Source organism: Marmota flaviventris, chromosome 1 (assembly GCF_047511675.1).
Source record: "Marmota flaviventris isolate mMarFla1 chromosome 1, mMarFla1.hap1, whole genome shotgun sequence".
Lineage (NCBI taxonomy): Eukaryota > Metazoa > Chordata > Mammalia > Rodentia > Sciuridae > Marmota > Marmota flaviventris.
This window is the reverse complement of record NC_092498.1, coordinates 138,750,079-139,038,436: the sequence shown is the minus strand read 5'-3', so window position 1 is coordinate 139,038,436 and position 288,358 is coordinate 138,750,079. Positions and strand designations below refer to the sequence as shown.

Genomic DNA, 288,358 nt, shown 5'->3' with positions numbered 1-288,358 from the left:
TGAATGTCACTCTTATTTTTCAGCACCTACAGTTTCAAATGAGAAGCTGTAATCTCACTTAATTAATATTAAAGCTTAAACTAAGTTCTTCTGGTCTTTAGGATCTGATGGATTACCTTTTGTTCACCAGTACTGTGTATTTCCTCCCTGGTGGTCACTTAGGAACATGGGGAGAGATGAACAAGTCATGTTGTTTTCTTGTTTCTGATCAGACCATATTGCAGGCTTAGAATAACTTCCGAATTCTACTAATTGTTTTCCAAGAAATAACACGATTTGGATTTTGCAAATTTCATCACACCAAGTTCTCCACATTTGAGTACACCAAGATCTCACCAGTGAAACCCTTCCTGGTGTTAGGCAGATGGATAATTTTGAGATATGTACGTATGGGAATTAAGTTCCGTGACTATCCAAAGACGCCCACCACTTCTATGGCATTTGGAATGATGTAGTGGAAGAATGTTTTCAGTGATGCCCTTTTATGTGTTAATTTTGCAAAAAAAATGTATTTCCAATTAGAATTTCAAATCACCTGAGCAACAGAAGAAAATTAGAAGTTGTATCAAAACCAGGAACTTATTTGAATTTAGCATTAAGAAAACATTTTAATTAATTAATTACAAACTGGAGATAACCCATATTCAGCAAGCCAGTTCTCTTTGACATTTGCCAAAATACAACATATTGAGTATGTTGTTTTTGCTTGGTAACCCTTAAATTAAATTAAAAAAAAAACTGAAAGGAGAGGATATAAAATGGTTTATTACCATGTGATTCAGGAAAGTTTCATTAGTTATTCCTTTAGGAAAGAAACTTGCTTTTGTTAAATTTTATTCAAATCTGTACTTTAAATGACCTTTAAATTTCAGGAGATTCTTCAAGACACCATTGTCCAATCTTCACGTTAATGAACATGCCAGATATTTTAATCTTTCCCAGGTCTGCCAAGTGTCTTCTGCTTGGAATAAGGTTTAATTGTAAGGTGCTTCATCTTAAAAAATTAAAAGTCGAAAGAATGTTTAAAAATGTATTCTGATTGTATTTGAAACACATAAAATACCTTCAGGTTTAAAAATTCTTCATAATGACTCTGGGCAAACTCCTCGATTTTCAGTTTTTACTCTCTTGCTTTACTTTCCAGCACTGCATGTACTTAAAATATACATTGTTTTTTTTAAAAATCACATTGTTATTGAACTTAGGCCAAATGCTTTGAGAGTGTGGGTTTAGGGGGGACTGTAGGAAGGGGGTAAAATGTCTATAAATAGAAGTTCTTTGTTTAGCATCCACTATGTAATAAAGTGTTGTGTAACTCTGCCATGCAATGTAAATAATAATAGTAATTTGCATTTTCTTATTACTACACATCCTCAGATGGAATCGACAGTCTTCTGCTAATATTAAGGTCAATTTCTCACTTCTTTACATGGCCCAGGGTCCTCAGGGTAATGCTAGAGGAGGGTAAGAGTTCTCCCTGTTTGGCACTCAGAACTCACAACACTACACACCCAACCACTTTTTTTTTTTAATATCTTTTATTTGTGGATGGACACAATACCTTCATTTTATTTATTTATTTATTTCTGTGGTGCTGAGGATCCAACCCAGTGCCTCACACATGCCAGGCAAGCGCTCTACCTTTGCATTTTCAGTCTCACAAACCCAAAAACAGTGTGGTCAGGGACTAGGCCACAGCCAACCTTATTAGAACCTCTTTGTCTTTCTTAAATCATGATGACCCCAGAGATTCTAGCCTGGGGCATTGGACCAGATTCAGAGTAGGGAGAACAAGGAAAAATTACAAAAAAAGAAAAAAATTTCTAAAGTTTACCAACCTCCAGCCTCGGCAACTTAGTGAGGCCCTGAACAACTGAGTGAGATCCTGTCTCAAAAATAAATAAATAAATAAATAAATATTGGGCTGGGGATGTGGCTCAGTAATTAAGTGTCGCTGGGTTCAATCCCTGGTACCAAAAAAAAAAAAAAAAAAAAAGGAACATGATTGAGAATTAATGGGACTTATTTTCTGCTTTAGATTCATCACAAAAGACTAAGGGGGATGTTTTTACCCTGAGTAAATAAGCCTTAGAGTTCTGGGATATTGGACTTGCTTAGCCTAGGGGAACTAGGGACCTAGAGTTGAGTTATTAAAATGCCAGACCCTTAGAGGGAAGGAGAAGGGAAATGTTGGGTGACAGAGGAGTTTCCTAACTCCTTGAGGAATTCCACAGTAGGCTTGCAGAACAGCTAGGAAGAGCAGAACAGTAGGGTAGACACACATTGCTGGTGTTCAGGGCTTGTCAACCAAATTGTGCCACAAATCAAAGACTTTGTTAAAATACAGGCTCTGGGCCACAGACTGCATTTCTAACAAGCTCTCTGGGTTTGTGGATGCTGCTGGTGTCTGGACCTTGCTTTGAGCAGCCAAAGTGGGGATTACTTCCTGTCTCCATATAATTATGGGAAGGGCATGGAGAAGGACAGAGAAGCCTAACTCCCAAGTCCTGTGGCATCCAGAGCAATGACAAAAGTTCTCGATGGCTCAGTTGTACACCAAGAGAAAGGACACTATTAACAATAGTCAAAGGAAGAGTTCCAGTGTGTGTGTTAGTTAGCTGTGTGTTACTATAACAAGATATCTGAGATAATAAACTTAAAAAGAAGAAAAGTTAATTTTGGCTCACAATTTTGTTTTAGTCCTTGGTGGATTGGCCCGTTGGTTTTGGGCCTGTGATGAGGGGCATATCATGGAGCATATGATGAAGGCAGTTGGACACCCATGGCAGCCAGGAAGCAAAGACAGAGAGGAGGGAACCGCCGGATTACCATTATCCCTTCAAGGACTGGTCTCCAATGACCCGAGACCTTCCCTAGGTTGCTGGGAGCCATTAGCCAAGTAGGTATGACAATTTCCTTGCCAGCGTACCCCATGTTGCAGTGACTTTGAATGTAGGTGAACTTGCTCAAGGACCAAGGCGGATTAGGGCGTTCCCGGTTTAGGTTCCAGGTTTAAGGTTTAAGTTTTAAGATTATTCCTGCTGGGAATAGGGCGTATCCTGCTGCCTGAGTTCCCCTTGAGTTCTCACGGGATTCAGACAGTATTTTTTGGGAGACAGATGCCCAGTGGAGGTGGATTTGGGCAGAGAACGTGGATTTGGGCAGAGAACGTGGATTTGGGCAGAGAACGTGGATTTCCCCAGAACGTGATTGTAGACGGCTGGTGTGAGTTCGGGAATAAAGAGTTGCTGTTTGAATCTACAAGCTGTGTGGTGGCTCGTGATTGTGTGCCCAGCCAGACTGCGGCATTTGTGCCCAGCCAGACTGTGGCATTTGGCGGCCCGTACGGGGAACTTCTGAAGCTTGGAGGTAAGTGAAATTGCTCGCCCCTGAGGAAGAGCGAAAGAATGGGTGACCAATTCAAAAAACAATGTGTTATTGTTTTGATTTATCTTGTTTTTGTTTCAAGCTGCCTATCCCTAGAAATTTCTCAGGCAAACTGGAAAAAATGGTTGACTAAAGGTTTGAAGTTTGTCGGCCCTGAGGAAGAGAAAATTGATACAATGATTTTTTATTCCGTTTTTTGTTTCATTCAGTTTCGGTTTTGTTTTGTGTTATCTTATTGGGTTGCATTATCTTTATAGTAGATTAGAAATTAGTAAAAAACAAACCGAAAAGATGTTAAGTAAATTGTTAGAGGTTCAGACCATGGAGAAAGACATTTTAGATCAAACAAAAGAGAAGGTCTCTCGAGCTAGTCAGACAGAGGAAGAAAATTTAAAGGAAAAGGGGTTGTTAGGAAAAAGGCCACAACAGGAGGCTGTTACTAACTCTGTTTTATCACAAGAGGGCGTAATTCAACCAACAGCCCCACCGATGGAGACAGCTGAGTGGCCCTCAAACCCTGTAGTTGATAAATGGGATCCTGAGACAGGACCTCAAAGATTAGCATGCCCTGTACTTGAACAGGCAGGAGGGCAGCAAATTCACCGTGCTTTAGATTTTAAAACAGTGAAGCAGTTAAAGGAGGCTGTAACAACCTATGGTCCCCAAGCTCCCTTCACGGTAAGCATGGTCGAGTCCATTACTAACTTGGACATGATGCCAGCAGATTGGGCTAGCATGTGTAAATCTGTACTAAATGGAGGACAATATTTGTTATGGAAGGTTGCCAATGAGGAATTTTGCACGGAGACAGCTAGGCGAAATGCAGCAGCCGGTTACCCTCAAAGAAATCTAGATATGTTGTTAGGAAAAGGACCTTATGAGGGTCAACGGCAACAAATTGAATATGATCCTGCTATATATGCACAAATTGCTGCAGACGCAGTTAGGGCATGGAAGACTTTACAAGGACATGGAGATTTACAAGGTCAGCTATCTAAGGTAATACAGAGAGCTAATGAACCTTACGCTGACTTTGTAGATAGGCTAATTCAAACGGCTGCCAAAATTTTTGGGGATACAGAACAAGCAATGCCATTAATAAAACAACTGGCTTATGACCAAGCAAATCGTTGCTGCAGAGAGGTTATTAGACCATGGAGACATGAAGATTTAAACACATATATTAAATTATGTAGAGATATTAATGAACAAGGGCAAGTCTTGGCAGCTGCAGTACAACAGGCTTTAGATGCCCTTGCCAAAAACATGCTATGATTGTGAACAAACAGGACATTTTAAAAGGAATTGCCCCATAGGAGGAGGGTTTAACAAAAGTAGGTATCAAAGGAATAGAATACCGGGTATTTGCCCACGATGCCGTAGAGGGAGACATTGGGCTAATGAATGCCGTTCTCAAACCACCATAGAGGGTACTCCTTTATCAAAAAACGGACAAAGACCAGGTATTTATCCACGATATCATGGAGAAAGGCATCAGGCTCCATTGCCAAAAAACGGACAGGGGGGCCCAATGCCCCAGGGCCCACAACCACAAATCTACAGGGCAGTGGAGGAACCCAGCAACACCATCAGGCTAGTGCCCAGGACACATTGTCCATTAAATCCCTCATCAGACAAACCCGAGGGAGCGCAGGGATGGACATCTGCGCCTCTGCCAGAGCAGTATTAACTCCAGAGATGGGAGTTCAAATCATTCCCACAGGAGTAAAAGGACCTCTTCCCCAAGGAACAGTAGGCTTATTATTGGGACGTAGTTCATCTACATTAAAAGGACTTATGATAAGTCCTGGGGTAATTGATCCCGATTATGTAGGTGAAATAAAAATTATAGCTAGTTCTCCAAGAGGTATATCAGTAATTTCACCTGGAGATAGAATAGCACAGTTGTTAATAATACCCAGCCTACATAATAAATTTCCTAGTCATAGTGTAGAAAGAGGTTCCAGGGGATTAGGCTCCACAGGTGTAGATTGGGCTATATTGTCTTTAAATTTAGATTCTCGCCCAATGCTAAAACTAAATATTCAAGGTCATGAGTTTAATGGGCTACTGGACACAGGAACTGACCTTAGCATCATATCTCGTCAAGAATGGCCAAAACATTGGCCATTACAACAAGCCACTCAAACGCTTCGAGGCCTACGAGTGGCGACTAATCCCCATAGAAGTTCTATGATATTAGATTGGAAGGATCCTGAAGGATGTGAAGGAACTATACAGCCATATGTATTGGATCATCTTCTTATAAATTTATGGGGACGAGATGTCCTAGATCAATTAGGTTTGACGTTAACAAATAACATCAATCCTAATGCACCCACTACTAGGGCTAGACAAGGCTTTAGGAAAGAAAAAAGATTAGGAAAACAAGGGCAAGGTATAGCAGCACCAATACAAATAGATCAAGGAACAGACAGACATGGGTTGGATTTTCAGAAAGGGCCACTGAGACAATCAAAATTACTTGGAAATCAGAAAGACCAGTGTGGGTTCCTCAGTGGCCCCTGACTAAAGAAAAGATACAAGTAGCCCATGATCTGGTCAAACAACAATTAGCAGAAGGACATATACAACCTTCCATATCTCCCCATAATACTCCCATTTTTGTCATCAAAAAGAAATCTGGTAAATGGAGATTATTGCAAGATTTAAGAGCCATTAATAATGAGATGGTTATTATGGGACCTGCTCAATCAGGGATTCCTCAATTGTCTGCTTTGCCAAAAACCTGGCATGTTTTAGCTATAGATATTAAAGATTGTTTTTTTTTTTCAATTCCAATTCATCCCGAGGATAGTCCACGTTTTGCATTTACTATCCCTGCATTAAATCATGAAAGTCCTGATCAGAGATATGAATGGAAAGTACTCCCTCAAGGGATGGCTAACAGTCCAACTATGTGTCAAATATATGTTAACAAAGCAATCCAGCCACTTAGAAATCAAAATCCTGAACTACAAATATTTCACTATATGGATGATGTATTATTGGCACATAAAGATAAAAACATATTGCTGGAATGTTATGCCACACTTACAAACTTATTAAAAAATTATAATCTAGAGATAGCAATAGATAAAGTACAATTAAATTTTCCAATTAATTATTTAGGAGTTCTATTATCCTCAACCATGGTCCAAATACGAGTAGATCAACTCAAATCACTTAACGACTTTCAAAAGTTATTGGGAGACATAAATTGGATAAGGCCTTATCTAGGTATACCAACAGGAGAGTTGGGACCTTTATTTGATATTCTAAAAGGTCCATCAGATCCAAATTCACCCCGCATGTTAACTCCTAAAGCAAGAAAGGCATTAAAAATTATTGAAACATATATGGAAAACATACATTTGGATAGAATTGATATAAGTTTGCCTTTATTATTTATTGTACTACCAACAAAAAATATTCCTACAGGAGTATTTTGGCAAGAAGGTCCATTATTGTGGATACATTTATCTTATTCTCCTAACACTATTCTTACTAGGTATCCTGAGGCTGTAGGACAATTAATACTCAAAGGAATAAAAGCAGCGAAGGGAGTGTTTGAAATTTCTCCCAATAAAATTATTACTCCATATACTATGGATCAAATTGATGAGTTAGCTAATGAGTTAAATACTTGGGCAATAATCATGTGTAAATCTAATGTTTCATTTGATAATCATTTACCATCTAATCCTTTGTTGTCTTTTTGGTCTAAGCATCCTGTAGTTTTTCCAAAAATGACAAGAAAAACACCTATCATGAATGCTCCAAATATATTCACTGATGGGTCAAATAATGGTACAGCAGCAGTAGTTACCCCTGATCAAACTTTTACATTTTTAGTACCCAAACAATCAGCTCAAAAGATAGAGCTTAATGCAGTTTTACAAGCTTTTTTGATGTTTAAAGATTCTGTATTTAATTTATTTTCTGATAGTCAGTATGTAGTTAATGCTATAGTATCTCTTGAAGATGCTGGTAGGATTTCCCCTTCTTCTACTGTTTTCTCTTTGTTTTCCACTATACAAAGTCTAATCTGGGACAGAAAAGATCCATTCTTCATAGGACATATTAGGGCACATACAGGATTGCCTGGAGCCCTTAGTTTAGGCAATGATTTAGCAGATAAAACTACACATGACATACATATTTTCTCTACATTTGAAGAAGCTACAAATTTTCATAAAAGGTTTCATGTTAATGCTAATACTTTACAAAAGCATTTTAAAATAACTAAGGAACAAGCCAGACATATAATAAAACAATGTCAAAATTGTGTGACATTTTTACCACAAGTTAATCTTGGAGTCAATCCTAGAGGACTGATACCTAACCATATTTGGCAGATGGACGTCACACACTTGCCAGAATTTGGAAAATTAAAATATTTACACATTACAGTTGATACTTCTTCTGGATTTTTGATGGGCTCCCTTCATGCCGGAGGAAAAACTAAAGATGTTATAGCTCATTGCTTACAAAATTTTGCCACTGTGGGCGTTCCTAAACAGTTAAAAACCGATAATGGTCCTGGCTATACCTCTACCTCTTTTAAACAATTTTGCTCATCATTTGGTATTACTCATATAACAGGAATCCCATACAATCCACAGGGACAAGGCATAGTTGAAAGAGCTCATCAAACTATTAAAACATACTTATTAAAGCAAAAAGAGGGAATTGGAAGGGGGTATATATCCCCCAAAGATAAACTTAAAATAACGCTTTTTACTCTAAACTTTTTAAATTTGGATTCATCAGGACTTAGTGCTGCGGAAAGGCATATGTATCCAAAAAATGTACATAAGCCTAAAGTACTTTGGAAAGATATTCTAACAGGACAATGGAAAGGTCCTGACCCAGTGATTGTCTGGAGTCGGGGGTCTGTTTGTGTTTTTCCACAGGGAGAACAGCAGCCGATTTGGATTCCAGAGAGATTAACTAAAACAATTTCTACAGATCGAAAAGAAGATGATTTGACTCAAATCCATAACAGCTGATATCCAGAACTCCAGCTTGGCCATTCTTACATCTGCGACAGTGATTAACCAGGATGCTTTTTTCAATAGCTATTTTATTATTGCATTTTTCCACATCATAAGGTTCTATTTTTATTTTTTGAGCTCATACAAACCTAGGTTAATGTTTTTCTGATCAGTTTTATTTTTTGACTGTGGAGTTTTTAAACATTGCAATGGAGATTTCACCCAGGTAAAGCTACAAGGCCTTTACTATTTTCTTATGTGTTGTACGTTTGTGTACACTCTTGTGTTTTGTGTTGTATGTCTGTATGTGCGTATGTCCATATTTCTTATATGAGGAGCGCTCATGAAAAAATGGATCCGAATTATTATTATTTTTTTTTATTCACGTGATTTAAATGGTTTAATTTAAATTAGGTAAACAGCTGTTAAGGATTGTTTTTAAAGTAGGTTAACAGATCTGTTTGTTTACTTTCACCTTTCTTTTTCATTATATTTAATAATTCTTCTCAGGATAATGTCTCTTTAGCATCATTGCCAGAATTCCTATCTTCATCCCAGTGCCAGTGAAGACAAAGATACAACCAGACTACAGCTTCTATGATAGCTATCACAGTAAACTGTATAAACTGATGCATCAATGAATATAACTCAACAAGTAATGCTCAATCAAGGAGTTAACTTACTTTGGGAGGAAACGGATTTTGGGAGGAAATGGACATATTGATAGATTCCTCCGCTTTGAACTGCTTGCAGAACTTGCCTGGACTATGTAACTATCGTTTGGTGCAGCGAATTGTGGTAATGCTGGCATATCTTTGCTGATGGTGTCACTAGTGATGCAATGTTTATTTCCTTGCCAGCGCACCCCATGTTAATTGTGGTAGTGCTGACATATCTTTGCTGATGGTGTCACCAGTGATGCAATTTTTCCCAAGGAGCCGTCAATTGGCTTGGTGTCGTGGCATTTCTGTATCCTCCTCCCTTCTGCTAGTGATGGTCTAAAATTTGGGGGCCAATGGCTTATGCTGGACCAGTAGTCAGTGACGGGTATGATCCAATTGCTGTGGTATCAACCTAAGACAGGAGGCTGACGCCTAAAGGTCAGTTTTCCGATGACGGGTAAGAACCATATGTTGAATTGGACAACCTACCAGGCACGGTCCTTAAGCCACATTAACCTCACTCCTCCACTGGCACCAAGGCCAAATTTGGGGGCCAACAGAGGTGAGGCAAAGAACCTCACCCCCCCACTGGTGCATAGACCTATCCACAAGTATGGCTGTATGCTGGACCGGTAGTCAGTGACGGGTATGATTCAATTGCAGTGGTATCAACCTAAGACAGGAGGCTGACGCCTAAAGGTCAGTTTTCCGATGACGGGTAAGAACCATATGTTGAATTGGACAACCTACCAGGCACGGTCCTTAAGCCACATTGCTTGTTGTTTAATCAGAAGGGGGGAGATGCTGGGAGCCATTAGCCAAGTAGGTATGACAATTTCCTTGCCAGCGTACCCCATGTTGCAGTGACATTGAATGTAGGTGACCTTGCTCAAGGACCAAGGCGGATTAGGGCGTTCCCGGTTTAGGTTCCAGGTTTAAGGTTTAAGATTATTCCTGCTGGGAATAGGGCGTGTCCTGCTGCCTGAGTTCCCCTTGAGTTCTCACGGGATTCAGACAGTATTTTTTGGGAGACAGATGCCCAGTGGAGGTGGATTTGGGCAGAGAACGTGGATTTGGGCAGAGAACGTGGATTTCCCCAGAACGTGATTGTAGACGGCTGGTGTGAGTTCGGGAATAAAGAGTTGCTGTTTGAATCTACAAGCTGTGTGGTGGCTCGTGATTGTGTGCCCAGCCAGACTGCGGCATTTGTGCCCAGCCAGACTGTGGCACTAGGTCCTCTCTTTTAAACATTCCACCATCTTCCAATAGCACCAAGGTGGAGACCAAGCCTTTAACACCTGGCCCTTGGGGAACATTCCAGAGCCAAATGATGGCACTGTACAAAGAGCATCTCTCCCAATAGATTGCATGCACCACTGAGGACCCAGGCCCTTCTCCCTCAATTCTACCCTGTTCTTCCATGACAGTCTAGGCCTCTTGAAGGATTGTAGTGCAGAGAAGGAAGGAACCCTTAGTCCTTAGTAGTCCTTAGTCTACAGCAGACAAATTTCCAAACCATCTTGGCTCAAGGGGGCAACAGTGGAGGACCTTAAGACCCATCGGTTTAATTTAGAAGAATGAAAATACGTGAATTTTCTTGCAATCAAGTATCACGGAGGGACATCATATGAGTCCACACTTTCCATCTCAAACTTAGAATCAGACTCAAGAATCGATCACTAAATATTCATTAGTTACTCAATCAACAAGAGTTTAGGGAGATGATGGATGAAGTCATTAAGATCTGGTTGATGTGGGGGATTCGGAAAGAGAAAGTCATCAGGTGGAGGAGGACCTAAGGATTTCAAGTCCCAGTTAGCCAGTCTGGGATTTTTTTCCGTGGTCACATATGAGAAAAGGTTTCAAGCAATAGTCAGCTTTTCACCACTGTGACTGAAAATACCTGAGAAAAACAACTTAGAAGAGGAAAGATTCATATTGGCTTACAGTTTCCAAGGTTTGGGACCTTGGAGGGCTGACTCCCAAACAGAAACATCAGGGCAGAAGACAGTTAAGTAGCTTATGACATCTAGGGAAGCAAAGAGAGAGAGAGAGAGAGAGAGAGAGAGAGAGAGAGAGAGAGAGAGAAAAGGGTCAGGGACAAGAAACATCCTTCCAAGTCACGCCCCAGGTGACCCACTTCCTCCAACCATGCTTCACCTACCTACTGTCTCCCTTCCCGGCCCCCATAGTCCATTGAGCTATGAGTGGGTCAATCCACTGGTCAGGCCAGGGCCCTCATGATCCAATCCCTTCCCCCAAGCCCCACTTCTGAGGGGACCCGGCCTTGACACACAAGTCTTTGGGGGGCCATTGCCAAGCTAAACCATAACACACACACACTTCAAATTGCTCTTGGAGGTTTTTCCCTCCTTCAAGTCTTCACTCTTCATTTAAACATGATTTAGCAATATAAACACGGTCAGGAGAAAGGCCCAGTTTGATTTTTTTGTGGTTGTTCTGCCAGCATCTACCAAAGATAGCCTCACACACCATTCTCTCTTAAGGACAAGCCTTAAAAATAAACTAAGGCTGTACTTTCTGTGTCCAAAGCCCAAACCCAAGCTAAGAGTCAAAACATGTAGAGCCCCCCCTTCCCTGATCCCACCTGAGGAGCAAGTGCCTGGGGGCTGGTCATTCTGTTGGGATTTTCTGATCCTGCTATCTTGAGGATTCAGTATTTTATTAAACCATTTCTAAATCTGGTTGGGATTACAGAAGAAAAGTTGGTGCCTGTGTACATTAATGTCACGGTTCACAGGGACATACCAGTTCAACCTGCCTTGGGCCCTCCACTAGGGCTAGCTAATTCAGGCAGAGGTGAGTGTAACAGGATTTACTACATCTTTACCCGGCCGTTGGTCACACAGTGAGTGATCCTTGCAGTGTGCTGCCGGGAGATTTTTTTTTTTTTTTGGGGGGGGTGCTTGTTTTCAGATGCCGTTGTCTATGCTTAGCACACAGGAATTTCATGTAAAATCCAAAATCTGGTTTTCCTTGGAAAAGTGAAAGTTCTGGCAACATCTGGCTGCTGTCCCAGTATTGGTGTACTGGACACTTGTGATACTTTTAGTGTCTAGCATCTGAACCCCTCTTCTATTCTGGGATGTCCCTGGTCACAAGTCTTGGTGGGAGGCTGATGTCACCTCTCACTATTCAAGCCATATATACGGTTGACCCTCAGTGTTCACCGGGGGTGGGTATCGGGGATATGAAAATTCAGGGACTGAAAATTCAGTCACTTTTATAAAAGGGAGTAGCATTTGCATGGAACCTACTCACATCTTCCGTGTACTTTAAATCATCTCCAGATGACTTATAATACCTATATCCTGTCAATGCTGTTAAGGGTTGCTATGCCGTGGATTTTGGGGAGTGTAAGACTCTACATGCTTGGTATGGATGCAATTTTTAAAAAACATTCTCATCTGTGTTTGGTGGAATTCGGATGTGGAACCCTCCCCGTGTGATGGGACAGCTGACTGCTAGGTAATAGTATGTGATCCAGACTCGGCCAAAAAGGCATGTCCTCCAGGCTTCTGAATGAGGTGCTAACTTTAGGAGGAGCTCAGCACAGGGGAGAACTGGGGAATTATTTCAGACAGAGGAAGCAGAGAAAGAAGCATCCAGCTTCTAGGGGCAGCAGGGGCAGTCAGATGCATTGGTTGGTGGAATCAGTGAGGATTTCCTCACTGACTTGATTCAGAGGAGTAACTCTGACCTTGGTTTCATTTGCATGTCTGGTCTTTGACCCCCTTCTTTTTTATTATTATTTTTTCCTTTTATTTTTTTGGCAGTACTGGGGATTGAATCCTAGGACCCTGTCATTGAGCGACATCTTCAGTCCTTTTATTTTTTTAAGACAGGGTCCCTTTAAGTTGCTGAGGTGCCGCAGTCCGGCTGCAGCAAAATAAACGGGGGGGGGGGGGGGGGGGGGGTGTGAGGAGCAACTTGTGTACATTGATACAGTAGGAGTGGGAGCCGTTTACTGCAGGACAGGAGGGGTATATATACATTCCACACAGCTTATCTTAATTAACATAAACTAGATACAGCAGTCAACCAATAAGGAATCTCCACACTTAATGGCTCGCTGGCGTTACTTCACAAACCACTCCCTCTGGCAAAATGCCAGGCGCCATCCAGACTTGTTTACAGACTCTAACACTGAGGTTGGCATCAAATTTGTGATCCTCCTGCCTCAGCCTCCTGAGCAATTGGGATGACAAGGGTCATCACCCTGGTGCGCCCAGCTTTGTTCATCTTTTACATGGAGTCCTCCAGCCTTCTCAGTGGCTGAAAGCCAATCAATATCTCATTCCTATATTTTCTGCTTAAATCTTATATCTAAGAACTCTGTCCCATGGAGATAGGAGAGAGTTTTCACCCAACTCTCTTTCTTTATTTATTAGTTTCTAGACTATTTATGCAAGTTTGTAACTCACCCCAAATAAGAAAATTTTAGTCCTGGGAGAAAAGCTAAAGATTGCCTCATGAAAGGATCAGCAAAGTTGTAAGGAAAAGCTTCCCAGAAGTGTTCCCCCTCCTGAAATCTAACTGGGCAGAACTGGGTCACATACTCACCTCTTAAGCCAATCGGTAGCAAGAGGACTTGGGTTGCTGGCATTGGCTTTTCCAAGGCAGTATTTCAGTTTTGGTTGGAAAAAAAAAAAAAGAAAGAATCACGCGGGCCTGGGGATGTGGCTCAAGCGGTAGCACGCTTGCCTGGCATGCGTGCGGCCCGGGTTCGATCCTCAGCACTACATACAAACAAAGATGTGTCCGCTGAAAACTAAAAAATAAATATTAAAAAAATTCTCTCTCTCTCACTTTCAAAAAAAAAAAAAAAAAAAGAATCACCTCAAATGCTTTTTATTTCTTTCATCTTATGTTTTGCAGTACTGGGGATTGAACCCAGGACCCCACACATTTTAGGCAAACCTTCTACCAATGAGCCACATCCCTAGCCCTTTTAATTTTATTTTAAGCCAGGGTCTCCCTAAATTGCCCAGGCTGGCCTTGAATTTGTGATCCTCCTACCTCAATCTCCCAAATAGCTGGGATTACAGGTATGGGCCACCATACCCAGCTGGGGATGCTTTAAAAAATACCAAAGTGGGGTTCCCACTCTCAGAGGCCAGATTTTATTGGTCTGGCTGACCTTCTTCTGGTAGTGAAATTTTTAAAGCTTCCCAGGTGCTTTTAATAGCCCATCCAGTGCATCGAGTCAGTGACCTGATCCAGTCCCCACCCCTCCCCATCTTAACCTGCCAATACTGAGGTCGAAGGAGATGTTAAGTAATCTGCCCAATCAACAGCAAAACAGAAATAAGAAAACCACTCACACAAATGACATTTAAGAAGACAAGTTTTTTGTTTTTGTGTTTTTTCCTTCTCCAGAATATGCATGTGAGTACTGTTAAATAAAATTCATTGGGGGAGAGTTGTTTTGGACTAAACTCTTGAACTAGACTCCAACAGACCAGAGCAAACCAGAATGAAGTTACTTGTGCTTGTTAGGTGACATGTGATCAAAATGAACTTTAAAGTGGTCCAGTTTTCCAAAAACAAACAAGTAGAAAACAACCAGGAGCAACCAATTCAAAAGGTCCAAAATCGGCATGCTAAGAATGTCCCTTTTCCTTTTCTTTCTTTCTACTACTGGGCAATATCCCCAGCCCTTTTCTTTTTTTATTTTGAGACAGAGTCTTGCAAAGTTATAGTCTGACCTCGAATGTGCAATCCTCCTGCCTCAGCCTCCCACCTGAGTAGCTGGATCATAGGTATGTGCCCCTTGGCCCAGCCCCTTTGGCTTTAATCCTTCATATCTGTCCATGTGCTGTGGCTATAATAAAATGCCTAGATAATGTACAAAGAAAAGAGATTTATTCCACTCACAGTTTTGGAGGCTGAAAGTCCAAGACTAGGTATCCCCATTGGTGAGGGTCAAATGGCAGATAACATCATGGTGGAAAAGGAAGCCAGAGGAAGATTCAAGAGTCCCGCTTGCTGTTTTAGAATAACTCATTCTTGCAGGAAGAGCTAATGCACTCTACAAGACTAGTATCAATCCCTTCTCAGGGTTGTAACCAGGTGACCTAGTTAGTTACTTTGAACTAAGCCCCACTACTTAATTGTCCCAGCCCTTCCCAACACCACCACAGTGTGCACCAGTTTTCAGACATGTGACCTCTTAGGAACACACTCAGGTCACATCCAAACCATGATACCCTCTAAGGAAAGTACCTGCAAAATTAAAAATTCGCATCTTTCTTGTCCCTTGTTTCTGTTTTCTTCATTTTTTCCTGTTTAAAACTCACTCCTTCGACTCAGCTTATAGTAGCACCCTTCTGTTTTATAGATGGGATGCTGTTTGGTTCATGAATTGCTAATAAAAGCTAAGTAGATCATTAAACTCAATTTATTGAAATTTTGTTTTCAGACAGCACCCATTGTTTTTCTTAGAATGTGAAGTCCTGGGAAGTTCAAAGACTGAGAAGTATCACAAGGTGTCCACCACACCCATACTTGCTCAGTGGCAAGACCAGTTAGATCCCTGCAATTTGAGTTGGAAGGAGAGGTATATGGGTTAGAACAAAAGTGACTTCACCCTGGCTTGAATGTACCGGTTTATCTTAAGATAGTATTAAAGACTCAGGTGGATCCCTGGAGCCAGGGTCTGATTGTGAATTCCTACCTATGATTCTAGTGGTTTTACCTATTTATGAGATGCTGTGAAACCCAGCAGGAAAAACTAGCCAGGCTCACTCAGGGGCAATCCTGGCAATTATGACTCAAGATGGCTGCAGTCAGTCAAGCTGTCTATATACAAAACTGAACAGCGGATGCACAAAGCATTTTATGAGAACTTATTCCAATCTTGTTTGAATTTTTCGGCTCAAGGGGGTGATGTCATCAAGCTCCTAATGCAAAGAGTCCTTAGTAATTCCTTATCATCGTGGTTGAATGAAGCCCCAGCATCATAACCTCATCATCAATATGAAAGAAGAACCACATAGGTGGAGAATGTTAGAGGGAAGGGGAGAGTGCAGAGGTAAGGGGCCGGGTATTTTTCATGTTTTATTGTGTTTAGTTCTCACAGTCATCTTTGAGTAGATGTTACTGGAGGAGGAGAGAAGCAATCTGCCTAAGGCTAAGTACACTAGTGACCTGAGCAACCAGCATTCAAGTTGGTCTTGGAGGAAGGAGAAAGCAGAGGCGCTGTTGTCCCAAATGCTTTCTGACCCCACTTTCCTGGATCCCCAGGCAGGAGCCAAGGGTGCAGTCATAGCTACACTGGTATATCTGCCCTGTGTCCTACTCTGTTCCTAAATCAGGTGACAATGATATAATTGGATACAAGGAATACAGCTCCCTCTGAATCCAACTGCTGGTCTCCTCTAGTATTTTTATCTTTTTCATTAGGTTAAAAAAACTTTATTATGGACATTATACACACTCATTATTGGAAAATACAGATCAGCCAAAGAGAAAAATGGCCCAGCATCCCCTTACCTCAGGAAAAACACTACACTTTGGGTCCCAATTCTCCTAAGGATTTCAAATCAACAGGACGCCGTTCTGTTTGTTAATTATCCCTTTCCAATTTGCACGTATTAAGCAACCCGAAGTTTATTTTTATTATTATTTTTGTTTGCTTGTTTACACTCTGGAATCGCTTCCTGGAGGTTGGTCCTCTAAATTTTGCTGGGCAAGGGACAAGGATTCGGGAAATAGGTGGGTGGGAGTTCTGTTTGGGGTTTTCACGTCCTAATATTTATCTCTCGTCCTTGGGACCGAAAGGTACTGCGAGCCTTTTCTCCTGTGGGCATTTCTATTCAAGAACCGCGCCTTCATTTTTTTTTTTTTGCTTCAGCTCTGGCCGCTTTCTGCTCCTTTGCACGTAGGTGTCTGAACCCTGGGGACAGCTGGCCTCAGCCACGAGACCTTAATTTGTAATGACATCTGGCGGCTGCAGGGGGTGGTCTTGCCTCTCGGGCTCCGTCACTCTGGAACCCCCTCGGTGTCCGAGCGCGCGAGGCTGGCTGTAGGGAGGGAGGGAGGGAGGGAGGATGGCGGCCCGCACCTCCGGTAGCCTAGCAACCGGCGCCTTAGCAACGGAGAGGGGGCGGGGCCGCGGGAGGAAGTCGGAAGCGGGAAGCCAAATCTCGCGAGAATTGGGTGGCGCGCGAACTCTGAGCGACAGGGTCCGAGAGGGGGGTCCAGTGGCGGCAAGAGGCTTGAAGGGGTTGAGGGACGACGGCGGCGGCGGCGGCCCCGGTCACCTGAGCCTCCCGGCCATGGAGGCCCCAGCGCCCAAGCAGCAGCAGCAGCCCGCGACAGTCAAGATCAGGAACCTGCCCTGGTAGGAGGCGGCCCGGCCGCCGCGGAGGGAAGCGGTCGGCCGCGGGGTGCTGGTTAGGGCTGATGGCAGTTTAGGGACTTCGGAGTGGGATGGTTGCACCCCGTTCTGACCCTGCCGACCTGGGCCCTCCACCGCCCTTGCCTGGCCCCGGTTCCCACCGTTCTATTTCGAACTCTTGCCGGGCTCCCCCGTGGCCCCCATCCTGTCCCCGCAAACGGAAAGTGGCTTTCGCTCCTGGGAACAGCCCGAGGGCTCCCATCCTGCCACTGAAATGCCCTCTTCCCTCCTGCCGGAACCTTCAGTGCCACCGACTCTGTTATTCGCTTTACCGAACGACGTCACCCTCTTGCACGTTTGATCTTTTAGAAAGGCCCCATAAGGTAGATGCTGTTTGCATTCAAATTTTACTTGTGAAGAAAGTGCATTTTAGAAAAGTTAGAAGACGGGCTTGGGTTTGCATCCAGATTGTCTGGACTCCGAACTTGCATTCTTCATCCTCCCATTGCAACGACTACATCTTAGTGATGCTTTAAAGACATTGATGGGATTTGGCTTGATTTAGAAAAACTCCAGGCTCTTCTTGTGTAATAACCAGTTAACTTTGTTATACTGTAAGCCACATAACATAAAATACATAGTTGTGACCATTTTAATATATAGTTTAGTGGCATTAAGTATGTCCAGAATATAGTCGTCCCACTATCTCCTTCCAAATATTTTCATTACCCCACATGGAAACCCTATACTTGTTGGCACTCACTTCTCATTATCCCCTCCTCTCCCACCACAGGCAATCACTAATCTACTTCCTGTCTCTATGGATTGGCCTGTTTGGGACATTTCATATAAGTAGAACTATACAATATGTGACCTTTTGTGTCTGGCTTCTTTCACTTAGCATAATGTTTTTAGAGTTCGTCCTTTATTCCCTTTTTTTTTATATTTATTTTTTAGATGTAGTTGAACACAATACCTTTATTTTATTTATTTACTAATTTTTATGTGGTGCTGAGGATCAAACCCAGGGCCTCGCACATGGTAGGTGAACACTCTCCAGCTGAGCCACAACCCCAGCCCCATCCTTCATTCCTTTTTATGACCAAATCATATTTCATGGCATGCATAGACCACATTTTATTTATCTATTCATCTGTTGATGAATAGATATATTCAGATTCATTTTGAATATATTTCAAATTCATTTCGAAGTGGAAGGTGTCCATCCAGGGGGAGATTATAGGCATATGGCTGAAAAGATGAGATTAGAGCTGTTTTCAACCTCAGCACTATTGACATTTGGGGCCAGATTCAGGGATGCCAGGAGGGTTTGGACAGCATAGCTGTACTGTGCATGGTAGGATGTTTAGCAGTGTCCCTAGCACCTACCCATGAGATTCCATTAGCCCCCTCCACCAGCTATAATAATTAAAAGTGTCTGCAGATGTCACCAAATGTTCTCCAGCAGATAAAACTGCCTCTGGTTGAAAAACTGTGGTCTGTATTCAAACTTAAAGGATTTGTTTCTTTCCTCTTTGAATTGGGATATGAAAGACTTCTTTTGCACATAATATAATATTCTTGTATTTATATATGTTGTAATGTGCTAAATTACATTTCAGGGTTGAAAAATACCGGCCACAGACACTGAATGATCTCATTTCTCATCAGGACATTCTAAGTACCAGTAAGTATCCATGTGTCAATTGCTGTCCCACTTGTAGAACCTATGTAAATTTCTTGGTGATACTGTCTCTGCTGAGTAATCACTTTAAAGAAACTGTTTGAGCTTTCTAAGGTGTGGCTTTACAGTTTTTCTTACCTGCATCTGCCTTTGATTGGGACATTGCATTAGGTTGAAGTGCATTCAGCCCAAGTCAGAGAACCACAGTGAATGAAGCAGCTTCCAAAGACTGATGGCATCTCTCTTTCTTTCTGATCCTCAGTTCAGAAATTCATCAGTGAAGACCGACTGCCACACCTGCTTCTCTACGGCCCTCCAGGGACAGGAAAGACATCCACCATCCTAGCCTGTGCTAAACAGCTATACAAAGACAAAGAATTTGGCTCCATGGTCCTGGAGGTAAATAGGATTATTCTTACTCTACAAATGTCTAAGGACTCTAGCCTCTTAACTTTAGTTCTGCTAATTTTACTTTGAAAGTAAGCTGCCCACTGGCAGTTGGGAGAGATTTGGGTCTGGAATAAGGTGTTTCACTTTACCTTTTGCAGTAGTGGTCTGCATTGGCATTGGTCAACTCCAGGGCAGTTGCCTAGGTGTTTTTCTTTCTTGTTGCCAGCTTTTACCAAATTTTCCTTGATGGCACTATCACTTCCTATCTGCTGCGTGGCCCTTCTTAACTGTTCTCCCCATTCCACTGCCCTGTTCATGCTCTGAAGATTGAGCTGTACTAACTATAAGCTCCCTTGCTCTTTGGCTCCTGGTTGGCTTTGGCTGAAATGGCCAGTGTCAGAGGACAAGAAAATGATGGCTGGACCTATCCCCAGGGTTAACAGCAGGCAGCAGCCCCCACTTGCAGTCCCATCCCATGGTAAAGGCAGCCTCACAGCCTTCTCCAGGGACTTCCAGCCCCTGCCTCCTCCAACACCTTCAGGCTTGGGGGTGATAACAGGTACTACAGAGCCCTGGGAAGCCCATACCCCACCAACACATTTTAAGACATCTCTTCGTTTAATTCTCATTAATTGTGGCATACTCAAATGCCATCTGAATATTGTGGGGACTTTGACTGATGCATGTAGATCACAGAAATCTAAAGATTTTCTTTTGCAAGGAAAACTTTTGACTTACTCTTTAGACATGGGTCTCAGAACCTCACTGCTGCCACTGGTCCTACCTCAGTACATTTACAATGTGGTGACCCTGAGTTCTGGGTTATGACAGATAAAATTAGCATTGTTCTGTTCATTCCAGACATCCTCTTTCCTAGCTTGCGCTAGACAGTTATACAGAGATACAGATGCAGTTATACAAAGATCAGCTCCGTGGTCTTGGAGGTAAATAGGATTGTTCTTACTCTACACATAACTAAGGACTTCACAGGTGCTGTTCAGGGTAACCAGGACAATTTTTTACTTCCCAAATTTGGGTAGAAAGATCGTCCTCAAAGGGTGAGAGAAAAATTGCCTTTCAGAATATAATGTGATGATTAAATTTTTAGTATAACTGTCATCTTTTAAAAAAAAAAAAAAAAAAGATTCTCTCTTAGCCATCATTAGCCTGGAGAACTAGTTTGCTGAACTGGATTGATGAAAAGATGTATTAAAACCAAGAATTCATATAGTAAACAATGTGTTTTTCACTGTGGCTTCTCTCCTCCACATTTAGCTGAATGCTTCCGATGACCGAGGAATAGATATTGTTCGGGGGCCAATCCTGAGCTTTGCCAGCACAAGGACAATATTTAAGTAAGACTCATTTGTGTAATTTCTCTCCCTAGAAATTAAAAAAAAAATATTTTTAAAATTGCCAATGGATCTTTACTTTATTTATTTATATGTGGTGCTGAGAATCCAACCCAGTGCCTCACCCATGCTAGGCAAGCACTCCATCACTGAGATGATACGGCTTAATTTTATTATTATTATTTTTTAATCTTTCAGCTTAAAAAGGCAAAAATGACTTTGTCAAAGCAGGCTTAAAAAAAGAGAGAGAAAGTTCAGGGGGTGTGGTAAGAAATGTCATGAAGCTTGTGTTACTATGAAATATTCTCTAAACTTGCATTAGCAGTTTGACTCTGGGAAGCATGGACTTTATTTTGATAGTTATCTGAGGACTGATTGCATCCTAAGTCTAGATGAGCGGGTTTGAATTTTAGCAAAAATAAATTGAGATTAAAATGAACCAGGATAGTGGTTTGAAAAAGAAGAAAAAGGTGAAGAGGCTGGGGCGTACCTCAAGGAGATGGAAGACGCAGATGGCGGGCCAGGCGGGGCTCTGCAGAGCTCAGGCGTAGCAGGTGCGAGGCCCTGGGTTCCATCTCCAGCCCCAGGATGGACAGAACAAATGGAGGGGGGGTGTGCAAGGAAGGCGCAGGCACAGAAGCACAGGCAAGTACGGGTTAGACCTCGGTCCCCAGTACGGGTTGAAGGATCTAGGGGCGTTTCCTGTCTGTGTGACCACACGGCGCAGCTTTGGTCAGGGTTCTGGGAGAGCTGGATTTCAAGAGCAGGCCTGAGACACAAATGTGAAAATGCAGGTTTGGGCCTGGGTGTTGAAGAGACTGGAGAGTCCTGTAGACGTGCCGTTTGTCTTTGTAGGAAAGGGTTTAAGCTAGTGATCTTGGATGAAGCTGATGCCATGACGCAGGATGCCCAGAATGCCTTGAGAAGAGGTAAGAAGAGCTGCTAGCATGTGTCCGCCCATGAGCGCCCTGAGAGGAGAGTTAGGAGTTCTGGACGCGAGATGCCTGTATGGCTTATTTTCCATCTTGTTCATCTTCTGGTCCAGAGGCTCCTTTGGGTATCTTTCTCCATGAACCCCATGATCCGGACAAAATACCCTGTAGCCAGGGTGTCCCATTGCAGCAGCTTAAGGACATAAGCCCAGTTAGGACTTAAGTATGACCAAGTCACTGGTGCTTTGTCCTCCTTTGTGGCTGGATTCAATTTTAGGTTGGGAATTTGAATCACTTGATGGTTCAAATCAAATTTCTAAACTATGGCCCTTCTGCCCTCCACACCGTTAGATGCAAATCAGCCAGGAGAAGGATGTCTAGAGTGTGCGCAGAAAGCTGCCTGGCTGCTTGCCGAGCTGGGCAGGAGCGGGAGAATGCTGCTGTCAGTCTCCAGGAGCCAGTGCGTTATTTCTTTGTAGCAAGTTCTGGGGGAGGAGGAGGCAGTTGCTGTCTTCGGTCCTGGAAGCTCTGGCAGCCTTTCTTCAGCATCGTGTTCCGCAGAGTGACTGTCAGTCTGAGCAGATCCCTATGTGGGAACACAGGGTCCCTGCAGAACGATACTGGTGTCTAAGCATCGCTAGGCTCAGGTTGCTGCTCCCTCGGAGCGCTCTGAGGCCTGCAGATAAGGTCTACGGGGAAGTGTGCAAAAAGCCAGTCCCCCCTCCAGCCCACCATGCCACTTCATGTGGAGGGCAGGCTCTCAGGTACTGGGCTCAGATCTTAAGGGATAAGTTGCCAAGGTGCTGGAATCATGGTAAATCATAAACCCTGACACGTTCAGTAGCTTTTGAAAGAAGATCTCTGGTCCCAAACACCACACACCCCCTGTTTCCTTGCAGGTAACTCCCCCACTTGCATGTAGTGTTGACTATTCCCGTGCCCTCCTGGGACCCAAGAAAAGGCCAGGGTTTTAGGTCCTTTGAAGAATTGGAATGGCCTTTGACCTAAGGTGGTTTTATTTTTCTTCACTAGTGATTGAGAAATTCACTGAAAATACCAGATTTTGCCTCATCTGTAACTATTTGTCCAAGATCATCCCCGCCTTGCAGTCTCGGTGTACGAGGTTCCGGTTTGGTCCCCTGACACCTGAACTCATGGTTCCCCGCCTGGAACATGTTGTAGAAGAAGAGAAGTGAGTACATTGTAAAGCAGGAAAGTCGAGATCGTGGGATTGAGTGGAGCACAGGTGGGACCCTGGCTCGCTGGCTGGTGACGTTGTAAATGACTTAGCAGAACTCCTGGCTCGGAGGAAGCATCGGGGCCACCAGCTGCTGTCGTTTTCTCTGATATCTCTTGGACATTCTTCCTCATAAAACTCATTTGACTCTTCTTGATTCCATCCTCCTCCCCTGGAAGCTGTCCCAATTTCCTCCTCCTCTGTCGCTGTAAACTGCATGCTGCCGAGTCCCTTCTGCAGGTGCTGCCAGCCTCTCCTGACTAGAAGGCAAAGTTCTGAGGCATTCTGTTCTGAATGATCAGACGTCAAGCCAGGAGCCAACCCAAGCAGCTGCTTATTCTGAAGGATGTGTTTGGGCTCTGTCCCCATGGTCCCACAAGGGCTCTTTCTTCTCGGGGTGCTCACTGTAAGATGGCTTGGACTTGTCTTTCCAGATCTGGGGTAGGCTGAAACTAATATGAAGTCCCTGTGCCTAGGAACCAGAGTGATTTCTTGGTTTTGATCAGGAGAGTACTGTTGACTCTTTTTTTTTTTTCTTTCTTTCTTTGGGGGCCCTGATAATGTGAGGCCATCTTGTTCCCTTGGGTGAATGCTTGTGCTGTCCAGGGACGCATAAATCCCCTGCCTGTTGACTTTCAGAGTCGATATAAGTGAAGATGGGATGAAAGCACTTGTGACTCTCTCCAGCGGAGATATGCGAAGGGCTCTGAATATTTTGCAGGTATGGTTTTCCTCAAAGTAAATCTCAAGTCATTGCTTCAAAATAACTTTTTGGGAAAGGCAACAGGACAATCAATCTGTAGCTTCAGAAATCTAGAAATGGTAAGACAGGTCTCACAATGTCCTAGACCTCCTTACTGTTTGTATTTGGCTAATTGAAAGAATCAGTCAAGCCAGATACAGTGGCACATGCCTGTAATCCCAGCAACTGGGGCGGCTGAGGCTGGAGGATCGCAAGTTGGAGGGCAGCCTAGGAAACTTAGTGAGACCCTATCTCAAAAAAATAAAGGCTGGGGGTGTAGCTCAGCGGTAGAGCACCCTGGGTTCAATCCCCAGTACTGCAAAAACAAGCAAACAAAAGAAGTATTTGTCACAAACAAGGCAGGGGCAGGAAGGGGTTCTACAGCTCTAATAGCAACAAGTGGCCAGCTCCTGGAATGAGGCTAGCTCTGACCACTGTGGGAAATGGCAGGGCCCAAGTTGTCCTGGGCCCTGGTCATATTGCTGCTGCAGTAAGTTCTTCTTGGCCACCTGCAGGTTAGCAGCTGCTGACAGCCTCAAAGATCTCCCCCTCTGTCTGCAGAGCACCAATATGGCCTTCGGGAAGGTGACAGAGGAGACTGTCTACACCTGCACAGGGCACCCGCTCAAGTCAGATATCGCCAATATTCTGGACTGGATGTTGAATCAGGACTTCACCACAGCCTACAGAAGTACCCTTTCTCGTGTGCTCCACCATGGTTAGGGCCTGCGAGGAGCCCCCATAGCTCAGGCTGCAGCTAGCATCTGCACCTTGCTAGCAGAGGACGTCTGGCTGCATGTGACTGGCCAGCCTGTTGTGGGAGCAGGCGTCTGTAGGCACAGCGGGTGCTTGTCTTTAACATCCCACAGATTCCCGAACAGCTCTGGCCTGGGTCAGGCTTGAAGCAGTGTGGCTCACAGACAGGAGGGAAATAGTCCTGGGGAAGAAGATGCAAGGGTTTTAAAGCAGTCAGTGTTGGTGCTTGTTTTGCTGTAAATCTAAAACCTCAGGATAGTGATATGAATGCATTTTGTTCTGTTCTCTACTGGAAGGAAAAACAACTGGGCCTTGTAGAGAGCACTTATTGAAGGTAAAATGTAGGAGAAAGAATTGGAGCCTAACACGTGGCTAGGAATTGGAAGAGAAGCAGCCATGTTGAGATTAAAGCCATCAGGGTTGGGATTCAAAATCCTCTGCAGTGTGTTCTGGAACTTGTTCTCTGCCTTGACTGCACCTCCCCAGATATCATGGAGTTGAAAACTCTGAAGGGTTTGGCGTTGCATGACATCCTGACCGAGATTCACTTATTTGTTCACAGAGGTAACCTGCTTTGTTCCCTGGCTAAAAAGCTGTGGCAGTCACTCCCTTGGGTTTCTGGTGGTTACAGAGGGAGCTCACCAGGCTCTATCCTTCTTTTTTTTTTGTACCAGGGATTGAACTTGGGGGTGCTTAACCACTAAGCCATATCACTAGCCCTTTTTGTATTTTATTTAGAGATAGGGTCTCCCTGAGTTGCTTAGGGCTTCACCAAAGTGCTGAGGCTGGCTTTGAACTTGAGATCCTCCTGCTTCAGCCTCCTGAGTCACTGGGATGACAGGTGTGCGCCACTGTGCCCTGCACCAGGCTTTATTCTTGAAACAAAGAAACAAGGAGGAAGTATTATAAACCTGACCCTCAATTTTTATTAGTTTTGTCTTGCTGTTTAAAATTTTGTTTCAAAAACCTTGTAATCTCTGGAATTGCTGGGTGAATAGGAAAAAACTCCTGAAGACTAACTTTACTTCTTCCAGGGGTTTGTGTTTTACAGCAGTAAGTAGAATGTTTTAATTCACATTTCTACAAGAATACTTACCCTGAGGAGAGGGGGAGGGGAGTCTGTCTTAATGTCAGCCAAAGCAATCTTAAGGACCCATCTCTAGCCCCATGCTTGCTGGAACCTCTGTAGAGTGGATTCTCAGCCTGGGCAGCACCTAGGGATCATGCCAGGCATTGAGTCAGCTCTGGGGAGGAGCTGGGTGCGGCATTTTTTCAGGCTCCTGTGTGATCCCCTGTTCAGTGGTTTAGAGCTCTTCCCTCCTCAGTCTCCGCAGATGGGAGGCCACCTGGGTCGGGGACTGGGCTGGCCTGTGTACAGCCAGCTGCCGTGGGTGTTCCTGAAACTGAGAACTCGGCTCTCCAGTTACCTTGTAGAGCCACCCAAAAAAAGCAGTGTTGCTGTCCCTTCTGTGTTCATCTTGTCACTGTGGGATCTCATATACATACTCACACACACACACTTTTTTAAACTACACTATTAAGAATTACAAAATAGTGAATGAAAAGTATGAAACTCCACCATTTTTACTTTCGTAGACATCTGGGAACTTGTGATCAGTCTGAGGCCTCAGAAGTCCACTCTTACTATTTGATGTTTAAACTCATACTTGTCGGGAGAAGTTCAGTGTTAAAAGTATGAGTTTAAACACATACTTTTCCTCTGGGTTTTTTCCTTTTGGGGTGGTGGTAGTAGGGGGAGCCCATGCTCATTTGATTTTTTTTTTCCCTCAGTGGACTTTCCATCATCAGTTCGAATACATTTATTGACCAAAATGGCAGACATCGAGTGAGTATGAATTTCCCAGTTTTAATTCTTTTCTGCCCCCAGCGCACCCCTGTTGTGAGGTTTTTCTTTCCACTTGTGTGGTCTTAGCATTCTTGATTACCTCATTTGTGATATAATCTAGTTTGGGATGACAGTAAATGGGATGTGGCAGAGGATGGAGATGCTTATTTAAGTCAGCACAAGGCCAAGCAGATCAGTTACATATTTGAGATGAGGGCCTTTCCTTTGGCCTCAAAGGCTTCGCCCACATTCTGAAGATGCTCTCATTTTGGGGGAGACGTGCTCCAGTTCAGGCTTGTAGGTCATTTGGGGACGACCAGCTCTCCAGGCATTTTGGCATACTGAAACATATTAGGGGGGAAAGTCAACACAAACTCAATTTTCCACTTTGTCTGGTTCAGTAAACACTGTTATTAGTCCCCAGTGAAGCTGGCAGCTATCATTTAAGTAGACAGAGCATTGGGTTCAAACTAGACGTCAGTATAGGCCAACTCTAATTTGCTGTCACTAAGCTTTCATGTGTACAAATTAGGTCACTTCTTATCACTATGCTGTATGATTTTGCTTTTGATGGCTGGGCACTTAAAAGGTGGCAAGATGAACCGCCTGTGTCCTGCTCTACTTACTAGACCACAGACTCCCATAAGTATCAGCCCAACTTCACAGTGAAATGTCAGTTACAAGGAAGGAAATCTCCATTTTAATTCCTCTTAGTGCAGCTGGTAGAAGAAATAACCCTTAATCACATGAATTATGCCCCACTAGAGAGTTAGAACAAACTAAGTCCAGAACACTGCTGTTGGTAGATTTAAAATTTGTCTTCAAGTTTCAGATTTCTAAACCAGTATTAGAGTAAGGAGGGAGTGTCAAGGAGTTTGCTGTCAAGGATCATTTTGGATCAGCTCCCATGCCCCTCCTTTGCTCTCCAGTTCTCTTACCCACAGGCAACTCTCTGTGACGTTCTTTATTCTTGTGTTTGTTTTATTTTAGGTACAGGCTTTCTGTTGGCACCAGTGAGAAGATTCAGCTGAGCTCCCTCATTGCTGCTTTTCAGGTTACCCGAGACCTGATTGTGGCAGAGGCCTAGGTGCTCCAAGCCGATCTCCACCTCTCAGGGCCCATCCCTGACTGGAGAACAGAGGACTCAGTTATAGGTGTGGCCGTAGAATGAAGCCAGTCAGCCCAGGTCTTGGAAAACTCTGGTCCAGGATGGACGGGCAGATATTTACAAAGTACTGTCTTGGTTGTTTGAAACACCAATATAGAAAACAATTTTAACATATACCTATCTTATCACACTGCTTTTTACTTTTTTGGTATTTTTACCCTTTAGTTGCTTGGATAACAGGAAATTGGCCTACCCTTTGGTCTGTAACATGAGGTTTTCTAATCTACTGTGGTCCAAATGTCTTTCAACTCAAGGTAATCACCTACAAAGTTTATCAACCTAATATTTGGCATTATAAACTTTATAAACAAGTTCTAGTGAATTTCTGGCCCAAACTGTTCTATTTTTATAAAACAGTGAACACTTTAAAAACTAATCTTTTTGTTTCCCCTCTTGCAGTAGAACTTGTAGCAGGTTTCAGTGGTGTGGACAATAGGAAAAAAATTGAAATTTTAAATACAGAGCTAGCCTCTGAATCGTGCCATCTTAGGCCATTGCTTACACTAGCTTTATACTGGGAGGGCCTGTCAGATGAAGCCCAACCCAAAACCTGGACCTGCTCAAAGGACTGATCCCAAAGATACAGTAATCTCTTTTACAGTTTTGCTTTAAAATAAGGCTAAAGCAGCTAGCTTGGTGCTCACAAGTGATGCTGCTTCTTAGCCAGCGTTAGAAATGATGACTTATCTGTAATTGTACTGAATAAACTTTCTTTTAGGCTGTTCCTTACAATGTTGTCAAATTCTTATGCCTCCGTTTAACAGTGGCTCAATTTCAGTTTTTTAGCTTTACAGTGGTACAAGTGCAATGTGTTCAGTAGAAACCAGATTTCTAATTTTGACCTTGGGCTGGACTAGCAACATGCCCTGCACTACTCCAGTGATGCTATGGGCAGCAGCAGGGCTGTAGCTCCCACCAGCCTCAATATCATAAGGGGAAACTCCACTGCCGCCCTCCCATGTGCTGCTTTGCTGTTCAGCCTATCCGTTGTGTGAAAAGCACCTCTGATATGGGTATTTCCAAATTAAAATGGGTTTATGGAGATGCAGCCCCGTGGTAAGCTGAGGAACATCTGACATCAAAAGGGAGAAATAGGTTGGTTATCCCTCCATCTAGACGGCTCACTAGCAGTTTGAAGCTATTAGCCAAGTAGGCCCCAAGGAAACAAAACCCCCCAGGGCTTCCCAGGGCCCTCTCTCTGATACTTCAAGATGGTCATGAAACTAAAAGGTTACCAGCCCATTCCTGCCCCTCCCGCTGTACTGCTTGTTCTAAAAGGTGATTGTTAAATTTTATTGTTTCTCAGTCCTGGGGACTGAACCCAGATGTAGTCTAACACTGAGCTCTATCATCAGCCCTTTTTAAAAATTTTGAGATGGTCTAAGTTGCCACAAGCCTGGCCTCAAACTTTCCATCTTCCCGTCTCAGCCCTCTGAGTAGCTGAGCTTACAGGGGTGTGCCACCGTGCCCAGTTGATTCTTTTTTCTTAATGTGGGAGGAAAAAAAGAAACAGAGCCAAAAGCTTTTGTTTTTGTTTTTTTCTTCAATGAAAGCCTTATTTTGAAATGTTTTTTCTTCAAGCAATGAAGGTGCTGAGATTCCTCTGTCTCATTAAGTTGTTACGCTGCCTCCATAAAGGATCAATTAAGAAAGCCAAAGAATAAGATGTTGCATTTCTTTCAAAATAATTTAAAATATATTAGATTTTCCTAAGGCAGATTTTGTTGGAATAAGGTGTCTTGATTAGATAGGTAAATGCCACTGAGGGAGAACAGTACTTTTAAGGAGCTATTTTTGTTGGGTAGTTGAAACTGACTAATGAGTCTGATGAGGTCAAGCAGCAAAGACAGATGTTGTACATAGAATATAAGCTGAAGTGCTGACAACACCAGTTCTTTACACAACGAAGACACATCTTCACCACTGTTCCATTTCAGTACTCTGGTTTTTAGATACGATTGAGAAAAACACAGTTGTACCTTAACATCTGTTTAGAAAATACAAATAAATATGATGCTAATAAATGGCCAACAACTGATAGCTCAGTAGCCATTTAACAGTCATGCATTTAGGAACACATCCTCATATAATCTGACATACAAATTTATCATCTCCTGCACATGCACACCATTGTTTAAAAAAAAATAATAAAAGAAACAGCCAATAATAGTGTTTGTTATCAGTCAGGAGCACAGCCTCTGATTTCGCCTGTTACTCAGGTAACACCTTATACCAAGTGCTCCATGGAAACTTGGTCCTGCTGATCAGAGGGAGCCTGAGGGAGGTAACTTGCCAATGTCAAAGCAGCTCTGAGCACAGCAGGAGGGGACGTTAAACCATGCCACCACTGTACTGGGAACAAGGATGAGTATGCTACACAGCTCACATCCCAGCTGAGGGCACGTAAACCTTGCCGCCACTAAGGAGAGGCTCTAGCGGCCTACTTGAATCATCAAAACATCAATAACTGCACTTTGAATCAAAATGACTACAAGGAGCTCAATATTTGCTTTTCACAAGTGGACTCAAGACTTAAAGTAAGGCTCTGTCACTGCAGAAGTGGGATTTCCTCCTCTAAGATTGGCTCGCAGATGCCATGGAGAAGATGACCCATGACCAGTCCATTGGAATCTAGTCTGCTACATTCTCTTCACAATCCCAAAGAATTTCTATTTCAACCCAAGACCAGATGTTTGGTCCGTTATTCCAGCTATTCCTTTGCCGGGAAGATTTATTCTGCTACAAGAAAACAAGATGTGCAGCATTGCTTAAAAAGTCCTGTACGTGAGGAATTCTTTCATTTTCTTGGGGATTGGCAGTGCTAGGACTTGGTAGGTTGTTAGGAAACTTCGAAGGGCTTTCCGGCATAAGTGCTTCAGTGAGGACAGGACTCTAGGAGCAGTCCAGAACTGGACATGGCCATCTCTTGTCCTGGAACAAAACAGACCAACAGGGTCAGAAAGACCTTGCTTTCATTGCAATGGATGTTTCTAATTTGACCTCAAGTAGCAAAATAGACTCCAGAAGGTGAAAGGCAAATCTGACTAGGAATGACTATGAAGGCTCTGGTGCTGACGAATGAGGGTTGCTGACAGGTTTCTAACACGTTATGATGTTGTATGTGCCTGTGGCCCAGACCACTCGAGAGGCTGAGATGGGAGGATCACTTGAGCCCATGAGTTTGAGGCCAGCCTTAGCAACACAACAAGACTTTATCAAATATAGAAAACCCTCAAGACAGAGACTTTTGACACCAGACACCATCTCTGTCAATAAAGACCTTTCAACAAGTTAGATCAAAAGTGGTAAGAGGGAAGAGTGTCACCTACCAAATCCAAGGAGTTAACCTGTAAGGTGATCTCGGTCATAAATCCTTTCCCATAAAAATTCTACATCATCCTAATTTGTGTTCCCTTGTAAACCTGGCCCACTGAATTGCAGATCTTTAAATACATTGTGGTTAAATATTAAAAGAGTAAATGATGTATTGTCAGAATTGAATATTTGAATTTTACATAATCTTGGATTTCTTTTCTTCCCTTAAAAACTACATGGCACATGCAGCATAAACTGCTCCCCATCTGCTCAGCTAACATACATACCCTGTGGCAATAACTCCACCATGTGGAAAAAACGTGCAGCAAAGTCCATTGGTCATGGGAGCAAATGCCACGGGAGCCTTCAGCTCCAGGGCCCAGATCCTGAGGAGCCTGGACAGGAGAGAGTGGTACAGTGACACACTAGCCAACCTGGGCCACACCAGGAGGGGCATGCTGCCACTACTTCCAAACGCCTGCTCTGAGGCCTCCTAAAGGGAGTTCTCTCGTTACCTGTCGTCTGCCACTGTCGCAAGGTACAGGCCTTCAGGAGAGAAGCACACGGATCTCAAGGAGCTCATGTGGACATCGCTGTCATCCATGGCAGGCTCAAGCTGGGTGTGGCTGCAGAAGTCAGAAACAGGACGGCAGGCTGGGTGTGAAGGCCAGCCTCCTGCTGCAAACACCCCTAGGCAGGAGACCAAACTGCTGTGCTCTGTGCCCTTATGGAAAATCTGGGATTCAGACTGGAAAAAAGGGCCCTTCAGAAGGCCCCAAGAGTCTTGGGGCTGAAGGGTTACTAGCACTTCCTTGTGCTAATTTCTTTATGCAAAGTAGGTCAGCTCTCACTTTAATGCCACAGTACAAACTGAAAATCTTTTTTAGGCTGAGATACATGATAATTATAGGACTACCTATTATTTGCTTCATAAAACAGAAAGACAAAAGGAAAAAGTAGACCAGGTTTGTAAGAACATGAAATTCATATTGGAAATTATGTTTTCAATCGGAGGATCTTTCTGAACTTGTTACTACAGTTATTAGTAAGTGGAATTTTGTCACTTTGAGGTTTCATAATGATGAATCCAAATTAGTACAGACGGCTTCCTAAACCCAGAGACTTGCAGACCCTGACAGCAAAGCACTGAGCCACTGCGCCTTCTCATCTAGGCTGCTCTTCCCCACCCCAGGCTCCAAGAGGGACCTGTCTAATGCCAAGTAGGTTCTCATCAGCCACCTGACAAGGAAACCATAGCAGGGAATCAGTCCTTACTGGAGTGACCTCAGCCTCTCGCCAGTGTAGGGGTCCCACATAATCACGTTGGTATCATAAGAAGCTGTGACAAGCAAGGCAGAGTCTGGGGAGAAGTCACAGGAGACAACACTGCTTTGGTGGCCTTCTAGCTTCCGGATTAGTGTGTAGGACCGCATGCTCCAGAGGAAGACCTGTGGGGACGAACAGGGGCCTGGTGAGGGGCAGGAACCAAGCACCCAGGACTTGAACAGCAATAAAAGGCACCAGAATCCCCTCTTCAGGCCCCATGGCCAGGTGAAACCATTCTGCCCTCCTCCTCCACAGCCTATCATCCAGGGGGAAACAAAGCAACGTACCTGAATTCATGAGGCACTGAGTGGGCAAGGTCAGCTTGGTTGTCTTTATCTCCAGCCCTTTTTTTTAAACTTTCTATCTTGAGATAGGGTCTCACTATGTTCCTGAGGCTGACTTTGAACTTGTAATCCTCCTGCCTCAGCCTCCCGAACAACTGGATTGTGCCACTATGCCCCGCCCAAAGAGTGTTCTTTAATAAGACTAAGCAAGCCAACTTGGAAGGCTGCCAGCTGAAATGGCCCCAGAGGCTTCTGAGCCCTGCTTGAAATAGGGTAGCACGTGCTGAGGAAGACTTGAGCCAAATACTACCTTGTTCCACTTAAAGTCAAAAATAGGGGTCAGAGGTGAACTCTGGACCACCCCACAAAGCAGTGACACCCTGATGACATTTTACACCCACACCTTTCTTAGAGAACCCATGGGAATATACCACGACTCTGACCTACCTTATCATTTCCACCCTAAGAATCATTAAAAGTAGCATTTTGTTTTCTCTCCTTTAAGAAAACTCATTTCACATAGTCTCACACCTCAAGTGGGCAACCACCTGGGTAGGATCAATAGCAGACCCTTAACCTAACTTTCTGTCAGTTACAGCAAGGGTTCAACACACATGCAAAACCTAAACAGAGGCAAATCACCAAAGGCTTGTTCTTGAGATTCTAATGCCTTTTCTTTTTTTTTTTTTTAACAGGATTAAAGGACAAAGTTCAACAATAAAAGTACCTGACCATGTCATGATCTGAATTAAAAATCCTAGATAAATTCAAACTAGATGATTCAAAGGAAATCTGGATCCAGATGTAGGTTGCAATTTTTAAATCTTAGAATCCAAAGGGAAAAGAGATCCAACAAGCACCCATTTTCTGTTTTGTAAAGGCAAACCACCCCTCAGACCTACTTCCGAACCTTCCACTTCTTGGTCCACATCAGGGTGCCGAGAGTAGTGTGTGTGTGGGGGGGTGCCAGCCCATCAGCATGCTTTCCTGCTGAGGCCAGCCAGCCGGCAGGTGGATTTTGGCTCTCACACACACAGAGTCAGTGCTTCAGACCCCTATTTCTCAATGAACTGAAGCAGTAGAGGAAATGGCACCCAGCGTTGGAGGCTTACCGACTTCTCTCCAGCTGCGGAGCACAGCATACTGCAGTCAGGGGAGATGGAGCAGCAGTAAACCCACTGGAGGTGACCTGATAACACCTGAATCTGTTTACCTGGCAAAGAAGAGAAACAAACAGTAAGCCACCCTGCAGAACAACGGAGAAGGGAGGCAGAAGTACCAGTAGTAATGGCCCAGCACCCAATACATCATCCAGTTCTCTCAAGACTGGGCCCAAAGGCTTTGCTGAGAAGGAACTACGTCCAACTTTCATTTAAACATGTAAACAGAAAAGAAGAAAACTAAAACAGCTGCAATCTATTAATATGATATTCTAATGGCCAAGGGAATTCATGGCACCACATAAATCTAGGGAAAAGGGTGAACATAGATCTAACACCTTTTCATAGCAGAAATCCTTCTCTTCAGGTTCCCAACCACCTCAAGTGCTCTGAAGCCTCCTTCCCAACTGACAGTGCTTATCTTCAACTCTCTGTTTAACCTCCATAATGGCTTCCCTCTGGTCCTACGTTGTCTGCTGGAGAAGGGGCGAGGTGTGAAGTAATTACAGGCATAAGCTCTGGAGTCAGATGACTCAGGTTTCAATGCCACCCGGCTCCGCTGCGTACTCAGTTCAGAAGTCCAGTGACTCACGCAATCTCTCCAGGTCTTGGCTTTTGGAAAAAACCTAATGCCCAGGCATAGGGGAGTGGGTGAATTAATGGGGGTATATCTAGTCTGTTAATGTGGATGGAATTAGAGAGACAGACTTTTCTATGGGGTAATGTTTAATGAAAAAAAGCAAGATGCATAGAAATGGAAGGCGGAAATTAACAGTGGGGAAATGTAACAGTGGTCTGTTCACCTTCTGAATATAGCCCTCACTGCTCTAAGGTTTAGTCTTTAAAAATTTTTTTTCCTCTTTTCTCCCCTCTCCCCCTCCCTAACAAGTTTAGGAGACAGTGTTCTCTTTTCTTCCCCTGGTTAACTGCCCTGGGACACACCACTACAGGAAGGGGATGCCAACATGCCATCAGGGGGCCTGGGATCCCTACCAAAGCATACCTGGAATGTAACCCTTGAAGAGTTTCTTTAAAACCCCTCTGTCCCTTGTGATTGAGAGTCACAGCCTTTAGGACAGAAGTCCCCTGGTGTTTTTTCTTTACTACCAAAGCAATAAACCTTCTTTTTCCTTTTTCTCAAAAACAAAACAAAAAGCAAGATGCAGAAAAAATGGGAAGCATATGATCCATTTTTGTGAAACAATGGTCTCCAACACCCATGGATGTAAGTCATGTATGCAGGATTATGTAAGTATAGAAAAAAATTACAGACAGCTATGTAAGTAGGTTCTTAACGTGGGTTACCAGATTGCAAAGGAAGAGAGGAGGACACACAAGAGGGAAGACAGGAGAAAATGGGAAGGAGAAAGCCAAGCAAAGGAAAAAATACAAGAATTTTTATAAACCCATATGTGGTCATACTTAGGAATTTATGAAGTTTTTATGCACATGCAGATATGTACAAGTTAATACTTTTAGAGTGGGTTATGGCCTCTTCAGCCGCCACATCCAAGTGCTGAGAACAGAAGGCGTTAAGGGAATCACGTCAGGAGGGCAGATCCCTGGAGCCCCACCTCAACGCCCCCTTTATCAGGAAGCCCTAGTCGTGGCCTGCACTGCTCTCAGTCATGCTTACCTAGCCCTTCCTTCTCTCCAAGCCAGCATGGGATTCCCCAAGTCACTCTCTAGTCCCTCCCGGGACAGCAAGCTGCCGGGGTAAAGCCCTGCTGTGTTGTATGTTTCAGTAGGGCAACACCACTCCAAGGGGGCTCGTGGGAGCCAGAAACCTGTTTTTTTCTTTTTTAAACATACCAAGCATAGACATGCTTTTAATATATCAATGTTCCGTCAGCCCTCTGTGCCCCCCACACTTACAGATTTAACTATCATGGATGGAAATTTTTTTTAGTTGTGTCTGTACTGAACACGTACAGATCATTTTTCCTGTCATTAGAGTGAAGCCACCATTTCCCTTACTGTATTAGGCATTCTAAGTCACCTAGACACAGTTTCAAGCATAGTGTGTTGGTTATATGAAATACTATGCTATTTCATATCAGAGACTTGAACAACCACAGTTTTGGGTATCCACAGGGGTCCTGAAACTTGTTCTTTTGATAACTGAGGGATGACTGCACTGTATTTCTTTGGTTTAGGACATCTTTGGGACAAGAAGGGTAATTAGGAAGAGAATGTCTCCTTAGAGGGCAATAACAGAAAAAAGTGTTGAAAAACCATTCTAGATAAAAATAGCATTGGTGAGGTTGAGAAAGGAGCAGATACATTATTTCTGGAGTCTTCAAGTTAGTTTAACCACCTCCCTACCATGTTTATTCAGGTCCCAGATGCGAAGAGTCTTGTCCCGTGATGCAGAGACCAAAATCAAACTGCCACTGGGTGTGAAGCTCAGATCTCTCACAACGTCTTGGTGGCCAGAAAGATTCAAAAGCAGAAGCCCTGAAAGGGGAGCAGAGGACTCAGTCAGCAGGAGAGGGGCACCCAGACTGCCCATCACCCTATACCCCAGGACAACTGAGGACCTGACAGGAACAGGTCATGAACATGCCTCTTGAACATGAACATGCCTGAACACCTTGTGCCAGCCAGAAAAGACCTACCTGTCTGCACCTCCCAAATCTTGATCTGTCCATCATTAAGCCCCGTGGCAAGGATCAGGCAAGAGATGTCTGGCACTTGGGGGTGGTGGCGTGCCCAGAGCTTCCTGCTGGGTGGAGAAGGCCACGGGCTGAAGGCCAAACCCCAAACAATCTGACCACAGTCCAGTGTCTTCTCTTTTGGGCTCCCTCGTCCTTTTGTATCATTTTTGCTGCTTCGGCTTTTGGCTTCGAACCCTTTAGGGATGCTGGAGAAAGCAAAGATTGGAGTCTAAAATTGTTACCAAGTCAATCAACTTGTCATCCTGGGACAGTAACACTTGATTAAAGTCCTAAAAGAAATGTTGGTTTTTAGTAAATTCCAGTGTGACTTTGTGTCATTTTGGAACTCATGTAATAGAAGCTTCACTGGCCTTGTCTCAGTCCACTGGCAACAGCCCTGCAATGGGGTGACCTGCCGTATGGGATAACTAGATCACAGATGCTCCCGGGAGCCGCACACTTGCTCAGAAAGTTCTCCTGGGTTTTGGTGTGTGGAAAGAAACATGTACTCCATTTTTCCTATGAGAGAGCATACTTATACCATAGGTCTGGAACCAGGACAGACAGAATTAGAGCCTGAACACCAGCCAACATGTCCCCTTCTATCATCTCAGAAGTCCTCAAGGAGCTGGGAAATAAACCTGTCTGGCCAACAGTTTGTTTAGCAGATGTTGATTTCCACCTTCACCAGTAATAAGGCTCTTCCTTATTTCCACCTTCACCAATCAATAATAAAGTTCTTCCAGGTACTTCCTGGTGGGACATCCAGGACAAGAAGCAACCAGAAGAGTAGTCAACAAACAGAAAGAACCACAGAACTGCTCACAGGGATACCTCCGGAAGATCTCCTGGCCCGAGCCCCTCCTTTACATTCCTCTCCTTTTATATCCTCACTCTGTTCCAGGTAACTGAAGCTCACTCCCTGAGTCACTGGGCCCTGCCCACCTCTACGCCCAGCAGACAAAGTCTCAAAGTAGACAGGTCTGGGATTTGGCCTGAGAACAGTTTACTATTTGAAACACACCTGCTTTTCTGGGTGACCATGACCACACTCGTGTCCAGCCACTGGGGGAGATGGAGAGAATGCCAGTCCCAGCGCAATCTGACATACTTCAGCGAGGAATCCTACACTCACAGTATCTATGCCCGGACCTCTATTCCACGCTTTCCCAGAAGTTCTGAGCAAATCACACTTCTGTCAACTGTATGGTAAAATCAGAAATTTTACCAAGCTCACCTGGAAAATAAGAAGGAAGGAGCCAAGCAAATGTGGGCTAAATCAGAGGCTGGCAAACTGTGCCCGGGCCAGCAGTCTGTTTTTGTTTTAACTCTTTCAACAATCCCTTAAGTTCTCAATTTTAAAAAAATTATGGTCTATTTAACAAATAAAAATTGTATATATTTACAATGTATAATATAAACATGTATACAACGTAGAGCGATTAAATCAAGCTCATTAACATATCCTTCACTTCACAAACTTTTTTTCCTCCTGAGAATACTTAAGATCTACTCTTACAGCAATTTTTCAAATATAAATTATTAAATATTGTGTCCATGTTGTACACCAGAACTCATCCCACTTAACCCAAACTCTGCAGCCTTGACCCAAATCCCCACCCCTCCCGGCCACCAGAGGGCCGCCCCCCACTCTGCTTCTAGGAGTTCGACATTTTTTAGATTCCACACATAAAGGTGCTTGGTATTTGTCCTTCTGTGCCCAGCTTACTTCATTTAGCATAATGTCCTTCACATTTATCAATGTTGTGAAAATGACTAGATTTAGTTTTGTAAATAAAAGTTTTACTGGAACCCTGCCATTGTCATTTGTGCACATATTGCTACACAGCAGAACTGAACAATCCTGACAGACTTTGTGGCCCATGAAGCCTAAAATATTTACCATTTGGGCCTTTACAGAAAATGTTTGTTGGCCCCTGGTCTAAATGGCCAAATGAGGCTGATAATGTGTTTTTCTGGCTAAACAATCTGAATGTAACCAATGTCTTTTCAGCTGATCCTGCCCTTTCCCTATGTGGCCCTCCTTGCCTGTCCACGCTAACCAGACCTACCTGGCCATGGTGCAGGTGAGTGGCACCTTGAGAAGGACTATAAAAGCAGGCCATGGGAAGAACGTCACAGAAGAGCTTGGAAGGTATGTTTTATCTTTTATAAAATTAGGATTTCTGTATTTGAATTAATTTATTTCTGTATTTGATTTCTGTAACTACTTTATTCAAAATGTATTAAGACACTTTCCAAATTATTTCATTTTAATATTATAAATTGAATGTTTCTAGAAAGAGGGTCATGAACCACTTAACAAAAGAGAAACGTGCTGAGAACTGCTCAGTTAGGAGCCTCTGTTCTTGTGCCATCAACAGTTACAATGTCACTAGGCAAATCAACCTTTTGGGCACCTGCTGGGTGGTTTTAGCTCAATGCACTTCTAACACTAAATCTAAGGAGATAGCCTTGGATCCCACAGGTTGAGGGTCAGTCCCCAAGAACTTCCCTGTCTGCTACAGATGCTACTCCAAGTCCCAGGATGTTTTCCTTGTGCTTCTGACCCACTGGCTATAAATGAAGGTTCCTTTCCACGACCCCCTCCTCAGATTAAATTAATTGCCAACATGTGGTCTTTCACTGACCAAAACACTGTTAAGAAGGGCAGCACTGTACTCAAATTCTTGCTGTATGAGTACAGCTATTAACTTTCCCAGGCTCACAAAGTCAAGGGCAGAACTGAAATTAGAACTCAAGTCTTGGGGCTAGGGAAGCAGCTCAGTTGGTAGAGTGCTTGCCTCTCATGCACAAGGCCCTGGGTTCAATCCCCAATACCGCAAAATAAAAAGAAAGAACTCAAGTCTTGGGTGTCTTGGGTGAGTACTCAACAAATATTTAAGGATAGAGTGCATGAGAGGTAGGAGGTGGGAGCGTGGGAAGGGGCTGCTGGAGCGAAGGGAGATTCATTAACAGAACTTAGCTTAGCTTCACCTGAAAAGAAAGCTTCCCAAACCTTTTGGTTAAGATGATTATTTGGCTCAATACCTAAAGCAATTCCTAATTTTTTAATGCATTACAATCTTAAGCATATAAATGCCCCAGATCTTTCCTCTCCTGGATTGAATCCAGAGGTGCTCTACCACTGAGCTACATCCCCAGCTCTTTTATTTTTTAAGACAGGGTCTCGCTAAATTGCCTAGGCTGGCCATTAATTTTTGATCTTTCTGCTCAGCCTCCTGAGTAGCTGGGACTACAGGGACAAGCCAGTATGCCCTGCTCCAGATTCCCGCTTTTATTTTTTGTATCAGGGATTGAACCCAGGTTGCTTAACCACTGAGCTAAATCCCCAACCCTGTAATAATTTTTTTTTTTTTTTTTTGAGACAGGGTCTTGCTAAATTGCCAAGGCTGGCTTTGAATTTGTGATCCTCCTGCCTCAGCCTCCTGAGTCACTGGGATTATAGACTGTACCACTGGACCTGATTCCCACTTTTAAAGGTCTTTTAAAACAACAATTACAGGCTGGGGTTGTGGCTCAGTGGTAGAGCACTCGCCTCTCACGTGTGAGACCCTGGGTTCGATCCTCAGCACCACATAAAAATAAATAAACAAAATAAAGATATTGTGCCCATATAACTAAAAAATTTTTTTTTAAAAGATCACTTCAAGTTTCAGTAGAGAAATATGGGAAGATCTGGAAATGAAACTAATAAAAATTATCCACAATTAATATTCTAAACATTTCACTACAGATTTTAATTTATGTGTACACTCATATTTTTTTAAAAAATAAATTTGGGATAATATTGCACATACAGTTTTATAGTCTGCTTTCTTCAACAAGCCTTATGTCATGTATTTCCTCAGGTTATTATTCTTCAAGATGTTTGATTTCCCCCAAAAAACAGGTAAGTCCTCATTTAACATATTAGTACTTTTCTCACTATATTAAATAATAAATATACAAAAGGGTTAATATTAAATGACTTTTTCCATTTCCCTTTAGTTAATACTGAAAGAATACATTTACCTAGAGTAATGTACACATTTAAATATATCTAATTTGGGGGTAAACAACAGATTTTCTATTTTATTCTTTTTTCAAAAAAAACAAAAAACTTTCAGACAATAAATTGGTATCAGACTTAAGTCTAGATACAAAGGAGAGTCCCCTGCATTTGGAGTGGGAGGTCAATTAACAATAAATATCCTCGCCATTACCAGTAAACTGACCACAGAAGAACTGAAGATCATGATTACAAATATGATAACTTTAATGACTTTACAAATATATGGAAACGTCATAATTAACCATCCTTTATTACTAAATCTTAAGGTACCTCTGATTTTTTTCACTATTAATTTCTTGATGAAAACCAGCACATGTAAATAGGTGACCCCAGGTTCTGAGATTCCTAATAGTAAGAAGAACTTGTGTGTGTGTGGTGGTGGTGGTAGGGGATACCAGGGATTGGACCCAGGACCTGACCCCCTACCACTAAGTCACATCCCCAGCCCACCAGGAGACCATTTTTACGGTCTTGTCAAATCGCCTTCCTTCCAGAAACTGCACAAGTTTACCCCTCTGAAGGTACAGGGGGGAAAAAAAAAAAAATCAGTCATTTTTTCCATATATTCTTTTTTGTTTTTTTCCTTAGTTATACATGGATACAATATCTTTGTTTACCCCAGCCCTCTCCTATATTCTCAACATAGAAGACTTCTGTGCAAACATGGGGGCTTTTCCCCACACATAAGCAAGCAATTCTGTAGCAGGCACCTTCTGGGTGGTTTTAGCTCAATGCACTTCTAACACTAAATCTAAGGAGATAGCCTTGGATCCTACAGGTTGAGGGCCCAGTCCCCAAGAACTTCCCTTTCTGCTACAGATGACTACTCCAAGTCCTAGGTTGTTTCCCCTGTGCTTCTGACCCATTGGCTATAAATGAAGGTTCCTTTCCATGACCCCCTCCTCAGATTCAATAAATCTGTTAGAGCAGCAGACAGACCTCAGGAAAATGCCTTACTTAAATTTTTACCTGTTTATTATAAAGAATACCAGTAACAGTGGAAGAGATGCACAGAGCAATGCATATAGGAAGGAGCACAAAGACTCCACACCCTCCCCAGGGCCATCAATTTGCAAGGAACTTCCAAGTATTCACTTATCTAGCTCTGAACCCAGTCCTTTTTGGGTTTGATAGAAGCTTCATTGCATAAGCATGGTTAATTACATCATCAGCCAGTGGCAATCAACATCACCTTCAGCCCCTTTCCCTTTCCTGCAAGTTGGGGATGAAAGTCCCAATCCCTTAATCCTGCCTTGCTCTCTCTGGTGACCAGCCTCCATCCCAAAGTACCTAGGGACAGCCAGACAACAATCAACTCAACAGCACACAAAAAGACACTTATCATTGTGGAGATCCCAAGGATTTGAAGAGTTGTGTGCCAGGAAATGGAAACTGGTAATGTCAACAAAGTATCAATAATAATCACAGTATCACACCCTTCAACCCTAGCAGTGTGCAGATTCTTCTGGCAAACTCTTGTCAGCACCTCATACTGTTAGAGAAACAAGTTTCAGACTGAATTATTACAAAACTTAAATCTAACCTGCAATTATAAAAAATGCCTAAAGCAGGCCTAGTGTGGTGGCACAGGCCTGTAATCCCAGTTGCTGGGGAGACTGAGGCAAGAGAATCGCCAGTTCAAAGCCAGCCTCAGCAATGGTGAGGCATTAAGCAACTCAGGGAGACCCTGTCTCTATTACAAAACAGGGCTGGGGATGTGGCTCAGTGGTCAAGTGCCCCTGAGTTCAATCTCCAGTAACCACCCCGCCACACACAAAAAAAGGGCAGCAATTCAGTAAGGCCCCAAGCAACTCAGTGAGACCCTGTCTCTAAATAAAATACACAAAAGGGCTGGCCATGAGGCTCAGTGGTTAAGCCCCCTGGGTTCAATTCTCAGTACAAAAAAAAAGCCTAAATGAGACCCCAAGAACTGGCTGAATTGATTGTACTTCAGAATTCAGAATACTTGGCCTCTAGCTCAGTGTCAGGCAAATAATTGAAACAAAAATTCCCAGAATAAATAAATGCAGACATAGAGTGGCCCCAAGACACACAAAAAGGTACAAATATATCCAACATAATGCCCTACATAACATTTCCTGGGATCTGACTGTTCCAGATAAAGAAAAACTTTAGCATGAGAAACTTAACCAAGTCAACAAAGAAAAACATTCAATTTTAAAATGGTCTAAAGATCTAAACAGATATTTCTCCAATGAAGATATACAAACGGCCAAAAAGCACGCGAGAAGGTGCTAAACACCAGTAACTACCAGGGAAACGCAAATTAAAACCACTGGCATTCAATTTCACTCTCATTAGGATGCTATGCTGAAATCAAAAAGACAACAAGTGCTGGTGAGGATGCAGAGAACTGGAATCTGAAAGCACAGTTGGCAGGATTGAAAATGGTGCCACCACTTTAGAAAACAGTCTGGCACTTCCTCAGTTAAACATTGAAAACACATGCCCACACGAAAACTGTACCCGCAACACTATTCATAATAGCCAAAAAAGAGAAAAGGAAAAAAAAAAAAATCTAAATGTCCATCAATCAATGAAAAACGTATAAACAAAATTTGGTATCTCTATACCATACAATAATTATTTGGCAAATGGAGATGTACTAATACATACTACATTATGAACTATGAAACATTATGCTATGAGAAGCTGGTCAAAAAAGCCACATATTCTAAGATTCTACTAATAAGAAACATCCACAATAGATAGATTCAGAAAGATAGTAGTTGCCAGGGACTGCAGGTGTCTCCTGCAGCAAGTACAAGATATCTTTCTAAGGTAAAGAAAAAGTTGAATATGATTATGGATGCACTAAAAGCCACCATATTGTACACTTTAAATGGGTGAATTGTATGGGGTATAAATTACGTCTCAATAAAGTTAAGAAAAAGCGTGGGGTTACAACAACCTTGACAGAACTGAATTTTCCACTCACAGGATGCTGGTGTTCTGCGAACTCCAGTGATAACTCCTGAACTGTTCAGCCTTTTTCCCTCTGCTGTTTTTACACAGGGAGTAAGAAAAGGGAGTAAAAAGAAAGGGGAGTAAGTTGGGAAAGTGCCCTTATTCCTTTGGGTACAAGGAGTACTTACAACTGCTCCTCCAGTGGCCAAGGGATCAGCTTGACGATGCAATGTCCTTGAGACCAGGCAAACCAGGAGCCATCTGGGGAGAAGGCGACACTCCAGGTTTCACAGCTCGACTTCCAATCAAATTGGTGGGGGCGCCCGGGCTTGAGTTCTGCCAGCAGCAGCGGTTCCTCTGTGGCAGGAGACAGCATGCTTCAAAAACACTCTCACACCCTGGAGGGCCTCAAGGAAGCTGCATTCTTCAAGAATGTGGGGAACACTATGGATTCCCAGAGGGAGTTGTCATTTAAATGACCTAGGGTAATAAGTGACCACAGGCCACATTCCATCAGGGTTACTCAGTCCCATCCCTCCCAGTTGCCAGTTAACCATGACTCAAGAGTCACCTTTAGGAGGGGTGAACTCACTGAATGGAGGCCTCATTTTCCTATGAATGCCTGAGCAGGAAGAAGGCAGGAGGCATCCAAGCCAGGGCTATGTTGGATGATGCAAAAATAGTCAGATATGTTAGCCATGCTAGATGGTTCCACCACAGCAAGGCTACCAATGTGTTTCAGGTCTCCTCAATTAACCTAATCTTGGGAAAAGGTATGGGGTATGGCAGGGCTCATTCCCAGCACTCCCCCATCAGGAAAGCTAAACTCCCGCAGCCCTTGCCCTGGCTTTTCTTGCTCAGATCTATTGGTTAGGCCTTCCCTATCTCCTTTAACCCAGATCTTTCACAAGTCTTCCAATCTTCCCACCCCTAGAGAGCCTGCCAGAGCTGAAAACATTCATCACATCACTTTCCCCTGAAAATACATTCCCAGACTCCCTCCAGCCTACATAATACAAGCAGCTGAGCCCAGGCTTCTTCTACCACACCTAGGACTGCCTCCTTTCCATTACACCTCTTGCACTGCAGGCCACACAAGTCTGCTAGACATTCCCTTTCAAGTTCACACCTAGACTTACAACTGAGACATCCTCCATTATCACAATACCCTGTTTAATTCTCTTCTGCAACCAGCATTTAACCACTCTCTTCCAATACCACCAAGATGATTTCATCTTTATTTCTCCCAGGGCCTCTTGTGAGGGTAGGTACTGCACAGGTACTTCTACATGGACTGAACTGCAATTCCTAGTTCAATCCTGTAATTCTGAAAGAAGATTCTCCATGGCTGATAAGGTCTGTAAGCTAAAGGCCTTCAGAATGGATTTTTCTGGCCACTAGCATCATGATACACGCTAAGAGAAAAAGTGAGTTCCATTTTGGATGAGGTCACTTCCGTATGTACATGTTCCACTTCAAGAGTTCCAGACTTTGAACTTTTATGGCTACAGATAAGATACTAACTTAAACCACCTACTTTTTAAAAAATATTTTCTTAGTTGTAGATGGACATAATACCTTTTTTATTTATTTTTTTTATGTGGTGCTGAGGATCGAACCCAGTACCCCACACATGCTAGACAAGCGCTGTACCACTAAGCCACAACCCCAGCCCCAAACAACCTATATTTTAAGCTCATCTTTTTAAGTCTTCCTACATTACCTCTCTGAAATCAGGATGTATTTTATAATAGACAACTTTTCTTAAATAGGCAGAATTTTTGTCTTTCCTTTGTAGCTCTGGGGATTGAATCCAGGGCTTTGCAAATAATAGGTAACACTCTACCACTAGCTATGTCTCCACCCTCCCCCTTTATTGTGTGTGTGGTGCAGGGGATTGAACCCAGGGCCTTAAGCACGCAAGGCAAGCACTCTACCAACTGAGCTATATTCCTAGCCCTTAATTTTATTTTTGAGACAGGATCTCACCAAGTTTCCCAGGCTGACCTAGAGCTTGTGATCCTCCTGCTAAGTTAGCCTCCGGAGCAGCTGGGATTACAGGCCTGCACCACTCACACCCAACGCAGTAAGCAATATCCTTTTTCTCGGCGGCACATAATGGAAATACAATCCAAGGTATCTTGAAATCAGTGCAACACATGGTAAAGAAAAAAAACACATACACACACACATTTTTTCCAGTATATGTACCACAGGAAAAAAAAGGCTTTTGTTTTTATAAAATCAATGTGGCTAAAAATTCTTTCTATAAATGTGATTTTAATAAATGATATCAGGCCTCTGTAAAGAGAACATCCATTCCTGCACATCCTATGTGTAAATCTAGGCTTTCGTATATTTGATCTGTCTAAATTGGTGTCTGTGCAGACCAAAGTTTTGTTTTGTTTTTGGTAATGGGGATTGAACCTCAGGGGGTGGGGGGAATGCTTAACCACTGAGTCACATCCCCAGCCTTTTAAAAAATTTTATTAGACAGTGCCTCACTAAATTGCTGAGACTGACTTTTGAACTCATTATCCTCCTGCCTCAGCCTCCCAAGCCACTGGGATTACAGAGCATGTGCCACTGGCCCGGCCTGAGGTAATTCTTCCTAGAAATTTGTGTGTGTGATCCCTTCCTTTGCACAATCCCATCTGTATGAATTCACTTTTGTGGATGTGATGTTCATATGGTAAGAAGTCCCCTTGTATTCTAAATCCAACACAGGTCTCTTGATGGTATTCAGGAATTTGCCACCATTTTCTTCAGTGATATCATTTTTAGATATTTTCTTATGGTGACATAAACCCTAATCTACTAATGTTTTCTTCATGTAGCCCAGGAGTTCCACTGGGGGTAATTTTGTCCCCTGAGGGCTTGTCACAGTGTCTGGAGACATTTTTAGTTGTCACCACTAAGGATGTCACATCTGTTATGTAGAGGCCAGGGATGCAGCTCAATATCCTACAGTGCATGGGACAGACACCCCCACAAAGTATTATCTGGCCCAAAATGTCAATAGTGCTGAGGTCCAGAAATACAGATGTAGTCAAATTAAATGATACTGACTAGGAGCTGGGATTGTGGCTCAGCAGGGCCCTGGCATGCACGGGACCCTGGGTTTGATCCTCAGCACCAACCACATAAAAAAATGAATGGAATAAAGGTATTGTGTTCAACTGCAACTAATAAATAAATAAATAAATGACACTGACTGATCTGGAAGAACATTTCAGTTGAGCTGGAAGAAAATTCCTTTAATCCATCTGATCATGTTCATATTCGGTTCACTCCCTCTCCTAAATGCTCATTATCCATCCCCGTGACTATGTTCCACACACACTATCAAATAAGTTACGGTTACATTGATTTCTTCTACCTCCCTAATCAAACCCATTAGCAAGTTCAGTCAAGTCTGTTTCCAGATTTGCCTAATCTACTTCAACCCATCTCTGTGGCTACTGTTCTAATACACCTGGCATCATCTCACCTGCCCACCAGGCCGCCTTCCATCTGCTCTCCTTGTTTTCACTCTAGCCCCACCATCCCTCCTCACTTCCCACTTCCTAGAACAAAATTCAAACTCCTGCCTGCTCTCAAAGTCCGGCATTACCTGTCCCCTCCCTCTCCTCTCCCTGCTACATCCAGGACCCTGGCCACCTACCGCCTGACTGTGCTCAGCTACCTGAGGGCCTTTGAACAAGCTATTCACTTGAGGATGCCTCTCTGTATCTGGTACCTTACCCCAATGACAACTCCTTCTGGAGTTCTCTGACCTTAGTCAACTTCACCACTTGATTGGCATGTCTCGCTCACTACCATCCTGTCCACTACACTGCAGGACCCTTTTTTATCCCCAGTGCTAGCAGAGTTCCTGGCAAACAGCAGGCAGTCTATAAATATTTAGTGAATAAATATACATGGTATAGCTCTTTAAATATAAACAAAACGAAGTCCCTTAAACTACTATGATGCTTTAAGACAAACATTTCACATGAAATCCTTCTTCAACATCAGCCTACTGAAAATGTACACACTATTTCTGTGATTTAGGAATTCAATCTCTCTTGCTATTTTGGTTCAGGAATTCAGGCACTAAAAGAAGAATAAACCCAGCGACTCCTGTTAAGGAGTCTGAGCCATTAAACTTGGCTACTGGAAAAGAAAACCATAATTAGTGCAGAACTTGAAAACAAAACAGAGCCGAGAGGACCAGCTTCATCTGGGATTGTACCTGCAGTGGCCCTTCTTGGTTTGAAACAGTTTTAACTGAAAAATATTGGATGTGTTTATAGTATACCACCCGGTGTTTTCACATATGGTATGCGTTACATCACATACTTTCTTTTGTAATAAAGCACTTACAAATCTCTCAGCAATTTTCAAGCATTCAATATAGAGTTCTTTATTAACTACAGTTACCATAATGTACCACAGATCATTCTGAACTTATTCCTCCTAAATTTTGTAACCTTTAACCAACATTTCCCTAATACCCACCGACACCTACACACACCTTTAAGGGTCTTCCAATTAAACAGTGGATGTTTGGATAATCAGGTCAAATGGAAAGACATTTACTATGGATTCTCTTCCACGCACAGGACTTAGCCTTAACAGATATCAGGAAGCTCAGAGAATTTTCCTGCCTCAGGACCTTTGCATTAGCCATATCATGGGCCCGGGAAGATTTGCCTGGCTGTTCCATTATATCATAGGGAACTCCCTGTTTCTAAAGTAATCTTGTCATTTTCCTTTACCCATTTAATTTTCTGGTTAATTATCACTATACTTTGACTGCTATCATGTATTTATTGTCTATCTTTTCCCCAACCCACCTCAACTTGCCTACCTCTTCACTGCTGTTGGTCTGCTCTGCTCAACACAGTAAAGCACATGTAGTTACTGACCACTTAAAATGGGTAGCAAATCTGGAGACAGGCTGTTCAGTACAAAATACACACCATATTTTGAAGACACAGTACAAAAAGACACTGAAATAATCCAATGATTTTTATTTGATTACATAAATGAATCAAATTGCAATGATAGTATTTAGATGTAGTGGACTGGATATAATTTTTAGATTAATTTCTTAAAAATTGTTTTCTTAAAAAATGTAGCTGTTACCAGAACTTTTAAAATTACCTATATGTATGTGGCTCTTATTTTATTTTCCTTTTTTGGCAACACTGGGAATTCAACCTAGGGCCTCACATGTGCTAGGCAAGTGCTCTACCACTGAGCAACACCATCAGTCCTTTTTATTTTTTGAGACAGATTCTCATTAAGTTGTCCAGGCTGGCCTCAAACTTGCACTCCTCCTGCTACAGCCTCCTGAGTACCTGGGATTACAGAGTACATCACACTCTGCTCTGTACTTTATTTCTATTGGCCAGCAACAGCCTAGAGAATGCCTTGCACATAGTAGACACTCAATAAATGTTTGAATAAATAAATGAATTCAAACCATTGCTCTGAAGATTTCCACTATTGTCCATTGTAATCCGTTTACAATACACTTTATTCAGTTTGAAAGCAACACAAAACTCTGACCTTTTAAAAAAAAAACAAAAAAACAGTAGCTTGGCAGCTCTCAACAACTTTGCCCACACTGGCAAACACAGCTGTCAATCAGTAGGAAAAACCTCAGAACTGGAAATGGATTCCTGTTAAAAAAGGCAGGTTAGCTTCACATTGCCTTTCAGATTTAACTTAAGGAGAAAAAACTGCTATAAAAAAGATACTCAAGACCCCGGAAAATGGGCCATTTAAAAGGAGTTCTATGGGTAACACAATCACTGAAAAGAAAGCCCTTATCTAGATGGGAACTGGAAAAAGCTGCCTCTACACCTTTTTGACTGCCTGGCTCCAGCAAACAAAGAAATGTCACTTCCTAAATTAAAAAGTAACACCACCCCAGGGAAATCCTGGTTGGCAACCAACCCACCCACAATAACGAGCCACCAGCAACCAAAATGAAGACTGAACTTCAAGGCAAGATGCTCTCTGGAACAAATTCTGAGCCTTAGGCCTGGACCCCTTCTGAGAAGTTCCCTTAAGGAAACCGCTTTTAAATCTTCAGTTAAGGACTCTCAGAATAAATCTCAAATCCATCCTAAATTTCTGTATGCAAGGAGGTTAGACCAGGTAAACCTAAGGGATGCGCCTGGAGGTTTTGGCCTTTGTACAACCACCACACCTTTTCCACTGAGTCGGGGTGTTCATCTGAACTGGATGAAAGTGCATCCAATATTCTGGCTTCCACTTTTTTTTCCTGATAGTAAGGGGTGTTAACAAGGACGGGGCGAGCACTGGACCTCATGGCTTTTCTAAACTTACATGATCCTAAGTGTCACTAGGGATCAACATCCCCAGTCCCACCCCACCGAATTAACTCTCGTGAGGGAGCGGCTCGGCATGTAGTTCTAACAGGGCCCCAATTCGTGGGAACAGGCAGGCCGGGAAGCACCCAACCACCCACCGAGGCGGGCACTATTATTATCCGTCGTTCAGGGACAAAACCGAGACGTAGGTTGGGGGGGGTTAAGTGGCTTGTCCACGAGCGCGGCCGCCCAGCGTGGAGGGCGCAGGGCCGACTCCCACCCAGGCTGCGAGCGCGTCAAGGGCCCCTGGGCAACCGCCCCCTGAGGGTCTGTCTAGGGCTCAGCGTTCCACACGGTCCCCCGGCTGGGGCTCCCAGGCCCAGCAGCCCGTCCGCCCAGGACCCGGCGACGGCAGGAGTCGGGTGGCGGCCACTGACAGCCGAAAGTGAAACAAAGCTGGGCGCCGGCGCGCACCCCGCCGCCCGGCCCCGCGCGCGCCGCCCCGGCCCCGCGCCCTCGCGCGCCCGCCTGCCGCCAAGCCGCCGCGGGGTCCCCGCCCTCCCTGGGCAACGGGCCTCGGCTCCGCGCGGCGGGAGCGGGCGCGCCCGGCCCGACTCACCTCCGGCCTCCATGGAGGACGCGCGCTGTTCGCGCGGCAGGCGACGGGCGCCTCAGCCCCCCGGGCCGCTGGCCCTCATACCGCCCCCGCGCCGCCCACCCCCGCGCCGGCCCCGGCCCCGGCCCCGGCCCCCTCCCCGGCCCCGCCGCTGCCGCGCCCGCCGCCACCCGGAGAGGCCATCAGCTGCTTCCCGTCACATGGCGGCGGGCGCGGGCGGGGACGCGCGGGGGCGGGGCGGGCCGGGTAACAGCGGGGGGTGGGGACGCGGCGGAAGGAGACAGGGCGGGGCCGAGAGTCGCGGCGGAAGGAGATGGGGCGGGGCCGAGGGCGGGGCCGAGAGTGCGGCGGAAGGAAACGGGCCGGGGGCGGGGCCGAGCCGAGACCGCGTAAAACGAGCTGGCTGCGAGGGGTCGGCGTCGGACGCGGAGGAACGCGGGCGTGTCCCGCTCTGTGGGCGGGCGTGTCGGGCTCGCGAACCCGGAGAAACCGGGCAGGGGGGCTCACGAACTAGCTAAAACCTGCGTCGTGGGGTGGGGGTCGCAGGGAAAGGGGACGATGAGAGCTAGAGAAAGGCCGGGGGAAGCAGGGTCGGGGGCGTCGGGGAGGTGGGGGGCGAGAGGCAGTTGGAGAGCGGGGTCTGGGGAATGCCGACGGGATAGTGGGGCGCGGGACCCAGGCGGAATGGCGTGGAGGACGGAAGCGGGGCGCGGGCCTGGTGGGGGAAGAGGGGCCGGAGTGGAGATAGAGTGGTCGCGGAGCAGTGGGCCGAGGGTGGTACGGGAGGCGGGTGGGGGGGTAAGAGCAGGTGCGAGGAGCTGAGCCCCCTCCCCCGAGAGTGTCACCTTGTCCGCCTTTTTTCTACCTAGGCTTAGGCACTGCCCCTTTGAGGTCAGTTGGCTCGCCTCGGAACATTAAGGAGCCCCGGGAGGAGTGAGGAAAGGAAACTGAAAAGATGGCTTTTCTAATTTGCCCTGTCCCCAATAGTCGTTGATGGCCTTGAAGTTTCTTACTGCGTCCAGCCAGTTTTAGTCTCCAAAATGCTCTCCACTTAAGGTTGCCGGGTTCTCTCGCCAGGTTTCCCCCGCGGTTCCAGCGTTAACTTGGGTCAGTCTCCCTCCTTCCTATTACTCCCTGTTTTCCTTCTCGCCCGGTCTTTAAACTTATTTGCCTTTTAACCAACCCTGTTTCCCGTGTTTTTAATTCGTGTTTTAATGTTTTTGGCTATTTTACCGGTGCCTATTTTGTGAACCCAGCCCGGTTCACCCCTCTTCCTTTTGCCCTCAGGTTCAGGAGCATCACCTCTTCGCCCCATTTCTTCTCAGGCCACCCGGGTGACACCTGTGGTTGGTTCCACCCTATAGTTCGGTTTTGGATCCCCGCTCTCTTCACATCCACCTTGTTCTTTGGCTGCCTGCCCGTTTTTTGCTGCCCACTTCAGCCTTGCCAGATCCCGTTTTCCTCCTCCCCTTTTCGCTGGGCGTTTTTCACCCAACCCTGAACCTACCCTTTTATCCTCAGCCCCAGTGTTGGTCTCCTCTACCTGGGTTCCTATTTTCTCTATCACCTAGCCTCCTTAGATCCCAATTTTATTCTCCAGTCTCCTTTGCTCAACCCTCCCACTTTTTAAAAAAAACATGGCTCCAGTCAGTTTCCTACACTCCCCAACCTCTGCCATTTTTCTCTTCTTCGATTTTCTCTTCTCCATTCTTTGTCTCCCAAATTCCTCACTTCTCTGGAGTCTTCAGGTCCTCATGGTTTTTTTTTTTTTTTGGTTTGTTTGTTTGAGATGTTGGGGACTGAACCCAAGGCCCTGTATAAAATGATAGGCAAGCAAAACTGTTGATTTTTGTTTTTCTGAGTTGGGGACCTGAAGATTTTACCCAGCAATGCTTTATTGTTGTTTTTCTGGGGGGTGGGGACTAGGGATTTAACCCAGGGTCAGTTTACCATTGAGCCACATCCCTAGCCCTTTTATTTTGAAACAGGGTCTCACTCAATTGCTGAGGCTGGCCTTGAACTTGTGATCCCTCCTGCCTAAACCTCTGGAGCCCCCACAGTACCCAGCTAATGTATATATTGATGTATTCCATATGTATAATCATGGAAAAGAATAAAAATAGTGACGGGAACAATATCGTTTCCAATATTAGGACAGCCGGGAAAAATTTTATTTTAGTCTGGCAAACTGGTTTTAATCAAATCTTTACATTTACTAGTCGGCTCTAAATCAAAAATCGCTGAAACATTTATTTAAAAATAACTTTATTCCATAATCTTAAAAAAATCCATAAACTCATAACTAATTTCTTCCAACTTTACCCACCAAATATTAAAACGTAAATAATGCAGAGGAATCTGCTTATTTTTCTTTGCAGCAGTTTCTAGCCAGTCCCATGATGAGAATATATGTTGGCACTTATTGCATCATAATAAATTCTGCCCAGCAACCATGATTCTCCAGGTTTCAGTGCACAGGTTATAGAAATTTTCCATCACGTATTTCCCAGCTGCAGTTATAGGTCCTGTATGTGCTTGTAAGAAATGGAGCTAATATCAAAGCCGCAGGACTTCAGAGCCCCCTCCCCAGTGTTCAACAGTTTTTGAGGAAAAGCAATGTAATTGTAATAGCCCTGGAATGTTTACCTTCCTGGTTCTGATAAATAGTATCTCATGGTCTCTGAATTAACAATACATGCAGATAACATTTTTTTCAAGTCCATGGACTTTGCCACACAAAGGCTGTAACCTACTATTGACAGGCTTGTGAACTTGGGTGTGGATCATGTTATAAGGGAAAAAAGAGCTCCAATTCTTCACACATCCTTGAAATGTGAAGAACTTCAGTGCCTGGGCTCTTTAACTAACCCCGAGTATATATGTGAACACAGGGTCCGTATAAGTGACAACACAGCTCAGATGGTCAGGGCTTCACAGTGTTTGGCACCAAGCCCTTGAAGCTCCCATTTGGTAGTGGAAAAACCCTCAACTATTTCCTATCGTTATGTGTGTGGGCAAAAGGAAGTTGTGGAAAATATCCCAGTGATATTGCAAAACATTGCATTCCTAGCTAGTGGTTCCCCCCCTAACTTTTGTCTTTTTTTTTTTCTTTCTTTGTATAGTAGACTCTTAAATTTAGTCATGGAAGACTAAAAGAGAGACTAGTCAATCTCCATTGAGTTCAGAAGCAACCTGAGCATCTCATTCTAAAATGACACCAACAGTTTTACAGAGTGATCCAGTCCAAGAGCTACTATGCAGCAAAGGAATGAACCAAGTGGAAATATAATTCACAGCTATTTCTGAGAGATATGAATTGTCACTAGCTCCAGACTCCCCAGTGTCCTGAGTTGGGAACAGGGCACATTTCTAGTGATTTTCTCAGTGTAGTCTCTTCCTCCAGAAAAACAGACTTTCCCAACCACACCTTCAGGTTACTACAGAAAACCAGCTTCTCATTTTGGGAGTTTCAGTTCCCTCTCTGGTACTGGAGAAGAGAAGTTCACTTTTAACCCGAAGTCTTGCCCATTGGAACAGAATATGCAACATTAAAGAATACAAATTCAAGTCAGATGTCCGTGTTTAGCACACATCCATTGCACCTTTATATGGTCCCTGACTTCAAGGGATTTGGATGGAATTAGGGAGAAAAGAAAACCCACCCAAGGATCTACTGGAAGCTTTAGCAACCCAAACTCATCACTTGTCATTTTCATTTGAAACTTAGTGTTTTTGATCAGTATATCCTCCTTATATTTTTAAGAATTAAGATGATGCAAGTTTTCCCATTACAGAGGTGGGGAGACAAACTGGGGCTGGGTGGACGGGTTTGTCCAAGTTCTTATCACCAGATACTCTTAGGAAATAAACGTGCCTCTTGCCTCCTTTCAAAGCAAGAGAAGAATGAGAAAAGCTGAAAGCTAATCCTAGGTCCATCCCTGAGGAGGAGGCTTTTAATGTGAAGCTCTGTAAAAATGTAAGTTTCTAATGAAAGGCACTTCCTCTTATCAGTTCCTACCTCTTTTGTAAAGAATCATACCTCCAGGGGGAAAAGGATCCCCCTGACCTCTGACAATGGCCTCTTGGAAACCATTCTGCAAAGAACTAAAGTGTCTGCCGGCAACTCCTAATTGACAGTGAACAGTTTTTTTCTTCCACTAAGGAAGGCTAGAAGGTAACTAATATCTACTGAGCACCTCCTAGGCACTTTGACACCCCAGATTGCCTCGCCACAAGCCTGGCTCCTGTAGGAATGTCTTCACCCATTTCACAAATGAGGAAAACTGAGGCTCGTGAGGGGTCAAGAGACATGGCCAAGCACATGGAGCATGGGAGAGTCAAGGCCCAGGCAGAAGCGCAGGAGTGTCGGACCCAAACACCTCCCTCTGACTTGCTTTGGTAGCAGACATGTCACCTTTCTCAGGGAGCTGCCGTTGCCTGGTTTCTCACTTGGGCAGCGATCAAGGAAGTTTCCCTGTCACCCCATGTATTCCCTTTTGTGCTGGGGGAATGGCCAAGGGCACTGAGACCAAGTGCTTCCCTCATGTGTGTCTCTCCAAATCCCTGTCTATCACAGTATGTCAGCCCGGACAGGGCCAAGAGTGACAGCAAAAATGGCACCTCAGATGCCAACTGCAGCTCCCCACCTCCCCAAGGGCTCCTTCCCACAGTATTTTTACATCATTGGGGAAACTTACATCAAATTAAACCAATTTTTTTTTTTTTAAATGGAAGGAAAGCTATGTGTCTGCTTTTCTTCTCCGCTGGGAGACCCCGGGTGTTTGTAACGCAAACTCTCCGGCAGGGCGCGAGTGGGGTCAAAGCTGAATGAAGAGCTCCGCAGAGCCTCCCACACTTTCCAGACAGCAATGGCCAGTCCTCTTCTTTAGACTGGCCTGTCTTCTTCTTGAATGATGTCACTATGTTGCTCACTGATGTCATCTGTTCAGGGGGGGAAAAGAGACCCGACTGAGTAACCTCTGGAGTGTGACTGTTTCCATGCCCGTCCTGATTTCTTCTAAAAGAGACCTGACTGAGTAACCTCTGGAGTGTGACTGTTTCCATGCCTGTCCTGATTTCTTCTTTCCTGAGGAGCCACGGAATGGGAATTCATGGGCTGGGTGTTCATTCTCCTGTTCTCTTAATTCAAAGTCCTCTAGATCTGCCTAATGTTTTACCCACCATGTTCCTGATTCCTGCCTCCCCTAAATCCGCTTCCTCCTTTCTCTTACTGAGATTCCACTGTTCTTTTCTTTTTTTTTTCTTTTTTTAAGAGAGAGAGAGAGAATTTTAATATTTATTTTTTAGTTTTCGGCGGACACAACATCTTTGTTTGTATGTGGTGCTGAGGATCGAACCCGGGCCGCACGCATGCCAGGCGAGCGCGCTACCACTTGAGCCACATCCCCAGCCCCAATTCCACTGTTCTTAAAGACTTGGCGCCACCTTCACCTCCTCTATAAAGCTGCTCCTGATGGACACTGCCCTCCGAGCACTCACCCTCCTCTGAGGTCCTGTAATTTTTAAACATTGGCCACCAGGCAATTAATCTGATCCTTCCTGTGATAGCTCCTCTCCTGCCGTTCGAAAGCACTGGTTAAATCTTGCTTCCGTTTCAGTTTTCCACGTTTCCATCTGTTTATCCCAACTGGTCTTATAAAGCTCCCGCACAGAGACACTGTGGGTCTTTCTTTTCTATCCAACAATGCCAATATTGTGCCTTTCCCAGAGCAGGCCTTGATGAGCATTTGTCACCTGGATTTCTGTGTTCATTAATACATATTGAGTATTCCTTACAATGCTAAGGACCAGGAGGGTTTCAGATTTCAGATTTTGGAATTTTCATGTATCTTGAGGATGAAACCCAAGTCAAGATACAAAAATCTAGCCAGGCGTGGTGGCACAGACCTGTAATCCCAGCTGCTCTGGAGGCAAGAGGATCATGAGTTCAAAGCCAGCCTCAGCAATTTAGTGAGGCAGTAAGTAACTCAGTGAGACCCTGTCTCTAAATAAAATACAAAAAAAGGCTGAGGATGTAGCTTGGTGGTTGAGCGTCCCTGAGTTCAATCCCCAGTACCCCCCCAAAAAAAAATTACAAAATCAAGTTATGTTTCATATATTCCTTTTATACATGGTCTAAGGCAATCTTATATTGTAATAATTTTGTATACAAAACAGAATTTGTATACATTGAACCATCAGACCTATGGTATCATTGCAGCACCTATGGTATCATTTGCATTTTGGATTTGGGGGCTGGAATGTTCAGCCTGCACTAGGTTCTCAGGTTCTAGACTACATTTTTGCTATATTTCCCAGCCTTTAAAAAAACCAAGCTTGCTCCTTGGAGATCTCTATGGGTGCTCACTGCATAGATCCCCGTGTCACAGCAGGAAAGGGCTCACCTTGTAGATCCTGGAGTCTGTTTCCCATCTGCTCTAAGTTCCCATTTACCAATGCGGTCACTCTGTGAATGTGGCCATGTTTGTGCATTTCTTTTGGCAACTCTTCTCTTTCATTGGTCTCCTCCTCCTCTTCCTCCTCCTCCTCCTCTTCCTCTTCCACATCCTCCTCTTCCTCTTCTGAATCCACCAATACCATGACATCACCCATGTCTTGTCCCCTAATTTCCAAAGCAGGAAAAACAGTCAAGAAGACATCTTAGTTTTCTTGATGAACAGGCAACACCAGACACTTTGCGACTCCTAGTACTGTGGGGGGAAGGTCCTCATGCACCTAGTACCATCAAGTCATGAGATGATGGTGTGGTTTGACCTCACAGAGCTGCGGGCACAGACTGCTAGAGATGATCGCATCTTTACTACTCTGTTCCTGCTTCCTGAGCAAGTACCATGCTGTCTGTTATAGTTTGGATATGAAGTGTCCCCCCACACACACACACACATACCAAAGCTCTTGTTAATGCAGGAATATTCAGAGGTAAAATGATTGTATCATGAGAAACGTAGCCTAATCAGTGCATCCTAGTTTGAATGACTGGGTGGTAGCTGTAGGCGGGTGGGGCATGGTTGGAGGAGGTGGGTCACAGGGAGCATGCCCTGGAAGGGAGCATCTTCCATGAGCCTCCCTACCACACACACACACACTTTCTGACCCTGCTATGAGCCGAGCAGTTTTCCTCTGCAGGCCCTTTTCCCATGATGTACTGCCTCATCTGGGGCCCAGAGCAAAGGAGTAAGTCATCTATTGACAGATACTTCAGAAACCACGAGCTCCCAAAGAACTTTCCCTCCTCTAAATTGTTCTTGGTGGGTATTCTGGCCATAGCAATGCAAAAGCCAACTACAGCATTCTCCCGGCCACTACCATTTCAGTTACCCACACAGCATGTACATAAATGCTGCCATCTCTCCTGAAATGCCCTAATTTCAGTTCCACGTAGTGAGATCTCCTGCTCCTCAGTATTCAAGGCCTAGGTCAAGTCCTCCTTGATTTGACTCCCCAGTAAAGCCTGGCACTACACATGCATTTGGAGTCCACGCCCAGTGCTTACTACCAGCTTTGCCTTCCTAACCAGACTGCACATTTCCTAAGAAAGGAAGAGTAAGTTCCATGGGCCCATTGCAATCCTAGAAGTGTCATATTCTTGTTTCATCCTCCCCAACTCCTCTGTGGAACAGATGAGGGGAAAAGGCTCAGAGAAGGTTAAGAATTTTCATGGGCCCAGGACTTGGGAATGACACAGATGCAATTTGAACCCAGGTCCACTACATCCAAAGCCTTTCCCACAATGTCACAGTGCTACCTCTTGTGAAGAATAAGCCTGGGAATGAGAGATTCATTGGGACAATGGCCCTCAAGTGCAGGACAGTAAAGGAAATGGTTTCCCCAAAAGATGGTTCCAGACAATAATATCCATCATCAAAGAGGTATTATTGTCCATACATCCTAGAGAAGAGTCAAGTTCTTTGCTCTACCCAAGACCTCTGGAAACGAAACACACATGTTCCATTTAGAGACATTTCCCCTGTCGGGGTTTCCTCTGGGGAAGAGGCTTCTGGGAATGCTCCAACTCATCTCCCAGAACATTCTGTAAGACTATCTTATGCTTCCTTTTATTTCTTTTCAGAAAACTAAATAAAACAAATGCATGAATGACAGGACTCATGACATCATCCCGTGTCTGGTCCCCTAATTTGTGCACACTGTCTTCATGTTCCCATGACAGGGCTGCTGTGGGCCCAGCCCTGAGGTCTGGCTTTGTAAAAGCGCACCGACGCTGGGCATGATGGGACCTGGATCAGAAGGCAGACACTGCCATGTGCCTCCTGGAGGAATCACTTCCCCGAGCCTCTGTCTCCTTCTCAGGAAAGTGGAAATGCCACCACCCCCCGAAGAGGTCACAAGAGGGTTTATGGTAACGCCTCCTGAAGCTCGAGTCCAGTGTCAGGCACACGGTGGCTCCTCCACGGGAACTGCCACTATTGACTTTATGAAAGGGAGCAAACAGCAATGAAGACACAAGAAATACTCACCTGAAAGTGCTTCCTGCTGCAGGAAGAAAGGGAAAAGAAATTAATATCCAGTAACAACAGTGCAGTCTCACAGAATTTATTAAACAAACTAACATTTACAAAAGATAAACCAGGGGTGGGGAGATAAACAAATGAGAAGTTGACCCAACACGAGAGGCGACAGGGTGTTGAGGGATGGAACTTAGGTGCCTCATTACTGTGCATCTTGACCCAATGAAGATATCTATACAATGGGACTTCAGGAGGGTCGGAGTGTCACAGGGCCTCCTTCCCCAACCTACAATTATTTAAGAAGCCTGAAAGGCAAGGTGTGGAGGTGCACACCTGTAATACCAGCCACCGGGGAGGCTGAGGCAGGAGGATTGCGAGTTCAAAGCCAGCCTCGGCAACAGTAAGGTACTAAGCAACTCAGTGAGACCCTGTCTCTAATAAATACAAACTAGGGTTGGGGTGTGGCTCAGTGGTTGGCTGCCCCTGAGTTCAATCCCTGGTATGGAGAAAAAAAAAAGAGAGAGAGAACCAAAGAGACCCAAGAAGTCCTTACCTTTCCAGCAGAACATGGGGCTATAATACAACATGAGCCCTGAGACAATGGCCAGTCCCAGCAGGAGGAGGCTGACGATGGTTCCCACAATGCCCCCGATGTTCAGAGGCTCTGTAAAGACAAAGCACACTACTGACTCTTCAGCTTGATACGTGTGCAACTAGGAAAGAACACCTCCCCTTCTCTGCCAAAGTCCAGCTCTCATCTTACCTGTTTTCATGACCTTGAGCAAAGCACATGACCTCTCTGTGATATGATCAGAATACCTCATCTCCCAACCTCAGAGTTTGTGGGAATCAAACGAAGCACATGATATGAAAGAATGCTAAGAAGTTAAAATCTCTGTGCCAACCAGACATCAAGGCTGTGTTCAAGACATGGTGAGGGTGTGCATTATCAGTGCCGTGGTAAACACAGTGATCAATGGAACAGCATGGAGAGTCTAGGCATCTGCCCGCACATACAGAGACACTGGATGCATAACAGAACAGTGAGCAGAGGAATCACAGTTCAAGAAATGGTGGTAGAACAAATGGTTATCCATTTGGATAACTGGGAGAGGGGGAAAAAAAACAAAGAAAGAAACATGATCCCTACCTCACACCATTCCCGAAAATCAATTCCATGGTCACTAGAGATTTAACTGTGAAAGGCAGAATGTTACAACTCTTAGCAGAGAATACAGGAGAATGTCTTTATGACTCTGGGATAGGGAAGGATATCTTTAAGAATATGTCAATTCTTAAGACATAAAAATTACTAATGATATTCGAAAAGTTTCATAAAGTCAACTACATTAAAGTGAGGACATTCTGTTAATCAAAGGAAATCATAAAATGGAAGAGACAACAAACTAAAAGGAGATGTCCGTAACATGTAAAACTAACAAGGAATCAGTAAGAGAAATTTCTAAAGAACTCTTACATCTGTAAGAAAACAATGTCAAGATACACATATCTCCTTACCAGAAGAAACACAAATAGCTAATACACATAAGATAAGGCTCAAAACCTTCTTAGTAATCAGGAAAATTCAAGTGAGAACCACAACGAGGTCCCAGTTTTCACACACTAGCTGGGCAAAAATCACAAATCTGCTGGTAAAACGCAGAACAAGTCAATGCTCTTATAAACTGCTAGAGGGAACGGAAACTGGAACAACCACTTTGGAAAATAATTGGGCATTATCTCATAAATATAAAAGTGCATGTACCCTATAAACCCTTTACATGTCCTAGAGAAATATCTGCCTGGGTACCTCATATACATGTATATGAACTAAGTAAAAGACATTCACAGCAAAACTATCATAACAAGAACAACAACAAAAACCAAAAAATGAATGATAGTGTGGAATGATGACACAATGGAACATTATACAGTGGTAAAAAAGAATGAAGTATGATTACAACCATCAGCATGAATAAATCCTAGAAACAAGAGGGGGAGGGAAAAAAGCAAGTCACAAAAAAAATAGAAAGAAATGTATATGTGTGTGTGTGTGTGTGTGTGTGTGTGTGTGTATCAGGGGGGACAGGAGAACCTTTTCTTTAAAGAAAAATATTGGAGCAGTTTTAGGTTCATAGCAAGATGAGCAGAAAGTAGAGAGAATTCCCACACATCCCATCCCCCCACAAACAACCCCCCCACCCCGCACTATCAGCACCACCCCAACTTGAGCAGTACTTTTTCACAACTGATGAACCTACACCAAGACACCGTGGTTTACACTGGGGCTCCCTCTTGGTGTTCTACATTCTATGGGTTTGGATAGATGCATAATGAGAAGTGTCCATCCTTATTTATCATAAAGATTCCCACTAACCTAAAATGCTCTGTGTCCATCCAACCCCCTCCTTCACCAACCCTTGGCAACTACTGGTCTTTTTACTAGCTCCATAGTTTTATAAGGTATGTAGCCATAACAACCATTTTTTGACTCTCAAAACAAAAATATTTGGAAATGTGTACCGTTACGGTTTGGATCTTAAATATCTCCCCAAAATGATGAGGCCAAATGATCATGGACCAAAACCATTAGCCAAAATAAATCCTTCCTACTCTCAAGTTGTGTATCTCGGGTATTTTGCCACAGCAACACAAGGCTAACTAACACAGGTATCTAAGGTAGTAAAGTGGTTTTTTGTTGTTGTTGTTTGCTTTGTCTTTTAAATAAGATTGGGGGGGCTGGGGATGTGGCTCAAGCGGTAGTGTGCTCGCCTGGCATGCGCAGGGCACTGTGTTCGATCCTCAGCACCACATAAAAATAAAATAAAGATGTTGTGTCCACCGAAAACTAAAAAATAAATATTAAAAATCTCTCTCTCTCTCTCTTTCTCTCTCTCCCCCCCCCTCAAAAAATAAAAAATAAAAAAAATAAGATTGGGAAGGGGCTTCAAAGTGGGGTTGCAGATAAAATACAGGATGCCCTATGAAATTTGGATTTCAGATGAAAAAAGTACTTTTTAGCACAAGTATGTTCTATGCGATGTTTACAGATGTATACTTTAAAAATATTCCTTGTTTTTCTGAAATTCAAGTTTCGGTGTGTTTTTGGTCCCATTGCTTCTGAACCCAGTCCCATGACCTTACAGGTGACTTCACCAGTCTCGACACTGCCCTTGTACCTTAAGTGGGACAGTCGCCTCTCGGCTGTTCATTTGGCTGTCCTGCTTTCCGACTGACACACACTGGGTACCCACGTCCTGTGGTGTTGCGAGAGATGATATAATCTTGCTGCCTAAGCGAATGTTCCTGGACAATCGTTTCCCCCAGCCCCCTTGCAAAGCCACAGGCAGGAGGTATGCTGTCTCCCATCAACAGTGGCCATATGCAGGGAGGTCCCAGGCTGTCCCCGTGCTGGTGCGGCCCTCTTCCCCGGGGGCCAGTCCCAGTACTCACCTTTCACGCTCAGCCAGATGTCCACCTCGCGCACCCCCACAGGGTTCTCAGCCCGGCACACGTAGTAGCCTTGGTCCAGGTCCTGGGAGCAGTTGTGCACAGTGAGGGAGGAGCTCTGGCCGTTCTGGGCAATGAGGTAGTGGCTGTCGGGCTGGATGACCACCTCGGGCTGCGTGAGGTTCCTCAGCCACTGGATCTTGGCAAAGGGGTAGGCGCCCGTCACCTGGCAGGTGAGCGTCACATTGCCCCCCAGAAAGCAAGTTTTCATGGGCTCAGAGAAAACGGAGGGACCCCCTGGTGACCAGAAGAAGGTAGAGAAAGAGAAATGTTTAAGGACACTCGAGCCATGGCCTGAGTTCCTTCGATTGAATCATTCCTATGACTTCCTCCTGATGAAGCGTCTCCAGGAGGTGGGCATCACACCTGGTCTGACAGAATAGGACCAGCCGACATTCACTGAGGAGTCACCAGGAGCGGTTACGGATATTACCCAACTCACTCCCATACAACCTGGAATCACCCCCATTCTGCAGATAAGGAAACCGAGGCCCAGCCAGAGTTAAGCTCAAAGTCACACGATGAAATAAGAGACATAGCTAAGATATAAGAGCAACCAACTGTCCCAATTTGCTCAGGACTGGGAAGGTTCCTGGAATATGAGGGTTTTGGTGCTAAAACCTGGAAAGCTTTTAGGCAGAACAGAAGCTGGTGACTCTGGGTGAGCCTGGAACCCAAGCCTTGTAAGCCTCGTATAATCTTATTTCTACACTGTGGGCGTCTCTGCAAAATAACTACACTCATCATACCCAACATGGACATGCAGTCCAGTGAGGCTGTTCAAGAGAATGGGCAACTGTATTTGTTTCCTATTGTTGATGTGACATATTGCTACTAACTTAGTGGCTTAAAACAAATGAATCTCCTGAGTTCTGGAGGTCAGAAGTCTGAAATTATCTCATAGGGCTAAGATCAAGGTGTTGGCAGGGCTGGTCCTTTCTGGAAGCTCTGAGATTGATTTCCTAGCTTTTTTTTTTTTACTTTCTCGAGGCTCTGCCCACACTCCTTGGCTCGTGGCCCCTTCCTTGACTTACACCAAGCTCTTGCTTCTGGGATCACATCACCTACTACTGACTCTGACCTCCGGCCTCCTTCTCATAAGGATCCTGGACATTATTTTGGACCCATCTTGATAATCCAGAATGACACCACCCACACCCTTAACCACATCAGCAAAGTCCCTTTTGCAATGTAAGACAACATTCATAGGTTTTAGAGGTCAGGACACAGACATCTGCCCTAAAGAACTTAGAACATGTCAGTCTTGTGGCTTTGGGTCCTATTTGGGGAGCTAGGAGGGCTGTGACAGTGACCCCTTTGTGTTCTCTGAACAAGAAGATTGTCCTCAAAATGCACACCTCCGGGGGAGGTAGCAGATTCCCCTGGGGGTTTTATTAAGTCCAAACTTCCGGCATCTGAAGGCCAGAGTGGCCCTCTGGCCTCCTGCCATGGAGGGGGAAGGCAAGCTCCCCTCAGCAGCTGCTCCCAGGAAGAGTCCAGGGTTCCACAGCTGCTTCCTGGGGAGAAGGAAAGGAAGAAGAGGGAAAGGGCCAGGGAGGCTGGGATGGCCTAATGCCTCCCTCTCAACGTCAGGTCAACAGAAGGAAATCCCCCGCTGGGTCTGCTTGGGACACTCGCATGTGAGCTCTCCTCCCTGGGTCCACGGTCAGGTTTCTGAATCCCATCTCCCCTCTCTGTGGTTACCCCAGATCTCCTTCAGGGTCATAAAACCAGCAACAGTGACAAGTCTCAGCAATACTGTCTATATTTCAGGGCCCCCAAACCAAAATCTCAAAAATGGCTCCCTTATCCTTAAACAATGCCCTGGCGACCCCTCCCTATAGCCCCCCCCCCCACAGGTCATGTACCTGACTATACTTCTGCCAAGTGGAGTATTCATGCCTCTGAAATCTGAGCTGCCACCCACCCACCCCAAGAGGAGGATGCTGTGGGTGAGGCAGGTGGGGAGGAAGGAGTGGGGGCCCTCAGAGATCCCCAAGACATGGAAGAAATACTGGGGTCTTCACACTTGGGCTGGCCAAGAGAGCAGCTTATCCCGAGGTGAGCTGGAGTCTTCAGTGCATAGATCTCTGCCACTAAAACTGGGCCCAAAGACACGTACCTATAGTCCCAGCTACTCAGCAGCCTCAGGAGGACTGCTTGAGACCAGAAGCTGAGCCAACCTGGGAAACCACAGAAAGACCCCATTTCTTAAGAAGTAAAACAGGGCTGGGAGTGTAGCTCAGGGGTAGAGTGTTTGCTCTGGGAGAGAGAGATCAATCTGAGCCTCAGGAACCCCTAAAACATCACTTTTCTTCATCTTGGGAGCTACGCTGTGCCATGTTCACTGAGGTGACATCAGTGTTACCTTTCAACCACTTACTAGTCCTCTCAGCTGAAATGATTCCGCCTCAAGAGACCTCCCTGCTGACCAAGGGAAAGTGGCCCTTCTTACATAGGGCTCTCTGCACATACCATTTTATTTCCATAACTGTCACTATCTGAGACCTCTCCCACTTGCTTTTGCACTTCCTGACTTCCTTTCGTCCCTATCCCTCCCAGGATTTAAACTCTAAGAAGAATGGTTTTATTCTGACACTCCTCCCTTCCAAAAGTGAAGCCTAATAAATCTCCCCACTCCTCTTAAATGTGGGCTTGACTTAGTGAGCTTTTCTAATAAATACACTGTTTCAGAAGGGCTGCCGGGTATCTCCTAGGGCAACCTGGTAAACAAGGAAGCTTTTTGGATCACTGGCTCTGGGGGAAGCGGCCACCATGTTGGGAGGCACTCAAGCATCCTTGAGGAGAGTCCCACATGGAGAGGATACAACTTGCTAGGCCTGTGAATAAAAAAAACCTGTAAGTGCATCTATCCCATGATTTCAGCTCCCTAACCTTCCAGCTTCTAGCTGAGACCTCACCATTATGGAGATGAGATAAACAACCCTATCACTGACCCACAGAAGTCATGAGATGACAAATGGACCTTATTGTCTTAAGCCACTAAGTTTGGGGGTAACTTGTTACATAAGAGAGAACTAATGAGCCTTGACTGTCTCCTTCAAACTCTCCATCTTCAGCGAGTAGTAACTATGCCTGGCTCAGCAGGGGCTCAATGAGATCTGTCTAGTGAAAATCAGCTTCAACTAGAACCAAGAGTCTTAACCAGGCATCTCTAGAGCTTGGAAGGAAGGAAGCATAAAGTGCAAGGAGGGAAGAAAAGGAAGGAATCCGTTCACTCTGACCCACTGGGATTTCTTTCCCAGAACTACTTCCAAAGGATTCTCTCAGAAGAAAGGAAGGCGGGTGAAGGCCAGCCCCAGACACAGCAAGCCAGACTCACGGATCTGTACCACACAGCTGGCTCCGGACTCTGGCCCCATTATGTGGCTCCCAACGCACTTGAACTTCTTGCCATCCGACAGCTGGGACAGGTTCAGCAGCTCCATCCCCAGCTCTGACTCCCCCACGATGGCCCCTCCTGGCTCTTCTGTCCACAGGAAGTTAGGGTTAGGGTATCCCCCATCCCAGTGGCAGGTGAGATTCAGTGCCAACGATCCTGACGATCCTGACGGCATCTCTGCCGAGCACTGAGGAGCTGACGGAGGGGGCCCTGCAAAACACAAGGGAGTGAGGACTGAATCGCAGTAGCGGCGGGGCAGGCACTAGGAGCTCCAGAGCCAGGGCCTCTGAGAGGCACCAACTCCAGTGAGTCTACCCTGAAATAGCACAGAGCACGAATTGGTGCCTGTATTAAATCTTTGAGGACCTGGGTCTCATTCATCTTTGCATTTCTCTCCAGCCATGTATGGCTATTTAAATGTAAATTAATTACACAAAATTACAATGTGGATTACAATTAACCACAGGTGACAAAGAGCTGAGCCACAAGCAGAGCATGTCCATGATCACCAAAGTTCTCCTGGATGAGCTGGTCCTAGGCACTGATAGCGGTTGCCTCTGGCCAAGGGAAAATGAAGGACATGAAGTCGCTGGTAGAGACTTATTAATTAGCATATAGAGTCAATATGTATATTTGTTATGCATTGTTGTAGATTTTGTTATATAAATAAACAGAAAAAAAAATTTGAAGCTGAGCATAATGGTGCCCACTACCCAGGAGGCCAAGGCAGGAGGATCACAAGTTTGAGGCCAGCAGTCCTTGGCAACTTAGCAAAACTCTGTCTTTAAATTTAAAAAAAAAGATAGGACGGGGGATGTAGGTCAGTGGTAAAGCACCCTGGGTTCAATCCTCAGTACAAAAAAATAAATAAGAGGACCAGGCATGGTGGTGCCTGATGTAATCCCTGAGGCTCAGGAAGCAGAGGCAGGAGGATTGCGAGTTCAAAGCCAGCCTCAACAATTTATCAAGGCATTAAGCAACTCAGTGAGACCCTGTCTCTAATAAAATACAAAATAGGGCTAGGGAAATGGCCTGAGTTCAATCCCTGGTACCAACATAAATAAGAAATAAGAATTTTGGATTTTTATATTCTTTTATTAATAGACATGTAACATCTACAAGAAAAATTATTGGAAATGTACCAAAATAATACTTTAGATGATTATTTTCTTCTTTATGCTCACCTGTGATTCCTACAAAATTATATACTATAAATGTCATTAATAACAGAGAACATGGAGACCTCTAAAAGCTCTGGATAGGGGTTGGGGATGTAGCTCAGTTGGCAAAGTGCTTGCCTCACATGCACAAGGCCCTGGGTTCAATCCCCAGCATCATAAAAATACAAAATAAAAAGCCTCTCATTTCCTGTCCCGACATTCCCCTTCATTGGCACGGGTTATGAGTGTCCCCGGTATCTCTGCAGTGGTTTGCATCCATGATATTTGTGTACAGGACTGTCGGGTTGGTGGATCCCCATCTCCAAAATGAAGACTCCCAACTGCTGGTTCCTAACAGGGAGCCTGGGGGCTACTGGGAGGCAGGGGACACTTTAAGAGGTAGCACCTAGTGGGAGGCTTTAGGCCCTTCCCCTTCCTGCTGCCAGGAAGTAGAGTCCTCCTCTACTACAGGCTCCCACCATGATAGACTGCACCTCCCCAGGCCCAAACAACAGGGGCCCATCGGCCATGGACCAACACCTCCAAAAATCAACCTTTCCTCTTCATAAGTTGCTTATCCCAGGAATTCGTCACAGTGGTGGGGAGCTGACACAAAACTAGGCGGATGGCTGCAGAACACTGTGAATGTATTACGTGCCAATGTGTCATACATTTTAAAATGCACTGTTAAAAAAGAAGAAGAAAAAAGATTGCCCACAGCTCAGCACTGTCCCTTCTGTGGCTTGCAGGGACTCTCCTGCATCCCTGGTTAGGGGCAAGCATTCAGAAGGGGTAACTCCCCATGTGACAGCAGCAGCCCCAAGGGCAAAGGTGTGTATTGAGAGACCCACAGAGACCATCAGGACCCACCCAGCAGGCGAGGAACGCTGCACAGAGAAAAGGAGGAGGCACGAGATGCTGTCACAGAGGGTGGGGACTCTTACGCACAGTAGACCAGGAGCTCCGTGGTCACCTCTCGCTGTCTCCCGCTGAGCAGGTTCTTGGCCACACAGGTGTAGTTCCCTTGGAGGTTTTGTGACATCAGCAAGAGCGTGAAGCAGTTGACCGTCAGGTTTGTTCCCAAGGACTCCGACCTGACAGGGGTGCTAAAGGACCACTCGACCTCGGGCGGAGGCTGGGAGCCGCTGCTGCAGCTGAAGTCCACCTGGGAGCCCTTGGCAGTGTAGAGGGTGCCGTTGGGGAGGATGCCAGCAGCAGAGATGTTGACCTCGATCTGATAGGGGCCACCTGGGGTGACAGGAGGACAAGGAAGGCAGGCATCACTGAGCATGTGGTTGAGCTCCTGGCAGGCTCTAACAGACACAGAAGTGATCCGCTACTAGATTCCAGGTGTTTTCCTTGAGTTGGGGGTCATGCTAAATTGCCTAGGCTGGCTTTGAACTTGCAATCCTCCTGCTCCAGCCTCCTGAGGAGCTGGGATTACGGGTGTGTGCCACAGGGCAGAGGAGAAGCCAGTATCTACCGAATATTGACAATGTAGCAAATGACACTCTCATTTAATCCTGGATGACTGTGAGAGTTATTGGCAGAATAAGCCCTTAGACAAAGAAGAAAAATATAAATTGTATCCCTTTAAAAAAAAATCACAGCACGTGGGAAGGATAGCTGTGCAGAAAAGAATTAACACACAAAGCCTGGCTGCTCCCTGCCACACTGTTGGCTGGGCTGGCCTGGCTGAGTCCGGAACCTGGATGTGAGAGGGTCCCAGGGACCCACCCATCCCTGAGCTCAGCTTCCACAGTACAACGGGGCTCTGCTGAACACCTGGTCTCCCTCTGGGACTCTGGGATTTGGGTGCAGGGTAGGCAGACCAGCCCCCACTAAAAATCCCTGGGCCCTGGGGCTCCAGGGAGATCATCTGGTGGGCATCTGACGCATGTCAGGATGGAAGAGTATCCTGCGCCACTCTGTTAGGAGAGGTGGAAGCTCTTGCCTGGAGTCCCTGGTTTTCATGTCACGTGCTTCCCCCTCTCCTAATGCCACTTTGTATTCTTCCACGGTGACAAGTCATTCTACACACTGAGTTCTGTGAGTTCTACTGGGGGTGGCTTTGGGGACTCCCTGAGTACCACACGGAAAAGAAAGCAACGTTGGTTCCAAGCCTAACTTGAAACCTCACTCACTAGCTGTGTGGCTTTGGGCCAACGACTTGCCCTCTCTCAGCCTCCGTTTCCCCATCTGTAAAAGGGGGTGATGGCGATATCGATGCCACAGCATTGTGCCCGTTGAGTGAGCGAGCACGGTGGAGGACGCAGAAGAGAGTGGCCTGTGGGGAGCACTGGAAAAGCTGCCAGGTCTTGTCGGGGTCCCCCTCACGTTTCTGAATCTCTTTCTTTTCCCTGGAAATGCTGCCTGCTGCCGTGCCCAGGGCACCTAAGACGGACCCTTTGATGGAAAGAAGGTCTGCCACCTGGAGGGTAGCCCCGTGGTGGAGCAAGTGCCCAGCATGTGGGAGGCCCAGGGTTCCATCCCCGGCATCAAAAGGAAAAAAGAAGAAGGAGGGGAAGAGGAAGATGGAGGTGGCTCATCTGCAGAGACCTAGAATTATTTGTCAATTAGAAAATTTTTAAAAAGATGGTATCTAACAGTTGCTCGTACCAAAATAACATCATGTGCTCCCTCTCCCAGAGACAGTATCTTTTAAAAAGAACATTCCAGAAAGGGCAACTTGACAAAGGAATAAATCTACGGTTGTAGAATTCTGAGCAGAACTAGGCCAGTGAGAAACTTGTGGGAGGTTTTCCCACAGAGAGAGCCCCTCAGAGCAAGCGCCTACTTTAGCACATCCTGTTTCCCTGAGGCCACTGTGTGACTATAGAAATGGTGGGTCTGCAAGGACAGCACTCTTGACAATATGCTTGTCAGGCTGGGGCTGGCTGGGCATAATGGCACACGCCTGTAATCCCAGCCACTTGGGAGGCTGAGGCAGGAGGATGGTAAGTTGGAGGCCAGCCTTAGCAACTTAGTGAGGCCCTAAGCAGCTTAGCGAGACCCTGTCTCAAAATGAAAAATAGGGCTGGGGTGGTGACTCAGTGGTAGAGTGCTTGCCTAGCATGCTGTGAGTCACTGGGTTCAATCCCAGGCACCACATAAAAATAAACAAATAAACAAAGGTATTGTGTCCATCTACAACTAAAAAAATTTTCCAAAGAAAAAGAAAAAAAAAAGTCTGGGGATGTGGATGGGTGGTAAAGTGCCTCTGGGTTCAATCCCCAGAACCAAACCAAGCGAAACAAAACAGGGGCTGGCTCCAAACGCTGCAGGGGACCTGCTAGAGTCATTCACTTCCCACAGAGGGTCTGGGGACAGGACTGTACTGAGCCAGAGGTGCTCAGGTGCCTCCTCCCCAGTTACTGGTGAGTGGTTAGGGACGTGGCTAGTTGGTTAGGTATGTGGACCAGCAGGTCCCAGGGTGTGCCTGAGGCTGGCGGGCATCCAGATAAGCACAGAGCACCTCTGAGCACAGTGGCCAACGCCTAGGCCAGCAGAGGTAATGTGACTCAGACTCATCGACGGGGTCTTCCAAATGGTGATCTGGGGGCCCCAGAGGCTTAATAATGGATAGTGTGGACCCCCAGAAACCAGCTGGGAGGGACCTTGGACCTGCACAGTTCTCAGCAAGAAATGGAGTTGGTTACAGTGAATGAGAAGGATTTAAAAAAAAAAAAAAAAATCAAAGAAGAACCCAAAGGACCTCTGAATCATGGAGTTTTCCCAGAGCACGGCTCACCTATCAAGCCCTTAGGCGAGTCTGCTTTCTTGAAGGAGGCTGACAGCACCCTCCCGATTCCCTGGGGACCTTCCTCTGCCCTCCCTTAATACACAGGAGCGGGTATGGGCTAAGGATCTCCTATTCAAAATGCTCGGGACCAGAAGTATTTCAGATTTGGGGGTTTTTCCAGAGTTTGGAATATTGGCACGGGCTTGTTGGTGGAACATCTCCTATCTAAAACTCTGAAACTTTGGGAGTGTCATGTCATGCTCAAAGTTTCAGACTTTTTTTTTTCTTTTTTGTACCAGAGATTGAACTCAGGGGCACTCAACCACCGAGCCCCATCCCCAGCCCTATTTTGTATTTTATTTAGAGACAGGGTCTCACTGAGCTGCTTAACACCTCACTTTTGCTGAGGCTGGCTTTGAACTCACGATCCTCCTGCCTCAGCCTCCCAAACTGCTGGAATTACAGGCGAGTGCTACCAAGCCCAGCAAGTTTCTGATATTAGAGAATTTTCTATTGCAGATTTTCAGACTAAGGATGCTTAACCCAAACAAACTTCCTTCCCGCCTCTTCTGGCTGCACCCAAAAATCCCTAAACAGCAACCACCAACCTTTTTTGCTTACAGAGTCACGGTAGCGGTCATTCAGAAAGACAGATAGATGGGGGAGGAAACGAAAATAAAAAGGCAAATAAATAAAAATCCGTAGTAGTTACAGAGGTCCAACATCTCATAATGGCCGTGGTCACCATCGGGGACAGATCTTAGCTCACTTTCCCATGGATGCCTTTGCCTAGTGACTACGAGCTTGTGCTCTGAATTCACACTGACTGGGCAGGAATCTTGCCGACTTAGAGATGGACAATTTGGACAAGCCCATCCCCCTCATTCTCACTTTCCTGTCCTCCCTGTAAAATGAAAAAAACACTAATAATTCCTTGGGTTGTTGAAGAGTTCAGTAAGATAACATAAGCAGAGTCTGGTTAACAGCCAGCAATAGATTGATTCTAGAACAGGGTCAGAAAAATGATAGCCCCCCCCTCCCGCCCCGTTTTCCTATGGCCTCTGAGTTAAGAGTACTTTTTACTGATGAACACTTGCAATCAATTTAATGAGAAAACTATTTAAACATTTCAATTAAAAAGTTGGGGATGGGCCAGGCACGATGAAGCACACCCATAATCCCAGTGGCCTGGGAGGCTGAGGCAGGAGGACGGTGAGTTCAAAGCCAGCCTCAGCAACTTAGCAAGGCGCTAAGTAACTCAGTGAGACCCTGTCTCTAAATAAAAAGTTTTAAAAAAGGGCTGGGGATGTGGCTCAGTGGTTAAATGCCCCCTGGGTTCAATTCCTCGTACAAAAAAAAAAAGTTGGGTACTGTTGCTCATGACTGTAATCCCAGCACCTCGGGAGACTGAAGCAAAAGGATCACAAGTTCAAGACCAGCCTCCACAATTTGCTGATACCCTGAGCAACTTAGTGAGAGCCTATCTAAGTAAAAAATTAAAAGGGCTGAGGATAGGGAGAAGTGATAGAGGGTCCCTGCGCTCAATCCCTCATACCACAAAAGAGGGGGGTAAAAAAGTATTGTTACTGTGTTTTGAGTCTTGTCAGAAAAAAAAATCTGTTTTGTTTCTTACATGTACCTTTAATTTTGCCCATGAGGTCTAAAAGTTTTACTGGGTGGTCCTCTACAGAAAAAGCTTGGCGGGTGGTGCTCAGGAACCATCTACCGCTGCTTCCTGTCCTCCACTGCCATCCTTGACATCGGGACCCCATTCTCTTCTTCCCCACCCTGACGACAGGTTGGCCCATCAAGGGTCCCACAGAGGTCAACCTCTGTCTCCTGGGTTCCCTTGGTAACAGCAGAGTCCAGCTATTTACTCTTCAGTACCAGCATTTTTATTTGAAAACAACCTAAGAATATTATGTGTGTATGAATATATAACAAAGAATCCCACTGTTATGTATAATTATGGTAGACCAATAAAAAAAATTAAAAATAACATAAAAAGAATATATCATACAGTCTCTGCTCACCAGGGACGTAGCTGTAGTTCTACGCGGGATAAGATCCTCGGGAAAATTTACAGAGATGATTTTGGTATCACTCTTATAGGCAAAAGTAACAACCCCACTTCCTGTGACTGTCAAGGTCATTTCAAAAGCCCAACACAGAGGTCTCAGCTCCTCGTGAGCACCCATCTCTGCTCTAAACCCAAACCAATCAATCCTTTGGGCAAGAATCTCCCCGCCTGCTGGCTGGAAGGACCACTTCTCCTTGGTGGATCCAACATTCCCTTTCCCAAGACCCTAAGCCAGATACTCCCTCTCTGGGAAGATTGTCAGGAAGGTCATTTGGTGGAGCAGACGGGAGCACTTCCTGTTCCCCATCCTCCGCTAAATCCTTCGGGGGCTCTTAGATTGATAAAAACCAGTTTCTTGGCCCTGCGTGGTGGCACCCGCCTGTCATCCCAGTGACTCAGGAGGCTGAGGCAGGAGGATCATGCATTCAAAGCCAGCCTCAGCAACTCCTCGAGACCCTGTCTCTAAATAAAATACAAAAAATAATAATAATAATTCTGGGATGTGGCTCAGTGGTTACGCACCTGTGGGTTCAATCCCTGGTCCTCAAAAAAAAAAAAAAGTCTCCTCACTGTCCTTGTGTCCACCGGTTCAGATGTCCCCATTTGGTAGCTTGAGAAAAGACACAGAAGAGCCGGGCATCCTGAACCACGAAACAATGGCCAGGCTCCCCAAATGGGTCACTATCAAGAAGGAATCCCAAAGCCTACCAGGGTGTGCGAGATCTCTGCTCCCCACTTCATCCCTCCCCACTCTTCACAGGTCAGCTGCACTGACCCCAAACCCCCATCAACACGGAGGCAGGGATGGGGGCGAAAATCCACGAATCAGAGCCTCAGAGTCCTGAGCAGGGTGGGCCAGGGGCTTTGGCACCTTAGGAGCAGAGACCCCGTCCTGATGCCACATTCTTCAACCCCACCTTTAAATTCTCAGGTAGCACCACAGATCCTTTTGTCCCAGGATGACTGACCAAATCCTATTGCAGACGCCCACTCCGGGAAGGTCAGATGCCCCAGGCCTGTCGAACACCTGACCCCAGAGGCACCACCCCCGCCCCCTCCACTGACTGATACACTGAGGTCCAGTGGCTGGGGGAGAAGCCTGCCAGGCCTCACACAGCGGGCTTTGTGCCTCTGCCCTTCTCTGTCCTCTCACACGTTCAAGGTCACTGACAGACAATAACTTGACACATCTTGGAATTTTCTCCCTACCTTCCAAGGCCACATCAGAATGTTTCCAAACTTTTGTCTTGAGGAGAAGGAAGATAATGTGACCAAGTTATCAACTACGTCACCGCCAAGATGGAAAATGCAAAGACGGGCCCTGACTCACCGCCAGCCCTGTTCCAAAGGCCTAGATGCCAACTGGTTGTTGGGATCCTCAGACGCATCCTCCCCCAGGACCCCAAGAACACAGCCAAGTACACACTGGGTGCTAGGGCCTGGGAAAGTTCATCCCAGAACTTGCCCAGGGGGCCGCCATTTGTGATCAGGTTCCATCATGAGGTTGGAGGCACTCAAGGGACTTTGTCACAAAAACAACAGCCAGTGCATCCGCCGTTGGAACCCAGGCAGCTGGACCTCGAGCAGATGTTCTCAGCTGCTCAGCCAGCCACTGTCCTTCCAGATAGCAGCTGGATCAACCTTAACCCACATTCCAAAATGTCCTATGCAAAAATGAGGGCCAAGCTGCAATGAGAGATGCCAAGTCCTGAGGAGCAGGAAGAGGCTCCCGATGCCTGGATGGGGGGTCCGGTGCTTTTCCCAGGACTCCTCCCCCCATGGAAAGGGGACAGGAGCGTGATCACAGGCACCATATGGCGTCTGTGCCCAGTTTTCACAAGCAAGCAGCGCATCAGACAGGAGTCCGTGTATTTCCAAAGAAGAAGCTTTTACAAGACAAATTGACTGCAGCAACTCGGCCCCGCAGAGGGCTTCCTTCAGTTAGGGCAAAGTGTCATTAGCATACAGTGACATAATTTAAAAAATGTTAAGTGTGTTTTCACAGTAATAAGGTCTTGCATTTATCTCTCTGCAGGGCAATAATGAAACCAAACCATCCTCCAATAAACTTAGTCAATGATCAACAAATTAATGCCAGATTGATTTATTATAGACTGGAGAGAAGGATTACAAGACATTGTCATGACACCTCACTCCTCTGTGGCCACAGAGAAGACATTTACTAATGAGACCGGCCTGAAGGACGCAGTCGTCATAGCCATGCAGGGTGAGGGAAGGCGCGGCTCTTGCCTAAGGGCTCACCGTGGCCACCACAAGGAGCTGGGCCACATCGGTGACAGCTGTTGATAAAGCCACATTCATGCCTGACCACTCAGGAATTCACCTGTGGCCTCCAGACTGAGAAACCCCGCTCATGGAGTCCCCCATCCAGGAGCAGCAGCAGAAGCCAGAGGCCACCTAAAAACCAAATACTGTCCTTGAGACCCCACTGTCCTTCAGACCCCAAAAGTCCTGCGTGTCTGCCTTTGGGGTACTTTCACTAAGATCACTGCCACCACTCTGGTTCAGGGCACCAACATCTCATTCCTCTGAGTGGCTCCCTGTTTTTGATTTATCAGGTCCTCTTGGGACCACACACTACATTCTCCCTGCGGATGCCAAATGACACGGTGCTCCAGCTTGAAGCTCCAGCTGTTTCTCCCACATCCAGAAAAAAAACCACCTAACTCCTGACCAAGGGGATTAGGTTCCCAGGGCTGCCTAACCAAAGACCGCAAAGAAACTCCCCAGTTCTGCAGGCTGGAGTCGGAAATCAAGGTGTGGCAGGACCCCACTCCCTCTAGGCTTGAGGAGGGTCCTGTCCTGCTCTTTGCTGACTTCCACTGGGGGCCATCCATCCTCGGTGCTCCTTTGGGCTTCGTAGCTTCTGCCCGGGTCGTTATAGGACAGTCCCCAAGTGTCTCTGTCTACACTGCTTTTCCCCTTCTCATGAGGATGCTGGTCACTGGGTTAAAACCCACCCCAACAACCTCATCTTAACTTGATTACATCTGCAAAGACCCTATTTTCAAAAGGGTAGCATTTCAAAAGGGTACCCGAGGTTAAGACTTCAACCTATCTTTTAGGGGGACCTAATTCCACCAATAACACCAGTCCCACCTGGTCCCACCTGGTCCCACATGGTCTCATGTGGCCTCCCACACCCCACCCTGGCATGCTCCCCACCCATGGATGCACCAGGCTGCACCAGGCTGCACCCAGCCTGTCTCTGATGTTCAGAATGTTCCCTCCTCTTGTCCTTGCATGGCTGGGTTCCACTTACCAAGCAGCTTCAACGTCACTCCAAAATGCCTGTGACCAGAAGTGTTGCAGATTTCAGAGTTTGATGGATTTTGGAATATTGGCATAGACTTTATCAGTTGGACATTCTTAATCCAAAATCTGGATTGGGATTTTAGATTTTCAGATTAGCAATGGTTAAGCAAAGCCTCCAAAGAGCCCCTATTTTTTTTCCCGGGGTGCTGGTGATCCAACTCAGGGTCTTCTGCCAGGCAAAGCCTCCACTCCTGAGCCACCTTCCCAGTCGCCCAAAGCTGCTTTCTAACTTCTCCATCCAAGCCTCTCAGTTCTTCTCTGCAAGACCCCTCCTCTCACACCACCTGCCTCGGGTGTTTGTTTTGTCCCCCTTGGGGCTTCCAGCCGAATGAGGAAGGGACCTTGTTGGCCCAGAGCCTTGAATGGTGCCGGGCATCTGGCTCTCCACAAGAACATGTGGAATAAAGGAATCAATTCTTTATTTACAGGTAAAGAAACTTGGGTCCAGATCAATAAAGTGATCACATGGACTTTCTACTGAACTAGACAACCTGGACATAGGGCAGAGTGTCCCTCTAAACCAGTGACCAGCAAATGTTCTCTCTAAAGGGCCAGAGAGCAGATACGTCAGGCCTCGCGGGAGGGCCATGGGATCTGTCACAGCAGCTCAGCTCGGCCCCTGAAGCCACACAGGAAGAGATGACAGCTAAATGAACGAACGAGGCTCCGTGCCCACAAACCTGACTTACAGATACTCAAATGTGAATTTTGTTTTAATTCTTGTTTTGACTTTTTCTGACCAATTAGAAGTGTAAAAAAATGTCCAGCTACTTGGGAGGCTAAAATGGGAGGATCTCAAGTTCAAAGCCATCCTGTGCAACTTGGGCCTGGTCTCAAAATGTAAAACCTTAGCTACTTTAACATAAAATAAAATGAAAGCATCAAAAAAAAAAATTCAGAGATTACAGGTCATATAGAAATCCTATGGGCTGTTGCTGGTCAGCAGATGGGGCCCACAGCTGGAGATGGCAGATTCCTGCTCTAAATTTCCATGTATATATCAGAAGACAGGAAGGACTGTTTGAGGAAAGCGTGGTAAGTCAGGGCACCTGTGCCAAACCTGGCACTTAGCACCTTAGCCGAGGAGCACTCGCTCCACCTGACGGGGGCAGGCAACATCTTATCCCCAAATAACAAATGCAGAGAATTGAAGCTCAGAGATGTTAAGCTGCTTCCTCCAGGTGACAGAGAACCAACGTGGTGGCTTTAAGACAGGAATTCAGACCATCAATGCTGTGAGCAAGGATGATTTTAATAACAACTTAAAAATAACAGCTAATATGCCAGGAGCCACTTGAAGCACTGAAGTCTGTCTGTACAGCAATTTTATGGGGCAGGGATTCTTTTTAGCCCCTCCTTACAGGTGAGGAAATACAGGTGTGAGTCAGATTGCAAGTGGCAGAGCCCAGATTGAAGTCCGGGCCATCTCAGAGGAACTGAACAGGCACTTCACAGAAGAAGAAATATGATTGGTCAACAAATATATGAAAAAGCATCAACATCTCTAGCAATTAGAGAAATGCAAATTAAAACTATGCTGAGATTCCATCTCATCCTAGTCAGAATGGCAGTTATCAAGAACACAAGTAACAAATTCTGGCAAGAATGTGGGGGGAAGGCACACTCATACATTGCTGGTGGGACTGCAAATTGGTGCAACCACTCTGGAAAGCAGTATAGAGATTCCTCAGAAAACTTGGAATGGAACCACCATTTGACCCAGTTATCTCCTCAGTATATACCCAAAGGACTTAAAATCAGCATACTACAGTGACACAGCCACATCAATATTTATAGCAGCTCAATTCACAATGGCTAAGCTATGGGACCACCTAGGTGCCCTTCAATAGATGAATGAATAAAGAAAATGTGGTTTATATACACAATGGAATATTACTCAACCATAAAGGATGATATTATGGCAATTCTGGTAAACGGCTGGAATTGGAGTCTATGTTGCTAAGCGAAATAAGCCAATCCCAAAAAACCAAAGGCTGTATGTTCTTTTGATACGCAGATGCTGACACACAATAAGGAGGGGTGGGAAGAACAGAAGTTCATTGGATTAGACAAAGGGGAGTGAAGGGAAGGGAGGGGGAATGGGAACAGGAAAAACAGTAGAATAAATGGGACAGAACCTTCCTATGCTTATATATGAATACACAACCAGTGTATCCCCACATCAGGTCCAACCACAAGAATGGGAAGTTACACTCCATGTATGTATGATATTTCAAAATATCCTTTACTGTCATGTACATCTAAAAAGAATTTAAAAGAAGAAGAAGAAGAAAGAAAGAAAGCCAGGCGCGGTGGTGCACGCCTGTAATCCCAGCAGCTTGGGAGGCTGGGGCAGGAGGATCATGGGTTCAAAGCCAGCCTCAGCAAAAGTGAGGCCCTAAGCAATTCAGTGGGACCCTGTCTCTAAATAAAATACAAAATAGGGCTGGGGATGTGGCTCACTGGTGGAGTGCCCCTGAGTTCAATCCCTGGTACCAGGGGAAAAAAAAAGAAGAAGGAAAAGAAAAAGAAATAAATCCAACCACCCTATACCAAAGCCTATGGTGTTGGCCAGGCCTCCTCCCATCCAAGGCCTCGGGTGCCTTGCCACTGCCGCCCTGCAGGCCCCCCACCCCACAGGCCCCACTTACTGGCCACCTTCAGCTGCACAGGGAACCACCTTGTCTCATTGAGGGCCTCCTCCTGGCAGGTGTAGCTGCCCTCGTCCTGCAGGCTCAGCGCCTCGATGTGCAGGGAACTGCTGCTCACTAGAGAGAAGCGAGGCTGGCTGGGCAGGAGGCTGGAATTGGAGGAGAGAAGGAAGACGGGCTCCGAGTCGTTCCGGTACCAGGTCACCAGGCCCCTGGGTCCCGAGAAATTGCCGCAGTGCAGAGTAACGTTCTCGTGAACTTCACCAACGACAACAGCCTCCAGTCCTGCGACAAGAAAGTGCAGGCCATCAGCATCTTCTGGATCTCTGAACAACCTCCTTTTGTTTGATCCCAGGGATTGAACTCAGGGGCACTAGACCACTGAGCCACGTCCCCAGCCCTAGTTTGCATTTTATTTAGAGACAGGGTCTCACTGAGTTGCTCAGCACCTCACCGTTGCTGAGGTTGGCTTTGAACTCTCGATCCTCCTGCCTCAGCCTCCCGAGCTGCTGGGATTACAGGCTGAATAATCCCCTCCCCCCCTTTTTTTTAAAGAGAGAGGGAGAGAGAGAATTTTAATATGTATTTTTTAGTTTTCGGTGGACACAACATCTTTGTATGTGGTGCTGAGGATCGAACCCAGGCCGCACGCATGCCAGGCGAGCGCTACCACTTGAGCCACATCCCCAGCCCCAACAATCCCCTTTTTTGGACAGTCCCTGATCATTAGGGGTTTTTAGAAAATCACAAGTGAGTTTTTTTGTTTGTTTGTTTGTTTGTTTGGTACTGGGCATTGAACCAAGCAAGGGGTACTTAACCACTGAGACTGGCTTTGAACTCGTAATCCTCCACATCCTCCACATCCCCAGCCCTTTTTATTTTTTATTTTGAGACAGGTTTTCACTCAGTTGCTGCCTCACTAAACTGCTGAGGCTGGCTTTGAACTTTCGATCCTCCTGCCTCGGCCTCCAGAGTTGTTAGGATTACAGGCATCCGTCACCACACCTCTCTACGTGTGGGTTTTTATGGTGCCATAACACACAGAGCCCAGACTGTGTCAGGATTCATGGCCAGTCACTGACATTAATAAACTTGGGGTTCACAAACACAGCCCCACTTCCCACCTGCCCTTCACTGTGACACTGAACTCTTGCCCTGGGCTCAGTCATGTGACTTGCTTGGGCTAGTGGGACATTAGCAGATGTGACACAGCAGAGGCTTAAAAAGTGCTTATGTAGGGCTGGGATGGTGGCTCAGTGGCGGAGCGCTTGCTTCATGCGTGGGAAGGCAAGGCACTGGGTTCGATCCTCAGCACCACATAGAAATGAATGAACAAAATAAAGATATTGTGACCATGTATAACTGAAAAAATATTTTTTTTAAAAAAGTGCTTATGTACCATCATTGGAGAAGCGAAAGTCAAAACCACAGTGAGGAGCCACCTCATACCCATCCTGATGGCCACTTTTTATTTAAAAAAAGAAAAAAATACATGCAGCCAGGCATGGGCACACGCCTATAATCCTGGCAACCTGGGAGGCTGGGGGAGGAGGAATTGCAAGTTCAAGACCAGCCTCGGCCATGAGCAAGATCTTGTCTGGAAAAAATTAAAAGGACTGGAGATGAAACTTAGTGGTAAAGCACCCCTAAATTCAATCCCCATACCAAAAAGTAAAAAAAAAAAAAATTAATCAAAACAAAACAAATGTAATGAATTTCAAATAATTTCAGATTTTAAAAAAATGTGTTCAACATGGAAAATTCAGAACCCTTGCACACTCTTGGTTGAGAGCGTAAAATAATTCAGATGCTGTGGAAAACAGTACAGTGGCTCCTTGAAAACTAAAAACTGAGACACCAATTCCACCTCTGGATATGTACCCCAAATAATTGAAAACAGGATCTCAAAAAGATTTTTGTTCACAGCAGCATAAAAGCTAAAAGGTTCATAATACCTAAAAGGTGGGACCCACATGGTGTCCATCAACAGGTGAATGGATAAACAAAATGTGCAATGTTACAGTAGAATATTACTCAGCCTGGAAAAGGAAGCTGGCCTACCACAGTGTGGATGAGCCTTGGGAACAGTATGCTAAGTGAAAGACGCCAGGTCCACAAAAGATCCCCGTGGCTCCACTCACACAGTGAGTCAGAATCATGCTGACAGAAATGGTAATCGCCAGAGGCTGGGCTGGGGGTGACAATGGGGAGCCCTTGCTTCCCAGGTACAGAGTTAGTAACCGAAGGCCAGGGATGTGGCTCAGCGTAGAGTGCTGCCAGCCTGAGTGTGGCCCTGGGCTTGATCCCCAAAACCAGAAGGAAAAAATGTTCTGCAGATGGACAGTGGTGATGGCTGCACATTATCAAGAAACTTAAGTCCACAGGACAAGGACACATCCCACCAGGATGCAGGGGAGGATGACTTCCGTGGTGCAGACCCATCATCTGGATCCTTCCAGCGGAGGCCATTCTAGATTGGCAGCATTACTGTGGCAATAAATAACTGATACAGAACCCACGTGGTTTCATTTGCCCAGAAATCTGGATAGGATGGGTTGGGTTTTGTTCCTGCTACTCTGCTGCTTGCTGTGTCCATCTCAGGTCCAAACAATCCTGTAGTTAAAGCTCTCTGGGAAGCACCCTGCAAGAATGGGCTGAGAGCCAGTGGCTCACACCTGTAATCCCAGCAGTTTGGGAGGCTGAGGCAGGAGGATCACAAGTTCGAGGTCAGCCTCAGCAAACTGTTGAGGCCCTAAGCAATTTAGCCAGACCCTATCTCAAAAAATAAAATATTTTAAAAAGAGCTGGGGATGTGGCTCAGTGGTTAAGTGCCCTTGAGTTCAATCCCTGGTACCAAAAAAAAAAAAAAGGAGCTCACAGACTAGTGGGGAAAAGAGAAAATAAACTGGCGGTTATGATACAGTATGATGAACATGAAGATAAGGGCTCCAAAGTCCTCCAGGGTGTATGTCAGGAAAGGCTCCCTCCAGGAGGCAAACTGAGATCTGACGGACAAGAGGCATCAGCCAGGTAAAGGTGAGGAAGGGGCTCCCAGGTGGAGGGAACAGCATGTTCAAACGCTGGACCAGGAGCAGCAGCCCTCCCCTTGGCCCCAAAGACACCTAAGTCAGAAACCAGGCAGCACTGTTAACAAAGCCCCAGGTGATCCTGATGCCCTTCAAGGAGGACAGGTGCTCAGGGCCACTGATGTGGCCTTAAACTGTCACTACAGAGCAAGAAACAAAAGCAGCCCACTGTGCTAATCTGCCAGCCCCTTCCACAGTCCACAGCCAAATCCAGGGAGCCGCAGGGACAAGAGAAGGAACAGAACCTGCGGGCTGCTCAGTTCCGGGCTGCAGTTCATGAGTGGAGCTAGCCGCAGAGCCTGGTGAATATACTGAAAACACAGAACTGGACACTTTAAACGGTGGGTTTTTATGCAACAGAAATTACTTCTATAAAGCTGCTATAAAACAAACCACCACCTGCCTCTGGGAACCCTCCCACTTATGAAAGAAAAGAGTAAGCTACATTGTGTTTGGCCTCTTGTCTAATCAGGAGGGCCTCCCTTTGGAATACTTCAAGTCCACCTAGAGTCACAGGAAGTCCTGATTCGGACATCACTCCCCAAAGACAGGATGGGGAGGAAAAAAACTAAGCCACTTGCTGAAAGGCAGAGAATTTCACCTAATTCTAGGTGAGATTCCCAACAGCAGATGAGGGTTTAAGCCCCAGCACCTCAAAAAAAAAAAAAAAAAAAAAAGAAAGAAAGAAAAGAAAAGAAAAAGAAAGAAAGTGAGGATTATTGTTTTCAAGCCACTAGCTGATAGCCCTAGTTCACGGGTGGCAGTCGGCAGTCCCCAGGAGGAGGGGAAGATGGACTGCGGAGTCACAGACACAGCGTGGGGTCCTGGCCTTCAGACCTGCCCCTTCCCCCACTCCCTGGCAAAGGAGTAAAGGAGCCACGGCTTGGAGAAGCCCTGGTGAAACATGAATCTTGGAACTTGAGCTAACTTGGTCTTCTCCTCCAGGGAACAGAAGGACCCGGGAACAAAGGAAGCCATTGGAAGCTGTGTTCCTTCCCCGGCTCTGCCCACTCCATTCCTAACTATCCTGACTGCTGAAGCTGGCGGTAACTTTGCAGGTCAACTAGTCCTGGCTCAGTGGAGAACCGTCCATCATGAGTTAGTGATGCCGGTGGTCTTGAAGAGGGGCTAGTTCACGCCTTATGAGCCCATGCACCCTCATGTTACTGTGAGAAAACGCAATCAATTTTCTTAAATTCCCACCCATGCAAATCGCTGGGAGATGTGGGACAGGCACACAGGTCTTAAGGGTGCCGGGTTCTCTGAGTCCCAGGAATTTACCTTGGTCTCCTGAACTAAGCAGGTGAGAAAACACAGGAACAGTTTGTGCCACTTGAAACCATTCACACCATGTCCAGAGGGGCCCCTGTTGCCCCCAAATCTGCATCAGAACATGGAACACCCCATACCTATCATTGTAGAATTGCAGTCATGCCCAAATAGTTATCTTTTCCAAGCAACTGTTCCCAAGAATGACATGAAATACACTATCCAGGTGACAAACGGAAGAAGCAATCAATGTCGTGGGGAGCTGAGTGTCAGGAGAAAGACAACTTTTTTTCCCGCGAGAGGAATCCCAACTGGAAAAACAATAAAAAATACACCGTGCCCAGGAAGCCCCCTGGTACTACATGCTTAGAGGAAGTGGGTCTGGGTATCACAATAACTGGGAATGGCTGTGAAGGGGGATCCACCTGGGCAGCAGTGGTCACCTCAAAAGCTCATTCATTCCAGCCTAATTTCAGCCCCAGGCCCCAGGCAGTCAAGATCCAGAAAACACTGCAGACAGCTAGGAGCAGGGAATACTACACCATCACCTCTAACTTCTGTCCCTCCTTAGTGACCTAGAGGGACTAGCAGGTAATGTCCTCAACTGAAGTGGGCCAGAAATAAGTTACTACAACAGGTAAAGGTGAAACAAATTTGGGGTCACATGCACTAGAAAAAAGATGAACACTGCTCAGTTCCAAGGGAAGACAGGCCCTTTGCTGCCAAACACTGAGACTTTTCCAGATAAACTGGAAATGCAGATTATGGGAAACATTGTTTTTATGATTGCTAAAAACAAAATGAACTAAAAAATTGATAAGAATCTAACAATTAAGAACTTGGCACACACCTGTAATCCCTGCAGCTCAGGAGGCTGAGGAAGGAGGATCATGAGTTCAAAGCCAGCCTCAGCATCAGCGAGGCGCTTAGCAACTCAGTGAGACCCTGTCTCTAATAACATATTAAAAAGTGCTGGGGATATGGCTCAGTAGTAGTAGAGCGCCCCTGAGTTCAATCCCAGGTACAAAAAAAAAAAAAAAAAAAAAAAGAAGAACTTTTGGCACTTGCTGCTAGGAAGCTCAGGTACAATATAAAATCGCCTCCAGGAACCTGCAAGAGGAGACCAACTGGGCCCGGGAACAGACACTTAGCACTCTTGGCAAAGCACACTGCCCCCTGGCTCCACGTCCTTCCCCTCCACCCATCTCCTCTTCACTTGTAACATTTGGGGCACACAGAAGATATGCATTGGCTGCTGCATTAATTTTTTTCAATCTTTTTACATTCTACATATGTTTGCTAGCAACGCTCTACTCTGTTTTTGTAACAAAACAGAGTGTAGATGCAACAGTTCGGACCTTGTTTGTTTTTCAGTCAGACCTCATCTAAGGGGAAATTTTCAGTAAGTCTGAAATCATTTCAAAATAAAAAGTGTGTTTTTAGGGAAAAGAGTGAGGAAGGCAGGCACGGCTTCCTCCGCCCTAGTGGGCACAGGTAGGCTTGCAAGGGCGTGTGGGGAAATCCACAGGTTACAGGTGTAAGGCCAGAGCAACCTTGGGGACAGGGAGGGCAGGAAGACGGGGACCCCGCCTGCGGCGCGCGCCTGGGTACAGCAGGTAAACCCAGAACGCGAATGGACACCGACGTTCTAGGAACTCAGTGAATAAGCCACTTCCCCGTCTACACGCGCCCTCCCTTCCCCATGCCCCTCGGCAGGCCGGCTGCCCACCGGGAGCCCGGGGAAGTCTCGCCCTCCTTCCTGCAAAGAGCCCAGCCAAGAGCAGGAAACCCGAGACCCTCCCGGGCGGCCCGGCGGGGTCTCCGCGAGCTGGGTCCCCGCCGCTCCCCCTCGGCTGCCGGGGAGAAGTCAACTTTTCCCTTCCGATCGCGGCCCCTCACCTGCGGTGACCCAGCGGGCCAGCAGCGCCCCGAGGCAGAGGAGGACGCGGGGCTCGCGCGCCCGGCCGCCCGCGGCCATCTCGCCCCAGATCCGAGATCAGGAAACGCAGGCTCCGGCCGGTGCGCGCCCAGGGCCCCGGCCCCGGGTGCCGAGCGCTCGTCCCGCGTCCCCCGGCGGCGGCCCCGAGGATGCCCGGGGAGCGCGGCGGCGGCGAGAGGAGAGGGCGCCCCGCCCTGCCCGCAGCGCGCTCGGCGGGCGGAAAACAGCGGCGGCGCGGGTGCCTCCCGCCTCCCATCCAGGCGGGAGCCCGACTTCCTCCACCTTGGCCGGGAGGAGGGCTTTATGCAAAGGGCGCGCCGGGCCGTCCGCGGGCAGGGCCGGGGGAGGAACGCGAAGCTGGGCCCTCCCCGAGGCCACTCGGCCCGGGACAGCCGCCGTCTGGAGTGGCGGGGACACTGGGCCGGACGAGCCCTGCAGCTGCCGCAGGACGCACCCCGCCCGGAGCAGCGCGGCGAGCCGGCGGCCAGGCTGCGGGATGCGGGGCGCCCGGGCCGTGCCCGCCCAGCTGCTCCGGGGCTGTCATCTGTGTCCCCGGGCCCAGGGCGGGCGCCAGCGCCGCCATCGCTGCCGGTTGCGACCCTTTGCAGGACCGAGCGGGACCTTCGGGCCAGAAGCAGCCGCGGGACGCCGGTTCTGGTCTCAAGTAGCTAAGACCGCAGTGAGACCCGGGGCCCAGGAGTCGCCCGACTTTTTTTTAAAGAGTTTTATTATTTATTTATTTATTTTCTCCCTCGTTCAGTTTTCCCACCGCACCCAGGTAGATTCCCCGGGAGCTGCGTGGCCGGACCACACTCCCTCCTCCCTGCCAAGCCCCCCAGCCCACTGTGTTCTGGGGGAAGGTGCTGCTGGATCTGCAGGAAGAGCAGCGCTTGAAACGACCCTGGGAGAAACTTCCTGTTAAAAAAAAAAAAAAAAAAAAAAAAAAGAAAAGAAAAGAAAGAAAGAAAGAAAAAAGTGCAATTGATGCAATGAAATATTCGTTGTGGGCTCCAGGAGGTGGGGATGTGGGTGTTCCCATTCTTTCAACTTTTCTGTGTTTTTGAAAATGTTCTTTATAAAACACTGGGGAGCAAAAATTGGCTTTAAAATCGTTCTTTCTCTTTCCCCAAAACCCCTAACTGACATGCTTCTTCCATGAGAAAATCCTGATGGATTGAGACAGGAAGCTCACAGCTCTGCTCTTTTTAATTTTTTGCTAGATGATTTTAACTCTTCCCTCAGCTCTTGGCAGGATGCTCTCTCTTTCCCTCCCACTTTGGTTCTTGCTTTTCACCTGATGATGGAAGGGAAATTCTATCCTAACTGGACCTGAATCCCCAAGCCCTGGCACCTACTTGCAACCCAATATATATTTGTTAAATAAAAACATATATATTAACATCAAGCTAATTGCCTTAGATGTTGTAGCTTCTGGCAAACACCTCACAGAGTCACCTGAAGTAAACAAGCTGTCAATAAAAGCTTCAACTGGAAAGTTGTTCAGCTGCTGATCTGGAATGTTCTGTGGCCTTCACGGTGCCAAGCAAGGGGAATTGCATGGGGCAGACACAGGGGACATTCTTGCTGAGTCAAGGGCCTTCCCCCAACCCTTGGACCCAAAGCACCTTGTAGTCACACAGCTGGGTGCCTGCAAAGCTGGGACTAGACCCAGTCTGATTCCAAGTCCTACTCAACCAAGGCCTAGCCTCCCCACATCTACAAAGGTTCCCGGGGCCAAGGAGACATGGGTCTGGATGCACTGGGTGTCATGGTCAGGTGAGCAGCCACAGATTCATACCCCTGAGCCCAGTTGGCCCCGGGAGGAAATACCCATCCTCTGGATTGGCTCCAGGCCTTGTGTTCAGAAACACCACACCCTGTGGATGGCCACTCATCCTTCAGGAAGCTCTGGGTAGTAGAAAGTGCCCTGCCCAGAGAGTGACCAGTGAGTTGGAGGTTCACCTTGGGGTCCCTGGCAAGGCAGGGCCTCTTGGAACCCTAGTTTATCTATAAAACAGAATCCCCCTATGGTCCTGTTGTAAGGATGAAGTGAGTTGGCGTAACCAAAGGGAGTCAACGGAAGTCTTGGCAGACTTGTGGCAGGTTTTGGAGCCTGTCATTTGAAGTGCCACATGTCAGGGTCCCTAAATCCCACAGTCATGCGTGGACCGAGGGGCTCATATCTCACACACCTCTGCATCCAGGCTGCTGCATGCAGGTCTTGTGAGTTTGCTTAGTTTTAACCTCCTGGCTTGTGATTTATGTACATTGGTGTATTCAGTGGTCTTGACAGTCCTGAGAGACGGGCATTACAGGTCTCTTTACAGACCACCCCAAGAGGCTTCATCACAAGGCAGACACGGGAGAGCCACACTTTGAACCCAGGTCCAAGGCTGCACCGCTTGTGTTTTTGTGTCTGCAGTTCTGGGGAACCCAGGGCCACGTGCAAGCCAGGCAAGTGCTCTACTACTGAGCTACACCCCCAGCCCAGGGTCATTTTGATCAGTCAGGGAGGAAAGAACAAATTGGGGCTCCTGCCTGACTCATTAGGTGCTTCCACAGCTTGGAGCTCTGAAGACTCAAGCAATACATGTTGTGTCTATTATTTCTGCCCCATTCCTTCTTGTCATCGATTCCTCCCTAGAGGTCATTATGAAAGGTCTCTTAGCAACAGCCTGCTTCTCTTCAACCCAGAGATATTCTCCTGGGGGCTTCAGAAAGAGAGCACCAGTAGGGAACAGCCCACTGTGGGCTGTGGTCATCTCACTTCCAGAGGTGAATGACAAGAATCCTACCTGTATTCCCGGGCTGGCTGTGGGATCCCCCCAGGATGGTACTGCAAGAAGCAAGGTCAAAATCCACCGGGTTTTTCTTTGGAGAAGAAAAGTTGCTAACCCTCCCAACAACACCTACCCACACCTCCTCTTTGCATTATGCCAAAAAGAAATAATCAAGGTGTGGACGGTGTAGCAAGAAATTTCCTGAAATCAGGCAAAGTTCCAAGAAATAGCTGGCAGGATGAGATGAAAAATGGAGAGCTGTCAAATGAACCTGCTATTTTTAGCCAGCGCCCAGCCTCCTCTCTAAATCAGAGACCTAGAGGGTGACAGTTAATGTCTCTGAGAACCACGGGACTTGGAAGGTAGATGCACCCCCAGAAAGCAAACTGCCCCTTGCAGAGAAATCAGGCAAACGATGGTCCAGTTCCCTGAGAAATGAGCAAACAGAGGTTGCAGAGAGGTGGGTGACCACACACCCAACAGGGGAGAGCAGCTCAGCAAGCGAGGGACTGGAGGGACAGAACTGGGAGATTCATAGCTCTTGCCAATTTCTGTGGTGTAAATACTTCCTTGATAGCCAAGTTCAAGCTACCACTATGAGGTCACTAAACTGTACACACATCTGCTCTCTGGAACCAAGGACATCTCTCTTGAGATGTCCCTCTGCCCCAATGAGTAACTCCAGAAATTTCTGACAAGAAAACTGTCAGATCACCAACAAGAGACCTGCCAGGAGCCAAACAGATCACGCTCACCTCTTGAATGCATTGGATGGTCAGGATAAGGTGATTTTCCCAACCCCAGGCTGAGATATGCGGCTGGGCTGACTCTGACTTGTGCTGTCCTAAGACAGCTGAGAGGAAGCATTTACCAGCAATTGACAGACTTATACTTCAGGGAATTTTTGCTTTTTTTCCTGATTATAAACATAAAAATGGAAAATGAAATTTAACCGTAACCCACCTAAAAATATTCACTATTATCATTAGAAACTTCTAGCCATTTTTTGCTGAATTGTGGTGTATGTGATTTTTAAAATAAAATTTGATATTTTATCCCAGGTCTCAATTCTTTTCCTTTTTTTCCCCCTCAACTTTACATTATAAGCACATTTAAAGTTGTGATTAAAAAAATTTTTTTTGGACAACTAACTAGTCTTTTAAACTGGAAAAGTAACAAAAATTCTAATGGTTAAAAAAAAAAATTCAAATGCATCCTGAGGGTATTATGCGAAGTGAAATAGGTCAGTCACAGAAGATAAATACTGTATGACTCCACTGTAGGAGGCAGAGTTCATTCTTTGTATTCACAGTCTTCACATTTGCAGTTTCAAATAACCAAAGAAAGAAAATATTCAGAAAAAAAAATGGCATTTGTACTGAACATTGAAAGATCATTTTTCTTGGCTTTATTCCTAAATAATACAGCATAACAACTATTTGTACTACAAGTCACCTAGAGATGACTTAAAGTATTCAGGAAAATGTGGGGAAGTTATATGCAAATACTGTGCCCTTTTATATAAGGAACTTGAGCATCCATGGGGGATCCTGGAACCCATTCCCCACCCATATTGACTGCGGTTTGCTGCACCCAGTGTCATCAAATTCCTAGGAACAGAAAGTAGTAAAAACCAAGGGAAAAACCAAGGGGACAGGAGAACGGAGTTAGTGTTTGACGGGTTCCCAGTTTCACGATGCAAGAGGAAGTGAGTTCTGGAGACAGAGGGTGGTGATGGTTACACAAAAATGTGAATGTACTCAATGTCGCAGCACTGTACACCTAGAATGGCTTGAACAAATTTTATGTTATGCATATTTGATCACAATTAAGAATTTTGAAATGCTGAAGAACATGGGAAAAGGAAAGAGCAACAAGGGGGAAAAAGTGTGTGTGTGTGTGTGTGTGTGTGTGTGTGTGTGTGTGATATACATGTATGACAGAGAACAGATATTTCCTTGATGTTTGTAAATAATCAAAAAAAAAATTGAATGAAACAAAAAAGAAAATCCAAGCGGTTAGCAGCAAAATCATTTCTTGAAAGTAAGCCTTCTGCCCACCTCCCCTGGCCCCCAGTTCTCTTACCCAGGGAAGAAGTCTCATCAACTTTTGGAGGCTCTGGTTTTTACTGGTTTTCTAATGTGCATAGGTTGGGATATGATACAGCCTTCAATACTTGGGCTTTTTGTTTGTTTGGTTTTTTGGTTTTGGTTTGGGTACTAGGGATTGAACCCAGGGCACTTAACCACTGAGCCCTTTTTTATATTTTATTAAGAGACAGGGTCTCACTGAGTTGTTTAGGGCCTCACTAAGTTGCTGAGGCTGGCTTTGAACTTGTGATCCTCCTGCCTCAGCTTCTGGAGCTGCTGGGATTCTAGGAATGTGCCACCCTTCCTGGAAACACTTGTGTTTACGTAACAAAAGAGGATTCTTCTATTGTGATACCCAGATGTGTGAAGTTAAATAAAAGGGATTTGTTGATTTTAGCTTTATTGAGATATAATTCACATATCACAAAATTCATTCATTTAAAGTGTATAATCCAATGGCCTTCAGGATAGTTACAGAGTTGTGTAAACATAATCACCATCAATTTTAAATTTTCATCACCTTCCCCTTCAAAGAAACCCCTTCCCCTTTAGATATCATCCCCAATTTCCCCATGCCCCCTCCAGCCCCTGACAATTAGTAATCTACTGTCTATAGATTTGTCTGTTCTGAACTTTTCATAAAAATGGTATCACACAGGACTGGAGATGAGCTCAGTGGTAGAGAACTTGCCTAGTATTCATTGAGGTCCTGGCTTCAGTCTCCAGTTCTATGATAAATTTTAAAATTTTAAAAATCACTGTTATCAAACAATATATGTTGTGTCTGTCTTCTTGCACTTAGTATAATGTTTTCAAAGTTCATCCATTTGTAGCATGATTAGTACTTCATCTCTTTTTAATGGCTGAATTATATTCCATTGTATGGGCATATCACACTTGGTTTACACATTTATCAATTGACAGACAGTTGATGAACACTTAAGCCACTGTGATTCAGACTCAAGGCACCTCTGTCCTGTTTCTCTTCTTTTTCCTCATACCCTATCTATCATTCCACATCTGCCTTCTGATAATTAAAAAAAAAAAATCATTCTTGCTTCCCTTGGTGACCTACTAGGAACAGAGTAGCATTTTTAGAAGTGCGGCTCTGGGGGCTGGGGATATAGCTCAGTTGGTAGTGTGCTTGCCTCATGTGCACAAGGCCCTGGGTTCAATCCCCACTATATATAAAAAAAATGAATGTGGCTCTACTTACATCAGTCAAGGCATACTCTGTATGCCAAGGTATCTGGCTGGAATTAGAAAAAGTAGTATATTATGCCATAGTTTCCTTTTTTTCTGACTTCAGTCAAACCCCTTTTGCTGAGAGCCATAGCTGAGTCGGAATGGCCCCTGGCATTTTGCCAAGACTTCTACTTAACCTAGTTGCCTTAAAATGTAATAAGAGTCTGAAATTTGAGTAGAACATCAATGTTTCCAAAATATAAGTATAAAGCCTATAAGAAAGAAATGTTTTCTCTCCCTTATGCTTTGCAGATGCCATGTGAATGTTCCATATTCTTCATATTTAGTAATAGGAATCCTTAGAGCTCAAAGGGCAAGAGACAGTAAGAACTTAAGATCACCAATGCACTTGTCAGATGAATAAAACTCCAATTGTGTTTTAAGATTCCATCTTCTCCACAGTTATGAAAGTGTTGGAAAAAATGCCAGGGGCCATTCCGACTCAGCTGTGGCTCTCAGCACTCTTTGGGGGTGCAGGTAGGAATTCCCAATAGCATAGGGTCTCAAAACCCTGTCATCATTTGTTTCTGTTCTGTTTCTACCCTGTTCCTTGCAAAAGTTCCATCCTGTTTCTCAAAGACAAGAGTATTGAACTTAATTCAACTCTGAGAATATTACATTCTCAATCCAGGAGAACTTGGTTTTTTGTTTGTTTGTTTGTTTTTGTACTAGGGATTGAACCCAGGGACACTTTACCACTGAGCTACATTCCCAGCCCTTTTTAGTTTGAGACAAGTTCTTGCTAAGTTGCTGAGGGTCTCACTAAGTTACTGTGGCTGGCCTCAAACTTGCAACCCTCCTTTCTTGGCCTCCCAAATCCCTAGGATTGCAGGCATGAACCACCATGTCTTCTAAACTAGTAGAGACCAGCACTGGTGAGGAATGGAACTAATTGCATCCTGGATTTTTCAAGCAATTGTTGACTTCCTGGAATATTTTGAGTTCTGAAAGGTGATATATACCTATAAATCCAGCGCCTCAGGAGGCTGAGGAAGGAGGGTTGCAAGTTTGAGGCCAGCTTGAGCTATTTAGTGAGATCCTGTCTCAAAATAAAAATCAAAAGGGATGCAGACTCAGTGGTGGAGCACCCCCAGGGTTCAATCCTCAGTAGCAAAAAAATTAAAAAAAATTAAGAAAGTCCCTTATAACATACACTATAGTTTGAAATGTCCCCTGAAGTCCATTGGTTGGAACATTGATTCCTGACTTGGCAGTGTTAGGAGGTGGGGTATAATGGATGCCATTTAGGTCAGGAGGGTCCCAGCCTTGTGAATAGATTAATGTCCTTCTGGAGGGAGTCAGTTATCCGGAGCAGTGGTTAGAAAAAGAGTGTCTCCCTGGTGCCTTTTCTCCCAACACTCACGCAGTGATCTGTCTCACCATGCGATGACCCAGTATGACAATCCTAGCCAGAAGCTGCCACCATGTTCTCACACTTCCCAGGCCTCCCAGAAACTTTTTATCATTAAAAATCACTCTGTTCTTGGGGCCAGGGCTGTGGCTCAATGGTAGAGCGCTTGCCTAGCATGTGTGAAGCACTGGATTTGATTTCCAGCACCATATATAAATAATAAAATAAAGTCCATCCACAACTTAAAAAATATATTAAAAAAAAAATCACTCCATTCTTGATATTTTATTGCGGAGACACCGACACCGTTTGCTCTTGCCAGACACAGTGGATGAGCTCTTCCATCTTTTCAGCAAACCTCGGAAGTAGGCGCTGTTCTTGTCTGCATGTACAGATGATAAAACCAAGGCTCAGAGAGATGAAACCGCTCTCTGAACAGTATCGCAGCTTGCAGACCGTGGGTCTAACGCGTGCCTAAAGTAGTGGTGTTTCGTTTGTCATTTTTGAGACTGGGTCTCTCTACATTGCCCAGGCCTATCTCGAATTTGTGAACTCAAGAGAAGCTCCCATCTCAACCTCCCAAATAGCTGGGACTACAGGCGTGCACCACCATGCCTGGCTTAACGTGGTGCTTCTTAAACTTGGTTTAAAGGTGGGACTATTAAGAACTTCGTGGTTAAAAACTATGTGCCCTCCTCCTGGAAAAAATGCATGTGGTCGCAACATTTTAAAAGACATTTCAAGAAGTTAAAAACAAAAGCCAATCCTCGCAGCTCTAAAGTGGAATGATAAATAAACCTGATTGGTTGAGCCCAAAGTGGGAAAAGAAAAAAAAAAAAAAACTCACTTACAAACTGGAGTCACCAGGTGGCGCCCTCGATCCAGAACGGAATCCAGGTCCCACAGCCAAGATCATCCTAGAGATGACTGGGGGCCACACTTGAGGGAATTCAAAGAATTTTAATTTTTTTTTTTTTTTTTTTGAGAGAGAGAGAGAGAGAGAGAGAGAGAGAGAGAGAGAGAGAGAGAGAGAATTTTTTAATATTTATCTTTTAGTTCTCGGCGGACACAACATCTTTGTTTGTATGTGGTGCTGAGGATGAACCCAGGCCGCACGCATGCCAGGCAAGCGCGCTATCGCTTGAGCCACATCCCCAGCCCCTCAAAGAATTTTAGAGATGATTGGTTCCATCAATAGCCAACACCTTCCAGAGAAGGAAACCAAGCCCAGAGTTGCTAAGCATCTTGCTCAAGGTCACAGCTCATGAGCAAAGCCAAGACTCAGTCACTTGCTCAAGTTCTGATGTTTCTAAAATGTATCACATAGTTGGTTCCCTGGTTGGTTAAGCCCAGCACAGTGGACACAATTCAATATTTTCTCATGAGGACTCAAGACATAACTTTGTGTGTGGGTGAACATTGGCAGGTGGATGCCTGCTGAGCCTTCTGGGGGAGCAGAGATTCAAAGCCCTCAACCTCCCCTGCCCCAACAGCCCCAGACTGTTCTTTCTTTGTTAAAACACCCAATCCACATTTTTGTTCATTCCTCCTAAGGGCGAGGCACGGAGCCCAGGTGCAGGTCCTCCTAGCTGTCAGGTTTCCTTGCACACCTGTGAGTCCTCGGGAAAAGTATTCTTCCCTCTCTGAGCCTCAGTTTCTGGGGGGTCACTAAAAGTTCCCAGCCGGCAGGAGACAAGCAAGAACTGGTCTTTGTTAATAAATTATGCTCCCCGTCCCTACCTATTGGCAATATATATTCAACTTTAGAGCCCGGATGATCACAGAAGCCCGGTCTCTAGCACTGAGCCACATCCTAGCCCCTTTCTTGGACGTGGTGGACTTTGTTTTATGGCTCAGCGCCACTGTCCACTTGGCTCCGTCCCTCCATGGCTGCACCGCCTCCAGTTGCCACACAGCAAATTGAGCTTCCAGCCCGCGAATCTTCGGGAGACGCACTCAACCACTTCCAAACCACGGCTCCCCAAAGGGCAAAACCTCAAGGATGTGGAATTTCACTTTCCATCTGATTCGTCCATTGCCAGGGTTCTCGTGAGGTGTCAGCTCCCACACCCCGGCCTCAGGTCCATCCCCTCCTCCCAGGTCCTACCGTAGTCTTCGCTGCAGCCCTGGCCCCTACCGAGTGCCAGCCACGGTGCCGGGTGCTGGGGTAACCTGGGGGAAAGAGCATGGGCTGTGCCCTCGAGGGGCGCACTGGTGGCTGAGCTGTCCCTGCTGCCCCAGCACCCCCAGCCCTGCTCCTCCTCTCCCTCCAGCTGGCGACTTCCCAGCAATTCTTCAAGCTCATCACCTTTGCCAAGAGGACTTCCCTGGTGCACAGGAGGGGACAGGCGTCCTCTTTTCATTCCCATAAGCACCTGCAGAAAACGGCTGTGACCCTTGCCTTTTCTGGGTTCTCATCTCATCTGTCTTGCTGGGTCCTCTCAAAGACGCAGAGCCTCCTGGGCGTGGCACATGGTCGACGTTCAGTGAATGCTAAGTGAACCGAGCTTTGTGACCAACAGAAGCCGGAAGGATGCCAACCGTAGCACTCAGGAGAGGTTCTGATCTGGAGATTCTTGCTCACAAAGCTCTAGCATCTTGCAGATGGTTGGTTCTGTCTTGCCTGAAACCATCTCCTTGGCAATCAGTTCAGCCTCTCCTGCCAGGGGACGTCTGGTCTCTCTAGGAGTCGCTTGTCTTCTCTACCCTAGGTTACACCTGTCCTTCGTGGGCCGGCTTTACTGGTGTCTGCACCTAAGTTCATACAGTGTCCTAGGAAGGGATACACTGCTCTGGCCCTAAACTCTTATTCCTTAGTGAGTTATTCTCTTTCTCATGCTGTTTCCCAACTGCATTCTAGTCTTCTCTGATCTGGACCCTGGGATCAAATATGCTTGGATTTATATTTCTAGCCATGAGACCTGGACAACTTATCTTTTTGCATTTCTTCAAGTGTAAAATGGGAAACTAATTATGGTCCTAACCTCAGAACAGGGTGGGGACAAAGCATGTAGGATGCTAAGCCTGTTGTGTCACTTGCAGGTGTAGAATATGCACGCTGCCTTATAAGTTGTCCCCTACACCTCATATGTCAATTACTGGACATCTCCATAAAATTATTAATTATTTGCTTGCTTTTTCCCTTCAACTTTTAAAACTTTGTTGGGAGGAGTGGACAGAAAAAGGAAAGACAGTAGAATGAATTGGACATAAGTTTCCTATGTTCACACATGAATACATGACCAGTGAAACTCCGCATCATGTACAACCACAAGAATGAGATCCTCATTGGAATGGGTTGTACTCCAGGTATGTACAGTATGTCAAAATCCACTCTACTGTCATGTATATCTAAAAAGAACAAATTTTCAAATAAAGGAACTCAAGAAAAAGAAAACTCTTTTTCTTATTCAACTAAATATAATTATGCTAATTGTCTTGAAAGGAAATTTGTAAAAGAATAATAAAAAATTCCATTTATTTGTGGGAAGTGAAAGTCTCTATAATAAATCTTCCTAAATTCTTTCTCTCTCCCTAACGAAAACTATTATTAGGGTTGGAGTTGTGGCTCAAGTGGTAGAGTGCTTGCCTAGCATGTGCAAGGCACAGGGTTTGATTCTTAGCACCACATGTAAATAAATAAGTCCATCAACAACTAATTTTAAAAAGATATTTTAAAAATTATTATTTGATATTTATCTCTCCAGATATACATTTTCATGCATTTGTATTGTACATGGCACATAAACACATAGCTTTTTAAAAAATCATAAATGAGGTCATACACTATACTAGTTTGTTTTTTCATTTGTATAACACAATACCTGAGGCTGGATACTTTATAAAGAAAAAACTTTTATTTTTATTCTTTTGTGGTGCTGGGGATAGAACCCAGGAGCTTGTGAATGCTAGGCAAGTGCTCTGCCACTGAGTTACAACTCTAACCTCCCAAAGAGGTTTATTTAGCTTACAGTTTTGGAGGGTGAAAGTCCAAGATTGGGTGGCCCCCATCTACGTGGTCTCTGTTGAGGGCCACTTTGGCTGTGTCCCAGCATGGCAGATGGCATCCTGAGGGGGAGATCACACAGTGGGACAGGAGCCAGGGACCAGGGAGCAGCCAGTCTTATTCTTTTTATAACAATGCACCCTGGTCCCCTGTTGTTCCTATTGTTAAGCGATGTGCTTTTTAAAAAGCCCTCTTGAAGTGTACAATTTGGTGAGGTTTTGTATATTTTGTGTAACCAGGACCACTCTCTAATTTCAGAATTTTAACCCCCTACCCACACTGAAACACTGCCTGTGGTTACTCCTCATCCCCCAACCCAGCCCCTGACAACCGCTGACCCACAGCAGCCTCTGTGGATCGCCTGTGTCAGGCCCTGAGGTCTTCTGTACCTTCCTCCTTTGCTTACCGTGGTGTTTTCCAGATCCATCCCTGCTGTGATAGCACCAATACTTCATTACCTTTGTTTCTTCTTCTTTTTTTTTTAAAGAGAGAGAGAGAGAGAGAATTTTTCAATATTTATATTTTAGTTTTCAGTGGGCACAACATCTTTATTTTTATTTTTATATGGTGCTGAGGATCGAACCCAGCGTCCCGCGCATGCCAGGCGAGCGGGCTACCGCTTGAGCCACATCCCCAGCCCACCTTTGTTTTATTCAAAGCTTTAAATGGACCTGGTGCGGAGGCACACGCCTGTAATTCCAGCAACTCAGGAGGCTGAAGCAGGAGGATCACAAATTCAAAGCCAGCTCCAGTGTCTTAAGCCCTCAAAATAAAATAAAAAACAGGGCTGGGAAGAGGTAGAGTCAGAGGTAGTTCAGATGGTAGAGTCTGCCTGGGTTAAACCCCTTTCAACACACACACACACACACACACACACACACACACACACCACGATTAAGTTGTAGTAAAAATACAAAGCAACAAATTCAACTGTTTTTAAGTGTGTGGTTCAATAAAGTGTGCTACAGACCCGGAAACTTTTTGTCTTGCAGCTCTGAACCCTACTGAACAACTCCCCACTTCTCCCCCGTGGCCCCGTTGGACTTTCTGTTTCTATTAATTTGAGTACTTTAGATACTTCATGTAAGTGGGGTCTTACTCACTTGTCTTTTGGCAGGTGGGCATCTCACTTAGCCTAATGGCCTCCCGGTATGGCCACAGGGTGGCACGGGACAGGGCTCCTTCCCTCTGTCCTGTCTGTGTTGGCCACTCTCATCTACTCATCTGTCAACGGGTGACTGGGTCGCTCCCACCTCTTGGTTACCATGAAGGACCATGGGTACCCGAATGGCCCTTTGGGATCCTGCTCAAAGTTCTCTTGAATATGTCCTGAAGTAGGCTCCTGGGTGGAGGCGGCTGGGCTAGTTGGCTGAGGAACAGCCACACTGTCTCCAGGCAGCCGCCCCTCCCACAGGCCCACCCCGGGGTGCAGGACCCCCATTTCCCTACACCCTGGACCCAAGGTTTCTTACTTTCTTTTGCTGCTGCTTATTTTTTGAGTGACTGTCTTCACGGCCCGAGGTGCTTCTCACCTGGTTTTGAGCTGCGTTTCCGTGATGCTGGGTGATGTTGAGCTTCTTGGGTTTGGTTCTTTGGTTCTTTGGCCTTATTAGAGTAACTGGCTTCAAGTCGAGTAAATCCAACATCTGGGCTTCCTCAGAGACAGTTTATATCTGTTGAATTTTCCTGTGTATGATCCCTACTTTTTTTTTCATATCTCCTAATATTTTTAAAGTGGACATTTTTAATAATGATGATGATGGTGATGATGATGATGTAACAACTCTGGCCATCAGGTTCCCGCCACTCCCAGGGGCTTGTTGCTTTTGCTATAGAGTTGTTTGGTGACTGTTCTAAACTAGTTCAGTAGTCTATGCTGTCTGTCACGGGTGGCCGCAGAGGTCTGTCCTCCATCAGCTAACACAGAACAGAGCAATGAGCCCCGGGAGTGGGGAGAACCCACTGCCAGAGGGGTCCACCTTCCTGTTTCTTTGTGCATCCCCTATTTTTTCAGAATACCCATCCCATCTCCCGCCCCACAAGCCGGCAAGCAAGCAGCTTTGGGCAGACACCTGCTGGGTGACCTCTAACTCCTGTAATTCTGGAGACAGTGTCAGATCCCATAGGTTGGGGGCTCAGTCCCCAAGACTGTCCCTCTGCTTCTGACGCCAATGGCATGCCCCAGGTTGCTGTCCCTGGGCTTCTGACCATGTGGCCGTCAGTGGAGCTTCCTTCCCCCAGCTCCCTCCTCGGGTGCCCTGGGTTTGCTAGAGTGGCTCACAGACCTTGGAGAAGAGTTTCGTTAAATGTTACAGTTTATGAGAGAGGAGATTCTGCAAAGGATACCAGCAAACACCAGAAGAAGAGATGCTGGGGGCAAGGCTTGTGGGGCGGGGTGCCAAGCTGCCGCCCTCTGGGCATGCCGTCCTGCAGGAACCCTGGGCTCAGCTACCACCTGCTCTGTGAACCCTGTCCCGTCTGGTTTGTTATGGAGGCTTCATTACATAAGCTTACATTCCATAATGATTAGCTAAATCATCATCTACGCCCCTCTCCCTTCCCTGGGTAGCTGAGATGAAGGTCCTGATGACTCTGACCCTGACTTGGTCTTCCCAGGGACAACCCCCATCCTGAAGCTCCCTAGGGGCAGCCAGCCATCAGACAACTCGGTAACATCAAAAAAAAAAAAAAAGAAAAAGAAAAAAGAAAAACCACTTGTCACTCTGGGTACCCAAAGGAATTTAGGATTTGTGTGCCAGGAAATGGGACGAAGACCAAATATACATTTCACAATATCACAAAGACACATTCTCAAAACAAGTATAACTGGGTAAAAGGCAAGCATTGTGAAATTTCAGTAAGTCCTGCCAATGGCCCCCTCAAAAGGCTTCATTCCTCAGCTGTGTGAGCTGGGTCTCTCCCCACATCCTGGACACACCCTTGAAATTGCTCCAACTTGAAATTGATTACATGGTAGAAATGATAATATTTTGGAAATATGGTGTTAAACAAAAATATTATTAAAATTAATTGCAGGTGTATATGGTGGAGCACACCTGTAATCTCGGCAACTCAGGAGGCTGAGGCAGGAGGATTACAAGTTGGAGGTCAGCCTGGGCAACTTAGCAAGACCCTGCCTCAAAATTTAAAAAGTTTATAAAGGACTCGAGATATAGCCAAATGGTAGAGTTCTTGCCTAGCAGGCATGAGGCCCAGGTTCTATCACCGGTACAGTAAAATAATTAAAATAAAATCAATTATACCTGTTTCTTTTCACTTTCCAGTGTTGCTACTAAATTTTTAATTTTTATAATTTTTCACTTTGCAGTGCTAGGGTTAAACCCAGGGGCTCATGCAAGCACTGTACCTCTGAGCTACCCTGCCTACTGGGGATGTTAATATCTGATTCTAAACTAAAGAGAACTTTCTTTGCCTGTATATAAGCAAGTGTTCCCTCTGCTAAACTATTCCAGCTGTCGACTATTTTGGACCTCTTTTTCCTTATTGTACAATGGAACATCTACATGTATAACTCATGTGAATTCCACTGTATTCACCTTGGGCTGGAGGGAGAGACAGGGAGGAGAGAAACAGTGTAAGTAGTTTGGGAGACTGCACTTAACCATGACCTTTCACACTAACATTCGGCCCAGGCTTATGCGAAAGACGTGGTGCAGTGTTAGTCTGGGGTTCCTGTGAGCCCCTTCACCATGACTTTACATTCCACTGGCTGTAAAGAGAATGAAGACGCTGTACCTCACTGAAGCATCTCCTCCCCTTCTCCCAGAACCCCTCCTCCCACCACAAAACATGCAAATACCCCCCCATACATTCCTGTGTGTGCAGCGACTAGCAACCCCAATTCAGTTCATCTGAGAGCAAAACAGATTAACATGCAAAAAATTTGTATTTCTGTACCTGTGACATTTGCTCTTCTAGGACTTTGATTCAACTCATGGAATTGGGTTGGTACCCTCTTATTATCTAATCTTTTTGTTTACTTACCTTGAACTTTTGGACAAATGTTAATTACAGCAAATCCTTGGCAATTCAAACTAGTTGGGAAGTCAAAATGAAGTCAAAATGAATTGGTGTTTTCTCATAAACACAGTTTCTTAATATCCGGAGTATGCAGAAAATTCTAGTAAGCTCATTGCATTTTGATAAGCAGAGATGAAGTCTGATTTAATTAAGTGAGCAATATGTATATAATTAATATTAGCTGTGTACAAGACACTTAACTGCTATGGGACTTGAATATTGCTCTCTTCAACTGATTAACAAGGTCTCCAAGAGGACAGGCATATCCCTCTGTCGCTAGTCGCAGAGGAGATCTTTTGCTTTTGTTTTTTCTGCCTCTATTTCTCTTCACCCTGGCAGGTACACTTCATTTTCCTTTGGAGAGCGACCCCTCTCACACCCTATGGAGCCTGGGGTGGGCGAGGACGCAGGCAGGTCAGAATTATCCCCTGGCCACAGGGCACAGCCTGGATGGGTGGCAGGCTGTCATGTATGTCTGCTGGGGCTGTGGGGAGGGAGAAGCCTTCCTTTCGCTGGGGTTGCTAATGGGAATGCACGCAGGCCGGAAGCTATCGGTGCCTTTTGCTGTAAAACAAAATGCCACAACCTTGCCTAAAACAACACAGATCTATTATTTTATAATTTCTGTGGATTAAGTAGTTTGGGCATGACAGAGCTAGGCCCCCCATGAACCCAGGGTCTCTCCAGAGGCTGCCATCAAGGTGTGGGCCCAGGCTGAGGGTTCATTTCAGTTGAGCTGGGACAGGGTCTGTCAGGTGTGTGAGCAGCCAGTTAATGCAGCAGCCCAAAGAGTTAGCACTCACCACCGTGATGGGGGACAGGCTACAGGTGGAAAGCCCTGGGTGCTGAGTCAGAAAGGAGCCAAGTGTCCGCAGGGTTGGCCCCACCTGCTCAGGCAGGAGTCCTTGCAGTAGTGCTCAAAGGATCCCTGCCCAGGTCTCAGGTCAACAGACCCCAAAAAGAAGGGCCTGGGCTAGGAACATGAGTATGGGTGAGGGCATTACCAGACATGAGGCCTGAATCTTTGACTTTAAGACCCCCCACAGGCTGCAAGACACCAGGCTGGTGTGGGAGGGGATCCTGTGGGACCTGCCTGTGAAGCCTCTGTGATTGCCTGGAGTCAGGCAGAAAAATCTCAGAATTTTGTTTGTTTGTTGTTTTCTTTCATGGTACCAGGGATTGAACCCAGGGACACTCAACCACTAAGTTACATCCCCAGTCCTTTTTATTTTGAAACAGAGTCTAAGTTGCCCAGTCTGGCATTGATCATGGGATCCTCCTACCTTGGCCTCCTGAGTAGCTGGGATTACAGGTGTGCGTCACCGCCCAGGGCCACATAGGCTTTTAACCAGGATCTGATCTGTATTCATCTGAAGGCTCGACTGGGGAAGGATCCACCTCCAAGCTCTCTGGGTGGTTGTTGGCAGGGTTGGGCCTTTTTAAAGGTGGGCCTCTGCCACATGACAGCTGGCACCATGAAAGCCAGTAAGCCTGAAAGTTGAGAAGTCAACAGGGAGCATGCACTGCAAGATGGAAGTCCCTGGGTATAGGGGACTCCCCCCTCCAGCGGGAGGTCCCTCTCACCTGGGTGTGTGTGTGTGGGAGCTCCCCAAGGCACTGCACCCAGGGTAGAAGGGACTAACCCTCCAGGGGGGAGGTCCCTCTAACCTGGGTGTCCGGAGGAGCTCCCCAACTCACTGCACCCTGGGTAGAGGGGACTCCCCCCTCCAGGGTGGAGGTCCCTCTCACCTGGGTGTCTGGGGGGGGGCGCTCTGTATACCATCGCAACCCATGTAGAGGAGACTCCCCCCCCTCCAGAGGGATGGTCCCTCTCACCTGGGTGTCTGGGTGGAGGCAGTTCAGTAAACCATCGCACCCAAGGTAGAGGGGACTCCCCTCCTGCAGGGTGAAGGTCCCTCTCACCTGGGTTGGTGGGGAGCTCTGTACACCACTGCACCCAGGGTAGAGAGGACTCCCCCCTCTAGGGGGGGGTCCCTCTCACCTGGGTGTGAGGGGAGCTCCCCCACACCACCAGACTCAGGGTAGACAGGACTCCCCCCTCCATGTGGGAGGTCCCTCTCTCCTGGGTGTGTGGGGGAGCTCTGTACACCACCGCACCTAGGGTAGAGGGGTCTCCCCCCTCCAAAGGGAGGTCTCTCTCATCTGGGTATCTGGGGGGGGGGGAGCTCTGTACACCATCGCAACCTGTATAGAGGAGACTCCCCCCCTCCAGAGGGGAGGTCCCTTTCACCTGGGTGTCTGGGGGGGAGTTCATTACACCATCACACCCAGGGGGGAGTCCCCCTCACCTGGTTGCCTGGGGGGAGAGCTCTGTACACCACTGCACCCAGGGTAGAGGGGACTCCCCATCTCCAGGGGGAAGGTCCCTCTCACCTGGGTGTCAGGGGGGAGCTCTATACACCAACTCATCCAGGGAAGATGGGACTACCCCCTCCAGGGGGGAGGTCCCTGTCACCTGGGTGTGTGTGGGGGGAGCTTTGTACATCACGGCACTCAGCGTAGAGGGGACTCCTTCCTCCAGGGCAGAGGTCCCTCTCTCCTGGGTGTGTGTGTGGGGAAGCTCCCCCACACCACCAAGCCCAGGGTAGAGGGGACTCCCCCTCAGGGGGGAGGTCCCCTCTGACCTGGATGTCAGGGGGAGGAGCTCCCCACACATGCACCCAGGGTAGATGGGACTCCCCCATCCAGGGGGGAGATACCCTCTGACCTGGGTGTATGTGGAGGGAGCTCCCTACACCACGCACCAAGGATAGAGGGGACTGCCTCCTGTAGAAGAATGTCCCCTTCACCCTGGGTAAGACAGAACCAAGCTCCACTGGAAACCCAGGTAGGAGGAGTCCCCCCTATGGTGGAGTCCCAACCACCTTGGATTTAATGGATACCAGCTCCCCTCAATACCAGATTGCAGAGGTATCCACCCTGAAGTCTGGAGGGCCCTCTATCCTGGGTGCCGTGTGGTGGGGAGCTCTCCCGACTCCGGGGTTTGAGTCGTCTTCTCCCTGGAGGGGGTAGACTTTTTTTTTTTTTTTTAAAGAGAGAGAGAGAGAATTTTAATATTTATTTTTTTAGTTTTTGGCGGACACAACATCTTCATTTGTATATGGTGCTGAGGATCGAACCCGGGCCGCACGCATGCCAGGCCAGCGCGCTACCACTTGAGCCACATCCCCAGCCCCGAGGGGGTAGACTTCTAAACCTGGGTTCTGTGGGGAGTTCCCCGCCATATCCAGGTCAGTGGGGTCTCCCCCCCTGGAGAGTAGAGTCTCCTCCACCCTGGATTTGGTTTTTTGGGGAACTACCCCCGACACCCAGGTCAGAGGGGTCTCTCCCCTGCAGGTTGGAGTCCCTTTATTCTGGGTGCGGAGGTGTGGGGCGGTCCCCCCTACATCCAGGTCAGAGGGGTCTTTTCCCTTCAGGGAGGAGTCCCCTCCACCCTGGGTGTGGTGGTGTGACGAGCTCCTTCAATCATCCTGGTCAGAGGGGTCCCCCTTCAGGAGAGGGGAGTTTTTTTTGATGAGGTGGTGTGGGGAGCTCCCCTGACACCCAGGTTAGTGGCGTCTCCCCCTGGAGACTCCACCCTCTATAGGGGAGACCCCTCTGGCCTGGATGTCGGGGGACCTCCATGGCACCCAGGGGTAAAGAGATTCCCCCCTCCCATGGGGGAGACCTCTCTTCCCTGGGTGTTTCCGCATCTTGGATCCATAGCACCCAGGAGTGAGAGGACTGCTTTCCTCCCGGCGGGGAGACCCTTCCCTGAGGGTGGTGAGGGGGGTTAGGACCCATCGCACCCAGGTCTGAGGGAACTTTCCCCCTTCGGTGGGGGATACCCTTCCTTCGTGGGTTGTGAGGGGAGCCCTGACCCATTGCACCCATGTGTGAGCGGACTGCCCCCAACCCAGGGGCGAGAAACCTCCCCCTGGATGGCGAGTGGGCCTAGGTCTCATTGCACAGGAGTGAGAGGACTGCTTCCCTGCCGAGGGGGAGACCCCTCGTCCTGTGAGTGGCGAGGGGGGCTGGATCCCATTGCCCTCAGTGGTGAGAGAACTGTCCTTCTTCCGCCAGTGAGACCCCTTTTCCTAGGGGTGTCCAGGGATCTCCGACCCGTCGCACCCAGGGGTGAGGGGTCTGCCTCCCTTCCCCTCAGGATGTCAAGGGGAGCTCCCACAGCATCCAGGAGAGAAGGTGACATTCCCCTACAATGGGGAGACCCCTCCCCCTGGGTGTTGATGGGCACTTCCACCCACGGCACCTAGGGGTGAGGCGGCTCCGGTCTACAGGGGGAGACCCCTCCCCCTGGGTGGCGAGGGGCGCTTGGACCCATCACACCCAGGGGTGACTGGGCTTTCTCCTCGATGAGGGAGACCCCTCTCCCCTGGGTATTGAGAGTCCTTTCCCCCTAGAGAGGGAGCCCCCTTTTTTCTGGGTGGCTATGGGCCTCCTTTTCTGGAGGAGGTGGCTCCCTCTCCCCTGGGTGGCAAGGGGCGCTGGAACCCATCACCCCTAGGGGTGAGAGGCCTTTTTCTAGCGGGGGAGCCCCCTCCCCCGTGGGTGGCCAGGTCCGCTGGGACCCCCTTCCCTGAGGGATTAGGGGCCTCTTTCTTGCAGGTTACCCTTTTTCTCCCTTGGCCCCTAGAGGGTGGCGTGGATCACTGGGACCCATCGCCCCTGGAGGGGAAGGGGCCGGAACCCCCTCTCCTTTGGGTGGCTAGGTGCGCTGATGCCCATCGCCCCTAAAAAGGAGGGGCCTCCCCCTAGTGGGGGAGCCCACTCCCCTCTGGGTGCCAAGGACCCTGCGGGGTCTACAGCCACCCAGAGGGGAGGGGGGCCTCTTCCGGGGTGAGGGACCCCGTCCCCTCCAGGTTGCCAGGGGTGCTGCGGGGCCCAGTGCCCCTAGAGAGCAGGGGCCTCCCCCAGAGGGGGAGCCCCCTCTCCTGGTGTCCAGGAGCGCTGCGGGGCCCATCACCCCTAGAGCGGAGGAACCTCTTCCTACAGGAAAAGGCTGTACTTCTCCCAGTGGCCATGGGTGCAAAGGCCTATCGTCTTTAGAGGGGAGGGGCCTCCCCGGAGAGGGCAAACCCCTTCCCTCGAGGGGAGAGGTGCACCAGGTCTCATTTCCCTAGAGGAGGGGCCTCTCCCGAGTGGGGGAACCTATCCCTCTTGAGGCGAGGGGCACCAGGGCCCAACTCGCTAGAGGAAGGACCTCCCTTGAGAGGGGGGAGCCCCATCCCTCACGGGGTGAGGGGTACCAGACCCAACCCCTAGAGGAGGGGCCTCCCCAGAGAAGGGAGTCCCATCCCTCCCGGTGCAAGCAGCAGGCCCATTTTTCTAAAGGAGTGGCCTTCACCGAGTGGGGAAGGCCCTTTTTTACAGGAGGGGCACCCTTTGAATCGGGAACCGAATTTCTAGTAAAAGGGCACCACTTTACTTAGAAATGGCACCCCTCTGGGCTGGGGATGTGGCTCAAGCGGTAGCGTGCTCGCCTGGCATGAGTGCGGCCCGGGTTCGATCCTCAGCACCACATACAAACAAAGATGTTGTGTCCGCTGAAAACTGAAAAATACATATTAAAATTCTCTCTCTCTCTCTCTCTCTCTCTCTCTCTCTCTCTCTCCCCCCCCCCCCTCTCTCTCTCTTTAGAAAAAGAAAAAAAAAAAGAAAGGGCACCCCTCTATATGAGGACTCAGTCCATAGAGGAAGGTACCCCTTTTTAGGTAAATCCACTTTCTAGCAGAGGAACACCCTTGATCCTTTAGAGGATTGGCAATTCATAAGAGAAGGATCCAATTGTTAATAGGGGATGGGATCCCCAATTCCCTACTAGAGGAGCACCCCTCCAGAGAGGGTCACCATTTCTAAATGAGGGGCACACCATTCCCTAGAAGAGGGACACCTTCTTGGACCCCATTCTTCATGGAAGAGCAGGACCCCTGTTTCCTAGAACAGCTGCATGCTTGGAAAATGACACCATCCTTATTGATTTGGAATCCCAACCCAAAATAAAGAGGTACCACTCGAGTAGATGACCAATCCCTAGAGGGGGGGCACCCCATGTCCTAAAGATGGGGCACACCTTAAGAGGGGAAACATATCTCTAGAGGTTGAGGGCATGTGACCCATCCATAGAGAAGGGACATCCCGTGAGAGGGCCCACCATCCTTCCAAAATTTCAGGCAAATCCATATATAAATGAGGGGAATCTTCCAAGAAGTTGACCCCATCCCTCGTGGAGGCAGGGCACAGGTGGTGAGTCTCCCCAAGAGGGGGACCAAGTGCTAGAGAAGGGCTGTCTAACTCCAACAAAACAGAACACCCCAAGAGATGCACCACATCTCTAGAGAAAGGTGCTCGAATCCCCTAGAGGTGGGGTACCCCTAAAAATAGGAAAGCCATCCCTAGAGAAGTAGCTTCCAAAAATAGTGGGACACTGATATTAGAGGAGCGCAACTATCCAGTAAAAGAGGGACAAGCCCAGAAAGAATGAGCCCCAATCCTCAGGGGGCAAGGGGCCCCAGGGCCCATCACCCTAGAGGAGGGGCCTCCCCCGAGGAAGGAGCCCCATCCCTCACCAGGCGATGGGCTCAGGGCCAATGCCCCTAGGGGAGGTTTTTCCCCCATGAGGGGGAGCCTCATCCCTTGCAGGGTGAGGGGCACTAGGATCCATCTCCCTAGAGGAGAAGCCTCCCCTGAGAGGGGGAGCCCAATCCCTCTTGGGGTGAAAGATGCCAGGGCCCATCCCCCTAGGGGAGTGACCACCCGTGAGAGGGGAAGCCTCTTTTTTACAAAAGGGGTACCCTTTGAGTTGGGAACCTAATTTCTACTGGAGGGGCACCACTTTTCTTAGAAAGGGGCACCACTCTATATGAGGACTCAGTCCCTAGAGGAAGGTACCCCTCTTTAGGGGAACCCAATCCCTAGAGGATGAACACCCCGGATCCTTTAGAAGATTGGCACTTCATGAGAGAAGGATCCAATTGTTAATACGAGATGGGACCCCCAATTCCCTAGTACAGAAGCACCCCTCCAGAGAGGGTCACCACTTCTAAATGAAGGGCACCCCTTGTACCCCATCCTTCGTGGAAGAGCAGTGCCCCTATCCCCTAGACAAGCCACATGCTTGGAAAAGTGACATCATCTTCATTGGTTGGGAACCCAAACCCGAAGTAAAGGGGCACCACTAGAGGAGGTGACCAATCCCTAGAGGAGAAGCACCCCATGCCCTAAAGAAGGGGCACACCTTAAGAGGGGAATCGTATCTCTAGGAAGTTGGGGGCACCTAACTCATCCCTAGAGGAGGGGCACCCCATGAGATGGCTCCCTATCCTTCCAAAATTTCAGGCACATCAATATGTAAAAGAGGGGCACCCCTGAGAAGTTGACCCCATTCCCTCAAGGTGGGTCTCCCGAGAGGGGGACCACATGCCAGAGAAGGGCTGTCCAAATCCCACAAACCATAACACCCCAAGAACTGCACCACATCTCTAGAAAAAGAGGGGTGCTCAAATCCCCTAGAGATGGGGAATCCCTGGAATTAGGAAAGCCATCCCTCGAGAAAAAACTTCCAAAAATGGGGGGACACTGACAATAGAAGAGCGGCAACCATCCAGTAAACGAGGGACAAGTCCAGAGAGGGGCAGCCCCATCCCTCGGCAGCCCCATCCCTCGCAGGGTGAGGGGCACTGGGGCCAGCCCCGAGAGAGGGGAGCCCCATCCCTTGCCTCTAGAGGAGAGGCCTGCCCTGAGAGGGGGAGCCCCATCGCTTGAAAGGCACCAAAGATAGCAGGAAACAGTTTTATTTGGCTGCAGTCAGGTTCAGAGGGCACACTTTTGCTGTGATCAATTAATCCCCTGAACCCGGAAGTCACATAGTTTCAGAGTTTTATACCCAGCATGTAAGGGGAGAGGCTCAGAAGTTCACAGTCTGCAGAAGTTCACATAAAAGCAGCTTTTCTTTCACTGTTTTGGGCAAGTTAACCCTTCAAGGACAACATCTGAGAAGGGGGAGCTTCTTCTCTTTCCTCCCTTTCCCTGCCAGCTGTTACTTTGGAGCCCAATTGGTAACTTCTCTTATCCCAGCGCCCCTCGCCCCTACAGAAGGGGCCAGCCCCAAGAGGGGAAGCCCCATCCCTCATGTGGCTAGGCGCAAGGGCCGGGCCCATTCCCCTAGAGGAGGGACCACCCTGGAGGGGGGGAGCCCCTTTCTTACAGGAGGGGCAACTTTTGAGTCAGGAACCTAATTTCTACTGGAGGGGCACCACTTTTCTTAGAAAGGGCACCCCTCCATATGAAGACTCAGTCTGTAGAGGAAGAGTACCCCTCTTAAGGGGAACCTATTCCCTAGAAAAGGAACACCCCCGATTTTTTAGAGGATTGGCACTTCATGAGAGAAGGATCCAATTGTTAATGGGGGATAGAAGCCCCAATTCCCTACTAGAGGAGCACCCTTTCTAAATGAGGGGCACACCATTCCCCCTAGAAGGAGGACACTTTCTTGGACCCCATCCTTTGTGGAGGAGCAGTGCCCCTATCCCCTAGAGAAGCCACATACTTGGAAAACTGACACCATCCTTTTTGATTGGGAGCCCCAACCCAAAGTAAAGAGGCACCACTTGAGTAGGTGACCAATCTCTAGAGGAGGGGCACCCCATGGCCTAAAGAAGGGGCACACTTTAAGAGGGGAAACATATTTCTAGGAGGTTGGGGGCACATGACCCATCCCTATAAGAGGGGCATCCCATGAGAGGGCCCTTCATCCTTCCAAAATTTCAGGCATATCCATATATAGAAGAGGGGCACCCCGGTGAAGTTGACTCCATCCCTCAAGGAGGCAGGGCGAAGGCCCCATCTCCTCGAGGTGGGTCTCCCTGACAGGGGGACCACATGCTAGAGAAGGGCTGTCCAAATCCCACAAAGCGGAACACCCCAAGAGATGCACCACATCTCTAGAAAAAGAGGGGTGCTCGAATTCCCTAGAGATGAGGTACCACTGGCAATAGGAAAAGGCTAGAGAAAAGGCTCCCAAAAATAGGGGGACACTGACAATAGAAGAGTGGCAACCATCCAATAAAAGAGAGGAACAAAGAGATGGGAAGCCCCATCCCTGGTGGGGCGAGGAGCGCCAGGGCCCACTGCCCTAGAGGATAATTTTTGGGGGGTTTTGTTCCGGGGTGAAAGAGAGAGACCCTAGGTTAGCCAGGAGGCAGCCTAGGGGACAAGGGAGAGAATGGATGAGGAGCTGCTCATTGTGAGACGTAGGAGGTGAGTTTAGAAATGGGGCGTCCCCCAGTCTCTAGTGTCACCTAGTTGAGAGGACGGTTATGCTCAGGGGTCATCACCACTGCTGGGTAAGCACCAAGGCAGGAGCCCAGAGTGGCACTTAGGTGCCCAGCCAGGACTACGTAGTAGGGGCAGAAGCTCGCAGCCCATAGAAGGGGCAAAAGTTCATAGAGATTAACCCAAGGCTGAGCAGTAGTCTCACCAGGAACAATTCCGAATCATCCACAATGGTTTTTTCTCAAAACCCAAGATCCCAATAAAAGGCCACCTATAGACTCGGTCAACAGTAGCGATCAATTGTAGCTGCGAAAGGTGTGGCTGGGGGTGCCCCCGACTACATGGGGGTGCCCCCGACCACATGCCAGAGGATCAATTGTCACTTCCTGGGTCAACCAGAGACAGGGGTCTTACTGGAATGTCCAGTGGTGGGTGCAGAGAGGGCATTTGGCAGAATGGAGGACCTGGTCCCACGATGGAATCTGGATAAGGGCCTGGGGATGCTCAGTGACCCTTGCACACTGGGGAAATCAATCCCGGGTTTCAGCACCAAAATGAAGGGAAAGCGAGGTATGAGAGACAGGTAAACGAGAAATGAAAGATGGAGGAGACCAGGCAGAGATACACAGGAGAGTTTATTTGTCAGAGATGAAAAATAAAGGCCGTCTCTCTACAGGAGAGAGAGGCAAAACAGGCTTGGGTTCTGGGACTTTTATGGAGGAGGCGCAGGAATCAGAACCAGGCAGGTCCTAATGTGGGAGGTTAAGGGTTGGGTTGGTACGAGGGAATGGTGAACCTTTTTCAGAAAGGCCCTTGGGCAGAAAAAGAAATTTTTTTTGTCACTTAAGATAGCCATCCAGATGCTAAACAAGGACGTTATATCTGGGACAGGAGTCCCCTATGTTTCTCCTTTGCTAGCAAAGCAATAAACCTGATTTTTCCTTTTTCTCCAAACCACGTCCTAGTTATTGGATTAGCATCAGGGACAAGGCCTGGGCTTTCAGCAATAGTAGATTGGAAGAAAATATGTTTTTGGTTTGCCAGGAGACATCTTTGTGGGAGGATTAGATGTAGTTCTTTGATAGTGCTTTTCTAACCATAGTTTAAGAAACACCCTCCAATCCGTAGCCCCTTGAAACAGATTCATTACAAGGCTTATTAAAACTTTAAAAAATATTTCTTTAAAATTATTTATTTATTTATTTGTTTACTTCTGCCAGGAGGGTAATGTCTGTTTATAGTCCCAGCTACTCTGGTGGCTGAGTCAAGAGGATCCCTTGAGCTCAGGAGTTCGTGGCCGGCTTGGACCACACAGTGAGACTCAGTCTCAGACATAATAAAAAATTGTAACTTTTGGTCTTGGACACCCTACACACATTATCCTAACCCTCCATCTTCAGAAACGTACCGGATGAACTGAATCTGAATTTCTGGTATTATGGTCTAAATGTCCCTCCTGTGTGCTCTGGCCATTCGGCATTGGTTGTAGTTGAATTTTGATAAAGCCCCAGGAAGAGATATTGCCCTACCTTCCCTGCTCAGCCAAATTCAAGGCCCTCCCAGGCTGGGGGAGGGAAATCCCTCTCTTCGGGCCAAGGCCTTCACTACCTAGTCTGAGAAGCCAGCATGGACTTCCCCACTCCCCAACACCCTCCCAATCCCTGCTTACCCAAATTCTCCTTTGCCAGCCTCAGCCCTGCTCAAGGAGAGGGTCTTTCCCTGTGGCTGGGTAGCTTTTCCTTGTTCTAGTTGCCAGCCCTGTCCCTCCCTCCCACTTTTACTTCTCAGCAGCTGTGTATTCAGAGATTCCTGGCCCGATGCCTACCACAGATTCGGACTCGTGGAAAGCAATTCATTCACACATGCACAATTATGTCAAGGTGTTCATGAGCTGTAACTGTCTTGTGGTTGGTAGTTTTTTCCTGTGCTGCTTTATAATAAACACTAAAAGGTAGTTTTGTTTTGTTTAGCCAACACCAAATTTGTTTTTATGGCATTGGATTCCTTTTTACTCTCTAACATTCCTTCTGTTGGGCTCCCCTCAGTCTGTTCCGCCTCCCACTGAACTTGTAGGCCCTTTGTGATTGGTCTTCCTGGTACTTTTGGGGGTACAATAAGGGTGAAATTCTGTCAGCAAGTTAGTCACTGGATTCCTGGCATCCCAGCAAGCTTGCCTGCCGCAGTCTGGCTGGGCACAAATAACCGGGAGGTCTAGCCACTTGTAGATTCAAGCAGGAACGAACTTTATTTTCGAACTCACACGAACACCACCCATGTGACCCTCCAGGAACTCTGCATGAGCTCAACGGGAACTCAACCAACCCATGCAAACTCTCTAGGAACTCCGCAAGAACTCAAAAATAGCGGGCACCTGAGGCAGCAGGAACCGCCCCTTCTGGCAAAATGCCAGGCACCATCTTGACCTGGCTGTGGCTCTCAACATCTCCCCCCTTTTGTTTAATTAAACAACAAGTATGTGGCTTAGGGACTGTGCCTGTCTTAGGTTGTTCAATACTACATATGGTCCTTACCTGTCATCAGATGAGCTGACTTCAAGGTTTCAGACTCCTGTTTTAGGTTGGTACCATTGCAATTGGATCTTACCCATCATTGACTACCGGCCCAGCATTTAGCCACACTTGTGGATAGTAGTTTTTACACAAACACCATAAACAACCTGCTACAAGCAGAAAGGGGAGGATACAAAAACACCATGACACCAAGCCAATTGACGGCCCCTTTTGGAAAAATTGTACCACCGATGACATCATCAGCAAAGATACCCCAGCACTACCACAATTCACTGCACCAACAGATAGTTCACAATGCATACAAGTGATACATAGTCCAGGCAAGTTCTGCAAGCAGTTCAAAGCAGAGGAATCCATTAATATGTCCATTTCCTCCCAAAGTAAATCGACTCCTTATTTGAGTATCACTTGTTGAGTTACATTATTCACTGATGCATCAGTTTATACAGTTTGTTGTGATAGCTATCACAGAAGCTGTAGTTTGGTTTTATCTTTGTCTTCACTGGCACTGGGATGAAGATAGGAATTCTGGCAGAGTTGGCTAAAAAAAATTATGTAACATTCCAGCAGGCACTAAAAAAAAAGCAATTTTCTATACAATTAAGTATCCTGAATAGAATTAGATATAATGAAAAGGAAAGGTGAAAGTAAACAAACAGATCTGTTAACCTCCTTTTTTGTTCACATTTTAAAACAATCCAACAGCTGTTTACCCAATTTAAATTAAACCATTTAAATCACGTGAATAATAAAAAAAATGTTTGGATCCATTTTTTCATGAGCGCTCCTCATATATAATATATGGACATATGCACATACAGACATACAACACAAAACACAAGTGTGCACACATAACACAATACATACAACACATAACACAATAGTAAAGGCCTTGTAGCTTTTTACAGGTGAAATCCCCATTGCAATGCTCAAAAACTCCACAGTCAAAAAATAAAATTGATCAGAAAAACATTAACCTAGGTCTGTATGAGCTCAAAAAACAAAATAAAATTTCATGATGTGGGAAAGGCAATAATAAAATAGATATTGAAAAAAGCATCCTGGTTACCACCTGGGTTTGACTCTTCTTTTGATATCCATTCCTTTTTCCTGTAACTTGCATATGAGTCTGAAGGTATTCCCACAAGCAAGCCCCAAGGTTTCTTACATTTGAAATAGGCCTTAGGGGCTGGGGATGTGGCTCAAGCGGTAGCGCGCTGCCTGGCATGCGTGCGGCCCAGGTTCGATCCTCAGCACCACATACAAACAAAGATGTTGTGTCCGCCAAAAACTAAAAAAAAAATAAATATTAAAAAATTCTCTTTAAAAAAAAAAAAAAAGAAATAGGCCTTAATGGTGTTCATTATTCATTAGCCTCCAGGTGTGGGAGAACCACTGTCGCAGATGTAAGGATAGCCAAACTGGAGTTCTGGATATCAGCTGTTATGGATTTGAGCCAAATCATCTTCTTTTTGGTCTGTAGAAATCGCTTTAGTTAGTTTCTCTGGAATCCAAATAGGCTGCTTTTCTCCCTGTGGAAACACACAAACAGACCCCCGACTCCAGACAATTACTGGGTCAGGATCTTTCCGTTGTCCTGTTAGAATATCCTTCCAAAGTACCTTGGGCTTATGTACATTTTTTGGACACATGTGATTTTCCGCAGCACTAAGCCCTGATGAATCCAAATTTAAAAAGTTTAGAGTAAAAAGGGTTATCTTAAGTTTATCTTTGGGGGATATATACCCCTTCCCAATTCCCTCTTTTTGCTTTAATAAGTACATTTCAATAGTTTGATGAGCTCTTTCAACTATGCCTTGTCCCTGTGGATTGTATGGGATTCCTGTTACATGAGTAATGCCAAATGATGAGCAAATTTGCTTAAAAGAGGTAGAAGTATAACCAGGGGCATTATCTGTTTTTAACTGTTTTGGAACGCCCACAGTGGCAAAATTTTGTAAGCAATGAGCTATAATATCTTCAGTTTTTTCTCCGGCATGAAGGGAGCCCATCAAAAATCCGGAAGAAGTATCAACTGTAACATGCAAATATTTTAATTTTCCAAATTCTGGCAAGTGTGTGATGTCCATCTGCCAAATATGGTTAGGTATCAGTCCTCTAGGATTGACTCCAAGATTAACTTGTGGTAAAAAGGTCACACAATTTTGACATTGTTTTATTATTTGTCTAGCTTGTTCCTTAGTTATTTTAAAATGCTTTTTAAAAGTATTTGCATTGACATGGAAGAATTTAAGAACATTTGTTGGGCTGGGGATGTGGCTCAAGCGGTAGCACGCTCGCCTGGCATGCGTGCGGCCCGGGTTCGATCCTCAGCACCACATACAAACAAAGATGTTGTGTCAGCCAAAAACTGAAAAATAAATATTAAAAAATTCAAAAAAAAAAAAAAAAGAACATTTGTAGCCTCTTCTAGCATAGAAAAAATATGTATGTCATGTGTAGTTTTATCTGCTAAATCATTGCCCAAACTAAGGGCTCCAGGCAATCCTGTATGGGCCCTGATATGTCCTATAAAGAATGGATCTTTTCTGTCACAGATTAGACTTTGTATAGTGGAAAACAAAGAGAAAACAGTAGAGGAAGGAGAAATCCTACAAGCATCTTCAAGGGATACTATAGCATTAACTATATACTGACTATTGGAAAATAAATTAAATACAGAATCTTTAAACATCACAAAAGCTTGTAATACTGCATTAAGCTCTACCTTTTGAGATGATTGTTTGGGTACTAAAAATGTAAAAGTTTGATCAGGGGTAACTACTGCTGCTGTACCATTATTTGACCCATCAGTGAATATATTTGGAGCATTCATGATAGGTGTTTTTCTTGTCATTTTTGGAAAAACTACAGGATGTGAAGACCAAAAAGACAACAAAGGATTAGATGGTAAGTGGTTATCAAATGAAACATTAGATTTGCACATGATTATTGCCCAAGTATTTAACTCATTAGCTAACTCATCAATTTGATCCATAGTATATGGAGTAATAATTTTATTGGGAGAAATTCCAAACACTCCCTTTGCTGCTTTTATTCCTTTGAGTATTAAATGTCCTACAGCCTCAGGATACCTAGTAAGAATAGTGTTAGGAGAATAAGATAAATGTATCCATAATAATGGACCTTCTTGCCAAAATACTTCTGTAAGAAGTATATGTTTCAATGATTTTTAATGTCTTTCTTGCTTCAGGCGTTAACATGTGGGGTGAATTTGGATCTGATGGACCTTTTAGGATATCAAATAAAGGTCCCAACTCTCCTGTTGGTATGCCTAGATAAGGTCTTATCCAATTTATGTCTCCTAATAACTTTTGAAAGTTGTTAAGTGATTTGAGTTGATCTATTCGTATTTGAATTTTTGGTGGACGGACCATGGTCGAGGATAATAGAACTCCTAAATAATTAATTGGAAAATTTAATTGTACTTTATCTATTTCTCTCTCTAGATTATAATTTTTTAATAAATTTGTAAGTGTGGCATAACATTCTAGCAATGTGTTTTTTCTTTGTGTGCTAATAATACATCATCCATATAGTGAAATATTTGTAGTTCAGGGTTTTGATCTCTAAGTGGCTGGATTGCTTTGTTAACATAAATTTGACACATAGTTGGGCTGTTAGCCATCCCTTGAGGGAGTACTTTCCATTCATATCTCTGATTGAGACCTTCATGATTCAGCGCAGGGATAGTAAATGCAAAACATGGACTATCCTCAGGATGAATTGAAATGGAAAAAAAAACAATCTGTAATATCTATAACTAAAACATACCAGGTTTTTGGCAAAGCAGACAATTGAGGAATCCCTGATTGAGCAGGTACCATAACAACCATCTTGTTATTAATAGCTCTTAAATCTTGCAATAATCTCCATTTACCAGATTTCTTTTTGATGACAAAAATGGGAGTATTATAGGGAGATACAGAAGGTTGTATATGTCCCTCTGCTAATTGTTGTTTGACCAGGTCATGGGCTGCTTGTATCTTTTCTTTAGTCAGGGGCCACTGAGGAACCCATACTGGTCTTTTTGATTTCTAAGTAATTTTTATTGTCTCAGTGACCCCTCCTGAAAACCCAATCCATGTCTATCTATTTCTTGATCTATTTGTATTGGTGCCACTATACTTTGTCCTTTTTCTCCTAATCTTTTTCCTTTCCTAAAATCTTTCTAGCCATAATGTAGGCACATTTGAATTGATGTTATTTGTTAATGTTAGTCCTAATTGATCTAGGACATCTCGTCCCCATAAATTTATAGGAAGATGATCCAATACATATGGCTGTATAGTTCCTTCACATTCTCAGGATCCTTCCAATCTAATACCATCACACTTCTATGGGGATTAGTTGCCACTCCTAGGCCTCGAAGCGTTTGAGTGGCTTGTTGTAATGGCCAATGTTTTGGCCATTCTTGATGAGAGATAATGCTAAGGTCTGCACCTGTATCCAGTATCCCATTAAATTCATGTCCTTGAATATTTAGTTTTAGCATGGGGTGAGAATCTAAATTTAAAGAAAGCATAGCCCAATCATCTGTGGAGCCTGATCCCCTGGAACCTCTTTATATAGTATGACTGGAAAATTTATCATGTAGGCTGGATATTATTAATAACTGTGCTATTCTATCTCTTGGTGAAATTACTGATATACCCCTTGGAGAACTGGCTATAATTTTTATTTCACCTTCATAATCGGGATCAATTACCCCAGGACTTATCATAAGTCCTTTTAGAGTAGAAGAACTGCATCCAAATAATAAGCCTACTGTTCCTTGGGGAAGAGGTCCTTTTACTCCTGTGGGAATGATTTGAACTCCCATCTCTGGAGTTAGTACTGCTCTGGCGGAGGCACAGATGTCCATCCCTGCGCTTCCTCTGGTTTGTCTAATGAGGGATCTGATGGATAATGTGTCCTGGGCACTACTCTGATGGGGTTGCTGGGTTCCTCCAATGCCCTGTATATTAGTGGTCGTGGGCCCTGGAGCATTGGGCCCCCCTGTCCGTTTTTTGGCAATGAAGCCCAATGTTTTTCTCCACAATATCGTGGGTAAACACCTGGTCCTTGTCCATTTTTTGATAAGAGAGTACCCTCTATGGTGGTTTGAGAACGGCATTCATTAGCCCAATGTCTCCCTCTATGGCATTGTGGGAAAATACCCGGTATTCTACCCCTTTGATACCTAGTTTTGTTAAACCCTCCTCCTATGGGGCAACTCCTTTTAAAATGTCCTGTTTGTTCACCATTGTAGCATGGCCTGGCATCTAAAGCCTGTTGTACTGCAGCTGCCAAGACTTGCCCTTGTTCATTAATGTCTCTGCATAATTTAATATATGTGTTTAAATCTCCATGTTTCCATGGTCTAATGGCCTCCCTGAACCATCTGTTTGCTTGTTCATAGGCTAGTTGTTTTATTAATGGCATAGCTTGTTCTACATCCCCAAAGATTCTAGTAGCTGTTTGTATAAGCCTATCTTCAAATTCAGCGTAAGGTTCATTAGCTCCTTGTATTACCTTAGATAATTGACCTTGTAAATCTCCATGCCCCTGTAAAGTTTTCCATGCCCTAACTGCAACTGAAGTGATTTGTGAGTATATGGAAGCATCATATCTAATTTGTTGCAGTTGACCCTCATAAGGTCCCTTTCCTAACAACATATCTAGATTTCTCCGAGGATAACCGGCTGCTGCATTTCGCCTAGCCGTCTCCGTGCAAAATTCCTCATTGGCAACCTTCCATAACAGATATTGTCCTCCATTTAGCAGAGCTTTGCACATACTAGCCCAATCTGCTGGCGTCATGTCCAAGTTGGTAATGGATTCGACCATACTTACAGTGAAGGGCACTTGAGGACCATAGGTTGTTATAGCCTCTTTCAGCTGCTTCACTGTTTTGAAATCTAAAGCATGGTGAACTCGCTGCCCTCCTGCCTCCTCAAATACAGGGCATGCTAATCTTTGAGGTCCTGTCTCAGGATCCCATCTATCAACTACGGGGGTTGAGGGCCACTCAGCATATGTTGTCTCCATAGGTGGAGCTGTTGGTTGAATTACGCCCTCTGGTGATAGAACTGTTAGTAGCAGCCTCCTGTTGTAACTTCTCCCCTGATAGCTTTTTCTCCTCTAAACTTTCTTCCCCTTTCTGACTATCTCGAGAGACCTCCTCTTTTTCCTGATCTAATATGTCTTGTACCATAATCTGAACTGAAACTTTGGACTATGAAAAACAAAATCATATCATCATCCACAATGGCAATGTGCCAACTGGCAAAGTTCCTGGGTTTTTCTTTTCCCTCTTCCTTAAGTCTTCACCACGATGGTCCCATTGTGATATATTCAACAACTCCTCCTTAAAAAGCCATGGGCTACATTTTTGTATCCTGTCAATGTATGCCCTAACTGTTCTTGGTTTTATTGGGGTGCCTCCTTCCTCTAGCTATTTACTTAACACTCTTTCGGTTTGTTTTTTGCTAATTTCTGCTACGAAGATAACGCAACCCAACAAGATAACACAAAACAAAACCTAAACAGAATGGAAGAAAAACAGAACAAAAATGCATTGTATCAATTTTCCTATTTTCTTGAAATGTTTATTCGTGGTCTATCTCTATCTCTTCCTCAGGGCCAAACAAATTTTCTAGCATCCTATTTATTTCTAGGGGCAGGCATCTTGAAACAGAAATGTAACAAATCAAAACAAGAACACATTGTTTTTTGAAATGGTCACCCATTCTCTCGCCCTGCTTTAACACGTATCATTACAATCACTTACCCCCAAGCTTCAGGTGTTCCCCGTGCAGGCCACCAAATGCCGCAGTCTGGTTGGGCACAAATAACCGGGAGGTTGAGCCACTTGTAGATTCAAGCAGGAACGAACTTTATTTTCAAACTCACCCGAAGGCCACTCACGCGAACGCCACCCACGAGACCTTCCAAGAACTCTGCGCGAGCTCAACTGGAACTCAACCAACCCACGCAAACTCTCTAGGAATTCCACCAGAGCTCCACCAGAACTCAACGGGAAGTCCGCGAGAACTCAAAAATAGCGGGCACCCAAGGCAGCAGGAACCGCCCCTTCTGGCAAAACGTCAGGCACCATCTTGACCTGGCCGTGGCTCTCAACACTTGCCAAGAAAAATACTTTCTTCTTCTCCATCTACCCTTTTGAGTAACCCTGGTACGAAGGTGCTTATTTTGTTTTGTTTCTGATTTTATTGGAATATAATTATTCACAAAAAAGTATATAAATCTTTAACACGTATCATTACAATCTGCCCGTTTAAAGTGTACCCTAAGGAAAATAATAAATGTTTAGACCCTAAGCAACTTAACAAGGCCTTAAGCAAATTAGCAAGAAACTCTCTAGAAATAAAACATAAAAAGAGGGACTGTGGATGTGGCTCAGTGGTTAAGCACCCCTGAGTTCAATCTCTGGTACCTAAAAAAGAAGAAAGTTTTTAGTATAGTCAGAGCTGTACAACTATTACAACAATCCAATTCTAGAATTTTTTTTCATCCACAGAAGAAACTCCAAGTTCACTCTTTATTCTCCCTGTCTCCACACCCCTTATCTGCATCCCCAGACTCTAGCCACCCATACACCTTCTGTCTCCATGGAGTTTCCTATTTTAGACATTTTAGGTGAATGGAATCATACAATATGTAGATTTTTGTGTCTGTCTTCTTTCACTTGTCATGATGTTTTCAGATTTCTTTTGCACAGGTGTCCCTAGGAACCCATAAGGGGTTAGTTCCAGGATCCCACGCAAATACTGAAAGATGCTCAAATTCCTAATATAAAATGGCATAGTATTTACATATAACATATGCACATCTATACTCTAAATAATTTGTAGATGATTTATGATGCCTAATGCAATGTAAGTTGCTGTATAAATAGTTATTGAACTACATTTTTAGGGAATTATGATAAGAAAAACATGCATATGTCCTGTAGACACTGTGTGTATGTGTATGCATATTGCTGGGAATTAAAAACAGGGGTACTTTACTCCACTAAGCTATCATAGTCTTTTTTTTTTTTTTTTTTTTTGTGCTAGGGATTGAACCCAGAGCCTTGTGCATGTGAGGCAAGCACTTTACCTACTGAGCAATTTCCATAGCCCTTCCCAGTATTTAATTTATTTATTTATTTCTTATTTTATTTATTTATTCATTTATTTATTTTGGAGATAGGGTCTTGCTAAATTGTCAAGCATTCCTTGAACTCCTGCCTCAGCCTTCTGAGTAGCTGGGCTTATGGGTATGCATCACCAAACATAGCTCAGACACGGATTTTAATTTTTTTTTATTGTAGTTGGTTGAATCCTTGAATATGAAACCCACAGATACAGGGGCTGACTGTACTTCATTTCTTTTTACAATTGAACAAGATTTTATTATGTAGTTACATTACATTTTTAAAAACATTTTTTGCTGTTGTCAATGGACCTTTATTTATGTATTTTTTATGTGGTTCTGAGGATCAAACCAGTGCCTCACACATGCTAGGCAAGCACTGTACCACTGAGCCACAACCCCAACCCATGAGCCACAACCCCAGTCCCCAAATTCTTATGTTGAAGTCCTTCTATGATTGAATATGCAGCCCAAAGTACATACATTAGAAACTTAATCCCCAGTGTATCAGTGTTGAGAGATGGGATTTTCAAGAGGTGATTACATCATGGGGACTCTACCCTCAGGAATGGATTAATGTCATTTGTCTTTCTTTGTCTCAAACACTTTCTGTCTCTCTCCCTTCTTGCCTGTGCCAAGGGATTACTAAACAAGAAGTTCCTCACCAAAGGCAAGACCCTCAACCTTGGACTCCCTGGCCTCCAGAAGACTCAGAAATAAATTTCTGGGGCTGGGGTTATGGCCCAGTGGTAGAACACTTGCCTAGCATGTGTGAGGCACAGGGTTAGATCCTCAGCACCACATAAAAATAAATAAAGATATTGTGTCCATCTACAACTAATATATATATATATATATATGTATGTATATATATATATATATATATATATATATATATATATATATATATATATATAGAAAGAAAGAAAGAAATTTTCTTTATGAATTACTCATTCTTGGCTGAGAGTATAGCTCAGTGGTAGAGGATTTGACTAGCATGCATAAACTCCTGGGTTTGAGCACCAACATCAAAGATAAAAATAAATTAATCAGTCTTTGTATTACTACATTCTGTTACAGTAATATAAAATGGACCAAGACTAGTTCTCATCCCCAAGACCTCAGAATGTAACTAGATTCAGAGATAGAGTCTTTAAAAAAACAAATTGTATTTGTAGATGGACAGCATGCCTTTATTTTATTTGCTTATTTTTGTATGTGGTGCTAAGGATTGAACTCAGTGTCTCACCATGGTAGGCAAGCGCTCTGCTACTGAGCCACAACCACAGCCCAGATTTTTAAGAGTTATCTTTAAAAAGTTAATTAAATTGCTGGTGAGGTAGTACTTGCCTTGTAATCCCAGCCACTTCAGAGGCTAAGACAGGAGGATTGTAAGTTCAAGGCCAGCCTCAGCAATTTATCAAGATCCTAAGCAATTTAGCAAGACTACATCTCAAAATAAAAAATAAGGGCTGAGATTGTGGCTCAGTGGTAGAACACTCACCCAGCACATACAAAACTCTGGGTTCAATCTTCAGCACCACATAAAAATAAATAAAATAAAGACATTGTGTCCAACAACAACTAAAAAATAATAATAATAATAAAATCATCATGCACACATCTCAAAAGTGAGCATTTGTTGATAAAAATAAAAATAATAATAAATAAAAAAAGATCTGGGGATGTGGCTCAGTGGTTGAGTGCCCCTGGTTTCAATCCTCAATGTCAAAAAATAAAATTAAAAAAATAGAGGTAGTTAATTAAATGAGGTCATGAGGATAGGCCTTAATGGAATATGACCGGTTTCCTTAGTATATAAACACAGAGAGGAAAAGATGCCGGAAGACACATGGAGAAAGTGATTTTTTTTCTACAAGCCACACAGAAAGACCTTAGAAGAAACCAACCATGCCAACATCTTGGGCTTGGACTTCCAGCCTCCAGTATGTGATAAAATAAAATCTGTGGTACTTTTTTTTTATTTTTTGGTACCAGATATTGAACCCAGGGGCACTCAATTACTGAGCCACATCCCCAGCCTTTTATTTCTTATTTTGAGACAGGGTCTCGCTGAGTTGTTGAGATTGGCTTTGAACTTGCAATCCTCCTGCCTCAGCCTCCCAAGTTGCTGGGATTACAGGCATGTGCCACTGCACCCAGCAAAACCTGTGGTACTTTGTTAGGACATTTCTAGCAACATAATACTTTTGGCTATTTTGAATAATTCTATTCTGAACAATTGTTTACAATTTTGTTTTCTTTTCAAAGACACAGACAAAGATTCATTTAGGAAAGCAGAGACACATTCAGGGAAGAACACAGGTATCTCAAGCGTGAGAAGCTTTGGGGATAATGCAAAGAGTACACAAGGAAAAATAAAGGCTTCTCCAGAGGCAGGAACAGCCTGTGTATAAATAAGTTTTTGTGTGAATCCATGTTTTTACTTCTCTAGGAGAAGTTTCACCTAGGAGTGGAGTTTGTACAATGAACTTTTACATATGTATGCACCCACATTCAAGAAATAAAACATTTCCAGCGCCTGAAGTTCCCCTGGAGTAAGCCCAGAGCCTGTCTGTCCACTCTCAAAATTTTCTTAACCTCTATTATTTAAGAATAGTTTCGCCTGTTTCTGATTCCTGATTATGTAAATACAACAATACAGTATATATATGTTTTTGGTTTTTTTTTTTTTTTTTGCCAGGAGGGGATACCCAGGATTGAACTCAGGTGCACTCAACCACTGAGCCACACCCCTAACCCTATTTTGTATTTTATTTAGAGTCAGAGTCTCACTGAATTGCTTAGGGTCTTGCTTTTGCTGAGGCTGGCTTTGAATTCAGGATCTTCCTATCTCAGCCTCCTGAGCTGCTAGGATTACAGGCATGTGACACCATGCCCAGCTACAGTACATGTTCTTTTTTGTCTGATTTTTTTGGTACTGAGGATTGAACCCAAGGACGCTTTACCACTGAGCTATATCTCCAGCCCCTTTTATTTTGATACAATCTGATTAAATTGCTGAGGGTGGCTTTGAACTTTCAATCCTCCTGCCTCACACTCCCCAGATGCTGGAATTACAGGCCCTGGCGAATTTTTTTAATATATATTTATATTTTTTAGTTATACATGGACACAATGTCTCTATTTTGTCCACTTACGTCTTATATGGTGCTGAGGATCGAACCCAGGTTCTCACACGTGCGAGGCGAACACTCCACCGCTGAGCCACAATCCCAGCCCACTGGTGAAATTTTTTAATGAGGCTTTTAGTTATCTTTCTTTTTATTTGTGTTTGGGAGGTGATACTGGGGGTGGAACCAGGGCCTCGTGCTTGCTAGGCAAGTGTCCTACCCCTGAGCTACGCTCCTGGTGCTAGCCTTTTCATTTCTTTCTGCAAGCTTTGGGGTTTCATTTTCTTCTCACACATACCCCATGAGGATAACTCAGGTGCACAATCTAGGCAGTCAGATGTTTACCCAGAAGGGTTTACACAACTGACAAGCTGGGAAGGGGAAATAGGGCCTCTACTAGGGAGTGAAGGGAGGTGGTGTTCAGGAGACATCCACGATGTCTGGGTGTCTGCACATACCACAGCCCTTATCTTCTGCAGGGCAGGCTGTAAACCTCCATTGTGTTTGAGTTTTTGTTTGTTTGTTTAGATTTTGCACATAGTCACAGATATATTCTTCTGTTACTTGTAAAGCCACTGCCAAAAGCTAATTTGAGTTTCCAGGCCCTGAAACATTCTGTGGGTATGTCCTCATGCCCCCAAATGAAGTGTTCACATTATTTTTTTTCAGGGCATGAGATTTTGCCAGCTACTGTGGGGAAGAGAAAGGCCGAGGAGTGTGTGTGTGTGTGTGTGTGTGTGTGTGTGTGTGTGTGGTGTTTGAGCAGAAAGGAGGGATTCAGCTGACATCTGGGGACTCCTACATATGCACTAGGAGGATGGAGCTTGGACCAGAGTCCTCAGAGCATGCTGGGGCAGTTTGCCTGGTTACTAGGCAGAGTTCCCAGGAGGTGCTGCTCATTCAATCCCTGTCCTTGGCAGCTTCAGCCCCCAGCTGCCTAGGTAGACCTTTCCAGTGTCTATAGCAGGAGACTTCTTTTTTTAAAATATTTTTAATTATTGATAGACCTTTATTTTATTTATTTGTATGTGGTGCTGAGAATTGAACCCAGTGCCTCATGCATGCTACACAAGCACGCTACCACTGAGCCACAACCCCAGGCCCCCTCCCCACTGCCCTTTTTCATATTGAGGATTGAACCCAGGATCACTTTACTACTAAGCTACATTTCCAGTCCTTTTTATTTTGAGTTAGGGTCTCACTAAAGATGGTGCCCGGAGTGCTTCTCTTCCAGGAGCTCAGGTCCATGACGCACTGAATGGAGCAGGAACCGTCACCTCCAATCCCTGTGAATGGCACAAACTTTGAGTGGCGCAACTCCAATCCCTGAAGTGGCGCAATCTCTTGGCCAATAAAGAAGTAACAGATGGGCTGGAATTGTGGCTCAGCAGTAGAGCGCTTGCCTAGCATGGGCGGGACCCGGATTCGATCCTCAGAACCACATAAAAATAAAGGCATTGTGTTGTGTCCATCTACACCTAAAAACATAAATATTAAAAAAAAAAAGAACAGCCCACTCATTCCTCCTCATTCTGCGTTGAGCCCATAAATATCAACACCCTGTTCACGATCTGCCTCTCTCTCCCCCCTCTTTCTTCTCTTCTCTCTCTCTCTCTCTAAACCCAGGGCAGGGATCCCTGTTGCTCAAGGTGGAACCCCCACTTCTCAAACTCTGAGCCCAATCGTTCCTGTCTTAGTCCTCTCCTCTGATCGCCTGCCTGACATCCACCACCGGCCTGTGGATTGGTGAGCCCCCCTCCCATGAGCACATGAACCCTAACTCACCAGAAGGAGGGAATTGGCCGTTGAGTGTCTGGCCATCCCTCCGGGTGTTTTGAGGGGGGGAACGCATCCCACCCAGACCCATCAGGGTCGCGGTGAACCCTGGGCATCTGCTGGGCCACCCCTGGGAATCGACTGCCTGGGACATAGGATTAATTCTGTCTTTCTGACTCCTCTGTCTCCCCTGGCTCGCGGCTCCTGTGGACGGGTTAGCGCAGTTGCTATGGTCCGTCTCACACAAGTTCTGCCTCCGTTCCTCCCGAAATGGAGAACAACAGTCTCCTTCTGACTCGAAAAACTCCTGTCGTCAGGTTGCCTGTGGCCCTGGTCCTATTTGGGTCTCACAGATCGCACTCCCCTGGTGACGATCGGGCAGTGCCCTCTGTCTATTTCCCGCGGTGGTCGGCCATTTTGGGGAAGCCCACTTGATCCTCCATCTGCTCCAGAGCCTCCAGGAAGCTCTTTCCGGCCTGGATTTTCTCTCTCTCTCAGAACCATCTTGCCCTTCTAGCATGGAAATTCCTCGTCCCTCCTGGACGATTCTCCCTTGCGGTGCCTCTTAGATAATTTGAAAACCCTGGGCCTAGCCCATGATATTAAACTAAAAAGGCTCATAAAATTCTGTACCCAGGACTGGCCTACACACCCCCTGGACAAACGTTTGGCCCACATGTGGTTCTCTGGATCCCAATTTACTCCAGGATCTTTTTAATTACTGTGAGTAATCAAAGAAGTAGAACGAGATTCCCTATGTGGAGGCTTTTTCCTTGCTACGATCTCACCCAAGTCTCTGCACCCAATGCAAGCCTCAGCATCTACTCCTTGGTCTCAAGCCTCCTTCCTCCTCTTCTCCACTCTCTGCCTCCATGCCTTCTCCCCGTTCTTCCTCTTCTCTACTCTCTGCCTCCACTTTCCACCCGGCTGATGAACCCCTCCATACCGATCTCGCCAGCCCTCAGCCCTATTTTTCCCACTTTCACCCCCTCCCACTTCCCCATCTTCCACATCTGTGGCTTCTTCTGTGGACACTCCTCCTCCTCTTCCTCCAGACACTTCCCCACAACCTCCTCCCTCTTCTAATCCTTCTGTCCCAGTCCCTTCATCTCAGTTTAGTCCACCCACCTGCCACCCGTTCAGCCACCTGTTCACACGCTAATACAGCATCTAAACCACAAGTCGCCACATCTCATCACCTGACTCAAATTTCAAAGGTTGTGGCCCCTCTTCGAGAGGTCACCAGGCCAAATGGAATTTTACGGGTTTATGTTCCTTTTTCTATGCTTGACCTTTCTCAAGTAGAAAAAAAATTGGGATCTTACACTGCAAACTCTGTCTCTTATATTAAAGAGTTTCAATTCTTAGCACAAGCCAATAGCCTCACCTTTCATGATCTCTATATGATTCTGTCCAATACTCTCCTCCCTGAGGAAAAGAGAAGGGTCTGGGACCAGGTAGGGCCTTTGCAGACCAGGTTCATCAGACTGATGCCCACCATCCCCTAGGGGCCCAGGCAATTCCAGACCAAGACCCCCATTGGGATTATAATGACCCCCAAGACGTGGGACACAGGGACCACCTTATTACCTGTCTGATAGCTGGCCTAAAGATGGCAGCACAAAAGGCTATTAATTTTGATAAACTCCAGGAAGTCATCCAAGAGAAGAATGAAAACCCGTCAGCCTTCTTATACCAACTAACAAAGACTTTCCTTAAGTACACTAATTTGGACCCTGAATCCCTGGATGGGAGGCTTCTTCTTATGACCTATTGTTTCTCAAAAAGCTACCCCAACATTCGGGCAAAGCTAAAAAAGTTAGAGAGGGGACCCTTGACTCCTCAGTCTGAGGTATTAGCCACAGCCTTCAAGGTCTACCACAACAGAGATGAAAGAGCAAAACGCCAAAAATGCCAGATGTTGGCCCAAGTGTTACAGGGCTCCTTCCAATCTACGGAAAGGGGGAGACAACAACCCCCACAATGAGGACCCCCTGGGCCCTGCTTTAAGTGTGGTGATGACGGACATTGGGCTAGGGCTTGCCCTAACCCCAGGGCACCACCCAGACTGTGCCCCAGATGCTGACGTCCTGGCCACTGGGGATCAGACTTCCCCAATTCCTGGAGGGGAGCTAAGGTCAGTCACCCCACCAGTGACTTGCTGGACCTAGCAGCTGAGGATTGACGGGTGCCGCAGTCTGGCTGGGCACAATTCACGAGCCACTTGCCAAGCAGAAACGAACTTTATTTTTAGAACACACACACCACACCACACAAGCTCTTCAGGAATTCCCTCAGAGCCCAATTGCCACCACCGGCTTTCCACAAGCCTCTCAACCTCCCCCACTCCTCCTGCTCTTGAGGCCGATTGGCTGGGTCATGTGGGCGGAGCAAAAAAGTCCCCCAATGAGGAGCTCCGTGGTCTAAAAGGGCAGGGAAACAGCCCAATGAGCATCACCGCAGAGGAGCCAATCAGTTGGCAGCTAGAAGTTTGCTGGGGCTGCTGTGAGCCAATCATCAGCTGGCAGCTGGAAGTTTGCTGGCAGCTGGAAGTTTGCTGGGGCCCCTTCGGCTGTGGCTCTCAACATCTCCCCCTCTCTCTTTAAACAACAAGCATGTGGCTTAGGGACCGTGCCTGCTTTAGGCTGTCCAATAGTACATATGGTCCTTACCCATTATCGGATGAGCTGACCTCAAGGCATCAGCCTCCTGTCTTAGGTTGGTACCATTGCAATTGGATCTTACCCGTCATTGACTACTGGTCCAGCATACAGCCACACCTGTGGAGAGGTCTTTGTACCAGCGGGGGGGGGGGGGTGAGGTTCTTTGCCTCACCTCTGTTGGCCACCAAATTTTAGCTGAATGACCATCACAAGCAGAAGGGAGGAAGATACACCAAGCCAATTGATGGCTCCTTTTGGAAAAATTGTACCACCGATGACACCATCAGCAAAAATACCCCAACACTACCACAAGTCGCTGCACCAAAAGATAGTTGACAATGCATACAAGTGAGTTCACAATGCATACAAGTGATACATAGTCCAGGCAAGTTCTGCAAGCAGTTCTATGATAGCTATTGCAGAAGCTGTAGATTGGTTTTATCTTTGTCTTCACCGGCACTGGGATGAACATAGGAATTCTGGCAATAATGGCTAAAGAAATAATTATGTAACATTCCAGAAGGCACTAAAAGAAAACAATTTTCTGAACAATTTACATTATCTTGAACAGAATTATTAAATATAATGAAAAGGAAAGGTAAAAGTAAACAAACAGATCTGTTAACCTCCTTTTTTTTCACATATTAAAAGAATCCTCAACAGCTGTTTACCCAATTTAAATTAAGCCATTTAAATCACCTGAATAAAAAAAAAATTTGGATCCATTTTTTCATGAGCACTCATCATATATGATATAGGGACATACGTACATACAAACATACAACATAAAACACAAGTGTGCACACATAATATAATACATACAACACATAACATAATAGTAAAGGCCTTATAACTTTTTACAGGTGAAATCTCCATTGCAATGTTTAAAAACTCTATAGTCAAAACATAGAACTGATCAGCAAAACATTAACCTAGGTTTGTATGAGCTCAAAAAACAAAATAGAACTTCATGATATGGGAAAGGGTAATAATAAAATAGATATTGAAAAAAGCATCCTGGTTCTGTTGCAGATGTAAGTAAGGATAGCCAAACTGGAGTTTTGGATATCAGCTGTTATGGATTTGAGCCAAATCATCTTCTTTTTGATCTGTAGAAATCGCTTTAGTTAATCTCTCTGGAATCCAAATCAGCTGCTGTTCTCCCTGTGGAAACACACAAACAGACCCCCGACTCCAGACAATAACTGGGTCAGGACCTTAGTTAATCTCTCTGGAATCCAAATTGGCTGCTCTTCTCCCTGTGGAAACACACAAACAGACCCCCGACTCCAGACAATTACTGAGTCAGGACATTTCCATTGTCCTGTTAGAATATCCTTCCAAAGTACCTTGGGCTTATGTACATTTTTTGGACACATATTCCTTTCCTTAGCACTAAGTCCTGATGAATCCAAATTTAAAAAGTTTAAAGTAAAAAGGGTTATTTTAAGTTTATCTTTGGGGAATATATACCCCTTCCCAATTCCCTCTTTTTGCTTTAATAAGTACATTTTAATAGTTTGATGAGCTCTTTCAACTATGCCTTGTCCCTGTGGATTGTATGGGATTCCTGTTATATGAGTAATGCCAAATGATGAGCAAAATTGTTTAAAAGAGGTAGAAGTATAACCAGGGGCATTATCTGTTTTTAACTGTTTTGGAACGCCCACAGTGGCAAAATTTTGTAAGCAATGAGCTATAATATCTTTAGTTTTTTCTATGGCATGAAGGGAGTCCATCAAAAATCTGGAAGAAGTATCAACGTAACATGCAAATATTTTGATTTTCCAAATTCTGGCAAGTGTGTGACGTCCATCTGCCAAATATGGTTAAGTATCAGTCCTCTAGGATTGACTCCAAGATTAACTTGTGGTAAAAAGGTCACACAATTTTGACACTGTTTTATTATTTGTCTAGCTTGTTCCTTAGTTATTTTAAAATGCTTTTGTAAAGTATTAGCATTGACATGGAACTTTTTATGAAAATTTGTAGCTTCTTCTAGTGTAGAGAAAATATGTATGTCATGTGTAGTTTTATCTGCTAAATCATTGCCCAAACTAAGGGCTCCAGGCAATCCTGTATGTGCCCTGATATGTCCTATAAAGAACGGATCTTTTCTGTCCCAGATTAGACTTTGTAGAGTGGAAAGCAAAGAGAAAACAGTAGAGGAAGGGGAAATCCTACCGGCATCTTCAAGGGATACTATAGCATTAACTATATACTGACTATCGGAAAATAAATTAAATACAGAATCTTTAAACACCACAAAAACTTGTAATACTGCATTAGGCTCTACCTTTTGAGCTGATTGTTTGGGTACTAAAAATGTAAAAGTTTGATCAGGGGTAACTACTGCTGCTGTACCATTATTTGACCCATCAGTGAATATATTTGGAGCATTCATGATAGGTGTTTTTCTTGTCATTTTTGGAAAAATTACAGGATGCAATGACCAAAAAGACAACAAAGGATTAGATGGTAAGTGGTTATCAAATGAAACATTAGATTTGCACATGATTATTGCCCAAGTATTTAACTCATTAGCTAACTCATCAATTTGATCCATAGTATATGGAGTAATAATTTTATTGGGAGAAATTCCAAACACTCCCTTTGCTGCTTTTATTCCTTTGAGTATTAATTGTCCTACAGCCTCAGGATATCTAGTAAGCATAGTGTTAGGAGAATAAGATAAATGTATCCACAATAATGGACCTTCTTGCCAAAATACTGCTGTAGGAATATTTTTTGTTGGTAGTTCAATAAATAATAAAGGCAAACATATCAATTCTATCCAAATGCATATTTTCCATATATGTTTCAATGACTTTTAATGCCTTTCTTGCTTCAGACGTTAACATGTGGGGTGAATTTGGATCTGATGGACCTTTTAGGATATCAAATAAAGGTCCCATCTCTCCTATTCATATGCCTAGATAAGGCCTTATCCAATTTATGTCTCCTAATAACTTTTGAAAGTCGTTAAGTGATTTGAGTTGATCTACTCGTATTTGAATTTTTGGTGGACGGACCATGGTTGAGGATAATAGAACTCCTAAATAATTAGTTGGAAAATTTAATTGTACTTTATCTATTGCTATCTCTAGATTATAATTTTTTAATAAGTTTGTAAGTGTGGCATAACATTCTAGCAATGTGTTTTTATCTTTCTGTGCTAATAATACATCATCCATATAGTGAAATATTTGTAGTTCAGGATTTTGATTTCTAAGTGGCTGGGTTACTTTGTTAACATAAATTTGACACATAGTTGGGCTGTTAGCCATCCCTTGAGGGAGTACTTTCCATTCATATCTCTGATCAGGACCTTCATGATTCAGTGCAGGGATAGTAAATGCAAAACGTGGACTATCCTCAGGATGAATTGGAATTGAAAAAAAAACAATCTTTAATATCTATAGCTAAAACATGCCAGGTTTTTGGCAAGGCAGACAATTGAGGAATCCCCAATTGTGCAGGTCCCATAATAACCGTCTCATTATTAATGGCTCTTAAATCTTGCAATAATCTCCATTTACCAGATTTCTTTTTGATGACAAAAATGGAAGTATTATGGGGAGATAGAGAAGGTTGTATATGTCCCTCCACTAATTGTTGTTTGACCAGGTCATGGGCTGCTTGTATCTTTTCTTTAGTCAGGGGCCACTGAGGAACCCATACTGGTCTTTCTGATTTCCAAGTAATTTTTATTGTCTCAAGTGACCCCTCATGAAAATCCAATCCATGTCTGTCTGTTCCTTGATCTATTTGTATTGGTGCTGCTATACCTTGTTCTTGTTCTCCTAATCTTTTTCCTTTCCTAAAACCTTGTCTAGCCATAATAGTGGGCACATTTGGACTGATGTTATTTGTTAATGTCAAACCTAATTGATCTAGGACATCTCGTCCCCATAAATTTACGGGAAGATGATCCAATACATATGGCTGTATAGTTCCTTCACATCCTTCAGGATCCTTCCAATCTAATACCATTGCACTTCTATGGGAATTAGTCGCCACTCCTAGGCCTTGAAGCGTTTGAGTGGCTTGTTGTAATGGCCAATGTTTTGGCCATTCTTGATGAGAGATGATGCTAAGGTCTGCACCTGTATCCAGTAGCCCATTAAATTCATGTCCTTGAATATTTAGTTTTAGCATGGGGCGACAATCTAAATTTAAAGAAAGCATAGCTCAGTCTACACCTGTGGAGCCTAATCTCCTGGAACCTCTTTCTACAGTACGACTGGAAAATTTATCATGTAGGCTGGATATTATTAGTAATTCTGCTATTCTATCTCCTGGTGAAATTACTGATATACCCTTTGGAGAACTGGCTATAATTTTTATTTCACCTTCATAATTGGGATCAATTACCCCAGGACTTATCATAAGTTCTTTTAGAGTAGAAGAATTGCATCCCAATAATAAGCCTACTGTTCCTTTGGGAAGAGGTCCTTTTACCCCTGTGGGAATGATTTGAACTCCCATCTCTGGAGTTAGTACTGTTCTGGTGGAGGCGCAGATGTCCAATCCTGCGCTTCCTCTGGTTTGTCTAGTGAGGGATTTAATGGAAAATGTGTCCTGGGCACTACCCTGATGGGGTTGCTGGGTTCCTCCACTGCCCCGTAGATTTGTGGTTGTGGGCCCCGGAGCATTGGGCCCCCAGTCCGTTTTTTGGCAATGGAGCCTGATGCCTTTCTCCACGATATTGTGGGTAAATACCTGGTCCTTGTCCGTTTGTTGATAAGGGAGTACCCTCTATGGTGGTTTGAGAACGGCATTCATTAGCTCAATGTCTCCCTCTACGGCATCATGGGCAAATACCCAGGATTCTATTCCTTTGATACCTAGCTTTGTTAAACCCTCCTCCTATGGGGCAACTCCTTTTAAAATGTCCTGTTTGTTCACAATTGTAGCATGTTTTTGGCCTGGCATCTAAAGCCTGTTGTACTGCAGCTGCCAAGACTTGCCCTTGTTCATTAATGTCTCTACATTATTTAATATATGTGTTTAAATCTTCATGTCTCTGTGGTCTAATGACTTCTCTGCACCAACGATTCACTTGCTCATAAGCCAGTTGTTTTATTAATGACATTGCTTGTTCTGTATTCCCCAAAACTCTGGTAGCTGTTTGAATAAGCCTATCTACAAATTCAACGTAAGGTTCATTAGCTCCTTGTATTACCTTAGATAATTGACCTTGTAAACCTCCATGTCCTTGTAAAGTCTTCCATGCCTAACTGCATCAACAGCAATTTGTAAGTATACGCCACGATCATATGCAATTTGTTGCTGCTGATCCTCATAAGGTCCCTTTCCTAACAACATATCTAGATTTCTCTGAGGATAACCAGCTGCTGCATTTCGCCTAGCCATCTCCTTGCAAAATTCCTCATTGGCAATCTTCCATAATAGGTATTGTCCTCCATTTAGCACAGCTTTACACATACTAGCCCAATCTGCTGGTGTCATGTTCAATTTGGTAATGGATTCGACCATGCTTACAGTGAAGGGTGCTTGAGGACCATAGGTTGTTACAGCCTCTTTTAGCTGCTTCACTGTTTTTAAATCTAAAGCACGGTGAATTCGCTGCCCTCCTGCCTGCTCAAATACAGGGCATGTTAATATTTGAGGTCTTGTCTCAGGATCCCATCTATCAACTGCAGGGGTTGGGGGCCTCCCAGCATATGGTGGTGGCGCTGTTGGTTGGACACTTATGTCCTCTGGTGATAGAAAGGTGTTAGTAGCAGTTTCCTGTTGTAACTTTTCCCCTGATGGCTTTTTCTGCTCTAAACTTTCTTCCTCTGACTAGTTCGAGAGACCTTCTTTTTCACTTGAATTTTTTCCTCTGTCTGACTAGTTCGAGAGACCTTCTTTTTTACTTGAATTTTTTTCTCTGTCTGACTAGTTCGAGAGACCTTCTCTTTTACTTGAATATTTCTACTATAACTATAATACAACCCAACAAGATAACGCCAAACAAAACTGAAACAGAGTGAAACAAAATTGGAACAACAAAAAATCATTATAATAGCCTCCTGAAATATCCATCCGTCCTTTCTCCCTATCTGTTCCTCAGATGTGAGCAGTTTTTCTTCCATCTTACACATCTCCAGGGACAGGCAACTTAAAACAAAAGTGAAGCAAAACAAAAGAAGAATCTTAAAATGGCTACCCATCCTCTCACCCTGCCCTCAGGGGCAAGCAGTTTACCTTATCACTTACCCTCAGTCGTTCCCCATATGGGCCACTAAATGCCGCAGTCTGGCTGGGCACAATTCACAAGCCACTTGTCAAGCAGAAACGAACTTTATTTTTAGAACACACACACAGTACCACACGAGCTCTTCAGGAATTCCCTCAGGGCCCAACTGCCACCACTGGCTTCCCACAAGCCTTTCAACCTCCCCCACTCCTCCTGCTGTTGAGGCCAATTGGCTGGGTCGCGTGGGCGGAGCCAAAAAAAGTCCCCCAATGAGCAGCTCCGTGGTCTGAAAGGGCGGGGAAACAGCCCAATGAGCATCACTGCAGAGGAGCCAATCAGTTGGCAGCTAGAAGTTTGCTGGGGCCGCTGTGAGCCAATCATCAGCTGGCAGCTGGAAGTTTGCTGGGGCCCCTTTGGCTGTGGCTCTCAACAGATGGGGCCCTGGGTCTTCTGTCCCGACCTATTTAATCACAAAGCAGGAACCCAGGGTGTTTATCCGAATGGATGGGCGGCCCATAAACTTTTTAGTAGACACTGGGGCCACATTCCTGGTTCTGAGAGAGTTTTGGGGAACTACTTATCTCTCTGAATCTCCTATTGATGGAGTAGGAGGTCAAACCATCATCCCTCGCAGAACTCCTCCCCTCACTTTCTCCGTATCTGAGTTCTCCTTTTCATACCATTTTTTGGTTATGCCTCAGTGCCTGGTCCCCTTGCTGGGAAGGGATATATTATCCATCTTGAAGGCCTCCATAACCTTACCCTTATTGTCCTCCCCTACTCATATCTTTGTCATGGCTTTACTCCCCAACGAAGAAGAGACTTTACCCCTTTGTGTCTGGTGTAGAGACCCCAACGACCACCAGAACACACATTTTCCCCTCCCCTGTAAAATAGTAGATCCAATTGTATGAGGCACTGAAACCCCGTTCTCTGCAAATTGCTCTCCCGTGGAAGAGCATCTTAAAGACCCTAACCACTTCCCAAACCAGGCCCAATACCCACTGCCGACAGCCAGTCTTAAGGGCCTAAAGCCAATCATTCAGAGCTTACTATGAAAAGGGTTCCTCCATCCCACACACTCTCCATTCAATACCCCAATTTTAGCAGTAAAAAAGCCTAACAGAACATACCATTTGGTGCAGGACTTAAGGTTAATAAATTCTTCAACCAGGCCCATACATCCCCTGGTTCCAAACCCTTATACTATCCTTTCCTCCATTCTTGCAAACTCCACCTGTTTTTCAGTTATTGATCTTAAAGATGCCTTCTTTTCAATTCCACTATCTGTCTTTTCCCAAGACATATTTGCCTTCACCTGGATTGATCCAGAGACTAGACATTCCTGATAGTTAACCTGGACTGTCCTGCCCCAGGGGTTTCAAGACAGCCCACATATTTTTGGACAATTCCTCACTGGACATCTCAAGGATGTTTTCCTTCTATGCTCCAACTCAACCCTCCTACAATATGTTGATGACCTCCTCCTCTGTAGTCCCTCATTAGAAACCTCAAAGTCTGACACAGCCACCCTCCTGAATTTCCTTGCTCACCAAGGATATAGGGTTTCTCCGCAAAAGGTGCAGCTCTCTCTCTCTCTCTCTGAGGTTGTTTACTGAGGGTTCCACATTTCCCCAGGGAAGAAAGCTATCACAACTGATAGAAAAGACCTTATTGAAAGCCTTCCAGTACCAAAAACTAAAGAGGAGATTCTCTCGTTCCTGGGTCTGGCAGGCTATTTTAGGGCATGGGTACCAAATTACTCATTACTTGACAGACCATTTTATGGTCTAGCAAAGGGAAACAAGCATGAGCCCTTGTTACTTTCAGCTGCACCAGACTTCAGAACCCTCCAGAAGGCCCTCTTACAAGCACCAACTTTACACCTGCCAGATGTTAACAGGCCTTTTACTCTCTATGTCCATGAAAACAAAGGGCAAGGCTTAGGGGTGCTGGGACAAATGTATGGGCCCACCTTTTTCTCTGGTGGCATACCTCTCAAAACAGTTAGATCCAACTATCCGGGGATGGGCTCCTTGTCTCTGTGCCCTAGCGGCCTCCTATGTTTTATTAAAAGAATCACAAAAGCTTACCTTTGGAGCTCAAGTCACTGTCACCTCTCCTCATCACCTCAAGGACTTGCTAACATACAATAGACTGCAAACTCTCCCTCCCTGTCAAATTCTCTCTCTCTTGGTCTCTTTCATCTACGACTCCTCCGTGTCCTTCCAAACCTGTGCCCCTCTCAATCCGGCAACACTGTTACCCACTCAGGCTCAAGGTCAAACACAATCCCCAATACATAAATGCAGGGAACTTCTAGAAAACTTCCTCCCATGCCCAACTAATATCACTGAGGGACCTCTAGACCAACCTGATTACATCTGGTTCACTGATGGCAGCTCCTTTATGCATGAGGGGATCAGAAAAGCTGGATATGCTATAGTGTCCCTATCACGAGTAATAGAAGCCAATCCCCTGCCTGCAAATACCACCAACCAACAGGCTGAGCTGGTAGCTGCAACGCGAGCCTGTGAATCAGCAGCGGGGAAAAATCTTACCCTTTATACTGATTCCAAATATGTTTTCCACATTCTCTTATTTCATGCAGCAATTTGGAAGGAGAGTTCTCCTGAACTCAAAGGGCACCTCCATAACCAATTCCACATACATCACCCAGCTACTACAAGCCTCCCAGCTTCCTAAAAATCTTGGAGTTAGTTGTCCATTGCAGATCACACCAAGATGACTCCTCCCCCATCACACAGGGAAATTCAAAAGCAGATCAGGCAGCCAAGGCAGCCGCCCTTTCAGACCCCACCAGATGTTTCATGTCCACATGTTCTCCAACATTACCCGATAACAGAGACCCACCAAAACATGCCCTCTTTGTCTACCTCCACTCCATTTTCCACACCAGTCCTCAGACTCTCAAAGCCTTTCTCCACTCTTTCTTTACTCTGACTCCTTAGGATAAAGAAGTGATACAGCAAATCATAGCCTCATGCCAGATATGCAAAAGAGTGAATCCCAATACATCTTTAAAACTTGGAACCTTCCCTTCTCATCAGGCTAGGGGCCATATTCCTGGGGCAGGTTGGCAAATCGACTTTACCAACATGCCCAGAGTAAAAAACTTCAAATACATACTAGTTTTAATAGACACATTCTCGGGTTGGGTAGAGGCCTTCCCCACCTCAAATAAGCAGGCTACCACGGTGGCTAACATCCTCCTAACCGAAGTAATCCCTCGGTTTGGGATGCCTACTTCAATCCAATCTGACAACAGGCCTGAGTTTGTCTCTCAAGTAACCCAGAATGTGGCAAAGACATTGTCCATCCCATGGTACTTTCATTGTCCCTATGGCCCTCAAGCCTCAGGTAAGGTTGAAAGACATCATAACTAAGCTGTCTTTAGAGACTCGTTTAGATAGGGTTAAAGTCCTCCCTTTTGCCCTACTATGCCTGAGGTCTTTACCAAAAGAGCCATCCCTCGCCTCCCCCTTTGAGATAATGTATGGTCGTCCTCTTCTCCCCCCCCCCCCCAGGAATTTCACCAGAGTTTTGGCCCTTTCTGGACCAATATGTTCTTCTCCTCCTCTTCCTTATATGCTCTGAGCTATGGAAGCAACAAGATTTGTTGCTTCCAGACCCAGAAAACTCAGCTGCCTCCTTTCCACTCAAACCAGGAGAATGGGTCTACTTTTCTTCCCCAGGGGAAACAGCTCCCTTAACCCCAAAATGGGAAGGGCCATTACAGGCCATTACATACCCAATGCTGCAAAACTCCAACAGGGAGGAAAGAAACTAACCCCTTGGATTCATATTTCTAGGTTAAAACCAGTGGCACGCCCTCCAGAGGACAATCCCACCACAGCTCCCAACCTTGCAGGACCCCACAATCAGGACCAACCTTGCAGAACCCCAAATCAACAAAGATTTACCTTTCCTCTTCAGGGATTACCAGCCAACAAGTTGGACAACACTCATGTCCACTCATCCCAAGAAGCCTCCACCAAGTGCTGAAAGATGAAGATACCAAATGACAACTCCACCGAAGCCCATCTCTACCCCACCATTCCAAAGAAATAAGCCCTTGGTTTTCAGCTTTGTATGTTCTAACCTGCCTTCTCCTGGGCATAGGCCTTTCCCTACCAGCCCTACAGACTGGAGACATGCCAGAAATTAATGCTGTTTCTTTTCATAGTTGCAGGGCATGTTCATGGACTTCTCCCCAGAGGAAATCCATGCCTTCAGCGCATGGATATGGGACCTCCTGGCCCTCCTTCTCCAACCAACTAACCTCCCTCCCTCCCTCTAAAGGACGCCCCTACTCAGCAGGAAGTAGCCAGATGGAGTATGGCGCCCCCAAACCAAAACAAAAAAGGGGAGAATATTGGTAAAGATGGCACCCGGAGTGCTTCTCTTCCGGGAGCTCAGGTGCATGACGCACTGAATGGCCAGCGAACCATCACCTCCAATCCCTGTGAATGGCGCAAACTTTGAATGACGCACCTCCAATCCCTGAAGTGGCGCTAACTCTTGGCCAATAAAGAAGTAAATGCCCACTCGCCCTGCTCCTCCTCACCCCGTGTTGAGCCCATCAACACCCTGTTCAACACCCTGTTCGTGCTCTCCCTCTCTCTCCCCCCCTCCTCTCTCCTCTCTCTCCTCTCTCCTCTCTCTTCTCCTCTCTCTCCTCTCTCTCCCCTCTCTCCCCTCTCTCTCTTCTCTCTTTTCTCTCTTCTCTCTCTCTCCCTCTCTCTCTTTCTCTCCCTCTCTCCCCCCCTCTCGCTCTCTCTTGCTCTTTCTCACTCTCTCTCTCCCCCCTTCTCTTCTGCGACTGGCCAAATAAAATCTCGGACAGGTTGTTTCAGCTTGTTGAGTTTACGGAGCTTTTTCTGCTGTTCCTACACTAAGTTGCTGAGAGTGTCCTAAATTGCTGAGGCTAGGCCTTGAATTTACAATTTACTCAGCCTCTTGAGTCTCTGTGCCACCATACCCAGTAAAGAGACCTTTTTTTTTTTTTTTGGAGGGGAGGTAATGAGGGATTGAACACAGGGCCAGTCAACCACTGAGCCATATCCCCAGTCCTATTTTGTATTTTATTTAGAGACAGAGTCTCACTGAGTTGCTTAGCACCTCACTTTTGCTGAAGCTGGCTTTGAACTTGTGATCCTCCTGCCTCAGCCTCCCAAGCTGCTGGGATTACGGGCATGTGCCACCACACCCAGCTGGGAGAGACTTATATTTTTTTAATATTTTATTTACATTTTAGTTTTCAGCAGACACAACATCTTTGTTTGTATGTGGTGCTGAAGATCAAACCCGGGCCACACCCATGCCAGGGGAGTAAGCTACTGCTTGAGCCACATCCCCAGCCCCATGGGAGAGACTTCTTAACATCACTTACACCTTAGTCTGATTTTCCAGGAAAACCCTCAGTTTTCTCTCCCTACACTACCTAAGAAAGTACTTCCCAATTTTTCAGGGAAAGACCCTTCATGATAAATTAGTCTTTCTCAAAGGGTGGTTTGGCAGGATCAGCAGCATGGGTGAAGGAAGGGTAAAGGCTAGTTAAAAATGCAGATTTTTGCACTCTTTCTGCAGAGGCCAGGTAAAGACTGAGGGCCTCACTAACTTACTGAGACTGTCCTTGAATTTGTGATATTCCAGTCTCAGCCAGCTAAGTCACTGGGATTGCATGCCCTTTTTATTTTTTTATTTTTAGACAGGATCTCACGAAAACTGTATTGCTTAGGGCCTTGCTTAATTGCTGAGGCTGGCCTCAAATTTTCCTTAGCTTCCTGAGTCACTAGGATTATGTGCATGCTCCATAGCTTTATTTATGCTTTATTCTACAAAAAAAAAAAAAAACTTAACCGCACAGTAGACCTAGCACCCCATGCTTACTTTATCTCAAATAAAAGGACCATCTTCTTTTTTTTTTTTTTGTTTTTTGTTTTTGTTTTGCTTTTATTGATTTTCTTTTTTTTCCTTTTTTAATTTTTTTCTTTTTAGATACACATATCATGCATACATGGAGTATATATCATGTATAACCCATTCTTGTGGTTATGATTATACATGATGTGGTGTTACAGTGGTCATGGATTCGTATAAGAACAAAGGAAAGTTATGTCCAATTCATTCTACTGTCTTTCCTATTCCCATTCTCACTCCCTTTCCTTCATTCTTCTTTGTCTCATCCAGTGAAAATTTTATCCTCCCACCCTGCGCCCTTACCCCAGCTTATTGTAAATTAGCATCTGCATATCAGAGAAAACATTCTACCTTTGTTTTGGGGGGATTGGCTTACTTCACTTAACATGATAGTCTCCATTCCATCCATTTACTGGCAAATGCCATAATTTCATTCTTCTTTATGGCTGAGTAATATTCCATTGTGTATATATCCCAAAGTTTCTTTATCCATTCTACCGTTGAAGGACATCTAGGTTGGTTCCATTGCTTAGCTATTGTGAATTTAGGTGCTATAAATATTTATGTAGCTGCATCACTTTAGAATGCTGATTTTAAGTCCTTTGGGTGTATGCCAAGAAATGGGATAACTGGGTCAAATGGTGGTTCCATTCCAAGTTTTCTGAGGAATATCCATACTGCTTTTCCAGAGCAGTTGTACCAATTTGCCATCCCACCAGCAATGTATGAGTGTACCTTTTTCCCCACGTCCTCACTAACTTTTACTGTTACTTGTGTTCTTGATAATTGCCATTCTGACTGGAGTGAGATGAAATCTCAGTGTAGTTTTAATTTGCATTTCTCTAATTGCTACAGATGTTGAACATTTTTTCAGATATTGGTTGACTGATCGTATTTCTTCTGTGAAATGCCCAGCCATAGTTTTACCAATTATTTGGGCATCCCTTAGTCCATTTAGGATAACACATAAAATTAACCATCACAATATCCACATAAAGGGTTGGTCAGACTGGAAGAAATAGAGAGCATTGAAAGCTTGCTCAATTTCCTGTCCCAGTGCAGGAAAGATAGAAACAGGCTAACATAAAAACTAAGTGATTCCAGATACATAGATAATAAGATAAATTCAATTAGGTACATTAAAATTTAAGTGAAATTTCTAGAATAGGTATAGGATATTTGGTTTCCAAGCCACTAGAAGAAGGGAATTAGAATAAATAAAATATGATCAGAAAGAAAAAGGAAATAATAAGGAATAAAGGGATAGAGAAAAGGGGGAGGAAAAGGAGAATGAGAGAAGTGAAGATGGCATGCAAGATGAAACAATAAAATAAGATGTTAACAATCCATTATATCATTAATCACAAGAACTGTGCATGTTAAATTTCTCAATCAGATCATGGGAGGATAAAATCCAGTTATACTTCAGATATGATATGATATAGTAATTCCTCTTTTTTCTGAAGGGGTTATATTCTAACAGTGCCTGAAACCACAGATAGTACTGAACCCTTTACATAGTATGCTTTTTACTAGACATTCATACTTATGACAGAGTTTAATTTATAAATTAGGTATAATAAGAAGTAAACCACAATATAATAAAATAGGAAAAGGTAAATAATATACTGTAATAAAAATTATGTGGCCTCTTTCCCTCTTTCTCAAAATATTTTATTGTACTTTTCACCTTTTCACTTAAAGGAAGCATTTAATAATGGCTTCTCTTTGGCATATGTGAATTGCCAAGCATTATTACTCTTACGCTTTGGAGGACCATCTTCTTGACATTCAGCAGCCAACATACAGCTGACCAGGCTCTCCCTGAGCAAGTGTGGGCTCAGAAAACAGACTCCAGCCAGTTCTGGATTCCTTTGTTAAGGCCCTCATCCTTGACTTGCTCTTCAGTGGAGCCTGTAAGACATTCCATGATTAGAAAGAAATGCATGTGGAAATTTAATATGTGATAAAGACAGCATTGTGTACATTGTGAAAAAAATTGGATTATTCAATAGGTAAGTTTTGTTGCAACTGGAAAAAAATTAAAACTTGAGTTCTATTTCATTATTCATGTGGAAATAAATTCCAAATGGATCAGAATTTACATATTAAAAATGAAGCTATAAAATAGTCGGAGAATAAATACATTTTAAAATGATATTGGATTAGGGAAAGGCTAAAAAAACAAAACAAAACAAAACAAAACCTAAACTTTTTCCAGGCACAATGGCGCATGCCTGTAATCCCAGCAACTCTACAAAGAGGATCCTCTGCAGGAAGATCCCAAATTTCAGGCCAACCTGGGAAATTTAGTGAGACCCTTTCTCAAAATTTAAAAAATAAAAAGGATAACTGGGTGGGGTGGCCCATTCCTGTAATCCAAAAACTCAAGAGTCTGAAGTAAGGGGATTGCAAATTCAAGGTCAGCCTCAGCAATTTAGAGAGACATTCAGCAATTGAGTGAAACTCCACCTGAACCATACCCCCCAGCCCTATTTTGTATTTTATTTAGAGATAGGGTCTCACTGACTTGCTTAGTGCCTCACCATTGCTGAGGCTGGCTTTGAACTTGTGATCCTTCTATCTCAGCCTCTCAGCCACTGGGATTACAGGTGTGCGCCACTGTATCTGGTGAGACTAACTTTTAACATGCTGCTGGTGAGAGTGCCAATTGGTACAACTTTTGCAAAGTGCAGTTAAGAAATATTTATCCAAATGATAGGTGGAAAAATATTTACAAAGGCATGTACATAGATTGAGAACATTTGTGAAAATTTTATTTGTTTTTGGCTGCCCTGGAGGCTTGCCCCGCCCCCCAGCCTTCCCTAGCAGCAGGATGCTGGCTGGTCCCATCCACACTGCCAAGACCCAGAGGTTTAAGAGGTAGGATGAAGGTAGGGGCAGTGGGAAATGGAAAGGGGAGCTTTTGACCATCTTTCAAATAAAATTGTCTAAATTTATCTCTCTATCTATTTAGGGGTACTGGAGATAGAATCCAGGGGTGCTTTATCACTGAGCTACATTTCCAGCCCTTTTTTAAATTTTAATTTTGAGACAGAATCTCAATCTCACTAAATCACCCAGGCTGATCTTCAACTTGCAGTCCTCTTGCCTCAATTTCCCAATTATCTGGGATTACAGGTGATCAGCCTAATATTTTAAGAAGGTGAATTTTACGGTATATAAATTGTACTTCTATACTCTACTGTCATATATCTAAGAAGAAAAGTTTAAAAAGTGACAAGAAAATAAAAAAAATGTACTCCAATAAATTTGGGTGTAAAAATTATAAAAATGTGCCAGACAAAACCTGAATTTGCTGTTTTATTCAGCAATGATAATGCAACATCCTTTACCCCAAAACTGCCTGGATAATGTGCCACCTGGTGGACACAAATGGATATGCTAGGGAGAGCCACTGCTGAACAGAAGAGATGGAGCTAGAAAGAGGCTTTGGTTCCCATTCTCTCCTTTTCTGCTGGAGAATATTTACACCTTGAACTATTGGCCAAACCAAGACCATACGCAGTTTATCAATACTCTTGGTTCCAGGTTCTGTGTACCTTTAATCTGTGTCTATTTTGTACTTTGTGTTCTAGGTATTATGGGAGATCCCCTTTTTCCTTATTAATACCCTTATTCCTCATATGAGTTCTGTGAGATAGGTTCATTTATTATTATAATTTTCCAAATAAAGAAGCTGAGGCACAAAGATGTCCAGTTACTTGTTTAGGATCACACAGTTGATAAATGTCAGACCCTGGATTCAGAGCCAAATCTGTTTGATTTCAGAGCCAGAGTTGCTATTTATTCTACTGCCAAAAGTGCAGGAAACCAACCAGGAGAACTATGAAATATGTCCCAGTTCTGTTTATTCTGTAAGGATTAGGATTAGAAAGTAGAACATATCCATCAAGACAGAAGAGGAAAACAAAGATAACAGAAAAGACACAAGAACCACCACGTCCAAATCACAAGGCCCACCTTTCTGGGTTCCTTGCTGGTCAGGCACAAGGCACCCACATATCTCACTGTCCTCTAGGAAGAGAGTTTCTCACAAGAATAAACCTGCTACCAAATGAAGGGTGTGTTCCTTTGTGTCTAAATTAAGCAAATGGAAGCCACCACTTAATGAGTACCTGGTGTATATCAGTCAATTTTCCCTACTGTCATCCTAAGATTTTCAAGTTCTGGGGCTGGGGATATAGCTCAGTTGGCAGAGTGCTTGCCTCACATGCACAAGGCCCTGGGTTCAATCCCCAGCACTACCAAAAAATATATATATATTTTTTCAAGTTCTGAATCGTATAGCAAGGATGGGCTTTGGCTTCCTTTGGTCATCTCATTTGTTACTTGAAATGACTCAGGCCTGCTAAAGAGTGTGGAAGCTGTCTCCCAGGGAGATGGGCCATTGCTTTACTCTTAGCCTCTGAGGACAAGGGATAGGCATGGTATTACTGGCAGCCTACGCAGGGGCACTGTCTTGATCCCAGCTGGCTGAATTCAGAGTGCACTCACATAAGAAACAGACAAAAGATGGAGAAAGGAAGTTATTGCAGTTTGATCAAACTGGGGAGAAGCAATCTAATTGCTTCTCACCGTTGGCCAGCCTGTGTTTGACAGGCCTAAGTGGACGGTGCCATTCCCATTTTCTTTGGCGACTGTCAAGGTGGGGAGTCACAGCCTGGGGAAGCCTGAGGAAGCTCTTCCCAATTTCATATGGGAGGGCCCCAAATTCAGTCTGTTTCAATGGGGAGAGAGAAAGACCTATTCATCTTACTTGGATGCTTAACAGGCTCTCAGGATAAAAGGAAATCTATCCCACTGAAGCAGTGACCTAAGGTTCTAGAAGCTTCTGTGAGGAGGTCCACAGCACACCCCTGGCCTTGCTAAGCTTGAAGATGGATGCCAAGCCTGTCAGGGTTCCTTTAAGGCCATGACACAAAGGTAACCTAAGAACATAATTTAGTAGGTACAGCCCCAGCCAGGAGGCTTCCCCGGACCTCCCTTGACTGTGCTGTATTTTTCCATTCTGGGAAATTCTTGGAACTCAAGTGACTCACCCACCTCCTTCACCTGCACCAAAGGTGAACCCCAGATTTCTTCCCTCTTTCCCTCATCCAAGCCCAACTTCAGGCAGGTCATATCTGGTAATAACATCTCAGGGTGATCCTAGACTCAGACCACCTGAGGTTCCAGTCCTTCATTTTTTGGGGGGCGGGGTACCAAGGGTTGAACTCAGGGACACTCAGCCACTGAACCCCATCCCCAGCCCTATTTTGTATTTTATTTAGAGACAGGGTCTCACTGAGTTGCTTAGTGCCTCGCTTTTGCTGAGGCTGGCTTTGAAAACAGGATCCTCCTACCTTTGAACACATGAGCTTCCTGAGCTGCTGGGATTACAGGTATGTGCCACCACACCTGGCCAGTCCTTCATTTTTGTTAGTTTTGGATGCATAGAGTTGCCCCTGGGGTAGGATTGTCAGATTTAGCAAACGGAAATATAGGACACCCAATTAAATTTGAATTTCAGGTAAACAATAATATATGAATATATAAAATAATATATATAAATATTGTGTTGTATTTTGCCTGGCCACTTCATTCTGGGAGTTAAAGCCTTCCATTAACGCAGAGCAGGGGCTGGCAAAATTTTTCTGTAACTGACCAGATAGTAACTAATTTAGGCTGTAAACCATATAGTATCTGTTGCAACTTCTAAGCTCTATTGTTGTAGCAGGAATGTAAGCCATATCCTGGTGCCGTGGCACTTGCCTGTAATTCCAGTGACTCAGGAGGTGGAGGCAGGAGGATGATCACAAGCTAGAGGCCAGCCTCAGCAACTCAGTGAGGCACTAAGTAACTTAGGGAGATCCTGGCCAGGCACAGTGGTGCATGCCTGAAATCCCAGCTACTCAGGAGGCTGAGGCAAGAACATGGCAAGTTCAAGTCCAGCCTGGACAATTTAGTAAGACCCTGTATCAAAAAATAAAAATAGAGCCTGGCGTGGTGGCACACACTGGTAATTTCAGTAGCTCGAGAGGATAAGGCAGGAGGATCATGAGTTCAAAGCCAGCCTCAGCAATTTAGGAAGGCCTTAAGCAACTCAATGAGACTCAGTTCTAAATAAGATATTAAAAAAGGTTGAGAGTGTGGCTCAGTGATTAAACATCCCTGGATTCAATCTCAGGTAACAAAAATTAAAAAAATAAATAAATAAATCAATGAAAATAAAACTAGAAAGGGCTGGGGATATAGCCCAGGGGTAAAGTGACTCTGGGTTCAATCCCTCCAAATTCCCCACCGTGCCAAAAAAAAAAAAAAAAAACAGGAATGCAGCCATACATAATGTAGAAATGCATGGTCATGGCTATATTCTGTAAAACTTTATTGGAAGCTGAGGGTGTAGCTCAGTGGTAGAATGCTTGTCTGGTATGTGGTATGCACAAGGTTAGGTCCTGGGTTTGATCCTTAACACCACAAATGAGAATTATTTATGAACACTGACATTTGACTTTTACATATTTTTTACATGTCATAAAACATCATTTTTATTTTTTTCATCCATTTAAAAATATAAACACTATCACTGGCTCACAAAAAATGGGGAGTAAACTAGATTTGGCCCAGGGGTCATAGTTTGCCCATCTCTAATCTAAATCAGAGTGTGATTCTCAAACTGTCACCTGAATCACAGCTCACAAAGGGCTTGTAAAAACAGTGATTGATCAGTCCTAGTTCCAGAGTTTCTGATTCTGTCAGTCTGAGGCAGGGCCTAAGTTTTTCTGAGACAAGATCTTACGTGTTGCCCAGGCTTGGGCTCAAGTGATCCTCCTGCCTCAGACTCCTGAGTCTACAGGTGAGCACTGCCATACCCATCCAGGTTACTTATTTATTGCTCAAGTAATTCCAGTTTTGGCTATTGGGAGCTCTTTCAGATTATTTAAGTAAGCTTAAATGTCTCTTTGACATGTTCATGACGTCCCCCATGCTTTTGATTTTTAAAATTTTTATTTGTATTTATTCATTTATTTATTTGGGTACTAGGAATTGAACCCAGGAGCACCTAATCACTGAGCCACAACCCCAGCCCTTTTTATTTTTTATTTTGAGACAGGGCCTCTCTCATTAAGTTGCCGAGGCTGGCCTCGAACTTGCAAACCTCCTGACTCTGCCTCCCAAGGATCCTCTGGGATCATAGGCATATGTCACCGCACCCAGCACCATGTAATGTGTACATCATTTAATGTATAAATCAGGTTAAACATCTTCTCAAACATTTATCATTTCTTTATGGTGAAAATTTTCAAAATTTATTCTTCTAGCTTAATGAAATAGCTGGTACATGATCATTATTTATATTCACCTATTGATAGTCACCCTACTATAAAATAGTACTACCAAACCAAGTCTGTTTACTTGCTGCTTGAAAAGAGGTGAGTTGGGGCTGGGGTAGTGGCTCAGTGGAAGAGCACTTGCCTAGCACTTGTGAGGCACTGGCTTTGATCCTCAGCACCACATAAAAATAAATAAAATTACTGTGTTCATCTGCAATTTTTTAAAAAAAGCATTTAAAAAAGAAAAGAGGGCTGGATTGTGGCTCAGCGGTAGAGTACCCGCCTAGCACGTGCGAGGCCCTGGGTTTGATCCTCAGCACCACATAAAAATAAATAAAATATTTATTAAAAAAAATAAATATAGATATAGATTTTTTTAAAGAAAAGAGGTGAATTGAAGGCAAGTTTTTGGAATGCCATAAAAACAAGAAGATGGTAAGCTAGTGCCCTGGGAAATGTTTCAAGCTCCTTTTATCCTCAGGTAAGGGGGAAAGAAGCAGGGCTTATGTTAGGAAAGGACTCAACCAGAGACTTCTAAGTGCCTCTACAGTAGTGTGAAATAGGATGTTGTGAATCCTGATGGTTGGTACACACACAATCACAGGTTGTGATGCCCCCATTAAATTTCAAAAATATGTTAGTTACCCTTATTTTAGTGTCTTTAGCCTTAAAGGAGGTGGAGAGAGATTTTTTAGATCAATCTTGTATTTCCAGCCCCAGACAAACATTCCTTAAAAGTTAAATTTCTATATCTACCTGCAGAACTGAGCAGAAATCTTATTGTGGGAGACCACCCTCACATGTGACTAAGTTAACTCTCCTGCTGGGCCATGTGGCATCAGGCACCCATGACGCTAGACTGCCCCGCTCTTCTAGGGTTTGAGTGACTTGTGTCTTCCTGCCCAGGCTTGTCTTCCTACAGCCCCATGGGTGAAGCTATGCTCACCTGTTCCTTTGTAATATAACCCCTTGTCCTGTTTAGAATAGAATGTTCCATGGAAGTGCCTTGTGTGTGTACCCTTCTTACTGTGCTCTTGGGTGTGGCCTACCCAGGTGTCAGTCAACCTGCTGACAATGGACATCTTGAAGATAGACTCAGCACCCTGAAACCTGACTCCTTGCCTCATTTGAATAGCTTCTCCTCAATAAAAGGGGTCAGTGTGTGTGTGTGTGTGCGTGCGCGTGCGTGTGCGTGTGCGTGTGCGCGTGCGTGTGTGTGCGCGCGCGCGCGCTCTCTCTCGCTCTCTCCTCTCTCTTCCTGTGGTCCCTTAAGGTCAGAGGAGCCATCACAGCAACCCCAAAGAAAAAGGTATTTGTGTCTCTTTTGTGGTTATTTTGCCCAGCCCAGTTAGCCCAGTTTACCTGGAGTGACCCCTGAGCCTTTTAGTCGTGAACAGAAACCCGCCATCTGATCCAAAGATTAAGGTAGCAAAGGAGACCAATACAATGAGTGAGCTGAGAGGACAAGTGTTTTCCTCTTGTTTTAGCCACCTGTTGGACATTTTTTCAGGCCTAAGTGAACTGTCAGTACTTGCAGCAAAAGTGACTTTCAAGTTCCTCAAAAGTAACTAAGGCCAGGCACGGTGGTGCATGCCTATAATCCCAGCAGCTTGGGAGGCGGAGGCAGGAGGATTACAAATTCAAAGCCAGGCTCAGCAAAAGCGAGGTGCTAAGCAACTCAGTGAGACCCTGTCTCTAAATAAAATACAAAATAGGGTTGGGAGTATGGCTCAGAGGCTGAGTGCCCCTGAGTTCAATCCCTGGTACCCTCCCCCCAAAAAAACCAAAAAAGTAACTTAGGCAATGTCATCATGCAAAAGTGTCATCTACAGCAAAACTAGTAGGGGGCTAATGTTCAGCCCCAGGACTGCAAAGACTCCATCCAGTGTGCTGTTTATTCCTCCCAAAGAAAGAACTTGGAGGACTAAAGCCGGAGGATTGGACATGTTATTACACAGTCCAGGGTGGTGGCAGGTTGAGAAGCAGAGGAGATCTGCACCTGTGCCTCCAAGCCCAGGGAATATATGGGGCAGATTGCATGTCCACCGTGCCAGTGGCTCTTCAGCTGTTTTATTAGTCGCTTTTATTTTACAAACAAGGTCACTCTGATTTGATTCTCCTCTAAAGGTTAGAGATAAAATAAAAGAAGTGGCCAGTTTCGCCTCTTTGTTTCATCATTATCATTTTGTTGTTGTTGTTGTTCTGGGGATTGAACCCAGGGGCACTTAACCACTGAGCAACATCCCCAGCCCTTTTTCTTATTTTTTGTTTTGAGATAGTCTCTCACACTAAGTAACTGAGGGTCTTGGTAAATTGCTGACACCAACCTTGAACTTGCAATCCCTCTGCCTCAGCCTCCCGAACTGCTGGGATTACAGGCATGCACCACCATGCCCAGCTCCTTATCACATTGTTTTTTTAGAGTCTTCTTATCCCACTGCAAGCTTTCCTAGGTTCTGATTAGTGTGTGACCTAACACTCTACCCTTTTAGTGCCTTGAATCCCCATAAGCCCCTCACAATCTCACACCATCCCAAGTCTCCACCAAGGCCCTCAGGACAGGTCTCTGGAGGCACATGGCATGTGTAATCCACGACAGTAGTATAGAGATCAAGAACCTATCAGCAGGCATGCCAGGGCTAGTAAGATAACATAGAACGGATGGCACCATGTCCAGGGAAAAGGATCAATGGAAAGGGCATCATTAACATTCATTAGACACATGGGTAAAATCATGGGTAATATTGTGTTCATTATCTGATATATAAGCACAGTATTCTGTCCCCAAGAATGCACATACTCTGCCTTGCGCAGTCATAAGCATATTGAATGCTATCCTATTTTGTGTAGTTTCTTATTTGTGTAGTTTCCTCCATTAACAAGGTTGTGGCATGTTTTGGCTAAGGAGGAGCTTGAGCCGTGCAGGGGGGCTAAACAGAGACCTGAGTTTCCACATCATCACTACAGCTTGTGGGAAAAGCGGACCTAATGGATGGAACCACAGGTGGCCCGGCACCTTCATGCTTTCCCAGTTACTAGGTATATGTGGCAGAAGAGGCAGAACTTGGGCTGGGATCTAAGGCCATCCCCAAGTACATCATCCTGTCCTTAATATATAAGGCAGGGAAGGCCGTCCACAGGGTCCACACATCCACAGTGCACCCCACAGCAGGGGGGAAAACCCATGAGTGAGGTGGTAAGAGACTGAGGAGATCTGTGGCGTTGATGGTGTTCTCACCCAGAGGGTCAGACAGAAAGCCCACTTCCTTGTTATCATGACCATACTGGTGACACAAAAGAAAGCCGTCTCAGGCACTCCAGAGGTATGTGATGTCTTTTTAATCAAAGCAAAAACCTTTTGTTTAGTGTAAGCCTACGAGGCCATTTTGGTGGGTGACTGTGTTCAGTCCAGCTTTGTGTCAGTAAGTCTCTTCCACCTCTTTTGCAGGTTGGGGAAGTTTTTGTACTTCAGTCACAGGGTGGTCTGAGAAGATCCAACAGTTGGTCTGGTTGGCATGATGTGCAACTTATGTTCCAGTCTAGAATAGGTTACTTGTCGCTGACCTGTGGAGAATATGACAAATATTTAATAGGCACTAAAAATGGTGAATCAGCTCCAGGAGGCAGCATCCAGGCTTCTGTACCATCTTGTGTTAGTAAAGGAGCCTGCACAGTAGCTTCGCCTGGGTAAGTGTTCCATCCTAACATCTGTTTGTACTTCAAGGGTATAGAAGGAATAAGACACCTCTGGAATATATAATTATCTTAAGCTAATGCAAACTGTTCCCTGTCATCACCTGTACTTATGAGGGCCATGTTCCCAACACAGAGGCTTTACTTGTCAGCTTAGGTATTCTCCCGCTCTGCAAGGAGTCAGTAGGGCAAAACACTGGGGGCTAACCTGTACAGTTCATGGCTATCTAATACTTCTTTTTTCCTATATAATGTCTGGAGGACCCTGCAACAGTAAGTTATTCCTTGTGCCCCACATTAGTTTAAGAAAATCAATGGATGTATTCTTTATCTGTGACCTCCACTGTGGTGGTCCTGGGTGAGATAACATAGAAATGGCTGCAGACTGCTGAGGTCTGGGTTTCTTATTAATGTCCTGAGAGCCTCAGGTAGGCAGGCAACCCAACCCTGCAGAGAGCTGCCCTGAGTCCTGAGGCTTGGGCCAGCAGGGCATTTATTCCAGCTCCTGTTGGATTGTATGGCAGCTGCAAAATTTATGGGATTTCCTGGTCTTGGACCCACTTTGATGTGCCATGGCCTGTGAAATGGTTTCCTTGGTCATTCTCAATCACCTGTGATGAGCCATACATGGCACTCGGCTGATCAGTTCCTTAATAGTTGTCTTTTGGTGGAATCTTTTGCTGGGGAAGGCTTGCATCAAGCCATAACAGTGTCCACACAATGCATATTTGGCCCCTTCTGATAATGGGAGAGGGCCAATGTAGTGTGTCTATCATTGCTGAAGAGGGATGCCACCTCTTTTTTGGGGGGGGGTCAGTACCAGGGATTGAACTCAGGGCACTCGATACTGAGCCACATCCTCAGCCCTCTTTTATTTAGAGACCGGCTCTCTAAAAGAGTTGCTTAGTGCCACACTTTTGCTGAGGCTGGCTTTGAACTCACGATCCTCCTGCCTCAGCCTCCTGAGCCGCTGGGATTATAGACACAGGCCACCAAGCCCAGCAGATGCCACCTCTTGATATGACCTTGATGGCATCTGGTCACTATAGGTAGCGCTGAGAGCAGGCAAAACAGTCTGCTATAAGGGGGCACTAAAACTGAGCCACATCTAGTGGGGGGTCTTATGTCCCTTAATTCGCTGCCACAACCTCATCCAAAGCTGTCTGGAGTGACATGGGTGGTAAGTTCAGCAGGTTTCAATGTGCCTAGCGTCCCAAGGGCTTGTGTCTGTTGTACTGTTCATGTGGCCTGATGAAAAGCCTCCGTATGCCAGACAGTCTAGTCCCTTACCATACCCCTTCTACCAAACGATAAAGGGGTTGTAATGAGTTAGTCAAATGAGGGGGGAAAGCACTCCCACACCTAGTAGCTCCACAAATTATTGCATTTGCTTTAGTATGTAGGGAAGTGGAAACACCTGAAATCTCAACTAACAGCCTGAGGTACAACCTTTGTCTTACCTGACCAATACCCAAGAATTTCACCCATGAGTGAGGCATGGTGGCACACGCTTGTAATCCCAGTGACTAGGGAGCCAGATGCAAAAGAATGGCAAGTTCAAGGCCAGTCCCAGCAACTTAATGAGGCTCTGTCTCAAAAAAAAAAAAAAAAAAAAAAAAAAAAAAAAAAAAAAAAAAAAAGAAAGAAAAGAAAAAGAAAAAGAAAAATTAAAAGGTTGGGGATGAAGGTCAGTGGTACAGCATCCCTGAGTTCAAACCCTGGGACCAAAAAAAAAAAAAATGCCATCCATAAGTCAGGGCCCCACACTTCGTCAGGTTTCACAGTTCATCCTTTCCTTTGCAGGTGAGTCAAAAGCATGGGGGTAGCCTTGGTGAGCACTGAAAGAGAATCAGATATGATCATTATATAAACATTTTACCAGCAAAGGGAACCAGGTTTGCTACCATACCACAATACAAAGTGGGGTAATTGTAGATTCCTTGAGGTAACACCAATAAACCTCCAATGTTGGTCTTCCCATATGAAGGATAGGTCTTGACTCCAAGGCTATATCTATGATAAAGAAGGCATTACTAAGCCAGGCGCAGTGGTGCATTCCTGTAATCCCAGTGACTCAGGAGGCCGAGGCAGGAGGATCATGAGTTCAAAGCCAGCCTCAGCAATTTAGTGAGGCCCTAAGCAGCAATTTAGCGAGACTCTGTTTCAAAACATAAAAAGGGCTAGGGATGTGGCTCAGTGGTTTAGTAGCCCTGGTACAGAAAAAAAAAAAAAAAAAAAAGAAAGAAAAGAAAAGAAGTGTTATGTTCCCAGTTGAATACTTAGCTCTTCTACAATAGCTAAGCTATAGAATCAACCTCAGTTCCCTTCAACAGAATGGATAAAGAAAAATGTGGTGTATATATTTACAATAGATTATTACTCAGATATAAAGAAGAATGAAATTATGGCATTTGCCTGTAAATGGATGAAACTGGAGGCTAACTGAAATAAACCAATTCCAAAACACCAAAAAAAAAAAAGAATACTTAGCTCTTCTAGAATAGTGGCTATATTGAGAACTGCTCTGTATAGAGTGGCGAGATCACCTTATTTAATTCTCTGTAATCCACTCCCATGCATCAAGTTCCATTCTGCTTTCTAACCAGTCATTTGGGGGAGTTAAAAGAGCTGTGGATTGGGCAAATTATGTTTAGCCAATTCATGTATGGTCTCCATTATCTCTTGATGGCCACTGGGAAACCCATATTGTTTGGTGGCAACAATTCAGTAGGGTGCAGGCAAAACAATAAGGGTGTGTTCAGCATGCCCCCATAATACTGGCTTTATAGCTGACACATGTTTAATCTCCCAACAATGCAAATGGAACTCCCTTAAGGTAATTTGTAGGCATTTACCCCACAAGATATCAATATTTACAATGTATTGGCAACAGTCATCCAAACTGCAGTCAACATTATGACTTGGACTCTCACTGTTTTTCCCCAAATCCGTTGATAACAGCTTACCTCCCTGAGAATTTGTCAGGATTACCCTACATCAATGGACACTCAGCTTTCTTATCCACTAATGCTGTTAGCTCTGAATATCGTTTGAAGACCAATCATTGCCAATTCTATATATGGCCCCTGATCTAGAGACAGGGCTCTATCAGTGAATCTCGACCTTCCACCTAGTCAACTCATAACCAAAGGCTCAAAGACAACTCACGGTGAGCTGTGAGCTCTGTTTTTATTACATCTCTTAAAAGGAGAAGTTTGTCTTTCTCTCTTTTTGGATAGGAGTCCATTTTACTTTTAGGACTCTCTCCTTTTTCTTTTCCTTATTGAGAGGTGATGACTAAAATCTTTTATCCTTTGGCAATCGATTCCATAACTGTACCAGGTTGGCGTTAGGTTGTTCATCTGTTTTCTTTTTTACCCACTCCTGCTGCTATTAAGTTCACCCACATCTGTTTATGGGAGTATCAAAGTGGTCCTTCTGGGTTTGGCTAAGTTTTACAGACTCCCCCTTTTTTTTTTCCTGCAATCTGTCTCCCGCTAGGTCTGCTATCAGTTGCACTGCTTGCTGGAGGCACTGACCTACTAATGGGGATAATAGTGACAGGGCAGCATGTTATACATGGCATCCCTCATTCCATCAGTGAAAGTCACACTGTCCAGTCCTGGGAAAGGCTGCACATAAATACAGTGTTTCATCCCCAGCTCCTGCAAATAGCTCTGTAGTTCTTCCATAGAGCCCCAGGGGCCTCTGGGTGTAGGAGTATCTCCTGAATATGGCCATATATTGCAAGTGACAAGAAGCAGTCATGTTAGTAATGGCCCCACACTTTCAAAAGTGGCATTGACCTGAAGCCATTTTAGAGAATTCTAAATCATTCAATGTTATCCCATCTGCTCCAGTGTCCTACAAGTAGAGCAGCCATGAAGGCACACCTTCATTTTCTTTTTTTTTTTAATATATATTTTTTTAGTTGTAGGTGAACATAATACCTTTATTTTATTTATTTTTTATGTGGTGCTGAGGATCAAACCCAGTGCCTAACACAAGCTAGGCAAGTGCTCCACCATTGAGCCATAGCCATAGCCCAGGCACACTTTCATCTTCTGCCTGAACTTGGATCCCAATTCCACCAGCTCCATGGTGAGAATCTGGTCTAAGGATGATATGTAAGTATCTCTGGACTGACGAGCAAATCTGCATCTGCCCCTTCAGGTAGCTCCTGCCAGGTCTTTAATTTTTGGACCATTGCTTGTCTAGTTTCTATTATATCTTCACCCTTCATCTTACTTTCTGAGTCACTGGAGCTAGTGAACTCCCTGAGTGGACCCCATATTTGCAGATCCCAGTTTTCACTAGTCACCATCTTCCTAATACAGTTTCTGGGCTTACGATGTCCCCTTAATTTAGAACAATAGCATGTCATGACCTGACCTACAGATGCTTCCCTGCAAGTTTTTTTTTTTTTTTTTTTTTGATACCAGAGATTGAACCTAGGGTTGTTTAATTGCTGAGCCACATCCACAGGGTCCCCCCACTTTTTTTTTAATTGAGAGAGGGTCTTGTGAAGTTGCCTAGGGCCTCTCCAAGTTGCTGAGGCTAGATCTTGAATTTGCCATCCTCCTGCCTCAGCCTCCCATGTTTCTGGGATTACAGGTGTGCACCACCACAACCGGTGCTTCTCTGCAAGTTCTAAGTGCTGTGATAGCACATTCTTGTCACCCTGTGCTAAATGGGTCTCTTTCTGGTTTTAATTTTTCCTGTACTCTATGGAGTTGAGCCTGAGTAGCTACTTCCTGGTCTGTGGCCAACTCTAATGGACACAGCAGGGGCCATGCCACTTATATCACAACATAACTTTCTTTCCTTTCACTCTCCTATTAGTACTTTGGATGTTATTTCCTTTCACTGACATTTTCAGTGTGCCTCTGTACTCATGTGGTGGTCCCCATCCCTCCAGTAGCAGTGCCACTTCCAACCACATCAAGGCTTGTGGCCAGTTCAGGATTCCCCCCATAGACCCCATGTCCTTTCCTAACTCTGGAGTCAACTCAACATGTCCCCCTTTTTGGACTCTGCCAACTGTTTAGCCCCAAGGCAGTGAATCCCCCAGCTTACTATTTACTGATCCCAAAGAAAGACTCAACAGAGAGGGTTTGCACATTTTATTACTTACATACTCCTTGGTGATGGCAGGCCAGGATACAATGGAGGCCCTATGAGCAGGGCTGGTGAAGGGGAATATACAGGATATGTTGCATGCGCATTGTGTAGGTGAATTTTTCAGCTGTTTTATGAGTGCATGCTTTTATTTTATCATTATTATTTTTTTGGGTACCAGGGATTGAACCCAGGGATGCTTAACCACTAAGCTACATCTCAGGCCTTTTTATATTTTATTTAGAGTCAGGGTTTCACTAAGTTGCTTAGGGCCTCGCTAAGTTGCTAAGGCTGGCTTTGAACTCATAATCCTCCTGCCTCAGACTCCCGAGCTGCTGGGATTACAGGCATGAGCACCCTGTGCATACTTTTATTTTACAAAAAAGGTCACTCTGCTTTGATTCTCACCTAAAGTTTGGAGGTAAGGAAAGTGGACACTCCCCTCTCAATTTCCTTCATTATCACATTTTTTAATAGAGTCTTTCCTATCCCACTGCAAGCTTTCCTAGGCAGCGATTAGGATTATCAACAGACTAATAATATTTTGTTCAGCAGTGTGACCTCTAAAATTAATGATTTTTAAAGTTTACTAAAAAGCTAATGAAGCACCACTCTAGAAAGCAGTATGGAGATTCCTCAGAAAACTTTGAATGGAAGCACCATTTGACCCAGTTATCCCACTCCTCCACATATACCCAAAGGACTTGAAATCAGTATACTACAGTGACACAGCCAAATCAATGTTCATAATAGCTCAATTCACAATAGCTAAGCTATGGAGCCAACCTAGGTGCCCTTCAATAGATGAATGAATAAAGAAAATGTGGTTATATATACACAATGGAATATTACTCAGCCATAAAGAAGAATGAAATTATGGCATTTGCCAGTAAATAGATGAAACTGGAGGCTATCATGCTAAGTGAAATAAGCCAATCCCAAAAAACCAAAGGTCAAATATTCTCTCTGATATGCAAATGCTAACTCACAATGGTGGGGAGGGGAAGTTCACCAGATTGGACAGAGGGGGAATGGGGAAGGGAGGGAGGGTGGGAAAGGAAAAGACAGTAGAATGAATTGGTCAAAACTTTCCTATGTTCATATATGAATACACAATAGTGTAACTCCATATCATGTACAACCACAAGAAAAGGAAGCTATACTCCATGTATGTGTGATATGTCAAAATACAGTCTACTGTCATGTATAACTAAAAAGAATAAATAAAATACTTGGGGAAAAAAATAAAGCTACAGGGTTTTTTAGGTTTTTTCTTTGATTACAATTGCACACCAGCATGCTTAAGTAACTCAATATCTGTTGATTCCATTGATCTATATTTTATTGCCCCTCAGTATATGTGCATTTAAGGTTTTGTCTGTTTGTTTTTGGTTGGTGTTGTTCTGGGATAGAATCCAGGGTCTCATGATTGCTAAGCAAGAGCTCTATCACTGAGCTCCAACCTCAGCCCCAATTATGTATTTATTTATATTGGGGATTGAATCTAGGGGCACTGAGCTACATTCCTAGTCATTTTTAATTTTTGAGACAGGGTCTCAATAAATTGCTAAATTGTTGAGGCTGGCCTCAAATTTGTGATCCTCCTGCCTCAGCCTACCAAGTTGCTGGGATTACAGGTGTGCACCACTGTGCCGGACCAGCCCTAAAATTTTAATTGCAATTGAAAGCTAGCTTTTCTGTTGGATTCTGAAGACTTTTGAATTAGATCACTTAATTAGTATTTCTCAAAAAAATGATCTCTGGAGTAATTGAATTAGAATCTCTGGGGATAAAACTCTAGGAAACTCATGTTTCTGATGTCACCTAAAGCTGGAATATCATTTTTGGGGGGCAGTTAAAGGGCCAGAAAAGAGAAGACATAACATCAGTAGAACGAATTGATCCTGGCTCATTAAGCCTGATAACTGTGCTGGGTCTATGATAAGGCAGTGAGGGGGTGGACTGTCGCAGAAAGACGTAGGTTTGATTCACAGTGTAGGTTTGATTCACAGTGAAGAGGACTGACGTGGTCTTAGCTCACGACCTCATTGAGCTTTGCACACTAACCAGGCTCCCTCTTCCACTTCCGGTTAACTCTTTGTTGGCTACCATTTTCCCAGCTGGGCTTTCCCTGTCCACCCACCAACAACCCTTGCTTCATTTTTTTTCACAGCAGCACCTTATCATCCTCTAATAGAGCATTTTACTTATTGTCTTCCCACTACAAATACAGTTCCATGAACACTGAAAGACCATGTCAAAAGATACTCAATAATCTATAAATTGTATAAAAATAATTCTACCTTTATGAATATTAAATGAATTTAAAGAGCTTGCAACTGTGTCTAGGCAAATGCTGATTACTATTCATCTAGGATCCTTCCGGGGAGAGAGTTAGAGGGTTCTTGAAGAATTTTTGGTAGATTTTTACTGTTGATCAGTCGTCTTTCCCGCACTTTTCTCCTCTCCTCGAGGGTCGCTCTTCTCGAGGAATTCGCGGCTCCTCAACAATCAAAACCAAGTCTGATTCTTCAGAGGTTTAACAGGACAAACAGGAGCAGACTAGCCCTAACTTTGGGAGCTTTCTTCCCTTCCTCTCTTCACTCCCCAAAGCCAGCTCTTCTCGCCACATTATTCTACCAACGAAACAAAACAGGGAGGACAGCGCCTAGGAAAGAAGCGGGTGTGTAGACCCTTCTTTCTCCGCGCAGGCGCGTTCCGTCGCAGGACCTCGACTATCGCGATAGAGGAGCGAGATCGACGCGGGCCCTTTAACAGCCCCTTCCCGGCGGCCTGCCCCGCGCGTGCGCCCTGCGGTTCTGCGCTTGTCATCATGGCGACGCGGGGCCATGTGCAGGACCCTAACGACAGGCGCCTCCGGCCCATTTACGGTGAGTGTCTGGGGCCAGCCTGGGCGCCAACCCAGCAAGCCGAGGGCGCCCGAGGGTGGGGGGAAGACTCAGGAGGGGCGCGGAGGGACCGCGCGGGGCGGACGGGCGCGGGGGGCGGCCGCGCGGGCCACTAGGCCGCAGCCGCCGGCCTCGCGTAGTCGCCGGCCCAGCCTTCCTGAGCCCTACGATGGAAGCGGCGTGCTCCGGGTAGCGGCTGGTCAGCAGAGCCGGTCTGACAGGCAGGCCCGGTAGGAAGAATCCTGCGTAGAGAACAGAGTTGCTCTCTGGCTGCGTTATTACGGTCTCTCGGAGAGAGACCCGAAAGTCTCCTTGCAAGTGGAAACCGGCTCCAGCATGAGGGTGGTAGAGCTCCCCCCCACCCCTGGGGATAATACCCCTCCAGTTTGTTTGTTTATTTAATTTAAGGGAATTGGACCTACGGGTTTGTTGGACTAAGTGGGTTTCAGTGCACGTGGACAAAAACTGAGGGCCAGAGAAGGGCAGGGACTGAGACAAGGTCACCCAGATGCAGGCCCAGGCCCAATATCCCAGACTCCCAGTCCAGAGCTGTTTGGTAGAGAAACAGCTGCTCTGGGCACACGTGGGAGGCGGGGGAAGGGGGTCTTGGGGCCTAAAATAGCAGCGAAGAGACAGCAATGGTTCGTGTCAGAGGGGCCCGCCGGGCTGCTGGCGTGCTTTTCCTTTCAGTATCTGCCTGTGGTTTTCTCTGTATCTTGCCTTCCGCGTTTTATGTGATTCTGACTTCACAACGCTTACCTCAACACGCAGGCTCTAAGGTAGACGTCGATGTCCTCTTACTACCCTGATATTGGAAAATCAAAGAATTGAGAAACAGTATCTGAGATGTTCTCTCATTGGACAGTTGTTCCTTTTGCATTTCTTTTCCTCTTAGATGTTGTATGGTCCTGGTCTATCTCAGTTAATGGTGAGGAAGCTTCAAGGTCAGTGGTTTTTGCGAAAGTAGTCTTCCTGGTTATAGTGGGATTTTTTATCAAATAGAGGCTTCTCTGCATGACTTAGGTCCATTTAGGTTTTTGTTTTGTTTTGGGGGGGGCAGTTAACTATGTTTCTGGCACAATTGGTTCTGCTTTTATTGCATAATTTGTAAAATGCTTTACTCTCACAACTCATCTGATTCTATCAACAACTACGCTGTGAGATGGGTAATTATTATAGCTAAAGTGTATACACCACTAATAATATCGGTCATTGTCCTTGGTCTTTTATGTGGTATATCTCATTTAATCTTAACACATTCTCTTTAAAAAAATTGTTTTTTAAAAAAACAGATGAGAAAACTGAAGCTTTCTTGATGTTGTGTAATTTGATATAGTCACTCAGCTAGTATTTCTTGGAGCTAGGATTTGAACGCCAGAAATTCCCTCATTCTGAATTGAAGACAGATTTGCCTAAGGTCACACAGGTGGGGAAAGGCTGGGATGCGTCTCTGATTTACATTTCCCCATTACAGCGTATTCACACATGCTCTTACTCTTGTAGAATATATTTTAGAGGGCAGAGCTGATACATACAGGGTGGGGTCATGATTTGACTCATTACATCTTTGTGAAACAGCTGCCTGCCACTGTGTGTGTGTGTGTGTGTGTGTGTGTGTGTGCGCGTGCGCGCGCCCGCCATGGATTGAACCCATGGGACCTTTGCTATTGAGCCACATCTGCAGCCCTTTTGTTTTTAATTTTGAGACAGGGTCTTGCTAAGTTGCTTAGGGCCTTGCTTAGTTGCAGAGGCTGGCTTTGAAGTTGTGATCCTCTTGCTTCAGCCTCCTCAGCTGCTGGGAATACAGGCATGTGCCACTACACCTGACCCTTTTTTTTTTTTTTTAACTATAACTATAACCCTTTTTTTTTTTTTTTTAACTATAAAAACCTAATACTTGGTCTGGGGCTATAGCTCAGTGGTAGAGCTCTTGTCTAGCACATGTGAGGTACTGGATTCAATCCTCAGCACCACATAGAAGAGACTGAGGCAGGAGGATTCCAAAGTTTGTGTCCATCTACAACTAAAAAAAAAACCAAACAATACTTTTCACAATAATTGGATTTTTAAAATTGTTCTTGAGGACAAAGAGAAGGACTTTGATCCCTTATTTATTTGGAATTAATAGCGTTTTTGAACTGTCCCATAAAACAAAACAAACAGACAAAAAAAACCAACAACCCACCAGTTCATGTTGTTAAACACCAGGATATGCTAACCAGAAGTGACATCCATATTCTCAAAACTGAAGTCAGAATTATATAGCTTTGTTATAGCTGAATGGAAAGAGGACTAGAAGAGACTTTCTTTAGGAATTCTAAGGTGATTGATACAAATTGACAGGTATAGGAAAAGAGAGAGTACAGCCTATCTTTTTTTAAAAATATATATTTTTAGTTGTCAATAGACCTTTATTGTATTTATTTATATTCAGTGCTGAAAATCAAACCCAGAGTCTCACACATGCTAGGCAAGCACTACAACCCCAGTCCCTGTCCTTGTCTACACATTTTTACTTTTGAATTCCAGACTTTTGATTAAGTACATTAATACTCCTAAACAACTGTTAATCCTTGAATTCACACATTGTAGAGGCTAGCCTTGAACTCATATCCTTCTTCTTCAGTCTCTGGAGTTGCTGGAATTGCAGGTGTGCCCCATCACATCAGGCAGGACATGTTTTTTTGTTTTTTGTAATTTATAAAATTCATTGAAAAGTTTCTAAAAAAAAAAAATCTACCTTACTAGTTGGTAGCCATCATCAGTCATTTTCAGTCATGGCTCTTTGAATTCCTTTTGTGGTTATTTTGTATCATCTTTGTTGCTCTCCCCTCAATACAGGATCAAACTCGGGGTCTCCAAAGCATGTGTTCTACCATTGTCAATTCATATCTTATAAATGTATGCATCTCTCATTATCCTGATAGACTACCCAGTAGGTTTTTTTTTTTAAAGAAATTTAATTTTTTTTTTTTAGTTTTCAGTGGACACAACATCTTTTTTTTTTTTTTAATATTTATTTATTTTAAGTTTTCAGCAGACACAATATCTTTGTTTGTATGTGGTGCTGAGGATCGAACCCGGGTCGCACGCATGCCTGGCGAGTGCGCTACCGCTTGAGCCACATCCCCAGCCCCCTGGACACAACATCTTTGTGCTGAGGATCGAACCCAGGGCTCCGCACATGCCGGGGGAGCACGCTACCACTTGAGCTACATCCCCAGCCCAGGTTTTTTTTTTTTTTTTTTAATAGTCTTGTTCATTTTTATATTTCTTCCTTTCTTCATTCACCATATTTACCAGGGACCTGGTATATGTTAGGCACAAGACATGTAGGGAATGAATACTAATTAGTACAGAAATGGTTTTTGCTTTTAAGGATAGCCTCAACAAAATTTTTTAAATGACAGTATACAAAACCACTGCATTTGTGCTAAAGGCTTTGACATTTGTGCTGTCATAGCTTGCCATGACAGCATACACCATGGGCATCTGGGCCGTTGGGGGCAGGTCAAGGAAAAGTCCCTGTGGGGCTAGGGATATGGCTCAGTTGTTAAGAGTGCTTGCCTCGCATGTACAAGGTCCTGGATTCAATCCCCAGCACCACCAAAAAAAAAAGAAGAAGAAGAAGAAAATGTCCCTGTGGAAGTCTTGTTTTACTTTGGATCTGAAAAAAGATCAAGGATTAGAAGAAATGGATGGGGTGGCCATGATGAAGACCCTGAGAAAGGGAATTTGATCCACTTGAGGACCAAAGCAGAGGCTTGTACAATTGGAATGTAGAGATGTATAAGAGGAAGTGACTTAGAGCAGCAAAGGTAGGCAGGAACTCAGCTTTGTAAGCCATTTTAAGTATGTTGAAATGTGTAAAATTTGTGTTTGTGGTAAAAACAAAGCTCCTATTCTCCAACATTTAGGATTATTTGTTTATTTTCATGATGCTGAGGATTGAACCCAGGACCTCATGCATGCCAGGCAAGCACTCTACCAATTCACATCCCAGCCCAACATTTAGGATTTTTAAGTAAAAGATGTTGTAATTTAAAGATGGAGCTATCTTGTATTTATGTTTTGCTAAGTTGATGCATTTGCCTTAGTAGTCTCTGTAGCTTTTGTAGGATGCCAGAATAATGTAGATTATTTCAGGTGCTATGGTTCATGGCAGCCACCTGAACATGCAATTTAAAACCTTTCCAGCTGTGCATAGTGGTGCATGGCTGTAATCCAGCTACTCTGGAGACGGAGGCAGGAGGATTCCAAAGTTTGAGACCAACCTGGGCAATTTATCAAGATTCTGCCAAAATAAAGAGGACTGAAGATGTAGCTCAGTTCTGGGATGGGGTTGGGACTTTCCTTTTTAATTTGCAAGACAATTAATACCTTTCCTATTCTTAATATCTATAAGTGTTTAGAGAAATAAACCCAGGGCTTCTCCTGTAGGGCAAGTAGGCCTGCATGCTTCAGAGGAGCTTCTGTTAGGAAACGTTACCCCATGAGTGCAGATTGTAAAATCATTCAGCAAACTCTGATAATCTGTTGCCAATGATTTAATTTGAAGTTTCCCAAATTTCTATCATTCCTTTAGCTCAATATGAAGATTTAAAGAAAATTTTTTTTTCTTAGTTGTCAATGGACCTTTATTGTATTTATTTATATGTGGTGCTAAGAATTGAACCCAGTGCCTCACAGATGCTAGGCAAGCATTCTACCACTGTGCTATAACCCCAGCCCTCATTATGAAGATTTTAGCTATATTATAGTATTATTTTTAAAGTATTTTTTTTCTAGTTGTAAATGGACACAATACTTTATTTTACTTATTATTTTTTTTAAATGTACTGAGGTTCGAACCCAGTGCTTTACACATGCTAGGCAAGTGTTCTACCATTGAGCCACAATCCCAGTCCCTTATATATTATTATTTTTTAAATGTTGTTTTAGTTGTAGGTGGACACAATACACAATACCTTTATTTATTTATTTATTTTTTAATATGGTGCTGAGGATCAAACCCAATCCCTCCCACATGCTAGGCAGGCGCTCTACCACTGAGCCACAACCCCAGCCCCTATAGTATTTATTTGTGCTGTAATTAATATTTTTCTCCTAGTTGACTTTTAAACTTAAGTTTGGTTTATAATAATATATATCATTGAGGCTGGGGTTGTGGCTCAGTGGCAGAGCACTGTACCAAAAAAAAAAAAAAAGTTGTTAAAGTCTTACCTATATTCTGACAGTGATCAACTTTCTCGCTATGAGTGAGAAAGGACCACCTAAAAATATTTCCTTTGGAGTAATACTTACCCATGCTTTGCAAAACATCCTTTAACCAATGCCTTTTAATGTTTTTTCTGCTTGATTTGTAGATGGCTAATTTTGGCTGGCTCTTTGTATTAAGGGAACAAACAGCAACCTCATAGCCCCAACCACAATTATTCTTGATCAGATTTTTTAAAGATTTACTAAAAAGACAACTTAGGATGTCATTTTATTTTTTTATATATTATTTTTTGCAGGGGGTACTAGATACTGAATTCAGGGGCACTTGACCACTGAGCCACATCCCCAGCCCTATTTTGTATTTTATTTAGAGACAGGGTCTCATTGAGTTTCTTAGCGCCTCGCTTTTGCTGAAGCTGACTTTGAACTCATAATTCTCTTGTCTCAGTCTCCCAGATGTGCGCCAACATGCCCAGCTACTTAGGATGTCATTTTTATTGGCTTATTTTCTCCAATGGCTGTATAATTTTTTCTTTTTCTTTTTTTTTTTTTTACTGAATTAATATTTATTTTTAAGTTGCTTTGGTTTTTAAGAAAAACTGAAGGAAAAGCTCAAAATTTTATTTAATATAAGGAAATTTTAAACAGGCATATTGGTATTTTTATTTTTTAACTACAAAACATGTTATCTTCATCTCCACCTAAAATTCTGGGTACTATGAAAAAAATGGTTCTCAGGTGTTCTTAAAACAAACAAACAAACAAAAAACTTTGAACACTTAATATGTGTTGACTCAATGTAACACTTAACTCAATGTAACAAAAGGACATATTAACAAGATTTTTAGCATCTAAAGTTAAAGGAATAGACCTTATATTTAATACATGATTCCTTGTAACTTGATATTTCCTGGATCTAAAAATAATTAATATTTATCCCACCATTTGAATGCCTTTGCTGACCTCTAAAGAGGTATTCTTTTTTCTTTTTTAAATTCAACTCTTTCTTTTTGGCATTTATTTATTTATTCATTCATTCTAATCAGTTATACACGACAGCAGAAAGCTCTTTGATTCATCGTACACAAATGGAGCAGAATTTTTCACTTCTTTGGTTGTACTCAACATACATGTACCTAGGGTCATGATCACCATCCCATTCCACCATCTTTCCTATCCTTATACCCCTTGCTCACCCACTTTGTCCAATCCAAAGTTCCTCACTAAGGGCTATGTAATTTGTGTTAGAGAGTCAGTAATGTAAATTGAAAATAAACTTTCCACAATAAAGTTAGCAACCAATTAGGGCTGGGTTGTAGCTCAGTGATGGAGAGCTTGCCTCACATGTGTGGCACTGGGTTCGATTCTCAGCACCCCATATAAATAAATGAATAAAATAAAGGTCCATTAACAACTAAAACATAATAATTATATATATTTTTTTTTTTTTTTCCCCTTCTCCTCCTAAAAAAAGAAATTTGGGGCTGGGGTTGTAGCTCAGCAGTAGAGTGCTCGCGTAGCACATGCGAGGCCCTGGGTTCGATCCTCAGCACCATATAACAATAAATGAAAGGAATGTGTCCAACTACAACTAAAAAATAAAAAATTAAAAAAAATAAAAAGAGGGTTAGCAACCATTAATAATCAGTCACTTAGCCATTGAGGAAAGGAGAGTTTGACATCAGACTGAATGCAGTGAAGTTTCTTATTAAAATTCTTTTGGGTGCAAGGAACAAAACTGACTGATAACCAGCTCAAGTTAGGGTAGTTCCTAAAAACTTGAGGGAATCAAGAGCAGGGAGGAAGTGTGCCCCTTGTCTTTCTTGATGGAAACTAGAAAGCTGCCATGATCTAAAGCTTATTTCTCAGTTGCTCATCTCTATTTTTCTAGGCTTTGTTCTTCAGACTGGTTTTACTGCTCACTTGGGACATTACTCTGTTGGCTTTGTGGCCATACCAAGCTTTGGCCAGAGGAGGAAATGTTCATTCATTATCATCCCCCAACAAGCTTCTTCAGGACTGCCCTTCCCTCCAGAGTTTTTTTATTTATTCTTTATTTATTAGAGACAGGGCTCACTGAGTGGGCTAGCACCTAGCTCTTGCTGATCCTGGCTTTGAACTCTAGTTCCTCCTGCCTCGGCCTCCTGAGCCACTGGGATTACAGGCATTGCCTGGTCTCTCAGAGTTTTGATAAAGATAATTGATGTTTTTTATTCCTGTATAAATGCTCTGTGAACAAAAAGTCAAGAGGTAGCACTTTCGTTTGTTCCCCATAAACTAATTTGTGTCCTCTAAAGCTTCTTCAAAACAGAAATTCTGGAGCTGCCACTAGTATTCTTAGACTAAGCTTTCCTCATTACAGTTAAAAATTATGAGGAAGAAATCTGACCTAGCCTGGGCCAAAAGTTCATCCAGTTATATGGTCTAAACATGGTCATCTAGTTGTACCCTATTAACAAGGACAATGGAAACCACTCTCAGAAAATAGGGCTAGGCACATTGGTACTGTATGTCAGAACCTTGTCAACTACAGAGGGAATAGGAAAATGTCCTTAAAGTCCTGACTTCTGGACTGATTCATTTATGGGTAAGCTCTCAGAGTTGGGTTTTATCAAATATGTCTACACTTTGAGATGTCTAGTTAGTTTTTTTTTGGGGGGGGGGTTGTTTTCGTACTGGGGATTTAACTCAGGGGTGCTTTACTGCTGAACTACACCCCTAGCCCTTTTAAAAGTTTTTATTTTGAGACACGGTCTCACTACATTGCTTAGGGTCTCACTAAGTTGTTGAGGCTAGCCTTTTTTTTTTTTTTAATATTTATTTTTCAGTTTTTGTTGGGCACAATATCTTTATTTTATTTTTATATGGTGCTGTGGATCGAACCCAGTGCCCCGCGCATGCCAGGCGAGCGCGATACCACTTGAGCCACATCCCCAGCCCAAGGTTGGCCTTGAATTTGTGATCCTCTTGCCTCAGCTTCCTGAATTGCTCAGATTATAGGCATGCACCACTGTGCCTGTCTAAGATGTCTATCTTCTTTTTTTTCTTTTTTGGTACCAAGGATTAAACTCAGGGGCCCTGATCACTGAGCCACATCCCCAGGTTTATTTTGTATTTTATATAGAGACAGGGTCTCACTGACTTTCTTAGTGCCTGGCTTTTGCTGAGACTGGCTTTGAACTCTCAATCCTTCTGCCTCAGCCTCCTGAGCCAATGGGATTACAGGCATGCACCACCAGGCCTGGTTTAAGATGTCTACTCAAGATATATTCTGTGAACCTGAATTTTGCAGGACTGAGTCAGAAGTAACTTAGAACTGACTCAGAATAAATCAGCATCAATTGACTAGGAAGAGAAGTTTTCATTTATTGGGTTGGTTTATCTGTCCTCTATTCTATAAGGATAAATAAAGGCCTGTCAGCTGAGCTAAGGATTTAAGAAAATTGGCTTTAGTTATTTCAGTATTCAGGTCAAAATTGTATGCTTTTCAATCAATTTCTGTGATTCATTAATCCCTCTATCTAAATGTTAGATCTTTTTATTTATTTATTTATTTTTGGTACTGGGGATTGAACTCAGGTATACTCGACCACTGAGCCATATCCCCAGCCCTATTTTGTATTTTTAAAAAATATTTTTATTAGTTGTTGATGAAATTTTTTATTTTATTCTTTATTTGTATGTGGTGCTAAGAATCGAACCCAGTGCCTTACATATGCTAGGCAAGCGCTCTACCACTGAGCCACAATCTCAGCCCTGTTTTATATTTTATTTAGAGATAGGGTCTCACTCAGTTGCTTAGTGCCTCGCAGTTGCTGAGGCTGGCTTTGAACTCTTGAGTCTCCTGTCTCAGCCTCCCAAACCATTGGGATTACAGGTTTGTGCCACCGCACCCCGGCCAAATGTTAGTTCTTTGATCCTCCTCTCTAGATTGAATTCCCTACAGAGTAAGGTTTCTCATCTTTTTACCTTGCTTTATTGGTGCTTATCAACATTAACTTCACTCAAGAAAGATTAGAGATGAATTTCATGTATTCAGTTGGGGTCTGTTGAAAGATTTACTGAGAGTTTATTGGAGGAAAATCTAAACCATATAATAAAATGAGGGGCTGGGTTGTGGCTCAGTGGTAGAGCACTTGCCTAGCATGCGTGAGGCACTGGGTTCCATCCCCAGCACCACATTAAAAAAAAAAAACTAAACTAAATAAACAAAATGATAGTCTGTTTCTGTTATTTGAAACTTTGCACCACCAGGACCATATATTTTGAGTCGTCCAGGCCTGTGCTAACCTGGAACCTGTTAATGAGCAGAGAGGAACCTGAATTGGACTGACCGACATTGCACTGCCTCCCATTTACCACACTTCTCGTTTTTCTTCTCCATAAATGAATCTGAGCTTAGACTTTCTTTTTTAATTATAGACTTTATTTTTAGAGCAGTTTTAGGTTATAGAAAATGAGCAGAAAGTAGAGTTTAACAGTTATATGTAGAAGTGTGTGTGTGTGTGTGTATATATATAGAGAGAGAGAGAGAGAGAGAGAGCGCGCACGTGCAAGCGCCTGCATCCAGTAGTAAAGAGGGGGAGGAACAGGGGAGATGTAGGTCAAAGGGGACAAACTTGTAGTTACTATTATGAATAACTCTGGAGCTCTAACAAACAGCATGAGGATTGTAGTTAATAATATTGTACTATACAATGAGAATTAGCTGAGCAAATGTTAGGTTGCTCTAACCACCCACAAAAATAGTAACAATATGAGGTGACGGTTATATTAATTTGCTTAATTATAGTAAGCATTTTACTATGTATTGTCCATATTTGTATGTCATATATGTGTATATCATGTATACCTCAAATACATTTAATAAAAAATTGTTTTTGAATAGGTATAGGTACATATGTAGCTTTGGGAAACCTAGAAGTAAATTGTTCTTCAAAGTAAGTGCTAGCTTCTGTTTTAATCAGTTTTGAAAGTGTCATTTTTCCCTACATCCTGTCCTGCTTTGTTCCCTATATTCTAGGCTTATGGAGAAAACCTTTAATTTTCTTTTTCACTGAGTAATTAGCTATGTAACAAAGTAAATACTTAATAAATATACATATTTAATTTTGTTTTAGTTGTAGTTAGACACAATACCTTTATTTTATCTACTTTTATATGGTGTTAAGGATGGAACCCAGTGCCTCACATGTGAGAGGGAAGGTTACAGCCCATCCATGTAGTCTTGAATCTTCACTAAGGATTAATATAGCCTGCTTATATTGCTTTTGGAATATAGAGTTGTATATAGAAATGTAAAGTCATTTTCTGGGCCATCCTAGCCATTTAGAATTAAAACCATCTTTTTTTTTTCTTTTGTTTTTGGTGCAGGGCCTTATACATACTAAATAGACTTTACATGATGGAATGACACCCTTGGTCCCTCCATGAATCTTTTAAATTTTCTTTTAGGTTTGTGCATGCTAGACAAGTGCAAGCTCCATCCCTACTGAGCTGTATCCCAACACCCACCATGATGGTTTTAATGACAAATTAAGATACTTTCTGAAACAAATGAAAGCAGCCTATGCATTTTCATATTTGTTGTTGAAGAAATATAACAATATATAATTTCTTTTTTTTTTTCACAGATTATCTTGATAATGGTAATAACAAAATGGCAATTCAGCAAGCAGATAAACTGTTGAAGAAGCATAAAGATCTTCATTGCGCTAAGGTAAGTCCCTTTGCCCTTAAGTTATTTAATTTGTGGATTAGGGTTATAATTCTTTAAATGGAAAGGATATTTCAACTTTTTTGTTTTTGTTTTTGTGGTACCAGGGATTGAACCCAGGGCCTTGTTCGTACTAGTCAGGTACTCTACCATTGAGCTAAGTTCCTAGCCCAAAGACATTTGATTTTTTTAGTGACTGTTTGGATTTTTTCAGAGTATTTAATAGTACTTTTCTGATCACTTCACATGCCATTAATAGTACTTAATTGAAAATTAGTTTATATTTGTGATATTACTTATCTAATTCAAATACTTTCGTTTTCATTGTTCTTCTAAACAATATCATTTATTCTTAGTATGACTGAAATAGGAAGGAATCTTGATTTGCTTATACTTTTAGTAAAGACAGGTTTAATTGAGCAGCATCCAAGGGATACCTTACAATTTCTGCTTTTAAATTTGCCTTCTTTGGTATTTCTGTGTGTGTGTGTGTGTGTGTGTATGTGTTGCTGGGGATTGAACTCAGGGCCTTGTGTATGCAAGGTAAGCACTCTACCAACTGAGATGTATCCCCAGTCCCTTTGGTATTTATTTATTTATATATATGTTGTAGTTGGATACAATACCTTTATTTTTATGTGGCACTGAGGCTCAAACCAGGGACTCGCATGTGCTAGGCAAGCGCTGTACCTCGGAGCCACAACCCCAGCCCCCTCTTTGGTTCTTTATACATTTCCTTTTCTGTATTTTTTTTTGGTACCCGGGATTGAATTTAGGGGCCACATCCCCAGTCTCTTTTTTAAATTTGAGACAGGGTCTCAATAAATGGCTTCGGTCTTGGTAAGTTATTGAGGTTGGCCTTGAACTTGCAATCCTCCTACCTCAGCCTACTGTGTCACTAGGATCACAGGCGTGTGCCACCATGCCCAGCTCCTTTTCTGCACTTTTATTTATTTATTTTGGGTATGAGGGATTGAACTCAAGGTCACTCAACCACTGAGCCCTATTTTTTTGTGTGTGTGTGTATTTAGAGACAGGGTCTCACTGAGTTATTTAGTGCTTCGCTGTTGCTGAGGCTGGCTTTGAACTCATGATCCTCCTGTCTCAGCTTCCTGAGTGACTGGGATTATAGGTGTGTGCCACAGTGCCCAGCTCTGTACTTTTAAAAACTGATTTTTTTCTCCTTCCTGACAGGTTTTAAAAGCAATTGGTTTACAGAGAACTGGGAAGCAAGAGGAAGCCTTCACCTTGGCACAGGAGGTGGCAGCCCTTGAACCCACAGATGACAACTCACTACAGGCACTGACTATTCTTTACCGAGAGATGCATCGACGTGAGTTTCTTTTCATTGCTTTTTAAACCTGAATTTACAGGTTTTTTTTTGTTTAATTATTTATTTGGTTTTTTTAGTTATACATGGTAGAAAATATTTTGACATATCATACATACATGGAGCATAACTTCCTATTTTTGTGGTTGTACATGATGTGGAGTTACTTTGGTCATGTATTCATATAAGAACATAAGAAAGGGTCTGGGGTTGTGGCTCAGTGGTAGAGCGCTTGCCTAGCACATGTGAGGCTTTGATTATCAGCGCCACAATAAAAAAAGGGCTGTGGATGTAGTTCAGAGGCACAGAGGTAGAATGCTCCTGAGTTCAATTCCCAGTGTACCAAAAGGAGAATGAATGAATGAATGAATGAACGAATAAATGAATGAATTAATGAATGAATAAATAAATAAAGGTATTCATCTATAGCTAAAATAAACATTTTAAAAAAAGAACATAGGAAAGTTGTGTCCAATTCATTCTACTGTCTTTTTTTTTTTTTTAAATTTTTATTGTTGGTTGTTCAAAACATTACATAGTTCTTGATATATCATATTTCACACTTTGATTCAAGTGGGTTATGAACTCCCACTTTTACCCCGTATACAGATTGCAGAATCACATCAGTTACACATCCATTGATTTACATATTGCCATACTAGTGTCTGTTGTATTCTGCTGCCTTTCCTATCCTCTACTATCCCCCCTCCCCTCCCCTCCCCTCTTCTCTCTCTACCTGCTCTACTGTAATTCATTTCTCTCCCTTGTATTTTTTTTCCCTTTCCCCCCACTTCCTCTTGTATGTAATTTTGTATAACCCTGAGGGTCTCCTTCCATTTCCATGCAATTTCCCTTCTCTCTCCCTTTCCCTCCCACCTCTCATCCCTGTTTAATGTTAATCTTCTTCTCATGCTCTTCGTCCCTACTCTGTTCTTAGTTACTCTCCTTATATCAAAGAAGACATTTGGCATTTGTTTTTTAGGGATTGGCTAGCTTCACTTAGCATAATCTGCGCTAATGCCATCCATTTCCCTGCAAATTCTATGATTTTGTCATTTTTTAATGCAGAGTAATACTCCATTGTGTATAAATGCCACATTTTTTTATCCATTCGTCTATTGAAGGGCATCTAGATTGGTTCCACAGTCTTGCTATTGTGAATTGTGCTGCTATGAACATCGATGTAGCAGTGTCCCTGTAGCATGCTCTTTTTAGGTCTTTAGGGAATAGACCAAGAAAGGGAATAGCTGCATCAAATGGTGGTTCCATTCCCAGCTTTCCAAGAAATCTCCATACTGCTTTCCAAATTGGCTGCACCAATTTGCAGTCCCACCAGCAGTGTACAAGTGTACCCTTTTCCCCACATCCTCGCCAGCACTTGTTGTTTGACTTCATAATGGCTGCCAATCTTACTGGAGTGAGATGGTATCTTAGGGTGGTTTTGATTTGCATTTCTCTGACTGCTAGAGATGGTGAGCATTTTTTCATGTACTTGTTGATTGATTGTATGTCCTCCTCTGAGAAGTGTCTGTTCAGGTCCTTGGCCCATTTGTTGATTGGGTTATTTGTTATCTTATTGTCTAATTTTTTGAGTTCTTTGTATACTCTGGATATTAGGACTCTATCTGAAGTGTGAGGAGTAAAGATTTGTTCCCAGGATGTAGGCTCCCTATTTACCTCTCTTATTGTTTCTTTTCTTTTTTTTTTTTAAAGAGAGAGAGAGAGAGAGAATTTTTAATATTTATTTATTTTTTAGTTTTTGGTGGACACAACATCTTTGTTTGTATGTGGTGCTGAGGATCGAACCCGGGCCGCACGCATGCCAGGCGAGCGCGCTACCGCTTGAGCCACATCCCGAGCCCCTCTTATTGTTTCTTTTGCTGAGAAAAAACTTTTTAGTTTGAGTAAGTCCCATTTGTTGATTCTAGTTATTAACTTTTGTGCTATGGGCGTCCTATTGAGGAATTTGGAGCCCGACCCCACAGTATGTAGATCGTAGCCAACTTTTTCTTCTATCAGACGCTGTGTCTCTGATTTGATATCAAGCTCCTTGATCCATTTTGAGTTAACTTTTGTGCATGGCGAGAGAAAGGGATTCAGTTTCATTTTGTTGCATATGGATTTCCAGTTTTCCCAGCACCATTTGTTGAAGATGCTATCCTTCCTCCATTGCATGCTTTTAGCCCCTTCATCAAATATAAGATAGTTGTAGTTTTGTGGATTGGTTTCTGTGTCCTCTATGCTGTACCATTGGTCCACCCGCCTGTTTTGGTACCAGTACCATGCTGTTTTTGTTACTATTGCTCTGTAGTATAGTTTGAAGTCTGGTATCGCTATACCGCCTGATTCACACTTCCTGCTTAGCATTGTTTTTGCTATTCTGGGTCTTTTATTTTTCCATATGAATTTCATGATTGCTTTCTCTATTTCTACAAGAAATGCCGTTGGGATTTTGATTGGCATTGCATTAAACCTATAGAGAACTTTTGGTAATATCGCCATTTTGATGATGTTAGTTCTGCCTATCCATGAACAGGGTATATTTTTCCATCTTGTAAGATCTTCTTCTATTTCTCTCTTTAGGGTTGTGTAGTTTTCATTGTATAAGTCTTTCACCTCTTTTGTTAGGTTGATTCCCAAGTATTTTATTTTTTTTGAGGATATTGTGAATGGAGTGGTTGTCCTCATTTCCATTTCAGAGGATTTGTCGCTGATATACAGGAATGCCTTTGATTTATGCGTGTTGATTTTATATCCTGCCACTTTGCTGAATTCATTTATTAGCTCTAAAGTTTCTTTGTAGACCCTTTTGGGTCTGCTAGGTATAATAGAATCATGTCATCTGCAAATAGTGATAATTTAAGTTCTTCTTTTCCTATTTTTATGCCCTTAATTTCTTTCGTCTGTCTAATTGCTCTGGCTAGTGTTTCGAGAACTATGTTGAACAGAAGTGGTGAGAGAGGGCATCCTTGTCTTGTTCCATATTTTAGAGGGAATGCCTTCAATTTTTCTCCATTCAGAATGATGCTAGCCTGAGGCTTAGCATAGATTGCTTTTACAATATTGAGGTATGTTCCTGTTATCCCTAGTTTTTCTAGAGTTTTGAACATAAAGGGATGCTGTACTTTGTCGAATGCTTTTTCTGCATCTATCGAGATGATCATATAGTTCTTATTTTTAAGTCTATTGATGTGGTGAATAACATTTATTGATTTCCGTATATTGAACCAGCCTTGCATCCCAGGGATGAATCCTACTTGATCATGGTGCACAATTTTTTTGATATGTTTTTGTATCTGATTCGCCAGAATTTTATTGAGGATTTTTGCATCTAGGTTCATTAGAGATATTGGTCTGTAGTTTTCTTTCTTTGAAGTGTCTTTGTCTAGTTTAGGAATCAGGGTGATGTTGGCCTCGTAGAATGAATTTGGAAGTTCTCCCTCTTTTTCTATTTCCTGAAATAGCTTGAAAAGTATTGGTATTAGTTCCTCTTTAAAGGTTTGTGAAACTCTGCTGTATACCCATCCGGTCCTGGGCTTTTCTTAGTTGGTAGTCTTTTGATGGTTTCTTCTATTTCCTCAATTGATATTGGTCTGTTTAGGTTGTCTGTATCCTCCTGACTCAATCTGGGCAGATCATATGACTTAAGAAATTTATCGATGCCTTCACTCTCTTCTATTTCATTGGAGTATAAGGATTCAAAATAATTTCTGATTATCTTCTGTATTTGTGATATTGCCTTTTTCATCCCGTATGCTAGTAATTTGAGTTCTCTCTCTTCTTCTCTTCCTTAGCATGGCTAAGGGTCTGTCGATTTTATTTATTTTTTCAAAGAACCAACTTTTAGTTTTGTCAATTTTTTCAATTGTTTCTTTTGTTTCGATTTCATTAATTTCAGCTCTGATTTTAGTTATTTCTTGCCTTCTACTTCTTTTGCTGTTGTTTTGCTCTTCTTTTTCTATGATTTTGAGATGAAGTATGAGATCATTTATTTGTTGGTTTTTTTCCTTTTTTTAAGGAATGAACTCCAAGCAATGAATTTTCCTCTTAGAACTGCTTTCAATGTGTCCCATAGATTCCGATATGTTGTGTCTGTGTTTTCATTTATCTCTAAGAATTTTTTAATTTCCTCCTTGATGTCTTCTATAACCCATTGATCATTCAGTAACCTATTGTTCATTCTCCAAGTGATTCATGATTTTTCCTTCCTTCTTTTATCGTTGATTTTCAGTTTCATTCCATTATGATCAGATAAGATGCATGGTATTATCTCTACTCCTTTATATTGTCTAAGAGTTGCCCTGTGACATAATATATGATCTATTTTTGAGAAGGATCCATGTGCTGCTGAGAAAAAAGTGTAACTGCTTGATGTTGGGTGGTATATTCTATATATGTCAATTAAGTCTAGGTTATTAATTGTGTTATTGAGTTCTATAGTTTCCTTATTCAACTTTTGTTTGTAAGATCTGTCCAGTGGTGAGAGAGGTCTGTTGAAGTCTCCCATGATTATTGTATGGTGGTCTATTAGACTCTTGAACTTGAGAAGAGTTTGTTTGATGAACATAGCTGCACCATTGTTTGGGGCATATATATTTATGATTGTTATGTCTTGTTGGTGTTTGGTTCCCTTGAGCAGTATGTAGTGTCCCTCTTTATCCCTTTTGATTAACTTTGGCGTGAAATCTATTTTATTTGATATGAGTATGGACACTCCTGCTTGTTTCCGAAGTCCATATGAGTGATATGATTTTTCCCAACCTTTCACCTTCAGTCTATGTATGTCTTTTCCTATCAAATGCATCTCCTGTAGGCAGCATATTGTTGGGTCTTGTTTTGTGATCCATTCTACTAGCCTGTGTCTCTTAATTGGTGAGTTTAAGCCATTAACATTTAGGGTTATTATTGAGATATGGGTTGTTCTTCCAGCCATATTTGTTTATTTATGTTACTAAACATGGTTTGTTTTCCTCTTTGATTATTTTTCCCCCCTTTACTGTACTACCTTCCACTGTTGGTTTTCATTGTTATTTTCCATTTCCTCTTCCTGTAATGTTTTGCCGAGGATGTTTTGAAGAGATGGTTTTCTAGTTGCAAATTCTTTTAACTTTTGTTTATCGTGGAAGGTTTTAATTTCATCTTTCATCCTGAAGCTTAATTTCGCTGGATGCACAATTCTTGGTTGGAACCCATTTTCTTTCAGTGTTTGAAATATGTTATTCCAGGATCTTCTAGCTTTCAGAGTCTGTGTTGAAAGATCAGCTGTTATCCTGATTGGTTTACCCCTAAATGTAATCTGCTTCCTTTCTCTTGTAGCTTTTAAAATTCTCTCCTTATTTTGTATGTTGGGCATCTTCATTATAATGTGTCTAGGTGTGGGTCTCTTATGATTTTGCACATTCGGCGTCCTGTAGGCTTCTAGGATTTGGGATTCTGTCTCATTCTTCAAGTCTGGGAAGTTTTCTCATATTATTTCATTGAATAGATTGCTCATTCCTTTGGTTTGGACCTTTATACTTCCTGTATCCCAATGACTCTTAAGTTTGGTCTCTTTATGTTATCCCATATTTCTTGGATGTTCTGCTCATGGTTTCTTAACTGTCTTGCTGAGCTGTCTATATTCTTTTCAAGTTGAAATACTTTGTCTTCATTGTCTGATGTTCTATCTTCTAAGTGTTCTACTCTGCTGGTAGTATTCTCAATTGAGTTTTTAAGTTGGTTTATTGCTTCCTGCATTTCTAGGATTTCTGTTTGTTTTTTTATAACCTCTATCTCCCTGTATAGTTGATCTTTTGCTTCTTGGATTTGTTTATGTAATTCATTGTCGAAGTGATCTTTCATTGTCTGATTTTGCTGTTTAATGTCTTCCTTGATACTCCAGATCATTTGACGCATGTATATCCTGAATTCTTTATCTGACATTCCATCTGCTGCAGCTGTTACCTCTTCTAAAGTTGAGTTGACCTGCATTGCTTGTGGTCCTTTCTTTCCTTGTCTTTTCATACTGTTCGCGTTTCTTTCTGCTTGGTGAAACTGTTGTGTTATTGAAATTTTCCCCCTATATATTTATATTGCTCTTGTATAGTTGAAAAGTCTTGCTGCAGTCCGGCTGCAGCAAAATAACGGGGGGGGGGGGGGGGTGACGAACAACTTGTGTACGTTGATACAGCAGGAGTGGAAGCCATTTATTGCAGGACAGGTGCAGTATTTATACATTCCACACAGCTTATCTAATTAGCATAAACTAGATACATCAGTCAACCAATAAGGAATCTCCACACTTAATGGCTCCCTGGTGTTACTTCACAAACCACTCCCTCTGGCATTTTGCCAGGCGCCATCCAGACTTTTTAACAGACTCTAACAAAGTCTCCCTTGCAGGGGCGGGTGGCGGCTGTGCTCCTCCTCCAATTGGGGTGATCTGTCTACCACGCCGACGGGCCGCTGGGCCTGTGTTGCCAGTCGGTCGCAGGTCTGCCTACCTTGCAGGGGCGGGCGGCGGCTCTGCTCTGCCCCTCCTCCAATTGGTGTGACGTGTCTACCACGCCCGCGGACCGCTGGGCCTGTTCCGGGTGCGGGAGGCGGCTCTGCTCTGCCCCTACTCCAATTGGGGTGACGTGACTACCATGCCGGCGGGTCGCTGGGCCTGTTCCGGGCGCGGGCGGCGGCTCTGCTCTGCCCCTACTGTCTACTGTCTTTCTTGTTTCCATCCTTCTTCCCATTCCCTCATTGTCCTTTGTCTAATCCGATGAAGTTTTATTTCTCTCCCCATCCCTGTCCCCGCTTATTGTGAGTTAACATTCACATATCAGAGAGAACATTCAGCCTCTGGTTTTTTGGGGATTGGCTTATTTCTCTTAGCATGTTCCATCCATTTATTGGTAAATGCTATAATTTCATTCTTTATGGCTGAGTAGTATTCATTGTGTGTATACATACCATGAGTTCCTGGTTTTGGATAGTTCTTTTTTTTTTTTTTTTCCCTCTCCTTTGTTAAATTGGGAATCAGGAGGATTCTACCTCTGTGCCCCTGAAGTACATCCACAGCCCTTTTTTATTTTGAGACTAGATCTCTCAAAATTGCCCAGACTGGCCTTGAACTTGTGACTCTCAGCCTTCTGAATAGCTGGGATTAGAGGGCTGCCACCATCATACCTAGGAGTTTTCACGTGCTTCTGATCCAGTTCTGTTCTGTTTTGTTTTGTTTGATTTATTTGTCACTCATGATTTGCATGGTTAATAGTAAGGAGATTAATAAGTTAACCATGATTTGTGAAGACTTTTTTATTTTGGGGGGTACTAGGGATTGAACTCAACATCTACAGCCATATTTTATATTTCTATTTGGAGACAGGGTCTCACTGAGTTGCTTAGAAACTCACTCTTGGCGGAGACTGGTTTCAAACTCACCATCCTCTTGCCTCAGGCTCCCAAACCTCTGGGGTTATAGTTGTGTGCCACTGTGCCCAACGGTTTGTAAAGACTTCACAGACAGGATAGTTTACTTTGTATTAAGTTCCTTGAATTGAAACGATTAAAATGAATTTGTTTGTAACCTTATGGTGTGCTTAAAGAAGCCCTTGTCCTTATTTTAACTTCATTTTTTTTAAGTTTTATTTTTTGGAGATCTTGCTGGGTGTTTTAACTTTTTAATATGGAAAATTTCAAATAAACGAAAGTAGAATAGCATAATAATCCCATTGTAACCATTATTTACCTTTAGCGATTATTAATACATGGCTAATTTTATTTTGTCCATACCTTACCCCACATTATTTCAGAGCATATCTTTCATTTCATTGGTAAAGAAGTTGCATTAAATAAAGTGTTGTTTTTGTTTTTTTTTTTTGCGTTATTTGTTTTTTGGGTACTGGAGATTGAGCTCAGAGGCATTTGACCACTGAGCTGCCACTGAGCCACATCCCCAGCCCTATTTTGTATTTTATTTAGACATGGTCTTACTGAGTTGCTTAGCACATCGCTTTCTACTGAGACTGGTTTTGAACTCATAATCCTACTGCTTCAGCCTCCTGAGCCACTGGGATTATAGGCATGTGCCACCACACCTGGCCTTAAATAAAGTTTTTATTGTTTTTTTAAATAATTTTCTATGAAATCATACATTTTTTTTCATAACATACTATGAAAGAATATATTGCACATAAAATACTAGTAAATTTGATACATAATGAATACTCATGAATTTACCCCTCAATTTAAGAAATAAAGAACTATTGATATTAGATAGGCTTTCTGTGATGTTACTCATTAATCTCAGTTCCCCCATGAGGTACTTGATACCTTGAACCGTTTTTATTCATTTCCCACCTTGCTCTCTCCCTCTCTCATTCCTTCCTCCCTTCTTTTCTTCATACAAAGCAAGTGCTCTACCACTGAGCTACATCCTAGCCCTCTTACTTTTCTTTAAATAATCACCACATTTCTTTTCCTAACTAATAATACATTATTACTTGATTTTGAACTTTATGTAAATTGTTTATACAGTATACTCTATGATTTGCATTTTTCCTCTAATATCCAAGTGGTTGTGCTCAATTCATTTTTGTTGCCAGATAATATTTCACTGGGGGACTCTGGGCAAGTAATTGTTATGCCATATGTCGAATGTCATCATTTTCTAACGATACTGGCAGTTTGTGATTCTCTCACAACCTTTTCAACACTTGGTTTATTTTGTTTTCTTTCTTTGTTTCTTCTAGGGATTAACCTAGGGCCTTACGCATGCATACTACCCAAGCTAATATCTGGTATTCTTTTTTTTAGGTGGTGCTGGAAATTGAACCCAGGGGTACTACTCTGTGGTGGAGTTACATCCCCAGCACTACCCCATCCCACCCCCCAATTTTAAAAATTGTTTTTAAGTCGTAGATGGACATAATACTTTATTTTATGTGGTACTGAGACTTGAACTCAGTGCCTTACACATGCTAGGCTAGCACTCTGCCACTGGACTACAGCCTCGGCCCAGCCCTTTTTATTTTTTATTTTGAGATAGAATCTTGCTAAGTTGCAAAGCTTGGCCTTGAATTTGGTGATCTTCCTGTCTCAGCCTCCTGAGTTGACAGGAATATAGGTGTGTACTACTATGCTTGGTGGAATGCTTAGTGTTCTTAACTTTTAAACCTACTGGACATAAAATGTTATTTTATGGTTTAATTTTGTTTTTAGTTCTTACAAAGGATAAAACTTGATATAAAAGGTAAAATAAAACAGTTTTATAAAAGGTTAAAGTTGAAGTATTATATCTGATTATTTAGATGTTATATTGATTCAGGTATATTGATTCTCCTCTAGTGTTTTTAAAAAATAATTTATTATAGGCACATTGGCGCACAGTAATCCCAGTAACTTCCAAGTCTGAGGCAGGAGAATTGCAAATTTGAGGCCAGCTCAGGAACTTAGCAAGACTCTCTGCAACTTAGTTAGACCCTGTCTCAAAATATAAAATAAAAGGACTGGGAATGTAGCTCAGTGACAAAGCACCCCCAGTTCAATCCTCAGTACCTAAACCAAAAAAAAAAAATAATCCATTTCACAAATGTTGGTGGTGGTTTCTCTGTGCCAGGTATTGTATCAGTATGAGTCAAAAATGAAGACAACTCTTTTCTGCCTGGATATTCCTCAAAATTCATAATGGGAAATGGATCATTAGGATGTATACTGCATTGTGTATTACTAAATGCTGTAATAGAATTATTTATTGGATTCTAAGATGGCAGAGAGATACACTGATGCAGTTGGACTGGAGAAGCAGAGACGGTGTTCAGGGAAGGTCTTGCAGAGAAAATTACATCTGAATTGGGTGTTGGATCATGCTCACTAAGCATAAAAGAAGGGAGAATCTATGTGGAGGCAAGAATATGAAGGCATGGAGTTATGATACATCATAGGGAGTCTAGTGGAATTATAGTTTGATGTATCTAGATGATAAACTCCTGGGAAAAAGGGAGGAGAGAGAGAGGCCAGGTCCTGGAGGGTCTGTAAATACTGTAAATGTGATGAGGCTTGATTTAATCCATGTTTCATCCTAACAAGTAGCAAGGGAATAGTAATGACCAGGTAAGGCAAAGCAGATATCTCTTTCATTAATGATAGGTGATATCTCTTTTCACCAAATAAAAGACAAATTAAAATGCTTTTAGGGTTTAATTTATTGGAGTATGACTAAGTCTCATTTTTTTTTTTTTTTAATCTTAGCGGAGTTGGTTACAAAACTTTATGAGGCAGCTGTGAAGAAAGTCCCCAACAGTGAGGAGTATCACTCTCATCTCTTCATGGCTTATGCCAGAGTGGGTGAATACAAGAAAATGCAACAGGTAACTTATCTCCCAAACCTACTGGGCTAAGGGATTTACTATTAAAGGTAAAAGTCTCTTTAATGTGATTTAACTGCTATGAGTGAGAGTGTGTGTGTGTAATTGAATTCATATATTTGTGTGTGGAGATGAACAGTTATTATTACAAGTTCTTTAAATGTTTTATTTGGGACAGAACTGGTTTTTCTTTTGTGGCTTAATGGTATGTTTTGTTTGGTTTTGGTAAGTCTGGGTCAAAGTGTCCCACTGGTTAGATTCCTGTTAAATTTTCAGAAAATGGGCAGAAATCCCAGAGCAAAAAGTGAACAGTCTACAGAAACTTTAAAAGTTTATATCTGATTTGTAAATTTAATTTGTTTCTGGCCTGTGGAGATGTTTTAAACCAACAGGGGAATATGCCTCATTTTCTGGAACAGTGCTTTTTTGTTTTGTTATTTGTCTGCCTGCAATGATGTATTTACCAATTATTGTATTTTAGGTGTTCTTTGTATATATTTGAAGGAACCTCATTTGGACATGTTTGAACTAGTGTGTTGGTAAAGCTGATGTCCCAGAAAAATGAAACCTGCTCATTAAGTTAGGAATCAAATTAGTGTTTTTGTTTTTTTTCCCAGTACTGGGAATTGAATTCAGGGGCTCTCTACTGTTGAACTACATCCCCAACCTTTTTTTTTTGAGACTCAATTCATTAAGTTGCTGAGACTGACTTTGAACCTGATATCCGCCTGCCTTATCCTCCCAAGTAGCTGGAACTACAAGCCTGTGTTTCTAGAGCCAGCTTAAGCTAGTGAATAAATTATATATATATATATTTTTTTTTTTTTGAGGGGCACTAAATTTTCAAAAAAAATTTTTTTGGTAGTTGTAGATGGACAGAATGACTTTATTTGTTTGTTTTTATGTGGTGCTGAGGATCAAACCCAGTGCCTCACGCATACTTGGCAGGCACTCTGCTGCTGAGCTACAACCCCAGCCCCAAGCTAGTAAATTTTTTAATTTTTATTTATTTATTTTTGGATAGTGGGGATTGAACTCAGGGGCACTTGACCACTGAGCCACATTACCAGTTCTATTTTGTATTTTATTTAGAGACAGAGTCTCACTGAGTTGCTTAGCTTTTGCAGAGGCTGGCTTTGAACTCCGGATCCTGTCTCAGCCTCTTGAGCTGCTGGGATTACAGGCGTGCATCACTGTGCCTGACCCCAAGCTAGTATATTTTTAAGGATTGCTTTTTTATAGCTGATCCTTGTGGTTCATGCCTATAATCCCAGTGGCTCAGGAGTCTGAGCAGGAGAATTGCAAGTTCAAAGCCAGCCTCCTCAATTTAAATAAAGTATAAAAAAGGACTGGGGAGGCTACAGTTGTAGCTCAGTGATAGAGCGCTTGCCTAGGATATGTGAGTCACTGGGTTCTTTCCTCATCACCACATAAATAAATAAAATAAAGGTATAAAAAAAAATTACATTTAAAAAAATGACTCATTTAGGGGCTGGGGTTGTGGCTCAGTGGTAGAGTGCTCACCTAGCATGCACGGGGCACCGGCTTAGATCCTCAGCACCACATAAATGTAAAATAAAAGATATTGTGTACACCTAAAACTAAAAAAATTAAATTTTTTTTTTTTAAATGACTCATTTAAAAAAGGGGTAGGGTACTGGGGATGTGTATCTGTGGTTAAGTGCCCCTGGGTAAAATCCTTGGCCCAACAAAAAAGAATTGCTTTTTTTGTGGATACAATGCCTTCTGAAAGCAAAGCTTTTTAAATTTTATATTATTATTTACCTGAAATAACAAACTATAATAATTGCTAAAACGGGTAGGGTGAAGGATACCATGTTATTATAAATACTTACTCCTTAAAATCAATATTTACATTCCTTCATTCAGGTTTCAAATTAGAAGAATTTCTTTTTTGTCCAAATGTAATTTCTTTAAAAAATTTATCATAATTTATTGATCTTTTCAAGAAAAGTATTCAGAGATTGTCATTTTATTTTAATGTAAAATAAAAAAATTGGCATTACAAACATCTATACATATAAATTCTTTTTTTTAATATTTAGTTTTTATTTATAGGTGGACCCAATATCTTTATTTTTATATGGTGCTGAGGATCGAACCCAGTGCCTCACACATGCAAGGCGAGTGCTCTACCTCTGAGCCACAACCCCAGTCTGATACATATAAATTCTTAATGACATCTCTACTTCTAGGCAGGAAAAAAGTGTGTGTGTGTGTGTGTGAGTGAGATATAATTTTGGTACCGGGGATATAACCCAGGTTACTTCTGAGCCATACCCCCGCCCCCAGCCCTTTTTATTTTTTATTGAGACAGGCTCTCATTAAATTGCTTAGGGCCCTGTCAAGTTGCTGAGGCTGATCTTAAATTTGTGATCCTCTGAGCCTCCTGAGCTGTTGCAATTATAGGTGTGCACCACCATGCCTAGCTGGAAATGTGTGGGTGTGGGTGTTTGTAATATTTTTTTAGTTGTAGATGGACATAATACCTTTATTTTATTTGTTTTTATTTTTATGTGGTGCTAGGGATCGAACCCAGTGCCTCACGCATGGTAGGCAAGTGCTCTATCACTGAGTCACAACCCTGGCCTTGGAAATATATTTTAAACAAAGTTTCTTAAGAGTATGTGCCAAAATGTTACCAGGGTATAAAGCTATGGTTGCTTTCATCTTGATTTATATTTTTTTAAAAAAACGTGTTAATTTTATGACCCAATAGAATACACATGTACTGTGTATATACACACATTCATGAAAATGATGAGTTCATACAATAATGATATTCATGTAAATTTTGGTTAAAGGAAAAGAAATCCATATTGCTTTAACATAGAGCTAGGTTTCATTTTTGTATAGCTTAGCTTGACATGTTGCCAGGAGTATATACATTCTTTGTTTTTGGAGATACTGCTTTAGTGTGGTTTAACAAGTTAAGTTGTTTAATATAGTTTAACCATATATTGCTTTTGCATTATTCCATTCTGATATATTGGAAGAATGAAGTAGTCTAATTTTCTTTTATTTATTTATTTTTTGTTCTGCTTGGATAAATCCTTGTTCATGCTAGGCAAGTGCTCTATACTGAGCCACATCCCCAGCCTGGAATGTGTAATTTTCATACTACCTTTGTTGTTTAAAAGGTAGTTTAAAATTCTTTAACACCACCCCCCGCCCACATACACATGTTTATTTTGAATGTGACATGTCAGTCAAAGGTAATAGGTATTTTACAAATTTAATGTCATGTTTCATGAGAGTGAAGGCTTTTGTTTGTTTTGTTCAATGCTGAATCCCCATTGCCTAGAGTAGCATCAGCATAATATCTGGAGGTTGGAGGAAAGGAAGCCAGGGAATCAGAAAATTTACTCCAAATCATATGCTTGACAGGTAATATTTAAAATCACCGTTAATGAAGAGTTGTTGTTCATTCATTTGTACCTTAATTAGACTTTCCTTTTCCTGTAAATGATATTCCTGTTCTGAGTCACCAACTTAGAGCCATGTTTCAAAACTTGTCTATCATCAAAATTTTCTGTATCAGCAGATCTTCTGCAAGTCTGCAAGATGACAGGGTATGGACCTGAAAGTTTTGTTTTATTTTATATTAAATTTTTATAGTAATTTCTGATATTCTGCAGTCTTTTTTCTTTAGGAATGTCGTCATAAAAATGTTTCCTTTTCCCAGATAAGTAAAATGGACTTTCTAACACTTTCCATTCTTTACCTCCAGAGTATGTGTACCCTGTTAGGCACCTCAAATCATCCCAGGTGCTTTATCTTATCCTGTATATTCATTCCGTCTGCACATCATCTTGATTCTGCCTCTACAGTGCTTTTAGTTTTTTTTTATTTGATCTACTTCATCCTGGTTTAGCGCCTCATCCGCTCTTCTTTCCTTTCTTCCTATTTTGTCTCTTTACTGTACTGCTGACATACTCTTCCTTGAGGAATGTAGTTTTGTATTTATCATTTCCCTACTCCATGGAGGCTCCTTTTTGAAATCTTTACAACAAAGGTAACTCTACCTCTCAACCCTTTCCCCTACTCTCAGATAAAGACTGCTTATTGATATACATTTATAATTCAAATTTTGTGTTTGCTTGGTTGTTACTAGAACTACACTGAATTGCATTTGGTGAAATATCACTCATGATGTAAAAATTCACCTTTGTGATTACCTCTGTTGCTGTAGCCACCAGGTTACTAGATGTCCTTTGATTTTCTTCCTGTTTTCCTTCTTTCTTTCCATCCATTTTGGGGCTCTAACCCAGGGCCTCCTGCATTCTAGGCAAGTACTCTAACCATCTTGACTTACTTTCTTTAATGTTTTGGGTTTTTTTCAGACTAATTTTTTCCCTACTCATATTTGACATACCCATTTAACTATTCATATATACTTGAATATTTATCCTTACCCCCAATCTAGGAAAGACATTCTGTTTGACTTTCATGGTCCATATGGAGGAGTGCTACTTGAGAGAGGCTTTTTAAAAAAAAACAGGTTTTAAAAATAGCTTCTTTTATTTTTTTTTAAAGTAATATGTGCATTAAAGGAAAAATAGAAACACAAGCAAAGAACAAAGTTATCCACTCATAAGCAGCTTATTTGGATGCATCCCCACAGGTTATATGTATACATACACAACATTCCATTTTGTGTGAATGAGATTGTAGTGTGTGTGTATCATGCTTTCCCACACATCATATTTACCAATTGAAATCCCAAAGCTACATGAGTATTTTTGATAACCAAGAATACACCACACCAGCTGGGCCCTATAGTTTACGCCTGTAATCCCAGGAGCTGGGGAGGCTGAGGCAGGAGGATTGGGGGGGTTCAAAGCCAGCCTCAGCAACAGCAAGGCACTAAGCAACTCATTGAGATCCTGTCGCTAAATAAAATACAAAATAGGGCTGGGCATGTGATTCATGGTTCAGTTTCCCCTGAGTTCAATTTCCTGTACTCCCTGAAAAAGAATATGCTACACCAAATCAATCTGTTAAAAAAGTTGTAATCCTTTCTTGGGATCAACACATTTTTCCTTAAAGAAGAGGAAAGGAAATAAACCTTACATTTTCTGGAAACACCTAGCATGATGTTTTTGGTTTTTTGTTTATTTTTATTTTTTTGTAGTGGGGATTGAACCCAGGGGCTTTACCACTAATATACATTCCAAGTCATTTTGTTAAAATTTTTATTTTGGGTCAGGATCTTGCTAAATTGCTCAGCCTGGCTTTGAACTTGTAATTCACCTGCCTCAGCCTTCTAAGTTGCTGGAATTACAGGCAAGTACCACCTTGCCCCGCTCCTAGCATAGCGTTTAGTATATGACAATTTTACGAATTTTATTTATTTATTTTTGGGCACTGGGGATTGAACCCAGGGTATATTGTGTGCTAACAAGCACTCTACTACTGATTTATATCTCTAGCCCTGTTTATTTTATTTTGAGACACTAAGTTGCCCAAGGCTATCTTTCAACTATCAGTCCTCCTGCTTCAGCTTCCCAAGTAGCTGGGATTATAGGCGTGTGACATTAATCTATCTATCTACCTATTCATTATCTTTATCTTATTTATTTATTTTTATGTGGTGCTGAGGATCGAACCCAGGGCCTCCCGTGTGCTAGGTGAGCACTCTATTGCTGAGCCACAATCCCAGCCCCATGACATTTATTTTTATCACTAAGTAAATTTTAGTTATTTGTATACTTTCTTCTTTTCCTAGGTGTGTTTTTTTTTTTTAATGGCAGTGCTGGGAATTGAACCCAGGGCTTTGTGCATGCTAAACCTTTGGGACAGAGACTCAAATCTTTGTATCTTTGGCAGGGATAGTTTCTTCTGCCTTATGGGGCTCCATGTAATTTTGGAAGTAGACTGATGATTGGTGAAAGTTTAAAAGATATAAAGTAGCAACTATGATAATTAGCTGATGGAGTTCTTAGCTTCAATTACTAGTTGGCTAATTATGGACAGATTTTTCAGTTATTTGAATAGATGTATTTCACTCTTTTGTGCTGTCCTTGCTTTGAAGTATTAGCATATTATACATTTCAGTGTGAAAGGATTAGCTCTTAATTAGTGATATATTGAAAGAATTTGAGTATTTTCCTAATAATTATTTTTTAAAGTTATGTCATAGTGATTTTTTTCTGATTTTTAAGTTCAAATATACTATCTGGTGTTTTTTGCTTATTTGTTTTACTATAACTGGCTAATGTGGTGTCTTCAGTAAAGACTGCTTATTGATATACATTTATAATTCAAATTTTGTGTTTGCTTGGTTGTTACTAGAACTACACTGAATTGCATTTGGTGAAATATCACTCATGATGTAAAAATTCACCTTTGTGATTACCTCTGTTGCTGTAGCCACCAGGTTACTAGGCACTTAAACCAACTGGGATTTTTAATTATGTTGCAGTTCCTTTGGGAAACTTCTTGCCACATATCTAGGTTATTAATGGTCTCCATATGATGTTTTCTGAATTAAGTATTTATGGCTCTCTGTCTTTCAGGCTGGCATGGCTCTGTATAAGATTGTCCCCAAAAACCCTTACTACTTTTGGTCTGTGATGAGCTTAATTATGCAAGTGAGTATGGCATTCAGAATGGAATTGAGGTTTGTCTTTAAAATCATCATATTAATGTGTCTTCTGAATTTCTTGGGTAATGAATTGCAGTGTGTGTATCAAACAAGGACTTTACGTATTGTCAGTTGACTTTTTTTTTTTTTAACCCCAGTAGTGGGGATTGAACCCAGAGGTGCTCTATCACAGATCTACATCACCAGTACTTTCATTTTACTTTTTATTTAAAGACAGGGCCTTATTAAGTTCTCAAGGCTGGACTAATTGCAATCTTCCTACCTCAGCCTCACAGGTAGCTGGGTTTACAGGCATGTGCCATTGTGCTGGCCTATCAGTTGACTTTTTAAGTTGGGGATTTGGTATTCTTTATGAGTTGGTATATTAGTTTATTTGTATGCAGCATGGTGTATTTCCTGAGGCTTTGATCCATTGCTGGCTTATTTGATCAAGTTAACTGGAAGTGTTTGGTATTTTAATCTGATGTTTATTTTAAAGACAATACTGTATGTTAGTGAGCAGGGCATTGAACTGGGTGGTCTTGCTTAAGCATTTCTCCTTTCTGAGCCTCAGTTTGCTCTTTTGCAGAATGGAGACAGTTATCTCCCAGAACTGATGTAAGGATCACAGTGAGATTTTTATGTAGGAAAGGGTAGGGAGGAAGGAGGTAAAATGTGGTGATTAAGAACAGATGTTCTGGGGTCAGACATGTCTGCCTTCAGATACATGTGGCTTTTACCACATGACTTATAGAGCTTTTAGGGGAATGTCTTAACCTTAGTTTCTTTATAATATTTACCTTGAAAAGTTGTTTGCAAGGGATGAGTTCTGAGCGGAATCTCCAACAATGTTAAAATTACTAATGTGTTAATTTTAATTATCAATTTAAATTAACTAATTAATAATAAAGTGCAGGAATAAGAGGAATTGGCATTTCTCTTAATATGTTAACATATTTTTTTAATATTTATTTTTTAGTTCTATTAAAATCTGTTTTATTTTTATGTGGTGCTGAGGATTGAACCCAGTGCCTCATACATGTTAGGTGAGTGCTCTACCTCTGAGCCACAATGCCAGCCCTGTTAACATCTTTAAATAAATAAATAAATACATGAGGGGGCTTAAGAAAAAAAAAAAAGATGTCCATAAAGCTTTCTTTTTCAAACACCTGATGATATCCTTGATCTTTACATATTTCTAGAGAAATGTATAAAAAACCTATTTATAAGTTATGTCATCATGGAAGTTCTGTATTTCAAGAATGCATGGGGTAGTGATTCTTTTTTTTTTTTTTTTTTTTTTTTTTGGTAGCTTTGGGAATCGAACCCAGTGGGGGTTCTACCTCTGAGTTACATCCTCTGCCCTTTTTATTTTTTATTTTGAGACACGTTCTCACTGAATTGCCTAGGCTGGTCTCAAACTTGGAATCCTCCTGCCTCAGCTGATTGAGTAGCTGGAATTACAGGAGGGGTACACCACACCACACCTGGTAGGATGATGAATGTTTAGTAAAGAAATCTCTTGTAAAGCCAACCACTTTATAATGTATAACTTTGACAGATTTAGATTAGGTCTAATATATGACATAGTGGATTGATAAGTGTGTGCCAGAATCACAGTAATGGTCTTCATGATAATATTAAATAGTTCAAGCAGAGAATTAGAATTCAATATGTATCTTCCCTCTTCTAGTCTATATCAGCACAGGATGAAAACCTCTCAAAAACGATGTTTCTGCCCCTTGCTGAGAGAATGGTAGAAAAAATGGTGAAAGAGGACAAGATAGAAGCTGAGGCTGAAGTGAGTGTTTTAAGCTCAACTCTTGTGATTCCATTATTTTGTACCACTATTTTGAATTGCAAAATTATGTACTGTTGTTTTGTTCCAACTGTATAGCTGCGTTTCCAGTCTTGTCATTTCTGTATATGTGAAGCTTTGGAAGCTCTCTGCTTAGGTTTAATGAACACTGAGCTGTCTCTAGCAAATATTTCAAGCTGAGATGTGTATGCATGGGGAAGACACTGTTGTCTGATTATTACTTTCTTTCGCAACACACTACTAAACCAGTCAGGGTCACTCCAGGAGAACTGGGCTAACACAAATTAATGACACAGACAGAAAAATACCTTTTTCTTTGGGTTCTGTGATGGCCCCTCTGACCCAGCTCCCACAAAGGAGGCAAGGCAGGAAAGAAAGAGGGGGCATGCCTCAAACCCAGGTTTTATTGGGGGAGGCTGTTCAAAAGAACATTCCATTCATATTAGGCAGAGGGGTAATGATACAAGGGGCAGCCCGCTTGCACTAGGTAATGCCCACTCCCAAAGCTGTGCTCTTCTGCTGAGTGGAAATGGGGATCTACTTTCCTCCCTGTCAGGGAAACCAGTCTCCACATTTTCATCACTCAAAGCTAAGGGATGCTCAGCTCCTGTGTGGCAGTTTCCAACAGCTTCATCTCATTATTTTCTATTATTTTAAAAACTTTCGTATGACTATCATTTATTGAAAAGTTTCAATGATTACACTTGTTTATTTCTTCTACAAGGTTGAACTTTATTACATGATCTTGGAACGACTGGGAAAGTATCAGGAAGCCTTGGATGTCATTAGAGGGAAATTAGGAGGTAACTATTAAAGTTTTCCCTTTTTTTAAAAATTTTTATTTTTAATTGTAGACAGACACAATACATTTATTATTATGTGGTGCTGAGGATTGAACCCAGTGCCTCACATGTGAGAGGCAAGTGCTCCACCACTGAGCTATAATCCCAGGCCCCTAGAGTATTTTTTCCTGTTAAGACAGGAAAATTGTTAATCGAATCCTCTATATGAAAAAAGTCCTTCCTCATACAGAAACAAAGATATGAAGATATAAAAGAATCATGTATGATTGTCACCTTGTTATATTTTGTACCAGGGATTAAACCCATGGGCACTTAACCACTGAGCTACATTCCCAGCTCTTTTTATTTTTTATTTTGAAACAAATTCTCACTGAGTGCTTAGGGCCTGCCTTGGTAAGCTCTGAGATTGGTCTCCAATTTGTGATCCTCTTGCCTCAACCTCTCAATATGTTGGGATTATAGTCAAGTGCCACCATGCCCAGCTAAACAACTGTCTTTTTTAGTTGTAGATGAACCCAATACCTTTATGTTATTTATTTTTATGTGGTTCTTAGGATTAAACCCAGCACCTCATGCATGCAAAGCAAGCACTCCCACTGAGCTACAACCCTAGCCCTAAATTATTTTTTGTGGGGGAGTTACCAGGGATTTAATTTAGGGGCACTTGACCACTGAGCTCAGCCCTATTTTGTATTTTATTTAGAAACAGGGTGTCACTGAGTTGCTTAGTGCCTCGCTTTTGCTGAGGCTGGCTTAGAACTCCCAATCCTCCTGCCTCAGCCTCCTGAGGTGCTTGGATATCAGATGTGTGCACCTAAACTACTTTTTTTTTTTTTTTTTTTGTGGTGCTGGGGATTGAACCCAGAGTCTTCTGCATGCAAGGCAAGCACTCTGCCGGCTGAGCTATATCCCTAGCCCCTGAACTACTTCTTTTTAAAATTAATTAATTAATTTATTTATTTATTACATTTGAATCAGACAGGATATAATTATATCCCATCTAAACTACTTTTTAATTGAAAATAATTTTTGGATTCAGAAAATTCAAGGAGTGTGGAAGATATCCTAGATCTAAACACCTACCCCAGAGTCTCTTTCATTTACTATTTCTTTATATCCTTCAAAAGGTACATGTTCCCCTCCATTTTATTTTTTGGTACTGGGGGTTAAACCCGGAGCCTCTGGTTGTAAGTAGAAATGAAAGCAGTTCACCAACTTTTGTAACTTTTAATTGCAGAGAAGCTGACAAGTGAGATTCAGAGTCGGGAAAATAAATGCATGGCTATGTATAAGAAGCTGAGCAGGTGGCCAGAGTGTAATGCCCTTTCCAGGCGCCTCTTACTAAAAAAGTGAGTAGATGCTGCTTTTTGTGCTATGAGACTACAGTGAGGCTTTAAGACTTCACTGTAGACACATTTTATTTGTGTATTTTGAGATTGCTGGGCATAGAATATTCTTGTAGTTATGTCCTGGATGTGTTTTCAATGAGCCTTCATCTTTTAGTAAAGAGAGATAATGGTACTTTTACCACCGTGATGCTAAATATTAGTTGAATCTTGAGAATGAATGTTGAAAATTATTATTTGTCAAATTCAGTAAAGCTTAAAATAAGGCTTCCTTCCTACCTATGCCACCTCCAGTTTGATAGTGCTGTGTGGGGAGTTTTCTGTTAGGAATATTAGTTTTCTAGACCTGGTCATTTTATTGAAGTACAGAGTAGTTTGTTTCAAGTTTTTACTTTGAAAGTGACACTTGAGTGCTGCCCTTTTAGGGCTGCAGAGGGAGGGGTGGATTATTCTTGGCACATACGAAACTAAAACTTAGAAAATTAAGTTAACATCATGGTTCCTAAGGCAGATTTGTCACAACTTGGGTTTAATTCTGTGTGCATCATTCAATCTGATTTTAGCTCAGATGACTGGCAGTTCTATCTGACTTATTTCGATTCTGTCTTTCGACTGATTGAAGAGGCCTGGACTCCTCCTGCTGAAGGTGAACAGTAAGTCATCTTTTTTCCTGAATTATAGTGGCTTTTTTTGGGGGGGGGGTACTGGGGATTGAACCCAGGGAAACCTAACCACTGAGCTACATCCAGACCCCTGACTCTTTCCCTTTTTTAACCCTTAATTTAGAAATAGGTTCTTGTTGTGTTGCTTAGAGCCTCCTCTCTCAGTTGCTGAGTCTGGCTTTGAAATTGCAATCGTCCTGCCTCAGCCTCCTGAGTTGATAGTATTACAGGTGTATGCCACCATGCCCAGCTATAGTGTCATTTATTTATTTATTTATTTTTAAAGAGAGAGAACTTTTTTTTTTTTTTTTAAGAGAGAGAGAGAGAAATTTTTTTTTTAATATTTATTTTTTAGTCTTTGGCGGGCACAACATCCCTGTTTGTATGTGGTGCTGAGGATCGAACCCGGGCCGCACACATGCCAGGCGAGCGCGCTACCGCTTGAGCCACATCCCCAGCCCGAGAGAACTTTTTAATATTTATTTTTTTTTTAGTTTTCGGTGGACACAACATCTTTGTTTGTATGTGGTTCTGAGGACCGAACCCGGGCCGCACACATGCCAGGCGAGCACGCTACCGCTTGAGTCACATCCCCAGCCCAATAGTGTCACTTTTTAATATGTGGTAGCTTAAGAATTTCATTGTCAGCCATTTTAACTCTCCTTTTCTGTCTTATAATATATTCCTTTGAAAGTAAGAATCCCCCCCCCCCCCGCTTTTGTGTGTGTGTGTGTGTGTGTGTGCGTGTGTGTGTGTGTGTGCTGGGTATTGAATTCAGGGGCACTTGACCACTCAGCCACATCCCCAGCCCTATTTTGTATTTTATTTAGAGACAGAGTCTCACTGAGTTGCTTAGCACCTTGGTAATTTGCTGAGGCTGGCTTTGAACTCAGGATCCTCCTGCCTCAGCTTCCCAAGGTTACTGGGAATTAGATTTACTGGGATTACAGGTGTGTGCCACCACACTAACCGTTTTTATTGTTTTATAATTATCAAGGTGTTGTTTCTTGTTTGAAAATTTTTTCTTAATATTTTAATTTGACTTTTAACTTGGGGAAGGATAGTAGAGACAATAACATCTTTTTTCATGTGTTTATATCTAGCTCTTTAGAAGGAGAAGTACATTATTCTGCAGAAGAGGCTGTGAAGTTTATAGAAGATCGGATAACAGAAGAATCTAAAAGTTCTCGCCATCTCCGCGGACCACATCTAGCTAAATTGGAGCTGATCAGGCGCTTACGAAGTCAAGGTTGTAATGATGAATATAAACTAGGTAAGAAAATATGATATTTGGGAAACCTGGAGAAGATACAGGGATACCCTTAGTACTAGAGTGCAGTATTCATCATCTGAGGCCTATATTGAGAAAGTCATGTTGAGGAAGGAAACATCTTTATTATCTGAGAATATTTATAATGAATGGATCACTTACAAAATTATTTCTCTGTTACTCATTCAATTTGGCCTAATGTTTTCATTTTTTCCTGTTCCATCAGAGCTGTTGCTAACACAGTGAAGTTAAATCAGTTCCAATAAAAATTGCCAGGTTTGTAAGAGTTTTAGGATTTCGTGAAGTAGATGAAAAGTTTTCTTAAATCTGTTCCAAGCACTCACAAAACTAATGACAAAGTACTACTGGACAGAATTAGAGCAGTTAGCAGCTAAAGAGAAATTTTAAATTTCTTCTTCTTCTTTTTTTTTTTTTTTTTTTAAGTTTAAATTTATAAAGGGAGCAAAGATTGATACCAGTAGTAAAGCATTAAGAGATTGATACCAATAGTAAAGCATTAAGAGAAGCCTTTAGGAAATTTGATGAAGCCCTTAAATGTTTTATAAATTAGTTTCTTAGCATCTCCTTGAACAGAAACGTAAGATGTTATATTGTGGTAGTTCATGATTTTGTTGGAAAAATGACCCCCCTGCCAAAAGCAGCTACTTCTCATACTGAAAATTATCTTACAGTTTTAATAAAACCTGATTTTTGCTAATTTTTAATTTTTATTTTTTTTTTATTTTTTGGTGGTGCTGGGGATTGTTCTCAGGGCCTTTGTATGCTAGGCAAGCAGTCTACCAACTGAGCTATATTCCCAGCCCAACTTTTGCTAAATTTAAGATAATGAACTCTCCATTGGTCAGCTTCATTTTGTGTGTGTGTGTGTGTGTGTGTGTGTGTATTATAGGTGGACACTGTATCTCTTTGTTATTAATGAATTAATTTATTTGTTTACATATGGTGCTAAGGATCAAGCCCTGTGCCTCACACATGCTAGGCAAACTCTCTACTGCCAAACTACAACCCCAGCTCTCAGCTTCTTTTTTTTTTTTTCTTAGTTATACACAGACACAATATCTATATTATTTTTATGTGGTGCTGAGGTTTGAACCCAGGACCCCACATGTGCAAGGCAAGCACTCTGCCACTGAGCCACAATCCCAGTCCCCCTCAGCTTCATTTTTAAGGAGAAAGCTCCGATGAAACTACTTTTCCCCATTTATTGATATCAAAGCTTTGTCCTTGTTAAAAGTTAATTAAAGGCTAGGGTTATGGCTCAGAAGTAGAGCACTCGCCTAGCATGTGTGAGGCACTGGGTTCGATCCTCAGCACCACATGAAAGTAAAATAAAGATACTGTGTCCACCTATAATTAAAAAATAAATATTAAAAAAAAAACAACAAAAAAGTTAAGAGGTTTTTTTGGGGAGCCCAGTTGTTCTGATATAATGAGCACTCCAGTATTTGAAATCTGTTCTACAACATCTCTGTCCTTTTTAATTATTCGATGTCCTTGGCAGAACTTTCTAAAATTAACTGCACTTTTCTAGCATTCCTGTAGTAGCTTATTCATAGCCAGTTTTCAATTCTGTGCTGATTTCTCATTCTTCCTCTTTTTTCCTTTTTTCTTTTTTTGCAGTGAGGATCAAACCCAGTACCTTCCACATGCTAGGCAAATGCCCTACATGAGCTTCCTCCTCAGCTTTGGCTTCTCTCTTTGGGTTTACTTCAGTAATTTCAGTCTATGCTACTTCCAGATCTGCAAATGAAAGTGCCCATATTTTCTTTGCAAAGCTGAATTTAAAAGTGTCTGAATCTGCCTTGATACCTGCTTTATCTACCCCTGGGTCTTATCAGCCCCCATCTTGCAAATGTGAATTTGTCTAGTAGCCATACATTTTTTTTGCCAGACCAGTGAATGATTCTTAGTTTCTTTTGAGTCACAGAGTTCTTTGAAAATCTGGTTAAAGCATGGGTATTTTTTAACAAAGAATAGGAAAAAGAATTTAGACATACAATCTTACAGAAACCTTTTATTAAAAATCCTTGTTTCGGGTTTGGCGTTGTAGCTCAGTGGTAGAGCACTTGCCTAGCATCAGTGAGGCACTGGATTTGATTCTCAGCACCACATAAAAATAAATAAATAAAGCTCCATTGACAACTAAAAAATATATTTTTTAAAAAAATTCTCGTTTCTTAAATCTTATGTCAGTTTGGGAACATTTTATTTTTCTATTTTCATTTTATTTTGCTTTTAATTGGAAGGAAATTAAAATGAACTGGTAGTTCTCTTAAATTCAGGTTTAAATTTTCTAACTGTGGAGAGAAGCTGTGTTTTTAACATTTGCATATAATCTTATGTTTTTGTTTGAGTTTTAATGTAAATCTTTTTGCTATGTAAATTTTAACTGAATAAGATAGCTTCATATTTCCTAGGTACAATAACAGGGAAGCTGAAAACTCAAACGTAAGAGGGAACTTTAAACCGATATGCATCCAGCCTTCTCTTATTTTCATTCCTTGTCATTCAAGCATTAAGCAACACTTTAATTGAAATATTTCCAAATTAGACCTCTCACTTAAATTAGGAATTGCTTCAGTTAGAAATAATATAGTAGTGTCCCCCCTCCTTGCCCTTAGGTGACCCAGAAGAATTAATGTTCCAGTATTTTAAAAAGTTTGGGGATAAACCGTGTTGTTTTACAGACCTGAAGGTGTTTGTTGACCTCTTGCCTGCTACACAGGGTACAAAAGTAAGTATGTGTCAGAATTCGGTTAAGTGTCTCTATTTACTAAAAGTAGATAACTGTTTGGGTTTCCTGTAATGTGTGGGACTGATGAATATGACTGATGAATAGGAGAACTATAACTGCCCTGGCAAGGTAAGTACTCCAGGTGCTATCATACTGAAAGCTCAATTTTTCTTTCTCTCTCTTTTTTTTTTTACCTGGTACTGGGGATTGAACCCAGGAGTACTTTACCACTGAGGTACATCTGCATACATACCTTTTTATTTTATTTTGGGACCCAGTCTTGCTACGTTGCCCAGGCTGGTCTTGAATTTGCCTCCTGCTTCAGCCTTTGGGGTAGCTGGCCTGAAGACTTGATTTCTTGTCAAACTAAGCCCTTGTGGGAATAAAGTTGTGGCAAATGACTGGATTCTTCTTTTAAAAAATATAATTTTATTTTGAGATAATTGTAAATTTACATGGATTTGAGGAAATAACAGAAAGATCCCATATAGCTTCATTCATTTTGCCCCAGTGGCAACATATTGCATAATTATAGTGTAATATAATTAGGAAATTGATATTGATATAATCTATTGAGCTTTCTTAGATTTTTACCAGTTTTATAGGCATTTATTTGTGTGTACATATGTGTGTAATAGGAGTGATTTATCAAGTGCCAAGCCCGGCTTCGCTTGTGATCCTCCTGCCTCTGTTTACTGAGTCACTTGGATTATGTTCAGACCTGCACTGCCTCTTTTAATCCATAGCCACCTACCTGTACCTTTTCTTCCCCTCTCTCTATCTCTAGGCAACTACTAATAAATTTTCAGTCTATAATTTTGTCATTTTAAGAATGGTATATAAATGGAATCATGCTATGTGTAACCCTTTGAGTGGCTTTTTTCCCTTAGCATTATTCTGTGGAGAATCATCCTCATTGTTACATGTATCAGTGGTTCATAGCTTTTTGTTGCTGAATAGTATTGCATGGTATGAATGCACCACAACTTCCTTAACTAATGACCTGTTGAAAGTATTTTTAGGTGCTAGCTATAATAAATAATACTGCTATGAGCATTGGGTACAGGCTTTTTGTGTGAACACAAATCTTTGTTTCTATTGGAAAAATTACCCAGACATGCAGTTGCTGGATTTTAGGGTAGTTGCCTGTTTAGTTTTTCCTGAAATGGTTGAACTGGTCCTTCCTTCCTTCCTTCCTTCCTTCCTTCCTTCCTTCCTTCCTTCCTTCCTTCCTTCCTTCCTTCCTCCCTCCCTCCCTCCCTCCCTCCCTCCCTCCCTCCCTCCCTTCCTCCCTCCCTCCCTCCCTTCCTTCCTTCGCTGGAGATTGAACCCAGGGACTTGTGCATGTGACAACTGAGCTACATCCCCAGCCATAAACTGTTTTTCATTTTAAATTCTCACTAACAAGTGAATGATTCAGTTTCTCTGCATTCTCACCAGCATTTTGTGTTGTCACTGATTTAGTCATTGTGGTAGGTGTAAAAGGGCTGGAATATATTGCTCAGTGGTAGAGTGCTTACCTAGTGTGTCCGGGTTTACCTCTAGCATCTCCAAAAAAAAAAGGGGGGCGGGGAGAAAACATTAGGTGTATAATGATTGTTCCTGTATTTATTTACCATCTGACTCTCTTCAGTGAAAAGTGTCTTTTGCCCATTTTCTAATTTATTTAATATTTTCTTTTCACTCATGAGTTTTAGGAATTCTTTTTATATTCAAGTTCTTCATTGTAGATGAAATATTTTTTCCCATTCTGTAGGTTATCAGTTTATTCTCTTAACAAAGTCCTTTCCAACACAAAAATTTTTAATTTTTATGAAATGCAGTGGGCTCTTCTTTTAATGTCTTGTCTCTGACATGCTAAAAAGTGCCATAGTTAGTCACTGATTATTTTAAACCTTGATTTATTCTGCTGAAGCAGTCTGAAACTGAAGTGTCAGGGATTTTTTTTTATAACTTAAAACTTTATTTTAGAATGATTTTAGTTTTATAGAAATGCTGCAAAATAGTACAGAGTAATTGAATACTCAGCTTCCTCTAAAGCTGGTGAATATTTTAATAAGTTAATACTTTAAATAATTATATTTGCCACAATTTAGAAACTGATGTTGGTATATTACTATTAAATAGCCTCTAGATTCACTAAGGAAGGCATTATTCCAATAATGCTCTTTTTCTGTTCCAGCATTTGATGCAGGACACTACATTATATTTAGTTGTCATGCCTTGAGTGTTTGGCGATGCTCGAGGGTGAAATCAGGGCTCATGCATGTATTGAATTTTTGATGTGAATCAGTTCTATATCTGGTGGAGGGCCTGTGTGTTTTGTACTCATACACAGCAATGTGTTTTGGGACAAATTGCCCACTCATTGATGGGAACTTTATATCTTGTTCCACATTAAAGAATTTTAGTGCTTAGCCTGAAGTATCCTGGGCAGTTGGAGTACTCTACCCACTGAAGAATTATGTACCTGAGGTGGAACAGAGTACCATTCAAAGAAATAATAGCATATATAACGAAAGCCAGTGACTTCTATCTATTTTGCTCAAAAATAATTCAGCGAAGGTTGTATCAAAGGTTAGAAGTCTTCCCGTCTTAGGGCCACCACCATCTGTTCTCCCAGAAAATCTTCCATTGTCTCTATGGGGAATGAATGATGCACATCGGGAGCATAGGTCTAGAGATGACTAGAGTATTTTTTTGTGACCCTATCTTGAGTCCATCAGGGCTCTGTAGGTGAAACATCTTAGGCAGATGGAGTAGTGTATTCCCTAACTGGCAAGGAGTCCCAGTGGTCTCTCCATGGGGCTCTTACATGGCTGTCACCATTTATGTTTGTTTAGTAGAGCAGTTCTTGGGATACTGTGCTTAAAGGGCTCACACCAAGCGCAGGAATTTCTGGATGAATTATAATACATCCAAACTAGAGGGTTCTGGGTTGTAGGAGGATTTGAAAGCCCATGAGAAAGAAAAATGATTGCCTGGAAAAGAAGTTTGATCTGGTGATGTCAGAGTAGTAGATCTATTCACAGACTTACAAGTTATCTTGTAGAAGAGAGAAGAAAACAGGGAATTCAGAGTTTGGCTCAGTAAGAAAATGATATTTTTAGTAGTCAGAATTCTTTAAAAGTACTGTATGTGAGTTTTGTGTTTCTGGAAGGATTTAAGCAGAATCTTAAACCATGTAGAATGGATTCATTGAGTGCTTTGTTCAAAAAATCTTAGATCATCTCATGTGACCCCCATACGGTAAGATTTATCTACTCACAGGAATCCTGTTGGAATACTAGCAGTGATAAGGATGGTCATTGTTCTGAGTCTAAGGATTTAAGCTGTTTCAATCTTATTTTGTAATCTTATTCTGTATGAATTTTAATTTTGCTGTCACAGCTTTTTAACTTTTTAGCAGGATGATTTCATTAGCTAAAAATTCTGTCACTCAGCAAGTATGTTTGTTGGAGAATTTCAAACTACCCAATAGTATTCAAGCTGAGAAACTGCTATTGGAATGGATTGTGAACCAGGTCTTTCAAGTATGACTAGCCAGTAAGAATGAACCATCAAATCTAGTAATTCTGAAGTGGCTTATGCAGGATGATATTTTAATATTTTGTTTTCTTTGCCTTGATGTTTTAGAATCAAACAGAATTATTCTAGTTTTTGAAGAGTTTTTTGCACAGCAAAAAATTTATAGACTAGGGCCTGGGGCTGTAGCTCAGTGGTAGAGCACCTGCCTCAGTGGTAGAGCACCTGCCTCATACCCAGTGTATGAGGCCCTGGGTTCGATCTTCAGCATCACATAAAAATAAATAAAGATATTGTGTTCAAGAACAACTAAAAGTATATTTTTAAAAAATTTATAGACTAAAAATGTGCATATTTATTTCATAATAAAATCTGAAAGATTCACTAAGGAAGGCATTAAGAAATAAACATACAGTAGCATGCGCCTGTAATCCCAGCTGCTCTGGAGGCTGAGACAGGAGAATTGCGAGTTCAAAGCCAGCCTCAGCAGTGTCGAGGCGCTCAGCAACTCAATGACATGCTGTCTCTAAGTAAAATATAAAATACAAAATAAGGCTGGGGATGTGGCTCAGCGGTCAAGTGCCCCTGTGTTCAGTCTCTAATACCAAAAAAAGAACATAACTAAGGCTTGGGTTTTACCTCAGTGGTAGAGTGCTTGCCTTGCATGTGTAACACTGGATTCAATTCTTAGCACCTCATAGAATAAATGAGTAAAATAAGATCCATCAACAACTAAATATATGTATATATATATATAAAAGCATGGATCATTTTTTTAAAAGAATAATTACAACTAATATATAAAATGACTTGCAAGGGGGCTGGGGATATATCTCGAATGCACAAGGCCCTGGGTTCAATTCCCAGCACCACCAAAAAAAAAAAAAAGACTTGGAAGAATGGTAGAGCTGGCAATAGGAACTATATAGCCATGTAATCAAAAGCATGAAAACCAGTAATGCTAAGTGGGCACAGTGGCACACAACGTGTAATTACAACAATCCAGAGGCTGAGGCAGGAGGATTCCAAGTTTGAGGCCAGCCTCAGCAACTTAGTGAGACCCTCTCTCAAAATAGAGCTGGGGATGTAGCTCAGTGATAGCGTGCTCCTGGGTTCAATTCCCAGAAACCTCTCCCCTCTCCAATATAAGGCAGGAATCGGGGTTAAATGGAACCTCTTGTTATGGACCATGCTAAGAGGAGATTTACCCTATTATGGTATAACCATACTGATTGGAGTTAATGGACCTAAAAAAAATATTAACCCTAAAAGAAAGAAATTGTATAAGAAAGAAGGTAATCCTTCATACATCCCACAGGAAAATACCAATTAAAAATAAATTTACTGGCTGGGGTTGTGGCTCAGCGGTAGAGCACTCGCCTAGCACGGGCAGGACCCGGGTTCAGTCCTCAGCACCACATAAAAATAAAGGCATTGTGTTGGGTCCGTCTATACCTAAAAAATATATTAAAGAAAATAAACAAATTTCTACATGTTTATAATTTAGATATGGATGTAAGCAACAGAGTTAAGAGGATGAAAGGTGTGTGCCACCACCCCTGCCTCTTAGATATGCTTTCCCTGGCTTTTTTGCTACCATCTGTTAGGGGATTTATACTTCTGACTGAAGTATTCTGGGATTAGTTTAGTTTAGACGTAGGGGAGGGGATGAGGCTTTCATCATTGAATAAGAAATTTTCACATTATCCCCTATTTTTAGCTCTGCCAGCTCTGCCCAAGTCTACAGTGTCTCTGGTTTAGCTTCTGTTCATCCTCAGGAAGTGGGTCTGTGAGCTTGGGGAGGGGACCAAGTTCTTAGACCAATTTAGCACATTCTGTTTTTATCCCATAATAATACCTTAGTCTTCAGAGACACCTGGTACCCTTAATTCTTGAGTCTTGAAGGTTCTGTGGTTGAAAATTTCTTGAGTTTTCTGAGGTTCTGGAAATGGAATAAGTATACTGCTTTTTGGTGTTCTTCCCTCTGCAAACTGAGTTTTCACCCTGCTCGGCCCTATAAATCAATTATTGCTTACCGCCTGCTTTTTGTCTTTTGAAATCTTGTTTTAATTTACTGTCATCTCTTCACATTTTTTATGTTTTTTAAATTTTTTTATTTGTTCTTTTTAGATATACATGACAGAATATATTTTGACATATTATACATACATGGAGTATAACTTTCCATTCTTGTGGTTGCCTGTGATGTAGTTACATTTTTTTTAATCTTTGTGAGCTTAATCCTTTTTTATTCCTTATTGTCATCTTAGTAGGATTTTAAAAGTGAGTGACAATAAGCATGTTTTTAATAAGTATATAACTGGAACTGGTGTGTGATTTTTGTTTTTTTAATTCTTACCAAATTTAAAGAATTATAGTTTAAGGCAGGATGCTATTGTTAGGAGAAATTGAGTGAATGCTACATGGGATTTGTTACTTCTAAAAACTAAATGTTGATCTATAATTATCTAAAATTTAAAAACTTAAAAGAATGATAACCATCCCTTCAGTGTACAACCTTTCCTTTCATAATTTATTTGTAGCCAGCTGACAAGGTGCACATGTGTAATACCAGCTACTTGGGAGACGGAGGAAGGATTGCCTGGGCAACTTTGCAAGACTTTGTCCCCAAACCAATCGAAGAAAAAAGGCTGGGTTGTAGCTTAATGATAGTGTGCTTATCTAGCATGTGCAAGCCCCTGGGTTTAATCCTCATTAGCAAAAAAAAAAAAAAAGAGTAAATCAATATAATTGTGGATTTTAGTTTTTATTTTTATGTGGTGTTGAGGATCAAACCCAGCGCCACGGGCATGCCTTGCTTGAGCCACATCCCCAACCCCTAATTAAATCTTTTTATTGATATAATATATCTTGTTAATTCTATAGTTTATAAAACATTGTTATAATCTTTTTAATATTTACTGTTTGTGGTACATGGTATTGATAATATCCTTTTGTCCATCAGTGAATGATTGTGTCAGTTCTATGATTATTGTGTCCTATCACAAATCTTTTTTTATTTTTTGGTAGATGGAAATATTATACTAAGGAATTTAAAGTTTTTTTATTGATGCCTTTTTATAGACCATATCAATTTCTGTACTATAGCCTACTGAGGTTTAGTTGAGTTTTGAGACTTGTGTCCTCTTTTCCCCCACCTCACAGTTTATTAATCAGTTACTCGGAGTTGTTCCTTTGTCAACACCAACAGAGGATAAGCTGGCACTGCCTTCTGACATCCGAGCTTTGCAACAACATTTGTGTGTGGTGCAGCTGACGAGGTTACTTGGCTTGTACCACACCATGGATAAAAATCAGAAATTGAGTGTGGTCAGGGAATTGATGCTAAGATACCAACATGGACTGGAATTCGGTAAGCAACCTTTCAGAATGTGCAGTAGTCCCCTGATTTGGTAAGGCTTAGAAATCAGTTTTTAAAGCACCTGTTGTACCCTGTTTTAATTAGTTTTCTAAGGAGAATATTTTTTCAAGAAGGAAGACCAAGTGATAAGTAACAAAGATTTTCTTAAGCTTGGAGTTTTAAATAATTATAGGTGACTTACTGTTGTCCATATTCTCCTAATGAGTTAACTCTCTTACGTTGGGACTTGTATGAATTGCATAGTTACAATAATTGTCTATTTTCTGCCCGTATGCCTTAATATTTTTAATACATAGACTACGTCATTAAATCAAAGTTATATTATAAATTATAAGATACTTAAAGTAGGTGATTTTTCAGAGTGGCCTGGATATATAGATGTGTATGATATAAATTGACTAGGAGATATCATTATTTCTCTATTTCTATATTAAAAATATTAGGCCAAGTAAGGAATATAATGGTACTTTTTTTGTACACGGCCCTTGGTTTATGCTTTTCACCAAAAACCTCTTTCCCAATCTTTTTTGTGGGATCATCATAGATAGCTTCTCTATGCTGGAGCCCTTCCTTCTCTCCCAACTGAGTGTGGTCTCACTTTCTTTTGATCCCTTTGATTTATGACTTATGTTTTTAATTAATTAATTAATTTAATTTTGGGGGGTACTTATCCTATTCTTATTTTCATTTCTTTTTTCTCTTCTCTCCCTGTCACTTTTCTGCTATAAAAAACTCCCTTGGGGCAGTAATAGTTGAACCGATGTTTGAAAAGATGTGATTATTTTCTTTTCTTGTAGGGAAATCCTGTTTGAAAACAGAATTGCAGTTTTCAGACTATTACTGTCTCCTTGCTGTTCATGTGCTTATTGATATATGGAGAGAAACAGGTGAGTCATAGTGATTTCAGTTCAACTTTATGTTAAATTAATTAGAAGTATGTATTCTTTCCTTAGTATAATTATATAATCCATGAATTTGATTTATGCTTTTAGGTCTTCCTTTCCCTTCTCCAGGATGCTTCTAGAAGAACTCAAGTTTCCAATTTATCCTATTCCCTGTAGTCAGGATAATCTTGAATAGTGAATATCTATCCATTCTGTTTCTAAATGTTTCTGAATAATAACTGTAAAAAATCTACTATAGGGCTGAGGTTGTAGCTCAGTGGAAGAGCACTTGCCTAGCATGTGTGATTGGGTTCAATTCTCAGCACCACATACAATAAAGTTCCATTGACAAATAAAAAATGTTTTAAAAAATTAGTAGAAAGCTATAATAGTTAAAATATAATGAAACTGATTTAAAAACAATTTTTATATACAGGAAAATGTTGTGGGCTTTTTTTGGAATAAGTTTTGATTGGCCTTTTTGAAGAATTCAAAAAATAGAATTCATGGTAAAGGCAACATTATAAATCACTGTGGGACTGTGGCTCAGTGGTAGTGCACTTGCCTGGCATTTGTGAGGCACTGGGTTTGATTCTCAGCACCACATATAAATAAATAAAAATAAAGGTCTATCAACAACTAAAAATAAGAATAAGTAAATATATATAAAGTCACTGAGGAAGAGAAAGATTATTTTGAAGATGGTATTAGGATTGCCTTTTCTTCAGGTCACACCCCCTGAAATTTACTCTTATTTAGTCATTTTTGTTGGGGGAGGACATCTTTGGGTGTATATTGCATATTATTAATGACACTAAAGTACAGAAAATAGAAAGGGCTAGGGAAGACAGTGGTGAGCAAGATGCCCCAGCCCTCATGGATCATTCCACAGGTCATTCAATTTTGCTACCATCCCCATTCCTAAAATCTTTAGAGGCAACCTGAAATGGTGAGGGTAAAAGTCAGCCAAATTCTTAGATACTCACAATCCTGAATCTATTTGTAAAAATCTTTTTTTTTTTTTTATTAAAGAGAGAGAATTTCAATATTTATTTTTCAGTTTTCGGCGGACACAACATCTTTGTATGTGGTGCTGAGGATTGAACCTGGGCTGCATGCATGCCAGGCGAGCGCGATACTGCTTGAGCCACATCCCCAGCCTCTGTAAAAATCTTTTACTGCTATCCCTGAACATCATGTTGAAGTAACTTCTTTGCCTCCTTCATCTAACTTATGCTCAAATGATGCTTCAAAAAGCCTGTCTTGATTTTTTTTAAAAAATATATATTTTTTAGTTGTAGTTGGACACAATACCTTTATTTTATTTATTTATTTTTATGTGGTGCTGAGGATTGAACCCAGGGCCACGCATGCGCTAGGCGAGCGCTCTACCGCAACCCAGCCCACCTGTCTTGATTTTTACGTCTAATATCATTGCAGATTTTATGTCTCTTCTAATATTCTGTAAGACATTAAATCTAACTATATCATAATACTTGCTATACTCTGTTGTACCATGGATGAGGGGGATTCCTTGTCATAAGAAGACCCATTCATTGTGAAATTGCTTGGGGCTACAAAAGTCATCTTGGTGGTTTGTTTTGTTTTGTTTTTTGGTGCTGGGGATTGAACTCCAAAGTCACCTTAATATAAAAACCACTAATGAAGTGACATCTTAGTTATATGGTTTCTATACAAATAACCTTCCCCACTTACCCCTTGCATCCATTGCTGCTCATAGTGACTATGGCTTTGCTAGTCACTTGTATTTTGAGCAAGGTATCTGGGCATATAATAATAATAGCAGCAGCAAACTTTTGTTGATAGATATTTGAAAGTACTTTCCATGAATCAAATTTATTTGTTTGTTTGTTGTTGTTGTTTTGTTTTGTTTTTTAGGTGGATACAATAGCTTTATTTTATTTTCATGTGGTGCTGAGAATCCAACCCAGTGCCTCACGCATGCTATGCGAGCACGCTACCACTTGCGCTACATCCCTAGCCCCCATGAATCAAATTTAAACCTATAGTAATATAGTTATTGTCACAATTTTGTAGACGAGGGAAATGTAGAGCAGAGAGAAAGAAGATAGTAAATTGATCAAATTTCTACAGTGCAATGCTGGGCGCGGTGGTGCACGTCTGTAATTCCTGTGGCTCATGAGGCTGAGACAGGATGATTGCGAGTTCAAAGCCAGCCTCAGCAAAAAGCAAGGCGCTAAGCAACACATTGAAACCCTGTCTCTAAATAAAAAATACAAAATAGGATTGGGGATGTGGCTCAGTGGTTGAGTGCCCCTGAGTTCAATCCCCAGTACCCACCCCGCAAAAAAAGTCCTGCAGTGCAAATACATTGTGAACTGTGTTAGTTAGCCTATTGTTGCTGTGATCATAATACCCAACAAGAGCAACTTAAGAGCCAGGTGTGGTGGTGCATGCCTGTAATCCCAGCAGCTTGGTAGGCTGATATGCAGAAGGATCGGGAGTTCAAAACTAGCCTCAGCAACTTAGCAAGGCTCTAAGCAACTTAGGAAGACTGTGTCTCAAAATAAAAAATTAGGGATGTGGCTCAGTAGTTAAGCACCCCTGGGTTCAATCACTGGCACTCCCCACCAAAAAAGAAAAAGAAAAAAAAGAATAATAAGAACAACTTAAGGAAAAGTTTATTTTGGCTCACAGTTCCAGAGGTTCAGTTCATGGTGGGCCAACTCCATTGTTTTGGGTCCAAGGGAGGCAAAAACATCCTAACAGAAGGAAATTACTCTCATAGCATCTAGGAAGCATTGTGGGAGGGGCCACAGAGAACATGAATCCTTCCAGGGTATGCCTCCAGTGATGCACTTTCTCCAGCTATGCCCCATAATCAGGTTACAGCTATCACAAACCAATCACCTCACCTCTGAATATTCCTGCATTCACACAGGAGCTTATTAAAACCACAACAGAAACTGCAAAATGAAATTGCAGATCTTGTAAGGATGCAGAATTTTTTGAACTCAATGAGAGGGATATTGAAGTGCTCTAATCAAGCATAGTCATTATTTTATTTACTTTTTTTTTTGCAGCCTTGGGGATTGAACCCAGGGCCTTGTGCATATCAGGCAAGCATGCTACTACTGAGCTATGCCCGAACACCACAGATCTAGTAGAAATTAGAAGTTGAATAATTACTGAGGGTTTTGAAAGAGATTAATTTGAATGTGAAAGGATTAATAAGAATGCTTTATATTTTTGCAAAATATTTTTTTTTCTTCAGCATAGTAGTTAAGGCAGGAGGATCAAAAGTTTGTGGCTAGCCTTGGATAAAAGTTATTATAGTTCAGAAGAAATACATTAAAAAAAAATGGTTGTCAAGATCATGTGTAGCTAATAAAAAATTGTTTGGGTAGATTATAGGTAGTTTTCATAGTGTGGGTTGGATTATCATTGATATTTTTCTAAAGGCTTCAATTTTTTATTTCTTTTGGGGAAACAAAAGCATATAGAATAACCTTAAAATATTTTTTAATGCATGGAGGTTTTAGCTGTTTTTACAGAGTATAAAAGTAGCTTAAGCTGGGCGCAGTGGCACACACTTGTAATCCCAGCTGCTCGGGAGGCTAAAGCAGGAGGATTGTGAGTCCAAAACCAGTCTCAGAAATTTAGTGAGGCACTAAGCAACTCAGTGATACCCTGTCTCTAAGCAAAATACAAAATAGGACTGGGGATGTGGCTCAGTGGTCGAGTGCCCCTGAGTTCAATATCTGATAATACCCCCCCCCCCCCCAAAAAAAAAGTAGCTTGTAAAATTTTGGAAAACACTTTAAAATTTCATTTCTCCAGAACCCAATATATATGAAATATATATTTTTATATATTTTCTTACTTTTTCTGTTCATATTTTATAGGTTTGAGGTCACTGCTTCACAGTAACTTACATTTTTCTGTTCATATGTTTACTGAACATTATTGTACAAGCACATTATAATTAAAAACTTTGTGGCACATGGTTCTATGATGTTTCCATGTGTGGATGTTATTGTAATAATGAATATTTTTGCACACAGTTTTGTCTGTGTTTCTTAGTACCTTCTTTAAATAGATTCTAAAGACAAATTTTATTTTTGTTTTATTGCCCACTTTGGCAAATTAAATTTTTTTAATTTGTTCTAATTAGTTATACATGACAATAGAATGCATTTTGAAACATATATAGATGGGAGTATAACTTCTCAATCTTGTGGTTGTAAATGATGAAGAGTTACAGCGGTCTATAATCATGTGCACATAGGGTAATAATATCCGATTCATTCTACTGTCATTTCTACCTCTATACCCATTCCCGTTCTCTTCACTCCCCTCTGTCTAATCCAAAGTACCTCTGTTCCCCTCCCCCCATTGTGAATTAGATTCTGAATATCAGAAAAAACATTTGGCCTTTGGTTCTTTGGGATTGGCTTATTTTGTTTAGCATGATATTCTCCAGTTCGTCCATATACCGGCAAATGCCATAATTTTATTCTTTAAGGCTGACTAATATACCATTGTGTATATATACCACAGTTTCTTTATCCATTCACATTACTTAACCTAAGACTATAGATACTTTTGAAATTTGGTAGGCTAAAAAAAATGTGGCATTTTAGTTTGATTTCCCCCATGGTACTGGGTATTGAACCTATTGGTGCTCTATCAGTGAGCTACATTTCCAGCCCCCCCCCCCCCACACACACACTTTAAAATATTTTTAGTTGTAGATGGATACAATACCTTTTAATTTTATTTGTTCATTTTTTTATGTGGTGCTGAGGCTTGAACCCAGTGCCTCACACTTGATAGGCAAGTGCTCTACAACTAAGCCACAACCCCAACCTCTCAACCCTTTTTATTTCTATATTAAGACATGTTCTTGGTAAGTTGCTAAAGCTGGCCTCAAACTTAAAATCTTCCTGGCTCAGCCTCCCAAGTAATTGGGATTGCAGGCATGTGCCACTATACCCAGCTGATTATTAATGAGAAGTTTTTTCAAGCTTCATATAGGACAACCTCTTAAGAGAGTTACATATGAGTAAAATTGTGTCTGTGAAGAATCTCTCTCTGGATTCTTGTAGAGCAAATCCTGTAATGGGAAGGCAGGTGGACTCCAGTTCTTCAGAGTCCATCTCTTCCCAGAATCTGAAATTCTGTGTGATTCCATAACTTCCATCCACAAGATCTGGCCACTTAAACTCTGTTCCATTTTTCCAGAGAGAGTGTTTAAGAACTGGCATAACTATTGAGGGACAATTTAGAGAATTCCCTATTTTGCTTATAGGTATGTACGTAAAATTTATTCTCTGCCTTCACTTACAGAATAATTAGAGGAGGTGACGATGTCAGTAGGTTTGTTTCTTTTTGAGAAGTCTTATTACTGTCAAGATCAATGGACAATGCTCTTTTTTGATTTTAGGTGATGAGACTGCTGTGTGGCAGGCCCTGACTTTGCTGGAAGAAGGGTTAACCCATAGCCCTTCCAATGCTCAATTCAAATTGCTGCTTGTTCGAATCTACTGTATGCTGGGTGCATTTGAACCGGTGGTGGATCTTTACTCCAGTCTCGATGCAAAGCATATCCAGCACGACACCATTGGGTTGGTAGTATATACTCTGAATAATGAGTAGCCAGCTATAACAGGGTGAGGCATGGGACTCTCATTTCTAGTCTTTTGCAATACATTCGTTTGTGATGTTAAGTAAACATTTATTATGACCCATTGCAAACATAATGAGTTTATATATGGCTTAGTAATTTTTAAAATTGGCAGTTTTGAAATGTCAAGAAGAAAGTTTTCCCCAGATACGGCAACCAGCTATGTACTTTTCCTTTTTTAAAAAAAAAAATTAATTTATTTTTTAAATTTGTATTTACTGTTCTTTCTCTTTTTGGGGGGATGGGGGTGGGGATGAGGTACTGGGGATTGAACTCGAGGGCAATCAACCACTGAGCCACATCCCCGGCCCTATTTTGTATTTTATTTAGAGATACGGTCTCAGTGAGTTGCTTAAGGCCTAGCTAAGTTGCTGAGGCTGGCTTTGAACTCACGATCAGCCTCCCTCGCCCGGCTATCTTTTTATTTTCTTGATTTCCGTAGTTCTAGGGATTGAGCCTGGAACTTCAAACGTACTAAGTACATGTTTTACCACTGAGCCATACTTCCAGCCAACCAGCTGTATATTTTGAGCCTTTATTCTTAGCACACATTGTTTTGAAGTCTTTTCTTCATGTGTACTTCATTTGTTGATCTGAGACATCCTTTTGAATTTGTGTTTTGGCTATTCTTTTTTTTTTTTTTTTAATTTTTTTTTTCCAAGAGAGAGAGAATGAATTTTTTAATATTTATTTTTTTTAGTTTTTTGGCAGACACAACATCCCTGCCTGTATGCGGTGCTGAGGATCGAGCCCGGGCCACACGCATGCGAGGCGAGCGTGCCACCGCTTGAGCCACATCCCCAGCCCATATGTTTTGGCTATTCTTTGTGATTACATAAGGGCATTTTTTTAATCTCCTCTGGTGCTGTTTTAGGAAGACTGCATTATGTGCATTATTACACCTTTTATGTTTCATTGCCAGAGTCTAAAGAAAGCATGACGTAGAACTTTTATCCTCCTAAAAAAACTGAATGAACTTTATTCTTTATTGATTAGGCTATTTTAAATGGCAGGATTTTTAATTTTTCCTTATGCTTTACTATTTCTTTGGCATAGTAATTTGAGATATAGCATCTGATACTAGAGGTGGGTAAGTATAACATGTATTTTTTTCTTCTTTTCTTCCAACCTAGTTATCTTTTGACTCGATACGCCGAATCTCTAGGTCAGTATGCTGCTGCATCCCAATCCTGTAATTTCGCACTCAGGTTTTTCCACTCCAACCAGAAAGATGTAAGTGAAAAGCCTTTTCCTTTTTTCTTTATGGTCTTGACTACTGACTGTACATGATTGAGTCACAAGTGCCATGTTAAGGAGCACCATGCTCTACTGGCAAATGCTCTTATACTGTAGCTTACTGTTCAAGGCTCTTAGCTTGAGATAGAGCTGTTTATGTTTATTGGAATGTGGGTGTGTTTAATAGGATCCTTGGAAAGTTGGCATTTAACACTGGGTTTTAATAGACTAAGAAGTGTTATACCTCTTAGAACTGTCTTTGGATATCTAAGAACTTTCCAAGGAAGTAAGAAATAGCCCATAAGAATTTATAGCCTGCAGTGCCATGTAAGAATCTATGATGGGGTTAGGGATATAGCTCAGTTGGTAGAGTACTTGCTTTGCATGCACAAGGCCCTGGGTTCAATCCCCAGCATCACACACACACACACACACACACAAAAACCACTCTGCCACCTTCCTTTCTTTCTTTCTTTCTTTCTTTAATATTTATTTTTAGATGTTGATAAACCTTTATTTTATTCATTTATATGTGGTGCTGAGAAACAAACCCAGTGCCCCACACATGCTAGGCAAGTGCTCTACCACTGAGTCACAACCTTAGCTCTGCCACCTTTATTTCTGAATAAATAAATAAATTTTATTTTTATTTATTGACCAGTTGAAGAACATTTCAAGAAACTTAGGTCAATTGTATGTTTTTTCAGTAGCCATAAATGTGCCATAACTAAAGGATGGGATTTGCACCATATTTTTCACTGCAAATGGATTGGGGCTCCACTTGTTGAAGCAGAATTTTATGTGGAAAAACCATATGGTCACTACTCAGTTGATCAATCTTGCAAAACTACCTAAGAGAAATATGGAAAGAGAAAGTTGTTCTTAGGGTGGTCACTACTTACTTGGTTCTCACATGATTTGCAGACTCATTGCCTGGAACCTAGCTGGGCAGATACCTGCCCCGAGCTTTATTGTCATGGTCTATCAGCAACTAAGGAACCTGACAAGGAAATTGTAACCTGGGGTTCTTCTTGGCAAACACTCTTAAGGATTTAAAACAAACAAATCTGTTTGGTAAATGTTAATGTATTTTCCATATAATTCTTCAAGGATATATTAAATAGGAAGCAGGACAGAAACATGTCTGAACAATTGGAATATAGGTTTGTTGTTCTTAGCATCTGGTAATATGTTCTAACAAGGTTATGGCATGGCCTAGAGGGCTGTAATAGCAAAGGACAGTTCTGAGAATGTGGATGGAGGGTTCTCTGCTTAGCTGTTGAACTGTGCACCATATTAATTGGCTTTTTTAGCCTGTCTTTGTCCTGTGATTGACATTGCTATTCAGACCTTATTTTGTGACATAGCTTCTGATCAGGAAGAGAGGGAAATGGCTTTCAGCAACTGAACACATTACTTAGAGTGTGCTGGCCAGGCTTAGAGGTTGAAAGAGCATCTCTAGGGCCCTAGGCTTTTAAATCGTCAAGAGTGAGTTTTCACTGTGTATTCACGTATATCTGCTTGCTCTTCTCTGTTTTTAAGGGATTTCATTAACTCAAAATCAACTGAAATTATTTCCTCAAATTGATCATTATTGTAGCTGTAATTTATTTACCAGGAGAAGGATAACGACACCTGATTTACTAAAGAATTCTTTTCAAAATTTTGTTTCTCAACTAGCTTTAAGGTAGTGGGAAGAAGTAAGGGAATCCTTAAAGCCCAATATCTGGTTTTTCTATTGTTTTAATCAACTATGCATTCTTGAAGAATCATTATTCATAAAGATTTGGACAATAAAGAAAGGCACACTATTTTATACTGATAGAAATTAGGCTTTAGTTTTTTCTAACCATTGTGTGTGAAGAATTGCTTCTGGGGAAAAAAACAACCCCAAAATAAAAATGTACAGTATTGTAATAAAGGGAAATAATGTTCCCAGGAGCAGTTTGAGGGGTGTCTTCTCCTCAGTGTTTTTAGTGTCTTTTTTGATGCTTGGTCTTTTTTTGATGGTTGTGTGTAGGAGTGACTAATTGATCTGGGACTGGGACACTTTGTCAGTTTGTAATGGAGCTAATGTATCATAATATTCAAGTAGCGATCTTAAGGGATCCTGGAGAAAAAAGGGAAGCTCAGTACACAAGAAAAATGTGCCTCTGTCTTGATGCCCTGTCACCAAACAAGGGAACAGTAGCGTCTCCTAAAAGAATCTAAGGCTGCCTGTGATTGTAGTGTCACACTGCGTGCGTTAAACCTTCTCATAGAATTAGAAATGTTTCACTTCAGAGCCAAAGATCCATGCTCAACAGCTTTTATTCTTGATAGTTTTGGGGATCCCCAAATGCCTTTTTTGGGGGGTGACTGATGTTTTACTTCCCAACTATTTCTTTGAAAGAACACTTATTCCTTGAATGGGAAATCCCGGGTTCTCAGGAAGGTTTTGTGCTGTGGGACTGAAAGTTGAATTTGGAAGGTCTGCACAAGGATTTTCTTTTTAGATATGTCGTTTGGCTACTGTCATCTTACTTTGGAATAGATTCTTTTTACAATATGAAAATCAGTGCTAGATTTTCCTATCTCCTAACATTCTTTAAATGTTTGTACTACTTTAAAAATCTTACTTTAAGATGTCTATCTTAGGTAATGATGATTGTAAGTTTCAGGTCTAATGTTCTAATTTGCTAGTTTTTACAGTGACCAGGGTTCATTTCAGGCATCCATATGGGATCTAAATATACCCATTTGTACATAAGCTAGTAGAAATAGGTACAGATGACATACACCATTCAAAAGTCTTGAAGTGCCTGTGGCCTCCAGTTTTCCCTGTTGTCTCTCAAAGATTATTGGTTGTGCCCTGGCCCAGATCTAGCCTTGCACTGGTGCTTCACTGTGATGTTTGAGGAGGACTGTAACTGTGTCCACCTTCTTGGTTTGTTGAAGACTATTTCTTTCTCACTGCTTTTTTGAAAGTTTTTTTCTTAAAGTGCTATTCCATGGACTACTCAGTAAGTTCTCTGCCTTAATTATAGCATATTTTAGAACTGGAATTTATAAAGTTGTTTGGAATTACCAAAGTCATATATCTATCCTAATAACTTACTAAATTATATGTTTCCATTTTTTTAAGCTGTAAGTTCCTATCGCAAGGGCTGATAGTAAACCTTGATGTGTTTTCTCAGCCAAAGTGCCATAGGATAGGCATATGTGATTAGTGTCCTGGCCTCTTCTTGATGGGGCATATCACTGTCCTTAATCAAGCTAAAAGGTACACTCAAGCTTTTTTGGATAGTCCTTCTTTAAACCTGCAGGATCACAAGTAATCTTTTTAATTTTCTTGTGTCCGTCCGTCTTTAATTTCTCCAGATACTGCAGGCAAACAGCTCGCCGAGGTGTCCCATGGGGGTTTAAAAGCCGCATCGAATGCAGTTGAATTAGCGCCCGTGGCGCAATCCCGCGGCCTGAAATGAACCCTGCGAGGCTGTGTATCAGAGGGTATGTTGTTGACTATTGGCCTATTTTCCTACTGGGCAAATTTCTCAGTCATAATAGAGATGGGGGCAGAGCTGACTGAGTTTTGTGTAAAAAGACTGACTTTTCTAGGAAGAATCTTTATTTGGACACACATCAGCTTTGAGCTTAATGCTTTCCTTGACCCTAAGGTTTGATCTTCTGTTCTTCATTCCTATTGGCATAGGCCTACACTTCTGAAATGTTCTTGCCTGAGATTTTCTTCTGTTATGCCAGGATTTCCGTTTAGAATTCTTTATCTTGCCTCTGTTTTGTAAACATTTCATCTATATATATGCTTTAATCTACAGTTAAAACACGTACTAAATGTTTCCTTCACTTGTCTATGGAAGTTTCTAGAAGAGGTCTTAGGTAGTTCAGATGGACAAACTTGTTCTTGAAGTTGTTCTGTCCTCAGAATTGATTATAACATTAACTTTTATGAGTCTTTGGTGTCTTTTTTCTATTCTGGTGTAATACATATATGTCCTATGTGTGTGGTACATTATGCAGAAAGAAACAAAACCAAGGAGTAACCTTTTTGGATACGTGGAGGTGGTTCCATTATTCTGGCATCTTCGGAACCTTTATATAAAACAGCTGGTCTTGGAAGCAGAAAAACATGGAGTAATATCCCTTCCAGAATGGCACTAAGCAAATTTTTGATTGATGTGGCCTCACAAAACCTCCAGTCCTATTGCATTGAGAGATATGACTGACAAGAGAAGGTCTGTGGGGTGGTAGTGGCAGTTGGGCGTTGTGAATAGTAATATTAGTGAAGAACACATTTGACTCTGGTTCAGAAAGGAAGAAAAGTAACATTATAAAGAACTGATATTCTGTACTTGATAATAGAAACTTTTAAAGATTGGATTCAAAGCTTTTCTTAATTTTAGCTTGAATATTTTGTTTTGGCTGGCACGGTTTGCTTACAGTGTCTGACCTGTGAAATATTTATACCAAGATGATGTCTTTCCTTCCCAGACCTCAGAATATATTATTCAAGCTTACAAATATGGTGCATTTGAGAAGATCCCAGAGTTTATCGCTTTTAGGAACAGGCTGAATAATTCTCTTCATTTTGCACAAGTCCGTACTGAACGGATGCTGTTGGACCTTCTACTTGAAGCAAATATGTAAGTATTACACAAAAGGAAAAAAAAAAAAAAAACCCAAATGAAGGGATTAAATCAGATTCTAAAAGCCATTAATGCACTCATGGTGTCATTACCAGGCTTAGGATAAGGAAAAAACAGGGGGAATGAAAGAAAAGGGGTGGGAACAGAGAAAACAGAACTTTGGCCTGACATAAAGAATGGTAGAGCCGCAGTGGCACACAACTGTAACCCAGAAGCTTGGGAGAATGAGGTAGAAGGATCGTGAGTTCAAAGCCAGCCTCAGCAACTTAGCAAGGCCCTGTCTCTAAATAAAATACAAAATAGGACTGAGGATGTGGCATAGTGGTTGAGTGCACCTGAGTTCAATCCCTGGCACCACCCCCACCCCCCCATAAATAAAAAAGAATTATAGAGAATTGCCAGCACCATCTCAGATCCTCTGCAGGAGTCATTTTATACATGCTCATTCTCTTGATCCATATTATGCTTACAAGTTTCCCTTTGTACTACAAATGGGATTTCAGGAGTTAATGCTGATTCATTACTTTGTTTGACCTTCTCTTGTCATGGAGTAAGTCGGCATGATTTTTTACTTGGTTGTATATCACCTTATATGAACCCTTATTTCTTAGAATAATTTTTTCTTCCTTTCTTTCTTGTAAAACAATTTGAAAACATTTTCATGACTATTTTCCTATTGAAATAAATTCTATATATCGCAGATCAACCAGCCTAGCAGAAAGTATAAAGTCAATGAATCTTAGGCCAGAAGAAGATGACATTCCATGGGAAGATTTGCGAGATAACAGAGATTTAAATGTTTTCTTCAGCTGGGATCCAAAAGACAGGTAACTGAAATTTAACTCCAAGCCATTTCTCTGTCTCTCTTTCTTTTTTGGTACCTGGGATTGAACTCAGGGGCACTTGACCACTGAGCCACACCCAGCCCTTTTTTCTATTTTATTTAGAAACAGGGTCTCACTGAGTTGTTGAGCTACCTCAATTTTTTGCTGAGGCTGCATTTGAACTTATGATCTTTCTGACTCATCCTCCCGAGCTGATGGAATTACAGGAGTGAACCACCACTCCTGGCCAAGCCATTTATTTCTAAAGGATTAGGATGAATCCAGTTGGGTATGGTGGTGCTTGCCTGTAGCCTATAGTTATTTAGGAGGCTGAGGCAGAAGGATCGCAAGTTTAAGGTCATACTGGGCAATTTCAAGAGACCATATCTCAAAATAAAAAGGGCTGGACATGCATCTCAGTAGTAGCGTATTTGCCTAACATGTGTGAGGCCCTGGGTTCAATCCCTAGCACTGGATGGGTGGGAAGAATTAGGTTTAATCTGATAGTTGTTTAGAAAAATCTCCTCTTTTACACAAATATAAAATAATATGTTTGTTGTTGGGATAAGAAAATATAGTTAAGCCAGAAGAAGAAAATACGTCTCACCCGTTTGCTACTTCATAGCATATATGAGAATGAATTTTAAATGGATTAAAGATTATATGCCAGAACTCATTAGAAATTCTAGAAGATAGAAAATATTTTTAAGTGGGTAGGAAAAACCTTTCTTAACATATAAACGGTGGAAATGTAAACATAAAGGATTTAACTTATATAAGTAAAAATGGCAAGCTTGTTACATTCTAAAAATTTATGGTAAATAAATTGGTAAATTTGTTTGTGTGTGATGTACACACACGTTATATATATTTATACATATACCTTTTTTTTAGTACTGACGATGAAACCTGGAGTCTTACATGCGCTAGGCAAGTGCTGTACCACTGAGCTATGTCCTTAGGCCCTGATTTTTTCATTTATGTTAATACCCCTGATCTGTATAGAGAAAAATACATGCTCACCCCCTGCCACCCTTCTTCAGTAATTGAACTCTGGGGTATTCTACCACTGATGCATATCCACGTCCTTCTTAAATTAAAAAAAAAAAAAATGACAGTTTTGCTAAATTGGCCTTGAACTTTCAATTCTTTACCTCAGACTCCTGAGTCATTGGGTTTATAGTGGTGCACCACCACACCTGGCTGAGGACTCTTAATAGATCAGTAGAGAAGATAACTAAGAAACAGTGTGGGTAGAGGGTGTAACAAGAAGTTCAAAGAAATGCATTTTCAGTGATTAAGATTTTATTTCTAACAAAAAGGATTGGTGGTTATGTGGAATGATGCTTGTTATTATGTATTTATGTTGTGGCACAATTTTATAGAGCCTTCATGTAGGGAATTCTGGTGATACATAACAAGATTTGAAATGCCACATATGGTCTGCTAAGCAGATCTGCTTCTGGGGAAGTTGAGCTTTAAGGAAGTAAGTGGACAACTTGCAAGTGTGTATATATTAGATAGTTTTGCAAATACTATGACTCATAGGTTGCCAAAATCACATTGGGTGATTTGCTAGAATGATTACAGGGGCTTAGGTTTATTATAGCAAAAGAATAGATGATGGGAACAGCAAGGAAAGAGGAGTAGGCAGAGTATGGAGACTTCCATACACAGATTTCCACTGTGTGTTCTCTCTTTTAAAATTTTTTTTTTTTAGTTATCGACAGACCTTAATTATATTTATTTATATGTGGTGCTGAGAATCAAACCCAGCGCCTCACACATGCCAGGCAAGTGCAATACCACTGAGCCACAGCCCCAACCACCACTGTGTTCTCTTTTATGAAGGAACACAATGAGTGCACTCTTTCTTCAGCAGGGAAAAATGCTGTAACATGTGCTGTGTTTCTATGCCTACCATTTTTATCCGCTGGTTCATGTGTCCATGAACTCTTTGTCCAGCATGTACCAAAATCCTAGATTCTCAGAGGAAACAAGTTGTTCACTGTAAACTATATGGTTTCTACAAACAGTCTGGATATAGTAAGTCATTCTTATTTTTTTGCTTTTAATTTTTTTATAATGTTGTATTTTTCATAGCTTTATTTTATTTGTTTATTTTTATGTGGTGCTAAGGATGAATCCTAGTGCCTCACACATGCTAGGCAAGTTCTCTGCCCTGGCCCACATAAATATTATTTTTAAGTGCAAACATAGATATTTCGATATTGTTGGGAATTAAATGCAGGGCCTTCCATGTGCTAACCACACACTCAAGATATATGTATAAATATATATAAAACGTGTGTGTACATCACACACAAACAAATTTACGATTTATTTACCATAAATTTTTAGAATGTAACAAGCTTGCATTACTTACATTTCAATGCATTCTACCATTGAAATTCACTTTTGCAATACAGATGTATAAAAATGTACTTCAGTTACATTTTTATACATCTGTATTGCAAAAGTCTGAATGGATATATACCAAACTTGTTAATACTCTGGGTATTTGGTTATCAGGGCACTTTTCCTTCCCAATTTTTACTTTTCTGTCATTTGAATTGGTGGGCGGGGGTGGGGTGGGCAACTGGGGATTGAACCCAGTGGTGCTTAACTGCTGAGCCACATCCCCAGCCCGTTTTTTTTTTTTTTATTTTGAGATAGGGTCTCCCTGAGTTGCTTAGGGCCTTGCTACACTGCTGAGGCTGGCCTCAAACTTGGGATCCTCTTGCCTCAGCTGCCAGAGCTGCTGGGATTACAGGTGTGTGCCATCACCTCCAGCTGTCAAACTTTTTGTATCATGTAGTACTTTAATTATCAGAGAAAAAAGTCCTGGGGAAATTAAGTTAGGAAAGTTACCATGCCCATTTTATTGATAGTGAAATGGGGATTCAGAAGATTTTTGGCTTTAAGATCATCCAAATACTAAGTGAAAATTGGAACCATTCAGCAGTATCTTGACTGGTAAAAGTGAATGTTGAAAGCTTTGAAGGCAACAGATTGAATAAAATGGATGGTCTGAGGATGTTTTTGTTTAAGGGATGTTTCTGAAGAACATAAGAAACTTTCCTTGGAGGAGGAGACCATGTGGCTAAGAATACGTTCCTTAACATTGAGGCTGATCAGTGGCCTTCCAAGTCTTAACCACCCTGTGGAGCCAAAGAACTCTGAGAAGACTGCGGAGAATGGTGTATCCTCTCCCATTGATATTCTTCGTTTGCTCCTTCAACAGCTAGAGGTGGCCGTGGAGACAGGAAAGCGATTTATTGAAAAGGAAATTCAGGTATCATATATTTAATTTGTCATTAAAGCTTCAATGATTATATTTATGATTGTCATTTAATTAGGACTTTGGGGTTGACCAAATAGTATAGAATCCGCCCCCCCCCCCCCCAATTTATGGCATCTGGAGTAAAAAGAGGAATATTATAGATGGAAAAGAAATTGCAGAGGCTTTCCCAATACCCAGGCTGGATAATGAAGAAAAGCATAATAATTTTTTGTGTGGGTGATGATAAATTTCTAATAGCTATCAACAGATTCATATGGCATTTCTGTTTTTACTATAATGCTTACAAAGTAGTTTGTTGATTGATGGTTTTTCATTAAATCACCGAAATATTTATTTATTTATTAGTTTTAGGTGGACACAATTGTGGTGCTGAGAATTGAACCTCACGCGTGCTAGGCAAGCACACTACCACTTAAGCCATATCCCCAGCCCTTGTTTTTCTTTTTTTTTTTTAAATTGTGGTGCTGGGGATTGAACCCAGGGCCTTGTGAACGCGAGGCAAGCACTCTACCAACTGAGCTATATCCCTAGCCCCAAAATAAGTTTTATCCAGTAGTTAACAAAGCTTTGTTTTCTTCTTTTGAATTTATTAAAGGATATTATTTTTCCTCTTTCCAGTATCCTTTCCTTGGTCCTGTACCTACCAGAATGGGTGGATTCTTTAACTCTGGCTGTTCTCAATGCCAGATAAGTTCTTTTTATCTTGTTAATGATATTTATGAGCTGGATACCAATGGTTTAGGTAAGTAAATATTTTCTTGCATGTGAATTTCCTGGGTTTTTGTCATTGTAAACTCAGTAAATGCAATGAAACATCTATAACCTCAGATACTTAGCAATATGGAGTAGATGAAAGCTGGAAGCTGCTCTGGCAATGTCTGGTTTAGTGTTCAAGAGGGCACATTCACAGATTTCAAAGTAATGTTTTAGAATCCTGATTTTTTTTTCCCCATATTTAAAGGGACTTGTTACGTCCAACAGTTGACTTATTGAAAGATTATTGAATTTTAGATTTTTTTTTTTTTTTTTTTTTTTGGATACTGGGGATTGCCCAGAGGTGCTTAACTACTGAAACACACATCCCCAGCACCAAAAGTATTTTATTTTGATACAGGGTCTCGCTGAGTTGCTTGGGTTCTCACTATGCTGCTAAGGCTAGCTTTGAACTCAACAGTCTTCCTGCCTCGGCCTCCTGAGCCACTGGGATTACAGGCATGCACTACCGTACCTAGCTTTAGATTGAATTGGATTTAAAAATTAAGTTCCAAGTTTTGTGGATAAATTCCCAAGCTTTCAACCCAATGAGAATCACAAATATTTCTCTTTTTCAAAATCATAAAGTTTATAGATCCTATCATTTACAAGAATTTTTAAGCACTCGGGGCAGGTTTCAAGTCCTCAAAGAGAATTTCAGGTAGTACCTATGGTGGAAAGGTGATTAAATGCTCCCCTACCCTTTTAAATTTGTCTATTTTAATTATGTACATATGACAGCAGAATGCAGTTTGATTCTTTGTACACAATTGCAGCACAGCTTTTTATTTCTCTGATTGTACAGGATGTAGCATCGTATCATATGTGCAGTCATACATGTACCTAGAGTAATAATGTCCATCATATTCCACCATCTTTCCTGCCCCTATACTTCTCCGCTATCCTCCTCTCCCCCCTCCTTGCCCAATCAAAGTTACTTCTATTTTCCCATGGGCTCCCGCTTCTCTTCTTCTTTTTTTTTTTTTTTTTTTATTTTTATTTATTTATTTATTTATTGGTGGGGGCGCTGGGGTTTGAACCCAGGGCTTTGTATGCGCAAGGCAAGCACTCTACCAACTGAGCTATATCATCAGCCTTAGATTCGTAAGTTCTTAAGAGGAAAAAAATAATTCTTACTGTGTGTTGTTTACAGGTATTGACTATGCTTTTTATGTTAATAAGAAAATGAAAGTTTTTAATTTTTATCTTTCAATTTCAGAAGATACAGTGGAGATACAGGAGCGAATAGAGAATAGTCTTAAGTCTTTACTAGAACAGTTAAAGGGTGAGTTTTTTTGTTTTGTTTTGTTTGTTTGTTTGTTTTTGCGGTGCTGGGGACTGAATCTAGGACCTTGTGCATTTTGAGTGAGGAAGCACTCATGTCCCCAGTCCGGAGGGTGAGTATTCTTACTGTAGATTTTTGTATGTGGTTGTTTGGCAGTAGCTCAATTTTTATATATATAAACTTGAAGTAGGATTTGAAAATAATGATGCATATTTTTAGAATTTTTAAAAACCAGTTCTTTAGTATTAAAAGTTAATTTTTTATTACAAAAGTATTAGATACCTATTATAAACTGGTACACAAGTGAGTAAGGTCTTTTTTCCTTTGCCAGGCAATTGTCCAGACTTTTTAATGCTTTGGAGTCAATATTCATAGATGCCACCTACAGCCATTCATATGTATGTGAAAATACATAGTAGTAATTTCTTTTAAGATATGAAAAGGTATATATAACACAGGTTTGTTCCTTTGCACACCTGCAGTTCCCACCCCCCTTCCCTTTTTTTGGGGGGGAGGGGTTAATACTGGGGATTGAAACCAGGGACGCAGGGGCACTTCACACTCAGCCATATCCCCATGTCTTTTTATTTTGAGTCAGTGTCTCAATAATTTGGCTGAGGCTGGCTTTGAACTTAAGCTTCTCCTGCCTTAGCTTCCTGAGTGGCTGGGATTAAAGGATGCACCACGATACACAGATAATGTAGGCTTTTTTGATTTTATTTTTGTTAATTTTCCTGGATACCTATGTAAATCTATATGTCTATCTATCTGTTCATATTTTTTTTTAAAGAGAGAATTTTTTAATATTCATTTTTTAGTTTTCGGTGGACACAACATCTTTGATTGTATGTGGTGCTGAGGATCGAACCTGGGCCGCACGCATGCCAGGCGAAAATATTATTTTGAATTCTGTACAGCCATAGTAAATATGACTTTTAGAGGCTTAAAATAGTTATTCTCTAGTTTTTGGTTCACTGTGGTTAAAAAAAAAAGTTTCTGAACTAAGCTTTTTATATTTGCTTATTTTCTATTAGATTATATAGATTGTGTTCCTGAAAATAGCATTGAAACAAAAGGCGAATAAAACCATAAAAATATCTTTTTGTCTTCAGATGTCTTCAGTAGATGTAAAGGTGACCTCTTAGAAGTTAAAGATGGTAACTTGAAAACACATCCTACCCGTTTAGAAAATCTTGTCTTCTTTGTTGAGGTAAGTTTTTGTTCTCTTCCACAATGAACAGGTAACAGGCACCATATTCCTGCAATTAATTAATTAATTAAATATAATTTTGAGGGGTGGAGACTGGGAAGTGAACCCAGTGGTGCTTTATTTATTGAGGTATATCACCAGATACCCATTCCCCCAGTTTTGAGACAAGGTGTCCCTAATTTGCCTAGATAGGTCTCTTACTTTAAATTTTCTGCCTCAGCTTCCTGAGTCTCTGGGATTACAGGCGCACACCACTGCACCCATCCTATACTTACAATTTAACCTCCGTAATCCTGCTTTGTTTGTTTGTTTTGGTACCCCAGATTGAACTCAGGGGCACTTAACTACTGAACTACATCCCTGCAGCCTTATTTTGAATTTTATTTAGAGACAGGGTGGTCTCACTTTGCGTTGTGCCTTGCTTTTTGCTGAGGCTGGCTTTGAACTCATGATCCTCTTGCCTCAGCTTCACAAACTGCTGGGATTACAGGCATGTGCCACTTCCTGTAATCATGCTTTTGTTTTGTAATCCTGCTTTTGTTAATTGAAAAGCCCTTTAAATCATTTTCTAAACCATCTCCTTCCAAGAATTCTACAATGATTTCATTCATAATGCTGAGGTAAAATTTATTGGAAGTTATTTTAGTGATTTCTCAGGTTACCCGGAATCATTCCAAATCTAGCTATTTTTCTCCTTTCCATTTTCTGACTCACTCTTTGTTTTTGTTTTGGTTTGGTTTGATTTGGTTTTTTCTTTTCTTTTTATTCCCATTGTTGTTGTTTATTGGGTATTGAACCCAGGGGCGCTTAACTACTGAGCCACATCCCTAGCCCTTTTTTATAGAGATAGGGTCTCACTGAGTTGCTTAGGGCCTTACTAAGTTGCTGAGGCTGGCTTTGAACTCTTGATCTTCCTACATCAGCCTCCGAAGCCACTGGGATTATAGGTGTGTGCCACCACACCCGGCCTGACTCACTCTTTTTATTTTTATTTTTTAATATTTTTTTTAGTTGTAGTTTGACACCGTATCTTTATTTATTTTAATGTGGTGCTGATGATCGAACCCAGTTACTCACACATATGAGACAAGTACTCTACCACTGAACCACAAGCCCAGCCCATTATTTATTTATTTTTATGTGGGTGCTAAGGATTGAACCCAGTGCCTCACATGTGCTAGGCAAGTGCTCTACCCCTGAGTCCCAACCCGAGTCCCTGACTCACTCTTTGTTCTGGAGTTTAAGTTAGTTCTTTCAGCTTCTTACATTTTTTGTTATTGTTTACTAATTACTGAGATATTCTGCATTATGAAGGAGTCCAGGGTTTGATATAACCAAACTCTCTGGTTAGCTAGAGGAAAAAAGGAGGATTGCATTCACTCATAATCCATTATCTTTCCTTTAATTCTGTCACAAAGTTGTTTACTTCTCCTTCCCTACTAGTCTAATTCCCCAAAAGCAATATACTCTTGTCTGGCGACTAGCATATTAGAAGTGCCAAAGAGATAAAGCAGTAACTGCATATGCACATATATGCACACACTGCAATATAGGAGGAGATTGGTAAATAGCTAATTTAATACAATCCAGGATCTGTGCTGATCAATTTGAGGGATCTTCTCTACCACCAAACTACATTTTCAGCCCTCTTTATTTTGAGACCGGGTTTTTCTGTGTTGCTTAGGGCCTTGCTAAATTTCTGAGGCTGCCTTGGAATTTGCTGTCCACCTGTCTCAGCCTCCCAAGGGGCTGGGATTCTAGGTGTGTGCTGTCATGCCCATCTCCATATATCTTCAGTCAAAATTTGCAAGTGAAATGGTATCTTACCTGTCTGGCAAAGCATGTGGATAGAGCCATATTGTAAAGAATCTTTAGATTCAGTGCCTAGGAATTTGGACTAAGCAAAAAGGATGTTAATAGATCCCTAATTATACAGAGATGTGAAAGAAACAGAATGGAGTGGAGGATGTGGAGTTAGCTGGGAGAGCCAGAAGAAATAATAAAAAGGTAGATAGGGTATTGCAGTATTCTGAGCAGAAGAAAAAGTGCTGAATCAACATGTGACTGAAAGACTGGTGCTGCATAAAAGCCTGGATTCTATCCCCAGTTTCTCCCCAGACTGCTTTGTGCCCCCAAAGGAAGAACAAATAAAGATGTGAGAGTGAAAATAAATTCAGGGGAGAAATCGAAAGGAATTGCATAGGAATGTAGCTCAGAGATATAGCAGTTACCTAACATGTATGAGCTCCTTGTTGCATCCCCAGTAACACTCCCCCACAAAAAAAAGGATTTGCACAGAACTTCCAGTTAGAATTTCTTTTTCAATTGCCTTTAACTTCCTGATGGGATTGTAATCTTGATTGATTATTTTGCACATTTTCCACTTTCAGACTATTTCTGTTATCCTTTGGGTGTCCAGTTACTGCGAGAGTGTCTTGCGACCATACAAATTAAGTTTACAGAAAAAGAAAAAGAAGAAAAAAGAAACCAGTATCATCATGGTAATAACAGAAAAACACAAATAACAATCTAGCTACAGACTGTTTTTTCTTTTCAAAAGTTTTCTTGCATGTTTTAAGAGTCATTAGGATCTTAAAAGTTTTCATTTTCTCTGTCTTTTTTTTTTTTTTTTTTTTTTCTTCTTTTTTAAAAGAATCTTACTAGCTGGTCACTTGCTCAGGCTGATCTTGAATTTATGGATTTAAGCAGTCTTCCTGCATCAGCTTCCCAAATTGCTGGGATTATAGACACATGTCACTGTGTATGTCTTAGACTATTTCTTGAGTGAAAAGCATGAGCCACCGGGCTCTCATGTTTATATAATATATATGTGTTTGTGTGTTTATATGTGTTTAAAAATTGAAGTTTTCTGATATTTCTTTTGTTGCTATTATGGATTGAATCCAGGGACATTTTGCCACTGAGTAACATCCCTAGCTCTCTTTATTTTTAATTTTGAGACAGGGTTTCACTGAGTTGCTTAGGGCCTTGCTAAGTTACTGAGGCTGGCCTTGAACTTGCAATCATCTTGTCTCAACCTCTTGAGTTGCTACTAATTCAGGTGTGTATCACCACACCTTGCTAGATAATATATGATCTGTTCTTCGTTCAAGTTTCCTCTCGTAGAAGTATTTTTCTTAGTGTCTATACTTCCCCACTTCCCTAATACCCGATTAGAAATTAAAGTTAGGGATGCTTTATCACTAAACTAAATCCTCCACCCTTTTTATTTTTTGTTTTGAGACAGGGCCTCCGATAAGTTCCCAGGCTATCCTTGAACTTGCTATCCTACTGCCTAGGCCACCTGAATAGAATTATAGGCATGTGCCACTGCTCCTGGCCTATTGATAAGTTTTGCTCTGTTGGTTTCTTAATAATGTTATTAATCCTCAGTATAAATTAAGCAATTTAAAAAAAAATTAGTTTTCAATGGATCTTTATTTATTTGCAGTGCTGAGAATCGAACACTGTGCCTCACACATGCTAGGCAAGTACTCTACCACTGAGCCACGACCCCAGCCCAATGAAGCAATTTTTTTCTTAAATTGTCATTTTTTTTAAAGCATTCTTTTTTTTTTTTTTTTACCTTTATTTTATTTATTTATTTTCGTGTGGTGCTGAGGATCAAACCCAGCACCTTGCACATGCTAGGTGAGCGATCTACCCCTGAGCCATGACCCCAGCCCTCATCTGTTTTTTTGTTTGTTTTTTAAAGAGAGAATTTTTTTTAATATTTATTTTTTTCATTTTTCGGTGAACACAACATCTTTATTTTATTTTTATGTGGTGCTGAGGATGGAACCCAGCACCCCGCGCATGCCAGGCAAGCGCGTTACCACTTGAGCCACATACCCAGCCCCCTCATCTGTTTTTTAATGAATGATTTTTTTTTTTCCTTTTTCTCTGGGGTATTGGGATTGAACTCAGGGACTTTTAACCACTGAGCCACATCCCCAGCCTTATTTTGTATTTTATTTAGAGACAAGGTCTCACTGAGTTGTTTAGTGCCTTACCATTGCTGAGGCTGGCTTTGAACCTGCAATCCTCCTGTCTCCGTCTCCTGAGTTGCTGGGATTACAAGCATTCTGCACGCACCCAGCCTTTTCTGTTGCTTTGTTTTTAATTAAAGTAGTAATTTTTTAAGAACATCTTGAATGTTTTCTAGTTTGGCATCATGTTTAGAAAGGCTTTTCAAAATTTGTTAGCCAAATTATCTTTTGGTATTTTCTTGGCGGTCTCTTTTTTTCTTTTTGAGATTTATTGACTTATAAAGAGTTGTTCATGAATACACTTTACTTACAACCCCCCCGCCTGGCTTCAATATAACTTCAAAATGTATCTAATATCTGTTAGGACACTGTTCCCCTTCTCTGTTCTTTTTTCTAAATTTTCTTGTCTGTTGCTATCTTTTACTTTTTCTATTCAAACTTAGATTATTATGTTTCTGTTCTCCATTAACATTATTGGAAATCTTAAAGAAATTAAGAGAGGTGGTAGAGTTTCCTGGCTGGCTGTATGTTGAATGATGAAGTAATATATTTTCTAGTGGATTCTCTTCTCTCTAATTCTTTTTTTGAGTTTGCAGTTATATTGTTTGGTGGTGTATGTGTGTGTGTGTGTGTATATATATATATATACACACACACACACACACACACACACACACTCCTGTCATGGTATAGCATGCAATCAGCATACCTACATGTTGTAAGCATTGGGAATGCGTTTGATAGTATTTCATCTTTTAAAAAATGTTTCAAATCCTGTTCCCAGCCACCTGTCTTCACCAGTTTCCAAGACTATGTTTCTGGACTTCAGACTTTAATTTCTAATGCTGTGGATCATATTAAGGGACTTGAAACACATCTAATTGCACTTAAGCTTGAAGAACTTATTTTAGAGGACACTTCTTTCTCTCCGGTAAGAGATTATAGACACTCAGCAATGTTTGTTTTTTTTTTTTTTAAATATATATATATTTTTTTTCAAATGTTATCTTTATCAAAAGTACAAATCAATTTTCAGTCCATCATTTTCTTCTTATAAGACTAGCTGGGTATGGTGGTATATGCTTGTAATTACAGCTACTGCAGAGGCTGAAGCAGAAGTATCTCAAGCTCAGGCTATCCTGGGCAACCTAGTGAGACCCTGTACCAAAACAAAAAATACTGGGGATATAGTTTAGAGATACAACACTTGCAGGCTTGATATCCTGTATCCCAAAACAAAACCAACCAACAACCACCAAACCCAAAACAAAACCCAGAAAGCATTAAAAAAAAAAAAAAAGTCTTGTGAATGAAGTGCTTTGGCAGAAGTTTTCTGTTGTTGTGTTGGTTGTGGGATTCCCCACCCCTTTTATATTTTGGGGGTTATGCTTTCACCATTAAAACTAATGCTAACATTATGAATTGTTTCCTATTTTGAGTACCAGATGGAATTAGGTATACTCTTAAGATTCAAGAACAATCTCCTTAAGAATTTACATGCTGTTGAGTAGGCTGCCCTCCTTGCCACCCTAATAATTATCACCTGAAGAAAGAGATGCTAGACATCAGAAATAATTGTTACTTGATCATTAGGCTAGAATAAGCTTGCCAAAAACGGAATGAATGGAGCCAAGTATGAATCATTGTTCACAACCATTAGATGTCTCCTGATATTATTTTAGGACCGTTTCTTAAAATTCTCCTAGTTGTTAGCAAAATGCCTGTAATGTTTTGCCTTTAAAATATAGGTCTCCTCTCTCCTCCCCTTGTGCGGGGGATTAAACCCAGGGCCTCACACACAATAGGAAATTGCTCTACCACTGAAATGCATGTACCTTCAGCCTCTAAAATAGGGATTTATTTAATAAAATATATGGATTCTTTCTGGTCAATGTTAATTCACTCACCTGGAGTCAGCTTAGGATTTTGGTAGGAACCAGAAGGGCAGTGATAAAGCAATCTGTTTCTAGTCAGCTGCTCTAACAATGAAATTCTGATCTTAGATAATGTTTTCATCTAGTAGGTGTCTGACTTAAATCTTTGCTGATGAGAGAACTCATCCAGTAATCTGAGATGACTGTCGGCCTAGTTTCAGACGCCCACACAGACCTTCCTAGGGGAGAGAATGAATGGAATCTTGCTTGGTATACCAACCTTAAAAGAGTATAAGCTTCTCTTTTGTAAAGTTTAAACATGTTAGAGCTTTGAACGTTGTGCTTACTGTGGGAAGGAGCCCAGAGCTTTTGACATACCAAAGACTGATTAGAGAAAGCAGTCTTGTTCACAATGAAATGAATGAGTGAGACAATTTTATTGGAGTGGGTACTTTTGTGAAGAGTGATTAATTTTCACCAGGCACATGGAAATGGAGGAAAGTCATCCCAGGCAAAGGCACAGAGGTGGAAAATGAAATATATTTGGCACTGTGAGTCAGTTGGCAGGGGCATAGAATATGGCGTGTGGGAAGGACTGTTAATTGCATGGTGACAGACATAGTAGCCCTGCTGATTTATGACCACTGAGTTGTTATCTGCCTTCTTAAATGAGGACTCAATTTCAGTATTCTAGAAGTTGTCCTTAGCTTTGTAGAATAACCTTGGAAAAGTTAGTTACTCTATCTGGGCATCAATTTCTTTATCTATAAATGAAGATGATGCTAACACCTATTTCATAGGATTATGGTGAGGATTAAACAAAGCAGTAATTAGCCTTTATTAATGTCTTGATATTTACAGTACAGTAAGCAATATCAACTACCAAATTGTTTCCACATAGTGCTGAGTAGTCTTTTGTGTTAAAAACAACAGTGGCTGGGACTAGAGCTCAGTAGTGGAGTGCTTGATTAGCACATGTGAGGCACTGGGTTGGATCATTAGCACCACATAAAAATAAATGAATAAAGGTATTTAAAACAACAAAAAAATTGAATAACCCTCTTCAATTCAGTTTCCATTAGGTTCGCTTCTTTTTCATTTCCTTCCTTTTTTTCTAAAGTTGAAATCCAGCATTATAAGGTCTCTGGACTAGACCTGTAAGTCATATATCAACATCTTTTTTGTGTATATTTATAGTCATTAAGAAAACATACGGTATTACTGTATTTTGTACTTTTTTAAAAGTGCGGGGTGGCGCACACCTATAATCCCAGCAGCTTGGAAGGCTGAGACAGGAGGATCATGAGTTCAAAGCCAGCCTCAGCAACAGCGAGGCGCTAAGCAACTCAGTGAGTCCCTGTCTCTAAATAAAATACAAAATAGGGCTGGGGATGTGGCTCAGTGTTTGAGTGCCCCTGGATTCAATCCCCAGTAAAACGGACAAAGAAAGTAAAGTATTCACTCTGTTCTGCAGCTTGACTGCAGAATCTGTTCAGGTCAAGGCACAATCACAGCAACTCAATCTCAGCAACTTGGAGGCTGAGGCAGGAGGATTGCAAGTTTACAGCTTGGCAATTTAGCAACACCCTGTGTCAATCTCAAAACAAAAAATAGAGTGTCAAGGATGAAGCTCAATTGTAAAAGCCTCCCTGGGTTCCATCCCCATACCATATACACACAGAATTTCCTTGGGCTAACTTATATAGGCAAATCTTGTTCATTTTAGCTGTATATTATTCAAAATAAAAATGCACCACAGTCATTGGTCATTTTAGCTTGTTTCTTGTGTGTTGGGAGGGTACTGGGGTTTAAAATAAGGACACATTACCACTGAGCTATATACATCACCTGCCCCTATATTTTCTGATTTGGAGGATTGAATCCAGAGATACTCTGCCTACTATTGAGTTACATCCCCAGCCCTTTTTATTTTTTATTCTGAGACAGGATCTGGCTAAGTTGCCCAAGCTGGCTTCAAACTTGAGATCTTCCTGATTCAGCCTCCCAAGTAGCTGGGATATAGCTACATCATTGCACCCAGCAGGATGTTTCTTTATACAGCCATTCCTCAGTATCCGTGTGGGATTTTTTTCCCCCCAGAATACATGCATGAATGCACACATACACTGAGGATACTCAAATTCCATGGGGGTTTAAGGCCCTTATAGAAAATTGTGTAGTATTTGCATCAAACCTAACACATCTTCCTGAATGTTTTAAATTATCTCCAGATTATTTACATACTTAATATAATATACATGCTATGTAAACAGTTGTTGTACTGTTTTGATATTATTAGTGACAAGAAAAACGCCTTAGCATGTTCTGTATATACAGACTGAATTTTTTTTCTCTGAATAATTTGGATATGCAGTTGGTTGAATAAGTGGGTGCAGAACCCATGAATATGTAGGACCGAATTTATTTGCTTTTACATATATACTAAATGAAAATCAAATCTTTTATGGGTACTGAGGATCGAACCCAGTGCCTCCTGTGTGCTAGGCAAGTAGTCTACCACTGAGCCACAACCCCAGCCCCTAGATAAGATCTTAAATCGCAGTATTCATGGGTCAAAAAATGTTACCTGCTTTCTTCTGTAGTCCTGGGCTTTGCAACTCTGCCAACTTTATTTAAATATACCCAGTCCTCAGCCATCTTCATTTCTGTTTGTGAATACTCCTTCCCCCCCCCCCTTTTTTTTTTTTTTTGGTGGTCTCTACCACAGTAAATATGTGGCAGCAATTATTTAACTCGTACATTTGAGAAGGCCTAAGAAAGCTCTGTCTTTTATCATTTGGAGTCTTGTATTTACAGACTCTGTCAGTATAGAGGGACACATGTTAGTATTGTAACTGGAAAAGATAAGAGTTGGTAAAGCTGAGACCCTTCAGTAGTGGCTATGATGATGTCTATTTTGAGGTAAAACAAAAAAAATCAGACATCTCTAATTTTACACTTTGTGTAGCTAATAACAAAATAGTAATAATTTTATGTGCAAACTACTTAGTAATCATTTACCACCTTTTTTTTTTTTAAGGTGGCTGCATTTTTTTTTTTTTTTTTAAGATGGTTGTTCACCTGGAGGTCTTATCCCAAAGAATGTAGCTTCAGAGGTTGGTCTTGAAGAAAAGATAAAAATTGCTCTTAAAAATGTTGTACAATTTTTACACTTTCTTTGATAACTGTTTTTGGTGTTTGAATTTTTAAAAATATGTATTTATTTTAGTTGTAAATGGACCTTTATGTATTTATTCTTATGTGGTGCTGAGACTCAAACCCAGGGCCTCACACATGCTAGCCGAGTGCTCTACCACTGAGCCATAACCCCAGTCCCCATCTTTTTTCTTGATGAAAAGCTATCTGTAAGAAATTTGCTTTCCTACTTTATATAACTTGTAACAAAGGTGCTGGATAGAATGCTTTTCTGAAGCAACAGGGTCTTAGTGAAAAAAAAAAAAAAAACACATTGAAAAATACCTGTGATTAGCTTTTAGCCTCTGCATTTTGATACTGAAAATGACTCACTCTGTTCTGATGGAGCTTGCATTGAGGTAATGGTAGTTTTAACTTTTATCTGAGTAACTCTAATCTAGGAGAATCATTTTTGAGCAAAACCACTTAGTTTTCTCTTTCTTTATAGGAAGAAAGAAAATTTTCAAAGACTGTGCAAGGGAAAGTGCAGAGCAGTTACCTACACTCACTTCTGGAAATGGGGGATCTGCTGAAAAAAAGACTTGAGACCACAAAGAAACTAAAAATTTAAGGAAGTGTGGACCACAGGCACTGATGACTCTACAGCAGAAAATGACGATACTATCTTCCCAGGCAAAAGCAACATCTGGTTGATCATCATTTTAATCCAGAACTTCCTCATAAAATGCATGAAGGACTTTGATTGTGAATTAATTTTTTTAGGTATTAAATACATACAGCTGACTAAATTATTGTATATAAACCAGAAGTAGGACCCTCATCTGGGTTTGACCACTTTTTATAAATGTTCATATGCATATGGCAGCAACAAGAGAACCCCTTACTTTTCTTGCCTCCCATCACCAGAAACATCTGGGAGGGGAAAGGGTTTCTATTCAAAAGCAGCAATAGAAATTAAGCATAAAGCATTGACCTCAAAGCAGCTGGATGGCCCTCCCATTACAGCAGTGGGAGTTTAGTTTGTTCTTGAGCCATAGGAAGCAGAAAAGAGAAGTAGAGGGGGATATGACCAGGAGCAGGCCCTTTTCCACTGCAGCAGGTGCATTTGAGGCTTCCTCAGAACCCAAGGCAGGTCCACAGCAGACCTCAGGCGAGATTTAGCATAATCACTTGCCCTGAAGGGCACTACTCAGATGACCACAGGTGCTGATTTTTTTTTTGGCCTAATAATCCTGATAGCCAAGATAGCCCCATCCACGTTCCTGTGAAAGTTAAATCTCAGATAGGGAGACAAGGAAGACCGTATTAATTTGTAGGTATTTAGAGAGGAAAGTAGTACAGACCATTTAACAAGCCTGCTAAGGACTAGCTTGCTGTCTTTCATCCATTTGGGAAGTTTGGGAATCACTGTTTTCAAGAGAGGTGTACATAATTTATGCAGGCAATACTGATACTTATTTCATCAGTTTTGTGAGTTATATACTGCAGTCGATTCATGAATCATATGTGTATATATATGCTTGAAAATTAATTACTATTTTAGTGTTTTCAAGTGGGGGGGGTTGGTGAAGAAGGAATATATATTATGGATTTAAACTAGGTTTTAAGTTTTAGGCTGGCAAAAGAAATGTTACCCAGTGGGTTTAATGTTCAGTCTACTTTCTTGAGACTTAAGAATTGTACCAGGATTGTATTTACCTTGTTCACCTGGAGGTCTTGTCCCCAAGACTGTAGCTTCAGAGGTTGGTCTTGAAGAAAAGATAAAAATTGCTCTTGAAAATGTTATACAATTTTTACACTTTCTTTTTTTTTTTTTTGGTGTTTGAATTCCTGCTTCTCTTTTTCTGTTTTGAAGTTAGTAATTTTGTAAGGGCAAAGAAATGAATTTGATGAGGAAATTTCAACATCTGATAGAGGATTGGTCTTAAAGACCTTTTCAAGGTCCTTTCCTATGCACTGCTCCAGTGAAATGTGATACTTTTTTAAAAGCAACCAAAAGAGCTGGGAACATCTATGTATGCATTTTGTCCCTCCTTGACTTTCTTATTGACAATTTGATATGGTAATTAATAACTGTTTAAAAATTATATTACCTGTTCAAAATAAGACTTGTTGGAAAACCTAGTCCATCAAGTAATTTCAAAACATCATATTTTATATAAATTTAGTAGCCACAACTGTCAAACACCCCATCCTAAAGGGAATAACTGTCCTCCTGAACAAGATGAACTGAACAACCCGATTGATTCTGAATATCCTTTAATGACAACGTGTCATTAGTTCATATAACTATGGCCTATTTTAGATGGAACTGTGTGTATTTGGGAGGGTGTGTGTATGGCTATGTTCTTGGAATGATGTTTCTTTGCATATCCAAAAAAGTACTGTACAAAGAAATAGAAATGCTCTTTGATACAAGTCTGTTGATCAGTCTATCATATGTATGCTTAATGGGCTGGCCTTGGTCAAGGACTGCAATGACTCTAATGGTCTGCCTAACTGGTCTCCTGCCTTGGAGTATCTGGGACTTCTACTGGTTTTACTGACAAATAATGTTACCTTGAAGTTATGCTTCCTTTGTTACTTGCTGATTTTCCTACTAAATGTAGCATTTCAGTTAGATTCAACTCTCACATTTTGAGATTACTGTAAAAAGAATGAAATTATGCAGAAATGGCCAATATCTTTTATCAATCTGTTCCTTTGGAAACTGTCCTGCACTATAAATTGTGTACAGTTTAATATATATATAAAATACACACACACACATACATACATATATATGTGTGTGTGTGTACATATATATATTTACATGAGTAAAAAGCACCCTCTCCCAGCAATTGTATGTCATTGATATTTGAAGAGATTTCCCAAATAACCCGCTGCTGCTGTTGTTTTGGTTTATATGGTTTTTTGTTTAGTTTTTCTGTGGTAAATTGATATTAAAAAAAAAAAAAGGAAAGGAGGAAAAAAAAAAAAAACGACTACTGTTTACAGACTAAAAAATTATTGCCTTTTATACTACTGAGATCCTGAGTTAAAGACTCTCCAAAGTAAACATTTGGTTTAAGTCATTTACTTGATGGATAAAAGGTAGAGAAATTTTTAGTGTTCTCTACATAATAGAAAACAAATGCCTAGTTGTGTTGCCCATCAATTTTGTATATTTTCATAATTTTAATTGTTCAGAATTGCATTATATTTTGCAATCACTATGTTCAATCTGGATTTGTCTTTCATTTTAACTTTTAATATAAAAGGGGGTTTCAGTGTATCTATAGGCTTATTATTGAAACTCTTCCTGCTTATTTGGTGTGATTTATTAATATGGGAAGTCTATATTCTTCCTTATTGAGAATTAAGTGAAGCATAGCAAATCTAAACTCAATGGGTTAATTTATATAAAATTTTCATTTTAAGTTGGCATTTCTGCCTGGTTCATTTTTGTTCAGGTTCTTAGAAGCTACAACCTTCTAAATGGTATAACTCATCTCAATTTTGTATTAAAGAGCTATATACCCAGCTAAATTTTATTATTTGAAAATTAATTTTCCCCCCTAAGGCCACCATTTCTTTTGGCTTAAAAGCAGTACCTTCCATACTTAAATTATTACTGAATACTTACTGACCATGCGTCAAGATTCATAACTTTCAGGCTCTGCTTATTTAAGGGAAAATGAAACTCTCTATCCTACTTATTAGTTGTTGGTGTGGGGAAAGGTCATAAATAGTTGTGTAGCAAAGTCCTGTTTAATATAAATCAGGGTATGTGATAGTGTTGAGTCACTTCGGATTGGGTCACGAGAGGATCTCCGTAACATTGGACGTGAATGGTGAATGTTTGTCAGTCATAGAAAAAGGAACACAGTTGGAAAGGACCCAAGGAAGGGAACTGCTTAGCTTGTTCCAGCAACTTAGTGAAAGGAGTGGAAAGGGGTCAGCATTTGGATAGAGTGCTAGACTAGATCAGTCAGGACCTAAAGCCAGGGGAAGGACTGAGACTTAGAATAAATGTAATGGAAGGTTATTGGAGAATTTCAGGCAGGTTGATGACATGATTTACCCAAGGGTACTTGAATCCAGACACTGAAATTCAAATTTTATTTGGACAGATTGACTAGCTATTTTTCCTGAGTTTTCTTTCTGCCTGTGACAGAAAAATCATTCTCTGAAGGTTCAGTTTGGGCCTGTTTTTTCAGTTACAACTTAACTCCCTACCAGTGTTCTCTTTTCCTTTTACTAAAAGCAGGTATGTGCCTATACCTAACTAACTGCCATCCTTTGCTTTTCCTAGAAGTTTGGCTTGGATTTATATTTTTTTAATATTCCCCTTGTTTTTGGATGCTATTGCCTTAATGCAGGTACAAATTTCAGTTAAAATTGCAGGGTAAGCTACCATGAGTCGAAATCCCATACAAATTGTGGAGTTCCTACTACAGTTTGCTTGAGGGACAGAGCTTTTCTGCAACCTACAGTGTCCACATTATAGCCCAGGAAACATGGGTCCCCAATAAATAGCTAAAAGCTATTCTCCATACCATCTCATTCTTATTCTTGATGGCCACAAATTCCCAGTTTCTTATTTCTGTATGAATAATCTCTCCTAATGTGATCACACCAGTACTTTTTGTGGCACCAATTACCAAGAACTATTTTAAAATTAAAATCATTTTTGGCACCATTTAGGGAATTTACAAGTTTCTTAAAACAAAATTCTTCAAGTTGGATATAGTGTCTGCTTCAGATTATCAAGAAATTCCCTTAAAATTGTACACAGTTTGATTCTAGGAAGCCACTCCATGTAGCCTTCAGTCATAATATTAATTTATTAGATGCTAAGTACAAAAGCCCTCTGATATATGATTATCTAGTTCACTCTGGCTTTATAAATAGCTAGCCTGAACCCACCCAGTGGCATACCAACAATCAAGATTAGGCCACATTCGGGGCCTGAGGATGCTTTTGGGTTTTTATAGTCTTCCTTGTCTGCCATTTGTGTACTTACTCTAAAAGTTGGTATTTACTGAGTAACTGACAAAGTGATTGAGCATGAAAACAATTTTTAAAACTTTCAAACAGGACTAAATTCTATCATTTTGTTTTCTAAACTAAAAACACTGTCAGTAAAATTAAGAATTTGCTATACATCTCACAGAGCATCACTGTGCAATGTTGATTAAATGGTGCTACTGTTGAGTTGTAAGGACTAAGAACATGGGTGACACATTTCATTATCCAGTTAATTCATAATAGCCTGGACATCAGTGAAAAATAAAGCTTTTACCTTAAGCTGGGATCAGTTTTATCAGGATAATCTGTTTCCCTGGTAGAGTGGAGTCCATACCAGCTTAGATTCAAAAAAGAATTGAGAAGCAGAAGCAAGCAAGTTATAGGCCAGAATATAATGTGAAAAAACAAACTGAATGGCTTCAGGTCCACTTAATCAAAAGCACTGAACTTTAATTGGGCCAGAATTACATTTGTCAAGGACCTGGGCAGTACCCTCCTTTATAGCACCAGTTCCTTCTGAGGGGGGCACTTCATTAGCCAAGTAAACGTTCCAGCTATCCCCAGGCTGGCTCTAGAGACTTCCCAGGCATGGGCACATCAGCATCCATGTCCAGGAATAGTCAGGGCTCAGATTTCCAACACCCTCTTTACAAGGGTTTCATGGCCAGAGGGTAACTCTCCCCTTCCCACCCCCAGCAAACCCTGGAAACCCCAGTGCCTTTTCACAGCTCCTCCTTCTCAAACTCCTTCTTCTGGAAGGCAGTCAGGATGTTTAAGCTCTTTTGGAGCTCCTCCTTCTTCCCATCACTCATCTTGTTCTTCTCAATCAGCTTGGTGATCCGGGTCATCTCTGATGCTGGGAAGTCCTCACCTTGATCTAAGACCTTCCCCATGACCTTCAGATACTGCTTGGCCCACTTCTTTTCAGTCTCCTTCACACTCAAGAGGTTGTCCTGCCCCTGCTTCAAGAGGGCCTTACGGGCCTCTACACTAGAGGCCCTGATGAATTCCCCTGCCAGGGCGTCATACACAGGCAGGCAGCCAGGCATACCCAGGTAGACTCCTTGTCCCTTTAGCCAGCGCTGGATGGCTCCAACCTTAACTACCCCACTATATGGGACTGGGTTCTCAAAGTCCCCGTCTCGGAAGAGGAAGAAGACTGGGTAGTTCTCTTTGTCCAGCTTGTATTTCTCACCCAGTTCCATGTTCAGCTTGTCACCATAATCTGTGAACAGAAACCAGAGATGAATAAGACAACAACTCAGTGCAGGATATCACTACACGGCCTGAGTGGAGAAGAAGAATCACCTTGGCTGTGTAATGGTTCAAAGTGAGGTTTATCTATATTGACCTTGGTTTGAATTCTTCCTCTGCCATTTCCTAGCCATGTGGCTGCTGTCAAATCATTTAATTGCTCTGAACTGTCTTCATTTGAAAAGTAAAAATTCTTCATGTCTACTACGTGATGCTGTTTGAGGTGCTAAGGACCTAATTGTGATTCACAGTATCAAGTTCTCAGACCTCAAGGGGCTTTAATTTTTTTCTGGGGGTGGGAATGGGGTGTTACTGGGATTTGAGCCCAGGTGTGCTTAACCACTTAGCTACACTCCTATTTCACTCTGAGACAGGGTCTTGCTAAATTGTTTAGGGCCTTGCTTGTTGATGCTGGCCTCAAACTTGCCATTTTCCTACCTCAGCCTCCTATATTGCTGGGATTATAGGTGTGTGTCACCACACCTGGCAAGAAGTTTATATTCTAACGGCAAGAAGGATGACAGTATACAGTGACCATAAATGATTAGTTCCACTGATGAAAATAAACAGTGTGATATGACAGAGTGGGTAAGAAAGCCCACTTCAGGTTGTCAGTGAAGACTACCCTGTGGAGATGACATAAGCTGAGGGGCCTAAGTGGCATGGAGCCAGCCACATAAATATCGGGGAAGAGTGCTTCAGGAAGAAAGTACCTCTAGTTCAAGAGCTCTGCACAAGACAAAAGCTCTGTGCCAGGACTGAGCTGAGAATATTTAAGGCCAAGGACTCAGGTGTAGCCAAGTGGGTAGCACACTTGTCTAGTATGTGCAAGATCCTGAGTTCCATGCCCAGCCCCAGTACTGTTAAGAAAAAAAAATTACCAAGGTCAGGTTGGCTGGAGTTGAGCGAGAAAGAGGTGTGTGTGTGGTAGGTGATGAAAGCAGTCCCTGCTACATGAGGGCTGCTGGGAGGTTCAATGAGGCACTATGTATATGAGATCCAATCAGAGTTCAGTGCTTACTCTGCAGTAGCTGCCAGCAGTATCTGCAACATTCTTCCTAAAAAGTAGTAGTAGTCCCAAGGGCTGATTGTGACAACTGATTTTTGACCCTTGGCAAGAAGAAATGGCTGAGACCAACTATTTCTGGGTTAACAGTGGAGTTAACAGCCTGGAGTGCCAATCCTAGTTAACAGCTCTATTTACTTGAGTGAGGTTCCCTGAGCATCAATTTAACTTGAAAAATTGGGGGTAATAGTACCACAAGTCACAAGGGTAAAATACATGTAAAACCTTTAGCACAGTGGTCTGAAAAACATGATGAATGCAAGTCATTGTCAATGCTATTCAAAAAACCCCAAGGGAACTGATTTGGAGTTGAGTCAAAACTGACTGACTCCTCTGGACAGGTGAGCCAGCTATCTCTACTGACATCAAATTCCCAGTTCACTGGGGAATGGAGGCATCCTAGCTCAGAGTATGCTGCACTTAGATGTACTTAAGCCAAATACTTAGGTACTTAGGTGGAATTCTGGCTCAGCAACTCCATACCCCATCGCCTAGAAAGTCATGTAAGCTCTGAGCTTTGGTTTTTTAAGTATAATATGGAGACAGTACCTCTTGCTTTTCAAGCAGGACTCAAGTGGAGCTTAAAACTCTGTGTAGATCTTTACAGGCCGCAAACCAATAAACACTGGCGACGTATTATTATTATGTTGACACTGTGGTTAAGTGACCCTTGGATCAGTGGTGGCACCAGTAATGTATCTGAGCTAAAGCCAAAACCCAACAACTTTGGTAAAAAAATTAAATGACGGCAGAAAAGATCTGATCATGCTGTCCCCTAGAAGGCATGGAACCCCTAACCACCCCCTGCAAGGAAAGCTCAAAGTTCTCAAAGTGGAATGTCAGATGGGTGAAGGGTAAGGGAAGAGGGGGTCCCTTCTCTTCAGGCAACTTCAAGCCTGACATGAGGTTCCCAGGTTCCAGAAATCATCTTAGACCAAGCTTGCTATGAGTACCAGATTCCTCAAGAATAAAACCCATTTATCCTTTGTGTGTAGTTTAGATAAAAAGGCACCAAGTATTCCCCCTCCAAATAGGGCAATAATAGCTAACTTCCTCCCCCTCAGCCCTTCCCAGTTGTCTTGGACTTATACATACCTGAGATCCCCACCTCTGCCACCAAGAGATCATCGCTGGAAGCCGAGTTTTCAGCCAGACGCTTGAACTCATCCTGCTTCTCACCGTAGGGGTACTGGGTGTCGAACTTCACCAAGACAAACTTGCTTTTGGGAATGACCTGAGGGCGCATAGAGCTGAGCAAGTGGGGTGTTCCAGGGACATGTGGGGTGAATTCCCCTTCCCAAGGGGCCCCTGTTTAAAAAACAGTGGAAACAAGCCCACAAAGGATACCAATACCAGCTCTTAACAATGTAATGTTTGTTTATTGCCCCCCACCATTCATTAAACATGCCTGCTATGTACTGGGCATCTCATTAGGTATGTGTTCACATTAATAAGAGAAACATATGACTCAATCTAGAATAAAGCTAAGGCCCCCCACTCCAGTGTTCCTTTCAGTAGGCCAAAGAGACCCTTAGCATGCAATTCATCATCATATCCTATCATGCCCATCATCTGAGGAAGCCTTTCTTAATACTGAACCAGAAATCTGACCAAAAAAAAAATCTAAAAAGGAGTTGACACCACAAAGAATGCTTTGGCTAGATCTCTGGTTCTTTAACTGTGAAGAACAAGATTTTAATTTTAAAAGCAAATAAAACTCATCATTTTAAAGTGTACAATCCAGTGGGACTTAGTGTACTAATAATATTATGTAACCACCATGACTACCTAGTTCCAGAACATTTTTATCTCCCACAAAGGAAACCCTGTATCCATTAAGATGTCCCTCCCCATCTTCTTCCTTGCCCCAGCTGTCTCCTTGGATTTGTCTAATATGATGGAATAATAAAATTCATAGTCTCTTATGTCTGGCTTACTTGCCTTAGCATAATGTTCTTATGGTTTTCCATGTGGTAGCATGTGATCAGTGCTTTATTCATATTTCTGGCCAAACAAACTATTCTTTGAAAGATGTTTGGGTTGTTTCTACCTTTTGGCTATTACTGTGAATAGTCTGAAGATGTGTACATGTTTTTGTTTGAACACCCATTATTAAATTCTTTTGGATTCACCTAGAAGTGGAACTGAAGGGGTCATATAGTTAAGCCAAGGGCTTCTTTTTGATGGTTTCTTCCAATGTACAAATAAATAAGCTGACTTTGGTCAGTAATGTTGCCTTCCCCTCCTCTCACACCCCTTTGCTTTTCTAATTCAGTGATCTCTATTCTCAAGATTTTCATCACAGGAAATCACTGTTCATAATTCTATCAAGTTCACAAAATTTCAGATGCATCAGAGAACTCAAATGTTTTTGCTTGTGTGTGTCCCTTACTGTGTACTGATGTCTACTCGACTTTAGGTTTTTAAGAATATTTAACAGTGCCTAGGGACATAAAGGAGGAGAAACCACCAGAACAGGTCATCTTTAAGTGGCCACTGACGCCATAAAGTCTGAGCTCTGAGGGCCTAAAGACAAGGAAGATTTAAAATATAAATCAGATCACATCCCTCCGGTCCAAGTGGCCCTGTTTCAGTTCAACACACTACACTTGCCCCCTCTTGCAGCCTTTGTATTTGTTGTTTCCTGGCTGGAACCCTTTCCCTGGCTCAGCTTGTCTCTTTACATTGAAGGTTCAATTCAAAAGGTCCCTTCATTAATAATGAAGAGGACTCCTCAACCATCTAAGATTGCTTCATTCCTACGATACTCTGATGCATTTCTTCATACATTGACTATTCTCTAAAATCGTTCTTTGCTTGTTTTCTGTTCTCTCCGGTAGACTGTATATTAAAATAAGGACCTTGCCTGACCCTAAGATCCCACATACCTGCATGCAGCAAATGCTTTTAAAACATGTTAAATGAACAGAACTTTAATAGCAGATGCTACATGTTCAAGGCCGGGGTATGGGGGTGGGGGGTGGGGGGTGGAGGGGTTAAAAGCATGATATACAATCCCTATCTTCAAGGGACTTACACTTGTATTATGTAATACATTAATAATTATATAGTGGTTTAATATTGAAACAGAATTCAGGACTTTTATTTTCACCATTCTTGGCTACTAGGTAAGATGGAATGGTTTTGAATGGCAAATATTTGCATAAAGAATTGTTTGTTATTTTATGCAGTCTGTATCTGTTAATTACTTTAGAACTCTGGGGATCAGTTCTACTGTACCCATAATCAGACAACTTCCTTCTTCAAATTAGAGATAAATTCTTTATTCATTCATTTGTTCATTGAATTAAAAGTTGCTAAGGGCCCATCATGAACTACGCACTGTTCTAAGTGAACACTACAAAGAACAAAACGGAGTGGGTCTTTATCAAATGAAGTTAACATTCTAGTGATGGCGAAGAGAAAGGAACAAAAATGTTAGAAATCATTAAAAAGCATAGCATGTTGAACAAGGTTGCTGGAAAAAAAACACTAAGAAATTCCCATTGTATCCAGCGGTGATGGAAGAGGGTGAGAGTTGGAAAAAGACTGGAGAAAACATTTATTCATGCAATCAATTATTTATTAAGCACCTTCTATGTAATATGCTGTGCAGATAATTGGAAATAAAGAATATGATGTGAGAGACAGATGGTAAAACTGACAAGGAACAAAATCAGCAATGAATGCACTTCAGAAAAACAATAACAGGGGAATATGACTGGTACTTAAGCCTGGGGGTGGGAGAAATCAAGGAAGGGTTCTGAGGAGGTAACATTTAAGCCTAAACAATAAGGAGCATGTCTTTCAAAGATTGGGCAAAAACTACTCCACTCACAGGGAAACCTCAAATACATGAAAGCAGTGATGAGCTAGGAATATTCAAGGGATAGAAGGCAGGCCTGTACGGTTGGAGCACAGAGGACTAGGGAAAATTGTTAGGAAATAGGAAAGGGAAGCAAGAACAGATCTCCTAGTGTGATGTCTCAATGTGGAAGCATGGAGGACAGGAGGAAGTGTACCCAAGAACAGCCTAGACCAGGGTGGCAATGGTAAAGGTGACACAGCACTCATTTATAAGGAGATATTATTAACCTTAATGTACAAAGCTGCTCTGAGTCACACTAGATCTGTGATGTAACCCAACTTCCATGTATTGGGAAGAGGTAGGTGCATCACTTTGCCAGTAAAGGACCAAAGAGCATAGGTGCTGTGGGGTGCCCACAACCAACCAACCAGCCATACCAATGCTTTTAAATTCTTGGAACTTTGCCTTCAATGAGCTACAAGTGTGAAGTCCACTCTAGGTCCTCTCAACCCTTTTGAAAACAGAAGGGGCTGAGGCTTAGCTCAATGGTGGAGCCCCTGGTTGCTTGGCACCTGTTGGGCACTGGGTTGGATCCTTAGCACCAAAAAAATAAATAAACAAAAACATGTTGTCCATCCATAACTACAAAAGAAGAAGGAAAAAAAAAAAAAAAAAACAGACAAGTTCAACCACTTGATACAGACACATTTAGAGTTCCATTTCTTGGTTTCACTTCCCTGCAAGGGTACAAAATAAGAAAATAAGACGACTGCCTCTCTCTCAACATTTAGCTTGCCATAGAAGTTAAAAGACAGGTACAGGAGAAGAAGAGTGGGACTGTGGTGTTGCACTATGCCTTCAATGTTTCCAGGGTCCGTTTACCTAGGCCAGGATTCCCACATTTTGTAAAGGGTGGCAGGGAGGGGTAGTGGCAAATTCTTCCATGCTTTGACCCGATTTTATTCATTTTTCTTCCAGAGATATTTCCTATAGTTTGGCTAAACTGTAGCGTATTCGCTTTTATTTATTTATGTTTTCGTTGTAGATGGACACAATGCCTTCATTTATTTTTATGTGGTGCTGAAAATCGAACTTAGTACCTCAAACGTACTAGGCAAGCGTTCTCCCACTGAGCTACAATTCCAGCGTGTAGCTTATTCTTAACGTCAGCACTTTTCTGGGAGAGGCGTAATATCTGAACATACTTTGCATATTGACAAGCCAACAATTCATACTCAGGAGGGGCACAGATACGCATACTAACGTGCCGAGTTCTTCCTACCACCCCCACCCCCAGTTGGAAACCAGGTAGCACCGACTTCGCCCCGCCCTCATCTCCTACTTAGGACTCGAGGACTGGATCTCCCCTGGCACTGTCCTCTCTCCCTAAAGGAGCATCTCGTTACCTTGGCTGCATCTTTGCAGCTCTTTTACAAAAGCAGAAACAAATATAAATAAATGATGCAAAGGCAAGGGTGAGCCGGGACCCCGGGGCGTGTGTGCCCGTGGTCATGGTAAGCCCGTCCAAGACTCCACCAGGCCATAGCATGGTAGGAAGCCCTCGGATCGTTGCTACAAGACCGCTTTCCGCCAGCCTTCGGTGCTCAACGTTCCCCACCGGCTCGCGCTCCCCTGGGCACTCTGGCTGCACCTGTGCGCAAAATCCCCCGACCCCGTTACCTTGTAGAAAGTGATTGTATCCAGGGGAAGGGCGCCTTTAGTGTGCAGGCCGCTGGTGCCGTGCGGAGTGGAGAGGAGCAGGAGGCTCAGGAGAAAGGGAAGAAGCGGGGAGAGAGAAGCGGCACAAGGCACGGCGGCAGCCATAACGCCAGATTGTGAGAGTCAGAGGTTGAAGAGCTGGGTGGGGAAAACTACAGAAGCCACGTGACTTGGAGGGCTGGCCCGAGCGCGCGCAAGAGGACACTCGGGGCGGGTCACGCCGGCCTACGGCGAGAGGAAGGGGTCGTCCGAGGGGCGAAGTCTAGTGAGGATACGTGTTGTGTGGAAGGAAAAGCAAAAAAAAAAAAAAAGGGGGACCGCCGCGCACGCGCACTCGGCGAAACTTGCGCCGGCCCCTGGAAAGTGAAGTCACGTGAGAGAAGGTGCGGGAAAATTGGGACCGCCGCGCACGCGCACTCTGCGAGGCCCACCGCGGGTCGACTCTTCGCGTAGGCAGAGGCGCGAAGCGCGTGCGTGACGAAGTTTCCGCAATTTCTTTGCGGTCCTAACTTCCCTTCGAAGACAAGGCCAGCCATCATATCTTGCTATCTTAGGTCCGTCAGGAAGTCGGTTAGGACCCGCTACCGTCTCCTGTTGGCGGGCCAGGCGGTCAGACAGCCGTTTGTTGATCTGGGCCGACGCGCTGCTGGCCACCCAGGCCGGGTTGAGCCGGGTTGAGCCGGGCTGGCAGGCGCTGGAGTCCTGTCAAACAGGCTTTACTGTTTGACAAATATCTCTCCATCTATGTCCTGGGTTCCAGGTTGAAAACTTTTGCAGTCCACCTACTTTCTCACTGCAGTTATGCCGGGTTCCGGTTTTGCCCGTGGAATTCAGCGCAGAGATGAAGAGACAGGGTTGTGTGCTGAGGAATCATAATATAACCAGTACCTGGTCTGGCACGAAGTAAGACTATCATATTGAGAAAGCACAGTGAGAAAGTGTAGTGAGGTCTCATCATTTTATGTTATCTGGGCATCCATGTTGAACGTGAATGTCGTTTTCTGGTCCCAGAAGCAGAGGTCAGTCACTTGTGACACTTTCCATTTCTACACCTCCTCTTAGTTCTCAGTGTGGTCGATGCAAATATCTCTGTCTTCTGCTGTCTGCCTCCCAAGGGGACAATTGGAGGTAGCCCACTTGTCAGGCCTTGCTCACCTTCACACCCAGTATGCCCTGTGCAGATATGGCATAGTGACCATTTTTTGGTCACGTGTAACCTGAAACTGATGTCTTCTTGCTTTAAACTCACCAATTAAAACTCTCCACAGGAAATCTGTTTGGATACCTTAGCCCCACAAATGGTATTAATCCACAGACGGCACCCTCTCTCCCTTTATATTTCCTGACCATGGTGTATGTGGTCTCCAAGCCTGTGGTGTATTCCCCAGAACGTGTAAGTATTAAAATCTTTTATCTCCACCTTGTATCTTTCTTAATCTTTGTGTCTTAAATATCCTGATTTATAGGAGTACTGTCCATCTTAAAGATTCTAATTTACAATCCTGCTTAGAACTGTGGGAATGTTATAGGCAGGAAATGACTTCTATGTTGGATCTTAAAAGACATGGAGGCATTCATGGGACAAAGAAAAACAGGATATTTCTAGAAAAGGGAAAAGCATGCCCAGGACATGTTGGGGAACTAGGTGAATGTGTATAAAGATAAACTGGAGCAGATTGTAAAGCGGTTTGGAACCACCAGAAGCTAAGACCTGGAGAGTATTGTCGGATTTGTTTTTAAAAACATCACTCAGGAACAAAGGAAAGGGATTGAAAAAAGAGTACTGGGGCTGGGGTTGTAGGTCAGTGGTAGAGTGCTTGCCTTGATGTGAGACCCTGGGTTTGATCCCCAGCACCACATAAAAATAAACAAATAAAAATAAAGATTAGCCTCTCAGTGTCACAAATTGCTGTGTGTGCGCGGAGGACCGAGCTAGCTCACAATAAACACCTCTTTGCTGCTTAAAAATAAATAAATAAAGATTTAAAAAGAAAGAAAATGTTGTAGGTAGGGAGGCCAGTTAAGATTCTGGTGCAGTAGTCTAGCAGGGAGAAAATAAGGTCTAACAATAGGGCCTAACAGTGGGTTTGGGGTTGGTGATGTAGCTCAGAAGTAGAGTGAATGCTCATTATACTCCAGGACCTGGGTTCGATCCCCAGCACCAAAAAGAAGGGGAAAAAAAAATAGGGTTGAAGAAGTAAGGATGGAATTAAGAAATGCTCATAGGATAGAATTCATAAGGCTATGATGAACAAATTTAGGATAAAAGAATAAATTATATGATGCATTATAAGGAGCTTAGCACCATAATTAACTATTGTATTTATCCAGTAAATATGTGTGTGTATAAAATAGTCATCAGAGATAACAAAGTAATCTTATACAACAAGTTTGATTGATATAAAGTTTTTGATAGAAAAAATCCATTGTATATGTATATGTGTTTGGGAGAAGTTCAGAAAAATCTGCTTTGAGTTTGCCTACTGAAGTAGTAAATAGAATGAGCTACCAAGACAAATGATAGAAATTACAAGAGGAGAAACCTGCTATGAACTAAGTTGTTTAAAGTGAATAGTGATTATTAGAGACTGCGAAAGGTGTTGGGGAGGGAGGTAAAGAAGGAAGAAGGGTGCTTAGATATGATCATTAAATGCTGTATGCATGTATGGAAGTATCATGGTGAATCCCATTAATATGTACAATTAATACATGTTAATAAAATAGGAAGGCTTCATGTAGTAGTGTCATGGAGTTGGAAAACTGAAGCAGTGTGAAGGCTCCTCCTGTAAAGCACCAGTTCTTGCGATCAAGTTAGAAATATTTGAGACATATCACTCAGAGTAACAGGCATGAGTTTATTGTGAAGGGATAGGAAAAGAGAAAGGGGACACTCTCAAGGGAGATAGTGGATCCTGTCAGAGAGGAGAGGGACCATGTGCCTCTCCTGCACAGAGAAGTTTCCAGTGAGTCCCACTCAGGTCTACCTCTTGATTTTGACTGACATCAGACTTTCCAATACCCACTGCCATGACAACTCTAGATTACCTTGGCCCAAGTTGACAAATTGTAATTGTATTCGTTTTTTTTTTTTTTTGTGTGTGTGTGTGTGTGTGTGTTATGAGGGATTGAACCCAGGGGTCTTAACTACTGAGCCATATTCCCAGCCTTTTTTATATTTTGATTTTCTCCAGTTACTATGCTCCTCTAAGAATTATTTCAACATTTAACAAATATTTACTCAATATCTTTCATGTGTTATATCCTCTTGTGGGTAAGGATTACACTGGTGAGCAAAATAGGATATCCTCCCTGCCCTCTTGGAGCTTACTGTTTAACAGAGGACACCAACATAAAATAATCATACAAACAGACATATCATTATAAATTACAATAATTTATAATAAAGGAAAGTGAAGGGTATGTGAAAGAATGTGATAGGAAGATTAATTTGGATTGGAGTTCATGGAAAATACTACAAAAGAATATGTCTAAGTTGAGCTCAGAAACAATAAATTAGATTCAGCCCTTATGGATTTGTACTCAGGTGAAGAGACAAGTCATTAAATAATTATGTAAATAAATGTAAAATTGAAAAAAAGTTGTAAAATTTTATTTTTTGGAGAATTTAATTTTTTTGCAAAATTTTATTTTCTTTTAGTACTAGGGATTTTCACTTGCTAGGTACTTTCCCACTGAGCTATACCCCTAGCCGTTTATTGTGTATTATTTTATTTTGAGACAAAGTCTCACTGAGTTGCTCAAGCAAGCCTCAAATTTGTGATCCTCCTGCCTTAAGCCTCTCAAATAGCTGGGGTAACAGGTGTGTGCCAACCACATCCAGCTTTAAATTCGGATTTTTATGAATCAATTTAGGAAGGAGAACAGCCTATAGAAAGATTCTAGGATAGGAAACTTGAAATATTTAAAGAAGTAATATTCTGTACTATCTAGCCAATTTTTCTATAGATTTTAAAGTGCAGTAAAAATAAAGTATGTAAACCTGGTATAGTGGTGTCATAGACATTTTATAAGAGATACCAAAAAGAAAAATTCTCTGAGATTGATTGTCATCAATAACTGCAGACTAATTTGTCACAACTAGTCTCTGAACAATTAGAGGTTTGTTCTTGACTGAGACAAGAGTCTTTTGTCCAAAATCATTTTCTTATCACTTGGTTGGTGAGACTGTCATTAGTCTCCTCACCCTTATTAGATAGGTATATGATTGGAGACCTTAAAACACTCCCTAAGACCTTTTGCTGGAAATTTCTAGTCCAGAAGTCAGTATGTTTGTTTATCTAATAATTTAAGCAAAGTTATTAAAACTTTCCACTTAATAATGTCTAGTCTTCCATTCCATACTACACTTTTTTTTTTTTTGGTACCAGGAATTAAACCCAAGGGCACTCAACCATGGAGCCACATCCCCAGCCCATTTTATTTTCTTATTTTGACATAAGGTCTCACCAAGTTGCTGAGGGCCTCACTAAATTTCTGGAGCTGGCTTTAAACTCAGATCCTCCTGCTTCAGCCTCTTGAGCCACTGTGATTACAGGTGTATGCCACTGCACCCTATACTGTAATCTTAATCTAATATGCATAAATATTTGAATTACTCCAGCCATACAAAAGATCTAATTTATGTTATTAATAAATATTTGGGGACTGGGGTTATAGCTTAGTTGGTAGAGTGTTTGCCTAGCATGTGTGAAGCGCTGGGTTCAATCCTTAGTACCTCATAAAAACAAATAAATAAAATAAAGGTATTGTGTCTGTCTACAACTAAAAAAAATTAATAAAAAAAAGAAATATTTGGGGCCCTGGGGTGTATCTCAGTGGTAGAGTATATGCTTAGCAATTACAAGGCCCTGGATTTGAATCCCAGAACCATTCCCCCACTCCCCAAAAAAATAATGGAAAAAGAAAGAAAATAAACATTTGTAGAATATACACAAAGATAGTTAAAGATAAATGGCTACATCAGTGTTTTTCCTGTGTCCTCTACCTCAATCTTTGCTTGTTAGAATTTTATTGGTCCTTCCATATTCAAATGCCATTCTGTGTATATTATTGCTATATGCAAATCATTTGAGTTTTAGGTCTTCAAGCCATTTTTCCTAGTGTATCATAAGCTCCTAGAAGGCTAGGTCTTTCTCTTGTTTATCTTTGTATCTTCTGTGACATTGCTTTGTAGGACATTAATATTTTAAACGTCAATGAAGTACATTCAATGAATAGAGTAATAATACAATTATATTTCTGGTGGAAATTGGGGTCTAGTATATTTAAGATGTTAGTATCAAATATGACAACATTAATAACCTCCTATCTTCCTAACTTTACACAGGTATTACTAAAACTTTATGCAATTTCTCTTTCTCACAAAGACTTGTCTATAAGTGGGCAAGTTTTAAGCAGACCTCCCTTCTACTCTTTCTTTCTTTTCCTATTTAATTTCCTTCTTACAGCTCTATTTATCTTTTCACTATGATTCATTCTGCTTCTTTTAATAAAATAAATAATAACTCCTACCACTTACCCCTTCTACAGTTCTTTATGCTTCTTAAAACTTTATTTCCTTGTCACCTGCTCTTTCTATTTTTGGCCTTTCAGGCTGACTTTTCTCCACTTGTTGTCACCTTGCTGGCTGCCCTCAAGGTACAGTGCATGACTAGGTAAGGAGGAGCCCGGCTGGGTCAGGGTTGTGGCTTTTGTTCATTTCTTTGGGAATTGCAACCTGACTGAGAAGGATCACTGCATAAGAGTAGCTGGGACTAAAGTCCTTATGGCCTTGTTACCGGAGGTTAGCACCCTGGAGGACAAGTGGGATTTGGTAAGATCAGAAGTTGCCCCTCTTGTCTTTTTTGACCCCTCCCTTTTCTTTCTGCTCTGTATTTTTCACTCACAGTGTCTCCATTTTCTTCATTTCTCTGTCATTTATTATTCTTTCTTTTAGTGAACTTTATTTTTTTTCTTTATTAAAGGTCTGTCCTTTCTCTTTTAAAATGTAACTTTTTCTACCTCTTCTCTATTTTATTCTTTTTTTTAATTTTTTTTTTTTTTTTAGTTGTAGGTTGTCACGAGGGGGCAAATTACAACTTATGCGGTCTAGGGGAGAAATAAAGAATGTCCATGCGCTTCTGCCCCTTTCAATGCTTTATTCACTCAAATTACTCAATACAATTTCACTCTATAGGTTCTTAATCAAGAAAACGACAATCCCTTAATGCTAGGCACTGCAATAGACATAATCAATTTACAGCAAACAATTCTAGATTAATTCTAAGCACTGCAAACACACTTAATCAAACACACTTGATAGGCTAATGACAGACATTCCCTCTGTGTGCTAAGTTCTAAAGTCTTAAGCCTTAGGCTTTATGACCAGCAGATGCACACTCACTCAGACTGTGGTCACCAGGTCCGGAACCAAGGTAGGCTTTTCCTGGCGTGGAGTGGTTGATCAATTGAGGGAGAGGGTCATAGGGAGAAGTTGTGGCACTTACCAAGGTCCAGAGAGGTGGTAGAGTTTGAGAGCGGTGAGGATCACGCAGAGGCTTAGGAAATGGTGACAAGTGATGGGATGTCAGGTCCTCATCAGGCTCTCCAGCTTGAGTGCATCCTTGTTTCAGCTGGCTGAATTACTGTTTATTTGTTTTATTATTTATACTAAATTTGGGGGGTTTTGACCCCCCTTTCAGTCCTTATCAGCTACCACCAGATTTCTCAGTGATATCATTTACCCTGGGGTCAGAAACATCTGATTCCACCCTGATCTTCTTGCCTTTCCCTCTTATCAGGCAAGCACAGCCTGCCAGGGGCTTCAATCTGTTTATCAGGGTGAAGGGAAGTAACTTGTTTGAGGCCATATTGGAGGGTTCTTTGGGTGTGCCTGGTGAAACTTCAGGTTTCAAACTGGAGTTTTTAAAATGGAGTTGCTTAGGCTCAGGCCTACGGCCATCCTAACAGAGGTGAGAGGTGAACACAATACCTTTATTTTGTTTATTTATATGTGGTGCTGAGCATGGAATCAAGGGCCTCACGTGTATTAGGCAAGCACTCTACCGCTGAGCCACAACCTTAGCCCTCATTCTTCTTTTATTAGTTTTCTCATTCAGTTTTTTTATATTTATTTTTTTAGTTATAGGTGGACACAAAATCTTTGTTTTACTTTTATATGGTGCTGAGGATTGAACCCAGTGCCTCATACATGCTAGGCGAGCGCTCTGCCTCTGAGCCTCAATCCCAGCTCTCAATTTTTCATTCAGTCTTTTTTTTTTTTTTGGAACCAGGGGTTGAACTCAGGGGCATATGACCGCTGAGCTGTATCCCTGGCCCTTTTTTGTATTTAGAGAAAGGGTCTCACTGAGTTGCTTAGAGCCTCACCATTGCTGAGGCTGGCTTTGAACTTGGGATCCTCCTGTTTCAGCCTCCTGAGCCACTGGGGTTACAGGCAAGCACCACCACGCCCAGCTCATTTAGTCATTTTCTACTCACTTCTGTATTTTTATTTTATTTTACTCTTTCCCAGAGAAGCAGAAATAAGGAAAAATGGAACAATTCTTTCTTCCTAGAGCCTTTTCAGTCTTTTTAAAAAATCTTTTTTCATTGTAGATTGACACAACATCTTTATTTGTTTATTTTTAAACTTTATTTTGTTTATTTTTTCATGTGGTGTTGAGAATTGAACCCAGTCAGTGCCTCAAGGATGCTGGGTGAGCGCTCTACCACTTAGCCCCAGCTCCAGCCCTCTTTAGACTTTTTTATTCATTTTCAGACTTGTATGTTTTGATTAGGCTTTGAAGAAGAATTTGTGTTGAGGAGGTGGCTAATAAACAGTGAAATTGGAGTTAGGTTGAATATTAAATGTAAAAGGCTTAATTTTTTTCTTTTCTATTTAGGTTTTTTCTGCAATACAATGGATACAATTTATTATGGCAATTCTGAGGTATGTTTATTTAATCTCACATAGTAGGACTATATAAACTAGTGTAAGCAAAACTGGAGCATTCTGCAGTTTCTACATTTTCTCCCTGGGGATTTGCTCTTTAGTTAGTGAAAAATTATATTCTTTACTTACTCCATTGATATTTTCTGACTAATAAAATGTAACATCAATAACAATAACAACAGAAAAGCAGATAGAGGGATAACATCTGAAATGAGTGGACAACCTGGTCAATAGGAGTGATTGCAAAACCAATAAATAGCAAAGTGCTCACTTTGTCAGCACACATATTAAAAATTGGAATGAGGGGCTGGGGTTGTGGCTCAGTGGTAGTGTACTTGCCTTGCACACATGTGGCACTGGGTTTGATCATCAATACCACACAAAATAAATGAATTAGTAAAACAAAGGTAATGTGTTCATGTTCAATTAAAAAAAAATTGGAATGATAGAAAAGATTGGCACAACCCCTAAACAAGGATGACATGTAAATTCGAGAAACATTCTATACTTTTAAAAAGACAAATGCAGTTTATTTTTCATCAATTTTATCAGAAAAAAAATCAATAGCAAAAGTGAAGGACCAGTTTTAATGATCATCTCCTGGGTCTCTCAGTATTATAGGTTCAAGTTCACTTATTTCCTATGCTGTATTCAAGAATACGCCGAAATCTCCAGAGGTGAGTAGTCACTCTTTGAATTTGTGACTTAGCCTTTAAAATAAATGACAAAGAAGTAGTCTCAGAATTATGGAATAAATCTACAAATTATTTATAAATTCCTCACTATGATAAATTGAAATGCTTTAGGCCTGTCAATAGAGCTCCCTTATTTTCCAGGTAATTGTCTTTGCCATCATTTTCTTTTTCTTTTTAACTTTTTTTTTAGTTGTTTATGGACCTTTATTTTATTCATTTTATTTATGTGTGGTGTTGAGAATTGAACCCAGTGCCCCACACATGCTAGGTAAGCATTCCACCCCTGAGCCACAATCCCAGCCCTTTGCTATCATTTTCAATTCTTAGAGATGAACTTTTTTCCCCCTATAGTTCTGGGGATTAAACCTAGGGCTTCATGCATGCTAGGCATGTGGCTACTTCCCCAGCCCTTTTTGTTTTGAGACCATGTCTTGCTAAGTTGCCCAGAGGGTACTTGAATTTATGATCTTTCTGCCTTAGCCTCCTGAGGTGCTGGGATTACAGGCATATGATACCATATCCAGATTAAGATGAATTATTAAATTCATTTCTTTGGTGTACATTAATTATTAAGATAAGGAAACAGTGTTGTCTGAAGCCTGTATTTGCTCTAAGGATGACAGAAGTGAGTTTCTGATTTCAGTACTTGGGAAAATTGCTAGTGAGGCTAGGAGATAGTTCAAGGAGTTTGCTATATGAAAGATATTTGTTTTTCTGCTCTGTCCTTCTAGGCAATTATAATTTAATGTTAAGCAAAAATACATTATTCGGGACATTCAGTTGGTAGAGTGCTTGCTTCTCATGCACAAGGCCCTGGGTTCAATCCCCAGCACCACACACACACACACACACACACACACACACACACACACAAATACATCATTCATACCGAAAAAGCCAAGTTAAAAACTTTCTGGCTTGTAGAGTACTAGGGAGAGTGATATATTTGCTAGCTCAGTAAAAAATTTTAAGAGAAATGGCCAGGTATGGTGGTGCATGCCTGTAATCCCAGCAGCTGGGGAAACTGAGGCAGGAGGATTGCAAGGCTGAGGCTAGCTTCAGCAATTTAGTGATACTGTATCTCAAAATAAAAATAAAGAAGGGTGGGGGTATAGCTCAGTGGTACAGTATTCCTATCACTCTTTGGTACTATACTCTCCAGTACTAAAAAAAAAATATTTTTTTATTTGAACCCAGGGGAGCTCTATCACTCAGCTACATCCACAGGTTTTCCTCTAGTTAATAGTTCTTTATATCCTTCAAAAAGATATATGTTCCCCTCCACCTTCCTTTTTATTTTTTTTTTTTTTAACTTTTCAGTACTAGAGATTGAACCCAGGGTCCCTTTACTACTAAGGTACATCTCCAGACATTTTTTTTTTTTTTTGAGACAGAGTCTTGCTGAGATGCTTAGGGCCTCACTTAGTTGCAGAGGCTGGCTCAGAGGTGCAATCCTCCTGCCTCAGGCTCCCCAGTTGCTGGGATTGTAGATGTGTGCCACTACTCCTGGCTTTTTATGGTATCTTTTGAAAGCCTTTCCCTCTCCTCTAATTTGAAATGGCTAAATTTTGGCGGGGAGTTCTTTTTAGTTATACATGGCAGGAGAATCCATTTTGACAGAATTATAAAAGAATGGACTATATCTTTTTCTAATTCAGTCCCTAGTACCTCCCCTTTCTCTTCCTTTTCCAACTCCCTCTTCCCTTCTCTCTGCTAATCTTTCTGTCATTTACCCATAGTTTTTTTTCAATTAATTTATTGTGAATGTACACAATTGTGAGATTCACTGTGGTATATTCATGTATGTACATATGTCAGATTCATTCTACTGTTTTTCCTTTTCCCATCCTTCCCCCTTTCCCTTCATTCCCCTTTGTCTACTCTACTGAACTTCTATTCATTTTTAAACACCCCCCCATTTATTATGCATTAGCTTCCACATATCAGAAAAAGCATTTGACCATTGGCCTTTGGGACTGGTTTGTTTCACTTAGTATGATAGTTTCCAGATCCATCCATTTACTGGCAAATGTCATACTTTCATTCTTCTTTGTGGCTGAGTAGTACTGCAATGTGTGTTTATATATATATATATATATATATATATATATATATATATATATATATATATATATATATCACATTTTCTTTATTCATATATCTTTTGAAGGGTACCTAGATTGGCTCTATAGCTTAGGTATTGTGAATTGTGCTGCTAGAAACATTGATGTGGCTGTGCAATTATAGAATGCTGATTTTAAATCCCTTGGATGTAAACTGAGGAGTGGGATAACTGGGTCAAATGGTAGTTTCATTCCTAGTTTTTTGAGGAATCTCCATACTGCTTTCTAGAGTGGTTGCACCAATTTACAGTCCCACCAACAATGTATGAATGTACTTTTTTCCCTACATCCTTGTCAACACTTATTGTTATTTGTATTCTTGATAATTGCCATTCTGACTGGAGTGAGATGAAATCTCAGTGTAGTTTTAATTTGCATTTCTCTAATTGCTAGAGTGAATATTTTTTCATGTATTTGTTGACCATTCACATTTCTTCTTTTGAGAAGGGTTTAGTTCCTTTGCCCATTTATTGATTTTTTTTTTTTTTTTTTTGGTGTTAAGTTCTTTGAGTTCTTTGTATATCCTAGATATTAAAGCCTTGAGGAGCAGGTGGCAAAGATTTTCTCCCATTCTGTAGGCTCTCTCCTCATGTTCTTTTTTTGTGGGGGAGCGGGGATACTGGGTATTGAACTCAGAGGCACTTAACCACTGAGCCACACCCTCAGCCCATTTTTTGTATTTTATTTAGACACAGGGTCTTACTGAGTTGCTTAGGGCCTCAGTAAGTTGCTGAGGTTGGCTTTGAACTTGTGATACTTCTGCTTCAGCCTCCTGAGCTGCTGGGATCACAGGAATGGGCCATCACACCCAGCTGTCCTCGTGTTCTTGATTGTTCCTTTTGCTGTGAAGAAGCTTTTTAATTTGATTCCATCCCATTTATTGATCTTTTCTTTTATTTCTTACACTATAGGAATCTTGTTAAAGAAATCAATACCTGAGCTGATATGTTGGAGTGTTGGGCCTACATTTTCTTCTAGCAGGTGCAGGGTTTTGGGTCTAATTCCTAGGATTTTTATCCACTTGGGAGTGGAGTTTTGTGCAGGGTAAGATATAAGGGTTTAATTGTATTTTGCATATTTCCAGTTTTCCCATCACCATTTGTTAAAAAGGGTGTTTTCTCCAGTGTATGTTTTTTGGCACCTTTGACAAGTATGAGATACCTGTGTTTATGTGGGTTTGTCTCTGTCTTTTGTTCTATTCCATTTGTCTTCATGCCTGTTTTGGTGCCAGTACCATGCTGTTTTTGTTACTATAGCTCTGTAGTATAATTTGAGGTCCAGGATTGTGACGCCTCCTGCTTCACTTTTCTTGCTAAGAATTTCTTTGGCTCTTCTGGGTCTCTTATTTTTACAAATGAATTTTATGACTTATTTTTCTGTTTCTATGAAGAATGTTATTGGAATTTTGATGGGAATTGCATTAAATGTGTATAGCACTTTTGATAGTATGGCCATTTTGACAATATTAATTCTGCCTATCCAAGAACATTGCGGGGGTGTCTTTCTATCTTCTAAGATCTTTAATTTCTTTATCTAGTGCTCTATAGTTTTCATTATAGAGATCCTTCATCTTTTTTGTTAAATTGGTTTCCATGTATTTCATTTTCTTTTTTGAGGCTATTGTGAATGGATAGTTTTTCTGATTTCTTTTTCAGCAGATTCATCATTGGAGTATAAGAACACGGTTCATTTATGGGTGTTGATTTTGCATCCTGCCACTTTGCTGAATTCATTTATGAGTTCTAGAAGTCTTTTGGTGGAGTTTTTTGGGTCTTCTAAATATAGAATGGCAAACAGATAATTCAAATTCTTCTTTTCCTATTTGTATCCCTTTAATTTCCTTTTCTTGCCTAATTGCTCTGGCTAGAATTTCAAGGACTGTGTTGCATAGGAGTGGTGAAAGTAGCCATCTGTCTTGTTCCTGTTTTTACAGGAAATGCTTTCCATTTTTCCCCATTCAGAATAACATTGGCCTTGGGTTTGTTGTATATAGCCTTTACAATATTATTCCTTCTATTCCTATGTTTTCTAGTGTTTTAAACATGAATAGGTGCTATACTTTGTCAAATGCTTTTTGTGCATTTATTGAGATTCTTGTTTTTACGTCTGTTTATGTAGTGAATTACATTTATTGATTTCCATATGTTGAACCAACCTTGCATCCCTGGGATTGAATCCACTTGATCATGGTGTACTATCTTTGTAATGTGTTTTGTTTGTTTGTTTGGTTGGTTTTTTTATCGAGAGAGAGAGAGAGAATTTTAATATTTATTTTTTAGTTTTTGGCAGACATAACATCTTTGTTTGTATGTGGTGCTGAGGATCGAACCTGGGCCGCACGCATGCCAGGCGAGCGCGCTACTGCTTGAGCCCCAGCCCCAGCCCATGTAATGTGTTTTTATATGTGGTTTGGCAGTTTGTTTGTTTTTTTGTTTTTATTTTGAATACTTTTATTTATTTGTTTGTTTGTTTGCTTATTTATTTATTTATTTATTTTATGGTGCTGAGGATCAAACCCAGTGCCTCACACATGCTAGGCAAGTGCTTTACCACTGAGCCACAACCCCAGCCCTTGCCAGTATTTTATTAAAAATTTTTGCATTGCCAAGCGTTGGGCACACACCTGTAATCTCAGCAACTTGGGAGGCTGAGGCAGGAGGATCACAAGTTCAAGGCCAGCCTCAGCAATTTACTCCTAAGCAACTTAGTGACACCCTGTCTCAAAATAAAAAACAGAAAAAGATGGGATATAGCGCAGTGGTAAAGGACCCCTGGGTTAATTCCCAGTACCAAAAAGAAAAACAAAAAGAGAAGGAAAAAAAGGATTTTTGCATCTGTGTTTATCAAGGAGGTTTTCTTTCTTTGATGTGTCTTTGTTTGATTTTGGTAGCAAGGTGATACTGGCTTTATAGAATGAGTTTGAAGGAGTTCCTTCTTTTCTGTTTCATGGAAAATTTTGAGGAGGATTGGTATTAGTTCTTCCTTAAAGCTCTGGCAGGACTTGGCTGAGAATCTATCCAGTCCTGAGCTTTTCTTTGTTGGAAGGCTTCAATTCATTACTTCAGTTTCATTACTTGAAACTAATCTGTTAAAGTTTTCTATATTCTCCTTATTCAATTTGGGTAGGTCATGAATCTCTAGGAATTTGTCCATGTCTTCAAGACTTTCTAGCTTATTTGAGTAAAAATTTTCAAAACAGTTTCTGATTATCCTCTGGATTTTAGTAGTGTCAATGATGATGTTTCCTTTTTCATCTTGGATTTTAATAATTTGAGTTTTTTCCCTTTTTTTGTTAGCTTGTATAAGGGGTTGTCAATTTTGTTTATTTTGGTTAGCTTGTATAAGGGATTGTCCATTTTGTTTATTCTTAAAAAAAAAACAACAACTTTCTGTTTCATTGATCTTTTGATTTTTTTTAACCTCAATTTCATTGATTTTGGCTCTGATTTTAATTCTTTTCCTATCTTCTACTGATTTTGGTGTTTCTCGTTTTCTAGAGCCTTGAGATGTAATGTTAGATTATTTATTTGATGTCTTTGTATTCTTTTAATGTATGAGCTCAATGCTATGAACTATTCTCCTAGAACTGTTTTCATATTATCCAGAGATTTTGATATATTGTATTACTATTCTCATTTGTTTATTTCTCTCATGATTCTTCTGCTATCCATTTATCATTCATAAGTATATTAGTCTCCAGGTGTCAGTTTCTATTTTTTTAATATTTACTTTTTAGTTGTAGTTGGACACAATATCTTTGTTTTATTTATTTATTTTTATGTGGTGCTGAGGATTAAACCCAGGGCCCACATGCTAGGCAAGTGCTCTACCTCTGAGCCACAGCCCCGGCCCCTAGTAGTTTCTATTTTTTATCTTGTTAATTTCTAATTTCATTCCATTATGATCTGATAGAATGCATGATATTATCTTTGTTCTTTTGTATTTGCTAAGATTTGCTGTGTGGTCTAAAATATGGTTTATTTTAGAAAATGTTCCATGTGTTCCTGAGAAGAAAGTGAATTCAGTCATTGGTGTATGAAATATTCTGTAGATATCTGTTAAGTCCGAATTGCTAGCTATATTTTTTAGTTTTTTGTAGCATCTGTATTGATTTTTTTTTTTTTTTTTTTTGGTGACCAATTCAGTGATGAGAGAAGCATGTTAAAGTCACCCAGTATTATGTGTTGTGGTCTATTTAATTCTTTTTTTTTTTTTTTTTGGTACTAGAGATTGAACTTGAGGGCACTGAGCCATATCCCCAGCCCTTTTTAATATTTTATTTAGAGACAGGGTCTCGCTAAGTTGATTAGGGTCTTGCTGAGTTGCTGAGGCTGGCTTTGAACTCATGATCCTCCTCCCTCAGCTTCCCAAGCCGCTGGGATTACAGGAGTGTGTCACTATGCCTGGCTTCTGTCCTTATTCTGTATGTTGGGCATTTTCATAATAATATGTCTTGGAGTGGATCTATTGTGATTTTGTATATTTTGAGTCCTACATGCTTCCTATATTTGAATTTCCATTTCATTCTTAAAGTTTAGGAAATTTTCTGGTATTTCATTGAAAAGATTGTGCATTCTTTTATTTGTATTTCAGAGCCTTCATCTCTTCTGATGAGTCTTAAATTTGGCCTTTTAATGTTATCTCATATTTCTTGAATATTATGTTCATGGTCTCTTAACATCTTTTCTCTGTGGTCAATTTTATTTTCAAGATTGTATACTTTGTCTTGGAGGCCTGAAAATCTGTCTTCAAACAAATCTAGTCTATTAGTGATGATTTCCATTGAATTTTTTTTAATATTTATTTTTTAGTTGTAGTTGGACACAATATTTTCATTTTATTTATTTGTATGTTGTGCTGAGGATAGAACCCATGGCCTCGGATGCACTAGGCAAATGCTGTACTGCTGAGCCACAACCCCAGCCCATCCATTGAATTTTTAATTTGGTTTATTGATTCCTTCATTTCAAGGATTTCTGTTTGATTCTTTTCAGAATCTCTATATCTTTATTGAAGTAACCTTTCACTTTCTGTATTTTCTCTCTGATTTCACTCCTTACATTGTCTTTTACCTCATAGAACTGTTTAATTATGAACTTTCTAAATTCCTTCTCTGAAATTTCCTCCACTGTAGTGTCAGTGAATTCTGTTGAAACATTTTGGGTTGTTTGGGATGGTTTATTCTCTTGTTTTATCTTACTGTTTATATGTCTACCTATCAGTATGGTTTTGACTTCTTTTAAGTGAAGGACTACTTTGTGAGCCTCTTTTTCTTAAGAGCTCTGTGTCATGTGAAAATCCACATAATGAAATTTTAATTCAACATGTGACCTCTGCTGATCCCAATATCAGCCCGAGCCCTATTTACTATAGTCACTTCTGAGCCAGACTTCATTCTGTTTAGCCTTATAGGAACAAAAACTTGTTGCAGTTGATCTCTGCTATTTCTGGTATTCATTTAACCTATAATAAAGTTCTGGAACAGGTCAAAAAATTAGTTATTAAATTTAGTAACTTATTATACCTTTAAGTGAAGGCTCAAAGGAGGGAGAAATAAGATTGGGCAAATAGAATCGGAAAAAGGAGAGGAAGAAGCTGTAAAAGGGTAGTTTACACCAAGATAGAAAGGAGAGAGAGAGAGGGATGGATATTGTAGAGAAGCAGGTATAAACTAGTGCTGGGAAAACAAAGATAGGAAGATTGATTCCAATTAATGCTTTAAACCACTAGATTAAATACATTCAAATGGGTTGTAGGTACAATATTGGCTATTGGGTTAACAATTATTCAAATTAAGGAATTATTTATATGATCAAAGTTGACTTTAGAGTTGTTTATAGTATATAATATCTAGGTGAAGAAAATTCTTGTTGAATTTGGATTTCATTGGTGGTTGGACATTTAAAAGATGTCCATCAGTTTTTGGCTGTGATTCTCTCCTGAGTTGCAGGGGGATGGGGACCAATTTCCTACTTGTTATGAATGTCCTTCCATCAGTTTCTGGTTTGTCAGCTCAAGGGCCTTCAGCTGACTGCTTGGATGGCACAGTGTTTCTACTGTGTTTGTATTTCAGGATGTAGACTCTGGCTTGTCCCTGTGGTTGCTGTATGTCACTGTGCACCCATTCCCCTCTATTGGATGGTTTTCATGGTAGTGAAGGTCTTGGTTCCTGTATGTGGGTGCAGGAACTCTGGCTGTGGATCTTCCGCCCATGATCTGTGGTGCAGAAGTATTCCCCCAGCCAATGCTGCTCTCTGAAATACCATAACTTAGAGTCTTCAGTGGTTCACCTGGACTATAGTTTCTACTGCCCAGGTTGTGAATGTTGTGTGTTGATTCCCTCTGCTTGCTTAGTACAATGCAAAGATCCTTGAATATTCAAATAATTCTGGTCACTTGCCAGTTGTGATCACAGTTCAGGCGGTGTACCTGTTAAAGCTGATATCAGCCTCTTTCTGTTGGGTCTCTGTGCCACTGTATATTCAGACAACTGTCCTTCTGATAGGCCCTGTGATCCTGGCCCTGCAATCCAGATCCTGGGGACTATCCTTGGACTTCCTATGGTGCCTTCCCCCAGTGTCAGTGGTTGGGAGCCTGGTGAATCTGCCTTCCTTTGTTAGGGGCCAAAGCTTTGTTGCCTCTATCTGAGTTGAGCAAGCAACAGGAGGCTCTGCAGAGCTTTTTGCCCTTGCCTGGGTCACAGAGACTGAGCAGGGCTAGATGCACACTTCCTTGAGCCAGGTCCCCTCCAGCCTGCTCTGTTCCCCTTGTCTGCATTGGAGGAATGGGGAGGGCGATTTCAGCAATTTAGAGTTAGTAGTGGTTCTTCTAGAAGTTCTTGTTGGCCAGGTATTTAAAAGGTCCTACTGCAGGGGACTTCCCTCTGGTTTAGTTTGCAGCTGTCAGGCATGAGAAAATAGTGTGCTAATTTAAGAGAGTGACTAGTTGGCTAATGGCTCCACAGGATGGCTACAGACCCCCAGCTTTCTTTTCACAATTTGGTTTTAAGCTGTTTGTGCTGGTTTTTTTGTGTGTAGGGGGTTGAGTGGGGGGTGGGTGGAGCGAGAATACCAGGGCCTGAATTCAGGGGCATTCATTCGGCCAGTGAACTACATCCCCAGCCCTATTTTGTATTTTATTTAAAGACAGGGTTTCACTGAGTTGCTTAGTGCCTCAGTTTTGCTGAGGGTGGATTTGAACTTGGGATACTCCTGCCTTAGCCTCCTGAGCTCCTGGGATTATAGGCGTGCATGTTTGTGCTGTTTTAAGGAGCCTTCTGATACAGTTGTGCTTTTAGTTTTGTGTGTCTTTTCAACCATTTTTAAATGGGTAAGCTTAAGAGAGTGTCTCTTCCCCTCTTTTCTCTCTCTGATGCCCCTATCCTGCTTCTCATCCACCATTTTAGGGTTGGGAGGTGGTTAGGGCACTGTTTGTTTTCTGCTCTGGTACCCTATCTTCCAGTCTCTCCAGGTCTCCAATATTGAGTCTTAGAGCATTTATTTTGTCACCCATCTCTCAATTCTGCCTTTCCTCCACTGCCTCCTTTCTGTGTTTTGAGGAGATCAGGACTGTTGCCTACCTTGCTTCTGCCATCTTCCTCTGGGATTCACCTGAATTAATTAATTAATTTATATATATATATATATATATATATATATATATATATATAGTGGGTGGACACAATACCTTTGTTTTTTTAATTGTAGATGGATACAATACCTTTATTTTGTTTATTTATTTTTATGTGGTGCTGAGGATCCCCCAGTGCCTCACACACGTGCGAGGCAAGCATTCTACCATAGAAACACTGTGCCATCCAAGCAGTCAATTGCAGGCCCTTGAGCTGACAAACCAGGCCCTCCTCCTGAATTTTTAAATTCTCTTTTAGAGCCTTTTGTGTTTTGTTTAGGAAAATTTCACTAATCAGAGGTTGAAGGCATTCTTGTATATTATTTAAAAAATAACTTCATCCTTTTTTTTTTTTGCCTTTCACATATAGGTCTTTGTACTATCTGAAACTGATTTTTTGAGTATAGTAGGGGAGGTATAAAGTAGGGGTCCAAGCAGGGCATGGTGGCACATCCTGCCGGCTGGGGAGGGTGAGGCAGGAGGATCGCCAGTTCAAAGCCAGCCTCAGCAAAAGCGAGGCGCTAAACAACTCAGTGAGATCTTGTCTTTAAATAAAATACAAAATAGGGCTGGGGATGTGGCTCAGTGCTTGAGTGCCCCTGAGTTCAATCCCTGGTACCAAAAAAAAAAAAAAAAAAATAGGGGTCCAATATCATTTACTTCCCTTGTGGATACCTAATTGTTCTAGCATCATGTTTTAAAAAGACTACTGTTTTCTCCACTGATTGAAAAAGCCACTTTTTTGGCGCTGGGGTTGTGGCTCAGCAGTAGAGCACTCACCTAGCATGTGCGAGGCCGTGGGGTTCGATCCTCAGCACCACATAAAGATAAATAAAAAAAGAAATTGTGTTCAACTACAACTAAAAAATAGATATTTTTAAAAATAAAAAAGCCACTTTTATAATATATCTAAGATTCATATGTATATATACTTGGGTTTGTTTTGAGCTGACATTTCTCTTCTTATTTGTCAATTTTTCCATTCCTATGCTAATACACAGTATCTGCACTCTAGTTATATATGAAATCTTAAGTTGTGATGGGAGTAAGTTTTACTTCTCCTTTTTCTTTGAGAGTTTCTTGGTTATCTTGATATTTCATATTTCTGCATCAGATTTAAGTTGGCTTATTAAGTTCCACAGCAAAATCAGTTTAGATTTAATTGTGATTGCATTTAATCCATAGATCAATTTAGGGAGAACTCACATTTTTTTAAAATACTGATGCCCTGTCATTTTTTAAAAAATATTTTTATTAGTTGTTGATAGATCTTTATTTTATTTATTCATATATGGTGCCAAGAATCGAACCCAGTGCCTCCCACATGCCAGGCAAGTGCTCTACTGCTGATCCATAGCCCCAGCCCCAGAACTGACATTTTTACAATATTGCATCTTATAACTCATGAGCATGATGAGTTATAAGATGCAAAAACTTCACTTTAGTTTTTTCTTTAGTCTCTCAATAAATATTTTATAATTTTTCCCATAGATGAATCAAAATTACTTTAAAATAAATGGGAATGGGTAGGCTAAAAGGAAAAGGATACAAAAAAGTAAGGGGACAAACTTCATCAACATGGTCAGAAATTGAAAGGGAACATATTTTTATTTTCTTTAAAGTCCTCAACTGCACACCTAAACACTTAGTCTATGATCTCATTTTCTAATTTTAGAAGATGTTGGCTATACATCTAGAGCTTTTCAGTTGTTCATTTGTGGTGTGTCTCACCACAGAATTTGTTTATCTCCCATTCTTTATTTAATTCTGTATATCTGAGAAAGGAGTGTCCCTAGGAGTAAGATCGGTGCTAATCCATCCATGAGTACTTCAAGTCCAGTATGGTTGAGATACTGTGATTAAAGATACACACCTATTTAGAGTCTTCCTTGCCATTCATTCCCTTTGATCAACCAATGACTGATGCCCTGGCAAATTAACATCCAATTTTCTACTTGAAGCATAAAATGTAAAAATAATTAATTGTTCTCATAATTACATTACTTGAAATGAGAATTTTATGACTTTTGACAGATAAGGCCACTTTTTTGTCTGAGCTTCTCTGACCTGCTACTGGGAATTTGCTGGCTTACTGAGGCACTTCTCTATGGAACTTCAATAGCCAATAAGGACATTATCTGCTATAACTTGCAAGCACTTGGACAGGTAAGCACTACTAGACTGACTGCACCTTGAAAGCAAGGCACACTCAGGGTAGGAAGCAAAGAAAGCAAGAGTGATCCATCGTGGGAATGGAGACCAATTTGTTTATTGTTACACTTTGAAACAATACCTTTTTATCTTTTTTGTCTAAAAAGAACTATTTATTTATCATAGAAATTTTGGACAATTCCTAGAAGCATAAGGGTAGATTAGGTAATTAAAAAATCAGCCAGCTATAATCATGCTTTAATATTTTAAATATATATCCTTATGATTATTTTCTGAATATGTATATATATATATACTTGTTTAAATATTTTTATTAATTGTTGATGGACCTTTATTTTATTTACTTATTTATATGCAACCCAGTGCTTCACATATGCTAGGGAAGCACTCTACCACTGAGCCACAACCCCAGGCCTCAATGTATATTTTTAAATATATAAAATAAGCTAGGCATGGTGGCACATGCCTGGAATCCCAATAACTTGGGAAGCTAAGGCAGGAGGATTGCAAGTTTATATATGATGCCAAGAATCAAACCCAGGCAAGTGCTCTACTGCTGAGCCATAGCCCCAGCCCCAGAACTGACATTTTTATAATATTGCATCTTATAACCCATGAGCATAATGTATCTCTTCACTTTAGTGAAGGTTGTTAGGATTATAGGCCTAAGCTGTTATGAAATATTTTTCTACAACATCTTTTGAAATGACTGCATGGTTTTGTATTATGGGAATATAATGCACATCAGGTTTCAAAAATACTACAGATAATCATATAATGGGTCATATATGTAACTTTCAAGATTTTTTTTTTAAGTGCTGGAGATCAAACCCAGGCCTCATGCATGCTAGGCCAGCACTGTGCTGTTGAGCTTTTCCGCCAGCCACTTCTATGGATTTTATCGATGCATTAACCTGCATAGTACCCTTAGTATATGACCTTTGTAATTTCTGAGACTCACAATGTGAAAAAAGTAGAGGTTAAAATGCAGTGTATACCCATTGCTGGGTATTTCTTCTAGAATTTGTTATTAGAGGAGAGATTTCTTTCAATTTCGTAGGAGGCTGAGCATCCCTAATTTAGAAATCTGAAATGCACCAAAATCTGAAACTGTGGAAAATTCCACACCTCACCTCATGTAATAGTTTGCAGTAAAAATGCAGATACATTCAAACATGTAAAACTTTTGTATAAAATTACCTTTGAGCTTGTATAAGAGGTGTATATGAAACAAATTTCATGTTTAGATTTGTGTGTATCCATAACATATCTTCTTATATATGTGGAAATATTCTAAAATCTGAAAAAATTCAGAATCCTAAACATCCCCAGGTATTTCAGATAAGGGACACTGAACCTATAAAATGTAATTGATGGTATGAAGTTTATGCATTGATATTACCTGTATTTTATGAGTTTAAAATGCCTTAGAGACATACTTTGCTCAATTCTGCTAATAATTTCATGAGTTAAGACTAAAGCCATATTATTTTTTCATAACAAGAAATAATATTGTAATTTTAAAAAATTATTTAAAAATCCTGTATTAGAATCCTGGACCATTAATAATAACACTACCTTTTTTTGATGTAGATTTGACTAATCTTACCTTTTTTTTTACAACTGTATTGAGCTACATGTACAATAAATTATATGTATTTTTTTTTAAAGAGAGAGAGTGCGTGTGTGAGAGAGAGAGAGAAAGAGAGAGGTAGAGAGAGAGAATTTTTTAATATTTATTTTTTAGTTTTCGGCAGACACAACATCTTTGTTTGTATGTGGTGCTGAGGATCGAACCCGGGCTGCACGCATGCCAGGCGAGCATGCTACCGCTTGAGCCACATCCCCAGCCCCAAATTATATGTATTTAAGGTGTACAATTTGATCAGTTTTGATATGTGCATAACATCATGAAATCATCACTATATTTCAAGATAGCAAACATTCCTATTTTCAGCACCCCTCAAAATTATTTACAATGTGTTTTCCTTGACCTCATGGAGTATTAACTGCTTTTAAAAATACTTACTGATATTTCCAATATGTGGTCACTTCTAGTCTGTTGATTGTCTTTCCCCATGATAATGGGTCACACTTTCCTGTTCATTGTATATCAAGTAATTTAGGATTGCATCTTAGACACTGTGAGTACTGTGTGACATATACTCTGGGTCCTTTTATAACTTTCTGGGATTGCTGGTGTTTTTGTTTTGTAGGCATTCAATCTGATTAGATCAAGAATATAAATTCACATCACCATATGTGGAAGTGTTTTAACTGTATCTCATTCTGTAAGCCTTGAATTTGCTGATTTGGTATTGTCATACACATGCATGATAGTTAGTTTGAGACTTGTGTGGGATTCACACACAAAATTAAGGCATGCTCTTTTCTGACTCTCTCACTTGTGGGATTCCTTCCATACATTCCTGCCTAAAAGGAACTCTTTCTGCCATATACTGTGGTACACATCTGTAATACTAATGACTTGGAGGCTGAGACAGGAGGATCACAGATTTGAACGCACCTCAGCAACTTACTGAACCCCTAAGAAACTTGGCAAGATCCTATCTAAAAATAAAACATTTAAAAAAAAAAGGCTGGGGAGGGCTGGGGTTGTAGCTCTGGAGTTGTAGAGCACTTGCCTCTCAAGCATGAGGCACTGGTTTAATCCTCCGCACCACATAAAGATAAATAAATAAAGATATTGTGTGCATCTACAACTGAAAAAAAAAAAAAAAGGATGGGGTATGGCTCAGTGGTAAAGTACTCCTGGGTTAAATCCCTAGTACCAAAAAAAAAAAAAAGACTCATATCCTAAGGGAGTATTTATTAGAATTTTAGGTGTCTTGACTAAGGTTTACACTGGGAGGCAGTCCGATGGGGTGGAGGGGTGTGTAAAAATTTGGGAGATTCACTTCTATGTACTTCACTTAAGTTTGACTTTCACAAACCACCTGTTTTTCTTTACTTTTTAGAAACTCAAGTACGTTTTTTATATTTCTCTTAGATTTCTTATTTGTAATCAGAGGCAAGGATGAACTAGAGAGGGTTTAAACACAATAGCTTATTTTGTTCATTTGGTTTTTATTTATTTATTTTGGTACCAAGGATTGAACCCAGGTTCATTCAACCACCGAGCTACATCCACAGCCCTTTTTTGTATTTTATTTAGAGACATATTCTTACTGAGTTGCTTAGGACCTCACTAAGTTGCTACTGGCTTTGAACTTGCGATCCTCCTGTCTCAGCCTCCTGAGCTGCTGGGATTACAGGCGTGTGCCACCATGACCAGCTTGGCATTTAAAATTTTTTTAAAAATTGGGATAAAATATGGGCTGGGGTTGTGGCTCAGCGGTAGAGTGCTCGCCTCACATGCACATGGCCCTGGGTTCGATCCTCAGCACCATGTAAAAATAAATAAGTGAAATAAAGGTATTGCGTCCAACTATAAATAAAAAATAAATTTTAAAAAATTGGGATTAAAATATATAAAACATAATATTTGTGATGTTAACCTTTTGTGCATGAGTATATATGTGTTGTTAGTTACTAGGAATTGAACCCAGGGCCTTGTACATGCTAAGCTAGCACTTTACCACTGAGCTACATCCCTAGCCCACCTCACTCCTTTTTAAAAAAATTTTGAAACACTATCTCACTAAATGTTCAGAGTGGCCTTAAACTTGCGATTTTCCTGGCTCAGCCTTCTGAGTAGCTGGGATTACAGGTAAAGGCCTCTATGTGTATCTAATCTTAATCATTTAAAGTGATTTTAAATATCCATATTGTGCAGCCATGACTAGTATTGTCTCCAGAACTTTAGTGCATTCAGTTTCTTTTTTCTCAAAGTAGACCAAGATGGAGCAACCAGTACCATTCAGGGAGAGAAGGCGGGAGTTCCCCAAAGCAAAAGGGGCAGCTGCTGGGACAGCCCTTAGTCTCTCCCTTTATTCACAAGAATAGCTCCTCTGATTAGACTCAAGGCAAACCTAGCCTTCTTCTAAGTCTCCAGCAGTTGGCTCAACAATTTTACCAGCCACCTTGCATCCTGAACTTGGAAGTGGGATTGCTTGGAGAACCAGGTCTGACCAAGAAAGCTGGAGTAGGGACTGTTCTCAGATCCCATTCTGCGGTGCCAGTTTGTTACTGAAAACTCAGTCCTTGTCCTCAGTGCCAACCAATGATGAGGACACAGTTTTGAGAAAAAGGGAAAAATGAAGTTTTTGCTTTGCTAGCCAAGGAGAAACACAGGGGACTTCTGTCCCAGAGGCTGTGATTCTCTCTTATTAGAATTAAATATATATATGTGTGTGTGTGTGTGTGTGTGTGTGTGTGTGTGTGTGTGTATTTCAGTTGTAGGTGGACACAATACCTTTATTTTATTTATTTGTACGTGGTTCTGAGGATCGAACCCAGGGCCTCACATATGCTAGGTGACCATTCTACCACTGAGCCACAACCCCAGCCCATTTTTAAAAATAGGATTGTCATGGCTGTGTCCTCCCCAGTCCATTTTGCTAAGATCAGATATTGATAAGATTTTTTTTTAGTTTGTTGTTCTGTTTGTCTAGTGAGGGATGATTGTAGGAAGGATCTCAGGTTAGGGATTGTTCCTGAGGTAGCCATTTGAGAGATATTATAATAGAGGATATCTGGGAGGGCAGCCACAATAGCATCATTACCTCATAATTACCTTGTGGCCAGAGTATACCTGGTCACCACATGAAAAGCTAAATCTTATTCCTCTAAGATGTACTACAGTTGTGGGTCCTTGAATCCAAGCCTTGATGTATACAGTTTATATACATAGGTCCCCAGGGTCTATAGCTGGATGCCAGGAGCTATTTTGTTTGTCCTGGGGTCTCATGCCTGAGAAGTATTCATCTATACACAGAAGAGACTGTAACTTTTGGCTAGTGTCATATATTTTGGCAAAGTATGTTTCTAAACCTGCGTTGGATAAGATTGTTTTCAGGAACCTCTGGAGGTATGGTTTGTATTGGTAATATTGAGAAAGAAATCAGTATGTTGTTCTATACCTATGAATTTTTTATTAGTGGCTGAGCTGTTAATAGGAGTGAGAAAGTTTCATTAGTATACAATTTTGTGTCATTGAGAACCTTAACCTCTTCCCATGTTAGGGTAACATTGTGATAATAGACATCAAACTCATTGTTTTTATTGGATTTATGAGGTTCCCATTGTGGTTTTCAATCTGGACTATTAAAGACCGAGGTGTAGTTATGTAAGTTAAATTTTTCTTTTTTGAACTTTTTATTATTTTATTTTTTTGTTTTCGGCGGACACAACATCTTTGTTGGTATGTGGTACTGAGGATCGAACCCGGGCCGCACACATGCCAGGCGAGTGCGCTACCGCTTGAGCCACATCCCCAGCCCAAATTTTTCTTATTTTTAAAAAATTAAAAATTTTTAAAATTTTAAATTTATGTTTACATATAATTTTAAATTACATTAACATACAGATAGAATATGTTACGTTTACATCTAACACATGCTGTTATATACATGAGACTATGCTCTAAAATGTTTCATTTAAAACAGACATTTTTTAAAATATTGAATACAGTTGGGAAGAGGTCAAGATATTAACATGGCATATATTTTAGGTTAAATATAATTCTAGATGCATTGCATATTATTTGTTTTACAGTATATAATATCTATATTTTATGTATCTCTGTTCATATTTATATGTTCATACTGGAGAATTAAACTGAAATTATCCTCATAAACTAATTTGTTTTTTCTGTCTCATTCTACTGTCCTTCCCATCCCCATAGCCTCACTCCTCCCCTCATTCCCTCTGCACAATCCAAAGTTCCTTCATTCTTTCCTACTCCCCCTACCACACACACACACTATGGATCAGAGAAAACATTTGGCCTTTGGTTTTGGGGGGATTGGCGTATTTCACTTAGCATGATGTTCCCTGGTTCTGTCCATTCACCTGCAAATGCCATAATTTCATTCAACCACTGAACCACATCCCCAGCCCTATTTTGTATTTTATTTAAGATAGGATCTCACTGAGTTGCTTAGGGCCTCACTAAGTTGCTGAGGCTGGCTTTGAACTCATAATCATACTGCCTCAGCCTCCCAAACCACTGGGATTACAGGTATGCGCCACCATCCCTGGCTCATTTTTCTTTAAGGCTGAGTAATTTTCCATGTGTATATGTACCACATTTTCTTTATCCATTCATCTGTTGAAGGGCACCCACTTGACAGGAGCTACCATCAAACTTCAGACAACCCCACCTATTGGCAGAGAAGGGAAGCTGAGAAAATTTTCGAAAGCCAATGGAAACTATCCTTCAATTTTCCACCAAGACTTTCTTTTATATATATTTTTACTTTTTAAAAAAATCTCTATATATTTTTCTCTTACCTGTCTCCCTGGATTCTGTTTCTCACTTCTTTCATACTAATAGCCAACCTCTATTAATTCCTCCTTTGCTCTTAGTATAAATTTTTATCTCTACTCTCCTTTTCCCTCATAAACATCGCATCTTACACTACTTCTTCCTTTGTTGTCCATCATTAGAAATGGTAAACCCTTTAGCAAACTTACTGTTTATATTGTAGACAATAACAGAACACATAATTTCTGTTTATTACACCTTAATAGGATCTATTTGGTTTAAAGGTGTATATTGTTTGCATTGGGTGCTGTTAATATTGGTCTCCCCCTTAAATTGTTGTGCAGTTACCACTTCTGTCTAATTCTAAAACAATTTCATCATTCAGAAAGGAAATACTGCAAGGCTTGGTAGTATGCACCTATAATCCCAACTACTCAGAAGACTAAGTCAAGAAGATTGTAAATTCAAGGCCAGCCTGGACAATTTATTGACACCCTGTTTCAGAATAAAAATTTATAAAGGTTAAGGATGTAGCTAAGTGGTAAAGTGCCCCTAGGTACAATTCCTAGTAGAGAGAGAGAGACAGAGAGGGACAGACACAGACACACTGACTGACTCAGAGAGAGAGACTCTGACTGACTTATCAATTTGCAGTTGCTCCTTACTCCCATCTCCCCCCAACCCTGGCAACTATAAATTTGCCTTTTGTCCCTATGGATTTACCTCTTCTGAAAATTTAATATATAAGTGGAATAATATTGACTTGGAATAGGCATGACTTTTTGTGTCTGGATTCTTTGACTTAGTATAATGCTTTAAAAGTTTTTCTTCATTTTAACATGTACATTTCCATCATATATGTATACCAGTTTATTTACTTATTCATCCGATCCATCCATTGATTGATATTTAATCTGTTTCTACCTTTTTGTCATTGTGCACATTGCTGCTATGAACATATATATATGTATACCTGTTTGTTTTCCCCAAAAAAATCTTATTTTTGGCACTGGGTATTTAATCCAGGGGTGCTTTACCACTGAGCTATATCTCTAGCCCTTTTTATTTTTGAGAGCGAATCTTGCTAAGTTACTAGGGCTTTACTATGTTGCTGAGGCTGACCTCAAATTTGTGATCTTCCTGTCTCATCCTCCTGAGTTACTGGGATTACTGGCATGTGCCACTATGCCCAACTTTTTTTTTCAGTTCCTTTCCATCATTTCAAAATGGAATGACTGGATCATATGGTGATTCTATGTTAAGCTATTTGAGGAAGGACCAACAGCAGTTCAGCTAATATTTTACATTCCCACCAGCAATGTACTAAGATCCCTCCTTCTCCACATCCTCTCCAGTGCTCATTGTATCTCCTTGTGTGTATGTTTATTTCATTTCCTTTTTGTTTGTTTGTTTTTGGTATGGAGGATTGAATCCAGGGACACTTTATATCTCTAGCACTATTTATTTATTTGTTTGTTTATTATTCAATTTGATTTGTATTTCCTAATGATTAGGAGTGTTGAACATCTTTCCCTGTGTTTGTTGGCCATTTGAATACCTTGTTTGACTGTAAGTTTATTCAAGTTCTTGATCCATTTTTTATTTATTTTTTTATTTTTAATTTTTTATTGTGGGTTGTTGATCCATTTTTTAATTGGGTTTTTTTGTTGTTGAGTTTTATGATATTTTTAAATATATTCTGAATACTAGACTGTTATCAAGATATAAGATTTTTAAATTGTACTTTCTCCCATGCAGTAGGATCTTTTCACTTTCTTGATAATATTCTTTGATACATAAAATTTGAAAAATTATTGTTTTTAGTTTTAATTCACACAACATAAAATTAACCATTTTAAAATGAGCAGTTCAGTGGCTTTAGTACTTCACAATGTAGTGAAAATATTGTCTAGATAGTAAGAGGATAGAAGCATACTCTGGTTTTTTTAGGGTACGAGGGGTACTGGGGATTGGACCCATGGGCTAGTAACTACTGAGCCACATCCCCAATCCTTTCCTTTTTTATTTTGAGACAGGGTCTTGCTGAATTGCTTAGATCTTTACTAAGCAATTGAACTTGGAATCCTCTTGCCTCAGCTTCCCATGTTTCTGGGATTACAAACATGTATCACTGCACATGGCTTTGAGTATGATATTTAGAGATGAGGCCTTTAAGAAATGGATTGGCTTTATAAATAAAGGAAGAGTGACGCAGATGCAGACATGTGTGTTCCCTATCTCTTGCTATGTTGCTCTAAGCCATCCCAGAATTCTGCCACCATGAGGATCATCACCAAATGTGATCCCTAGACCCTTTTCCTCCAGAACTATGAGCCAGAATAAATCTCTTTTCTTCAAAAATAGCCCACCTTAGAAATGTTGTTATAGTAATGAAAAATGGACTTTTATAGCTACAACTATTAAAAATGGAAATCCTTATTGCTTTTTCAATTAAAAATGTAATAGAGATGGGCACAGTGGTGCACACCTGTAATCCCAGCAGCTTGGGAGGCTGAGACAGGAGAATCCTGAGTTCAAAGGCAAGGCGCTACGCAACTCAGTGAGACCCTGTCTCTAAATAAAATACAAAATAGGGCTGGGGATGTGACTCATTGGCAGAGTGTTTGCCTATCATGCATAAGGCCCCTAGTTTCAGTATTTAATACTGAAAAAAAAAAAAGGAAAGTGGAACAGTTAGATGAGGAGAGGTAGATAATCCTATGGTTCTTCTGAACAATCAAAAGGATAAAATAAAGAAGTTGGGCATGTTTTAAGTAGGCCTGGGTAGAATTCCTGGATGTGATTGATTTACATGATATGGATACTAGATGGTATGTTACTAATAAGCCTGCAGGTAGGATTCTCATATTGGAAAAGAATGAAATAAATTTAAGGAAGAGAGGGACAGTTATGATGGATTGTTTTAATTTTTAACCTAGATACTCTACATTTCCTCATTTCTCTACACTGTCAATTACATCTGGTATTTGTGCACAGAACTAAGGATGAGACACAACCAGAGTGGACAGAACACATCTCCACTGGTAAGTTTATTCAGAGTCAGAGCTTATATTTAAGAATACTATGCTGGGCTGGGGATGTGGCTCAAGTGGTAGCGCGCTCTTCTGGCATGCGTGCGGCCTGGGTTCGATCCTCAGCACCACATACAAACAAAGCTGTTGTGTCCGCCGAAAACTAAAAAAAAATAAATATTAAAAAAAAAAAGAATACTATGCTAAAATAAACCCACATTTCTCTGATAAACAGTATTACACTAAGCACTAGCTAATTGAATTCATGGAGGTTAATAAATGTAAAACTTGTTTCCACACAATTGTCCATTTTATTGACATTACTTCTCCATTTCCTTATACATATACACAGAAAGTTTTATTATGAGAAATGTTATTTACAGTACTGCCTTTCCTGCCTTGTTTGATTAAGTATGGGAAATCCTTGTCTTCATGCCATCCATCATTGTTACCAGAGTAAAGAAAATGGTCTTGGAAGACTGAGTGTAACTCAGTGGTAGAGCTCTTGCCTAGAATATGAAAGGCCTTGGGTTCTACCCCCAGCACTGCTTAAGAAAAGGGGGGAAAAAGGTCCTGGAGAAGAGTCAAGGAAGTGCTGTCTATTAACATGAGATTTGGGATTACAGGCATTAGAGAGGGTAAGTGTTCTGCAGTGGTGTATTTCTTCAGTATGTGTGGGTGATTATATTGACTTGTTGAAGTGCTGAGAAATTAAATGTGTGGTAGTCCGAACACAAGATGAATCCAGAAAACAGTCGTCTTTCCTTCTTTAATTCACAGAGTTTGGGGCACTCTCCAGCATTACAGTGATGAGAAGAGAATGCTGAGTCAGTACATCTGGATTCTCTTCCTGTGTGTGCATATTTTACATATCGCATAATTCATTGATTTTAAATATACAATTAAGTGATGTTTTAAATCAATTTCAGAATATTTTCTTTATCCCAATTAAATCTTTCATGCCCTTAACCATGAATCCCTTTGTCACTCTCTGCTCTAGATAATCACTAATCTACTTTCTGTTTCTCTAGACCTGCCTTTTCTGGACCTTTCATATAAATTCAATAATACCGTATGTGGTCTCTTGTGTTTCTGTGGTTTCTTTCACTTAACATAGTGCATTTATAAATAATTCATTCCTTTTTATTGCTTAATGATATTTCCTTGTATAGTAAAAATTGAGTTTTTTATTTCTGATTCTTTCAGTATCACTAAGCGATCCTGCAGATGACATTTTTATGATGTTATCATTTCTTCTTGGGGGCAGGGTTACTAGGGATTTAAACCGGGGCAATTTACCACTGAGCCATCCTCAGCACCCCTGTCCCTCTTTATTTTGAGATAGTGTCTCACTAAGTTGCTTAGGGCCCTGCCAAGTTGCTGAGGCTGGCCTTGAACTTGCGATCCTCCTGTCTCAGTTTCCTGTGCCCATACGATTACAGACATATGTCACTACGTGTGGCTCAATTTTTATTTCTTTTAAAGTCTTATGTATTTTAATCTTACTATATGTATCTTATTAAATATTTTAATCTTATATCTGTGGTATTTGTTCTGCTACTTTTTTTTTTTTGAAGGGAAATTTTCATTAAGAACATGATAGAAAGCTGGGGTGGTAGAGTGCTTGCCTTGCATGTGTGAGGCATTGGGTTCAATTGTCAGCACCACATAAAAATAAATAAAGGTCCATGAACAACTAAAAAACAATTTTTTTTAAAAAAAAGAGCACGATAGAGTAAAAGTATCTGGAAAGCCTTCTAACATCTTTTCCCAGAGCCTACAGTCACTTCTAGAACAAATGAAAGTGATATCCTGTTAGGTACATGATGAAATTCAATAAATATTTTTTTAAAGAATAAATGGGAAAGAACCCTGGCTATATATGCATATACATATTTGTTTGCATATAGAATCTTAGGAAAGGGTATTTGAGGTAAATTAGGAGATTTATCTTTTAGGTCGTGCTCTAGCCGCTTACCTTCTATATGACCTTAAGCTAATCATCTGCTTTTATTGAGCCTCAATTTTTCATCATAAAATGAAGCAGTGCTAAGGTTCTATGAAATCTTCATCTGACTTCAAGAAATTTATTTTTAAGAAGAAACTCTTTTTTTATTAACTACATTTTTTCCAAATAGATAAATAATTCAATTTCCAAAGAATTATTTTGCATCATGAGAAAGATATTACCTGTTCTAGCACTCAGGAACATTTTTGTGAGGTGAGGTTCTGGTAACCTGTAGCAGTGACTTTCCAATTTTTCTTGACCACAGCAGTTTCAGCAATTCAGTCCATGGTCCTCCTACTCCATAGCTCTGGGGCCCAAAGTGAGGTAGAACATCATGTCTGAAGGCCATGGCAGAGGGAAGCAACTCAGGACATGGCAAATTGGAAGCAGAAAGAGAGCTGATTCACTTCTTAAGAAGAGATATTTATCTTTCTTTTTTCTAGCCTTGTTCAAGATACTCACAGTTGAAGAAGGACAGGGTAGAGAATGTTTTTAAAACCCCTCCCTCTCTTCCTCTCTTTCTTCCTCCCTCATTCCCCCTCTCTCCATTCTTGTTGCTATAAAGCGAAAGGATACAAGGAAATCATTGAAAAATTAACATAAAGAGGTCCCTTAAACAGCATCCTGAACAAGATACTACAGTAAATAAAAGAGCTATTCAATAAAACTTTTTGTAATAATCAAAATATTTTATACACTGTCCAGTTCAGTCATTACTAGCCGTATGTGGCCACTGAGCACTTGAAATGTGACTAGTGAGAGTGAGGAACTGATTTTAAATTTTATATAATCTTCATTTTATTTTAACTAGCTACATGCATCTAGTTGCTGCTATTCAGCCCAGGACAATATTCTGGGACCTTTTTCTTATGTTTACCTCTGGACATTCAACACTTATAATTACTCTTCTGTATCTTCAATTTATATGGTTTCCTTGCTCCTTACAAGTTAATAAGGACCCATGGCTATTTATCCTTTTACATATCTGTCTGCATAATTCTAGAATTCTAGAACTAAAAGATACTACAAAGAAACAATTCATTTTCTTCTCTTTAGGTAGGTGAATGCATACAAAGTTCAACAGCCTTACAGGATTAATATTTTACATTTTTATTTTCATTCATTAATTTACTAATTCACTCAAAAGCCAAGGGACTGATTGGAATTTGTGAGCAGTTATTTAGCCACAAAGTAATTTCCTGAAGAAGATGCTCTGAGACCAGAAGCCAAGGATGGAGACAACATGGGGGAATGTTTCTGAGAGGAAGAAATTAATTTTTGAAGGAAAAATTGGAGAGATGTAAGATTAGCTCTCATATAGGATGTTCTGCTTTCTATGCACACAGAGGCACATACAACTCTTTATAACCCAAGCAATGTCATTAGTTTCAAGGAGTCAAACTCTAAAGTACTAACCCCAGTGCTTATTATTCTGCCATTATAGCTGTATACTAAGAACTGCCAAGATCTTTTTTTTAACCTTTTAATTCTTTTTTTAAAATACCCTAGCAAGATTTCTGCCATAAACTACTAGCAGTAAGCTTTTTATCAGATATTCATTACCAGGTAAGAGTAATAATTAAAGAGCATGTAGCCACCTGACTGCCACAGTGTGGCTGGGCACAATTCAGGAGCCACTTGTCAAAAGAAATGAACTTTACTTTTAGAACACACACACCAAACCACAAAGCTCCTCAGGAAAAGCCTTCAGAGCCCAACTGCCACCACTGGCTTCCCACAAGCCTCTCAACCTCCCCCACTCCTCCTGCTCTTGAGGCTGATTGGGTGGGTCACGTGGGCAGAGCCAAAAAAAGTCCCCCAGTGAGCAGCTCAGCAGTCTGAAAGGGCGGGGAAACAGCCCAATGAGCATCACCGCAGAGGAGCCAATCAGTTGGCAGCTAGAAGTTTGCTGGGCCTCTGTGAGCCAATCATCAGCTGGCAGCTGGAAGTTTGCTGGGACCCCTTCCACTGTGGCTCTCAACACCTGACAAAGTAAAAAGAGGAGAAGGGAAGCTGGTAGAAGTCACTACAAACTAATTTTACATATTTCCCTCAAGTCAACAATAACTGTCCTACTTAAAATCGTTGCTATTCCTGATCCAAACTTCTCAAGGACGATCAGTGACCATTCTCTAATTATGATTAATTGCTCACTTAATGCTTATTTATTGTTAATGACTATTCCACAATAGGATATGTTTATACTTTAAAATAGAAAGAAAAAGGCTTTCTATTTTGTTACCTATTTAAGGTGTTGTGTTCAAAATCTTTCATCCTAAAGTCCTATTAGGTAGAAATGATTCTTCTTTTAGATGGATTCATCTTTTAGATGTTTTACAGTATCTGAGTTTTTGTTTGTTTTGTAATGCTGGCCTTGTGTATGCTAAGCATAGACACTACCACTGTGTTACATGCACAGCACAAGTAGAGTTTTTAAGTGTTCTGTCTTTTAGAATCTAAGTCTCATATCCAAAGAGCTTAACGATTCTGCACTATTATATTAACACTTGCTGCTGGTCATCTTATACATAGAGCTTCATTGACCCCATAATGCTCTGAAAACACCCACACATTTCTGAGTCTAAAATAGAAAAAGATGGAACTATTATTAAATGATGGAGGGTTACTGTGTGATCTCATATTTGTCTTCCTAAGAAAATTTGTCTGAGTACTCAAATCGTAAGCTACTTCCTGCAGCCTTTCTTTTGACTTTTTTTTTTTTTTTTTTTTGGTACTAGGGATTGAACCCACGGGCTTTCAACCACTGAGCCACATCCACAGCCCATTGTTTATTTTGAGACAGGGTCTCGCTAAGTTGCTAAAGCCGCTTTGAACTTGTGATCCTCCTGCCTCAGCCTTCCAAGGCACTGGGACTATAGGTGTGCACCACTGTGCCCAGCTTGTTGTTATATTTTTTTAAATATAATAATACAGATGAAATTCTATCATTTACAATGCTAAGGAATTATCTGTTTCATGAATTCTATAGCAAATGTTGCTTGACAGAGTAAATTGGCTCTTAGAATCCTTTTTATTCTATTGAGTGGTATATGATGATCTGGTATTTATTGTAATGTGATTTGCAATGTCATAAGACAATTTTACATGTGTTCTTTTCACAGGTGACAGATTCTACTTGCCGAGTTGGTCAAATCACCTTCATTTTTTCAAGGTAAGATTTTTTCTTTCCCTCTTATTAAGGAATGTATTCTCATTATTCAAGTGCCCAAGTACGAAGAAATAGTTGGTGTCCTGTTTTTCCATTGTCACTCCTAAGTCATCACAGACTCTTACTGAGTAGGAAGCAATAAATATGTGATCATTGGTTCTGTTTTCCCACATAGACTGGAAAATCAGTTTTCTATTACAGAGTTGGGTTTTAGCCCCAGTTCTACCATCAATTCAATGTGATCTTGTACAAATTTCTTTGAGTTTTGGATCTCCACATTCCTTTTCTTATAAGTTGTTTAAGAAGGTCTTCAAGATCTTATCCACTTTAAAAACATTGGGTGAGACTACTAGAATTATAAAGTCCAGAAAGGGTCTGGATCTCACCTAAAGTGGCAGTCACATCAGAGTTGATTTTAGCCTTTGTAACATTTGCTCCTAAATCTTTATCTCTTACAGGGAGTCTGCTATATTTGGCTGGATAAATAGCTGCCTATTTAATGGTATACTTTGGGAAAGCACTCAGGAAGGGGCTAATGAGAATGAAGTTATTCCTGGCCACCATGAAAAGTGAAACAGGCTGCACACAAAGCTCCTTGGTAGATTTTCCTTTCATTTTTGACCCACTTAGAATTTTATCTGACCATATAATACCAGAGATTCTCTGGATACTCTGTTAGGGTTCATTAACCTAAGTATGAAATCCTTTTCCTGGTGTACTTTCCCAGGAACTGAAAAGTAAGGATACTTAAGGTATTCAAGGTATTTTCTTGAAAAATTAAGTGTGTATATATTTGTGGATATCAGTGGGGTGATACAGTTGGGGGTGGGAGGATATTCTCAAAAAGAGGAAAGACATGAAACTGCTGGATATTGGGATGATAACTTTTTTCCTCCCAGCCTGATACCTCTACTATTGATGACACCTGTGTTCTGTCTGGGCAATGCCAGTGAATGTTTCCACAACTTCAGTCAGAACAACAGGTAAGAAGTGACCAAATCTATCATTTTCATTGTGGATTACATCTGTTCTTTTTTATAATAAACCTAGAGAAAAGACTTTTTACATACCTTCTGTCCAATGTGGAAAAGGGCTATTGGAAAAGGACTGTGAAACAAGGTATAGTCAAGACTAAAAATACACAAGTAAAAGTATAACCCAAAGTGAATACAAGATAATGTGTCTGTGGGAAGGAATAAAATCTTATGGATAAGAGCACAATGATAAGGGAGCTGAGGTTGTGGCTCAACAGTAGAGCACTCACCTAGCACTTGGGAGGCCCTGGGTTTAATCCTCAGCACCACATAAAAAATAAATAAATAAATAAAGTATGTGTCCAACTACAATTGAAAAATAAATATTTTTTTAAAAAGAGCACAATGATAAGTGCAGTTACATATTCATTAACTTTTGTTGCACTGAGTGAATATCTCATGTCTGACATCTATAGTAGTACTCCTGTCCATTGATTTTTATTCCCTAGGTGTATCCTGATGTTCCCACCACCATCAGTCATGGCTGAACTCCTGCCTTCTGCCAATACATCTGTCTGTAACATACTTTATTTTTATAGTATCACCATTTTCTTGGCTAGCTTTTTGCTCAGCTTCCTAACTATTATGGTATGGTACTACTCTCCCTTGTGAAAAGGGGGGACTAGAGGGGACAGGCCAGTATTCCTAGGGCCTGGGGAAGATAGGCCAGAGAGTTACTTCCTATGGTCCTAGTACCAACAAAATGTTCAAGAGATCTTAACAATGTAATTACACCACCTCAGTTTTTTGGGTGTCCTAAAATCAGATGATGAGTGTGGAAAAAGAGCTTGTTTGGGAGCAGAGGCAAGAGGATTATGAGTTCTAGGCCAGCCTCAACAATTTAGTGAGACCCAGTCTCAAAACAAAAAGTAAAAGAATTTACTTCATGAAAATTATGTTTACTCTAGAATTAATATATGTTTTGTTGATCCCCATGGAGGAACGACCAGAAAACTCATGATTCAAGTGTATCCTTTATACCAGAATGACATTCTAGGACATAGAACATTGCTTTGATATAATTTTCCAAATAATGAAAGAGTGTTCTTATTTTTTTTTTAGCCACCATAAGTTCACACTTATATGTCTAACTGGGGTTTAAATGCTAAGTGGTTTATGCAGTTATCATGTACTTATTTGATATCACCAGAATGATGTAGAATTAAAATGATCAGCCAAGTGATAGTAAGTTATGTATGCGTAACTGCTTAGTACAGAAGCAGTAAGGTAATGTGCCTTTTTACTTGTCAAATCTGCATAGTTTTCAGTATCATTTTCTCCTCATATTCTAGTTGAGGAATTACAAACTATCTACCTACAAACCAAGTTTTCCTACAGTGTTTTGTTTTACTGTCACCTGTGAGGCAGATATAATTATGGGGAATTTCCTTTGACCTTTAAAAATTAGTTATGGAGATAGCTCAGCCCAGATCAGTAAATTTGTAAAGGTCAATTAGTTTATATTAAAATGGATTAGATGGCTTACATTTGGAATGGATTGACAATAAAGATGGGTTCCCCGCCCCAAAGGCTTGGAATTCTGAAAATTCTTTTTTGCTGGTTAGAGTAGCTCAGGCTTCAGTGGACATTCAGAATTAGCATTCTAGATTATTTTTAAATGAACAGATAATTAGACATAAATATTCTCATTTAAGTTCAGGCCTCCTTTTGATTCTTCTGTTTGTAGGGAAAGAAGACTCTGGTTGCATTTGATTAAGAAATTGAGTTATTAGAGAATTGATTTGGGTTGTTAAGGCAAAGATTCAAGTTTGGGAAGGTTTTTTGTTTGTTTATTCTCGTTTTTGGTACTAGAATTGAACTCAGGGGCATTCAACCACTGAGCCACAACCCCAGCCCTATTTTGTATTTTATTTAGAGACAGTCTCACTGAGTTGCCTAGCACCTCACTTTTCTGGCTTTAAACTTGTGGTCCTCCTGTCTCAGCCTCCCAAGCTACTGAGATTATAGACATTTGCCACAGCATCTGGCTTAGGGCTTGCTTTAAACTTCTTGAGTATATTATGATTTATCTTGGTGGGAAGACTGAATAATTTTCCAGGTAATTTTCTCTCAGAAAAAGCCTGGTCTCAGCAGGTAAAACCTGTTGCAAGATACTTAGAGAAAGGATCCTTCTAAAATGATAGGAACTTTTACTAAGCTTTAGGGTAAACTGCTCACTGCTACACTCATGTTTAGGTCTTATTCATCCAAGCCCAAAACTTGTGTAAGAAGTTTGTGAAATCACCTGGCTTTCTGGGGAACAAACAGCGAATAGTGATTCACATTGTGGAACAGCGAGTGCGCTTCTACCCAGCGGCCTTCTTATGCTGCTGGGGCCCAGGTGGGTATCTTAACAGGAAGAGATGGAGAGTGAAGAGGGTAACAATATTGGATTCAACAATATATTGGGATCAAGCAGAGTGATCTCACCAAGGCAGATGACTGACTGTAGATTCCTGTCCAGCTTATAAGATTTATGTTGGCTTTACCCATATTTCCAGTTTTCCCTGACCCCCCCCCAACTTTTTTCCTTTTTATATATTAAAAATTAAGGTAATTAGGCATGAGGTGCAAGCCGATGTGAGAGGGCAAATTACCTGATATGACAGGATTCATCTATTAACATTTGCTTTAAGTTGATAGTGAGGATCACATTGGATAATGTTTATGAAAGGCCTTGGTAAATTCTGATACTCTAAGTAGTATAATTTATTATCTTTTTCTGGGCACGATGGCAGACACTTGTAATTCCAGCTCTTTGAGAGGCTGAGGCAGGAGGATCCAAGTTCAAGGTCATTTTGGCAATTAGGCAAGACCCTGTCTCAAAATAAAAGACTGGGCATGGTGGCATATACCTCTAATCCCAGGGGTTTGGGAGAATGAGGCAGGAGGATCATGAGTTCCAGGCCAGCCTCAATAACTTAGCAAGACCCTCAGTAGTGAAATCCTGTCTCAAAACAAATAATAAAAAAGGACTGGGTACCTCTGGTACTAGTGAAATGAAATGAAATGAAATAATGGCTAGGGCATAGCTCAGTGGTAAAATGCTCCTGAATTCAATCTCCAGTACAGAAAAAAATTATTTTCTTCCTGTAGTACCTCTCCACTATTGTCACACAAATCATCTGCAAAGTTTAATTAATAAAGACTAGAAGTCAGAGGCCTTTGGTTTGCATAACTGGTTAAAAGTATTGATCTTCAATAAGCCCATATCTTCCATTCTAATAATGCTCAGACATGTATACTGAGGAACTCTGTGCTTCAGGCAGTGAGGTCTAATGACAGAATTTATGTGTTCTGTATTCATAGCTGTCGTGCTGATAATCACAAAGCTGACTAAGCCCCAGGACACCGAGCTACACATGGCCCTGTATGTTCTCCAGGTAACACCTTCAAAATCCAGAATTTCTATTCCTACACCCTCTTATTCTACTCTCTTACACTGACATTACTCAGTAAGCACAATTTCCCTCTGTGAAGGAAAAGAGAACATGTATTATTTATACTCATTTATGAAGAATGTGAAAATTTCCACAGAGGAGGGTAGATGCTTTGGTAAAAGTGCTGGTATGCACTCCACAGCATATGTATCTCTGGTCAATTTCATTTTATTGATGTGTTTTTAAGAAGTGAGTAGACAAAAAAAATAGTGGTCTACTAGGGCACATTCTTAACGCTGATAGTCATGATTCTCTCTAATCCAAATTGAATTGAATGAGATTAATTAACCTTTCTTAGTGAATGTGGTGGGTAGGGAGGTAATAGAATGGTTCTCCTCATTTATCAGATTGAAGAAAGACTTTTTTTGAACTATCTAATTATACTGATAAGGCAGTTTTCTCCAAAAAATGGATCAGTAAGGAGGGGCATTGAAGCCACTTCATTGTCCTTATGTATATACTAAGAAATATGACCAACTTTTAGTCAATTATGTTAAGATGTAAAGAATCAGTTCAGAAAGAGCTAGAAAAATAGAAAAAATAGATACCAGATCTTGATGTTTGAGATAGAGGAAATGTAACCATGCTTTGTAAACAAGGGTTGTGGGCTTTTTCCTGGATCTCTACAAACCTGAAGAGCAGATTCCATCACCCCTGTCTCTCCTTTAGGCTCTAACAGCAGCATCCCAGGGTCTGCTCTACTTTGGAGTATATGGATGGACACAGCACAAGTTCCACCAACTAAAGCAAGAGGCTCAATGTGATGTGGATACCCAGACGCCATTATTATGCTCACAGAAGAGAGTCTATAACAGGGGCCAGGATCCATTAGGGTCTACTGTTACTTTTGCTACTAGCTCCTCCACCATTCTTTGAAATTACAATTACTAGGATACTCAGGAACTGGAATTATTTTACATTAATGGATTGTGAAGAATGTCAGGTAACCATATCCTACACCAGCTTCCTTAACAAGACCCCCTAAAACTAAAGAAATAAAATCAAAAATAAGTGGGATGGCTTCAAATAAAGCTTCTGCACAGCAAAGGAAATAGGAGCATGAAGAGAGAGCCTACTAAATAGGAGAATCTTTGCTAGCTACTCTTCTGACTGGAGATTAATATCCAGAATATATATAGTACTCAAGAAACTTAATACCAAAAAAACAAATGACCCAATCAATTAATGGGCAAATGAGCTAAACAGACATTTCTCAAATTTTTTGGCAAATGGCCAACAAAATACATGTAAAAATGTTCAACATCCTTAGCAATCTGGGAAATACAAATCAAAACTACCCTGAGATTTTATCTCATTCCAATTAGAATAGCAGTCATCAAAAATACAAAGAATAATAAATGCTGGTGAGGATGTGAAGGAAAAGGTATACTTATGCATTGTTGATGGGACTGAAAATTAGTACAACCATTTTGGAAAGCAATATGGAGATTCCTGAAAATACTAGGAAAGGACCCATAAGATAACCCAGCTATCCCACTCCTTGGTATTTATCCAAAAGACCTAAAAGTAGCATACTATAGCGATACATGCATATGAATATTTATAGCAGCACAGTTCATAATAGCCAATTTATGGAACCAGCTCAGGTGTCCCTTAATAGATGATTGGATAATGAAAATGTGATATATATACACAATGGAGTTTTATTTAGCCATAAAGAAGAATGAAATTATGTCATTTGCTGGCAAACGGGTAGAATTGAAGAACATCATGCTGAGTGAAACAAGCCAGTTTCCGAAAGTCAAGGGTTGAGTGTTTCTCTTATATATGGAAGTTAGAGAAAAATAAGGTATTAAAAATTGGTAGGGGTGTTGGGAAACAGTCTCATAAAAATAGAAGGGAGAACAGTACAGTAGAGGAAGGGCTATGAGGGGAAGGAGGAATGGGAAAGGGGAAGAACAGCAGAATGAAATTAACCAAACTGCCATGTATCATGTATGTATGAACATATAATAACGAATTCCATTTTTATGCATAACTGTAATGCACCAATTAAAAATAAATCAATTATAAAAGAATTAACAGGTTTTTTTTTTTTTTTGGTCATACTGAAATTCAGAGGGGACATGTGCAGCTGAGCCACTGTTCAAACTGTCCCACTAACCCTACAAGGGACAATAGCCATACATAGAGGCAGTTCTTAAAATTATCATGAACATCCCTCCTATGACACTTGTTCAGTTTGTGGTCATAGTGGAATAGAGTGGTGTCTAAATAGGTTTGATTATACAAATCTTCTGTGGCTCTCATAGAATGCTACCCTTCACTTTCCCTCTCGTCAGCCCTTTCTGTGGCTTCAAAAACATCTATACGCCAACACTTCATTTCTTGCATGGGCTACATGCGTGCTTGATGTTTTTCAATGTGCAGAGCCTTAGATCCTTTTGCACAGACCTTAACCATTATTTTGGAGTCACTGCCATGGTTTCTAAACATATTCCCTAGGTAATGATTACTTTTCCAGGCAACTCTTATACTCTTTCTAAAGATTTTATATCACTGATTCTCCAGGTTTCTGCACTGGCCCTGCTAACAATAACCTTATTTTTTGCAATGGGTACTGTCCTGCTTGTGAGTGTCTGTCTGGCATCACATGGAGGTGCCATTATAGTATTCTGGGAGGTCACTCATCCACAGGGAAGTCCTTTTCTCACAATATAGCTTTCCAAAGGAGCTTTGGAGGTCAGGTTTATTAAATAAGCAGTCATCATTGTGCTCATACAACATCTGATCAAAATCTATATTTACAGTAATAAATTCATTGTTTAGTACAGAGGTTCTGGTCCTGGAACTTGTAAGCCACACCATTATGCTTTATTTCCAAGCTATGGCTAAGCTCATGACCAGGAGAGCTGAAAAATGGATTATTTCTTCATGAGAGGAAGGTTCAATGCTTGTTGCATTCTTAGCAGTATAGATACCATTGAGAAATGCATGGCCCAGCTACTTCTAAGCTTTTGGTCAATAGTCATATGAACAACAACATGTTTTACATTTCCCAAAAGATATATTGAAATGTTTTTGGCATTTTCAGGCACATTTGGCACTAGGTTTCTCTCTGTCCATATCTTTAACACAGAAATGCATTTTGTACACTTGGCTCCTTC

General features: G+C 41.9%; 6 protein-coding genes and 1 non-coding gene across 17 annotated transcripts; 4 read left to right on the top strand and 3 right to left on the bottom strand.

Annotated features, from left to right (window-relative positions):
• Positions 1–17,226: 17,226 nt before the first annotated feature.
• On the top strand, positions 17,227–28,247 carry Rfc5 (replication factor C subunit 5). The gene is made up of 11 exons (XM_027949213.2): positions 17,227–17,411; positions 19,031–19,095; positions 19,355–19,491; positions 20,758–20,837; positions 21,690–21,763; positions 22,799–22,958; positions 23,643–23,724; positions 24,307–24,436; positions 24,988–25,065; positions 26,293–26,347; positions 27,338–28,247. Exons 1-11 carry the CDS (start codon positions 17,347–17,349, stop codon positions 27,432–27,434), a joined length of 1,023 nt encoding a protein of 340 aa, XP_027805014.1. The 5' UTR covers positions 17,227–17,346; the 3' UTR covers positions 27,435–28,247.
• A 791-nt stretch (positions 28,248–29,038) lies between these two features.
• Positions 29,039–50,314, bottom strand: Wsb2 (WD repeat and SOCS box containing 2). Of its 3 annotated transcripts, none has more exons than XM_027949212.2 (9): positions 50,206–50,314; positions 43,449–43,617; positions 36,219–36,463; positions 35,926–36,057; positions 33,553–33,653; positions 32,106–32,278; positions 31,346–31,456; positions 31,118–31,225; positions 29,039–30,446 (listed from the first exon to the last, which is right to left on the bottom strand). In XM_027949212.2, exons 1-9 carry the CDS (start codon positions 50,216–50,218, stop codon positions 30,284–30,286), a joined length of 1,215 nt encoding a protein of 404 aa, XP_027805013.1. In that variant the 5' UTR covers positions 50,219–50,314; the 3' UTR covers positions 29,039–30,283. The 3 variants fall into 3 exon arrangements, with proteins under 3 accessions (XP_027805013.1, XP_071473056.1, XP_027805012.1); XM_071616955.1 differs by lacking the exon at positions 50,206–50,314 and adding an exon at positions 43,853–45,448; XM_027949211.2 differs by lacking the exon at positions 50,206–50,314 and having other exon boundaries at positions 43,449–43,806.
• Positions 50,315–52,450: 2,136 nt separating this feature from the next.
• Vsig10 (V-set and immunoglobulin domain containing 10) lies at positions 52,451–85,127 on the bottom strand. Its single transcript, XM_027949105.2, has 9 exons — positions 84,825–85,127; positions 78,571–78,855; positions 67,710–68,009; positions 65,542–65,811; positions 62,142–62,435; positions 59,242–59,352; positions 58,698–58,713; positions 56,607–56,824; positions 52,451–55,143 (listed from the first exon to the last, which is right to left on the bottom strand). The coding sequence occupies exons 1-9, from the start codon at positions 84,901–84,903 to the stop codon at positions 55,088–55,090; spliced, it is 1,629 nt and encodes a 542-aa protein (XP_027804906.2). The 5' UTR covers positions 84,904–85,127; the 3' UTR covers positions 52,451–55,087.
• A 73,933-nt stretch (positions 85,128–159,060) lies between these two features.
• On the top strand, positions 159,061–235,150 carry Naa25 (N-alpha-acetyltransferase 25, NatB auxiliary subunit). Of its 4 annotated transcripts, none has more exons than XM_027949109.3 (24): positions 159,061–159,119; positions 169,991–170,076; positions 171,268–171,406; positions 181,622–181,740; positions 188,277–188,351; positions 190,038–190,145; positions 190,888–190,966; positions 192,204–192,315; positions 192,876–192,965; positions 194,078–194,247; positions 196,887–196,999; positions 203,690–203,897; positions 204,704–204,793; positions 210,219–210,399; positions 211,592–211,691; positions 216,183–216,334; positions 217,039–217,164; positions 220,213–220,456; positions 221,084–221,207; positions 222,438–222,503; positions 223,616–223,713; positions 226,104–226,214; positions 228,487–228,633; positions 233,220–235,150. In XM_027949109.3, exons 1-24 carry the CDS (start codon positions 159,062–159,064, stop codon positions 233,340–233,342), a joined length of 2,919 nt encoding a protein of 972 aa, XP_027804910.1. In that variant the 5' UTR covers position 159,061; the 3' UTR covers positions 233,343–235,150. The 4 variants fall into 4 exon arrangements, with proteins under 4 accessions (XP_027804910.1, XP_071473025.1, XP_071473022.1 ...); XM_071616921.1 differs by lacking the exon at positions 159,061–159,119 and adding an exon at positions 160,048–160,081; XM_071616924.1 differs by lacking the exon at positions 188,277–188,351.
• A 3,016-nt stretch (positions 235,151–238,166) lies between these two features.
• Erp29 (endoplasmic reticulum protein 29) lies at positions 238,167–245,848 on the bottom strand. The gene is made up of 3 exons (XM_027949110.3): positions 245,551–245,848; positions 241,158–241,296; positions 238,167–238,967 (listed from the first exon to the last, which is right to left on the bottom strand). Exons 1-3 carry the CDS (start codon positions 245,692–245,694, stop codon positions 238,465–238,467), a joined length of 786 nt encoding a protein of 261 aa, XP_027804911.2. The 5' UTR covers positions 245,695–245,848; the 3' UTR covers positions 238,167–238,464.
• A 42-nt stretch (positions 245,849–245,890) lies between these two features.
• Positions 245,891–287,234, top strand: Tmem116 (transmembrane protein 116). Of its 6 annotated transcripts, none has more exons than XM_071616945.1 (12): positions 245,891–245,972; positions 246,858–246,982; positions 253,491–253,537; positions 254,154–254,217; positions 266,022–266,153; positions 275,487–275,591; positions 280,710–280,759; positions 281,656–281,739; positions 282,240–282,378; positions 283,987–284,131; positions 285,100–285,173; positions 285,900–287,234. In XM_071616945.1, the coding sequence occupies exons 2-12, from the start codon at positions 246,938–246,940 to the stop codon at positions 286,104–286,106; spliced, it is 1,092 nt and encodes a 363-aa protein (XP_071473046.1). In that variant the 5' UTR covers positions 245,891–245,972; positions 246,858–246,937; the 3' UTR covers positions 286,107–287,234. The 6 variants fall into 6 exon arrangements, with proteins under 6 accessions (XP_071473046.1, XP_027805009.2, XP_071473039.1 ...); XM_027949208.2 differs by lacking the exon at positions 245,891–245,972 and adding an exon at positions 246,004–246,143; XM_071616938.1 differs by lacking the exon at positions 245,891–245,972 and adding an exon at positions 246,359–246,608 and having other exon boundaries at positions 282,240–282,303.
• On the top strand, positions 253,951–254,052 carry LOC114103488 (U6 spliceosomal RNA). The gene has a single exon (XR_003584683.1). It is a non-coding gene; the product is annotated as a U6 spliceosomal RNA (small nuclear RNA).
• Positions 287,235–288,358: the final 1,124 nt, after the last annotated feature.

What these genes read in the sequence shown, in the direction of transcription:
- Wsb2 (XM_027949211.2), bottom strand. Translation starts at nt 43,636, where the DNA reads ATGCTGTCTCCTGCCACAGAGGAACCGCTGCTGCTGGCAGAACTCAAG. An exon ending in TGGCCACTGGAGGAGCAGTT is followed by an intron (nt 36,464 to 43,448) that starts GTAAGTACTCCT and finishes TGCTTTCTCCAG; the next exon opens with CATCCCTAAAGGGTTCGAAG. An exon ending in GCGACAGTGGCAGACGACAG is followed by an intron (nt 31,226 to 31,345) that starts GTAACGAGAGAA and finishes TCTCCTGTCCAG; the next exon opens with GCTCCTCAGGATCTGGGCCC.
- Naa25 (XM_027949109.3), top strand. Translation starts at nt 159,062, where the DNA reads ATGGCGACGCGGGGCCATGTGCAGGACCCTAACGACAGGCGCCTCCGG. An exon ending in TCCACTCCAACCAGAAAGAT is followed by an intron (nt 211,692 to 216,182) that starts GTAAGTGAAAAG and finishes TTTCCTTCCCAG; the next exon opens with ACCTCAGAATATATTATTCA. An exon ending in GCTGGATACCAATGGTTTAG is followed by an intron (nt 221,208 to 222,437) that starts GTAAGTAAATAT and finishes TTTCAATTTCAG; the next exon opens with AAGATACAGTGGAGATACAG.
- Vsig10 (XM_027949105.2), bottom strand. Translation starts at nt 84,903, where the DNA reads ATGGCCGCGGGCGGCCGGGCGCGCGAGCCCCGCGTCCTCCTCTGCCTC. An exon ending in GGCCCGCTGGGTCACCGCAG is followed by an intron (nt 78,856 to 84,824) that starts GTGAGGGGCCGC and finishes TTCTTGTCGCAG; the next exon opens with GACTGGAGGCTGTTGTCGTT. An exon ending in TGTGCAGCTGAAGGTGGCCA is followed by an intron (nt 68,010 to 78,570) that starts GTAAGTGGGGCC and finishes CTGTCACCCCAG; the next exon opens with GTGGCCCCTATCAGATCGAG.
- Rfc5 (XM_027949213.2), top strand. Translation starts at nt 17,347, where the DNA reads ATGGAGGCCCCAGCGCCCAAGCAGCAGCAGCAGCCCGCGACAGTCAAG. An exon ending in AGCACAAGGACAATATTTAA is followed by an intron (nt 20,838 to 21,689) that starts GTAAGACTCATT and finishes TTGTCTTTGTAG; the next exon opens with GAAAGGGTTTAAGCTAGTGA. An exon ending in CATGTTGTAGAAGAAGAGAA is followed by an intron (nt 22,959 to 23,642) that starts GTGAGTACATTG and finishes GTTGACTTTCAG; the next exon opens with AGTCGATATAAGTGAAGATG.
- Tmem116 (XM_071616933.1), top strand. Translation starts at nt 246,581, where the DNA reads ATGTCGTTTTCTGGTCCCAGAAGCAGAG. An exon ending in TTTATTATGGCAATTCTGAG is followed by an intron (nt 253,538 to 254,153) that starts GTATGTTTATTT and finishes TGGGTCTCTCAG; the next exon opens with TATTATAGGTTCAAGTTCAC. An exon ending in AACTTCAGTCAGAACAACAG is followed by an intron (nt 281,740 to 282,239) that starts GTAAGAAGTGAC and finishes TTTATTCCCTAG; the next exon opens with GTGTATCCTGATGTTCCCAC.
- Erp29 (XM_027949110.3), bottom strand. Translation starts at nt 245,694, where the DNA reads ATGGCTGCCGCCGTGCCTTGTGCCGCTTCTCTCTCCCCGCTTCTTCCC. An exon ending in ATACAATCACTTTCTACAAG is followed by an intron (nt 241,297 to 245,550) that starts GTAACGGGGTCG and finishes ATGCGCCCTCAG; the next exon opens with GTCATTCCCAAAAGCAAGTT. An exon ending in GGCAGAGGTGGGGATCTCAG is followed by an intron (nt 238,968 to 241,157) that starts GTATGTATAAGT and finishes TTCTGTTCACAG; the next exon opens with ATTATGGTGACAAGCTGAAC.